The 288,358-nt window shown below is 47.6% G+C and overlaps 2 protein-coding genes and 1 pseudogene across 3 annotated transcripts in view; 2 read left to right on the top strand and 1 right to left on the bottom strand.

The window, feature by feature from the left end:
• Nucleotides 1-28,654: 28,654 nt before the first annotated feature.
• On the top strand, nucleotides 28,655-160,890 carry LOC119969329 (complement C4-B-like). Of its 2 annotated transcripts, XM_038802826.1 has the most exons (16): nucleotides 28,655-28,787; nucleotides 54,762-54,954; nucleotides 65,599-65,776; nucleotides 70,360-70,430; nucleotides 72,590-72,678; nucleotides 90,257-90,339; nucleotides 98,807-98,907; nucleotides 106,736-106,909; nucleotides 112,475-112,666; nucleotides 115,132-115,326; nucleotides 119,843-119,989; nucleotides 129,816-129,942; nucleotides 136,879-136,929; nucleotides 146,388-146,484; nucleotides 147,950-148,017; nucleotides 160,540-160,890. In XM_038802826.1, exons 1-16 carry the CDS (start codon nucleotides 28,723-28,725, stop codon nucleotides 160,587-160,589), a joined length of 1,881 nt encoding a protein of 626 aa, XP_038658754.1. In that variant the 5' UTR covers nucleotides 28,655-28,722; the 3' UTR covers nucleotides 160,590-160,890. The 2 variants fall into 2 exon arrangements, with proteins under 2 accessions (XP_038658754.1, XP_038658755.1); XM_038802827.1 differs by lacking the exons at nucleotides 136,879-136,929; nucleotides 146,388-146,484; nucleotides 147,950-148,017; nucleotides 160,540-160,890 and having other exon boundaries at nucleotides 119,843-119,990; nucleotides 129,818-129,942.
• Nucleotides 160,891-168,300: 7,410 nt separating this feature from the next.
• phldb2b (pleckstrin homology-like domain, family B, member 2b) overlaps nucleotides 168,301-288,358 on the bottom strand; it is a 329,018-nt gene continuing 208,960 nt past the window's right edge. Inside the window, exons 9-24 of the mRNA XM_038802341.1 lie at nucleotides 285,854-285,982; nucleotides 272,619-272,774; nucleotides 270,699-270,809; nucleotides 256,864-256,953; nucleotides 253,736-253,852; nucleotides 252,459-252,647; nucleotides 236,653-236,793; nucleotides 221,303-221,408; nucleotides 219,811-219,825; nucleotides 216,921-216,956; nucleotides 203,324-203,510; nucleotides 193,692-193,782; nucleotides 191,771-191,917; nucleotides 188,628-188,847; nucleotides 182,439-182,524; nucleotides 168,301-169,678 (exon numbers count right to left, since the gene is read on the bottom strand). Coding sequence (XP_038658269.1) covers nucleotides 169,538-169,678; nucleotides 182,439-182,524; nucleotides 188,628-188,847; nucleotides 191,771-191,917; nucleotides 193,692-193,782; nucleotides 203,324-203,510; nucleotides 216,921-216,956; nucleotides 219,811-219,825; nucleotides 221,303-221,408; nucleotides 236,653-236,793; nucleotides 252,459-252,647; nucleotides 253,736-253,852; nucleotides 256,864-256,953; nucleotides 270,699-270,809; nucleotides 272,619-272,774; nucleotides 285,854-285,982 — 1,962 coding nt within the window. The 3' untranslated portion in view covers nucleotides 168,301-169,537. The remainder of the gene's footprint in view (nucleotides 169,679-182,438; nucleotides 182,525-188,627; nucleotides 188,848-191,770; nucleotides 191,918-193,691; nucleotides 193,783-203,323; nucleotides 203,511-216,920; nucleotides 216,957-219,810; nucleotides 219,826-221,302; nucleotides 221,409-236,652; nucleotides 236,794-252,458; nucleotides 252,648-253,735; nucleotides 253,853-256,863; nucleotides 256,954-270,698; nucleotides 270,810-272,618; nucleotides 272,775-285,853; nucleotides 285,983-288,358) is intronic.
• LOC119968618 lies at nucleotides 193,938-201,032 on the top strand (annotated as a pseudogene).

Below are 288,358 nucleotides of genomic sequence, written 5' to 3' on the forward strand. Positions count from 1 at the left end.
CTTCAGATGGTTTCACAGGTCGGCACAACATCGAGGGCCGAAGGGCCCGTACTGCGCTGTTATGTTCTATGTTCTATGTTTTCCGCTCTCTCTGGACCCAGCCACTGAGACAGTCAGAGTTCACGAGCCAGCCAGTGCATACACCATGCGGTAGCTGGTAAGTCTGGTCAGGCTAGTACTGAGTCTCCAGTCAAGTCAGTATAGTGTCAACCCACAGTTGAACATGTATAGTAGTTAAGACGTTAAATAAAATTGTGTTGCATCTTATCAAGTGTTAGAGGTCTGTCTCTCGCTACACTGCATCAAGTGCAGTCCACAGCGACCCAGCCTGCCCAACACATCATGGTACCAGAGAGAGATGCTGCAATTTGATGGACCTACCTTGAGTGAATCAGCGTTGACCAGCAAGCAGCCATCCGGTGACATGGAAAACGTCCGCCCTCCTCTGCAGCTCCGCATCACCGGCAACCTCGGTGCAAATTGGAAGATCTTCCTAAAAAAGTTCCAACTATATGTCGAAGCCACCAACCTCGAGGCCGCATCGGACACCAGGAAGATCCTCTCCAGAGCCGGGGACCACGCCATCCACATCTACAACTACCTTACATTCGCTGAAGGCGAAGACAAGATGAAATTTAAAACAGTCTGAATTTTAAACTCACCACTATTCTTAGAATTCCCCCTATACCAAAAATAGGTCGATATTCTAAATGGTGAACAGGGATTCTCACTCCCTGACTCCGATGCAGGCTTCGGTGGGTGCTATTTAGGTCAAACTATATTTTCAAGTTATCCCCCAGTATAACCCATACCTTCACCGAAGAATTTTATCTACTTACCCCTTAGTAGCATCGATGTCCTGGTTCCTGCGTTGTTAAGGAAGTAAAGTAGGCTAATAACCACTTTTTCAGGTTAAGTTAAGTTATTTTATTATTATATTTTTTCTTTTAAAAGCTGCAAACACTTTCTTTACAGAAAGGAAAAAAGATCTTGCTTCTGGCTGCTGCTGGTTGGTTGTAGAGACCTTCAGGCCCACCTTGACAATCAATCTTCTTAAAATCTGGTCTTCTTGAGTTGTATTCGCTGGTGAACTCGGTTGCTGTGTCCTGTCCTTCCCATGCACCGAGCTGTGAGAGCTGGCTCTGCTGGCTGTCCCCTTTCTTCAGGTTTATATTCTCTTTCGAAGAGTCACCAAGTTTTAACGACTTTATTGTAAATGAGCTTGTTTCATTTTGATTGTCAAAAGGTATCCTTGATGCAAACATCCAAATACAACCAACTATTCACTTTGCGCATAACGTCACCTCTCAGATCTGATTACAAAACGCCCCGGTTTCAATAGGTGTTACCTCCACTTCCTGCTTTTGAATCGCTTAATTTTCCAATTGTCCCCAGCTCATAACTTTGCCTTTGATTTTGACTTCAAATTGTGTCTCCCATAGACAGGTCGTCTCCAATTTTCTTTTAATTGACTTGATGTCCATAGAATTTAACACTTTAGAATTTACACCAAATTCGACTGAGCATCTTCCATCCTTTCCAGCTGTTTACTAAGAGTTTATTTCAATTAAGGTGTGAGACTTTGCTTTTAGCTGTATGCTAAAATTTAACTGAAAGACCTGCCTGTTTTAAACATTCGTCAATTGAAACTCTCATCCATGCCTTTCCAGATACTTCCTGAGATAGTTACATTCCATGAAGGTGTGAGCCATTGTTTTAGCTTACCACATGAAACCTGTGTGTTTGATAATCTGCATTTTACAATCCTGCTCTTTGCAGCTGCTATTAACCTTTTGTGGGCTCTTTCCCTGTACCCTCTCAGACCAGATATTGCCAGACTTCCATGTTTCAAATGACACATTTTTCTGTATTCTGCTGAAGTTCGACAGCCACTGCGACATTGAGGTGAATAAGAGCTTTGAACGGTACGTTTTCCAGCAGAGGCTTCAGGGTAAGGATGAACCTTTTCAGTCCTTTTTGACCCATCTCCGCATCCTCGCGCAGTCATGTAACTATGACCCGACAGCTGATTCCATGATCCGGGATCAGATTGTTTTCGGGGTCCACTCCGACTCCCTTCGCAGCAGCTCCTGAAATTTTAGCAGCTCACCCTCATCATCGCCATCGAGACGTGCGTTGTCCATGAACATGCTAACAATCGGTACTCCCACATCAGGGCGGCAGAGACTGCAAAGCTAGCCTCCTACGAGGCTGAACGGGTTCAGGCTATCGCACAAATGCAGGGCCTAAGTATCGACGAGAGTGGCCATTTTGCGTGCTTTTCCCGGGCCCCTGCGCATGCGTGCCACGTCCGAGGGGACGGCGAGACAGACGACCAGACTGCGCAGGTGCGTACGTCATTCGACCGCACTGCGCATGCGCGATGGCGCACGGAACGTGCTGACGTTGGCGTCATGACGTGTCCGAATTTTGGCTCCGCCCATTAAACGCGGCAATGTTTAGCAAAATAATGGCGGTGTCTACAGTGTACGCAGCCCTTTGCAGATCTGCTCCACTGCCCAGCAGCCAGCGATCCCAGCCACGGCGCAGAAGTATCCGTTCAATACAGAAAGGCATGCCAGATTCCAATCCCGACAGCCCAACAAATCCTGCTGCTGAGTGCCTCAAAATCCCCATACCGTGTGGGCATCATTACGAAGCATGCGCTGCCTTTCTCCAAGATAGTGAAGCACCTCCCGATCCTCAGCGTGGATCCTGACGACGAGTGGTGTGCTGTCCTCACAGGTAACAAGGCTCGCATCCGGTTCCATCTGGACACCGGCGCATTGACGAACCTCATCTCGAAATCCGATCTCAACACCAGCCAAGTATTCTTCCACCGGCCTTCCAGCTCCTTGACTACAATGGCAATGCCATAGCTGCCAGTGGCTCGTGCCAACTCGGAGTGTCCAATAAGTCAATTAAAGTGACGCTGCGGTTTGAGATCATAGGACCTGACAGAGCATCCCTGCTCAGTGCTCGGGCCTGACAGAGCATCCCTGCTCAGTGCGCGGGTCTGCAAACTCCTGATACTGGTTCAGCGAGTCCACACCATGTCATCGTCACCGGCGACGGCCTCACCTGATGAAAACTTCCAGGCTGATATTAATGACATCATCACGCAGTATCACAGCATGTTCGACGGAATGGGCACGCTCCCATACTGATACAAAATCCTGCTCAAACCAAACGCCACCCCTGTCATTCATGCACCACGCCGGGTGCCGGCACCCCTCAAGGATCGCCTCAAGCAGCAATTACAGGACCTCCAGGACCAGGGCATCATATCAAAGGTCACAGAACCCACAGACTGGGTCAGCTCCACGGTCTGCGTCAAGAAGCCAACAGGGGAGCTTCGGATCTGCATCGACCCCAAGGATCTAAACCACAACATCATGTGGGAGCATTACCCGATACCAAAATGAGAAGAGTTGACCAGCGAGATGGCTCATGCCAAATTCTTTATGAAGCTGGATGCCTCCAAGGGGTTCTGGCAAATACAGCTGGATGCATCCAGTCACAAGCTGTGCACATTCAATACCCCGTTCGGTCGCTACTGCTACAACCAGATGCCTTTTGGCATCATCTCTGCCTCAGAGGTATTTCACCGCATCATGGAATAGATGATGGAGGGTATCGAGGGGGTGCGAGTGTATGTTGACGATGTCCCAAGAACACATCGCTCGCCTCAAGCAGGTATTCCACAGAATCCAGCTCAACAGGGCTAAGTGCTCGTTCGGTCAATCAGACATCAAATTCCTTGGTGACCACATCTCGCAGCAAGGCGTGCGGCCAGATGCTGACAAGGTTTCGGCGATCAACGCCATGAAGACCCCGGAGGACAAGAAGGCAGTTCCCCTTTCTTTAGATGGTCAACTTCCTCGGGAAATTCATTCCCAATGTGGCGTCCCACACCACAGCTCTCCGCCATCTCGTCAAAAAGTCGACAGAATTCCAGTGGCTGCCCGCGCATGAAAAGGAATGGCGTGAGCTGAGGGCGAAGCTCACCACAGCCTTGGTTCTGGCGTTCTTCGACCCAACCAAGGAGACCAAGATATCAACTTACGCAAGCCAGGATGGCATTGGGGCGGTGCTCCTCCAACGGGATGTCTCCTCGTCCTGGGCTCCAGTTGCGTATGCCTCCAGAGCCATGACGCCCACTGAGCAACGGTACGCTGAGATTGAGAAGGAATGCCTGGGCCTCCTAACGGGAATCGACAATTTTCACGACTATGTTTATGGCCTGTCAAAATTCACGGCAGAGACGGACCACAGGCCACTGGTCCACATAATCCAGAAGGATTTAAATGACATGACTCCTCGGTTACAGCGAATCCTTCTCAAGCTGCGCCGCTATGACTTTGAACTTGTCTACACGCCAGGCAAAGAGCTCATTGTTGCAGATGCCCTTTCAGGTCCATTACCACACCGTGTGAACAAACTGACTTCATCTGCCACATCGACGCGCAGGTGCAATTGTGTGCCACCAACCTTCCGGCCTCTGATGAGAGGATTATCCAAATTCGCGAGGAAATGGCCAAGGATCCTTTGCTACAGCGAGTGATGCAGCACCTTACAAATGGCTGGCAGAAGGGACAATGTCCCCAGTTCTACAACGTCAAGAACAACCTGACGGTGGTGGACGGCATCCTCATGAAGCTCGACAGGATCATGATTCCTCAGAGCATGCGATCTATGGTGCTCGGCCAACTCCATGAGGGTCACCTGGGGGTCAAGAAATGCCGAAGCAAAGCTCGGGAGGCAGCCTATTGGCCGGGCATCAGCCAGGATGTTGCCAACATAGTCCTCAACTGCCCTACATGTCAGAAGTTTCAGCCAGCTCAACCCAAAGAAACTTTGCAGCAACATGAGATAGTGACCTCTCCATGGTCCAAAGGCGGTGTCGACCTTTTCCACGCCAAGGGGCGTGACTATGTCCTCCTGGTCGACTACTTCTCCAGTTACCCAGAAGTGGTGAAACTGCCCGACCTCACGTCGAAGGCAGTGATTAAAGCCTGCAAAGAAACGTTCAACAGGCATGGGATACCGTTCACGGTGATGTATGACAACGGTCCCTATTTTTACAGCCAGGAATGGTCTGATTTTGCACGGTTATGCAACTTCCGTCACGTAACCTCCAGCCCCCACTACCCGCAGTCAAACGCGAAGGCTGAAAAAGGGGTCCATATCGTCAGGAGATTGCTATGCAAGGCTACAGACTCAGGCTCCGACTTCAACCTGGCACTGCTGGCATACAGAGCAACCCCGCTGTCCACTGGGTTGTCTCCAGCGCAGATGCTCATGAATCGCACTCTGAGGACCACAGTTCCAGCCATCCATGTTCCAGACCTTGACCACCTCACAGTCGTACAAGAAATGCAGCAGTCTCGGGCCCAACAGAAATCAGCATATGGCGCTCATGCCATGGATCTACCCGAGCTGGTCCCAACTGTTCGTGTACAGTTGCCTGATGGCGGCTGATCAGCCACAGCTGTGGTAGTCAAGCAAGTGGCCCCGAGATCGTTCCTCATCCGCATGACTGATGGCTCCTTGCTACGACGCAACAGATGGGTGCTGCGTAGAGTTCCATGCCCGCTACCTGACCGTGACGTCCCACCTCGCACACTGCTTCCTCCGGATGTGCCCTACCACGAGGCCACCGATCTACCAGCAATCCTGCCGACCCCTGCGACCACCGCATTGGCAACGGTCCCGCCTATCCAAGTGCAGGCGGCCCCTGATCCACCCTTGCGGCGATCAACAAGAATTTATCGCCCGCCATAAAGACTAAATTTATAGACTGAACTTTTGTACATCTTGTTACCTCATCGTTTTGACCTCTGTAAATATCGTTTTACCGTTTTATCTGCCCTATATCTGCACTAGCGACACCTTCCTATGTGTATGAGTTGATTTAGCACATTCTGCATATAGTCACGCACATATACACATCCACATGCACACGCACCTTAATATTTATTATCAAAAAAAAAGGGGGGAGATGTCATAATATACATCTATGTATATAATGGAGTGCAGACAGGCAGTGATTGACACACAGGATGACCAGTAAGCACACAGAACACAGCAGCCAATCACCAGACAGGACACTACCACTATAAAGTCAGAGGGCACTAGGTTTCCCGCTCTCTCTGGACCCAGCCACTGAGACAGTCAGAGTTCTTGAGCTAGCCAGTGCAAACACCATGCGGTAGCTAGTAAGTCTGGTCAGGCTAGCCTCAGGTCTCCAGTCAAGTCAGTATAGTATCAACCCACAGTTGAACATAAGACCATAAGACATAGGAGTGGAAGTAAGGCCATTCGGCCCATCGAGTCCACTCCGCCATTCAATCATGGCTGATGGGCATTTCAACTCCACCTACCAGCATTCTCCCTGTAGCCCTTAATTCCTCGCGACCTCAAGAATTTATCTATCTCTGCCTTGAAGCCATTTAGCGTCCCGGCCTCCACTGCACTCCACGGCAATGAATTCCACAGGCCCACCACTCTCTGGCTGAAGAAATGTCTCCGCATTTCTGTTCTGAATTTACCCCCTCTAATTCTAAGGCTGTGCCCACGGGTCCGCGTCTCCTCGCCTAACGGAAACAGTTTCTTTGCGTCCACCCTTTCTAAGCCATGTATTATCTTGTAAGTTTCTATTAGATCTCCACTTAACCTTCTAAACTCCAATGAATACAATCCCAGGATCCTCAGCCGTTCATCATATGTTAGACCCGCCATTCCAGGGATCATCCGTGTGAATCTCCGCTGGACACACTCCAGTGCCAGTGTGTCCTTCCTGAGATGTGGGGCTCAAAACTGGACACAGTACTCCAAATGGGGCCTAACCAGAGCCTTATAAAGGCTCAGTAGCACATCGCTGCTTTTATATTCCAACCCTCTTGAGATAAATGACAACATTGCATTCGCTTTCTTAATCACGGATTCCACCTGCATGTTTACCTTTAGGGAATCCTCGACTAGCACTCCCAGATCCCTTTGTACTTTGGCTTTATGAATTTTCTCACCGTTTAGAAAGTAGTCTATGCTTGGATTCTTTTTTCCAAAGTGCAAGACCTCACATTTTCTCACGTTGAATTGCATCAGCCATTTCCTGCACCACTCTCCCAAACTGTCTAGATCCTTCTGCAGCCTCCCCACTTCCTCAGCACTACCTGCCTGACCACCTAACTTCGTATCATCGGCAAACTTCGCTAGAATGCCCCCAGTCCCTTCATCCAGATCATTAATATATATGGTGAACAGCTGCGGCCCCAACACTGAACCCTGTGGGACACCGCTGGTCACCGGCTGCCATTCCGAAAAAGAACCTTTTATCCCAACTCTCTGCCTTCTGTCAGACAGCCAACCTCAACCATGCCAGTAGCTCACCTCGAACACCATGGGCCCTCACCTTACTCAGCAACCTCCTGTGTGGCACCTTATCAAAGGCCTTTTGGAAATCCAGATAGACCACATCCACTGGGTTTCCCTGGTCTAACCTACTTGTCACCTCCTCAAAGAATTCTAACAGGTTCGTCAGGCACGACCTCCCCTTACTAAATCCATGTTGACTTGTTCTAATCCGACCCTGCTCTTCCAAGAATTTAGAAATCTCATCCTTAACGATCGATTCTAGAATTTTACCAACAACCGAGGTTAGGCTAATTGGCCTATAATTTTCCATCTTTTGTCTTGATCCTTTCTTGAACAAGGGGGTTACAACAGCGATCTTCCAATCGTCCGGGACTTTCCCTGACTCCAGTGATTTTTGAAAGATCTCAACCAACGCTTCCGCTGTTTCTTCAGCCACCTCCCTCAGAACTCTAGGATGTAGCCCATCGGGGCCAGGAGATTGTCAATTTTAAGACCTTTTAGCTTTTTTAGCACCATCTCTTTTGTAATGGCAACCATACTCAACTCAGCCCCCTGACCCTTTATAATTTTTGGGATATTACTCATGTCTTCCACTGTGAAGACAGACGCAAAGTACTTATTAAGTTCTCCAGCCATTTCCTCGTCTCCCATCACTAGCCTTCCAGAATCATGTTTGAATTGGCTAACATGTATGACTACATGACTAACATGTATAGTAGTTAAGACGTTAAATCTTATCAAGTGTTAGAGGTCTGTCTCTCGCTACACTGCATCAAGTGCAGTCCACGTTGACCCAGCCTGCCTAACACATCAGGCGCCATTGGTTCTGAGAGAGACAAAATGGCAGCGCCCACGGGCCGCACATGTGAGTAGAGCAAGGTGGCGCGCCCACTGGCCGCACGTGGGGGGTGCCGAGACAATAGTGGCAATTGAGTGGGCCTGGCACACTGCAGCGAAATTTCCCTTCTTGCCAGAGGCCTTGCAGAGGGCACTCCATGCCGGGGAGCGCTGTCGGGGGTGTTTTAACTGCCCACAGAAGTAGCATTTGGGTCCCACGGGGTTGGTTGGCTGCTGCGCGGCGCAGGCGTGGGCTTGGCTGAGGGCGGTCGCTGATGGGGTCCACGATGGGGTGGCCATCTGCGGGGTCCATGTTGCATATGGGGGGTGGGCCGCGCGGTCGGGTTATAGGCCTGAACGTTGCGTGATGCGACCGTAAGTGAGAGCGCTAGTTTTTTGATCACCGAGAGGTCGAGCGTGGCCCCTCCTAAGAGGCGCTGGCGGAAGTAATCAGATCCTATTCCCATAACGAATGCGTCTCTCATCAGCAGATTCTAGTGTTCCGTGGCCGAAACGGCCTGGCAGTCACAGTCTCTAACTAGGGCTTGCAGGGCATGCCAGAAATCTTCCACCGACTCACCGGGAAGTTGGCGCCGCATGGAGAGGAGATGCCTGGCATAGATTTTGTATGTCTGCTGAGCGTAATTCTCATTCAGTAGCGCCATGTCAACAGTCAGAGTCCGTGAGCTCTGCGTAGATAGGGGCATCCTGGACGAGGGGAAAGATGTTGGAGCTCAGCCGCGTGTACAGAATCTGGAGATTCTGTGCTTCTGAGATTGGGTCTGGTGCAGACCCGATGTACGCTTCAAAGCAGGTTAGCCAATGTTCAAAGTCCTTTTTGGCATTGTCTTCTTGAGGATGCAGCAGTAAGCGATCCAGCTTGATGTGGAGATCCATCTCTGAAAAATCTCAGTGTAATAAATTGATGCACAATCAATTACGAGAAGACGAGAGTAGAATTTAATCAAGGCTTTATTACACTGAGATGTGTGGCCTCCTACAGCAAATGACGAAATGGCTGCTGTACTGGGAGCTCACATATTTATACTCCACCTACTGGGCGGAGCCAGCAGGTAGGGATCTACCCCCGTACCTGTAGTACAGGGGCCTTACCGTAAAACACATATATAAACAGTATATACATCAGGGGTGACTACCACAGGGAGATGTACTGAGTGCAGTGTCCCTGGGATCAGTGTCGGGAGATGTACTGAGTGCAGTATCCCATCGATCAGTGTCGGGAGATGTACTGAGTGCAGTGTCCCAGGGACCGGGGCTGGGAGATGTACTGAGTGCAGTGTCCCAGGGACCGGGGCTGGGAGATGTATTGAGTGCAGTGTCCCATCGATCAGTGTCGGGAGATGTACTGAGTGCAGTGTCTCAGGGACCGGGGCTGGGAGATGTACTGAGTGCAGTGTCCCAGGGGTCAGTGCTGGGAGATGTACTGAGTGCAGTGTCCCAGGGGTCAGTGCTGGGTGAAGTACTGAGTGCAGTGTCCCAGGGGTCAGTGCTGGGTGAAGTACTGAGTGCAGTATCCCAGGGACCGGGGCTGGGAGATGTACTGAGTGCCGTGTGTCAGGGAACGCTAAGGGCAATTTCGGACACTAAGGGCAATTTAACATGGCCAATCCACCCAACCTGCACATCTTTGGACTGTGGGAGGAAACTGGAGCACCCGGAGGAAACCCACGCACACACGGGGAGAACGTGCAGACTCAACACAGACAGTGTCCCAAGCCGGGAATCGAACCTGGGACCCTGGAGCTGTGAAGCATTTGTGCTAACCACTATGCTACCGTGCTGCAGGAAGAGATCTACCCCCGTACCTGTAGCACAGGGGCCTTACTGTAAAGCACATATATCAATATCATATATCTACAATACATACATCAGTGGTGACTACCACATTCACCCCCTGTTAAAAATGAGTCTGGCAGGGGTGGTGGAGAACTATACACAGGAAATTGTGTTTTAAAAGTACAGATAATATTACAAATTCAGGCGGTCCGGTGCCTTGATCTGTCATCGAGAGTGCCGTAGCGCTGGTGGCGACTCCGGTGGCGGCTTGGTCTTCGGTGACTCCGAGAGCGTGTCAAAATCCTCTTCATCCCTGGATGGGAGCAAGGGGAGGACGGATTGTCCCATAGCAAGAGCTGCAGTTGGGTGTGCTGGGGGGAGGGAGGGTGGCGTTGGGTCGGAGGGGGGGGGCTGTGTGGGGAAGCAGCTGGTGCCAGGTCCCTGAGGGAGACTGTGTCTTGGCGGCCGTCGGGGTACGCTACGTAAGCAGACTGCGGGTTTGCGTGAAGTAGCTGTACCCTCTCAACCAATGGGTCCGCCTTGTGGAGTTGAACATGTCTACGGAGGAGAACGGGTCCTGGAGCTGCCAGCCATGTCGGGAACGAAACCCCGGAGGTGGACTTCCTGGGGAAGGCAAAGAGACGTTCATGGGGGGTTTCATTAGTCGCGGTGCACAGGAGCGACTGAATGGAGTGAAGTGCGTCGGGGTGGATCGCCACCCCATGCGTCTTCATATCTAATCCTGAGTGGAAGACCTGACCTACCCACCCTTTCCTTAGCCTGGCCTGATCCCCGATCTTCAGGTGTGTGTTCTGCAAGAATGCCACATCCGCCTTCAAATGCATGAACACGCGGGATCTCTTGACCGGCCCATTAGTCCTCCCACATTCCATGTGATCAGCCTGGTCAGGAGACCCCCCCTTGATCAATCATAGCCCTTCTTGGACCAGCCCTTGCCCCGCGTCACGCAACCCTCTAGGCCCACCCTCAGATGTCCTGAATTGTGACTTCTGATTGGCGTTCCATACCAGCATTCACACTTGTATCTAACTTACTGGCTATGCTTACATTGTTACATTGACACATTTGTAGTCTGGATTCTGAAAAGCAGTATATTTTACCACAGTTACAATATTTCAAACTGATTTCAATATTTCCCCACAATCCCCCCTTTGATTCTCCTAAAATTAAAGAGAATTATTAAATAAAAGCAAGCAAGCAGAAAATAGCACAGAGGAACACATTCACAGATGCCTTTGATGATCCCTTTATTTAGGAACAGCCTTTAACATTGGAATGGGCAAGCCAATATACTTTTATAATCCTATAAATATAGAAAGCTCGCTTATTAGGCAAGAGGGGATGTCAAGTAGTCTTGTGACGCATAACTTTAGGAAGGGCTTTGGTTGATTGTTTCAGTCTGTGGTCTGGACTGCTAGGTTCACCTGTAATTGTTCCTTACGGTCTGTTCTTTGGAGCGCTGACATAAACTTGAATAATCTCTGCATGGCTTGTTGGACCACCTTCCCAAGGGTGTTGTTGATTCTGGGCAGCATTCTGCAGTGCTTACATATGTCAAGGTCCTCCTTATGGGTCCTTTCGACCTGGCTTGGTAAACTCAGTCCCCTTTCTCTGCTCTCCCCTCCTGGTCGAGTGATTTCCATTTCATGTCTGTCTCGGTGGATGTTAAGAAAATGTAATTTGTACAGGGAGATCAATAATGTTGGGGAATAGTCCCAAATCTTAAATTCTCGATGTCTGAATGAACGCCCACTAGCAGGTCTCGGCTAAGTTATTAATTTAATTATTGCTTCCTATATGGATGTCATTTCAACTTCTGAGTCACGTATAATAAGGTTCCAGTTTTTACAGGGGGTAAGATCTTACTCTTCTATACCTTATCTCATTATTATTCTTGGTCACTTTCTTTCCCTAGCCCTTGAGAGGGATGATCTGTGCAGAGAGAAAATTCACTTCTTATTCCTTTCCCCCTAACACTATAACACTTGCAGATCATCTCACTCAATATCTTTCAAAATAACATCAAGCATGGACTTCAAATATTCTCCAGCTCTCCAATCATCTGTATCCATTTAATGTCCTTACCAGGTCCAGGTTACTGCCTGTGTGGAGTTTGCACGTTCTTCCCACGTCTGCGTGAGTCTCACCCCCACAACCCAAAGATGTGCAGGTAAGTGAATTGGTCACGCTAAATTGCCCCATAATTGGAAAAAAAAGAATTGGTACTCTAATTTTTTTTTTAAATTTAGAGTACCCAATTAATTTCCAATTAAGGGGCAATTTGGAGTGACCAATCCACCTACCCTGCACATCTTTGGGTTGTCGGGGGTGAAACCCACATAGACACTGGGCCACCGTGCTGCCCCCCTGGTACTCTAAATTTAAGAAAAAAAAACCTAATGGCATTGTTTCAGTCTATTGTCCCCATTGACCAATTCATGCCATGCTGTTTGTTAAGCAGTGTACATGCATGGGACCTGCTCTTCAGTGCATAATGACAAGGAGTTTCAAACCCTTGAAAGGGTCTAAATTGAACTGGTTTCCTGTCTATTAGTTACTTCACCTGTAACTCAACTGCACACGTACACAGTGCCCCAAATGTCGTGTCGCACATTCTTGAACCTTTTGTGATCTTATCAAAATATCGCAAAGTTGTTGCTTATCTCTCCACGTATGGCCTAGATGCCTTGGGTGGTGGGCAGAGTATCAAACTTTTGTTCTCTTAAATAAAAGCACAGACAAGGACACTTGCATTACCAAGAGAAAGTTTAACAATTTGCTTCCCTCTGGATCATATTAATGCCAGATTGAAATATTTCATTTAATTTTTTGTTATTACGAATGTGAACATTGCAGGCTTTGCCAGCATTTATTGCCCATCCCTGATTGCCCTTGGAGGGGGCAGTTAAGAGTCAACCACATTGCTGTAGGTCTGGAATCACATGTAAGCCAGTCCAGGTAAGGATGGAAGATTTCCTTCCATAAAGGACATTCGTTAACCAGCTGGGTTTTTACAACAATTGGCTCGTGGTCATTATTGGACTTTTAAAAAATTGAATTCAAATTTCACCATCTGCAGTGGCAGGATTTGAACCTGGGTCCCTAGAGCATTACCCAAGGTTTCTGGTTTACTAGTCCAGTGACAATGCCACAATGCCACCGCCTCCCTTAGATCGCACTCAATACTGTATTCCAAATCCCATTTGCTGTTTTAATGTCCTGTTTCTTTCGTCAATCTCAATTACATAATCCTCGCCCAACCATGAGCCCTCTAGAAACCTTGCAGTCCAATAAAATATCTTCATGTTTAAAACAGAAGTCAAACATTTCCATTTGAGTCCAGGCAGTAACATTGTGATTGCTTGTTCTTTGTCTTAAATTACAACTTTTTTGAGGTAACTTGCTAAATTACATTGCCTTTTCACAGCCCAGAAAGTGTCCCAAATTCAAACAAGTGTTGCTGGCGCTCAGATTTTTATTAATGTCCACTTCATCTCTTCTTTGACTTACGTTGTAGGATATTTTCTTCATATTTGTCCGTACCAGCCTCCCCGAACTGGCGCCGGAATGTAACGACTAGGGGCTTTTCACAGTAACTTCATTTGAAGCCTACTTGTGACAATAAGCAGTTTAGGGGCTGTTTAGCACACTGGGCTAAATCGCTGGCTTTGAAAGCAGACCAAGCAGGCCAGCAGCACGGTTCGATTCCCGTAACAGCCTCCCCGAACAGGTGCCAGAATGTGGCGACTAGGGGCTTTTCACAGTGACTTCATTTGAAGCCTACTCGTGGCAATAAGCGATTTTCTTTCTTCTTTCTTTTCTTATGTCCATGGAAACCACCTAAACTGTGTATGTGTTTTTTTTAATTGTCTTCTTAAATTCACTTTATTCTGCCCTGATCATTGTCATTATCATTACCCGTCAAATAGATTCCACTTTTCATTTTGTCCCGCCTTGTTCAACTATTGCCCATCCTGCTCTTGGCTTATTCACTCTGCCGATCCCGTCACAATGGCCTCTTCTCTTTTTTAAAAATAAATTTAGAATATCCAATTCATTTTTTCCAATTAAGGGGCAATTTAACGTGGCCAATCCACCTAACCTGCACATCTTTGGGTTGTGGGGATGAAACCCACGCAGACACAGGGAGAATGTGCAAACTCCACACAGACAGTGACCTAGGGCCAGGATTCGTACCCGGGTCCTCAGCGCCGTAGGCAGCAATGCTAACCACTGTGCCACCGTGCCGCCCCACAATGGCCTCTTCTAATCACTCTTCTCCTACCCAACTCACTTCCTCAACTCCAATCTGCACATCACATGCACAATCCTTTCCTCAATGTTCATATATCCCATTTGGTTTTTCCTCTGTTCTTAACTATGGTAACACACCCATTTAAGTAATAGACACTCCCCTTGAGCTCTTTTTGCATCTGTGATCATTTTCAATCTTCCCATGTTCAGAATCTGCACTAAGGGGTGTTCAATTTCGATTTCCTATATCCACCAGCAACTGCTGTAACAGACTGCAGGTCACTTATAATCTCCATATTTATGGGTCTGTATGACAATGTAGTAATTTCCATTATTATGGCCATATATGTGGAAGGTAGCAAGTAAAATCTGGCAACCCTATTGTCACGACACTCTTGGTGAGCATGCGGTCAACTCCAGCCCCCCCTCGACCCGGGGTCGCAACATAAGTGAATTAACCAATAATTCTTATTAACATATCGAGATTTTGGCCCTAGACAGCTCCCATGAGATGCAGACACCAGATTTATAAGTAAAAACGTTATCAAACTATTTATTAATAACAAAAGGAAAAGATGAATATATGAAGTAATATCAGTGCAATGGTCTAACCATTGGCCTAATCCCAAAACCTACCCTCCATCCAGACACACTCAAGACGTGGGCAGCACGGTAGCATGGTGGTTAGCATAAATGCTTCACAGCTCCAGGGTCCCAGGTTCGATTCCCGGCTGGGTCACTGTCTGTGCGGAGTCTGCACATCCTCCCCGTGTGTGCGTGGGTTTCCTCCGGGTGCTCCGGTTTCCTCCCACAGTCCAAAGATATGCGGGTTAGGTGGATTGGCCAGGCTAAATTGCCCTTAGTGTCCTAGAAAATAAGGTTAATGGGGGTTGTTGGGTTACTGGGATAGGTATACGTGGGCTTGAGTAGGGTGATCATTGCTCGGCACAACATCGAGGGCCGAAGGGCCTGTTCTGTGCTGTACTGTTCTAATTCTAAAAAGACAGACATACACAATGGGAATTGGGGGGGGAGGTTTAAACTGAAAAAGAGATTAATAGGTGTAAGATTGTTCTTTGCTGTCGAGGTAGCTCTTTGTAGCCAGCCATCTTCTAATCGTATCCAATCAGAAACTGTAGGTTGTAGAAAGCTCTCTAAATCAAAAGGCAGAGAGAGAGATTTAAAGCTGTCTCATGCCTGAATGTCTTCACAGCACACACACACATAAAGAAAATGGCACGCTTCACAAAATCAACCTTCCTTCTGGAACTTTCTGTCTGGCCCCACCACAGGCCCCAATAGGAAAAGGCTGCAAATTGTACATTTCCCAATTTACTGCTTGTCAAGTCTATCAAACCATCATCACCGGTTCTGCCATATAACCTAAAGGGGATGTCTTGGCTTAGTCCATCACAATAGGGTGCTCCAACTCTGCTTACAATCTGTTTAAACAGAAATCCCAGCTGTAGTAGCTAACCTGAAGACAGACAGCAGGGTGGGGATAATAAGGTGAACACAGGACAGACAAAAAGGGTTTTACAACAGTATCGTAACAGTAATATGATGGTGTTGCTAAGACTGATGAATGTGACCTTACACTTCTCCATCTATTCTGTTTTGTTTCTGTAACTTCTCATTCAATGCCCGTCCCCTTTCACTGGATTTTAAATCAGGCCAACTATTGCTGCAAAATTGAAAGCCTGACAGAGGGGAGCAGCACGCCACCTTACATTGCCACCTCACATTGCCACCTCACATTGCCTCCTCACATTGCCATCTCACATTGCCACCTCACATTGCCACCTTACATTGCCACCTCACATTGCCACCTCACATTGCCACCTCACATTGCCACCTCACATTGCCTCCTCACATTGCCATCTCACATTGCCACCTCACATTGCCACCTTACATTGCCACCTCACATTGCCACCTCACATTGCCACCTCACATTGCCACCTCACAGCACCAGGGAACCAAGCTCCCCTCCAGCCTTGGATGACTGTCCGTGAAGAGTTTGCTCTTTCTCCCCTGCATGGGTTTCCTCCCACAGCCCAAAGACGTGCAGGATAGGTGTGTTGGCCATGATCAATTGCCCCGTAGTGTCCAAGGATGTGTAGGTTATGGGTGAGTATATGGGGATAGAGCGCAGGATTGGGCCTGCGTTGGGACCACCTTCAGAAGGTCAGTGCAAACCCGATAAGCCAAATGGCCTCTTTTGGCACTGTCCTGATTCTATGGTTCTATGATTCTATGAAATAAATTCTCAAATTCCTGAAGCTACTGCAAATCCTGTTCTACTTGCAGTTACCTGTAAAGTAACTGCTTGGGACAAAATGGATTGATTTATCAGAACATATCTGACAATTCAAAATTAAAACTTGTAATTACCAATTCCTGTAAAAATATAAATACTGTTAACAGATGCTAACAAGCAAGGGTTATTCTTTGCCCATTTGAAAAGGGGTGGAGTAAGACAGGGTGTGTGGTGATATGCATCACTGTAAATACACAAGGGGTTAATGTAAATACATGTAGACTAGATAGACTCGAGAGGGAGCACCAGAGACATTACACACAGACATTCAACCAATAGGTCAGTAAGATAGGACACGACCAATGGGCATTCACGATACTCACAGAGGTGACACCACCACAGGAGGGCATTACACCAACCCACATAAAAGGACACAACACACATGATCTTCCTCTTTCCAATGGTGACTCTCAGTGAGTACACAGGGTTGATTTGAAACACATCACACCCACCACATGGATTGTAGCAGACTGGTTCGTCAGTCTGAGTAGCTATAGCAGAATTAACAGGAGAGTCGAATCTAAGTAGGAGAATTGTTAACAGTTTAATAAATGTGTTAAAGCTATCTCCAAGTCTGAACTTTACTTTGTCAGAGTGCACATCAAGGAAGAAGTTTATGCTATGTCAAGAGCATAACAAAACAGGGTGGAGTAAAAGTTTTCAACTGGATGTCATTATGTCACCTCTCTCTTTGTTTTGACCCAACCAGAAACATAATCAGGGACCCCTTTGTTTAATATTCTCTTTTTTACACTTTTTTTGTCCGATCTCAGAATTTTTGTTCTGTTCTTTCTTTCTTGTTGTGTCAGTTGTATCAGGAATAATTCGTTTTTGAACCTGACAAGAGGTTTTAACACAAAATCAATCCAACACAGGATTGGCCATAATCATTTTAGACATCCCAAACGCCAATAAATCATATTGAAATAAAAGTATTTCAGTCTTACGTGCTGAGTTAACCACTGCTCCTGTGTGGCTTTGTGATTGGATTGAACTAAAATACCTGACCTTAAAGAAAGATGCCGAAAGGTAGAGAAATGGACGGATCGTGCAGAGACCTTCTTGTCCAAAGAGACTGTCAAATCAAGAGGAATCCCAGTTGGAGGAAGAACTAAAATGGACCATGTTATTATACATGTTTGCATGTTTTGTTTTTGTTTTTAAAAATGTGTATTTATTGTCAATTTTTCTTGTTGGAAAAGTGAAAAGCTGAAAAATGAAACTAGCTTTGAAGTTGATGGTTTATTCTTTTTTCTTGGGGGGAGGTGTCATGTGAGTGTCCCTTTAAGCAATGTTTTTGTCTTATCACATGGTTTCAGTGATGTTATTGTGTGGGTGGAGCTGGGCTGTGGCTCTGAATTTTACTTTTGCTTTGAGTTTGAACTGGTTTGTACAGCACAGTTTGAAAGGATGTTTCTTCCTCTATCTGCATTTTATAAGCTGTTTCCAGACTGCTTGATAACTTTAAAATAAATAACTTTTTTCTGGAAGGAATTCAAACCTGCTGTTTTGAAAAGGAAACAAGAGTGTTAATACCAGGTCTTGAGTGCTGTTTGCTGGGCCACATCTTTGAAAAGGGTTTCCTGGTTTATGGGATCTTGTTATTAAATTGGAACAGATTAAAGGGGGAAATGTATTAAAGGTTATACATAGAGTACTGTAGCTGTGCGGGGGATATATGTTGGCAGTTGATAAAAATTCTTACTGTGTGTGTTTATACTGTTGCACGTTTTGGTATGTGGGCAAAACGCGTTTATTGGGGTGTATTAACTTCCAAGTGCTTAACACCACTAGGCTCTGTTCTATGTATTTATTCAGCTTAGGAGTCGCCAGGTGCCGTATAGACACCGTCACGAGTATTCCAAGGTCAGGTTCAAAGTAATAAAGACGATACACCGATTAGTAAGGTCCAAACGATAATATTTATTATACAGTTATAATAAATACTCATGCACACACTAAGAAACTAAGCTATGACTAAACTAAAGTAATCAGAATACTTATCTAACAGGAACAGGCAAGGTCAGGGAGCGAGGCCTTCGTCCTGGTCTTGGGCTGCAACCTTCAGCAAGCGTTCTGGTCACTGGGGGTTCTAGCGGGCTTAGTTCGCGTAGCGAGCGTCGTACTGGCACTTACGGTTCGGCGGCTGGTGCTCGACGGCTGGAGTCAGAGTGTATCTTCAAGGTCTTGGTCAGGGTCGGAGCACGGAATAACAGACCGGACAACACGAGGTCCCTGTCTTTTATAGGGATCCCATTGTCCTTCCCTCTTCTTGGGCGGGCTTTAACCTTTGGATATCTATTGGGTCAATTCCTCATCGATACTGTTTTAATTCCCCAATGCGAGGGGGTCTCCGTGATGGGGGGGGGCGTTTCTTATGCCCTTTTGTTTGGAGGTTTCTGGTGCCTCGATGTCTGGGCCTTGATTCAAATGTGTCCATTCAGAATCAAATGTTTCTATTGTGTGGGTGTTCAGGTCTGATTGCCTCATTAGCATGCAAATCGTTTTTGCCATTTGCACCTAGCTAAGGTCTTCTCACCTGAGCCCAAACTGGTTTCTGCTACTTGCAGAATGCAAAATGCTCTCTTTGCAGACTGCTGTTCTGGCTAAACTGCCTGTTTCCCTGCAGTCTTAGCGCTTGGCTTACTTTGTAGCTCAGCGTCCATTTTAGGTGGCTACATTCCCTCCTTGTGATTCTCACAATCAAAATATTGTGAAGGATCACAATGTACGTTGCCTTGAGTGCATCTGGGTTGCCTTCTTTGTGTCCCCTGACCTCTTGCCAGTTCCTGGGCTACTCTATCTTAAACTATGGGAAGAAAAAATTTTTACCTTACATCTCTACTTGGCGCTATGTCAAAGGGGACATGCATTACCATAAACTGGGAACCTCTACCTATCACAATTATCCCTAACTTAACTTAAACATTTCCTCACACTCTAAAACCTTAACCATTCATACCACAACATCACACTTCCTAACTCGGCAGTCGAGTATAGGACAATACAATACAGGGTCGAATTTTTTTAAATTCATTACACAGTGCTTTATTCATCATGGGGCAAAGGGGATTGATGAAATCGGAAAATAGGAGATCGAACTCCATAGACGGAAGGGCAGGAACGGGAGGCTCTCCTCTTCCACTTCCTCAACCTGAGGGTCTGTACAAGTATAACGAGGATCGCAATCACCAGTAGTGATTCGATTACGTATGACATGGAGTACCATGTCATAAATTTTGTGCACCAGGTCTGAACCTCACTGATCAGAGCTGAGCACTGGGGAGTGGCTGTAAGGGAAGCATTTACTGTGGGGGTTGTGGGGGAAACGTGTCTTGCTTCCACACAAACAGATATAACAGTTAAAAGCAATAGGTGAGCTTCCATCATCTGCAACTTGTTCTTCCTTCTTTCTTCCTCCTGTATGGACAATCCTTGCTTCGATCCCTGTCTCTTCCTTCGAAAGCTATGGGATCAAGCACAGTATCTGTCAATACACAGTTTAAGATCTTTACCTGTTAGTGCATCTGTCTTTTATATTCCGATTGACCCTTTAAAAATGACTGGCCAAGTCACACCCTGTGACTCCCCTCATTTTTTTTTTTTCAAAAGCGAATTTGAAGACCAGAATACACCTAACAATCCTTCTCCTGCGAGCCGTCTCGCAGGCTTTGCTAGTTTACCATCCGAATGTTCCTGGATGTAAATAGCATGTGGGATGGTGGCCGAAGGGCTACCTAACGAAAAATGAAAACAAAATTTTGAAAGAAACGTCCGAATGAGTTGCGTATGGGCCGCTACGGGTAAGATTTGGATGGGATCCCCGGGTAGGGCGTGCTGTGCCATACCCGAGCTTGGCTGACCAAGGTTGGTTCTCAGACAGGGCGGGTCCTCAGTGCCGTTTGTCCACTGCCTGAATAACCTGGATTAAAACGGGTACGAATGTGTTAACCGTGACTTGCAGCCTCTATTCACCGAATAGAGGGGCACCTAAAACAATGGAGGAGCCAAGATGCTCCTTCATCTGAAAACAGGGAACAAGTCGTGAACCGTGTCGGTTCACCAGAGGATACAACTGAAGTTCTCAGAAGTTTCGGCAGACAAGCTAACGTGCTTGCGAGGTGGTCGCAATCCTTACAACTGAAAAGATCTCCAATCAAACGGTTGGGTTGCGAACCGAAATTCTCAAAGGTATTTGCGGACAAGCTAACGTGTGTGTGAGGTGGTCACAATCTTTTCAGCTGAAAAGAAGATGTCCATCCTCCAACTGAACCATTTACATTCCTGAAAGACAAACAAACATAAAACGATAAACAAACATGCGTGCAGGTTCCATCAGAAAGGACATCGCTTCCCTCAAACGATTCCTATTTTACATCATCTGGACACCTCACTTTTCCTCTGTCTCTGTGAACAGGGTCACAAAGGGTCACAAGAATCCCGTATCGGGATTCAGACACCGTGTCGTCCTGCTCTCCCGGATCCCACACCCTTGTGTGGATCAGGCATGATATTTTCGAATTGTGTGACCGGGGGTCACTTTCATCATTGCGGACAAGTCTGTATGAATTGTCCCTGTGCCATAGTGTTGTGTCAAGTGTGTTGTCGGGGTAGTCGGGGTCGGGTGGTGGGTCTGGGTTTTTAAGGTAAGTGACGTCCATGGGGTCACTGGAGTCGGGGTCGTAGTTGGTGCAGTGTGGGCTGTATGGCTGTGTGCTGTCGCTGTCCTCAGAGTCAGTGCCTGTCCTGCTGTCTCTGCTGTGGCAGCTTGTGGGCATTTCGGGGCGTGGTCTGTCGTGGTCTGTGGGCGGAGTCGTGGGCGAGTCCGTTGAAGAACTGGTCTGTGAGGGGGATGGTGGAAACGTGTCTCTAGTGGGTGGGGGGAGGTGTTCTGCTGCATCAAGCAGGACATGGTGTGCATGGTTGGCCTGTGTTCCATATGCCTTTAACTGGTTGATATGGAACCACGCGGTCTTACCATTAGGATATTTTATCCTATAAACTGAGGGGCTAATTTTATCCGAAATTGAGTATGGGCCGGAATATTTTGGAGCCAAAAAACTGCTGGGGTTGTAAACAGATAACATTACCTGTTGCCCAACCTGGAATTCTGTGGGGTGTACGGTCTTATTAAAACAAGCTGTGCGTTGTTTACGGCGTTTCCCTAGCTGAACTGCGGCTGCAATCTGTGCAGACCTCACAGTCTCAACCAAGTCTTTAACCGTCTTTTCGTGTGTGAGGGCCGTCACCTCGGGGCTGGTCATGTCCAGTCCTAAAAGGAATTCTGTCCCTTTCATAGGGCGTCCGGTCATGAGTGTGTGTGGTGTGTATCCTGTGGAAGTGGAAACAGTGTTCCTTATGAACATGAGTACAAATGGGAGCACTGAATCCCATGTGGAGTTGTTCTCCTGTACCATTTTCCTCAGGGTAGTTTTTAGAGTCCGATTCATGCGCTCCACAATCCCGCTGGACTGTGGATGGTACGCAATATGAAAATTTTGTTTTATTCCAAATATTGTTAGGACGTTCTTCATGACCCGTCCTGTAAAGTGAGATCCCTGGTCCGAATCAATACTTCGGGGTAAACCCCATCTCGTGAAGATGTGGTGGGTCAGGATCTTTGCAGCTGTCTTAGCTGTATTTGTTCTAGAGGGGAATGCCTCTACCCATTTGGTAAAGGTATCGATGACCACCAGAACGTATTTATAGCCATTCCTACAAGGGGGCAATGGTCCTATAAAATCGATCTGGAGGTTTGTCCAGGGCGTTAACTGGGCGAGTATGCCGAAGTTGTGCCTTCTTAGAATACCTCTCCGGGTTATTCTGTGCACAAATAAGGCAATTCTCAATATAATGCGTTACATCAGTCCTGAGATTAGGCCACCAGCAGAGTTGCCTGAGGTGCCTCGTTGTTGCATCAATTCCCTGATGCCCGTGGTTATCATGGAATAAAGCAATCATTGCATTCCTGTCCTGCTGCGGGACCACATAAAGTTGTTCCTTTATGATCACACCCTCATGTGTGGTCAGTGCGTGTTTAAATCTCTCGTACTCTGGCACAAAGTTGCCTTTAAAAACCTCCCTGAGGTCCTTATCCTGCTTCTGTGCTGCTACAAGATCTTTAATATCTGTCTGTGAGATTTGGACTGCGCTCACAGGGGCGCTAGCTGGTGCGCTAGCTGGGGGGGTCCATAAGTGTCCTCGCCTGGAACCTGCCTTAGCCAGTGCGTCGGCTTTTACATTCCCAGGGGGGGATGACCTATGGTGGCTTCTTACTTTGATAATGCCGAAGGTCCTGTCCTTCGCTTTTTCTAAAATATGCTGGAGTAAAGGGGCTGATGGAAGGGGTTTCCCGTCTGCGGAGACAAAACCTCGTGTCCTCCACAGGGGCAGAAAATCGGTTAAACTGTTACAGACATATAAGCTGTCTGAATATATGTCTGCTGGGCTGGGGAAAGAAGCGGGGTGGTCCACTATATAAGCTATGGCCGCGAGCTCTGCTGCCTGCGCGCCTAAGTGACCTGGTAGTTTTAAAGCTATCTCTTCGAGAGCGCGACCCTGCGCGTCCTCTACATAGATGCCGCATCCTGTGATACGCTCACCATTTAAAACTGTGGATGAACCGTCTACGTAAATCCTCAGTGGTCCACACGTGTCTGTGGGTTGGGGACTTTGTTTTGGGTTCCCTATCTTCCTGGGGGGTGTCTTCGCTATAAAGGGTCCTGTGTTATGCAGGGGAGCTACAATTTCACAGTCATGGGGCTGTCCGGGGTATTGGAGGTTGTCTGCTAAATATGTGTGTGCGGGTCCGTTTTACTGTAATGTCCCGTCCTTGTAAAAGTAGTGTCCATCTAGCTGCCCTAATCTGGCTAACTGAACCGTCCTTCAGTCGACCGTCTAGGAGTAGCTGTGTGGGTGTGTGTTCGGTCAGAATAGTAATGGGGTTGAGTCCGGTAATGTATGAGAAGTATTGTACTGCCCAGAAGACAGCAAGGAGGTGCCTCTCACAGGCAGAGAATCCTTGTTCTACCGGGTCTAACAGTCGGGAGGCATAAGCCACTGGTCTTAGCTGCTCGTGCCGTTCCTGAAGCAACACGGCCGAGAGGGTCAGATCTGTGCTCGCTACCTCTATTGCATAGGGGGAAAGTTGGTCTGGGACTAGCAGCGCGGGTGCTGCGCTAAGGGCTCTTTTTAACTCTTCCACAGCCTCTGTATGCTGCGGAAGCCATTCCCAGGGGGCTCCTTTCTTAAGGAGGTCTGAGAGTGGGGCGGCTTTTGTCGCGAATCCGTCGATGTGGTTCCGACAATAGCCAACCAGTCCTAAAAACGACCGGAGGGCCGAAACATTTTGGGGAAGGGGCAATTTGACAATCGAATCAATTCTTTTGAATTCGATCTCGCGTTTGCCGTGTGTGATGACTGTTCCCAAATACATCACTTTATTTTCCAAAATCTGGGCCTTTCTCGGGTTAACTTTACATCCAATTGAAGTCAACAGTTCCAGGAGTTCGGCCAGAAGCGTAATGTGCTCTGCCTTTGTGTCTGTCTGCAGTAGTAGGTCGTCTACATACTGTACCAGACATTCGGGGCGGGAGAATTTCTCTAAACCACTTGCCAGCTGTCGGTGGAAAATGGAGGGGGAATTGTGGAATCCTTGTGGGAGGCATGTCCACGTATACTGCTCTGATTTGAAGGTGAAGGCAAATTTGTACTGGCACGCTTTTGCCAATGGTATTGACCAGAATCCGTTACTGATGTCCAATACCGTGAAGTATTTGGAGTTGAGTCCCTGCTTGAGCATGGTCTCGGGACTAGTAGCTACCGTTGGGGCTACTGCGGGGGTTACTTTGTTGAGTTCCCGATAATCGATGGTCAGACGCCATGATCCATCGGGCTTCCTCACTGGCCAAATAGGGGCATTATTGGTCGAGGCTACCGTTCTGAGCACACCTTGCTCCAATAAGCTTCCTATCACCTTTTCTATTTCCACCTCTGCTTCCAGGGGAAATCTATACTGTTTCTGTGGTCGGGGGTCCTGTCCGGTAACGTGAACTGGTCCAGTCATTCTGCCACAGTCATGACGGTGACTGGCAAATGCTGTCCTGATTTTGTTCAGTAGGGCTTTTATTTGTCTGTCGGTGTGGAGTGTAGTCAGGTCAAATGAGTACTCTCCCACTGCGCTAATCCGATTAGCGTAGTCTCCTACTGTGAGGGTGGCGGGTGCTCTGTCTGATCTAGCCATTCGCCAGACACACTGGTTCACTGGGTCGAATGACAAGCTATGAGCGTTCATAAAATCTATCCCCAGGATGTGTTCTGCTGTCCGGGGAAGATTTACTAAAACTACGGGGTGTCTTGTGGAAATGTTCCCTAGCTGGATTGCTACGGGTGCCGTAATGTGTCCCTGCTGCGAGTGTCCTGTGAACCCGCTAAGTGTAATGGTGGATGTGGTCGGCCACGTGTCTGCGTGTGCCGTGGTCGGAGAGTTAATGGTGGTGCGGGACCCTCCTGTGTCCCAAAGTAACTCTATGGGCTTCCCTTTTACTCTCGCTGTGACTACGGGTCTCCCTGATGGATCCCATAGTGTGTCACAGACCCAAGTGGGGGAGCCCGAACACCGTCAGTTCGTCTCGTCCACATTGGTGGGTCCTGACTGTACTGCTATATTGTGGATCGGTTTTGCCTTACTGCGGTTCAGAGTGCCTGTCTGCTGGCCTCTCTGAGATCGCTGGGGTGCATTGCATTCCTTTGCCCAATGCCCTAACTGTCCACAGTTATAGCATTCCTGTCCTTTCTGCTGTGGGCTGCTCTTCCCTTCATTTACCCATGCGGGTTTCTGGTGCTCTCTCACTGCCTGAATATCTGCTGCAGCCTGAGCCTCTTCTGGGGATTTAACCTTACTCTTTCCCTGAATTGATTGCTCCCAAGCGCAGGACAACCTTTTCAGGACCCATTTCTCATTATGGGCCTCTTCTGAGGAGTCATAACTGTTGCAAGCGCTCTGTCCTGCCTCTGTCGCGTGTGAGATTATGGTGCGCGTCCATTTAACCATATTTTCCCGGTTCAAATGCGCTCTATTTAAATCGCCGAAAACTGCGTTGAAATGAATCCACAGCCTTCCTGCGAATGCTGTGGGGTGTTCGGATCTTTTCTGCCGGCACTTATTAAGTCCTTCTACGGGGTCACCTCGATTATACCCTATGGCATCTAAAATGGAGGTGTGCATCTCCTCTAGGGTGCCTCCGGCAACGTTCTGTGGGTCGGGGAGGGCTGCTACCACGGACTGGTCTAAGCTCAGCACGGTGAGCTTAACCTGCTCTCTCTCATCCAGGCCGTACATGGTCGCCTGTTGTTTTACTTTAGCAAAGAACTGGTGGGGGTCTGCGGTGGGGAGGAACGGAGTGATCTTCTCACATGCGTCCCTGAGCTGGGTTACAGTTAAGGGGGTGGTGTAGGTTATATCTGGTGCGCCTTCTGTTATAGCTTTTCTCTGCGTGGTTACGGGATTCATGGGTGCGGTTATGATCTGATCTGTAGGGGGTTGGGGTGCTTGCCTTTTCTGTTGCGCTGCTGGCGCACATGTTCCCTGAACATAACGCTGCGCTGTCTCACTTAATTCTTGCCAATCTGGGGCATTTTCTCCATCTAACTGGGTTCCAAAGGTGCTTTGGAACCCATTTTGCACCGAAAGCAGCGATTGCAGCTCTGCAATCTGTTTCCTGCATTTCGCGTGATCCACAGTACTTTGCCTTTGCTCTGTGGTTGCAGCATGGAGTGCTCTCAAAGCTGCTTTGAGATCAGAGCATTGCCTCTGCAAAGCCTCCACCTGCTTCTCTGATTCCTCTCTTATCAGAACGGCACGTTGCACGTCCTGATAAGCCTTTTCGTACTGGGTCTGGGAACTGCTGAGATGGGCTAGACAAGACTGATGGCACATCAGGGCACCTCTTGGCATCATCCACCTCTCTACCTTTCTCTGCCAACTTCCCTTTTAGATCCAGATTTTCCTTCTCAATGTCCCGGACATCGACCTTACTCATTCGGTTCCTTTCTTCTAAATCTGCCCGGAGCGTCCTGACGATCTCCTCTGTGCCTCGCAATTGTGCCAAACAGGACACAATCGCCATCGCTTTTCTAAGGTTCTTTTTGTGAATTTGAGAGAGGTTCTCCCACCAAGTATGTCCTATACTTCCGGGACCTGTCTCCTCATTCAAACAAAACTCTTTCTAAAGGGGCCATCCCTTTCCTTGCAGATATTTGCGGAGTTCCAGCTCCCACGTGGGACACTGACCTACCCTGCTACTGCTGCTGGTCGCTGCGACCACAAACCTTTCTGGATCCATCAGACGTTCCATTGCCTGCATGGCCATTTTCTCTGACTCTCTTTTAGTTAATTTGGAACAGGGGGTTGCTGGGGTTGTGTTTCAAGAAACGGGTACGGCTTACACTATGTTCCGTTCACGAAACTGCCGAAAGTTTGTCGCAACAAAAATGCTTTCAGTTTTACCTTACAGCCCTGTTAGTACGCATGCACTAAAACACACTTCCGAATTACGCTTATTAGTTTGAACACCTTGAATACTTGTGATTTTCTTTACTTTCTTACTTTCTCTGTAATTTGGAGTTCTAATTCAAATTTCAGGGTCCTGGACGGTGTGGGGGTACCACTTACAACCGTGTCCCGTCAGGAAGTCGCCACTAAATGTTGCACGTTTTGGTATGTGGGCAAAACGCGTTTATTGGGGTGTATTAACTTCCAAGTGCTTAACACCACTAGGCTCTGTTCTATGTATTTATTCAGCTTAGGAGTCGCCAGGTGCTGTATAGACACCGTCACGAGTATTCCAAGGTCAGGTTCAAAGTAATAAAGACGATACACCGATTAGTAAGGTCCAAACGATAATATTTATTATACAGTTATAATAAATACTCATGCACACACTAAGAGACTAAGCTATGACTAAACTAAAGTAATCAGAATACTTATCTAATAGGAACAGGCAAGGTCAGGGAGCGAGGCCTTCGTCCTGGTCTTGGGCTGCAACCTTCAGCAAGCGTTCTGGTCACTGGGGGTTCTAGCGGACTTAGTTCGCGTAGCGAGCGTCGTACTGGCACTTACGGTTCGGCGGCTGGTGCTCGACGGCTGGAGTCAGAGTGTATCTTCAAGGTCTTGGTCAGGGTCGGAGCACGGAATAACAGACCGGACAACACGAGGTCCCTGTCTTTTATAGGGATCCCATTGTCCTTCCCTCTTCTTGGGCGGGCTTTAACCTTTGGATATCTATTGGGTCAATTCCTCATCGATACTGTTTTAATTCCCCAATGCGAGGGGGTCTCCGTGATGGGGGGGGGCGTTTCTTATGCCCTTTTGTTTGGAGGTTTCTGGTGCCTCGATGTCTGGGCCTTGATTCAAATGTGTCCATTCAGAATCAAATGTTTCTATTGTGTGGGTGTTCAGGTCTGATTGCCTCATTAGCATGCAAAGCGTTTTGCCATTTGCACCTAGCTAAGGTCTTCTCACCTGAGCCCAAACTGGTTTCTGCTACTTGCAGAATGCAAAATGCTCTCTTTGCAGACTGCTGTTCTGGCTAAACTGCCTGTTTCCCTGCAGTCTTAGCGCTTGGCTTACTTTGTAGCTCAGCGTCCATTTTAGGTGGCTGCAATACAAATGTTCAGTAAAAAGTCTTACAACACCAGGTTAAAGTCCAACAAGTTTGTTTCAAACACTAGCTTTCGGAGCACTACTCCTTCCTCAGGCGATGTGGGGTGCTGGGAAATGCTGCCTACTGCTGAAAGTTGGAGCAAACAATCACAAAATGTTTTTATGACTGAAGGAAAATTACTTTTTTGATCCCCCAATACTTTCTACTCCTGCTAACTATGATGCCCGCCACAGGAGGGAGGAGAAATCCTGGCCATTATGAATCCTTGCCTCTGAAGGCCTGAGGATGCATGGGAATGAAATAGTTAAAGACATAGTTCAATTGTGGAACAGTTTCACCATATTTCAGTAATTAGTAATCGAGTGTCAATATTGACCTCAAAACTCTGCAAAGTTTTCCATTTTTCCAGTCAGTCGCTCGAACCTGGCTGTTTTGACTGGTGTTTTGTTTTACGTTATGGAGCTGCTGGTGTTGTTGCTTTGTGCCTCTTGGTGCATATCAGTTACTGAACAAGCTCCTGGGTAAGTAATGGTTTTATTTAATGCTTTGTTACTAAAGCTGGACACCTGGAGTTTTGGCACTACCCTAGGTGAATTTCGTGGAGATACACAGAGCAGAGTTAGTCTTCTCGGTGCCAGGGGGGCAGTCAGTCAGGCAAATCAGTTGATAGACGGGGTATATTTGAACAGTTTTCTTATGAGGCTCACATCTACTGCAGCCGATTTTCCCACTGACTGCACCCAAACAAGGCAACAGCTGCAGGGCATTGAGGAGGGAAATCGGCCCCATTCTATTAAACCCAAACACATACCATCCAGGCTTCAACGTTAACCCAATCATTTTATTATACCCTCAAATTCTGTTACAATTTTTTTTGAAAAAGGCGCATTGGGAAGGAGTGTTGCTATGTGGCAACAAGAAATTTTACCGAAATACACTTTCCTGTAGACATTGGTTATCGCACAACAGCAATGCTTCAGTAACCCAATGCTGGAAAAGCAGAGCTGGTGATTTATTCAGATATCCATCACCAGACATTATTTAAACTTTACTGCTCTGACGGATGACTTATTATATTCTAACACAAAGCCCCGTGGGCAGGATTTTCCATCTAAGGTTGGGACCCCAACATCGGGTTCAAATGCGTCACGTCACAAACAGTAGCCTGACCATTTCTAGCTTGCTCAGCCGGTTAGAGGTCAGAGAGTGGGTTCACTGGACAATTAAGGAGTGTGGGTGGACCCTCAAAGGTGGGGTGTGGGAGGGGGCGCGGGGGAGAGTGTAGACTCTCCAGCAAGGAAGAAGCTGCAGTCTTCTGTGCTAAGTGATAGGGGGGGGGGGGGGGTCTTGTGGTGGCTTTCAGCTACAGAAACCAATCTAAAAGTGAAAATTGCCGCAACTGCCAGTCCACTGTTGTAGAGGGGGAGTTCCTATCCACTGAGTGACCTGTACCTGCTGCTATGGCATGGTGGGCAACGGGAGGGGGACTCTGTGTGATCCACAGTAACCGCTACAACCCCCATCTACCACCAGGCACCCGCCGTACTCCTGACACCACAGTGGGTTTTGGAGGCTGACTGGAAGATCCCATTTGGCTTCCAATCAATGGTCTTAAATCTTTTTTAAAAGTGAGTTAGCAAATTACCCACCTCTTGGAGGTGGTTCCTCGCCTCTCCTGCCTGCAGGAAAATGGCTGCAAGTCGGGACATGGCAGGAAACTAGAGTTCCACTATGTAGATGAACTGCTCCTCGACATTGCAATCGCCACCCTCCCCCCCCCCCCCCCCCCCCCCCCCCCCCCCCCCGCAACACCTCTGGGCCAGCATGGAAGGGATAATGAAACTTCTAAAGGAGTTCAGAGCCTTCTCGGGCTACTAACTTAACCTGAGCAAAGGTGAGATTGTACCTGTGAACTGCAGTTCAAAAATTCCCAGACCAAATTTTGCTACTGGGGATCCAAATAGTCCATAACTCGACACGGATCCACAAATGGAACCTGATGAGTCTGGTAGAGGAAGTCAAAAAGGACCCGCAGAGGTGGGGCCCACTCCCACCCACCCTGGCAGGGAGAGTGCAGACGATCAAAATGAATGTACTGTCCAGGTCCCTCTTCCTGTTCAGATTCCTCCTGATCCACATCCCCGAGGCCTTCTTCAGCATGGGAGACAAACTAATTATGGCGTTTGTGTGTGTGTGTGTTGGGGGGAGGAACCTGTGGATCCAAAACATGGTCCTACAAAGAATAAGAAACATGTGAGTTCTCACCCTCCCAAATCTACCATTCTACCACGAGGCGGCAACAGCAGAAAGAGTGAGGGGATGGGTGAAGGTGATAAAGAACAAAGAACAAAGAAAATTACAGCACAGGAACAGGCCCTTCGGCCCTCCCAGCCTGCGCTGATCCAGAACCTTTATCTAAATCTGTCTCCTATTTTCCAAGGTCTACTTCCCTCTGTTCCCGCCCGTTCATATATCTGTCTAGATGCATCTTAAATGATGCTATCGTGCCCGCCTCTACCAACTCCGCTGGTAAAGCGTTCCAGGCACCCATCACCCTCTGCGTAAAAATCTTTCCACGCACATCTCCCTTAAACTTACCCCCTCTCACCTTGAAATCGTGACCCCTTGTAACTGATACCCCCACTCTTGGAAAAAGCTTGTTGCTATGCACCCTGTCCATACCTCTCATAATTTTGTAGACCTCAATCAGGTCCCTCCTCAACCTCCGTCTTTCCAATGAAAACAATCCTAATCTACTCAACCTTTCTTCATAGCTAGCACCCTCCATACCAGGCAACATCCTGGTGAACCTCCTCTGCACCCTCTCCAAAGCATCCACATCCTTCTGGTAATGTGGCGACCAGAACTGCACGCAGTATTCCAAATGTGGCCTAACCAAAGTCCTATACAACTGTAACATGACCTGCCGACTCTTGTACTCAATACCCGGTCCGATGAAGGCAAGCATGCTGTATGCCTTCTTGACCACTCTATCAACCTACGTTGCCACCTTCAGGGTACAATGGACCTGAACTCCCAGATCTCTCTGTACATCAATTTTCCCCAGGACCCTTCCATTGACCATATAGTCCGCTCTTGAATTTGATCTTTCAAAATGCATCACCTCGCATTTGCCTGGGTTGAACTCCATCTGCCATTTCTCTGCCCAACTCTCCAATCTATCTATATTTTGTTGTATTCTCTGACAGTCCTCCTCGCTATCTGCAACTCCACCAATCTTAGTATCATCTGCAAACTTGCTAATCAGACCACCTATACCTTCCTCCAGGTCATTTATGTAGATCACAAACAACAGTGGTCCGAGCACGGATCCCTGTGGAACACCACTAGTCACCTTTCTCCATTTTGAGACACTCCCTTCCACCACTACTCTCTGTCTCCTGTTAATCAGCCAGCTCTTTATCCATCTAGCTAGTACACCCTGAACCCCATACGACTTCACTTTTTCCATCAACCTGCCATGGGAAACCTTATCAAACGCCTTACTAAAGTCCATGTATATGACATCTACAGCCCTTCCCTCATCAATTAACTTTGTCACTTCCTCAAAGAATTCTATTAGGTTTGTAAGACATGACCATCCCTGCACAAAACCATGCTGCCTATCACTGATAAGTCTATTTTCTTCCATATGTGAATAGATCCTATCGCTCAGTATCTTCTCCAACAGTTTGCCTACCACTGACGTCCGGCTCACAGGTCTATAATTCCCTGGATTATCCCTGCTACCCTTCTTAAACAAAGGGACAACATTAGCAATTCTCCAGTCCTCCGGGACCTCACCTGTGCTCAAGGATGCTGCAAAGATATATGTTAAGGCCCCAGCTATTTCGACCCTCGCTTCCTTCAGTAACCTGGGATAGATCCCATCCGGTCCTGGGGACCTGTCCACCTTAATGTCTTTTAGAATACACAAAATTTCCCCCTTCCGTATGACAACTTGACCTAGAGTATTTAAACATCTGTCCCTATCCTCAACATCCGTCCTGTCCCTCTCCTTGGTGAATACCGATGCAAAGTACTCATTAAGAATCTCACCCATTTCCTCTGACTCCACGCATAAATTCCCTCTTTTGTCTTTGAGTGGGCCAATCCTCTCTCTAGTTACCCTCTTGTTCCTTATATACGAATAAAAGGCTTTAGGATTTTCCTTAACCCTGTTAGCCAAAGATATTTCGTGACCCCTTTTAGCCCTCTTTATTGCACGTTTGAGATTCGTCCTACTTTCCCGATATTCCTCCAAAGCTTCATCGGTTTTAAGTTGCCTCGATCTTAAGAATGCTTCCGTTTTCATCTTAGCTAGTCTCACAATTTCACCCGTCATCCATGGTTCCCTAATCTTGCCATTTCTATCTCTCATTTTCACAGGAACATGTCTGTCCTGCACTCTAATCAACCTTTCCTTAAAAGACTCCCACATTTCAAATGTGGATTTACCCTTAAACAGCTGCTCCCAATCCACATTCCCTAGCTCCTGCCGAATTTTGTTATCCTCTGCCTTTCCCCAATTTAGCACTCTTCCTTTCGGACCACTCTTGTCCTTGTCCATGAGTATTCTAAAACTTACGGAATTGTGATCGCTATTCCCAAAGTAATCAACTGAAACATCAACCACCTGGCCGGGATCATTCCCCAATACCAGGTCAAGTATGGCCCCTTCCCGAGTTGGACTATTTACATACTGCTCTAAAAAACTCTCCTGGATGCTCCTTACAAACTCTGCTCCATCTGCACCTCCAACACTACACGAATCCCATTCAATGTTGGGGAAGTTAAAATCTCCCATCACAACCACCCTATTGCTCTGACATTTTTCTATAATCTGTCTGCATTTGGGGCAGCACGGTAGCATGGTGGTTAGCATAAATGCTTCACAGCTCCAGGGTCCCAGGTTCGATTCCCGGCTGGGTCACTGTCTGTGCGGAGTCTGCACGTCCTCCCCGTGTCTGCGTGGGTTTCCTCCGGGTTCTCCGGTTTCCTCCCACAGTCCAAAGATGTGCGGGTTAGGTGGATTGGCCATGCTAAATTTCCCGTAGTGTCCTAAAATGTAAGGTTAAGGGGGGGTTGTTGGGTTACGGGTATAGGGTGGATACGTGGGTTTGAGTAGGGTGATCATTGCTCGGCACAACATCGAGGGCCGAAGGGCCTGTTCTGTGCTGTACTGTTCTATGTTCTATGTTCTATATTTGTACCTCTACTCATGCTCACTTTTGGGAGGCCTGTAGTAAAGTCCCAACAATGTTACTGCACCCTTCCTATTTCTTAGCTCCACACATATTGCCTCAGTACTCGAATCCTCCATCGTGCCCTCCTTAATCACAGCTGTGATATCATCTCCAACGAGTAATGCAACTCCTCCCCCCCTTCTACTTCCCACTCTATCCCTCCTGAAGCATCTATACCCTGGGATATTCAGTTGCCAGTCCTGCCCTTCCCTCAACCAAGTCTCAGTAATACCAATAACATCATATTCCCAGGTACTGATCCAAGCTCTAAGTTCATCTGCTTTACCTGCTACACTTCTCGCATTAAAACAAATGCACCTCAGACCACCTGTCCCTTTGCGTTCATCATCTCTTCCCTGTCTACTCTTCCCCTTAGTCACATTGAGTTTATTATCTCGTACCTTACTGGCGTTAGTTGCTGCTTCTTTACTGACCTCTAACTTCCTAATCTGGTTCCCATCCCCCTGGCACATTAGTGCCTGCATAGGGACGTCCCTCCGAGCTCTAGTCACAACCGTACTCCCATCTCCCTGGCCAAGCACTCGAGAAGCCCATTGGTGGTAGCCATGCTCCGAATGTGGTACTAGATGAGCAGCATTTCAGCCAAACCAAAATGTCCACGATGGCTCCCATCTATAACACCAAAGGTTTACTCCTGCTATAATGGACACCACCTTCAAAAGGTGGAGACAGGACAAGGGGACACGGACGGTTAGGGACATGTACACAGATGACAGAGTAGCGACCCTGGGGGAATTCACGGGGAGGTTCCAACTACTAAAAGGAAATGAACTAAGACACATACAGGGTCAAAAACCTCCTCCGTAAGGAAACAACGATGTGCCCCCAGAAACGAAGACATTCGTTAATCGAGGAACTCCTGGACGAAGGCGACCTCAGGAAGAGAAACAGTGGGGACCTGTACGAGTGACTGTTGGGGGACATACGCTCCCCCCTGGATGAGACAAGGGAAAAATGGGAGGAAGAACTAGGCATAGAAATAGAGGGAGGACTCTAGATCGAAGAACTGGACAGGACAATACTTCACCTCCTCATGCGCAGGGCTCAGAGTAAGGTAGTGCACAGAGTGCATCTAACCAGAACTCAAAAGAGTGGGTTCTTTCCGGAAGTGGAAGACAAACATGAACTGTGCCAGGGAGGCCCAGACAACCACACCCACATGTTCCGGGCTTGCCCCTGACTTGCTGGGTACTGAACAACCTTTTTTGAGGCCATGTCCAGGGCTGTGGGAGTGAGGGTAAAGCCATACCCAAATGTGACAGCCTTTGGGGTCTTGGGCCAGCCAGAACTCTTCATGGGCCGATGCTCTAGTCTTTGCTTCCTTGATCGCCCGCCGGAGAATCCTGCTCGGCTGGCTATCGGCAACACCACCCATGCTGCAGACTGGCAGGCGGACATGCCGGAATTTCTCAAATTGGAGAAAATTTAATTTGCCATATGAGGGTAGTACGAGGTCTTCCACAGGACGTGGAAGCTGCTCAGCAACTTGTTCCAAGATCTGTTCGTAGCCAACAACCAGTAGAGTAAGTGGGAGAGGGAGGGAGGGAGGGAGGGGGCAGACACAAGCGAGTCACGGGATAAAGATGAAAAAGATGGGGGAGGAGGAGGATACACAAGGAAATCGAGAAGGACAAGGAACTAAAACTGTAGATATACATGTATAAATATGTGGCTGGTGATGGCAATTACCACGAGACAAGAATGGTGGAATAATCGAGGCTTTATTGAACAAGATGTTGTGCCTCCTGTAGCTGGAACCAGAATGGCTGCAGCGCAGGAGAGCACACACTTTTATATGCTGCCTGCTGGGTGGAGCCAGCAGACAGGGATTTACCCTTGTACCTCTAATATACGGGCAGTGCCATAATACATACAATAGATCACTAGTGGTGTTTACCACATTTACCCCCTGTTAAAAAAAGAGTCCAGCGGGGGGGGGGTTGGAAACATTACAAATTAAGTCTGTCGGGGGCTTTGACCCTCCGCCGCGATCGCCTCAGTCCTGGTGGTGATGTGGGCGCCGATGTGGTGACCTGCGACTCCGGGAGCGTGTTGTCCTCGTCTTCGTCACCCCTGAGTAGATCCACCCTGCTGGGGTGGGGGCTGCGGTGAGGTTCGCTGGAGGGAGGGTGAGTGACGCAGGGGTGAATGAGGCAACCGGGGGGGGGGGGGGGGACGGTGTCAGGTCGGGGGTCATGGATGGGGACCCAGCGGGTGCCAGGTCCCGGAGGGAGACTGTGTCTTGATGCCCGTCGGGCTGTGCCACATAAACGTCCTGCGGATTTTCATGTAGGAGATGGACTTCCTCGACCAAGGGGTCCGATTTATGGCTCTGCATGTGCTTCCAGAGGAGGACAGGTCCAGGAACTGTCAGCCATGTTGGGAGCGAAATCCCAGAGATGGACTTCCTGGGGAGGGCAAACACACGTTCATGAGGGGTCTCATTAGTGGTGGTGCAGAGGAGCGACCAGATGGAGTGGAGCACATCGGGGAGGACCTCCTGCCAGCGGGAGACCGGGAGATCTTTAGACCGAAGGGCCAGCAGGACGGCCTTCCAGACCATCCCGTTCTCCCTCTCCACCTGCCCCGTTTCCCCGGGGGTTGTAGCTGGTCGTCCTGCTCGAGGCGATGCCCTTGCTGAGCAGGAACTGATGCAGCTCATCGCTAATGAAAGAGGATCCCCGATCGCTGTGGATATAGGTGGGGAAACTGAACAGAGTGAAGATGCTGTGCAGGGCTTTAATTACCATGGCAGAAGTCATGTCGGGGCATGGGATGGTGAAGGGGAACCGGGAGTACTCATCAATAACGTTGAGGGAGCACACGTTGCGGTCGGTGGAGGGGAGGGGCCCTTTGAGGTCCATGCTGTGGCATTCAAAGGGGCGTGAGGCCTTCACCAGGTGTGCTCTATCTGGCCATCTCTGGTGACGGTCCTGACCTCCTCAATGGAGTAGAGCAGGTGAGGGCCTTGACAAAATGGAAGAACCGGGTGACCCCCGGGTGGCAGAGGTCATAGTGGAGAGCCTGGAGTCGGTCCACCTGTACCCTGGCACATGTACTGCGGGATATGGCATTGGGGGGCTCATTGTGCTTCCCTGGGCGATACAAGGTCTCATAGTTATAGGTGGAGTGCTCGATCCTCCACCTCAAGATCTTTTCATTTTTGATCTTGCCCCGCTGTGTATTATTAAACATGAAGGCAACCGACCGTTGATCAGTGAGGAGAGTGAATCTCCTGCCGGCCAGGTAATGCCTCCAACGCCGCCCAGCTTCCACAATGGCTTGGGCCTCCTTCTCGACAGAGGAGTGCCGAATTTCGGAGGCATGGAGGGTGCGGGAAAAGAAAGCCATGTGCCTGCCCGCCTGGTTGAGGGTGGCAGCCAGAACCACGTCCGATGCATCGTTCTCCACTTGAAAGTGGAGGGATTCATCGACCACGTGCATCGTGGCCTTGGCGATGTCGGCCTTGATGTGGTTGAAGGCCTGGCAGGGGAAAAACTGTGGACGTGATGAGTGGGCGGGCCTTGTCCGCATAATTAGGGACCCACTGGGCGTAATATGAGAAAAACTCCAAGCAACGTTTCAGGGCCTTGGGGGAGTGGGGGAGAGGGAGTTCCAGGAGTCGGTCAGGGTCGGGCCCGAGGACTCCATTTTCCACTCCGTAGCCAAGGATGGCTAGGCAGTTGGTGCGGAACATGCATTTCTCCTTATTTCATGTGAGATTAAGGAGTTTTCGGTATGGAGGAATTTTTGGAGATTTGCATCGTGGTCCTGCTGATCATGGCCGCAGAAGGTGACGTTATCTAGGTACGGGAAGGTGGCCCGCAGTCCATACTGGTCAACCATCCGATCCATCTCTCGCTGGAAGACCGAGACCCCATTAGTGACGTCGAAGGGAACCCTAAGGAAGTGATAGAGGCAGCCATCTGCTTTGAACGCAGTGTATTGGCGGTCCTCCGGGTGGATGGGGAGCTGGTGGTAGGCAGACTTCAAGTGTATTTTGGAAAAGACTCGATACTGCACAATCTGATTGACCATGTCAGATATGTGTGGGAGGGGGTACGCGTCGAGCTGTGTGACCGATTGATGGTCTGACTGTAGTCAATGACCATCCTGTGCTTCTCCCCAGTCTTCACTACCACTACTTGATCTCTCCAGGGGCTGCTGCTGGCCTCAATGAGCCCCCTCCCGCAGAAGCCGTTGGACCTCCGACCTGCTGAAGGTCCTGTCCTGGGCACGGTACCGCCTGCTCCTAGTGGCGATGGGTTTGCAGTCCGGGGTGAGGTTTGCAAACAGGGAAGGTGGATCAACCTTAAGGGTCGTGAGGCCGCTGATCAACGGTGGCGGAGGTAGCAGTATGCGGTGAACGGCCAGACGAGTAGGGGTCCTACGGCGCGGTCCAGAATGGTGCCGCGCCCATAGGGTGCACATGGCGGGCGGCATCAAAGATGGCGGCGCCCACAGGCCGCACGTGGCTTGCGGTGGGGAATACGGTGGCGCCCCTGGGTTGCACGTAGGGGGTGTAGAAATGCCGGGCCTGGAATCAGCGGGGACCGACCAGGCCTGACAAACAGAAACAAAGTGACCTTTTGATGCACGATCAATTGCATGAAAGACTCAGATCGGTACAACTGTGGCTGATCAGGAGGAGGGCACGCATATTTATACGGCTCCTTGTGGGCGGAGCTAGCCAGCAGGGGCTACCGGCAAACCTGTAGTGCAGGTCCTACCGTACATCCCCTAATACAGGTGCACAGTGGTTCACCCAATTCACCCCTGTTAAAAATGAGCCCGGCAGGGTGGCGTGGAACTATATACAGATTTACAAATAATTTACAGTGGGGAGGGGAAGAAAAAATATGTCCATTTAGGTAATCCGGTGTCCGTCAGAGGTTAAGTCGATCCGGTGCTTTGACGGTTCGCTGGGAGTGACGTAACGGTGGCGGCGATGTCGGTGCTGGCGGTGCTGGTGTCGGCGACGTCGGTGCTAGCAGTGTTGGTGCTGGCCAGCAGTCTGTGATGATAGGAATACCTTGCCCCTTTAAGAGGCGGAGTCCCCCAGGGTTCCAAGCCACGAACGAGACCCCTCACACAGTCGGATGACTCCGGGAGCGTGCCAAAATCTTCCTCGTCCTCTAGCGTGGGAAGGGGAAGGAGGGATGGACCTGGTGGGACTAATGTTGGGAGCGCCGGGGGAGGGGAGGATGACGCGTGGGTGGGGAAGTGTGCCGGAGTGGAACCTGAGGGAGCCAGGGCCCTGAGTGAGACAGTATCCTGGCGGCCGTCGGGGAACTCCACGTAGGCATACTGGGGGTTGGCGTGGAGCAAGTGCACCCTGTCCACCAAAGGGTCCGCCTTGTGGAGTCGGACATGCCTATGTAGAAGGACCGGTCCTGGAGCTGCGAGCCAAGTCGGGAGCGACACCCCGGATGTGGACTTCCTGGGGAAGGTAAAAACACGTTCATGGGCTGTGTTATTTGTGGCGGTGCACAGTAGAGACCATATGGAGTGTAGTGCATCAGGGAGGACCTCCTGCCAGCGAGAGGCTGGGAGGTTTTTGGACCGTAGGGCCAGCTGGACGGCCCTCCAAACCATCCCATTCTCCCTCTCTACCTGCCCGTTTCCCCGGGGGTTATAGCTGGTCGTCCTGCCGGAGGCGATACTCCTGCTGAGCAGGAACTGATGCAGCACATCGCTCATGAATGAGGATCCCCTGCCACTGTGGATATAGAAACCGAACAGAGCGAAGATGGTGTTGAGGGCCTTGATGACGGTGGCAGATGTCATATCAGGGCATGGGATGGCGAAGGGGAACCTGCAGAATTCATCGACCACACTGAGAATATACGTGTTTCGGTCGGTGGAGGGGAGGGGCCCTTTGAAATCCACGCTGAGGCGTTCAAAGGGGTGGGAGGCCTTCACGAGGTTCGCATGGTCTGGCCGGTAGAAGTGCGGCTTGCACTCCGCACAGACCTGGCAGTTTCTGGTGACTGTCCGTATGTCCTCGACAGAGTAGGGCAGGTTGTGAGCTTTGATGAGGTGGTACAGTCGAGTGACCCCCGAGTGACAAAGGCTGTCGTGCACGGCCCGGAGTCGGTCTACTTGTGCGCTGGCACATGTACCTCAGGAGAGGGCGTCTGGGGGCGCGTTGAGCTTGCGATACAAAATCTCGGAATTATAGGTGGAGAGCTCGATTCTCCACCGCAAGATTTTATCACTTTCGATCTTGCCCCGCTGCGTGTTGTTGAACATGAAAGCTACCGACCGTTGGTCAGTGAGGAGAGTGAATCTCCTGCCGGCCAGGTAATGTCTCCAATGCCGCACCGCTTCAACGATTGCCTGGGCCTCTTTTTCAACGGATGAATTTCAGAGGCATGAAGGGTGCGGGAAAAGAATGCCACGGGTCTGCCTGCCTGGTTTAGAGTGGCGGCGAGGGCGACATCTGAAGCGTCGCTTTCTACTTGAAAGGGCAGTGTCTCATCTACTGGGTGCATCCCGGCCTTGGCTATGTCTGCTCTAATACGGGTGAATGCATGTTGTGCCTTGGCCGTGAGGGGAAATTGGGTGGACTGTATGAGTAGGCGGGCCTTGTCCGTGTAGTTTGGGACCCACTGCGCGTAGTAGGAGAAGAACCCAAGGCAGCGTTTGAGGGCCTTGTGGCAGTGGGGGAGGGTGAGCTCCATGAGGGGGCGCATGCGGTCGGGATCGGGCCCCAGGAGTCAGTTTTGGACTACATAGCCGAGGATGGCTAGGCGGGTCGTGTAGAACACACACTTCTCCTTGTTGTATGTAAGATTGAGGAGAGTGGCGGTGCGGAGAAATTTAGAAAGGTTGGCGTCGTGGTCCTGCTGGTCATGGCCGCAGATGGTGACGTTGTCCAGGTACGGAAACGTGGCCCGCAGACCGCACCGGTCGACCATTCGGTCCATCTCCTTTTGGAAGACCGAGACCCCGTTAGTGACGCCGAAGGGAACCCTAAGAAAGTGATAGAGCCGACCGTCCGCCTCGAAGGCAGTGTATGGACAGTCCAATTTACAGATGGGGAGCTGGTGGTATGCGGATTTCAGGTCAATTGTCGAGAAGACCCGGTATTGCGCAATCTGATTGACCATATCAGATATGCGAGGGAGGGGGTACGCGTCGAGCTGCGTGTACCGGTTGATGGTCTGGCTGTAGTCCACGACCATCCTGTGTTTCTCCCCAGTTTTAACCACTGCCACTTGGGCTCTCCAGGGGCTGTTGCTGGCCTCGATGATACCCTCCCGAAGCTGCCGCTGGACCTCGGACCTGATGAAGGCCTTGTCCTGGGCACTGTACCGTCTGCTCCTGGTGGCGACGGGCTTGCAATCCGCAGTTAGTTTGGCAAAGAGGGAGGGGGGGTCATCCTTGAGGGTCGTGAGGCCGCAAACGGTGAGTGGAGGTAGGGCCCCACCGAATTTGAGGGTGTGGCTCTGGAGATTACACTGAAAATCCAGACCCAGCAATTGTTGGGGAGGACGTAGAGGCGGAAACCGCCCTGGACAGTGAGATTGACCACACAGAACCCTCGGATCGAGGCAGAGTGGGATCCGGAGGCCAGGGAGATCCGTTGGTTTGCGGGGTGGACCGCAAGGGAGCAGCGCCTTACCGTGTCTGGGTGAATGAAGCTTTCGGTGCTCCCGGAGTCCAGCAGGCAAGAGGTCGCGTGGCCGTTGATTTTCAGCGTCGTCGAAGCGGTGGCCAGGTTGTGAGGACAGGACTGGTCCAGTGTCATCGAGGCGAGCTGTGTGTGGTCATCCAAGGTTTCAGATGGGGAGCGTCGGCGACCCGGATCTGGTGTTCCAGTCCCATGGGGGAGACAAAATGGCGGCGTCCGGAGGGCCTGTTGGGAAAAAGATGGCGGCGTCAATGGAGCGCACGTTGTGGGGGCGGGGCAAGATGGCGGCACCCATAGTGCGCCCGTTGCGGGGGGGGCAAGATGGCGGCACCCATGGAGCGCACGTTGTGGGGCGGGACAAGATTGTGGCGCCCACGGGCCGCACAAGGACCTGGGGGGGGAAGATGGCGGCGCCCATTGTGCATTCGGCATGGGGGAGGGGGTGATTGTGGGCGCGATAGCAGCGACTGTGCGGGCCTTGCACACAGCTGCGATGTGGCCCTTTTTACCACAGGATTTGCAAGTGGCGGTGCGGGCTGGGCAACGTTTGCGGGGGTGCTTCTGCTGACCGGAGAAGTAGCAGCGGGGACCCCCAGGGTGCGTGGCGCGGCGGGTGGCACAGGCGTATTGACTAGGAGGGGACCCAGCCGGGGGGGGGGGGGTTTGCGGAGTCCAGGAGGGGCAGGACGTGTGGGCCGCGCGGTGAGCGGGGTAGGCTTGGATGTTTCGAGATGCGACCGTCATAGAGAGCGCTAAAGCTTTCATCTCCGTTAGGTCGAGCGTGGCCCCTTCAAGCAGTCATTGTCGGATGGGGTCCGACGCAATCCCCGTTACGAATATGTCACGCATGAGGAGATTGGAATGTTCAGTGGCCGTGACGGCCTGACAGTCACAGTCCCGTATGAGTGGGATAAGAGCCCACCAGAAGTCTTCGATCGACTCACCAGGTAGTTGTACACGAGTAGCGAGTACGTGCCTTGCGAAGAGTGTGTTTGTCTTCTGAGCGTAGTTCTCTTTTAGGAGTGCCATGGCTTCTGCGCAATTCGGGGCGTCTTGGATCGACGGGAACACGCTGGAGCTCAACCTGGAGTATAGAACTTGAATCTTCTGAGCTTCCGTCGCTGTGGGGGTCGCAGCGTTGATGTAGGCCTCAAAACAAGCTAGCCAGTGATTAAAATCCTTTCTGGCATCGGGCGAGTGCGGATCCAGCTGCAGGCGATCTGGTTTGATTCTAATATCCATAATGTAGAAAAATCTGACTGTAATAAATTGATGCACGATCAATTGCATGAAAGACTCAGATTGGTACAACTGTGGCTGATCAGGAGGAGGGCACACATATTTATACGGCTCCTTGTGGGCGGAGCTAGCCAGCAGGGGCTACCGGCGAACCTGTAGTGCAGGTCCTACCGTACATCCCCTAATACAGGTGCACAGTGGTTCACCACAACTTTCTTCCCACACCCATTGCAGGTCACGCTCCGCGTTGGGAGACGCTGCCTGGGGTGTTTGCTTTTTCCACAAAAATAAAACTTGGGCCCCCCAGGGTGGCTGGCTGCCACGCGGCGCAGGCTTGTGGTGAGCTGGAGTCAGCAGCTGGTGGGGCCCACACTGCCCACGAGGGTTCCCCGTGGTTGGGGGTGTAGGACTGCAGGTCATGGGAGGCCACGTCTAATGAATTAGCAAGCTGCTAATCCCCGCAAGATTGAGCGTACCCCCTTCCAATAGTCACTGGCGGACGTACGTAGACTTCATGCTCGTGACATAAGCGTCTCTAATTAAACGTTCGGTGTACTGGACTGCCGAAACTGCCTGGCAGTCACAGTTCCTACCGAGGATCTGTAGGGCCTGTAAGAAATCGTCCAGAGTCTCCCCGGGGAGTTGCTGTCTTGTGGCCAGGAGGCGCCTGGCATACACTTGATTCACCGGTTTAACATAATGTCCCTTCAGGAGTGTCATCGCTTCGGAGTAGGTGGGCGCATCCCGGATGAGGGGAAAAATGTCAGGGCTCGTCCGTGAATAGTTTCTGTGAGTCGAGGGTTCTTCAGCGGCTGCTCTGAGGTAGCCTTCGAAGCAGGCTAGCCAGTGGTCGAAGGTGGACGTGACATTGGCTGCTTGAGGGCTCAGCTGCAGGTGATCAGTCTTGATGAGGTAATCCATCTTTTAAAATCATGTTCAATAAATTAATGTAACGTCAGTTACCACGAGACGAGAATGGTGGAACAATCGAGGCTTTATTGAACAAGATGGTGTGCCTCCTGTAGCTGGAACCAGAATGGCTGCCACGCAGGAGAGCACACACTTTTATACGCTGCCTGCTGGGCGGAGCCAGCAGACAGGGATTTACCGTAGTACCTGTAATATACGGGCAGTGCCGTAATTCATACAATATACCACTAGTGGTGTTTACCACACCCGGGCCAAACTGGGAACAGGAACAAAGGTACACCATTCAAAGGGGGGACAAGGCCACAGCAGGAGGGCAGCACGGTAGCATGGTGGTTAGCATAAATGCTTCACAGCTCCAGGGTCCCAGGTTCGATTCCCGGCTGGATCACTGTCTGTGCGGAGTCTGCACGTCCTCCCCGTGTGTGCGTGGGTTTCCTCCGGGTGCTCCGGTTTCCTCCCACAGTCCAAAGATGTGCGGGTTAGGTGGATTGGCCAGGCTAAATTGCCCTTAGTGTCCTAAAAAATAAGGTTAATGGGGGTTGTTGGGTTACTGGTCTAGGGTGGATATGTGGGCTTGAGTGGGGTGATCATTGCTCGGCACAACATCGAGGACCGAAGGGCCTGTTCTGTGCTGTACTGTTCTATGTTTCTAACTGTATGTAAATACCTGTACTGACATCAGCTTGTCTTTTTTACCTTATTTTATTTCTTGCTCATTTTTGTTGTTTTTTTTTGTCAGTTTGGCGCGGTTATGTAAAGGGTGATATATGAGTTGCAAAATACAAAATGTGAAAACCCAATCAAAAATGTTTTTTAATTGAAAAGGGTGGGCGAGACAGAAGTTGTGATTGGAGGAGCTGAAGATACAGAAGCTGTGATTGGAGGAAATAGAAAGACAGAAGCTCTGGGCGGCACGGTGGCACAGTGGTTAGCACTGCTTCCTCACAACTCCAGGGTCCCAGGTTCGATCCCGGCTCTGGGTCACTGTCTGTGTGGAGTTTGCACTTTCTCCCAGTGATGCTTGGGTTTCCTCCGGGTGCTTCGGTTTCCTCCCACAGGCCAAAGATGTGCAAGTTAGGTCGATAGGCCATGATAAATTGCCCCTAGTGTCCAAAAGGTTAGGCCAGGTTGCTGGGTTATGGGGACAGGGTGGAGGCGTGGGCTTAAGTAAGGTGCTCTTTCCAGGGATCAGTACAGACTTGATGGACCGAATGGCCTCTTTCTGCACTGCAAATTCTATGATTCTATGAGGAGCTGTGATTAGTGGAGCAAGACAGAAGCTGTGATTGATTGGTCTAGCAAGAAAGACAGAAGCTGTGATTGGATGGTTGCATATCGTTGGCACCGCTGCCTCACAGTACCAGGGACCCCGGTTAAAATCTGACCTCGAGTGACTGTGCGGAGTCTGCACGTTCTCCCCGTGTCTGTGTGGGTTTCCTCCGGATACTCCGGTTTCCCCCCACAGTCCAAAGATGTGCAGGTTAGGTGAATTGACCATGCTAAATTGCCTTAGTGTCCAAAGGATGTGAAGTTTAGGTGGGGTTACGGGGAGAGGGGGGGGGGGGGGGGGGGGGGGGAGGGGAGTGGGCCTAGGTTGGGGTGCTGTTTCAGAAAGTGGGTGCAGACTTAATGGGCCGAATTGGCTCCTTCTGCACTGTATGGATTGTATGATTGTTACAGACACAAACTGTGATTGGAGTCGCTGCCTGTCCCATCAAACTCTGGATTGTTTTCCCGTTCTCAGGACAGCAGGATCTGACTGTCACTCAGGCCTGAAACATGGTGGAGCCAAAATGCAGAGTAATAGCACAGAGGGATGGCATTTCTCGAATTTTACTCCCATCTTTACTCTGTAGCGGGTTAATGTGAGGGTGAATTCACCCACTGACCCCGTGTATTTTGAACCCTGCTGTGAAACGCAAGCCAAAGGGAGAGGTGAGAACTGTGAAATGTGAAGCGAATCGATAGAAACTGTCGATTGTACCGATTGAGAAACTTCTCCCTATGTTAATGGGACCAGCATAAAAAGGATTGTTCTACTAGCAAGTTTAATCAGTGTGACAGTGTGCAGTGATCTGTGCTGTAAGAACGACGGGAGAGAATAAAAACAGGCTCCATTAACTATCTTCGTCTATCACACAGTCAACATTATCTTCAGCCGCTTTGGCAGAATGTCAAATGAACAAACCGAGAGTCGTGATTATTTTAATTCCAGAGAGGATCAGACCAGAACAAGATCTGAGTCCCTGACACAAACAGGAACAGAGAGGCTATTCAACCCATCTAGTCTGTCCTTCCACCATTCAGTTAGATCCTGGCTGTTCTGATCCTTAACTCCATTGACCTGCCACTCTCACTTTTGCCGAACAAACTCTTATCAATCTCAGTTTTGATGTTTTCAAATGACGACTGGCATCAAAAACATGTGCTGAAAGAGGGCTCACTGCTCCTTGTGCGAAGCAGCACTTCCAAACATCACGCCCTGAACAACCCTGGCCTGAATTTTAACGTTAAGTCCCCGTGTTCTGGATTCCCCAGTCCAGAGGATAGAGTTTCCCTGAATCAAAACAGTCAAATCGTAACAATACTGCGTCCAGTTCGAGGCGCCATACATGAGGAAAGATGTGAAGACATTGGAAAGAATACAGAGGAGATTCACAAGAATGATTCCGAGGAGGGATTATTCGTCCAGCGACGCAGGAATTGCAAAAGGCGATTGGGCGAAGAATCGGGTGTCAGCTGAAAATCAAGGCTGTAGCCTGACCCCAATACAATGCCATCCTCTGGAGCCTCAAAATCAATGTGAATGCATTCCACACTGTCATAATATACACACAAGTATATGATGGTGCATTGACAGACACTGACTGACACACTGAAAGACCAATCAACACACAGAACACAGCAGCCAATCACCAGACAGGATACGGCCACTATAAAGCCAGAGGGCACTAGTTTTCCCGCTCATTCGGGATGCAGCCTCTGAGACAGCCAGAGCCCGTGATCAGTAACACGAACATCTACCATGTGCCAGCAGGATAGTCTGGTCAGGTTAGCCTCAGGTCTCCAGTCAACCTAACATAGTGTCAACCCACAGTGCAAGTATGTTTAACAGCGCATAATAAAATAGAGTTGTACTTCTACAAGTGTTGGTACCCTGTCTCTCTCACTGCTCTGGTAAACGCAATCCTTGCAGACCCAACATACCCAACACATCACACACTGCATGACTGCGTGGCATGTAAATTGTAGAATAAAGGCCGTTGGCATATCATTAACATGGGCAGCAGGCAGCATGGTAGCACAAGTGGCTAGCCCTGTGGCTTCACGCCACCCCGGCCCAGGTTTGATTCCCCACTGTGTCACTGTCTGTGCGGAGTCAGCATGTTCTCCTCTTGTTTTCGTGGGTTTCCTCTGGGTGCTCCCATTTCCTCCCACAGTCCAATGCGTGCAGGTTAGGTGGATTGGCCATGATAAATTGCCCAGAGTGACCAAAAAAGGTTAGGAGGGATTATTGGGTTACGGGGATAGGGTGGAAGTGAGGGCTTAAGTGGGTCGGTGCAGACTCGATGGCCGAATGGTCTCCTTCTGCACGGTAGCATTGTGGATAGCACAATCGCTTCACAGCTCCAGGGTCCCAGGTTCGATTCCGGCTTGGGTCACTGTCTGTGCGGAGTCTGCACATCCTCCCCGTGTGTGCGTGGGTTTCCTCCGGGTGCTCCGGTTTCCTCCCACAGTCCAAAGATGTGCAGGTTAGGTGGATTGGCCATGATAAATTGCCCTTAGTGTCCAAAATTGCCCTTAGTGTTGGGTGGGGTTACTGGGTTATGGGGGTAGGGTGGAGGTGTTGACCTTGGGTAGGGGGTAGGGTGCTCTTTCCAAGAGCCGGTGCAGACTCAATGGGCCGAATGGCCTCCTTCTGCACTGTAAATTCTATGTAAATCTATGTATGTTCTATGTGCCCAACCCAGCATTCCCCCGGCACCCTACAATGCTCTGCCCACACCAGTCAGGTACCGACGGCGAGGTTCACTTGTGGTATTCACTTGTGGTATTTAGTGTCAGCTGAGGGAGGTTTGACATGTTCTCAGAGGTGCAGTTGTGGGCTGCCAGTCCTGCCACTGACTGGTGGGGGACATCTGCCAGGCCTGGGGGAGAGTAGCGAGGGTGACCCGGAAGTGGGTCATGGGGTCAGCTGTACTCCTGTGATCAGGGTGTCCAGGCATGGACCGCCATTGTGTGGCTTGCAGGGCTGCGCATCCCACTGACTCCCCAGCCTGGCCTATGGTTGCGCAAAGGATACCCACAGTAGACCCCATAAGGGAGGGTGCAGGGCAAGAGCCGCAGAGCGTACCGCTGGCATGGGCTGCTCCCCACCGGTGGCAGGCACTGATCGGGCCAGGGGTGCTGTGTGCAGGGCAAAGCTTCAGGGGGGACGGCTGCGGGTTTGGTATAGGAATTAGGGTGCGGGGGACATGCGGGGACTGGGGCTGCAATGCAGGATGGGCCACCGTGTAGCCCACCGGACCTGGTTGGGCACGGAGGTAACCACCATGCTATCATGTCTGCCTTTCACCCCCTGCAGACAATGGATTTCAGTATCCAGCCAGGAGTGGTTGGCATCTGCCTGCTGCCGCAGCTCGAGTGGATGGCATGAGGCTGTTTGAGAAAAGCTGCTGGGGTAGGGTCCTGCAGCAGAGGAGCCTGCCCCCAGAGGAGCAGGAGTCAGCTGGTGAGGATGGAGAGCCAGCTGCCCAATAGGCTGAGGACGAAGTGGGAAGGACATAGAACATAGAACAGTACAGCACAGAACAGGCCCTTCGGCCCTCAATGTTGTGCCGAGCCATGATCACCCTACTCCAACCCACGTATCCACCCTATACCCGTAACCCAACAACCCCCCCCTTAACCTTACTTTTATTAGGACACTATGGGCAATTTAGCATGGCCAATCCACCTAACCCGCACATCTTTGGACTGTGGGAGGAAACCGGAGCACCCGGAGGAAACCCACGCACACAGGGGGAGGACGTGCAGACTCCACACAGACAGTGACCCAGCCGGGAATCGAACCTGGGACCCTGGAGCTGTGAAGCATTTATGCTAACCACCATGCTACCCTGCTGCCCCGCATCAGGCCCCTTGTGTACCGGCAGCGCATGTCATCCCAGGATCGTCATTCGAGGATCAGCTGGATCAGATCGCCAAGACTCTGGCTGACCATGGAGTCGCAGGATGAAAACATTGTGCAAACTGCCCGGGTATCGGACGCAGACATGCCAGACGTGCATAATGCCCATTTCGTGGTCACATACCAACTGCATATTTATGAAGTGGTACCTCTTGCAGTTCATGAACCGCACCTCCTCGTACGGAGATATGGCATATCTGCCGCATCATGGAACCTGGAACCTTGGGGGTATAGGGGAGGACACCTGTGGCTGTCAAGGTGACCGTCGCCCTGAACATTTATGTCATTGGTTCCTTCCAGCAGTCAAGTGGGGACCTGTCGGGGTTCTCACAGACCTCGCTGCACAGGTGCATCTGCGCCATTACAGAGGCCCAGTATGTCCGGGTGGCACAACCTGAATATGGACCAAGCAGCCAGGTTGCCCGTGCAGTGGGGTTCACCGCAATCACCAGGGTGCCCCAGATCCAGGGCGTGATCGATGGGACACATATCCCTCTACGAGCGCTTCCGCATGAGGGGGTGTAATTCATGAACTGGAAGAGGTACCACTTCATAAATATGCAGTTGGCAGGTCTGCACCCAATACCCAGGCCGCGCTCACAATGTTTTCATCTTGGCACACCCGCGGTACCCAACACATTTAAGGCATTCCTCTGGGTGAGGGGATGGCTCCTGGGTGACAGGGATTATCCACTGTGGTTGTGGCTGATGGCGCCTATCCCGGACAATGCACAGCAATGCGGAGAACCGCTACACAGAGGCCCACACAGCGACCAGGGGTGTGATCGAGCGGTGCATCAGTGTCCTGAAGCTGCTGTTCAGGTGTCTACACCGCTCTGGAAGGGCCCTCCAGTATAGCCCCAGGAGAGTCTTGCATATCATGGTGGCCTGCTGCGCCCCCCACAACATTGAGTAGCAGAGGGGCCACATGCTGGAGGAGGAGGCTGATTGCCAGGCCTTGCCTGACGAGGAGGATACAGAGGAGGGCCAGGATTGGCAGGGCATGTGGCCTGGGTAGCCACAGGAGGCTGCACAACGTGTGCACCAGGGGCACCGCGCAATGGACAATCTAATGGCCACCGCGTTTGCCGACTACGGGTTCTGATCATCGGCAACTCGAACATCCTGTCCCATCCCCACACACCTCCTTACCGTCCTTCCCTCAGCCAGTCACCCCCTCCACTATCCACTCTCCCTGCAACACCCCCAGCCCCTTGCACACCCCTCCTTCTTCCTACTTGCTTCATTATGGGTGCTAGCCATGGTTTGGCAGTATCAGCGGGTCTGATCCATGGGATGGATGTCGATGATAACCCGCTCCGCAGTGAGCTCTGGTGCTCCGTATCGTTTGGCAACATCTGACTCCTGCCTGGGGTAGCACTTTCTACCGTCTGCCTGGGTGATCCTTGCATGCATGCTGACCATTCCATCACACAGTCCCATTGGACACCAGGGCTGGTGGAGACGCGGCGGTGAGCAATGGTGGGTCATGCACTGGGTAGAACCTACCACATGTGCCCCACATATCTAGCCCTGTCCTTGCCACATACGGGGGCAGTGCCCGACTGCCCTGGGGGCCCTGGCCCATGCCCATCTCCTGCGGCCTCCCACCTAGCGCACCTTCTGCACCCAGCCCAGCCCTTCCCTCACATCCTTCAGACAGAGCACTGAGGTGTTTATTCTGATATATGAAAGTACTATCCCCTAGCCCCAATCGATAACCTATGTGCTTCAACCATGCCAACTTAACTGGTCTCTAACTTCCTAGCCTTACGTGCCCCAATGCTCCATCCAGGTGGGTCACCAGCAGGTACATCAGCAGTCTTCTGAATGTCACAGGTGGCATGATGCCTCCCTGTTCTGTCTGCTGCCCATCAGATGCTCCAGACAGGAGGGTAGGTGGATTTTGAGGAGTTGCAGCGCTCTGGCACCTCCTCTGTGGGAGTCACCGACACGGGCCCCATCACGTCTGTGTTATTATCATAACTATCAGCATTGCAAGGGTTAATGTAGTGTCGAGAGTAGCCACTACAGATACAACTATATAAGGCAGTGATGTTAGACCTTAGGGGAGGAGTGTATGCAGGACATAGCTAGTGAAGGTCATAAAAGCAGATAGCGTGAGTAAGGTTAGATTATAGTTTAAACCAGTAGTGAGATTAGCAGTAAATGAGTGTAGTTAGATGTTTTTGATCAGTTGTGTATTCTTAAGGACTAAGTGTCAAATCCAAGTTAATTGTGTAAATAAAATCATAGCTTTGTTTAAGTAAAAGTTATTTTGTGGTCTTTGTGAACACTACACCAACCATCCTGAAATAAGCAACACAAAGAACACTACAATGGCACCAGGAGTCTATTCCTTATAAGAAACAGCAATTAGATTAGGTTAGAATAGCATCAGGAGATTGAAGAAGCAATCCAGAAGCTACAATTCAGAAATAATCTACAGTAATCACTGATCAGAAGATGGAAGGTCTCAAGAAGCCAGCCCACTTCAAGACACACGGTAAACTATGCCAGAACTAGGCTTTCTTTAAGCAACAGTTTGAAGTTTTTATTTCAGCCTCTACACTAGAAAATGCCTCAGACCAATGCAAAATAGCACTCTTCCTAAATTTGGCTGGACTGCAAGCATTGGAACTCTTTAATTCATTTGAATTCAGTGCTGATGAGGATAAAAATAAATACAGCATGGTGCTTCAAAAGTTTGATACACACTGTAAGAAATGCATTAATGGAGTCAAGCATGTTTCCCGATTTCACGCACTTTTCCGTTGCCACGAATTGGGCATATTCGCTCGATGCCTGTTCACTGGCCTTATACATATTAATAGCGTCTTCAATCGATAAAATCGGTCTTCTTAACATTTTCTCGTGCAAACATTCATCGTCCATTCCGAACACAACTTGGTCCTGCAACATAGAATCGGAGGCTGAGGAAAAATTTCAGCGAATATGCCAAATTCGTGGCAAAGGAAAAGAGCGCGTAAAATCGGGAAACGTGCCTGACGCCATTAATGCTGTGTCGCAGCAAAGAAAACTGCGTACAATGGTCGGTGGCCATTTTGAAAGTGATGTCACGAGCGTTATGACGTGGACATGCCCACAGTCAAAACAATTGTCCAGCAAAAGACAATCAATGTTCCAATTGTGGCAAACTGAACCACTTCACAGCAGTGCCGTTTATCAGCAACTGTTCCAGTAACCAAATTTAAACAGTCTTATAGTGATTGCAGTCGGATCCAAAGTGTACAGAATGCAGAGAAAAAAAAATCCAACATTGTAGCGGATAGAGAGGATTGCTCACCATACTCACTTTCAGATACATTCATGACAGAAGCTATCACTAGGATTGATTTACTGGATTGGAAGGAAAGACCAAGAAAAGCACTCTCAAAGATAATTAAGGAGTGGACTGTCTCATGAGAAATGAATAGAGAATTGATCCCATTTAAGGCTGACACAGGAGCACACGCAAACATTATCACGTACCGATCTTTAAAATAAGCAATTGACCAACTGCTAATAAAGCAATCCGATTGTAGGCTCGAAGATTACAGTGGTAACAAGATAGTCACAAGGGGGTCCTGCTGTCTTGTTAAGAATGGGAATATTGAGATACTCAACAATTTTCAGGTTGTAGAGGGTGAGACATCATCATTATTTGGAGTTGATGCTTGTGAAAGATTTCAGCTAATTGAAAGGGTTCACTCAACCAATACTTCAGAGGACCAAAATGAAGGCTTAGGTGATGTGAAACACACGGTTAGGTTGTGGGTGGCAGGGTTTGCCACATGGTTAGAAGGGTTGCCGCTATTCATTGCAGGCTCATTTGGTTCACCGATGCCGACCGCTATCTCAGCGACTGCCTGCTCACTGACCAGGTCCAACGCCCTCTGCTCGGCAACGGTCCAGCGGGTATTCTCCCTCTCCTGGCAGTTGTGGGCTGCCTTCTCCTGGGGGGACAGATAATGCACAGTGTGAGACACTCGGATGCGGGCAGCACAGGTGGTCCGTGGCTGCTGGCCTGTGTGTGCGGGGCACCCGGCCATGGCGCGGCATGGGTGCTGGCTTGTGGTGCAGGGTGGGGTACCGGCGTGAGGGGTTCGATCCCGCTTGGGGAGAAGTGTGAGGCAGGGAGGTGGAGGTGGCACACTCTGGCTGGCTTATTATCTTTTTCACCCTTGCCTAGCGATGCCTTCTTGTCTGCCTGGTGGGGGTCACATGGGGAGGGAACAGTGATGGCAGGGGTAGGGGTAGGGTATGGAGGTGTGGGGGGGGGGGCAGTGATGGCAGGGGTAGGGTATGGAGGTGTGGGGGGGACAGTGATGGCAGGGGTGGGGGTAGGGTATGGAGGTGTGGGGGGGACAGTGATGGCAGGGGTGGGGGTAGGGTATGGAGGTGTGGGGGGGGACAGTGATGGCAGGGGTGGGGGTAGGGTATGGAGGTGTGGGGGGGACAGTGATGGCAGGGGTGGGGGTAGGGTATGGAGGTGTGGGGGGGACAGTGATGGCGGGGTGGGGTAGGGTATGGAGGTGTGGGGGGGGACAGTGATGGCAGGGGTGGGGGTAGGGTATGGAGGTGTGGGGGGGACAGTGATGGCAGGGGTAGGGGTAAGGTATGGAGGTGTGGGGGGGGACAGTGATGGCAGGGGTGGGGGTAGGGTATGGAGGTGTGGGGGGGACAGTGATGGCAGGGGTAGGGGTAAGGTATGGAGGTGTGGGGGGGGACAGTGATGGCAGGGGTGGGGGTAGGGTATGGAGGTGTGGGGGGGACAGTGATGGCAGGGGTGGGGGTAGGGTATGGAGGTGTGGGGGGGACAGTGATGGCAGGGGTAGGGGTAGGGTATGGAGGTGTGGGGGGGGACAGTGATGGCAGGGGTAGGGTATGGAGGTGTGGGGGGGACAGTGATGGCAGGGGTAGGGTATGGAGGTGTGGGGGGGTGGAGGTTGGTGCCAGGGGCACGGTAGTGGTGACTCACCCTGGCCACCCCTGAGGAGGTCATGCAGCTTCTTTCTGCACTGCTGTCTGGTCCTGATAATGGGGCCCGTGGTACTCATGGCCGTTGTCACCTGCGCCCAGGACCAGTTGACATCTGTGGGTGTGAGCCTCCATCTACCCAGGGAAACAAGATGTCCCACTCTCCACCATGGCATCCAGTAGTGTCTGTAGCTCAGCATCAATGAACCTCGCCGCCACTCTTTGGAGTGGCATCTTCTTGGCTGTGGTGAAATTGTGCGGAGAGTGGAGTGCGACTGCAACTTGTCAGGCTCTCGAGTGCCAATTCCGACTCCAGTAAATCACACACCAGCTTGCGTTGGAATTGCACTCGTTCCACGTGGCTAGCTCATTAGCATGCTCTGAATCGCTTCAGGACTGGTGCCTCTTTCAGAGCCTTAGAACTCACCCAATTCAGTCCCACCTTCAGCATTTAGTCTCTGAAATGGTGAATTCCGCGAGGATAGGTAGATCGGGACTGTTTTACTTGGAGAAAAGAAGGCTGAGAGGACGTGATTGAGGTATTCACGATCCTGAGAGATTTGGTCAGGACAAACAGTGAAAAACTGGGAATAGAGAAACTGTTGCCACCCAGGAGAGAATCAAGAACTAGAGGGTACAGAATCAAAATAATAGGTAAAAGGAGAGAAAGTTATGTGAAGAAAAATGTTTTCACCCAGGAGATAGTTGGAGACTGGAGCAAAGTTTCTGAGACTTCTTTAGATACATGAATAGGATGGGAATAAAGGGATATGGACCCAGGAAGTGTAGAAGATTTTAGTTTAGACAGGCAGCATGGTCAGCACGGGCTTGGAGGGCCAAAGGGTCTGTTCCTGTGCTGTACTTTTCTTTGTTCTTTTGTTCTTTGAGAGGGTGGTGGAGGCAGGTTCGATAGAAGTGCCGTTACAACTGGATTGCTATCTGAAAAGAGAGAATGTACAAAACTATGGGGTTAAAGCAAGGGAGAGGGGGGATAGAATGCTCTTTCAGAGAGCCAGTGCAGGTTCAATGAGTCAAATGGCCTCCTGCACTGTAAAGATTCACTGAAATTCTTGAATCATCTTAAACACCTCAATTAGTTTAACCCCACAATCTTCAAAACCCAGGGATCTACAAGCCCAGTCCATGCAACCCGTCCTCTTAATTCAGCATTTTTAGCCCCAGAGCTGGTCAGAAGGCAAGTTAATGATTATTGACTGATTGACTAACTGTTGTTCCATCTATATTTGCCCAGTTATTTGATAACTGCTCCAAAGATTGTTCGTGTTGACGTGAAGGAAACAGTCACTATCCAAATGTTTGAGGCCCGTGGGAACGTTGATGCTAACATTTACTTATTGAACCAAAGAAACATGAAGCGGTGCTCGGAGACACACAGGGTCAAACTCAACCATACCAACAACTTCACTGATCTCATCCTTCTACAGGTAACGGTTTATTCCCCTTCCTTGAAGACTGCTTGCAATGACTGAAGTTAATCTTGTTCTTTATATTATCTCATGATTATATGGAACTCTTTATAAATCCGGCCTCTCCAATCAACCTTCCAACACTCCTGAAGCTCACCTCCCACCTGGAATAATTTTAACTAAATGGTGATAATAGAATGTTATTGATAATTGTGAGAGGAATTTAATACACAAGTTGGGGGGTTTTGCTTGAGTTATACAGAGCACAAATAAGAGCACATCTCAAACACGTTGCAAGCCGTTCAGATATGGTGTAGCAGACTAATACCTGGAATATTCCATTTGGTTTGCCGTATGAGGAAAGGTTGTATCTGCTGAAGTTCAGAAAAGTAAGAGGCAGCTTGATTGAAACATATTAGATCCAGAGGGGTATTGACAGGGTGGTTGTAGAGAGGATACTTCCCCCTATGAGAGAATCTGGAACTGGGGGTCACTGTTTAAAAATAAGGGATCAACCATTTAAAATTGAGGTTAGAAAAAAACATTACTCTCAGAGGATTGTGAGCCTCAGGAACTCTCTTCCTAAAAAGGTGATGGAAGCAGAGCCTAAACACTTTTAAGGCAAAAGTAGATGAATCATTGATAAGCAAGAGGGTGAAAGGTTATGGAGGGGTAGCCGGGATGTAGATTTGAGGTTATTATCAGATTGGCAATGATCTGATGGAATGGCGGAGAAGGCTCGAGGGGCTGAATAGCCTACTCCTGCTCCTTGTTCTTTTGTTTGAGATTTGGAAGGTGTTTTCAGTAAAGAACACTAATACATTATAGAATACTGCACAGTAGAAGACAAAAGTGAATCATTTCCTTTAACCTACTATGTGATGTATATGTACAGCAGCTGACCCCAAGACACACAAGGGCCATATGGTCTGGCTCAAATCTTTAGACAATTCGTCCTAGTCCTCAGCTGCCTTACCAGCAGAAAATGTTTCTCTTCATTTATCCTATCAGTTCCACTAAACGTCTTCAAAACTTTGATAAAATTGTTCCTTAACCATCTAAATTCCAGGGAATACAAGACTAATTAGTTGAATCTCTCCTCATAATTTAACCCTTGGAGTCTAGGCGTGCGATTCAGTGGACTTGAGTTAAAGTTTGTTGAATGGCACATTCCGCAGGGTGTTTCTTGGTGGCTTCTGTGCTGAGGAACATTCTGCTATTCAACAGCACTTTGCTGTTTTTTGTGGTCTCGGGGAGATGCTCTCCGCCGAGGCCACTCTTCGAGGGATGAACGCTTCATGAATATCAGGATGCCATTTTGGAAACCTTCCCTGATCTTCCTCCCTGCCCTCTTTCAGGCCCTTCACCATTTTTGTGACTTCCCCATATCCCTCCTACATTGGGGAGGTCCCTGGAAACACCCCCCGCCCCCCACACACACCCTCCTCTACCTGGAAACGCCCACCCAGGCCCAAACCCTGGCAATGCCAACCTGGCACTGGGAACCCTGGCACTGCCAACTTGGCACCGTGGCAAGGCCCTTGGCAGTGTCATCCGTTAACCATGGAAGTGTCAGGGTGGCACTGCCAGGATGCCCAGGTAGCACTGCTAGAGGGTTAGGCTGGCAGTGCACAGGTGCCAGGGGAGTTCCAGGGTGCCATCCCGCCCTATCCCTGACCACCCCGGGATCTCCAATGGCCTGGGAGACCCCCCCAGGTGCCGTTACGACTGGTCCACATTTGTGTAGACTAGTACTAAACAGTGCCCTGGCAAGGCCTCCCAGGCACAGCTGGTGAATCACAGGTGCCGGGTGAATCTGCCGTCCAGGTATTTAAATGAACCATTATGCTCATTTAAATAGTCAGATCTGGATCAAGCCCAGTGAGGTTGAGATCCAGATCATGATGTCTTATGAGATTCGAGCATCACGAATCTCGCAAGACACCAAGTATGGTGCGACGAGGAAGCCGAATCACACCCGAGGTATTATTCTGGTAAATCGATGCTGTTTTGCAATGAACATGGACACCCACTTTGTCCAGCCTTTCATCATCAAGAAAATATTCTGTTCCATAAAGTCAATGATTTTATATTTGGAACAAAAGAGATGGTGGCATTATAGGTAAAACAAATGGCTGAGTGACAGGAATCGAACCTGGGACCCTGGAGCTGTGAAGCAATTGTGCTAACCACTATGCTACCGTGCTGCCCAATGTTCTGAGGGCTGCCAGGTGTTACGTGTCTATCCACAAGTCAATCCAGACGATGTCTTGGTCACAGGAACGACTGAGCGGGACCACCTGAACGACCTGGATGAGGTACTCAGTCATTTTGCGCAGTCAGGTGTTCGCCTCTGCAGACAAAAATGCATTTCCATGCCCGTGAAGTCACCTACCTGGGTTATCGCGTGAACCAGGAGAGACTCTGCCAGGTTGAAGACAAAGTGGGGGCCATCCAACAGGCCCCCATGCCAGGAGGAGTAACAGAGCTCCGTTCATTCCTGGGGCTTGTATATTAGTATGGGAAGTTCATCCCGGGCCTTGCAACTATGTTGGCCCTCCTGCACGATTTACTCAAAAACAACCGGGAGTGGACGTGGAGAGAGCTGCAGGAAGCCGCGTTCACTGAGTTTAAACGGCAGCTCACTTCAATCCTGCTAACCCGTTCCTGGTCACCTATAATGCCTTGTTATACTGTATTGGCACCATAGTTGTCCCATCAGATGAGCGATGGTAAGGAGCATCCAATTGCTTATGCCTTGAGGACGCTGGCCGTGGCTGAGAGAAACTATGCTCAGATAGAGAAGGAGGATCTGGCCACGGTCTTTTCCCAACAAGGTTCCGCCAGTACGTTTACAGGCGTTGTTTCACAGTTTTGACTGATCACAAGCCACTAATGCGGTTGAGGACTGAGCCCTCCCACCTATAGTGTCAGGTAGAATTTAACGATGCGCCCTCTTGTTGGCAGTGTATGAATACCCGCTGGAACACCATCCTGCAACGCAGATCGCGAACACTGATGCATTGAGTAGGCTCCTGCTGCAGACAAGGCCTCTGACACCCTCCAGAGCTAACAAGGCCATTGCTACGATACATTCAGCTTTGACAAAGAGTCATCAGATTCGAAACGTTAGCTCTTTTCTCTCCCTCCAGATGCTGCCAGACTTGCTGAGATTTTCCAGCATTGTCCCTTTCGCTACAATACATTTTGCGGATACATTGTTGGTCACAGCAGCCCAGATACATGCATGGACACAGTCTGACCCCCATTGTCCAATGTTCGCCAGAGCGTGTTGTATGGGGCCGAGCTTTGTGCCCTTGAACCAGGCAGGCAGACCCGTGGCATTCTTTTCACGCACCCTCCACGCCTCCGAAATTCGACATTCCTCTGTTGAAAAGGAGGCCCAGGCAATCGTTGAAGCGGTGCGTCACTGGAAGCATTACCTGGCCGGCAGGAGATTCACTCTCCTCACTGACCAACGGTCGGTAGCCTTCATGTTCAACAACACGCAGCGGGGCAAGATCAAGAATGGCAAAATCTTGCGGTGGAGAATCGAGCTCTCCACCTTTAACTATGAGATATTGTATCGCCCCGGCAAGCTCAACGAGCCCCCAGACGCCCTCTCCCGAGGTACATGTGCCGGCGCACAAGTGAACCAGCTCCGTGCTTTGCACGAGAGCCTTTACCATCCGGGGGTCACTCACTTGTACCATCTAATCAAAGCCCGCAATCTGCCCTACTCCGTTGAGGAAGTACGGACAGTCACCAGAGACTGCCAGGTCTGTGCCGAGTGCAAGCCGCACTTCTACCGGCCAGATCGCGCGCGCCTGGTGAAAGCGTCCCGCCCCTTTGAACGCCTCAGCGTGGACTTCAAAGAGCCCCTCCCCTCCACCGACCGCAACACCTACATACTTAGTGTGGTCGATGAATTTTCTAGGTTCCCCTTCGCCATCCCATGCCCGGATATGACGTCTGCCACCGTCATCAAGGCCCTGGATTCCATTTTCGCCCTGTTCGGTTTCCCCGACTACATCCACAGTGACAGGGGATCCTCGTTCATGAGCGATGAGCTGCGTCATTTCCTGCTCAGCAGGGGTATCGCCTCCAGCAGGACGACCAGCTACAACCCCCGGGGAAACGGGCAGGTAGAGAGGGAGAACGGGACGGTATGGAGCGCCGTCCAGCTGGCCCTACGGTCCAGGAACCTCCCAGCCGCTCGTTGGTAGCAGGTCCTCCCTGACGCGCTCCATTCCATAAGGTCGCTAATGTGCATCGCAACTGACAGTACACCCCATGAACATGTTTTTGCCTTCCCTAGGAAGTCTACATCCGGGGTGTCGATCCCGGCATGGCTCACGAATCCGGGCCCAGTCCTTCTCCGTAGGCATGTCCGGCAACACAAGGCGGAACCCCTGGTGGACAAAGTACGCCTTCTTCACGCCAACCCTCAGTATGCCTACGTGGAGTTCCCTGACGGCCGCCAGGACACAGTCTCACTCCGGGACCTGGCTCCCTCAGGTGCCGATCCCATGCCCACACCCCTTTTTCCCCCCACGCCACCCTCCTTTTCCCCAGCGCCCCCCTATTCGTCCCCACCAGGTCCATCCCTCACCCCCCTGCCCACACTGGAGGACACGGAAGATTTCAGCCAGCACCAACACCGCCAGCACCTGCACCGACGTCGCCACCACAGCTACGCCAATCACAGCGGAACATTTGACCGCCGGTTCGGCTCAACCTGTAACCCGCTGACCGGATGGACTCTTGGTTTCTTTGTTTGGACCTTTTTGTAAATATTTCATCCTTTGTATCATAGTTACACGTCACCCCCGCAGGATGCATTTTTTTACAGGGGGTGAATGTGGTGATAACCACTGTAGTTATGCATACTTGCAGTAGGGGGATGTATGGCTGTACCTGTAATACAGTTTCCTCCGGTAAGTCCCTGCCGGCTAGCTCCACCCACAGGGAGCTTGTGTATAAATATGCGTGTGAGTCACTCAGACTCTAGACTTCAGTTGCAGCTGGAGGAATAGCATCACACAGCAATAATGCTTCGATTGAACTTGTCTCTCGTCTTTGGCTGTAATTGTTAGCGCCACACCCAGTGAACTGAAAGTTTCAATGTCGAAGGTCGCTGAATTCTGAGACCACGAATAGATCAGCCATGATCTTATAGAATGGCGGAGCAGGCTCGAAGGGCCGGACGGTCTACTTCTGCTTCTAGTTCTTATGTCCTTATGTTCTTATGTCCTTATGTTCTTATACACTCCTTTGGGTGACGTGGGTGGTGGTTCTGCAAAAGGTGCAAAGCCTCATCTTGACGGATCACATAACGGATGCCCCAGCGTGTCTAAAATGATGATGCTCACCCTAAGTTACATATAGTGGCTGGGGCTTGCCCAACAGTACAGAGTGCCAGGACCAGCAGAAGCTCTCACCTGCGGCACTGGTTCATCATTGGCAGTGGCCAGATTGGCCATGGGTATGTCTCCATGCTGATTTTTGCCGGTCCTTTTCAGGGTTCCATGTTCCTGCTTCTCGTTGTTTGTACTCTAAATGGTTGAACATCCACTGGATGTCGTCCACGTCTTTGAGAGCGACAATCGAGAAGCTCAGGCACTCTTTCAACAGCATCCTGGAGGTGCTGGTCTCCGACAATGGGTGTTCCATTTACTAGTACGGAGTTTGGGAATTCATGTGGACTTTTGGAATGCACAACATACACACTATCCCACATCACTCCGCTTCGAATGGGTTGGCCGAAAGAGCGTCCAGACATTCAAGCATGGCATGACCAAGCAGACCTTGGGATCTTTGATCCACATTTGGCGCACTTCCTTTTCTGTTACCGCTCCACGCCGCACGCTGTGGCACCAGCATAACTTCTCATGTATGTCGGTTTCGAACCTGCCTCAGCCTGGTGTTGCCCCATATCGGCGGGAAGGTACGCCATGGACAGGAGCAGCTGGGCATTGCCTTGTTGAGCGTGCCCCACTTAGATGATTCATACCAGGTGACACAGTCCACGTTCGCAACTTCGGAGACAGCGCCAAGTGGGTTCCTGGCACTCTCATTCAGCAGACCCAGCCTGTGTGGGACCGGGTTCATGTGCAGGGCCGGGGATCGCAGAGGCACCTCGATCATCTCCATGCTAGGAGCCCTCTGATGTAGGATCCCCTTTTGGAGGATCCCTAACCTCAGGCCACCCCAGCGCCAGCGGCTCTGTTGAGGATTCCGGTTTTACAATGAAGGTTCCGTGGCTGGACGGTTCCAATAGGGAGTTTCCCGACAACCAACTGCTGAAGGTGGTGCTGCGCGACGTTCTACGAGGAAACTATATGCTGCCTAGCTCTGCTTCACCTATGCCCGAGAGGCAGCCTTAGGCTAAGAGGTGCAGACCTTTCCTGCCTCCTCCTCCTTTGTCGGACAGGTTTTTGGACTTTGTGGATGAGGAGTTTTGTGACCCACACGGCCAGGCCGATTAGGCTTCCTGAGTCTCATGGAGTACGAGCTTCCCCATTGAGGGGTGGAGCCCCCTTATTAGCGGGAGAGGAAATCAGAGTATATAAACCCAGCCCGAGCGTGAGTCGGAGCGGCAGGCCCATCTGGGACTTGTGTACATAGTCTTTTCGTATTAAGAACATAAGAACTAGGAGCATGAGTAGGCCATCTGGCCCCTCGAGCCTGCTCCGCCATTCAATGAGATCATGGCTGATCTTTTGTGGACTCAGCTCCACTTTCCGGCCCGAACACCATAACCCTTAATCCCTTTATTCTTCAAAAAACTATCTATCTTTACCTTAAAAACATGTAATGAAGGAGCCTCAACTGCTTCACTGGGCAAGGAATTCCATAGGTTCACAATCCTGTAAATAAACGTTTCATTCACAAACCTTCCTGTGTGGCTGCTTCTGTGAACTCAATAGAAGAATGGCGACATGAGAAATACCCTTTTAAAGGGTGGCATGTGGCGCAGTGGTTAGCACTGGGACTATGGCGCTGAGGGCCCGGGTTCGAATCCCAGCCCTGGGTCACTGTCCATGTTGAGTTTGCACATTCTCACCATGTCTGCGTGGGTTTCACCCCCAAAACCCAAAAGTGTGCAGGCTAGGTGGATTGGCCACGCTAAATTGCACCTTAATTGGAAAAAAAATAATTGGGTACTCGAAATTTATAACAAAAAAAGAAATACCCTTTTAACCCAGTGAGGCTTTAGCATCTGGAATACAGGGCGAGATTCTCCCGTATGGGGAGAAATCGTAAGGCTGGCGTCAAACCCGGGCGGGTTTGACGCCAGCCCCCCCCTTCCCGACTGGGAACCGATTCTGGTCCCCGGTCGGGGCTAGCAGCCCGACGCCGTAAGCTCCGGCATCACGGGCTTAACGAATTTCGTTAAGCCCGCTTGCCGGAGTTAGCGCCGGCTGACGCGTCATATGACGTCAGCCGCGCATGCGCGGATTGGAAGACTCCAACCCGCGCATGCGCGGATGACGTCATCGCGCATTTGCGCGAAACCCGCGCATGCACGGGCCGGGTTGCCCCTCAGCCGCCCCGCGAATGGATACTGCGGGGCGGTGGAAGGAGAAATAGTGCGCGGGCATCGGGCCCGCTGCCCGCGATCGGTGCCCACCGATCGCGGGCCCATGGCACCCTTGGCACGCCCGTGGTACTGCCGTGCCAATCGGTGCCATGGTTATAAAATGCGAGTGTTTACGGCCGTTTTTACGAACGGCCAGACCAGGTGTGTTTGCCGTTCGTAAAAACAGCCGTAAAGGGCTGGGAACTCGGCCCATCTATCAGCTGTGAATCGCTGCCGGCCTTAAAAAAACGGCGGCAGCGATTCGTGTCGGGAGTTGGGCGTGGGGGGGGGGAGAATAGCGGGAGGGCGTCGGAACAGCGTGGCCGTAAAATTTTACGAGCCACGCTATTCTCCGCACCATCGGGAGTGCGGAGAATCTCGCCCACAGTGTCTGAGAGTCTGGTGCAGGCAGATTCAATCGTGCATTTCAAAGGGGAATTGAATCATTATCTGACGAGAAAGGACTATGAGGAAAAGGTACGGGGAGTGGGGCTAGATGAGTCGTTCTTACACTGTCAGCAGTGAACGGCATCCTTCTGTACTGTACCAATCTGTGATGCTTTGAAAAACACAATGAAGTGTTGAGGCTCCGAGTGACAGCAGAGAGACTATTAAGTAGCAGGACCAGAGAAAATCCATTCAGCCCTGGAATCCATTCCACATTCAATTTTTAGTTCCAGATTCAATTTGTAATTTAAGGAAAAGAGTCTAATTTACAGCAAACCTTTGTAGAATTTGAGCTCCTGGTTCTTCAATCATTAGCTCAGGTCTTCAGATTAAAATGTAATTCCAAACCATAAGGTGAGCTCACACCTTCCTCCTGCTGTCTCAGCTTTTGTATGTGGTTTCTTCTCTTATTCCTTTGTGTGTCTGAAGACTTTGAAGTCAGAAAGACATGAGTTCAGCATTTTGCTGGTCTAGATCTTCCAGTCTTTGGATGGTTGGCCCCTGGAAGATGCCCAGAGGAACCCCTTGGATGTCCCAACGAAATGACTCCATGGGATTTGTCTGTAAAGTTTTGACTTCCAATGGGCGATTCTCCTGCTTCCTGTTACAACCAGTCCCCGACCTAAGTTCTCCAGCGAGTTACCCTTTATCCCCTGTGGGAACTGTCTTGGCCCAAGCCCCCACTAGCTAATTTCTTGGTCAAGATCTCCAAATTGGTATGATTCCAGATGGAATATCCCCAAATTCCTAAATTGTTATGCCCATGCGGTGAGGAGGGATGAATTGGCTCATTTTCTTTATATATGTATTAAAATGAGCCATTTGAACCAGGCTTTCTTTAGTTAAAGAAAGAGTGAGTTTGTTATTGCCTGGAACTTGTGTGGCACAGATATTCCTCACACACTTGTCAGCTGAAGCCTGGCTATTGTTGAATTTGCACAAGGACTGCTTCAGTGTCTGAGGACTCGTGAAACCGTGAACTGTAATCATCAGCAAACATGCCTATTTCTGACGTTATGATGAAGGGAGGTCATTGTTGAAGCAGCTGAAGATGGTTGGGCCTAGGACACTACCCTGAGGAACTCCTGCTGTGATGTCCTGGAGCTGAGATGATTGACCTCCAACAACCACAACCATCTTCATTTGTGCTAGATATTACTCCAACCAATGGAGAGTTTCCCCCCTGATTCCCAATTACTCCAGTTTTGATAGGGCTCCTTAATATCATACTCAGTTGCCTTGATGTCAAGGGCAGCCACTCTCGCCTCACCTCTGGAGTTCTGCTCTTTTACCCATATTTGAACCAAGGCTGTAATGAGGTCAGGAACAAACTGAGCATCGTTAACTTCTCTTTATTCTCCACCTCCCTCGACCCTCTGACTTCCCTCAGACCTTCCAACTCCCCCAGGACTCTCCAACTCCCCACTGACCACCCTGACTCCTCCTCCTTCCAACTCCCCCAACCCTCCAACTCCCCTTGTCCCTTTCACTCCGCCCTCAGCATCCCTGACTAATCCCAACCCTTCCGACTCCTCACTGATCACCACAATCCCACGGCCCTCCTAATCCCCCTGTCCCTCCGAATCTCCCCGAATATCTAATTCCCTCCAGCCTGGCCTGACCCACCCTGTCACCTTACCAAGCTGACACCCTACCCACCCTTCTACCTACCACCCAACTTCCTCCTACCACTCAACACACCATACCCACCTTCCCATCCTGGCATCCTAGCCAGCTCGTACCCTGCCACTGTACCTAGTTACCTCATTCACATCCATTCTCTCAACATAACAAAAAGCTCTTTAAATGTGCCAATGCTTTTCACTATGTTAGAGAATGAAGACTAACCAAAATACTGCAACTAGGGGTCATGGCTTGGCTACCCCAATGACCCATCCCTACAAGGAAGAACTTGCAGATCAGGTGCACTCCAAATTTCTGCAGTCTGGTGAGAAATGTAGAGTTCTGGTGCTGTGTAGAAAATAGGAGTGGATTGGCATTCTGACAGTGATGGCCACTCGCAGTCCCTTCTTTCAGGGCATATGCGCTGTCCAGTAGGAGTTGATTTGATGCAATTGGTTGAAACCCTGGAGAACTACTGTAACTGTTCCTCTTGGGCGTTCAGGGGGTTACAATGAAAGCCCCTCTGAATTTCAGGGCTGGTGTTTTCCTTTTGAACTTCAGAAGGCATGAAGTTAAAAGGCAGGTAAAGCTGCCATCCCATCGTACCTGTCCCTTAGCCAGACAAACAGAACAGCACCAGGAGACACCCGCCCAGGCCAAACATGCTCCCCATCCCATCCAACCATATAAACTCCTGAACAGGTCAATACCAACAACAAACCGCAGGGCCAATGAGGAGAGATGTGGAGAATTCTGCCTCAATCCTAAATTGATTAAAACCAGTGAATCAGATGGAGCAAGTGTTACCTATAAAGTCACTCACCTACTGTAAAATGCACCCTCTGGTCCAGTGTGGAAAATGTTCCCCTTACTTCGAAAGGCCATACTGTGAGTCAATCATCAGAACACTTGCTGCTAATGGACTTGAGAGCCTCACTATTCTCTGGGAAAGTCATTTGATGTTGTTTTGAATATTATCCTGCATAACCCTTGTGATCTCAATGTCACAGATGCTCCCAGAGAAGGTGGCGCAATGTGGATTAACCAGGAGGAGACCGTATATTATGCTGGCTGCGGAAATTCCCAAACTCTTTAAAAACAGGAGAATGGTTCACCTCCATTTCCTGCCGAAGCCATACTTCACTTTTATTGAAACTGACAAACCCACCTACAAACCCAATGATACAGGTAAACAACAGGATAATGCTGTGTTATTCTCCTTCATAAACACTACAACTACAATTTAATTTGTAATGCTGCAGAAGTTGCTGTGAGAGGTGAAAAAACTTTTAGTATGGCTTTTGCTGGTTTAATTCCCAAGTGTTTTTGCACAGGAAGTTGCACTAAATTTGAGATGCAAACTGCAGAGTTTTCTCGACATGGCACCTTGAAGCTGTGTAAACAAAGCAAGCAACTGCGTCTCCAACCAATTAGTCTGAGGTTAATGACCAGTGGAGAGTGTGAATTAAAATAAATATGAAAGATGCCACAGTCCCAGAGGATCATAGACTGCTCTCCCCTTTGATAGCTGACTGGTGGCACGGCGGTACAGTGGTTAGCACTGCTGTATCACAGTGCCAGGGACCCAGGTTCGATTCCGGCCTTGGGTGACTGTGTGGAGTTTTCACTTTCTCCCCCTGTCTACGTGGGTTCCTCTGGGTGCCCCGGTTTCTTCCCACAGTCTAAAGATGTGCAGCTTAGGTGGTTGACCATGCTAAATTGCCCCTTATTGTCTAACGGTTAGGTGGGATAAAGGGGATAGGGAGGGGAAATGAGCCACGGTTATGGTTCTCTTTCAGAGGGCCGGTGCAGTCTCGATGGACCAAATGGCCTCCTTCCGCACTGTAGGGATTCTATGAATCTGAGGGTCACCACACCTCAGCAGAGGGACACGGTTGAGAAGGCGGTGCCTTCATGAATAACCTCAGCCGGTCTGGAAATTAAACTCACACTGTTGGCGCCGCTCCACTTCACAAACCAGCCGTCCAGCCTTGTCCAACCTTTTCATGTGAGGGGCCACATTTCAATGTTTTCTCACTCAAAAATATAAGGATCGGCACAACATTAAAGATAAATTTCAATAATATGTTGAGGTTTGAAGAAAAGAAACAACTTGCTGAAAAAAAATACAGCAATGTCAAAGCAATAACCTGATCATTTAAAATTGAGTAATTAATAAAGATGACCATTATCGTATGAGTGGGCCAAATAATGTTTTTGCGCCTCACGATCAGTCTCAGGGTGCTTATTCATTCAGCTTTAAAATAGGGGACGCCCTTATAGGACAGGAGAGGCCTTGTGGCGTAATGGGTAGTATCCATGCATCTGAGCCAGAAACTTTGGGTGCGAGTGGGGCAGCAGGGTAGCATGGTGGTTAGCATAAATGCTTCACAGCTCCAGGGTCCCAGGTTCGATTCCCGGCTGGGTCACTGTCTGTGTGGAGTCTGCACGTCCTCCCCGTGTGTGCGTGGGTTTCCTCCGGGTGCTCCGGTTTCCTCCCACAGTCCAAAGATGTGCGGGTTAGGTGGATTGGCCATGCTAAATTGCCCGTAGTGTCCTAATAAATGTAAGGTTAGGGGGGGGGGGGGGGGGTTGTTGGGTTACGGGTATAGGGTGGATACGTGGGTTTGAGTAGGGTGATCATGGCTCGGCACAACATTGAGGGCCGAAGGGCCTGTTCTGTGCTGTACTGTTCTATGTTCTATGAGTGCCACCCCAGGGCTTGATGGCTAAGGAAGGTACGTTCACAACATGGCCAAACAGGTTGAATGTTAACCTGAAAGTCCTTCCAGACACCCTAATGGCTGGCAATAAGAGTGGGAGAGACTCTGGTTGGTCAGGCTTGATGTGGAGTGCTCAAGCTATAAGCCCTGGCGACAGACGAACGACCTATTCTTGGAATTGCTCGCTATGAAAAATGCCTTAATGCACCACTCAGTGCAGGAAGAAAATTGAATTGAATTATAGGACAGAGATGAGGATAATTTTCCCTTCTCAGAGGGGGATGCGACTTTTGAACTCTGCCTTAGAAGGCGGTAGAAGTGAATATTTTTAAGGTGGAGGTTGATAATGTTTAGGCAAGGGAATCAAAGGTTATTGGGTGTAGATGGGAATGTGTAATCTGAAACACAAACAGATGAGCTGTGGTCTCTTTGAATGGTGGAGTAGGCTCTTTCTCATATTGATATGTCTGAATCACCCAACTACAATCAGAATTGTCAGGACCACATATGGCTGACCAGAAATGGTCCAATCTAAATGGGGTGTATCAACAAGAAGACCTGAGGGCTGGATAAACAAATCTTTAAAGATGATCTGACTGTTAAAAAGATACACATAATTCTTGGTGTGATAAATAAAGGCACAGAATATAAGAAAGTTAAACTAAACCTTTATAAATCACTAGCTGGCCTTAAATGATGTATTCAGTCCATTTCCGAGCTCCATGTTGTTGGGAGGATGTCAAGATTTTGGAGAAGGTGAAGGGGAGATTTACCAGAATAATACCAGCACTTCAGTTAATGTGGAGAGACTGGAGAAGTTGGGATTGTTCTCTTGGAGCAGAGAAGGTTAGAAGGAGATTTAGTTGAATGATGAAGGGTTTGGGGAGAGTAAGTAGGGATAGAGAGGACACCGGTTTGGGTATTTGACAATGAGCCAGAGGGAAGAAGTGGAGAATTTGTTTCACCCGGCAAGTTATTATGGTCTGGAATTTACTGTCTGTGAAGGCAGAAGCAATAGAAACTATCAGAAGGGAATTGGATAAATTGTCAAAGGGTAAAAATGAGCAATGGGAAAAGAGCTGGAGAAAGAAAGGGCAGCACGGTAGCACAGTGGTTAGCACAATGGCTTCACAGCGCGAGGGTCCCAGGTTCGATTCCCGGCTTGGGTCACTGTCTGTGCGGAGTCTGCACGTTCTCCCCGTGTCTGCGTGGGTTTCCTCCGGGTGCTCCGGTTTCCTCCCACAGTCCAAAGATGTGCAGGGGTAGGTGGATTGGCCATGATAAATTGCCCTTAGTGTCCAAAAAAGGTAAGGTGGGGTTACAGGGATAGGGTGGAAGTGTGGGGATAGGGTGCTCTTTCCAAAGGCTGGTGCAGACTCGATGGGCCGAATGGCCTCCTTCTGCACTGTAAAATTCTGTGAGAGACTATTTGGATCACTTTACTGAAGAGCCAGCAAGGGAGCGAATAGTTGCATTGTCTCCTGTGCTGTTTGATTCAATGATTCTGTCTGGGCATGCTGTGAAATGCCATTATCATGGAGGTTGAAAAGCATTAGAGGGTAGAGAAGAGGAGATTTTATGAACACACAGACAGTCTACTGTCAAACAAAGCCTATCTTTGACAGAATGACTGGATTTCCTTCTGTTGAAGTTCATGGCTGCTTCTTAACTGGGGCTTTCCTGCAGATTTTTAAGAAGCTGCTATTAGCTGCTCCTGGCCCCTGTGTGGAAGAGCGAGCAATTCCATGTCCCATCATTCTGAAATCAGCTTTAACTCAGCCTTCACTGGGAACACATTGTTTCCTGATACATTTTGCACTGTTCTGGGTGCACTGTGGGCCACTATCTCAGTCCAATGATCCAATCCCTGCTGTCCCACCCTGATAATCTCAGACCTGCTGTTTGAGAGAGATCAAAGATTGTGATCAGTTTGAGTGTTTTGGGTCAGGGAGATGGGACAGGATGAACCAGCAGCCATTGCTAGCTGGCTGTATTTTCAATCGCTCGTTGTCATCAGGATTGCCACAAAGAGAGAATAAAACTCACCAGCTTTTCCTCAGAATGATTGCCACATGAGACAAAGGGAAATGTCTCTTGCATTCCTCCACCCATCATTGTCACATACATCTCCCTGCCCCTTCAGCAGCAGAGAGGAGGAGTAGAAGGTACAATTTCTATTTGAAATTCAGATGCAGAGTAAAGGGGTTTAAAGGCTCAGTCTCTGTACCTATTTATAAAGAATGCCAGGATGTGCGTTCAATGACTAACCTGGCACCAGAGCTCGCCATCTTCTACAGCACTGAGTAAGCGCCTGTGAGTTGCAATGCATTGTCTCCAGAGCGTGGAGTGTTTTGTGCTGGGGAATGCCCCCTATGTTGGATTATTGCGTATAGATTTGCAGTTCACCCTGAAAGACTGATTGAGGATTCAGGCTAGTTATTCAGGATTGTGGGCCAAATGGCAGAAGAGAAGTCAATGTTGGGGTGTTCGGCTGCTAAAGTGAAGGAGCAAGTTTTAGGATTGTGCCTGTCAGCGATCCCTGTATGAGGAAGGGGTAGCCGTCATGTAGAGCTGCAGATCCCCTCGGCTAGAATCCAGTGAATTTTCAATGGGCGGAGGGGGGAGAGGGGATGGGGAGGTTGGTGAAAAGTGCTCTCTGGACCAGGGTGGTCAGTAAAGACATGGTGAGGTGTGATCAATTGCTTGTCTTGAATGTTTTGGGTAGTTTCTCTTACAGTCCAGGGTTGGTGAGGAAGCTAGCACCCACTACCAGTCCCTGTGTCTCTGGACAATATCAGTAATCTATGTGGGTAGTTTGGTAATGCACAGGAGACATGAATCAATATGTGAAGTTATGAGCTTTATTTCATTCATCTACTGCCCTCTAGTATTCCAAATATTGATGTTTTCCTTAATGGTTTATTGACTGAATGAATTATAATACGCTGATTCCACTGAGCCCACTGAATTAGTGGAAAACATTTAGACAGTGTTAGTTGAAATACACTTTGTTGATTTTCTCATTGTAATTATTAAATATTCTTCCAGTACGATTTCAAACTTTCTCCCTTGACCATGAGATGAAGCTTTCAAATTGCGATATCAAAATGCAAATCTGGGTAAGTGATTGTCTTCTTATTTTAGCCCTGGTGATCATGTACATACTGTTACAGACACTATTACATTTCAACCCGTTGACTGATACATAATTCCTTCACTTTAAGGACTTTGGTACCAATCCAGATCAGAGAAAATTTATTTCCAAGTGAAACAGCGATTTGCTTGTACTTCTTTCAATTTATTGCTCACAGGGTGGTCTTCTCCACATTGAGGAGAGCAGGTGCAAATTGGCTGACTTCTTTGTGGAATACCTCTGTTCAGTCCACACACATAACGCCGAAGCTTCTGCTCTCCTGTCATTTTATTTCTTCACCCTGATCCCACAATGAACTCTCTGTCCTTGACCTGCTGCAGTGTTCAACCAGATCATTTTACAGCCTTCTGGACTCAACATTGAGTTCAATAAGACAGAAACAGGATCATGGAAAGGAAATCTGTCCTCTCACTCGCTCTGAACTGATAGCATCCTGTTCTTTGAGGCCCAACCCTAACATTATCAAACCTGCTGACAAGGCAGGGGGGTGCTGTTGTTGTCTGACGTACCAACCTCGGCCTCACAGAGGTTTGTGCCAACTCTCAGACACTTACAACGACCTCCACCGCACCCCCCCCCCCCCTCCCCCCTCCCCCCTCCCCCCTCGCACCCCGAGTTGGAAGAGTTTTTAAGCCAGTGGAAGGGGACGGAGCAGAAAGAACAAAAGTGGAGCTCTGTGATAGGGTGGAGGGCAGGAGAGAGATTTAATAAAAGATTTCATGATGTAACAGCAGGAGAGAATGGTATTGGTTTTAGTAAAGAAACAAAGATTATGTCCAAATGAGGCGTAAATGGCAAGATGAAGACAAGACTGACTCATCAAAACAAAGAAAAACCGTGAACAAGATGAAAGCAGAGGTTATAAAGTTGGTGAACTGAGTGTTGGGTCCAGAATGGATGAAGACTCGATGGGCTGAATGGCCTCCTTCTGCACTGTGGGGATTCTATGAATTCTATGAATAGGAGGTGATGGGCCTCCTCCAGGCAGCCTTGCAGTCCAAGCAGAGATGCTGACATCCTTTCTGATATTCACGATTCTGCCTTTGTATCTCCAGTAGCTGTGGGATGACTGAGCCCAGAGGCTGTCATCTGACTGGGGTTCAGCAGAGTCCTGTATTCCAGTATCCCTCTCTGAGTGCCAGATCCTGGGATGCCCCTGCTTCCGCCTGCTGTAGATCATCAGCTGTGAGGTGCTCAGCAGTGAGTTCCCCAGAAGTCCGTCTACTAGTTATTCTCAGGGTGGTGCGAGTAGCTACACTGATGGAGGGTGTGGGTGACAGCTGTGATGCCCAAAATCTTTCATCGGAGCAACTCGGGCCATGGCTTCCAGTGACCGAGAGGATGGTCTGGGCTGGTCAACAAATTGACCAGCATGGAAAGCAAGATCGCATTAATGAGTGACATGGCATAAGGGTAAAATAATCTGAACTCATGCGAGGATGTCGCCATAGCTGGATATGTTGAGACTTCTCAATTATGTCTCTTGCCCACAACGCAGGTGCCCTCCTGCTCCTCCCCATTCTCCCTGGCTCTTTTGTCAAATGGAGCAAGGATCTTTAGCTCGGGCATCACTCTGGACAGCTATGCCCGCTCACACTGATTTTGTTTGAGTTTGTCCTGCAATGAGATAGATGCGGAGAATATAGGCAGGGCCCATACTGGTTAGATGGTAATGATGTCTGGCATGCGCTGTCAAATAAAGTGTTAAAGTGAAACCCTGCCTAGCCTCTCAGGAAATAGGTTCCATGGCACTGTTTCAAAGAAGAGTTGGGGAGTTCTCGATGACGTGATCCAATATTCATCCCTCAATCAACACCGCTTAGAACAGATAATCTGGTCTTTATCACATTGCTGTTCGTGGGAGCTTGCTGTACACAGATTGGGTGCTGTGTTTCCTACAACAGTGACTACACTCCTGAAGTACTTCATTCGCAGTAAGACTCTTTGGGTTAGCCAATAGTCATGAATAGTGCTATTTAAATGCAAGTCTTTTTTTTCTTTCTTGCTTCCTTTCAGCCCCAAACAATCCACGTTAAAATGGCTCCCTTGACATTGGTTAATATTTCTCATCAGACTGAGGTTACTGATAATAATTAACCAAGAATTTGTCTTGTTACATTCTAGCATTCAGACAACGTTGTTGCGCAAACAATGAGTCATAAACAAGGTTCAGATGCAGTCTGCAGAGGCGAAGTAAACATTCCTTCCTCACTGTGAGTCTCTGATTTTGTTTCTTCTGTGTGCAAGTGCCGCTATATCGGAAACAAAAGCAAAATGCAGCAGATGCAGGAAATCTGAAATAAAAACAGAAAATGCTGGAAATACTCAGCAGGTCTGGTAGCCTCTATGGAGATAGGAACAGAGTTACTGGCAGGAGTTTTCCCGCCGTTCCTGTCCCCAGGATCTTCTGGTCCCACTGATGACGAGCGCCTGCCGCGGGTCCCAGTGTCAGGGCGGACCAGAAGATCCTGTCTCCGACCAATGGTGGGTTGCCTCTCCTGCCGCAAATTTGGAAGTGTTATATATGTGGGTTATTGTAGTTGTGTGCAATGTCTCTTTAAGAACCAAGTCAAATGAGATGCATGACATCATCTGCTACTTCACGGGCTTTTTGCCTTAGTCTAGTACAGTGAAGACCTATTCAATAAACTTCTGTTAATTTTGCTTTGAACCCACGTGGATTTACAATCTATTTCTTTTATACTGTTAGTCTAAAGATACACCATTTTACAAAGAGAAAATTGGCGATGTGGAACAGATCAGAATAAAAATTATTTTCAGAAGAAAGAGAAAAGTTGAACTTTGACCATTGAGATAAAATTAATGTAGAAGAGTGGAGCAGCTTCAACAGATCAATTGATCAAGCAGATTAACTAAAGGGCAGAAATCGCACCTGGAATCGGAACCAGACAGGGTTTTGGGGCAAAATATTCAAAGGAAGGCCCCAGATTTTAAACCCACACTCTAAGGAGGTCAGGCTATGGAGCTCGCTATATGCAAAACAGTAAGACATGGAGGTAGAGTGGGGCAGAGAAAAAACAATACTCACAGCTTGCAACGCGAGAAAAAGCTGTTACCAATTGGTAATTCAACTTTATTTAACGTGACCATTAATTAAGGGAAGTTGGGAGAACATTCCGATACCGTGAAAAATGGTGGAAAGCTTTGGCCCGATGGGCTCATTTGATGAAAATTCAGAGAACTGGAAATCATACGATGAAAGATTCCATTATTATATTATAGCCAATGAGAATTTGAAAATATTAAGATCCCTGAATTCCTATGTACAATTGGAAGCAGAATTTATTAAGAAGCTTAGTTCGGCCTGAGAGACCCAGGGACAAGATGTATCAAGAATTTGTTGAAATATTAGAAGACCAAAGCCATTAATTATTGCGACAATGTTGCAATTTCATTGAAGGAAAATATTGCACGATTTGTTGTAATGCTCAAGGGACTTGCAGAGTTTTGTGAATTTGGCAACTCATTAGATGACACAATTAGAGATTGTTTGGTGTGTGGTTTGAAAAATTAGGCCATTCAAAGAAGATTATTGATGGAACAAAATCTAAGACCGAAGACTTCATTGGGTTTGGTGTTTCAATGGAGTTGGCAGCTAAGGAGGCTTCTCAGCTCAGAGCAGGCATGAGGATCCATAAACTAGCTGCTGCCCAGAAGAAGTCTACCCAGCAATAGATGTGTCATCACCGTGCAGAAATGGGCCATTCACAGGCTGAATGCTGGAGCAAGAACAGCCAATGTAAAAACTGTGGCCGAACTGGCCACACAGCAAGAGCTGCTGGATTAAAATAACTTCTCCAGAGAAGAACACTCAAAGGAAGACACAGAACTCATTTAAAGGAAGAAACTAAATTAATTCTACTAAGAAAATTCAGATTGAATTTCAGAATGAAGTGACCCCCTCCCCTGCGCATGCGCGGGGATGACATCAGTAGCCGCTGATGCTCCGGCGCATTCACGGACTTCCGCCGGCCGGCGAAGCCCCTTCGGCCCCGGCTGGTGTGGCGCCAAAGGCCTTCCACGCCAGCCGGCGGAGCCCCAACCACTCCGGCATGGGCCTAGCCCCTCAATGTTAGGGCTTGGCCCCTAAAGGTGCGGAGACTTCCGCACCTTTGGGGCGGCCCGACGCCGGAGTGGTTCATGACACTCCATCACGCCAGGACCCCCCGCCCCGCCGGGTAGGGGAGAATCCCGGCCCCTATGTCCAAAATTCAAATATGAACTACTGGAACTTGTGGAAGTTTGTCCTAGATCCCTAGTCACTACTAGTAACTGTGTAACCCATATTGTACCTGTCATGACGCAGGATAGTACAATTCCGTGTCGCGTCTTTTCGTCCGACGTCACTTCGTCCAACGACACTTCGTCCACGTCTTTTGGTCCAACGTCTTTTTGTCCAATTATCCAATTACAAATTTAGCTGGACTTACCTGGTGATTTTTCTTAACTAGAAATAACTGCAAATTATCTTCGATGTAGTGCAGTAACACAGACAATATGGAAAACATTGCAAACATTGTTAGAAATACTTGTTTAGAGTTCGAATGCTCTTATTTGACTGTTAAGTGCATGAAACTAGAAAGTATTTCTGAACGATAAATGTCAGCTACGACCAATCCATTTAAATTAGTAACTACGAAGCACATTCCTAAATCTAAACCCGGTGACAAAAGCTTACTTTTCGTTTTATACATGTTTGTGCTGGGGATTGAATTGTTTTCGCTTTTGGCATCCGGTGTCAGCATCAAACATTTCCAGGTCGGAATTAAAGCTTATTTCTATTTTGTCACCTCACGCCTGTGAACTTCTGTTAAATGAACGTTTGATAGTTCATTAAAGGAGGCATATGCAGGGTGTACTTGATTTTCCGGTGATTGACATTTTAAAATATACCCATCATTTGGGGCACTGGCGCCTGGCATATTTTAATGCAAAGGTCTTTGCAAAATGTGAAATGACAGCTTTGCGTTTCGCAGATATTAAACTGATTGTCGGAAGGACAATTATTCAATATAAGATTTCAACCCTCTGCTAGGTAAAGTGCAAACACCCCTCTTGTAGAAAACACATACGAAAGGTGTATCACAAGGAATGGCGTGATTATGACAAATTGCAGCATCGGTTTTCAGTGATGTCCCCACTGCTAGTTACAGAGCCGGATCAAATTTAGACTGAGTAAATGTTCTGTTTATATAATCCTTATTTCAATAATCCACGCAGAGATCAACTCTGGCAATATAAGTCAAGTTACAAAAAAATCTTTGACAAAAAAAATCATCCGACAAAAAAACGTAACAAGTCACAAAAAGTCTTTGACGAAAAAAATCATCGGACAAAATGACGTTGGACCAAAAGACGTTGGACCAAAAGACGTGGACGAAGTGTCGTTGGACGAAATGACGTTGGACGAAAAGACATAGCACCGTACAATTCGTGTCTGCGGAGATTTTAAGATAACAATCAGTCTGATTCTATGCGCAGATTAATACCCACTGCCATTGATTGAAGATTTGTTCACAGGCCAAGCAGGAGGTTGAGTAGGAGTAGTTTATTTAAAGCCAAAGGAGATGACTACTACGACAGCATACACACACAATAAGTTGCAGTCGGGACTACCCAAATGCCAGTCTCTGGCTGGGCCAGCTTTTATACAGTCTGATAACGGGCCCCAGCTGGGCGGGCCTCTGCCCACTTGTGGGGAAGCTTGTATCCACAAGTCCCAAGGGGAGATCAATTAGGGAATCCCTGTGGGTCTCGAGGGTTATCACAAGGTCAGAAATTCAGCAAGATTGGCTTACCTGCAAATGAATGTGGCAGCTGAATCTCAACAGCTGCCTATTATCATTACTCTCAAAGGTCTAATCTGCTACAAGAGATTACCTTTTGGAATAATGTCAGCATCATCTTTATTTCAATACTCAATGAACCAGATTCTTAGTGGCTTACAGTTATCTGGATGATATTTTGATCACCGGCACAAAGAGTCAAGAACACTTACGACACCTAGAAGCACCTTCAGATGCAGGAAAGATAAATGTGATTTCTTTCAGACATCCATACAATATCTAGGACATGTAATTGACAGTAAGGATCTACATAAAGCACCTAAAAAGATGGAGGCTGTTATGGAGGCTTCATGGCCAATGAATGTCATTCAACTTAGGTCATTCCTAGGATTAATCAACTACTATGGAAAATTCATCCAGAATTTGGAAACCCTGTAGAAACCGTTAAATTCCCTGTTGTGTGCAAAGCAGACACAGCAGTGGACATCAGAATGTGAAAACGTGGACCAATCATGCACTAAAAAAGTCAGAAGTGTTGATACATTTCCACCCAAAGTTATCATTACAACTTCCCTGTGATGGTAGCAGGAAAGCATTCTGAATTAAAGCCATACATTTCTAGGAGACACAAATTAACAGCACCGGGTGGATGTCTGTCCCCCAAAAGATTTTGGAGTAGTTACATGAAGAACACCCAGGTATAGTTTGGATAAGGAAACTAGCTAAAAGCTACTTTTGATGGCCATAAATTGATGTCCAGATAGAAGAAAAAGCAGGACTCTGCCAGTCATGTGCATGGGTAAGGAACGTACAACCGTTGTCCCTATTGCATCCATGGGAGTGGCCTAAATGCGGTGGCAACATCTGCGGGTTGACTCTGTTGGTGCAATTTGAAGGTACATGTTCATGGCCATTGTAAATGAATGGTTTAGCCAAAAGTTTTGTCCATTCCTTGAAGCATACATTAAAACCATGGTTCACTTCATCGCCGTATGAGCAGGTTTTTAGCAACATAACGAAATACGAAGCCTGCGACAAAATTCAACAGTTTTTATTTGATTTTCATTTGATTTAGTGTCACATGTACCGAAGTACAGTGAAAAGTAGTTTTTGGCCGAGGAATGTACACAGTACGTACATAGTACGTGGGGCTGGTTTAGAATGGGGCTGGTTTAGAATGGGGCTGGTTTAGAATGGGGCTGGTTTAGCTCACAAGGCTAAATCACTGGCTTTTAAAGCAAACCAAGCAGGCCAGCAGCACGGTTCGATTCCCGTACCAGCCTCCCCGGACAGGCGCCGGAATGTGGCGACTAGGGGCTTTTCACAGTAACTTCATTGAAGCCTACTCGTGACAATAAGCATTTTTCTTTTCATTTCATTTCATTTCATAGTAGACACAAGAATAATCAACAGGGAACATTGACAAATGGTACATCGACAAAACAGTGATTGGTTACAGTGCAGAACAAGGGGCCAAATAAAGCAAATACATGTGCATGAGCAGCATAGGGCGTCGTGAATAGTGTTCTTACAGGGAACAGATCAGATCGAGGGGGGGTCATTGAGGAGTCTTGTAGCTTGTGGGTAAGAAGCTGTTCCTATGTCTGGATGTGCGAGTCTTCAGACTTCTGTGCCTTCTGCCTGATGGAAGGATCTGGAAGAAGGCAATGCCTGGGTGGGAGGGGTTTCCTAATAATACTGTCTGCCTTCCTGAGGCAGCGAGAGATGTATACAGAATCAATGTGGGGGTGGCAATCTTGTGTGATGTGTTGGGCTGAGTTGACCACAATCTGCAGTTTCTTGCAATCTTGGACTGAGCAGTTGCCATCCCAAGCTGTGATACAGCCGGATAGGATGCTCTCTGTAGAGGTTTGTGAGAGTCAATGCAAACATGCCAAATTTATTTAGCTTCTGCAGGAAGTAGAGATGGTGTTGGGCTTTCTTGACTGCTGCATCAACGTGAGTGGACCAACATCACTGTTGGTGATGGTGACCCCCAGGAACTTAAAGCTATTGACCATCTCCACTTCAGAGCCATTGATGCAGACGGGAGTGTGTGTCGTGCTACGCTTCCTGAAGTCGATGATCAGTTCCTTGGTCTTTCCAACATTTAGTGAGACGTTGCTTTCGGTACACATGCAACCAAGTGATTTATCTCCCTCTTGTAGTCTGATTCGTCGTTGTTCGAGATGCGGCCCACCACAGTCATATCATCCGCAAACTTATAGATTGAGTTGGAGTTAAATGTTGCCTCACAGTCATGTGTGTATAAGGTGTACAGTAGAGGACTGAGCACACATCCTTGTGGGGCTCCGGTGTTGAAGACTATTGTGGAGGAGGTGCCTATCCTGACAGAGTGGTCTGTTTGTGAGGAAGTGGAGGATCCAGCTGCACAGGGAGGGATCAAGTCCAAGATTGCGGAGTTTGGTTATTAGTCTTGCTGGGATAATCGCGTTGAAGGCTGAGCTGTAGTTTATGAACAGCAGTCGTACATAGGTGTCCTTGTTGTCGAGGTGTTCGAGTGTTGATGGTAGAGCCAGTGAGATAGCATCTGCTGTGGACCGGTTGCGGTGATAGGCAAACTGCAGTGGATCGAGACCGTCTGGGAGGCTGGCAGTGATCCGTCTCATAACTAGCCGCTCGAAGCATTTCATGGTAACAGACGTCAGGGCCACCGGTCGAAAGTCATTGAGACAGGCTAACTTGTTCTTCTTTGGTACTGGTATTATGGTGGCCTTCTCAAAGGAGTTTTACCACTGATGAAAAGGAAGCTGAGGACTACCTATGATTTATTCTTGTCAGAGAAGACATTTGACATTGTCGAGAAAAAAAACAACAGTCACAGATCTTGAGACGAGAAAGTAACTCAAGGAAACGCTCGTTTCAACAAGGAGAACATGTTTTGGCGTGCAGTTATACTATATCACGAATGAGAATTGGATCCTGCGACGGAATTGGCTCAGACTAGTCCAACCTCCGACATCATGACAGTCAAACTCATGCAGAGATGTCATGCGGGTCAATTATTATCAACATGTGTTAGTGTATCAGAGCCAGAACTACCTCAGGAGGTATCGGTCCCATCTAGCCATGTGACTTCCAGTCCATCTGCAGAAGCAGAGATTGCACCTGAAGTACCTGCTATTACTAGTCTTCCCTCGTAAAAAGAGACTGTAATACCAAGACATTTACTGGAGAACCTGAAAGTACATCTAAGGTCGGGAAGAACAAAGTCCTGGATGTGCACAGGCAACTAGCAAGAAACAGACACCCACTTGATCGTCTAACTTATTGATTGTGCTATTACAATGTAATAACCTGATGCCTGCACTGGTGTATACATGTAAATGACTGTTAAAATACCAGTTATTTTGCATTGGTGCTTAGAAGTAAAGCGGGAAGGATGTTTAATATTGGTTTATTTTGGTTGTGTGCAATGTCGCTTTAAGAACCGAGTCACGTGACATAGAACATAGAACAGCACAGTACAGGCCCTTCAGCCCCCGATGTTGTGCCGACCATTTAACCTAATCTAGTATCAACCTAACCTACACCCTTTCAATTTACTGCTGTCCATGTGCCTGTCTAAGATGTCCCTAATGACTCTGACTCCACTACCTCCGCTGGCAGTGCATTCCACGCACCCACCACTCTCTGTGTAAAGAACCTACCTCTGACATCTCCCCTATACCTTCCTTCAATCACCTTAAAATTATGTCCCCTCGTGACAGCCATTTCCACCCTGGGGAAAAGTCTCTGGCTATCCACTCTATCCATGCCTCTCATCACCTTGTACACCTCTATCAAGTCACCTCTCTGCCTTCTTCGCTCCAGTGAGAAAAGTCCTAGCTCCCTCAACCTTTCTTCATAAGACATGCACTCCAGACCAGGTGCATTCTGGTAAATCTCCTCTGCACTCTCTCCAAAGCATCCACATTCTTCCTATAATGAGGCGACCAGAACTGGACACAATATTCCAAGTGTGGTCTAACTAGGGTTTCATAAAGCTGCAGCAAAACCTTGCGCTCTGAAACTCAATCCCCCTGTTAATGAAAGCCAACACACCATATGCCTTCTAAACAACCCTATCAACCTGGGTGGCAATTTTGAGGGATCTTTGTACATGGACACCAAGATCCCTCTGTTCCTCCAAACTTTTAAGAATCCTGCCTTTAACCCTGTATTCTGCATTCAAACTTGACCTTCCAAAATGAATCACTTCACATTTATCTAGGTTGAACTCCATCTGCCACTTCTCAGCCCAGTTCTGCATCCTGTCAATGCCCTGCTGTAACCTGCAACAACCCTCAACACTATCTACAACTCCCCCAACCTTCGTGTCATCGGCAAACTTACTAACCCATCCTTCCATTTCCTCATCCTAGTCATTTATAAAAACCACAAAGAGCAGAGGTCCCAGAACAGATCCCTGTGGGGCACCACTGGTCACCGACCTCCAGGCAGAATACTTTCCATCCACTACCACTCGCTGTCTTCTTTCGGCCGGCCAATTCTGTATCCAGACAGCAAAATTTCCCTGTATCCCATGCCCCCTAACTTTCTGAATAAGCCTACCATGGGGAACCTTATCAAATGCCTTACTGAAATCCATATACACAACATCCACTCCCCGATCTTCATAAATGTGTCTAGTCACATCCTCAAAGAATTCAATGAGGCTTGTGAGGCATGACCTGCCCCTCACAAAGCCATGCTGACTATCTTTAATAAAATGATGTCATAGATAGAAGATAGAACAGTACAGCACAGAACAGGCCCTTCGGCCCTCGATGTTGTGCCGAGCAATGATCACCCTACTCAAACCCACGTATCCACCCTATACCCGTAACCCAACAACCCCCCCTTAACCTTACATTTTAGGACACTACGGGCAATTTAGCATGGCCAATCCACCTAACCCGCACATCTTTGGACTGTATTTCTAAATAATTATAAATCCTATCTCTCAGAATCCTTTCCAATATTTTGCTCGCCACAGACATAAGACTGATGGGTCTGTAATTCCCAGGGATTTCCCTAATCCCTTTCTTGAACAGGGGAACAACATTTGCCTCCCTCCAATCATCTGGTACTACTCCAGTGGAGAGTGAGGACGCAAAGATCATCGCCAATGGCGCAGCAATCTCCTCCCTCACTTCCCGTAGTAACCTTGGGTATATCCCATCAGGCCCAGGGGACGATCTATTCTGATGCTTTTCAAAATTTCCAGCACATCCTCCTTTTTTTTAATAAACATTTTATTGAGGTATTTTTGGTATTGTAACAACAACAAAATAAACATGTACATGAAACAATAAACATAGTGCAAAAGCCGTCTCCCTTCCTTACAAGTCCCATCTTTATAAACCCCCTACTCAAAGCCAAACTGACCCACACCCCCCTTCTGCTGACAATTAATTTTCCGCGAAGAAGTCGACGAACGGCTGCCACCTCTGGGTGAACCCTAACAGTGACACTCTCAAGGCGAACATGTCCGATAGACAGGTCTCTGACTTTGGGGGCTTTGAGTCACTCCAAGCTAATAGTATCCGTTTCCGGGCTACCAGGGAAGCAAAGGCCAGAATGTCTGCCTCTTTCTCCTCCTGGATTCCCGGGTCTTCCGACTCTCCGAAAATCACCACCTCCGGACTCAGTGCCACCCTCGTTTTTAACACTGTGGACAGGACATCTGCAAACCCCTGCCAGAATCCCCTAGGCTTCGGGCATGTCCGGAACATGTGGACATGGTGCGCTGGTCCTCTCGCACATCTTGCACATCTGTCTTCCACCCCAAAGAATCTGGTCATCCAGGCCACTGTCATGTGAGTCCGATAAACAACCTTGAATTGTATCAGGCTCAGCCTGCCACATGTTGCAGACGGGTTGACTCTACTCAACGCTTCCGCCCATAGACCATCCTCCATCTCTCCTCCCAGCTCCTCCTCCCACTTGCGCTTCAGATCCTCGGTGTCTCCTCTGACCCCATAAGTTCCTTGTAAATGTCAGAGACACTCCCTTCCCCTACCTACCCTCTGGAAACTACCCTGTCCTGAATCCCCCTTAGTGGTAGGAGTGGGAAGGTTGACACCTCTTTACATAGGAAGTCCTGCACCTGCAGGTACCTGAATTTGTTTCCCCTCGCCAACCCAAACTTCTCCTCCAGCGCCCTCATACTCAGAAAACTCCCCTCTATAAAAAAATTCCCCATCCTCTCAATCCCTGCTCTCCGCCATATCCGGAAACCCCCATCCATACTTCCCGGGGCAAACCAGTGATTACAGGCTGGAGACCAGACCGATGCTCCATCTGCTCCCACATGTCTCCTCCATTGCCCCCAGACTCTCAGGGCCGCCACCACCACGGGGCTGGTGGAGTACCATCGTGACCACCCTTTAACCATGTTTCAGTAATGGCCACTAAATCATAGTCCTTCACGATGACTTGCGCCATCAGCTCATTTACTTTATTCCGAATACTACGAGCATTCAGGTAAAGTACACATTTGTTGGTTTTTTTTACCTTTGTTTTGAATCTTAACATTACTGGGCCTATTTACTGAGCTCCCCTCAGTCACTGTACCTTGTACTGTCGCCCTTTTTGATTTTTGACTATTGCTTCTCTGCCTTACACTTTCCCCCTTACTTCCTTTTGCTTCTGTCCCTGTTTTACTACCCTCCAACTTCCTGCATCGGTTCCCATCCCCCTGTCACATTAGTTTAAACCCTTCCCAACAGCTCTAGCAAACACTACGACATCGGTTCCAGTCCTGCCCAGATTCAGACTGTCCAGTTTGTATTGGTCCCACCTCCCCCAGAACCGGTCCCAATGCCCCAGGAATTTGAATCCCTCCCTCTTGCACCATCTCTCGAGCCACGCATTCATCCTATCTATCCTGACATTCCTACTCTGACTAGCTCGTGGCACTGGTAGCAATCCTGAGATCACTACCTTTGAGATCCTACTTTTTAGTTTAACTCCTAACTCCCTGAATTCAGCTTGTAGGACCTCATCCCGTTTTTTACCTATATCGTTGGTGCCTATGTGCACCACGACAGCTGGCTGTTCACCCTCCCCCCCAGAATGTCCTGCAGCCGCTCCGAGACATCCTTGACCCTTGCACCAGAGAGGCAACATACCATCCTGGAATCTCGATTGCGTCCACAGAACCGCCTGTCTATTCCCCTTACGATTGAGTCCCCTATCACTATAGCCCTGCCATTTTTCTTCCTGCCCTCTGCGCAGCAGAGCCAGCCACGGTGCCATGAACCTTGCTGCTGCCTTCCCCTGGTGAGCCATCTCCCTCAACAGTATCCAAAGCGGTATATCTGTTTTGCAGGGAGATGACCGCAGGGGACACCTGCACTGCCTTCCTACTCTTGCTCTGTCTTTTGGTCACCCATTTTCTATCTCCCTCAGTAACTTTCACCTGCGGTGTGACCAACTCGCTAAACATGCTATCCACGACCTCCTCAGCATCGCGGATGTTCCAAAGTGAGTCCATCCGCAGCTCCAGAGCCGTCAAGCGGTCTAACAAGAGCTGCAACTGAACACACTTCTTGCACGTGAAGGAGCCAGGGACAGTGGACGTGTACCTGAGCTCCCACATTGCACACGAGGAGCATGACACGGGTCTGGGATCTCCTGCCATGTCTTAAACCTTAGGTAAACGTATACAACTACAATTTCAAGAAACGAAAGAAAAATAAATAAATTCGACAATGAAATGAAAAACTACTTACCAGTCACTTACCAGGGTTAAAAGCACCTCCTCCCCACCCAGATTCGAATTCCCACCTAGCTTCAAATTCCCAAACTCACTCACTTTTAGATCCTAAGACATGTATGACGGCATTGGTTACTTCCCAGGCTTTTGCTCCTAGCCTTTGTACAGTGAAAAATCTGTTCATTAAACCTCTGTTAATGTTGTTTTGAATCCACAGGCATCTGTAATCTGTTTCCTTTGTACTGTTAGTCTAAAGGTACAACAGAAACAAGTGCAAGTGAATCACAGCTCCACGAGAATGAGTTTTGGGATCTTGGATTATGAGAAGGGAGGAGGTAACAGGTCAGCTGTTACATGTCCTGGGTTTGCAGGGGAAGGTGCAGTTGGGAAGTAGACGAGGTGTTGGGGTGATGGAGGAGTGGATCAGGGTGTCACAGAAGGGATAGGCCTTCAAAACGCTGAAGTGAGAGGTGGAGTGGAAGATGTGTTTGCTGGGGGCATCATGTTGGAGTTGGTGAAAATAGTGGCGGATGATCCTTTGAAGGCGGAGGGTGGAAAGTGAGGACAAGGGGAACCCTATTGTTGTTGCTTGAAGGCAAAGAAGGGGTGAGGGAAAAAGCGCAGGAAATGGGTCAAACACAGTTGAGGGCCTGTCAACCACAGCAGGGAGGTATTCCTTGGCTCAGGGAAAAGTAGGCATATCTGAAGCCCTGCTGTGGAAGGTAGCATCATCAGAACAGCTGTGATGGAGACAAGAAAACTGGGAGAAGGGGATGGAGTCCTGACAAGAAGCTGTGAGGATTGTGTAGTTGAGTTAGCTGTGGGGGTCAGTGGGTTTGTAATGAATACTGTTGGACAGTCTATCACCAGAAATTGAGATGGACGAGTCAAGGAAAGGAAGAGAAGCATCAGAGATGGGCCATGTGAAGACTTAAGAGAGGGCTGGAAATTGGAAGCAATATCAATAAATTTTTACAGGTCCAGACAGAGCACGAAGTGGTACCAGGTCAGTCATCGATGTACTGGAAAAAGAGTTGTGGGAGGGTGCCTGAGTCGGGCTGAAACAAGGAATGGTCCACGTATCCCACAAAAGGCAGGCATAAACACATCTCTTTTGTGGAGGAAGTGCGAATCATAGAATCACGACAGTGTAGAAGGAGGTCATTTGGCCCATCAAATCTGAACCAACCCTTTGAATGAGCTCTCCACCTGTGCCCATTCCCCCCTATCCCCATAACCTAACCTGCACATCCATGGACACTAAGGAACAATTTAGCATGGCCAATCTACCTAATCGTACATCTTTGGACTACGGGAGGAGACCGGAGCACCCAAAGGAATCCCAAGTAGACACGGGGAGAAAGTGCAAACTCCACACAGGCAGTCACCCAAGGCCAATATTGAACCCAGGTCTCTGGCATTGTGAGGCAGCACTGCCAATCACTGTGGCACCGTGCTGCCAAGAATGATCTTGGTTTAACATTTTATGTGACAGTGCAGCTCTTCCTCAGTACTACAGTAGTACAGTCAATCTGTATTTTGTGCTCAAGTCTCCCATACTCTAGCTCACAATAAGTGGCTGATTCAATGCTTTCCCAACTTGCCCCTTAAGCAATGGAAATGAACTATCACCATCTTCCCAGAGCATTAGGCATTTGCTCAAATAAATTGAAAGGGTTTGGATCCTGACATCCGGGCCAGAACCATGTTTCCTGTAATTAACACAATCCAGTGCCAATGGGTATTTTCAACAGGACCCAATACAAAGGGTGAACATGTTAGAATTCTTCTATTGTTTAACCAAGGGATGACGATTGATTCTCTTGACTTTTTGCACCCATTGACGAAATATTAGGAGAGACTTGAAACCCTCAGGCAACATCGGGAAACAAGTGCCAAATAAGCAGAGGTTGGGTGTTTAATTTTTTTCTCCAGACAAGACATTATGCTATGTTGATGACATCCCTCATTTCAGGTTCTCCACAGACAGGAATTTGATAATAACTTAAAATGGGTTCAATGTTAAGGGCTATAGGGAAGACACCAAGGAATGGAACGGCAGCACGGTAGCATTGTGGATAGCACAATGGCTTCACAGCTCCAGGGTCCCAGGTTCGAATCCGGCGTGGGTCACTGTCTGTGCGGAGTCTGCACATCCTCCCCGTGTGTGCGTGGGTTTCCTCCGGGTGCTCCGGTTTCCTCCCACAGTCCAAAGATGTGCAGGTTAGGTGGACTGGCCATGAAAAATTGTCCCTTAGTGTCCAAAATTGCCCTGAGTGTTGGGTGGGGTTACTGGGTTATGGGGATAGGGTGGAGGTGTTGACCTTGGGTAGGGTGTTTTTTCCAAGAGCTGGTGTAGACTCGATGGGCCGAATGGCCTCCTTCTGCACTGTAAATTCTATGAACTTTGAAGAACTCTTTGGAAAAGGCAGTGTAGCCATGAGTCAGTAAACATAAAGGTGGAATATTAAGGGACATGGCTGGACTGTTGACCAGCCATGTAAAGGTATTCAGCAAACAGATCAGGTTGATGAAACTGGGACATTCATTGCAATATTGTTTACAAGTGAAGGATTAGGTTATCGAATTTCATACTGGGTGTGGTTTTCCAACCTGCTGCTGTGTGTCGTGCAGCACTGCAGGTAGTCTGCCATTGGCTAATTGTGTGACCTTCCAGTCCCGACTCTGTTTGCAGCTCTGCCACCAGGTGATGGCCAGAAAGTTTTGGCCATGTGGTCTAGAAGTACTGTAGCCTTTCACTATCGTTTTCCTCATTCTTGTAGTGAAATGGGTTCATGTTAAATATGTAAATTAGCAGTCTACAGCATCAATAATGGAAGATAACATGACAACAACATGTGCTGAGAGATAGTTTTATAGAGCCTCATGCTAAGCCTTGCACTGAACATAATTAATGTTATCCAACAGCCTTGTCTCCAGCAGACTCTATCGATCCTAACCTAGGATAACCAAAGCTGAAATCCACAACGATGATAACAAAATTCTTTTAGACTCAACCACCTTCTAGCTCAGCCCCTTTCTCAGTTCTGCACTCCGACATAATTAATATGCTGTCTGCAACTAACAGCTTCTGGGTCTGAAACTTGCTTCCTTGTTTTAGAGTTTGGGACAAAAAGATGCACATCTTCAAGGTACTGCTCCTTCAAACAAGTTCTTCAAATATTTGGCCAGAATGTTCTCCTTCCCCAACAAACCGATGCAATGATTTCATTGTCCTCTCCTCATGGTGCAAGTGCCATAAGTGGTTGCACGGTAGCACATAGATAGCACGGTAGCACAGTGGTTAGCACTGTTTCTCCACAGTGCCAGGGACCCGGGATTGAATCCCGGCTGGGGTCACTGTCTGTGCAGAGTCTGCACGTTCTCCCCGTGTCTGTGTGGGTTTTCTCCGGGTGCTCCGGTTTCCTCCCACAAGTCCCGAAAGTCGTGCTGTTAGGTCATTTGGACATTCTGAATTCTCCCTCTGTGTGTCCAAACCGGAATGTGGCCACTAGGGGATTTTCACAGTAACTTCATTGCAGTGTTAATGTAAGCCTACTTGTGACAATAAAGATTATTATTATCTAGCTATGTAAAATATGTATGCTGGTTAAAGGGGGCGGCCACAGTTGTTATTATGAAGATGCTTACCTGTAAATATACATGTTAATTTTTGCGTGTTTTTTTTCTAATAATTTGTAATTTGTTGGATATAAAATATGAAAACTCAATACAAAACATTTCCAAAAATAAATAAATATTATTATCTAGCTGCCTGACTAACCTTTCTGTTCTACAGCAGCTAGAGCTGCACACTGGCCTCCATGTATGCTTGTGACAGCATCTCATGAAGATTCATAACCCCTGGACTATGGGCTCACACCATCTGACTCTCCTCCTGTTGCACTTACTGATGTCACTCATTCTGCTGATTGTTTCCATGTGTAATTCAACAAATTTCCTTCATTGTGTGGGATTGTTGAAAGTTATTTAACTGACAATATCCAGCTAATTACCCTTTTCCAGCAGGAGGTCCATATGCATTATCATCAAGTTCCTCTTTAATAACATACTGTGCTTCCTCCTGGTATCTTTTTTATTTTCTCTGGCAAGAAATGTGTAACCTTGTCCATTTATCCAAGATGTATAATTCCCAAACAGGATCACTGCAAACTTCTGGGGTAAGGTGTTCCGGTTCTCCCAGTTTACTTGTAATAGCTCTCAGCATTCAAATGTGGATGTTTGAGTCATTCATTTATAAAATTCTCTCAGCTTCTTCTTTTGACACTAACACCATAAAGTCATAATGGCACAGGAGGTGCAATGAATCCATGTCTGCTCTCTGCAGGTCAATCCACTCTGTGTCCCCCCCCCCCCCCCCCCCCCTCCCCCGCTCTATCTAGTTTATTTCCCTCAAATGTTCATGCCATTTCCTTTTGAAATTATTGCTCATCTCTGCTTTCACTGGCCTCTTGGGCAGCGAGTTCCAGGTCATTATCACTCGCTATGTAAAAACATTCTTCCTCATATTCCCTCTGCATCTCTTACCCAAAATCTTAAATCTGCATCCCCTCCCCCCAGTCTATCTTATCTAAATCTATCATAATCTTACCCACCTCAATCAAATCTCCCCTCAAAATCCTTCGCAACCCCAGCTTCTCCAGCCTAACCTTATAACTAAAACCCCTAATCCCTGGAACCATTCTGGGAAATCTCCACACCCTCTCGAGGACCCTCACATCCTGATTTAGCTCACTGGGCTAAATCGCTGGCTTTTAAAGCAGACCAAGCAGGCCAGCAGCACGGTTCCTGTATCAGCCTCCCTGGACAGGCGCCGGAATGTGGCGACTAGGGGCTTTTCACAGTAACTTCATTGAAGCCTACTCGTGACAATAAGCGATTTTCATTTTTCATCCTTCCTAATGAGTAGTGACCAGAACTGGAAATCGTACCCGAGTTGAGACCTAACCAGAGCTTTATACAACATATCTTCCTGCCTTTGTGCTCAATACCTTTATTTAAGAAGTCAAAGCTCTCATGTGCTAACCACTCTCTCTATATGTTCTGTCACCTTAACATGAATCCCTAGTTCTTATGTTCCTGTACACTCTTTAAAACGGATCCAGTAAAGTCTACATTGCTTCCCCCTGTCCCTTCTGCCAGAATGCATCACCTCACACTTCTCTATTAAATTCAATTTACTGCATGTCAGCCCATTCCGCTCACCTATCTATGTTCCACTCCAGTTAATTGGCATCATCCTTGCCATCTGCCACAGCTGCAAATTCGGTACGTTTGGTAAATTTAGAAATTTTATTCCGTATTCCAGTACTGACAAGCGATGGTTCCAGCACTGGCCCTTGGGGGGCGCCACTGCCTACCATCCTCCTATCTGAAAAATAACCATTTATTGCGACTTGCTGTTTTCTGTCCTTAAGCCAACCATTTATCCAAGCTGACAATGACATCTATTCCACGGGCCTCAGTTATTTTAACCAGCTTTTTACGTGGTACTTTGTCAAACACTTCCTTAAAATCCATGCAGATGCGTCTGATCATTTATCCGGAACCAACAAAGTGTGAGACCCCACTGGGTGACCTGATATTGAAGCAGAAACAAAAAAGGAGTTTACTTGTGGGTAAACCAGAGTAGGTGAGGTAGGATTTGATTGCTTGGAACTTAGGTTTATTATATATATAAAAACCTGTTCACAGTGCCTACTCTTTGGAAATCATTACGCAAACAACCCATCCAAGTGTTACAGGAAAGATCTGAGACTGGAACCATCATTTCCTCCTTGGTTGAAGGATCACAAATTTATAATTTGGGGCAGCAGGGTAGCATGGTGGTTAGCATAAATGCTTCACAGCTCCAGGGTCCCAGGTTCGATTCCCGGCTGGGTCACTGTCTGTGCGGAGTCTGCACGTCCTCCCCGTGTGTGCGTGGGTTTCCTCCGGGTGCTCCGGTTTCCTCCCACAGTCCAAAGATGTGCGGGTTAGGTGGATTGGCCATGCTAAATTGCCCGTAGTGTCCTAATAAAAAAGTAAGGTTAAAGGGGGGGTTGTTGGGTTACGGGTATAGGGTGGATATGTGGGTTTGAGTAGGGTGATCATGGCTCGGCACAACATTGAGGGCCGAAGGGCCTGTTCTGTGCTGTACTGTTCTATGTTCTATGTTCTATAAGTAGGCATATTATGTTGTGAAAAATATTTGAAATTATTTTTCGTATTTACTAACAGATCGCATCTGTTTAATTCAAGGGTTGGAGACTTTGAGATACGGGGAGCCTCGACATCATATTCCATATACCAGGGCTACAGAAAGTTTCAGATAAAAGAGCATGGTAAATGTTAATTTAATTCTTCCATAATTCCTAACCAGGATCAGGTACACTGAGATAGAAAAGACATTTTCCTGGAAGCTTCATGGGTGAATTTTACATTTTTTGTTGAGCTCCTGCTGGCCAATCCGGTTGGCCCTTGTTAATGAGTCCCACAGTGCTTTATTGCTGCGGGCGGGACGGTATGGAGTATGTCACCTCTGTGTCGATGTGGTTTCTGGTGTGGGGTGCCATCTCCAACTCCACCCCTCCCCGCCTCCCCCTGTATTATTATGCCCATAATTTGAGGATGTCTGCAAATGGTATCTGATCTATCCCTTTTCCAATTTAGAAATGATTTCATTAGTAGTACTTAGAAAAACGTAAACTTAATTCTATTGAAGGGTCATTGACATGAAATGTTAAATCCGTTCCTCTCCACAGGTGCTGCCTGATCTGCTGAGTATTGCCAGCACTTTTGCCTTTATTTCAGATTTCCGCCATCTGTGGTATTTTGCTTTTGAGCAAACTTGTTTATTCCCAATTATATTGATTAGTGAGCATTTCTACTGAGCAGGAGGGAGTCAGAACAAACTCAAACCCTCCGGAACTTGTTTGGAAGTAAAAATGGTCAGGCTGGGATCTCAGAGAGGTGACTGTGCTAGCCGGCAGAGATTGGCCCTCAGGTTGGGCAGGTGTGGCTTTTCCCCACCAAGGAAAAGAGTAGGAATGTGAAAAGACTGACGTGAGGAGATCCAATTGAAAAACCTACTTGTGTGGTTTTGTGGTGGCCGAAAAAGTTTCATGACTGACTTTCATTCACAAATAGTTAGCCAGCTATGTTGAATGGATCTCAGGACAGATGATGAAGTGTGAAAGGGCGGTACGGTAGCACAATGGTTAGCACAGTTGCTTCACAGCTGCAGTGTCCCAGGTTCAATTCCCGGCTTGGGTCTCTGTCTGTGTGGCGTCTGCACGTTTTCCCCGTGTCTGCGTGGGTTTCCTCGGGGTGCTCTGGTTTCCTCCCACAGTCCAAAGATGTGCAGTTTAGGTGGATTGGCCATGACAAATGCCCTTAGTGTCCAAAAAAAGGTTAGATGGAGTTACTGGGTTACGGGGATAGGGTAGAGATGTGGGTTTAGGTAGGGTGATCATTCCATGGGCTGGTGCAGACTCGATGGGCCAAATGGCATCCTTCTGCACTGTAAATTCTAAGAAACAAGACACAAATCTTTTTCTTGAAAGTAAGCTTATTTATAGAGTGCAGCATTATATATCTCTGCTTCCAACCTACCATTACCCAGTGTCCTGCTAGTCTTTATGTGTGCTTGATACTAACCTTACTACTTAATCAATCCATGTGTTTTCTTTAGTGTATACCCACCATAGTAATACATTTTATTTTTTTTTAAATAAATTAAGCGTATCCAATTATTTTTTTCCAATTAAGGGGAAATTTAGCATGGTCAATCCATCTAACCTGCACATTTTTGGGTTGTGGGGGTGAAACCCACGCAGGCACGGGGAGAACGTGCAAACTCCACATGGATAGTGACCCAGGGCCGGGATTCAAACCTGGGTCCTCAGCGCCGTAGGCAGCAATGCTACCCACTGTGCCACCGTGCTGCCCACCTTAGTAATACATTTAATATTCCATTTACAGTCAAACATTTCATACAATCTAGAAAATCACATGAGATTGAGGGTATTGGGTCACTATCCACTCTACACAGCAATAGATATTTGGATCCACTGATGCAATGAATGTCAGACAAAGGGTTGAATGGACTGATCTGATGCTACCCATTTATTGGCTTTGCCCGTAGACTCTCACAGTGCAGAAGACCATTCAGCCCATCGTGCGCGTTCAAGTTCTTCAAAAGAGTTATTTGATTAGACTCACCCGCTCTGTTTTTCCAATAGCCGTGCAAACCTTTCCCTTTTCAAGCCTTTATTCAATTCCCTTCTGAAAGTTATTATTGAATCTGCTTCCAGCATCATCTCAAGTGGGCCATCCCAGATCATAGCATCTTGCATTTCTTCTCATCTCCACTCAGATTGGTTTTCCCAATTAAATTGAATCTGTGTTCTTTGCTTCCTCCTGCTAATCGAAACAGCACCTTCCTCTCTACTTTATTATTAGCTCTCAGACAATGACCAACAACATTTCTGTCAATTGTCAAATTTTAGAGTTATGTCTTTGACTAAGAAATCCAGAAATGAGAACTGCAGACATTGCAGTAACATTGACTTAAAAGATTTTGCACATCCATAGACGCATGAGGTAAACGGAGCACAACCTACATCTTCCAGAGCTTCTTTCTCCTGGAACATGTGCTAGCCTGGAGTTAAAGAGTCTACAGATTGGGCAGTGCCAGTCTGCATCAAGCATGGCTCACCCAGGAGTCTCTCCCACTCTTACTGCCTGCTATAGGAATGTTAGAAGGATTTATAGGCTGATAATCAACCTGTTTGGCCGCGAACGCACCTTCAGTCACCATCAAGTCCTGGAGTGGGGCTCAATCCTGGAGCTTCTGGCTCAGAGCCAGGGACATTACCCACTGCACCACAAAGCTTCTCTGAGGGGTATAAGAACAGAAATAGATAGAGAAATACTGCACAGAACAGGCCCTTCGGCCCACGATGTTGCGCCGAACTTTTGTCCTAGGTTAATCATAGAATTTTGGACAATTTGTCATGGCCAATCCACCCAACCTGCACATCTTTGGACTGTGGGAGGAAACCGGAGCACCCGGAGGAAACCCACGCAGTCACGGGGAGGATGTGCAGACTCCACACAGACAGTGACCCAAGCCGGAATCGAACTTGGGACCCTGGAGCTGTGAAGCAATTGTGCTATCCACAATGCTACCGTGCTGCCCTTAAGAAGTTAACCTACACCCCATTATTCTACCCTAATCCAAGTACCTATCCAATAGCCGTTTGAAGGTCCATAAATTTTCCGACTCAACTACTACCACAGGCAGTGCATTCCATCCCCCACTACTCTCTGGGTAAAGAACCTACCTCTGACATCCCCTCTATATCTTCCACCATTTATCTTAAATTTATGTCCCCTTGTAATGGTGTGTTCCACCCGGGGAAAAAGTCTCTGACTATCTACTCTATCTATTCCCCTGATCATCTTATAAACCTCTATCAAGTCGCCCCTCATCCTTCTCCGTTCCAATGAGAAAAGGCCCAGCACCCTCAATCTTTCCTCGTATGACCTACTCTCCATTCCAGGCAACATCCTGGTAAATCTCCTCTGCACCTTTTCCAAAGCTTCCACATCCTTCCTAAAATGAGGTGACCAGAACTGCACACAGTACTCCAAATGTGGCCTGACCAAGGTTTTGTACAGCTGCATCATCACCTCACGGCTCTTAAATTCAATCCCTCTGCTAATGAACGGTAGCACACCATAGGCCTTCTTCACAGCTCTATCCACTTGAGTGGCAACTTTCAAAGAACAATGAACATAGACCCCAAGATCTCTCTGCTCCTCCACATTGCCAAGAACCCTACCATTAACCCTGTATTCCGCATTCAGATTTGTCCTTCCAAAATGGACAACCTCACACTTGTCAGGGTTAAACTCCATCTGCCACTTCTCAGCCCAGCTCTGCATTCTATCTATGTCTCTTTGAAGCCGACAACAGCCCTCCTCACTATCCACAACTCCACCAATCTTTGTATCATCTGCAAATTTACTGACCCACCCTTCAACTCCCTCATCCAAGTCGTTAATGAAAATCACAAATAGCAGAGGACCCAGAACTGATCCCTGTGGTACGCCACTGATAACTGGGCTCCAGGCTGAATATTTGCCATCCACCACAACTCTCTGTCTTCTATCGGTTAGCCAGTTTGTTATCCAACTGGCCAAATTTCCCACTATCCCATGCCTCCTTACTTTCTGCATAAGCCTACCATGGGGAACCTTATCAAATGCCTTACTAAAATCCATGTACACTACATCCACTGCTTTACCTTCATCCACATGCTTGGTCACCTCCTCAAAGAATTCAATAAGACTTGTAAGGCAAGACCTACCCCTCACAAATCCGTGCTGACTATCCCTAATCAAGCAATGCCTTTCCAGATGCTCAGAAATCCTATCCCTCAGTACCCTTTCCATTACTTTGCCTACCACCGAAGTAAGACTAACTGGCCTGTAATTCCCAGGGTTATCCCTATTCCCTTTTTTGAACAGGGGCACGACATTCGCCACTCTCCAATCCTCTGGTACCACCCCTGTTGACAGCGAGGACGAAAAGATCATTGCCAACGGCTCTGCAATTTCATTTCTTGCTTCCCATAGAATCCTTGGATATATCCCGTCAGGCCCGGGGGACTTGTCTATCCTCAAGTTTTTCAAAACGCGCAACACATCTTCCTTCCTGACAAGTATCTCCTCAAGCTTATCAGTCTGCTTCACGCTGTCCTCTCCAACAATATGGCCCCTCTCATTTGTAAATACTGAAGAAAAATACTTGTTCAAGACCTCTCCTATCTCTTCAGACTCAATACACAATCTCCCGCTACTGTCCTTAATCGGACCTACTCTCACTCTAGTCATTCTCATATTTCTCACGTATGTGTAAAAGGCCTTGGGGTTTTCCCTGATCCTACCCGCCAAAGATTTTTCATGCCCTCTCTTAGCTCTCCTAATCCCTTTCTTCAGTTCCCTCCTGGCTATCTTGTATCCCTCCAGCGCCCTGTCTGAACCTTGTTTCTTCAGCCTTACATAAGTCTCCTTCTTCCTCTTAACAAGACATTCAACCTCTCTTGTCAACCATGGTTCCCTCACTCGACCATCTCTTCCCTGCCTGACAGGGACATACATATCAAAGACACGCAGTACCTGATCCTTGAACAAGTTCCACATTTCACTTGTGTCCTTCCCTGACAGCCTATGTTCCCAACTTCTGCACTTCAATTCTTGTCTGACAGCATTGTATTTACCCTTCCCCCAATTATAAACCTTGCCCTGTTGCTCGCACCTATCCCTCTCCATTACTAAAGTGAAAGTCACAGAATTGTGGTCACTACCTCCAAAATGCTCCCCCACTAACAAATCTATCACCTGCCCTGGTTCATTACCAAGTACTAAATCCAATATGGCCTCCCCTCTGGTCGGACAATCTACATACTGTGTTAGAAAAGCTTCCTGGACACACTGCACAAACACTACCCCATCCAAACTATTTGATCTAAAGAGTTTCCACTCAATGTTTGGGAAGTTGAAGTCGCCCATGACTACTACCCTGTGACTTCTGCACCTTTCCAGAATCTGTTTCCCAATCTGTTCCTCCACATCTCTGCTGCTATTGGGGGGCCTATAGAACACTCCCAACAAGGTGACTGCTCCTTTCCTATTTCTAACTTCAACCCATATTACCTCAGTAGGCAGATCCCCCTCGAACTGCCTTTCTGCAGCTGTTATACTATCTCTAATTAACAATGCCACCCCCCCCCACCTCTTTTACCATCCTCCCTAATCTTGTTGAAACATCTATAACCAGGGACCTCCAACAACCATTTCTGCCCCTCTTCTATCCAAGTTTCCGTGATGGCCACCACATCGTAGTCCCAAGTACCGATCCATGCATTAAGTTCACCCACCTTATTCCTGATGCTTCTTGCATTAAAGTATACACACTTCAACCCATCTCCTTGCCTGCAAGTACTCTCCTTTGTCATTGTTACCTTCCCCACTGCATCACTACGTGCTTTGGCGTCCTGACTATCGTCTACCTTAGTTGCTGGACTACAGATCCGGTTCCCATTCCCCTGCCAAATTAGTTTAAACCCTCCCGAAGAGTACTAGAAAACCTCCCCCCCAGGATATTGGTGCCCCTCTGGTTCAGATGCAACCCGTCCTGCTTGTACAGGTCCCACCTTCCCCAGAATGCGCTCCAATTATCCAAATACCTGAAGCCCTCCCTCCTACACCATTCCTGCAGCCACGTGTTCAACTGCACTCTCTCCCTATTCCTAGCCTCGCTATCACGTGGCACCGGCAACAAACCAGAGATGACAACTCTGTCTGTCCTGGCCCTTAACTTCCAGCCTAACTCCCTAAACTTGTTTATTACCTCCACACCCTTTTTCCTACCTACATCGTTGGTACCAATGTGCACCACGACTTCTGGCTGCTCACCCTCCCCCTTCAAGATCCTGAAGACACGATCAGAGACATCCCTGGCCCTGGCACCCGGGAGGCAACATACCTTTCGGGAGTCTCGCTCGCGACCACAGAATCTCCTATCTATTCCCCTAACCATTGAATCTCCTATTACTATTGCTTTTCTATGCTCCCCCCTTCCCTTCTGAGCCCCAGAGCCAGACTCAGTGCCAGAGACCTGGCCGCTGGGGCCTTCCCCCGGTAGGTCATCCCCCCCAACAGCATCCAAAACGGTATACTTGTTTGAAGGGGAATGGCCACGAGGGATCCCTGCACTGTCTGCCTGTTAGTTTTCTTTCCCCTGACTGTAACCCAGCTACTCTTGTCCAGTACCTTTGGTGTGGCTACCTCCCTGTAACTCTTCTCTATGACCCCCTCTGCCTCCCGGATGATCCGAAGTTCATCCAGCTCCAGCTCCAGTACCTTAACACGGTCCTCTGAGGAGCTGGAGTTGGGTGCACTTCCCGCAGGTATAGTCAGCGGGGACACCAGTGGTATCCCTCACCACCCACATCCTACAGGAGGAGCATGCAACTGCCCTAGCCTCCATCCCCTCTTACTTTACAGAATTAGCTGCCCTGTGGACCAACTGGACCTCCGCCCTCCGACTCTGCTCCCAGTCAGCTGTACTCTAAACTCCTGGTTCCCTTCACGCTCTTTGATAAATATAGGAAATGAAATGTAAGGAGCACCTTACTCCCTCCTCACCTAACTCCCTCAGTCACCAAACTCTCACTGTAGCACTCAAATGCCACAAGCTCAGCACTCCCTCAGTCACCAAACTCTCACTGTAGCACTCAAATGCCACAAGCTCAGCACTCCCTCAGTCACCAAAACTCTCACTGTAGCACTCAAATGCCACAAGCTCAGCACTCAGTGCAAACAAAGTCTGCACTGTATCTAGCCCCTATTTATACTGTGACTCTAGCTTCTAAAAACTGGCCTAATGCAATTAACTAATTAACAAGCTCCAGCTGCAAGTAAGTCCAAGTAGAACCTTGTTTAAAGCTGATTCAAAATTCACCTTCTTATAGACCAAACAGCAACTTTTAAGTTAATTAACTAAATAAAAGAAATACTAGACTTTAAATAACCCTTATACTCCCTCAGTCACCAAACTCTCACTGTAGCACTCAAATGCCACAAGCTCAGCACTCAGTGCAAACTAGGAGAAGGAGTAGGCCCTCTGGTCTGTCAATCCTGCATTGCCATTCAATCTGATCTGATTATGGCCTCAACTCCACTTCCCTGCCTGTCCCTCCTGTTCATTCCAGTCTACTGCCCTCATGGTTATAGGTTCCATGGAATCTCCCAAGTCTGAAACGTATATGAACAAGACCCTTACTTGTTACTTGTTACACCTGAAATTCAACTCAGCACTGTACTGGCTACGCTTTCAACTGACTTTCAAACTTTACAGGATTTTGATCCATGAAGGTGTTTGATTGATTGATAGATTGATATTTATTTTCACATGTACCAAGAACAGCAAAAAGTATTTTCCTGCGGCCAAGGGAACGTACACAGTACATACATAGTAGACAAAAGAATAATTGACACAGTACATTGACAGTGGTACATCATCAAATAGTGATTGGTCACAGTGTGGAACCAGGGCCAAGCAAGCAATACATGAGCAAGAGCAGCAGAGGGCATTGTGAATAGTGTTCTTACAGGGAACACATCAGTCCAAGGGAGAGTCGTTGAGGAGTCTTGTAGCTGTGGGGAAGAAGCTGTTCCTAAGTCTGAATGTGCAGGTGTTCAGAGTTTTGTACCTTCTGCCTGACGGAAGGGTCTGGAAGAGGGCAAAGCCTGGTGTGAGGGGTCTCTGACAATGCTGTCTGCCTTCCTGAGGCAGCAGGAGGTGTAGACAGAATGAATCTGGGTTTTTAAATGAAATCAAATTATGGTTACTTGTCTTTTGGGTTTTGACTTTGTTGTTATTTACAAAGAATTACTAAAGTAGTGCTGTGACACAGAATCTGCCCATTTGGCCAACCCAGTCCATGGTAATGTTTCAGCCCCTCCCGAATCTCCCTTCTTCATTTAACCCCATCAACATATCTTTCTATTCTTTTCTCCCTCATGGGTTTCCCCTTAAATGCATCAATATCTTTCACCTTATATAGGGTTACATATTCCACTTTTAAGCTAGTTTTGTCTTGCTGAGGCAGATGGCATAGGCCCAAATATTGGTGCCCACAGACCGTGCCATGCATACTTAAAGGAGATCTTGAGAAAAGTATGCAGTATGTTATAATTAATCAAAAAATGAAAACTGTTTTGTGTCCTGTTATGCAGCTTCCAAAGAAGAAAAGCAAAGGAATGGGAATTTGAGTTATACCATTAACCTAACAAAGACAAAACGCTTCTTTATACCTGGAGCCCCTTTTCAGATTCTGGTATGTATGAATTCACAAGGAAATTGTCGGGGGGGAGGCGGGGAAACTAAATATCAGATTAGACACACACCCCAGTGCCTGGTGACTTCCACACCCTTTATGTTTGTGCCAATGTGTTTGTGTTTCTGTGCATGAAAGACAGATAGATAGTGTTATTTTTAATCATAGAATTTTCAGTGCAGAAGGAGGCCATTCGGCCCATCGAGTCTGCACCGGCTCTTGGAAAGAGCATCCTACCCGAGGTCAACACCTCCACCCTATCCCCATAACCCAGTAACCCCACCCAACACTAAGGGCAATTTTGGACACGAAGGGCAATTTATCATGGCCATTCCACCTAACCTGCACATCTTTGGACTGTGGGAGGAAACCGGAGGACCCGGAGGAAACCCACGCACACACAGGGAGGATGTGCAGACTCCGCACAGACAGTGACCCAAGCCGGAATCGATCCTGGGACCCTGGAGCTGTGAAGCAATTGTGCTATCCACAATGCTACCGTGCTGCCCTTAATGGGCCAGGGGTTTAAAAACGCCAAAGTATATTACGAAGTCCACCTGACCTACAACCTTTATGTTGAATTTGGCCAGAATGAGCACAAGAGCCTTCCCTTCAGGTGTGATTCAACAGACTTCTTAGGCACTTTTAATCAAAAAACAAGCTTTATTCTAAGAATTTAGTTAACATTTGTATAAACACACACAGCAAGAATCATTATCAATTACAAACATAAAGACCCCACACAGCTACAGTAATCTATTATTATTATATTTGGATTGTCACAAGTACACTTACATTAACACTGCAATGAAGTTACTGTGAAAAGCCCATAGTTGCCACATTCCGGCGCCTGTTCGGGTACAAAGAGGGAGAATTCAGAATCCTCAGCCGGTACGGAAATTGAACCCACGCTGCTGGCCATGTTCTGCATTATAAACCAGCTGTCTAGCCCACCGAGCTAAACCAGCCCTCTATGTATAACCCGTAATGAATTCTCCCTTCACTGTTCCAATTCAATAATAAAATGCAATTAAAACTAGAAACCCCTTTTCAAAGATGTGGCCCAGAACACTGTATTCTCACTTGACTAATACTGTTGTTACTGAAACTGTTCCACTTTTCAACTAGCAGATTTGAATTCCTTCCAGAAAGCAACTACATCTCAAAGGGCATCACCAAGGTGATTTTTTACTGGACCAGTTTTTAAAAATAACAACAGAGAAAGGCAGAGAAAATACTTCTTTTCTCTTTAAGTCCAGGCAGTCAAAAACAAAAGTAAAACTCCCAGCCACAGCTCAGCTCCACCCACATAATGACATCACTGAAGCTATGTGATAAGACAAAAACCTTTCTTAAATAGACACTCACGTGACACTGGAGAGAGGTAGAAAGAGATAGAGATGCATTGGTTATTGTTGTTATTGGTTGGACTGTCTAGAGAATGATTGCCGAAACATTGGTATGTCTAAACAATAACTGGTTTATCTGATGTAACTGAATGATATACACATACATGACTAGATTTTACTCTGCTGAATCTAGGAACATTCTCAGTCTCGACTCTAGGTCATGTGCCTCTTACGTCACATTATTTACACATTCCTGCACATTAATCCAATACTACATTTCCCCCAAGTCTTTGTCCATATATTTTCTTAAAATTGGATTTACAGACCACCCATCTCCCCTCAAGTCTCTGACTTCAAGGGCATGATTTAATGGTCGCGTTGTGCTTAAGCAAGAGAGCGGTGAGGTTGTTAGGTCGCGAGAGAGGCTAAAACTGAGAACCACGCCGGGTGGCAAGCGGTTTGCGATCTAACCAGCCCACTCCCATTGGCGAAATGAGGATCCTATCATAGCAAGAAACCAACAATCACAACTTAAGACCAATCTCCATATAATTAATAGGAGCGGCCCTTATCTAGTGGCCTCCTGTGATCTAACCAACTGCCCAGCAAGTGGCCACGCAGGTGGCAATTGGGACACTATTTTAAAAACATGGGGGTGGGATTCTCCATCGGCTGATGCTAGAATCGGGAAACGTTCTTTGGGCGGAGAATCAGTTCTGTTGCCGAAATTGCTGTGGCCGCCGGTTTCACGCCAAATCACAATTCTCCGGTGCCTCGACAGCGGCGTCAAAATGTTCAACTCCACACACACAGTAAAAGCCGTTGGCATGTAATTAATAGGGCTGACCCGGTATTCTCTGGGGCTCCGGCGATTCTCAGCCTCCACTGGAGCGAATTCCCAACGGCGAGGTTCACTTCTTCTTTTAAAAATCTTGAAACAGGCGCCGTGGCTGCTGAGGGAGAGAGAGGGGGGTGCGGAAAGTGTCCAACATCGTCATAGTTTGCTGACAGTCGGGCCGCCGGCCAGGGGGCTTCTGCCAGCACCGGGGGAAGGGGCAGGTGGGCTGCGGGATGGATGGCCACGGAGCACCATTTCCACAGCCTGGAAGGTCGTATGGGCGTCCTTCCACGGCACCCCCATAAGTGCCCTTGGGCCCCAGCCGACCCATCAGCGGGATGGATGGTCTCCAGCGCAACCAGTGCCATCTTGCTGGCTGGGATGAATGCCTGTGGGGAGGGAGTGAAGTGTGTATGTACAAAGAACAAAGGAAAGTTCAGCACAGGAACAGGCCCTTCAGCCCTCCAAGCCTGTGCTGAACTTGCTGCCTCAATTAAAAAACCCTACCCTTCCGTGGACCATATCCCTCTATTCCCATCATATTCGTATTTGTCAAGATGCCCCTTAAATGTCACTATTGTCCCTGCTTCCACTACCTCCCCCGGCAGCGAGTTCCAGGCACCCACTACCCTCCATGTAAAAAACATACCTCGTACATCACACATCGCCGGAGGTTAGGTGGTCCCCCTCCAGTCTTCTCCCTCTCCCGGTGATTATGATTGGCTTTCTCCTGTCAGGAGTGGGGGCAATGGGGAGAACGGAAAATGGACAGTGTTAGATAGTCGTTCTCATGCAGCCCAGGTGGTGAATAGCTGGTGGTTTAGTGGCCAGGGAACCTGGCCAAGGCTGCAGTATGGGTGCCGGTATGTGGTGCAGGATGGGGGTTTGACCTTCCTCCCAGTGGGGGGAAGGTGTGGTTACGGCCACCCTGAAGAGTTTTTTTTCGGCACTGTTGGCTGGTCCTCGCGGTGTTGCCATGGTGCTCATGTCTTCTGCCACCTGCATCCAGGCACAGTGAATGGCAGCAGCTGCAGCCTCCTTCCCAACCTGGGGTACTTGGTCATCTGCCTTGTCTCCAAGGCGTCCAGCAGGATCTCGGGTTCAGCGTCCGTGAAACAGGGGGCCGCTCTACTCACTGCCATCTATTATGGGCCAGGCTTTAGAGAACGCCATAGTATATCATGGAGTTCACCTGACCTACAACTTTTAATAGATTTTGGTTATGGGGAGCATAAGGGCCCACTTTATAGGTGTGATGCAACAGAGAGCTAAAAGTATTTTTAAACGAACAATGTTTATTCCACGAAACAGTCAGAGTAGAAATTTAAGAAGAGTCAGAATGAATACGTGGCTTGAGAGATGGTGCAGGAGGGTGGGGTTCAGATGTTTGGGACATTGGAACCGGTTCTCGGGGCAGTGGGGCCATTACAAACCGGATGGTCTACACCTGGGCAGGACTGGAACCAATGTCCTAGGGGGTGCTTTTGCTAACACTTTTGGGGAGGTTTTAAACTAATGTGGCAGGGGGATGGGAACCAGATTAGGAAGTTAGAGGTCAGTAAAGAAGCAGCAACGAAAGCTAGCAAGGTACTGGATAATAAACTCAATTTGACTAAGGGGAAGAGTAGACAGGGAAGAGATGATGATCGCAAAGGGACAGGTGGTCTGAGGTGCAGTTGTTTTAATGCAAGAAGTGTAGCAGGTAAGGCAGATGAACTTAGGGCTTGGATTAGTACCTGGGAATATGATGTTATTGGATTACTGAGACTGAGGGATGGGCAAGACTGGCAACTAAATATCCCAGGGTATAGATGCTTCAGGAGGGATAGAGAGGGAGGTAGAAGGGGGGGAGGAGTTGCATTACTGGTCAGAGATGATATTACAGCTGTGATAAAGGAGGGCACGATTGAGGATTCGAGCACTGAGGCAATATGGATAGAGCTAAGAAATAGGAAGGGTGCAGTAACATTGTTGGGACTTTACGATAGACCGCCCAAAAGCGAGCGTGAAGTAGAGGTACAAGTATGTACACACATTATAGAACAATGTAGGAGCAATAGGGTGGTTGTGATGGGAGATTTTAACTTCCCCAACATTGAATGGGACTCGTGTGGTGTTGGAGGTGTAGATGGAGCAGAATTTGTAAGGAGCATCCAGGAGAGTTTTTTAGAGCAGTATGTAAATAGTCCAACTCAGGAAGGGGCCATACTGGACCTGGTATTGGGGAATGATCCCGACCAGGTGGTTGACATTTCAGTTGGCGGTTACTTTGGGAATAGCGATCACAATTCCATAAGTTTTAGAATATTCATGGACAAAGACGAGAGTGGTCCTAAAGCAAGAGTGCTAAATTGGGGAAAGGCCAACTATAACAAAATTCGGCAGGAGCTCGGGAATGTGGATTGGGAGCAGCTGTTTAAGGGTAAATCCACATTTGAAATGTGGGAGTCTTTTAAGGAAAGGTTGATTAGAGTGCAGGACAGACATGTTCCTGTAAAAATGAGAGATAGAAATGGCAAGATTAGGGAACCATGGATGACGGGTGGAATTGTGAGACTAGCTAAAATGAAAAAGGAAGCATACATAAGATCGAGGCAACTCAAAACTGATGAAGCTTTGGAGGAATATCGGGAAAGTAGGACAAATCTCAAACGCGCAATAAAGAGGGCTAAAAGGGGTCATGAAATATCTTTGGCTAACAGGGTTAAGGAAAATCCCAAAGCCTTTTATTCGTATATAAGGAGCAAGAGGATAACTAGAGAAAGGATTGGCCCACTCAAAGACAAAAGAGGGAATTTATGCGTGGAGTCAGAGGAAATGAGTGAGATTCTTAATGAGTACTTTGCATCGGTATTCACCAAGGAGAGGGACATGATGGATGTTGAGGCTAGGGATGGATGTTTAAATACTCTAGGTCATGTCGGCATAAGGAAGGGGGAGGTTTTTGGTATTCTAAAAGGCATTTGGAGCAGCAGGGTAGCATGGTGGTTAGCATAAATGCTTCACAGCTCCAGGGTCCCAGGTTCGATTCCCGGCTGGGTCACTGTCTGTGTGGAGTCTGCACGTCCTCCCCCTGTGTGCGTGGGTTTCCTCCGGGTGCTCCGGTTTCCTCCCACAGTCCAAAGATGTGCGGGTTAGGTGGATTGGCCATGCTAAATTGCCCGTAGTGTCCTAATAAAAGTAAGGTTAAGGGGGGGGGGGGGGGTTGTTGGTTTACGGGTATAGGGTTTACGGGTATAGGGTGGATACGTGGGTTTGAGTAGGGTGATCATGGCTCGGCACAACATTGAGGGCCGAAGGGCCTGTTCTGTGCTGTACTGTTCTATGTTCTATGTTAAGGTGGACAAGTCCCCAGGACCGGATGGGATCTATCCCAGGTAACTGAGGGAAGCGAGGGACGAAATAGCTGGGGCCTTAACAGATATCTTTGCAGCATCCTTGAGCACGGGTGAGGTCCCGGAGGACTGGAGAATTGCTAATGTTGTCTCTTTGTTTAAGAAGGGTAGGAGGGATAATCCTGGGAATTATGAGCTCGACGTCAGTGGTAGGCAAACTGTTGGAGAAGATACTGAGGGATAGGATCTATTCACATATGGAAGAAAATAGACTTATCAGTGATAGGCAGCATGGTTTTTTGCAGGGAAGGTCATGTCTTACAAACCTAATAGAATTCTTTGAGGAAGTGACAAAGTTAATTGATGAGGGAAGGGCTGTAGATGTCATATACATGGACTTCAGTAAAGCATTTGATAAAGTTTCCCATGGCAGGTTGATGGAAAAAGTGAAGTCGTATGGTGTTCAGGGTGTACTAGCTAGATGGATAAAGAACTGGCTGGGCAACAGGAGACAGAGAGTAGTAGTGGAAGTGAGTGTCTCAAAATGGAGAAAGGTGACTAGTGGTGTTCCACAGGGATCCGTGCTCGGACCACTGTTGTTTGTGATATACATAAATGATCTGGACAAAGGTATAAGTGGTCTGATGAGCAAGTTTGCAGATGATACTAAGATTGGTGGAGTTGCAGATAGCGAGGTGGACAGTCAGAGAATACCTCAAAATATAGATAGATTGGAGAGTTGGGCAGAGAAATGGCAGATGGAGTTCAATCCAGGCAAATGCGAGGTGATGCATTTTGGAAGATCTAACTCAAGAGCAGACTATATGGTCAATGGAAGAGTCCTGGGGAAGATTCATGTACAGAGAGATCTGGGAGTTCAGGTCCATTGTACCCTGAAGATGGCAACGCAGGTCGATAGAGTGGTCAAGAAGGCATACAGCATGCTTGCCTTCATCGGACGGGGTATTGAGTACAAGAGTCGGCAGGTCATGTTACAGTTGTATAGGACTTTGGTTAGGCCACATTTGGAATACTGCGTGCAGTTCTGGTCGCCACATTACCAGAAGGATGTGGATGCTTTAAAGAGGGTGCAGAGCAGGTTCACCAGGATGTTGCCTGGTATGGAGGGTGCTAGCTATAAAGAAAGGTTGAGTAGATTAGGATTGTTTTCATTGGAAAGATAGAGGTTGAGGAGAGACCTGATTGAGGTCTACAAAATTATGAGAGGTATGGGCAGGGTGGATAGCAACAAGCTTAAATGATAGCAGCATTTAAAATGCATCTGGACAGATATATGAATGGGTGGGGAACAGAGAGAAGTAGAGCTTGGAAAACAGGCAACAGGTTTAGATAAAGGATCTGGATCGGCGCAGGCTGGGAGGGCCGAAGGGCCTGTTCCTGTGCTGTAATTTTCTTTGTTCTTTGTTCTTTGTTCTTGTTCTATGAATCGAGTTAACATTTTATAAAGCCACAGTAAAAGTTTATCAACTACCAACACACGTAACTCCACAGATACAATACATTATAGATAACCCTTAATAACTTCCCAAACACCATGCATAAGTTAAACCCTTTTGAAATAAAGACAGCGGGTTTAAATTCTCTGCAGAAACAGGTATTACTGTGAAGTCATCAAGTGATTTGGAGACATTCTTTCGATTGCAGAGAGAGTGATCATATCTTCTTGCTGTGAATGTCGCTCTCCAACTCTGAAAACGAAACTAAACACACAGCAGCTGCCAGCTCAAAACAAAAGTAAAAGACAGAAAGAGAGCCCAGCTCCACACACATACACACACACACACACTGACATCACTGCAGCTATTTGATAAACACCCATTTCTTAAAGATATCAATTTCGCTCCCATGACACATCTTGCTGGCTGGGATGTGTGTGTATCGGGAGTGGAGGGCTAATATGCGGCTGCAGCTTGTCAGTCTCCTGAGTGTCAAACCCGAACCCAGCAAATCTGGCTATGTTTCTCGTTGGAATCAATCGTGCTCCACGTGGCGCTAGCCCATTATTGGCCATTGAATCGGTCCAGGTGCGGCGCTAGGTTTGCTGCCATGGAAGTGCACTAATCCTGCCCCAGCGTCAACACTGGCCCAATATCTCAAGTTTAATGCTACTAAAGAACAAAGATCAGAACAGGACAGGAACAGGCCCTTCGGCTCTCCAAGCCTGCACTGACCATCCCAGACTAATTATTACCCCATAAACCTGATTTCAATAGTGGGGGGAGAGTGCTTTATCACATTAATGGAGAAAGAAGCTAACTTGTCATTGTTATCACTCTGCTTTACAGGCATCAATAACCTATCCAGATGGTTCCCCTGTCTCTGAAGCACCCATCAAAATTGATATAATTATCTCAGAGCAAAAAAACATGCAGGCTACAAAAGACGAACTTACTGACAGGATTGGTGAACTGGGTCTCTCCTTCAATGTCCCTGAAAACGCAACGAGTTTATATATTAAAGTAAGAATATATTTTATTGTTCTCTGTGCTTACTGACCTACATTGGCCCCTGGTTAAGCAAGGTCCCTGCTAATGCTCGCATTCCAAGCATTGACAGGCATCTTTGAATTTGTCTATATATATGTTTCTGGAACCTACCTCTTCATTCACCTGAGGAAGGAGCAGTGCTCCGAAAGCTAGTGATTTGAAATAAACCTGTTGGACTTTAACCTGATGTTGTAAGACTTCTTACTGTGCTCACCCCAGTCCAACGCCGGCATCTCCACATCATAACATCCCTGTGAAATGCCTTGGGGCATTTTGTTATGTTATGGGTGCTATATAAATGCAAGCTGTTTATTCCCACAATTCGTCAATGTAAGATGATTCTGATGAGTTAAAGGACTTGAGTGCAATTGGGGTTGGGGTGCAGAGAACACAAAACAGACAAAATTGCTTTTGCAGCACACATGCTTTTTTCATATTAAAGTCCCACTCCAGGGCTTGAGCACAAGAAAACCAAGACTGCCACTCCACTGCAATACCAAGGGAGCGCTGCACTATTGGAGGTGCCTCCTTTCAGATACGATGCCAATCAAGGCACCACTTGCCTGTTCAGGTGGATGTGGATCCAATCAGGGATCATGCTAATTTGGATCTGGTAATAGAACATAGAACATAGAACAGTACAGCACAGAACAGGCCCTTCGGCCTTCAATGTTGTGCCGAGCCATGATCACCCTACTCAAACCCACGTATCCACCCTATACCTGTAACCCAACAACCCCCCCCTTAACCTTACTTTTATTAGGACACTATGGGCAATTTAGCATGGCCAATCCACCTAACCCGCACATCTTTGGACTGTGGGAGGAAACCGGAGCACCCGGAGGAAACCCACGCACACAGGGGGAGGACGTGCAGACTCCATACAGACAGTGACCCAGCCGGGAATCGAACCTGGGACCCTGGAGCTGTGAAGCATTTATGCTAACCACCATGCTACCGTGCTGCCCCAATGTGTAATGAGACACATTTAGTGAACAATTTCAAAGTAATAAAATCCCCGAGGAAACAGTGACCATAACTGTCTGAGAGTGAGAAACTTGGGTTAGAAACTACTGTGCTAAACTTAAATAAGGATAATTGCAAAGGAATGAGGGCAGAGTTGGCTGGAATGGACTGGGAAAGGAGTTCAGCAGAAAAGATAGTTGATCAGAATTGGCAGACATTTATTTTATTTTATTTTTTTATAAATTTAGATTACCCAATTATTTTTTCTATTAAGGGGCAATTTAGAGTGGCCAATTCACCTACTCTGCACATTTTTGGGTTGTGGGGGCGAAACCCACGCAGACAGGGGGAGAATGTGCAAACTCCACACGGACAGTGACCCAGAGCCGGGATCGAACCTGGGACCTCAGCACCGTGAGGCGGTTGTGCTAACCACTAGGCCACCGTGCTGCCCTGGCAGACATTTATGAAAATAGTTCATGACTCACAACTAAGATATATCCCAGTGAGGAAGAAGGATTTGAGGTAGGGAAAAAACCAACCATGGTAACCTAGGAAATTGAGGATAGTATTAAACTGGAAAAAAAAATCATATTATGTGGCAAAGAACAAAGAACAAAGAAAATTACAGCACAGGAACAGGCCCTTCAGCCCTCCCAGCCTGCACCGATCCAGATCCTTTATCAAAACCTGTCTCCTATTTTCCAAGGTCTACTTCCCTCTGTTCCTTGCCCGTTCATATATCTGTTTATATGCATCTTAAATGATGCTATCGTGCCCGCCTCTACCACCTCCGCTGGCAAAGCATTCCAGGCACCCACCACCCTCTGCGTAAAAAACTTTCCACGCACATTACCCTTAAACTTTCCCCCTCTCACCTTGAAATCGTGACCCCTTGTAATTGACACCCCCAATCTTGGAAAAAGCTTGTTGCTATCCACCCTGTCCATACCTCTCATAATTTTGGAGACCTCAATCAGGTCCCCACTCAACCTCCATCTTTCCAACGAAAACAATCCTAGTCTACTCAACCTTTCTTCATAGCTAGCACCCTCCATACCAGGCAACATCCTGGTGAACCTCCTCTGCACCCTCTCTAAAGCATCCACATCCTTCTGGTAATGTGGTGACCAGAACTGCACGCAGTATTCCAAATGTGGCCTAACCAAAGTCCTATACAACTGTAACATGACCTGCCGACTCTTGTACTCAATACCCCGTCCTATGAAGGCAAGCATGCTGTATGCCTTCTTGACCACTCTATCAACCTGCGTTGCCACCTTCAGGGTACAATGGACCTGAACTCCCAGATCTCTCTGCACATTAATTTTCCCCAAGACCCTTCCATTGACCAGATAGTCCGCTCTTGAATTAGATCTTCCAAAATGCATCACCTCGCATTTGCCTGGATTGAACTCCATCTGCCATTTCTCTGCCCAACTCTCCAATCTATCTATATTTTGCTGTATTCTCTGACTGTCCACCTCGCTATCTGCAACTCCACCAATCTTAGTATCATCTGCAAACTTGCTAATCAGACCACCTATACCTTCCTCCAGGTCATTTATGTAGATCACAAACAACAGTGGTCCGAGCACGGATCCCTGTGGAGCACCACTAGTCATCTTTCCCCATTTTGAGACACTCCCTTCCACCACTACTCTCTGTCTCCTGTTGCCCAGCCAGTTCTTTATCCATCTAGATAGTACACCCTGAACCCCATATGACTTCACTTTTTCCATCAACCTGCCATGGGAAACTTTATCAAACGCCTTACTAAAGTCCATGTATATGACATCGACAGGCCTTCCCTCATCAATTAACTTTGTCACTTCCTCAAAGAATTCTATTAGGTTTGTAAGACATGACCTTCCTTGCACAAAACCATGCTGCCTATCACTGATAAGTCTATTTTCTTCCATATGTGAATAGATCCTATCCCTCAGTATCTTCTCCAACAGTTTGCCTACCACTGACGTCAAGCTCACAGGTCTATAATTCCCAGGATTATCCCTGCTACCCTTCTTAAACAAAGGGACAACATTAGCAATTCTCCAGTCCTCCGGGACCTCACCCGTGCTCAAGGATGCTGCAAAGGTAGCTGTTAAGGCCCCAGCTATTTCGACCCTCACTTCCCTCAGGAACCTGGGGTCGATCCCATCCGGTCCTGGGGACTTGTCCACCTTAATGTCTTTTAGAATACCCAAAATTTCCCCCTTCCGTATGACAACTTGACCTAGAGTATTTAAACATCCAATCCTAGCCTCAACATCCATCCTGTCCCTCTCCTTGGTGAATACCGATGCAAAGTACTCATTAAGAATCTCACCCATTTCCTCTGAGTCCACGCATAAATTCCCTCTTTTGTCTTTGAGTGGGCCAATCCTTTCCCTAGTTACCCTCTTGCTCCTTATATACAAATAAAAGGCTTTGGGATTTTCCTTAACCCTGTTAGCCAAAGATATTTCATGACCCCTTTTAGCCCTCTTTATTGCGCGTTTGAGATTCGTCCTATTTTCCCGATATTCCTCCAAAGCTTCATCAGTTTTGAGTTGCCTCGATCTTATGTATGCTTCCTTTTTCATTTTAGCTAGTTTCACAATTCCACCAGTCATCCATGGTTCCCTAATCTTGCCACTTCTATCCCTCATTTTCACAGGGACATGTCTGTCCTGCTCTCTAAACAACCTTTCCTTAAAAGACTTCCACATTTCAAATGTGGATTTACCCTTAAACAGCTGCTCCCAATCCACATTCCCTAGCTGCTGCTGAATTTTGTTATACTCTGCCTTTCCCCAATTTAGCACTCTTCCTTTAGGACCACTCTCGTCCTTGTCCATGAGTATTCTAAAACTTACGGAATTGTGATCGCTATTCCCAAAGTAATCACCGACTGAAACTTCAACCACCTGGCTGGGATCATTCCCCAACACCAGGTCCAGTATGGCCCCTTCCCGAGTTGGACTATTTACATACTGCTCTAAAAAACTCTCCTGGATGCTCCTTACAAACTCTGCTCCATCTACGCCTCCAACACTACACGAATCCCATTCAATGTTGGGGAAGTTAAAATCTCCCATCACAACCACCCTATTGCTCCTACATTGTTCTATAATCTGTCTGCATATTTGTACCTCTACTTTATGCTCGCTTTTGGGAGGCCTTTAGTAAAGTCCCAAAATGTTACTGCACCCTTCCTATTTCTTAGCTCCACCCATATTGCCTCAGTGCTCGAATCCTCCATAGTGCCCTCCTTAATCGCAGCTGATATATCATCTCTGACCAGTATTGCAACTCCTCCACCCCTTCTACCTCCCTCTCTATCCCTCCTGAAGCATCTATACCCTGGGATATTCAGTTGCCAGTCCTGCCCTTCCCTCAACCAAGTCTCAGTAATACCAATAACATCATATTCCCAGGTACTGATCCAAGCCCTAAGTTCATCTGCCTTACCTGCTACACTTCTCGCATTAAAACAAAGGCACCTCAGACCACCTGTCCCTTTGCGTTCATCATCTCTTCCCTGTCTACTCTTCCCTTAGTCACATTGAGTTTATTATCTAGTACCTTACTGGCTTTAGTTGCTGCTTCTTTACTGACCTCTAACTTCCTAATCTGGTTCCCATTCCCCCAAAGATTAATGGTAAACTGGAAGATTGCAAATGTTTCTTTGAAAACTAACAAAGGATGTCCAAAATAGTAAAGAGCAAGGGGAAACACTATGAGGGTAAACTAGCAAGTAATATATAAACAGACAATAAGGTTAGGGCTGCACGGTAGCGCAGTGGTTTGGACTGTGGGAGGAAACTGGAGCAACCAGAAGAAACTCACGCAGACTCTGCACAGACAGTGACCCAAGCCAGGAATCGAACCTGGGACCGTGGAGCAGTGAAACTGTGCTACTATGCTGTCCAGTAAGGGAATCAAGAATTAACATGGAACATACAGTGCAGAAGGAGGCCATTTGGCCCAATGAGTCTGCACCGACCCACTTAAGCCCTCACTTCCACCCTATCCCTGTCATCCAATAACCCCTCCTAACTTTTTTTGGACACTAAGGGCAATTTTAGCATGTCCAATCCACCTAACCCGCACGTGTTTGAACTGTGGGAGGAAGCCGGAGCACCCGGAGGAAACCCACGCACACACGGGGAGGATGTGCAGACTCCGCACAGACAGTGACCCAGCGGGGAATCGAACCTGGGACCCTTGGTGCTTTGAAGCCACAGTGCTAGCCACTTGTGCTACCGTGCTGCCCACGGTAGCACAAGTAATTCTGAGGATAAGGTGGGAAAGTGGAGTTTAAGATTATCACATCAGGTCAGTCATGATTTCATTGAATGGCAGAGCAAACCTGATGGGCTGAATGGCCTACTTCTGCTCTTATATTTTATGGTCTTATTGTTGCAGGGCACTATTTTGAAGAATAGCAGGGGAGTTTGCCCTGGCGTCTTGGCCAATATTATCACATTTCTCAGATTCATAATTTTAAAACATTTCAGTCTATGATGCTGATACAAGCAGAAATAGAAGAAGTTCAGTTCTAATTAGCTGTTTATTTTGTCTCCCCAGGTCACTGCTGGAGATAAAGCCAGTGGGACTGAAGTAAGCAGTGAAATAGCAATTAAACCCCATTTCAGCAACCAGATGTATCTATATATAAATGTGCCAAATGTTCTGCTATACCCTGGGAATATCATAAATGTGACATTATCAGCGTTCAGTCAGTTAGATATCAGCAATGTCAACTTCTTTTATTATATGGTAAGTTAATGATGATTAGTCTTCTTCTATTCAGATGTGAATCTATATTAAAGAACATTGTTATGTGGTTTTGCTGCACTGGTATTATGACATCTGTTTAAATGGTCATGCCCACTTTATACAGGCCATTATCCTAACTTTCAGTGCTGTAATTAGCCAAAGTCCACAAAGGACTATAGGCACCTCTCTCCATTGGACGGGGCTTCAAATATAAAAACTGGCAAGTTATGCAACTGTTGTATAGAACCTTGGTACGGTTGCACTTGGAATATTGCGCTCAATTCTGGTCGCCACACTACCAGAAGGATGTGGAGGCTTTGGAGAGGGTGCAGAGGCGGTTTACCAGGATGTTGCCTGGTCTGCAGGGTGTTAGCTATGTGGAGAGGCTGAATAGACTCAGACTGTTTTCATTGGAATGACGGAGGTTGAGGGGGTGACCTGATAAAATTCTGCAAGATTACGAGAGGCATGGATAGAGTGGATGGGCAGGCACTCTTTCCCAGGGTGGAGGGGTCAGTCATCAGGGGGTATAGATTTCAGATGCACAGGGAAAAGTTTAGAGGAGATGTATGAGGCAGGTCTTTTACACAGAGGGTGGTGAGTGCCTGGAACACGTTGCCAGGGGAGGTGTATTACCAGTGAAATGAGAATTATAATGTGATCTGTTCTGCAATTACCACAGTATGGGTTAAGGCTGGCATCAACCAATAGTTTAAAATTCTGATTCCGCGATTCAAAAACTCTGGTGTACTTACAAGAGTAATGTACAATAAGAGTACAATAAGAATGGAGGAATTAATCATTTCAGTGTGCACTGGGAGTACAGAAATTCTAAATAAAATATGAGAGGCTATTAGAAAAATATCAGTAACAAATTAAGCAGTCTGTCCAAAAGAAGTGTAGGAATATAGCTAATGGGGAAGGAACTTGTATCCTTGCTTATGTTGCAAACTATGTGTCAATGTTTATAAATCCATCGGGATCAAAATTTAAAAGGCAGAAAGTGGAGCAGAGTTGACAAAGGTGGAAGATACGCAATTTAACGGATTACAGGTGGCCCTGTGGAGATTCAAGGGAAAGATGTTAGTTCAGTAGATCTGGGTTTGGCTTCCTGCAATTACCCTGTCCAGTGCTATTAGAATTTTATACTATTCTATGAGATCCCCCCTCATTCTTCTGAACTCCAGCGAATACAATCCAAATCAATTCAATCTTTCCTCGTGTGTCAGTAAGCAGGAATATGGAGTTGAGACCAAAATCAGATCAGGCAGGTCCTTATTGAATAGTGACAGGCCGAACAACTTACTCCTGCTTCTAATTCACACATTCTTAAGTGATTCGGAAAGTTTCTACTCAAAGGAATTTATTTTAGTGATGATTCATTGGCAAATGATTCAGTTAGATTTACTCTTCTGTTTTATGTAAATGTCTGATTCAATCTAGAACTGAAAGATGAAAACTCAGTTTAAAATAAAAAAACATTTTGCACAGAAGAGGTGACCTAAAATTCGATAAAATCAATTTTAAATGCTCTTCTAAGGTACAATCTCTGTAAAGTGACATTGTGACATGTGAGGACCCTTATTTCCTATTTCTTCTACTTTGTCATTATTGCTTTGGTCTATTGATCTTTAAAGGAGATATACCTTTAAGTTGAGATGGGTAGTGAGGAACACAAAACCTGCAAAATGGTATACCGTGCTATGAAGATTTAGATTTTGAACAGAAAAACTCAGACTTTATGACACCCAGGAAATTGAAGGGATTTGGTGCGATTGGTTGGCTAATGGCCAATGGATTGGCAAGTCACAGTATTCTGCCTGGCAACAGACAACAATTGTGTTCTGCCAGGTGGGGATTTTCAGAGGACCCAGAAGAGAAAGCTCCTAGACTCCTAGAGGAGATGTTGTGCTCCCTTTCTCCCAACTGTTTCCTGCAAGTATTTCTGAGTCCTGCAGGGAAGTCTTGAGACCCTGATGAGTCTACACGGAAAACCATTACAGGTGGAAAGCAAAGACATCATTCAACTGGAGGACTGGACTGAAGAAAAATCTATCTTGAAGACGTACATCTGAAGCAGAGACTTTTATCCTTTTACTTAGGGTTATTTTTTACCCCTTTTTCCCCCCTGTGTTTGTCTGTCTTGTGTAGAGGATGGTGGAAATTTAATGAGGGGGGGGGTTAGAAATTAGATGATAGTTAACCAGTTATATTTGTTGTCTATTTAATTATAGTTATTATTGTTAATAAAAGTTAATTGTGTTTGCATTTACAAACCTGGTGACTGTAGTAATTGGGCCACCATAGACTTTGGGTATTTTTTAAAAATTAAGAGTTAATTTCAACTGTGTTGCAACTCCGGGGCACATGGGGCTGGAACTGATCATACATGCTCATGTTTTTCCATTTGAAAAATGTATATGGTTTGTGACACTCTACAGAAATCGTAATATTAAATATTCCAGGTGCTCAACAAAGGAAAAGTGCTGCATTTTGAGAGAATCGGGAGGTCTGACAGCACTTCATTTCCAATCATGATCACAAAGGATATGGTGCCTTATTTCCGCATTGTTGCCTATTACATTGCAAATATTAAGGGAAGCAAAAGTATTGTCTCAGACTCGGTACGTGTGGAGGTGGAAGACCCCTGCAGTTCGAAGGTTTGTGATGTGTCTTGTGTGTTTTGGGGTGTGTAATGTTCTTTGGTGTTATATGAAGGGTAGTGTACAGTGTTGAACTTTGTAATCTCCATCAAAAATCAGCAGATGTTTTTCGACAGGTGACCCTTTCTTTGTGCAATGGTGCGCTATATCAGTTGAGGTGCAAACCCAGCATTTATTCCTGTCAGCAGAATTCCGTTAAAATACCCCCATTTCCAGTCATTTCTGACCTTTAGCAAGATGTCAAGTGAAGGGACTCTGTCATCTCAGACAATCTTCAAAGATCCAACCACATTATTTGGAAGAAGAGCACCTCAGACCTCCTGATACACTGGCCAATATTCACCTCCAACTATTCTCCAAGGCAGAGTAGCTGGGTATTATAAAATCACTACATTTGTGGGAGCTTGCTGTGCACAAATTGTCTGTGGCGCTTCTTACATTGCAACAATGTCGAAACTTCAAAAGTACTTCATTGGCTAGAAAGGGAATTCATTTAAAAAAGTATATATTTTTACTGAAGCATTTGCAAAATTTTTCTAACAATAACAAATAAAACAATAATAAAAAACATCAACATGGTAAACTTGACATTTCCCACCCACCCCCTTCTGTACATCCCTTAACCATATTGCACCCACCCGTTCCCCCCCTTCAGAATGCTGCTTCTGCTGACATTTTAATTTTCCCCGAGAAAGTCGACGAACGGCTGCCACCTGCGGGAGAATCCCAGCACTGACCCCCTCAAGGCAAACTTTATTTTCTCCAGCTTTAGAAACCCAGCCATGTCACTGACCCAAGTCTCCATGCTCGGGGCTTCGAGTCCCTCCACATTAAAAGGATCTGTCTCCGAGCTACCAAGGAGGCAAAGGCCAGAACGTCGGCCTCTTTCACTCCCTGAACTCCCAGGTCTTCTGACACACCAAAGATCGCTATCTCTGGACTCGGCACCACCCACGTACCTAGCACCTTGGACATTGCAATGGCAAACCCCTGTCAGAATCCTCCAAGCTTTGGACATGCCCAAAACATATGGACATGGTTTGCTGGGCTTTCCGCACACCTCGCACATCTGTCTTCTACCCCAAAAAACTTGCTCATCCTCGCCGCCGTCATGTGTGCCCGGTGCACCACTTTAAACTGTATTAGACTGAGCCTGGCACATGATGAGGAGGAATTAACCCTGCTTAGGGCGTCCACCCACAGACCCGCCTCTAACTCCCCACCTAGCTCCTCCTCCCACTTGCCCTTCAGTTCCTTCACAGGGGTTTCCTCCGCCTCCAACAGCTCCTGATAGATATCTGACACCTTCCCCTCCCCCACCCAGGTACCAGACACTACTCTGTCCTGTATCCCCCGTGGCGGGATCAGCGGGAAAGCCAACACCTGTTTCCTCAGAAAGTCTCGGACTTGGAAATATCTGAAACCATTCCCAGAGGCAGCTTGAACTTGTCCTCCAGCGCCTTCAGACTGGGAATGCTCCCATATATGACTAGATCTCCCATCTATCGAATTCCTGCTCTCTGCCAACTTCGGAACCCGCCATCTATCCTGCCCGGCGCGAACCTGTGGTTGTTGCAAATCGGGGTCCAGACTGACGCACCCTCCCCTTCTTGTACCTCCTCCATTGCCCCCAGATCTTCAGTGCCGCCACCACCACCGGGCTAGTGGAGTTACCGGGCCGTGAGAATGGCAGAGGTGCCATTACCAGTGCTCCCAAACTGGCGCCTTTGCATAACGCCGCCTCCATCCACTCCAATGCCGATCCCTCCTCCCTTACCCACTTCTTAATCATCGCTATATTCCACCCAATGCGGGCATGATCAGAGACTGCAATCACCGAATATTCCGTCCCCGCTACCTACGGAATTAGCGCCTGCTTAGAACAAAAAAATCAATTTGGGAGTAAACTTTATGGACATGAGAAAAAACCGAAAACTCCCTCATCCTCGGCCATTCGAATCCCCATGGGTCTGCCCACCCCCCCCCCCATCTGCTCCATAAATCCCCTCAACTCCTTCGCTGCGGCCACTCGAATCTCCACAGACATGCCCCCCCCATGCCCTTCCATCTGCTCCATGAAACCCCTCAACCCCTTCGCTGCGGCAGGTCTCCTCCCAGTCCTGGATTTTGACCGGTCCAGATCAGGATCAATGACCGTGTTAAAGTCCCCCCCCCCCCCCCCCCCCCCCCACCCCCATGATCAGGCCATGAGACTCCAAATCCGGGATCTTGCCTAACACCCACCTCATAAATCCCACATCATCCTAGTTCGGAGTGTGTACGTTTACAAGCACCCCCCCGTACACCCTCCAGCTTCCCACTCACCATTATATATCTACTCCCCCTTATCAGTCACAATTCTTCCAGCCTCAAATGCCACTGGGCTAAATCGCTGGCTTTGAAAGCAAACCAAGGCAGGCCAGCAGCACAGTCCCGTACCAGCCTCCCCGAACAGGTGCCAGAATGTGGCGACTAGGGGCTTTTCACAGTAACTTCACTGAAGCCTACTTGTGACAATAAGCGATTTTCATTTCATTTCAATATCGCTACACCCCTCGTCTTTGAGTCCAGTGCAGAGTGGAACACCTGACCAACCCACCCCTTTCTCAATCTCGTGTGATCAAATCTTTAGGTGTGTCTCCTGAAGCATTGCTACGTCTGCCTTCAGCCCCTTTAAATGCACAAAAACGCGAGCCCTTTTGGCCGGCCCAATCAAACCCTTCACATTCCACGTAATCAGCCCCCACGCTGCCGACGAGCCATAACCTTTTTTTGACCATATGCCACCCACTTCCTCGAACTCCCCCACAAGCAGCAGCTGCCCCCGACCTCCCATTTGTTCCCCGATGATAGTTCCTCCCCTGTCAGCGAAGCAGCCTCCTGCTTCCCCCTCCCCCCACAACAGCCCCCGAAACCTAATCCCTCAGGTCAAGCACCATTTTAGCACATGTTCACCGACCACCAGGCTTCCAAGAGTCAGCTGACCCATACTGACCCCGACAGCCCCCGCCCTTGGTGCCAAACAGTCTGGCTCCCTATTGTTCAAACCCTTCTCCCGACATGCATAAACCATTTAACTACATCGCAGTCCCCAGTAAGTAAACAACCTCAATTAAAAGAAATTAACATAAACCAATGCAGAAACAATCGCTTGGAACCAAACCCAACCTCCCACAGAACAGCACCAACTTCGGGGCACCCCTCCCACCTCCGCATTCAATCTCTGCAAAAACAAAGCACCCTCAGACCACCAACCCAGCCCAATACTTCACCCAGAACCACATACAGTCTTATCTGAACCGATACAAGAGTTACAAAAATTTACAAACTGCCACCACATAACTCCTTCAAGATTTAAGTGTCTTTTAAGATGCTTCCAATATCTTTTCTTTGATGAAAGACCATACATCGTCCGGTGTCTCAAAGTAAAAGTGCCGATCTTCGTGCGTAACCCATAACCGCACTGGATACAGCATCCCGAATTTCACCCCCTTCTTGAAGAGGATTGCCTTTGCCCGGTTAAACTCAGCACGTCTCTTGGCCAGCTCCGCTCCCAGGTCCTGGTAGATGCGCACCTCGCTGTTCTCCCATCTACTGCTCCGCTCTTTCTTGGCCCACCGCAAGACGAGTTCTTTGTCCGAAAAACGGTGGAAACGCACCACATATGCTCCCGCATTCAACACCTCAATTCCTTCGGGGAGGCCAACGATCCTTAAGTACTGCCTCCAGGTCCTCGAACTTCTCCTGCATTCTCTTGTGGCACTCGTCCATCACCTCCACCTTATGTTCCAGCACGGTTAGATAGACCTCCTGGCTAGACAACTTCAGCTCAATTTCTTGTATTGCTTTCCCTTGGGCCGCCTGATTCAATACCACTTGATCGATCGCAGCCTTGATCGGGTCCAGCGTTTCCTTATTCAGCTCAACGAAACAGTCCTTAAAGAACAGTCCTAAAGCCACTGCTCCCTGGTCCTGACCCTCCGCCATGCTGTGCCGCGATATCAGCTCCAACTGCTTCACTCTATCAGGGCTGAGTCTTTTCACACGGCCATTTTGAATCCAATTAGCCATACATTGGAGGGGGAATCCTTCTAAACATCATCCACTGCACCAATCTATCCCCTAAAGTCCAAGAAAAGTCGGGAAAAAAGGTTGAAAGTCCGTTTCAGGCGGGAGCTATCGCATGTGCGACCTACTCCTCCATGGTTGCCACCGGAAGTCTAGAAAGGGAATTCATGAGGTTGTGAACGGCTGCTCGAGAAATGCAAGTCTTTTTTTATTTTATAAACCTGAGTTTGTGTGAGACAGTGGGGGGTGCGGGGAATTGTAACAAGGATCAGGTGTAACACTGGTTTACCCACCTCTACCCTTGGCCTGATTTTAATCTTCATTGAACTCGGTGAGAATAATATCAGAGAGAGTACAACCAATGTGACTTCTGAATCCTGCAATTTAGTTTAAACTTGCATTCTATATGGTATGTTGAGGCTGAAGATATGATTGTCATTCACAGTTTCAGATACAACCTGCCTTGGATACAGATAATGACCAACGTGATTTGCTGTTGTCAGTTTTCTCTGACAATGTATCCAATGTCTTTATCCAAGCAGTGGACAGTCAGCTCTATGGACCCAATAAAGACATAAATACACTTCAGAAGGTGAGAGACTCAATAGGTGCTTTCAGCTCTAACCACTCAGCTGCTTGGATAGCTCCTTAACCAGAAAGTAACTGAGCACCAACCCTAATGCATGGGGGGTTTTCTGCACCCCTCACTCTATACTAGACAGAAGCAGGACCTATTAAATGGAAACTGTGGGTAATTACATAAATTCAGTCATTTTATTCCAGTAATTTATATTACCTAGAACAAAAAATAAATATTGAATTAAATAGTTGAAGTATGATTAAACTGAGATTTCATACATGATACATTGATATGTATACCAAAAAGTTAAGAAGTGAGTGAAAATTTGTTAAAGTTTTTTACAAATTATGATTCATGATGATCTCCTCAATCCAGTCGACTGAGTTGCAGATGTTTCCAATGTCTTCTGGAAGTCACCTTGTTTGTCATCAGGTCTTGCAGTAGTATGCAATAAATTACCATCAAATTTAATACATGGAAATATAGTTTGAGAAGACTTGACTTTCAAAAGAGCACATTGGTTTCTTCTTAAAACAACCATCAGTTGCTTTAACAATATACAAGTGAGGTGCCGCTTGGCCATGTTGAGGTTGCTTAGGTTCCTTAGCTAAGTCAGACCAGCCACCAGTGGGTATCTGAATTCTCACGAGATCATCTGGATGAAGCGATCCCAGCGATTTTGCATCTATTTCTCTGTAAGATGCTTTTGATGCTGCATTTTCTCAATGACTTGCTGAAGATCGGGATCAGCTAGTTGTAAACATGGAAGAGTAGTACGCACCGATCTATTCATTAACAACTGTGCAGGAGATAAACCCATTGAGAGAGGAGTAGCCCTATAATTCAATAAAGCTAAGTACATATCTGAGCCAGAGTCAAGTGCTTTCTTGAAAAGTTGTTTCGCGATGTGAATGCCTTTTTCTACCTTGCCATTAGATTGCGGATAAAGAGGACTAGACGTGATAGGAACAAAATTATACCTTTGAGCAAATTCTGTCTAATCATTACTATCAAAACAAGGTCCATTGTCTGTCATTACTTTGCAAGGTATTCCATGAGGAGCAAATATTTCTTTAGTCACTTTGATCACGGATTTTGAAGTAGAATCGGACAATTCCATTACTTCAAGGTAGTTGAAAAATTAGTCAACGATCAATACATAATCATGACCATAAAAATGAAAAAGATCAATACTAACTTTCGACCACGGAATCTTCTTGAGATCGTGAGTCGTGAGTTTCTCTTTTCTCTGTATTGACTGATTACATTGGCATGTGTCACATTCTGACAAAAACTGGACAAAAATTGCATTTTTCTGTATCTAAGTGACCTTTATGAACCTTTTGGAGGATCATGTGTCTTTGCGTTGTAGGAATCACAATACGATCAAGATGAAGTAGAAATCCATCTACGACCCTTAGATCAGATCTAATATTTCTGAAATTTGGACTGCTTCCTTCCGGCCGTCCATTCCTCATATGGCTGATTACTCGTTGTAACATTGTATCTTTTTCAGTTTCTGCTCTGATGAGCTGGAGCTTACAATCGGAAAGAGGAAACGTTTTAACTAAGTGTTGCACTTGAGCTTTTACAAGTTGAACTATCTCAGGCTGCTGTTCATCTTTTTCAGTAGCACGAGATAAAGCATTGGCAATCACAGGGTAGTAATCCCTGGAGTGTAGACCAGTTGAAAGTCGGACCTTCTTAGTTTCAAAATGATTTGTTGCAGTCTTGGAGTCTTATCATTCAAATCTTTCTTGATTATATGGACAAATGGTCGGTGATCTGTTTCAACCATGAACATTGGAAGGCCATACACGTAGTCATGGAATTTCCGTATTTCCGTTAGCAAGCCGAGATATTCTTTCTCGATTTGAGTGTAACATTGTTCCGTATTTGTCATAGATCTGAATGCATAAATAATGGGTGTCCAAAAATCATCATCATTCTTTTGAAGTGGAGCTGCGCCAATTCCATTTTGGGAATTCCAATTCCAAAGATGTGCAGGTTAGGTGGATTGGCCAGGATAAATTGCCCTTAGTGTCTAAAGAAAAAGGTTAGGTGGGGTTACTGGGTTATGAGAAGAGGATGGAGGCATGGGCTAAAGTTGGGTGCTCTTTCCAAGGGCTGGTGCAGACTCGATGGGCTGAATGGCCTCCTTCTGCACTGTAAATTCTACGCAATTCTATGAATCATCTGCCTCTCATGGCCGCCAGACACGCGTTTGCAGGTTTATAATGTTACTCGGGCTGTTTGCTGTGTGGTTCTGTGAATTGTCTGATCCGTCTGTTCTTACCAATCTGCGAGGTGGAAGCAAAGCTGCTAGGGGAGTGAGGATAAATCGGTGGTGGGCGCCAGGCAGTCATGGGGCCTAAGTAAACCAAGTTGTTGTTCTGGGGGCTAGGGTTGCTGATGTCAGAGAGATCAAGCAAGGTACTAGGGTTACTATCAAGATCAAGGTCATTATCTGAGTCAAGTTCAAGTGTGAAGCTAGCCTGTGTGTGCGGGGCTAAGGGAAGGGTGTCGTCATGAGGGGGAGAGGTTGGTCAGTGGGCGAGGCGTCATCATCTCCCATTGCCAAGGTGACGGGGTGGGCGTGATTACATTGGGCTCCGTACGTTTTCAGTTGATTGATGTGGAACCAACCAGTCTTGTAAACGGTGGGGCTTACTTGGTCTGAAATGTCATAGAGGCCAGCAAGCTTAAGGGATAGAAAGGAGCTTGGGTTGTATAGCGAGATCATAACTTGCTGGCCGACTGTATATTCTATGGGGTGAACCTTTTTTGTCAAAGTAGGCCTTACTCTGCCTTTTCCTAGCGCCTAGTCAGACAGCAGCCAGTTGTGCTGCTTTAATGTTCTCTGTAATCTGTTGCACTGCTTTTTTCATGAGTGAGGGCGGTTACTATGGGATTGGCCAAATCAAGTCCTAACAAATACTCAATTCCTTTCATGGGCCTGCCAGTGTGTGAGGGGTGAAGTCTGTGGAGCTGGAAATCGTGTTTCTAATAATCATGAGGGTGAAGGGAATTACTGTGTCCCAAGTAGTGTTGTTTTGCTGCACCTTTTTTCTGATAATTGATTTTAAAGTCTGGTTTATGCGCTCAACGATGGTCTGGACTGGGGGTGGTATGCTATGTGGAAATTCTGTTTTATCCCAAAGATAGCCATTACATTTTGCATTACCCTGCCAGTGAAGTGGGTTTCTTGGTCTGACTCAATGCTGCGTGGAAGACCCCAGCGTGCGAATATTTGATGGGTCAGGATTTTAGATGTAGTTTATGCTGTGTTGGAGTGGGTGGGAAAGGCCCCTACCCATTTAGTATACGTATTAATAACGACCAGAACAATGGGGCTGTTTAGCACACTGGGCTAAATCGCTGGCTTTGAACACAGACCAAGGCAGGCCAGCAGCACGGTTCGATTCCCGTAACAGCCTCCCCGAACAGGCGGTGGAATGTGGCGACTAGGGGCTTTTCACAGTAACTTCATTGAAGCCTACGTGTGACAATAAGCGATTTTCATTTCATTTTTCATTTTATATTTGAAACCAATTCTGCAGGGTGGGAGGGGACCAATGTAATCAATTTGAAATCTACAGGACGGGCGTGTCTTAATTGTCGCTTCTTTGCGTAACGATCGGGATTGTTTTGAGCACAAATGAGGCAGTTCTCAACATAATGGGTGACGCGCTTTTCAATTCAGGCCACTCACACAAAGTTTTTAAATGGCCAATGGTAGTGTCTATTGCCTGATGTCCATGTCCATCATGGAACTGGAATATTAACTGTTTTCTGTCCTGGGTGGGGACCACATAAATTCCTTCCTTTAAAACGATGCCATCCTCTATAGTGAGTGTGTCCTTCCAGTTATCATAAGGGGCTGGGTAGATGCTGTTTAAAACTGGTTTGTGGGACTCGTCTGCATTCTGGGCTTGGGACAGATTTGCGATATTTGTTTGGGACACCTGGATCGCATGCATTTGTTCACCTTCGGGTGGCTGCCAGAAGTGACCATTGCGGACTCCAGCTTTAGCTAAGGTGTCTGCCTTGCAGTTACTGGGTGGGGAGGTGTGGTAATGGCTTTTAACTTTAATTATGCCATATGTGCAGCCAGTGGCTTCCTTAAGGATGTGTTTCAGTAATGGGGCTGAGGGTAGGGGTTTTCCGTCGGCGGACACAGAACCACAAGCTTCCCATAGGGGGAGGAATTTGGTCAAACTATTGAAGGGCAGCATGGTAGCATGGTCGTTAGCATAAATGCTTCACAGCTCCAGGGTCCCAGGTTCGATTCCCGGCTGGGTCACTGTCTGTGCGGAGTCTGCACATCCTCCCCCTGTGTGCGTGGGTTTCCTCCGGGTGCTCCGGTTTCCTCCCACAGTCCAAAGATGTGCGGGTTAGGTGGATTGGCCATGCTAAATTGCCCGTAGTGTCCTAATAAAAGTAAGGTTAAGGGGGGGGGGGGTTGTTGGGTTACGGGTATAGGGTGGATACGTGGGTTTGAGACGGGTGATCATGGCTCGGCACAACATTGAGGGCCGAAGGGCCTGTTCTGTGCTGTACTGTTCTATGTTCTATGTTCTAAGACATACAAGCTGTCTGAGTGTATGGCTGCAGGCATTGGGAATGACTCGGGTGGGTGATTACATAGGCTATGGCTGCAAGTTCTGCTGCTTGGGCTCCTAGATGTCCTGGCAATTTTAAAGCTGCTTCTTCCAGTGAATGTCCTTGTGAATCCTCCATACATATACCGCATCCAGTTATCCTAATACCATCCTCAATAGTGGAGGAGCCATCTACATAGATTTGAAATGTGTCCCTGGATTGGTGGGAATCTGGTTTCTTACTGCCTGCTCGTGGCTGTAGTGACTTGGGAATAAAGGGTCCTGTGTGATGTTTGGCTGTAATGATATGGCACTCACGTGGGGTTCCTATGTATTATAAATTATCTGCTAAAATGTGGGGACCTTGATGCGCTTTACAGAGAGGTCCCTTCCTTGCAGTAGTAGTGTCCAGCGCGCTGCTCTAACCTGGCTAACTGAACTGTCCTTGAGTCTGCCACCTAACAGAAGTTGAGTTGGGGTGTACTCAGTGAGAATTGTAACCGGGTTCAGTCCTGTAATGTCAGCAAAGTGTTGAACTGCCCAAAAGACTGCAAGCAGGTGCCGTTCACAGCCAGAAAATCCTTGTTCTATGGGGTCTAAAACTCTGGAAGCATATGCTACTGGTCCTAATCTGTCATGTCATTCTTGTAGGAGCACTGCTGAGAGGGTTTGCTCAGTGGCTCTCTGGCATATGGCAAGTCAGGGTCAGGAACTTGTAAAGCAGGGGCTGTGGCTAAGGTGCGCTATAAATCGTTCACTGCGTCTGTGTGCTGTGAAAGCCAATTTTTTAGAAGTTCTGAGAGCGGGGCAGCTTTAGTTACAAAACCATCAATATGATTCCTGCAGTATTCTACCAAACCTAAGAATGAACGGAGTGCACTTACATTACGGGGCAGGGGCAATTTTACAATGGTGTCAATACGCTTCTGTCAATTTCCCTTTTGCCGTGGGTGATGATTGTCCCTAAATAAAGTACTTTATCTTTTATGACTTGAGCTTTCTTGGTGTTGACCTTATATCCGATGGAATGGGGCAGGGCTAGCAGTTTGGCTCGCAGAGCCACATGCTCGTCCTTGGTGTCGGTTTGCAAGAGCAGGTCATCTACATATTGTACTAGGCATTCAGGGCGGGAGAATTTGGAGAGACCAGCAGCTAACTGTCTGTGGAAAATGGACGGGGAGTTGTGGAAACCTTGTGGGAGGCATGTCCACGTGTACTGCTGACCTTGGAACGTAAAAGCAAATTTATATTGGCAAGCTCAGTTTAAAGACATGGACCGGAAACCATTGCTGATATCTAGCACGGTGAAATATTTCACTTGCCCTCCATGTTTAAGCATGGTCGCGGGACTTGTGGCAATGGTGGGAGCTGTTAAAGGGGTTACTTTATTCAATTCACAATAATCAATTGTGAGCCGCCATGAGCCATTTGGTTTCTTAACTGGCCAAATCGGAGCATTGTTGGTGGATGCCACGGGTCGAATGACATCTTGCTTTAATAGGCTGTCGATCACCTTTGCAATTTTGTTCCCAGCCTGCTGGGGAGAGCCGTATTGTTTCTGTAGTTTGGAGTCTAGACCTGTGATCATGACTTCTCTTGGTATCTGCCCACAATTGTGTTTATGTGTAGCAAAGACGCTTTTGTGTTTGGTGAGCACATCCCTGATAGTCACGTCAGCGCTAATCATTAAAGGATTAAACCAATATTCTCCAACTGAACAGGTCCTGCTTACATAGTCACCTACTGATAGTGTTGCAGGAGCCTTGTTATTGTAGACATCTGCCATACATACCTATTTATGGGGTCGAATGAGAAGTTATTAGAGTTCATGAAATCCATTCCTAAAATGTGCTCTGCGGTGGGGGGTGGGGGGGTGTAGCTCGACCAAAGCGACAGGCTGCTTAGTGGCTATAGTTCCAACATGGACAGATATAGGGGCTGTAATGTATCCTTTGTGCATGTGCCCAGTAAGTGTCCCGATTGCCCACAATTAGAACATGACCCTTGGGGCGCGTAAGGTGGACCACGGTGCTCTTGTGTATTGCTCTCTGGGGTCTTGTTCCCTTGGATATTTATCCCTTGGATCCCTTTATCTCCTCTGCCCACATTTATCCATGCAGGTCCCTAACTAGTCTTAATTGGGTGTGTAGTAATCCACGGGAGGCAGTAGTTCCGTCACCGCACCAATATTTATTTACAATAACTATATTACAGGAGCAGCTACAAACAGTGCTGCTAGCAGTCCAGTCAACTTAAGACTGGCTCACAAAGCCTACACAGGTGATTATATGGGCCCCCTCAGTGAGCTATCATTGAGGGAGCTCATACTCCAATTGGCCAACCAATAAAGCCAATTGGAGTTCATTACACCGTGCATGGCACCTTCCAAGCTGTCCTGTTGTATTTGTTCCTGCAGCAACTGTTCCCATGCTCTAGATAGACGTCTGAGTGACCATGCTTCATTATGTGTCTGCTCTGCGGGGTCAAAGTTTGCGCAAGTGTAATGCACGGTGTAATGAACTCCAATTGGCTTTATTGGTTGGCCAATTGGTTGTTATTGTCCAAGGCACATATGCACTTCCAAATAAGGTGAATAAGCACCCCCGAGTCTGTTACTACTGTTGTGTTTCAATCTGAGTCCCATTGTCCTGGGGAGATCGGTGATTGACCTTTAGCAGGTGTACACATTACACACTGGGCAGCACGGTAGCATGGTGGTTAGCATAAATGCTTCACAGCTCCAGGGTCCCAGGTTCGATTCCCGGCTGGGTCACTGTCTGTGCGGAGTCTGCACGTCCTCCCCGTGTGTGCGTGGGTTTCCTCCGGGTGCTCCGGTTTCCTCCCACAGTCCAAAGATGTGCGGGTTAGGTGGCTTGGCCATGAAATATTGCCCGTAGTGTCCTAAACAATAAGGTTAAGGGGGGATGTTGGGTTACGGGTATAGGGTGGATACGTGGGTTTGAGTAGGGTGATCATGGCTCGGCACAACATCGAGGGCCGAAGGGCCTGTTCTGTGCTGTACTGTTCTATGCTCTATGTAAGTTTCTGTATAGGTCTGGTATCCTTTGCACAATACAAACGAACTGTGTATCATCTGTGTCCCAACCTGACCACAAGTCCCATTATCCTTTGCGGGTGGCCATTTTAGATGACCACAGTAATGACAGACAATGGACCTTGCTTTGATAGTAATGATTGGACATAATTTGCTTGAATGTATAATTTTACTCATATCACGTCTCGTCCCCTTTATCCGCAATCTTACGGCAAGGTAGAAAAAAGGCGTCACGTCGCGAAACAACTTTTCAACAAAGCACTTGACCCTGGCTCATATATGTACTTAGCTTTATTGAATTATAGGACTACTCCTCTCTCAATGGGTTTATCTCCTGCACAGTTGTTAATGAATAGATTTTTGCGTACTACTCTTCCATGTTTACAACTAGCTGATCCCGATCTTCAGCAAGTCATCGAGAAAATGCAGCATCAAAAGCATCTTACGGAGAAATACTACAATCAACATGCAAAATCTCTGGGACCACTTGATCCAGATGATCTTGTGAGAATTCAGATGCTCACTGGAGGATGGTGTGACTTAGCTAAGATCATACGCCAAGCAGCACCTCACTCGTATATCGTTAAAGCAACTGATGGTTCTGTACTAAGAAGAAACTAATGTGCTCTTTTGAAAGTCAAGTCTTCTCAAACTTTATTTCCATGCATTAAATTTGATGGTAATTTATTGCATTCTACTGCAAGACCTGATGACAAACAAGGTGACTTCCAGAAGACATTGGAAACATCTGTAACTCAGTCGGCTGGATTGAGGAGATCATCATGAATCAGAAAGAATCCTAAAAGGCTTAATTTGTAAAAAACTTTAACAAATTTTGACTCACTTGTTAACTTTTTGGTATACATATCAATGGAGATGTAATATCATTACTTATATTATACTGTTAGTTACAGTACAAACATCTAAAAAAGAGGATATGTAATGATCTGTATAATGTAAGGAGTAAAAAGTTAACAAGATGATGTTCATGTATCTCAACACTAGATGGAACCACAGAGTAGTCTTATTAAAGGCTGTGTCTCTAGGAACTCGGAAGAATGTTATGAAGAAGGATAGTGAGCTAGATTTATAGTTGCACTAAAAGGATATAGATTTCTGTCACATAGGTATTATACTGTTGTTTTATTAGCTATTACTTAGTGAAGTGTGCGAACCATTTGAAGTAGTGTGCAATAAACTAGCTTTGTTTCAAATACATAGCTTGATGTTCTTTGTTAACACTATGATTTTTAGCTTTCTTGGAGAACTATACAAGGAAATCAGAGAGGGGGTGTTCTGTGACGTGTGAGGAGGTATTCTGTGAAGTGTCAAGGAACGGGTTTTGTGAAGTGTGAGGGGGCTGTTGTGAAGTGCTGGGGGTAGGTTTAATGATCTGTGAGGGGGTAGGTTTTGTGATCTGTGAGGGGGTGGGTTTTGTGATCTGTGAGAGGGTGGGTTTTGTGATCTGTGAGGGGGTGGGTTTTGTGAAGTGTGAGGGGGGCATGGAACACGCTTCGATCCAAATAGCGAAGCATATAAATTTGGCACATAAAGGGTTAACATGGGATTGCCTGTTTCTGTGAGAAATCACACAGATAATTCCCCAAACCATGAAGACCACTCCCTGCAGTCCATCCCCTCAGCACCACTGGCATGTCCCAGATAGAGATTCAAACCCAGGCCAGCTTGAGCAGCCGGGATCTTTCAGGTTTCCCTGTAGTGAGGGGTTCATTCAACGGGAAACCCCGTTGACAACAGTGGGATGAGAAGATCCTATCACCAGTCAATTGTGGGCCACCTCCCACCACCACGTAACACAAGGTGGGTTGCTGGGTAAATCCATTATATCCCATTCACAAATATTTCCTTTTCCTGGGAAACCATATGAATAATCTTAAACCCTTATGAAGTGAACTGTAAACATTGAACCTCCCTCAGGGAACTCAGAGTGGGCTCACCAATTGTTGAGTGATTGCCCACTTTCTTGACCTTGGTAAATAAACACAGACCACCCCTTGAACTGCAATCACTTTCACTTTGTTTACTAGCCTCCTTCGACGTCTATCCTACTTGTCAAAAAGCTAAATCCCCAAACTAAAAGTTATACTCTAAAAGATATGAATCAAAAAACAAGATATTTTTTCCAACAAAAGTAACAAGTCTGTTTTCTCCAACTGAATAGGTTTTTTACAGAAAGGACTTTTATGACTTTGGCTCTTCGTATGGTGGTGGGCGAAATGCTGTCGAGGTCTTCGAGGGCGCTGGGCTGCGCTTCATCTCTGATCTCATGGAATCAACGGAATTAACTGGTAGAAAATGCTTAGTTATATCATTTTAAATGTTTTTATTTATTTTTCCATTTAAGAAGCAATTCAGCTTGGCCAATCCCCTGCACATCTTTGGGTTGTGGGGGTGAGACCACGCAGTCAAGGGGTGGAGGTGCAATCTCCACATGGACACATGTAGCCCTTTTTGAGTGAGTAAAGAAGCAGTTTAATATATCATGATGTGGAGATGCCGGTGTTGGATTGGGGTGAGCACAGTAAGAAGTCTTACAACACCAGGTTACTTTAATATATCAGATCTGGGAGAAAGATTTAGAACCTACGTAGTCTCGCAATACTCTTTCTCACTTGAGCTAAGGTATCCATATTCTCACCATCATTAAGCAACAGCTTTAATAAATCAAAGTTTGAAGCAAAAGAAAATAATTCCAATATTACTTGATCTTTGCTGATTTGTGGAAACAGCTTAATAATACCTTCCAATGCTTCATCTTCAAGGCCCTTCTCTGCAATAGTTTTAAACTTTGCTGGGTCCAAGCAGGACAATTCTTTATACAACGGTTTGTGTTGTACAAAGCATGATTCTAGTGACTGGACAATGCGATCCATTATTAGGTTTGAGCCTTTCCTTGTTGCTCTAATCGTTTGATTCTTTGTTTAGACTTGTTTTGCACTGCATAAATGTGAGCTGCCATAATGGGGTCATATTTTGCCATCAACTGCACTGTAGCTAAAACATTGCCATGATTCAGAACCTCATTATCTCGAGTGCAGGCCGATTCATTTCTGTGACCTCGAAAAGGAAGTGCTTGCTTGCCTAACATCTTTATGATGTCTATAATCCTCATGACAATACTTCTCTGCTTCAATACTTCTTCTTTCCTTTTAATTAGTGATGCTGCAAAGAATAATTTTCCTCTCATACAAACGAGCATCAAATGGCAGATCATCAAGTGGCTGAAGTGGATGTTCAGCAAAAAACTATTTTAGCTTTGCTCGTGATGGATATTGGAAGATTGCAGTAATTGATCTTTCATTTTCTTGCGTAGGTTCATTTACAGGATGTGCTTCAGAAACCAAGTCATTTATGCTTGAAGGAATATTTGATTCCCTGTCACGGTAGCACGGGGCAGCATGGTAGCATTGTGGATAGCACAATCGCTTCACAGCTCCAGGGTCCCAGGTTCGATTCCGGCTTGGGTCACTGTCTGTGCAGAGTCTGCACATCCTCCCCGTGTGTGCGTGGGTTTCCTCCGGGTGCTCTGGATTCCTCCCACAGTCCAAAGATGTGCAAGTTAGGTGGATTGGACATGATAAATTGCCCTTAGTGTCCAAAATTGCCCTTAGTGTTGGGTGGGGTTACTGGGTTGTGGGGATAGGGTGGAGGTGTTGACCTTGGGTGGAGTGCTCTTTCCAGGAGCTGGTGCAGACTCGATGGGCCGAATGGCCTCCTTCTGCACTGTAAATTCTAGACTAGTTGAAGCTATGTGTTCAGATGTTGCAACTACAGGCAGTACAGATACTGGAACAAGGAAGCCAGAAAAAATATTGGGCCTGGGTTGATTAGTAATGGATGCACTTGTATTTTTCTCTACATTCAAAGTAGCTCTTCTCTGTTCTTGTAACTCGCATGTCATTGCATCGTCACCATGAGCATTGTTTCTTTCTTCTTGATTATTTGTTGCAGAACAGGATATTGATGTGGATTGTGCTTGTGGTATTATAAACTCTGTAATAGGCCTGCATCGCTTGGCTGATTCCTTCCTTTCTGCTTCTTTTTGTTCTTTGCGTTTTAGTGACCCAGATTTATGCTTTTTCTTTTCCATGCTGGTAGGGGTAATATTCCTGAAATAAAAACTTAATTACAAATAGCCCACATTGGGAAAAATGAATATTGATGATTGCAAGAATAACTTGAAGGAACGCCAGATAAACCCCTACTTGATAAAAAATCTAAAATAACTTACTTACACTTCAATAGGCTATGTTCATTAGTCAATACTACTGTGGCCTATGCAGTTTCAGAAGAGGAGACAATCCATTTAAAGGAAAAGTGGAAAAGTAGCCTGGTCGTCACCAGGTGAAAGGTGTTTTCCGTATAAAGCTTTTCCTGTATGGGCCGAACACGTCTGTTATTCAGGCGTTAGTAGTTTTCATACTTTACAACCTTTTCATATCTATTTTGCTCGTGGTTACACGCCTGATTCTGTTGCACTTGAACCGAACCTTGACGTGCTTTTGCCTGGTTAATTAGCCAGTTTACAATACTCAACTGTCTCAAATTCCTGAAGCTACTGCAAATATTGTGCCACTTGTAGTTGCTTGTAAAGTAAAACATAAAAGATCCATTCTGCATGGGACCGAGTGGGTTAACTAATCTGAATATATCTGACAATTCAAAATTTAAGATTTGTAATTTCCAATTAAAAATACATCTTCAGCTGTTTTTTTTTAAATTACTTGATCAGAATTACAAAGCCAGAGCTCAGAGTGTGGACAGGGGCAAACCCCCAATCCAGCTCCTCGCCTGCTCCAAAAACCAATTCAACTGAATCCAAATTCATGGTCCCCACAAGAGAGACAGACCAAATCCAGGCATTAACAAGCACGGGTCAATTCTCTGCTGGTTTGAAAAGGGGTGGAGTAAGAGTTCTTTACCAGACGTCATTTTGTCACCACCCTTCTTTTGTTTAAACAAGAAACATGATCATGGACATATTTTATTTACCCATCTGTCCTTAATACATCTGCATTGTGTCAGGGAAGTTTTAACCCTGGACAAATCCAACACCAGCAGTGTACCACAGTGCTGGGTCCTCTGCTATTTGTGATTTTTATTTATGACTTGGATGATGGAGTTGAAGGTTTGGTTAGTAAATTTGCTGATGACACCAAGATTGGTGGAGAAGTGGATAATGTGAAGGGCTGTTGTAGGCTGCAAAGAGACATTGATCAGATGCAGAGCTGGGCTGAAAGTTTAGTTTCTTAGTTTCAGACTAATTCAGCACAACATCGTGGGCCAAAGGGACTGTACTGTGCTGTACAGTTCTATCTTCTATGTTCTATGTTCCAATGAACACCATAAAACTAATATTTTCTTATTCTTACACCCATGATTTTGTACCCTGATTAAAATTCCTCGTGTATCAAAATTACCCTGGAAATGTCAATGCTAACCTTTGAAAAGAAAAATTTGTTAATTACACTCAAACTATGATCTTTAAATCACAATGTCAGACGACACACAAATATCACAGCACTCACAAAGGAAACCTAGCACTTCAGTGCTTAAACCAAAATTAGTTAGGTAAAAATCCTTCTGGTTCCTATTCTAAAGTTGCAAATTATAAACTCAAGGTTACTTCTCAGAAGATAAATCTTAGCAGAGATATATGAACATTCACAGACCAAACACACACATTCTCACAGCTCGCAAATATCAGAGTTAACTGTTATCCCTCTCTCATGGCTACAGATTCTCAAAGTGACAGCAGTTTCAGAATCGCTTAATCAAAATACTGAAAAAAAATCTTCCATTCTCCTTCATCACAAAATCTTTATCTATTTTATTTCATTTAATTCAATTTCCATTGATTGATTTTATAGGCATTAGCTATTCTTAGAGACGTGTATTTTTTTTTACAGATGACCTGCTTGCTGAAATGGTTAAATTTGGTACAGAACCTAAGGGGGTGGATGCCATTTGTGTCTTTTATGTGATCTCAAACTTTATTCTTTCCTTTAATGTTACTTAAATTTCTTTCTTGTTCTTTAAACTGAATTCAACTTTCAATGTTCGCTATTTAACTAGTGTTTGAAAGAGATCTTACTAGGTTTTTTTAAAACTCAAATGAATTGAATTACTACCGAGTTTCTCTGGACGGCTTGAATGGCTTAATCTCAAACTGAAATCCGATCTCGCAAATTTGAAATGATCTGAAGTTCTTCTAGACAAGAATCCATTGTTAAGTTTCTAACCATAGTCTTGTATTTACTTTACTCCCCTTTTTTTGGTCTGTATTTTGGGAGGATTTGTCATCCTCATATATTTCTGAACAAAAAGCTTGGTGAGCTTTTCAGCCCCTTTTTTTTTACTGTGCCGCAATGTGTCTTATTGAAATCCACCCGGCTTCCACATTTGATTAATTGGGTTACAACATTTCTGGGTGAGCAAAAGCGACATTGTACCTTCCCCTCCTCATTCCTCAATGACCACGAGGTCTGATCTTTTGGATTTTACTTTATCTGACTTTTTTTCTTTTCCTTTGTACATGTCTAAACTTTTAGTTAATTTAAAATGTCCATCCCCAAGGAGCCTGTTTCTTTCCCCTCTGCTGCCAGGAATGCTGCATGATCTTTGGGCTAATTGAGTTAGAGTTCCCGAATTCTGTCTTATGCCAGCACCTAAGACTGTGGTGTTCTGATTTCCCGCAATGTTTTCAGTTCCCTTTCTTTAGCCTACAGTTGTTAGCCATAATTGTAACAGTTTCCTGTGATTCTTTTGCTGGTTTGCACAATCTGTACTGCCGCTATCTTTTCTCGCTTTATTTCTATGCTCAAAATCATTTGTTGTGAATGTGGGAGAGTGAGAGCTCAATGCCTTTAAAATAGCCTGTTTTTCAAACAGTGTGAAGGCTTTATATCCGTCATTTACATTATTAGCGTAACGTTGCACGGGGGTGCTCTTAATTTCTGTCATTTGTTCTTCTAACTGGTGAAGTAAGATGACTCCTGCCTTATTTCTTTTACCGTATCTTGCTTTTGTTTATCCCAGCAGTTTCTTTGTTCTACGGGGGTTGCATCGGGATCCCACCCATCTCTGATCATTGTTTTTTTGTACCAGAGTATTTTGCTCTTGTCTGTACGCTCGACTCATGGATCCCGGGGGACCCTAGAAAAGCGGTCTTGTGCCTCTCTTTTCCATGATGTGTTAACCGTGTCGTCTCGAACAACCGTGTATCTGATGTACTAGGAGACTGTTCTCAGAGGCTTTTACCTATCATCCACTCCCGTAGGGTGGCGGCCCTGGTTTGTCACTGTGTCACGGCAAATTCCGCGACCATTAACACTCAACAGTCTCTACGGCTCGGATTCCCAACTAACTCTGGCCTTCATGTGAGAGCTCAATTGCCCCCTTAATTCAGGCTCAGCATTGGTCTTCGATCTGCCGATTATTACTATATTAAATGGTATAGCGGACCAACAAAACAAAACCAAAAATGCTTTTACTCACTTGGCCTTGATCCCAGATTCGTTGGATGTTACCTCACCGTCCGTCCGTCTCGCCGTGTGACTCTCATTTCTGGCGGTCAAAGGTTTGACGACTCGCCTTGTCCACCGGCTCGATCAGCATCCGGCTCAGCAACATCCTGCCAACTACTGCCAATTTGTTAGAGTTGAAAACATTCACACATAGGCCTTTTTGATTGAGTAAAGAAGCAGTTTATTATATCAGACCTGGGAGAAGATTTGGAAACTACGCAGTTTCACTTGAGCTAAGGTTCGCATTGGTTAATATACAGATTCAAGAGGCGGAATTAGTTGCATTCTCATTTACATACAATCAATCAACTATATTCGCGTAACAATTCATTACATGCAGTCAATCAATTTTCTTAACATCCCAGTTATCACATATATGGTTCATGCAAAAGTCACTCAAGACTAACATAAGGATATGTCCTGTCTGCAGCTGGGGATCTTGAGCTTATTAAGGATACATTGCATTCCTTGTTCTGTGAAGCTGTTATCAGCGGCTGTTAAAATACTCCCTATACATATCCACGCCTGGTTCTCATGAGGTAGTTTACACAGTTTGTAACATATTGTTCAGGAATGTGGCGAGTTCAGCCATTTTGTGACTTTTCTGATATTAACAAGCATTGTGTATACACTATCTATTTCTACAAATTGCCTCTTCTAAACAGACATCTAAGCCAATGAGTACCTTTTGTCTCAGCAGAACTATTCAAAAGTAATATAGGAGCAAAAATGTCATTACAGAACCCCCTATAATTTATATCATAGTCCAGTATCAGAAAATGTCCCCCAACACCATTTAAGGAGCAATTTAGAGTGGCCAATCCCCCTACCCTGCACATCTTTGGGTTGTGGGGGTGAGACCACGCAGTCAAGAGGTGAATGTGCAATCTCCACATGGGCAGTGCCACCATGCTACCCTTCATACCTTCATAGCGCCAGTGAGCGAGCGGGTAGTTGCAACTGAGTCCACAAAAAGATAAGCCATGATCTTATTGAATGGCAGGGCAGCCTCGAGGGGTCAGATAGCCTACTCCTGCTCCAAGTTCTTATAACATTTAAAATAACTAGTTATAGAGACTTAACACATTACCGAGAAGCACCTTTTATCAATCGGCCACCCCAAAGAGAAAGTGCTACACAGTCCCTATGGGTTTCTGCTAGGTCATGTGTTATCTCTGGTGTGACAGTTTTCCACCTGTGCTCCCTCAGGAATAATGAAACATTAACAGAAGGAAACCATTCTGTCCCTCGTTTCTCCAGAACCATTCAATTAGATCACAGCTGATCTGTACCCCAACTCCATTTTCCTGCTTTTGCCCCCTATCCTCCCTCACTTTCCAGAGTGAAAATCCGGAACATCCGTGAAATCTGCAATTGCACCCCTGGCTGATGTCCATTTCATCCATTTTTCCCTCTGGACTTAACCACACTCCATACAAAATACAACCCAATATGCCAAGGTTGCTGCTAAAATAACAAAAGGAGGAGTGGTGGTTCCCAGGAAATGCCTTTCTATGGAAGGATTATTTCAGGAATGTACCTTACCAGGGAAGACTAACAAAGTGGGAGTGTGTAATGTCCATAAGAAGAGGTTAGAAGGACTTCAGCAGTGACAAACCCATACCGTTCACAGAGAAAGGTGTCGGAGCCAAAGCAACAATATGAAGTAATTGTTTGAAATAATCTGATTCATTTCAGAAACAACAACCATTCCATGGAAAAGAGGGCCATTAACACCACCCAGCAAAGGTAAGGATTGTTTTATACAAGCCCCTTGGAGCCCAAAAGTCAGCTTTTTTGTTTAGACATAGATTTCAGTTATGGATACAGTTCTCCCTTTTTCTATGTTAGTTCACGGACAAAGACGAAAACATTTAAAACTAATCTGCAGTTTTACAAAGGTCCTCTCATCAGGGTAGTGTCCTAGGCCCAGCCATCTTCAGCTGCTTCATCAATTATCTCCTTTCCATCATAAGGTCAGAGGTGGGGACGTTTGCAGATGACTGCTCAATATTAAGCACCATTCTTGACTCCTCAGATAGTGAATCAGTCCATGTCCGTATGCAGCAAGACCTGGACAATATCCACACTTGGGCTGACAAGTGGCAAGTTACATTGGTACCACACAAGTGAGAAGCAATGGCCATCTCCTACAAGAGATGATCTAACCACCGCCCTTCACATTCAAAGGCATTACCATTGCTGAATTCTCCACAATCGACATCCTGGGGGTTAGCATTAATCAGAAACTGAACCGGACCAGCCAAATTAATACTGTGGCTGCCAAGGCTGGTCAAAGACTAGGAATCCTACGGCGAGTAACTCACCGCTTGACCCCCAAAGCCTGTCCACCATCTATAAGGCACAAGTCAGGAGTGTAATGGAAAACTTGCCTAGATGAGTACATCCAGGACAAAGCAGCCCATTTGATTGCTCCCCCTGCCACAAACATTCAAACCTTCTACCACCAACAAATGGCAGCTATGTGTACCGTCTACAAGGTGCACTGCAGAAACTCATCAAGGTTCCTTAGAGAACACCTTCCAAACCCATAACCACTACCATCTTGAAGGACAAGAGCAGCAGATACCTGGGAACACCACCATCTGGAGGTTCCCCTCCAAGTCACTTACCATCCTGACTTGGAAATATATCGCCATTCCTTCACTGTCATTGGGGCAACATCCTGGAACTCCCTCCCTAACAGCACAGTGGGTGTACCTACACCTCAAGGACTGCAGCGGTTCGAAAAGGCAACTGATCACCACCTTCTGAAGAGCAACTAGGGATGGGCAATAAATGCCGGCGTATTCAGCGACGTCCACATCTCATAAATGAGTTTTTAAAAAGCCGACAGTGTTTACATTCACTAAATTCAACAAATTAGAAGAAAGACAGTTGGGACATAAGTGTGATACGATGATTCTACTGTCAAGTTATACACTTGAGAAACATTCTGAACGCAGCCACTGTTATGTTTGACCTCTGGGAGCTAAAAGGAAAAAGAATTGGGGAGTATTTTGTTTTTCATTTTCGACCAATCACCTTGAAGCAAGTATAAAGTGTAAAAATCTATTTGGAGAGCATCTTAGTCTCTATTCATTTGAACTTTTCGAGGCATTTTGGCTAAATAATAATAGAAACATGACCGGGGCCTTGGGGGCTTTTAAAATTTTCCCTTTGCAAAATCTTTACTCTTCAGTTCAGTAAAAGAATGGGATGAATTTAGGGTCTATTTCCTACTGGCACCTGAGTAAAGCATTTTGATCAGCATATTTACAGCAACATCCCAATGTATTAGTGGTGTTAATTCATTCAAAGAACAAAGAACAATACAGCACAGGAACAGGCCCTTCGGCCCAACAAGCCTGTACTGGTCATGATACCAACCTTTGTCAAAACCCTCAGCACTTCCTTGTACCGTATCCCTCTATACTCATCCTATCCATGTATTTATCAATATGACTTTTGAACACCGTTAATGTATCTATTTCCATAACCTCCCTTGGCAACGCGTTTCAGGCACTCACTCCACCATCACCACTCATCACCCATTCGAACATCACTGGCGAGGCAAGCATTTATTGGCCATCCCTAATTGCCCTTGAGAAGATGATGGTGAGCTGCCTCCTTGAACTGCTACTGTCCATGTGGTGTAGGTACACCCACTGTGCTGTTCGGGAGGGAATTCCAGGATTGTTATTTGGACATCAGGCTGTCCATGTGGTGTAGGTACACCCGCCGTGCTGTCAGAGAGGGATTCCAGGATTTTCAACTAATGATGCCAGCTCAGTTGTAGCTTAGTTATCTCACTTCTTAGTCACAAGATTCTGGATTCAAGTCCCACCCCAAGACGTGAGCACAAAGTAAGGCTGACATTCCAGTGCAGTACTGAGGGATGCCACACTGTTGGAAGTCCCATCTTTTGGATTAACCAGGAAACTAAGGATCTGACTGCCCTCTCTGGTGGATATAAAAGATCCAATGGCTATATTTTGTCGAATAGGCGAGTTCTCCCTGATGTTGTGGCCAACATTTATCACTCAGTCAACATCACAAAAAACAGATTACCTGATTTATCACATCGCTGTTTGTGGGAGCTTGTTGAGTGCCCCATTTGGGATTCTCTCACTAGGTTCAGCCACGTGAACCTTCCAGAGATGTTTAATCCCTCATGAACTCAGCTTTCAAACTGCGCTCCCAATCTCATTCCACATGGTGAATGACAGAGTCAGTATATTCTCTGCCTAAGGTGCAGGCCTGGTCAATATCTGTGCTCTTCCCCTCCCAGTAAACTGCAGATCAACCCATGACCAGAGCTGCAACTTCTTTTTGTCTGTGACATTTCTGGGTTTATAGGGAAGCCTGTAATTTCATCTCAAAATGACTTCCGCTACTCTCCTTTCCATGACAACAGAAACATACTAGCCCTGTATCCAAGTAAAAATTTAAATTAACTCAGCCAAATTACCAATGCCTTTCACCTTAGAATCAAAGGAACAGCTTCCAACTCAACTATTTCTGACTTAATACCAATAACACCTTTCTGGGGTTTTAGGAGACTTAGGGTCTTCTTGTTGTGAATTTAGAAATATTTGTCATTGTCCCCAGATCTTAACATTCAGCACCTCCCTTTCAGTGTGATTCCTCTTTTCTAACAATGGAATCACCCAGCTTTGTCAATGTTTGTGGTGTGGTGGTATGAATGTGAGTACCGCCATTGGTGCAGAGCATTGGTTCCCCATTGGCTCTGGCTGGTCGTGTGCCTCTCGATCGATTTGCTGGGACTAGTCATGTGAATGCTCACCAATTGGTCGAGAGGCAAGTAGACCCCGCCTCCGAGGCGGGGTATAAGTACCCAGGTTTCCCGGCGGTTGGCCTTTCTCTGTAATCGACCACCGGGCTAACAACTATCTGATTAAAGCCACAGTTTGGATCTTCATCGTGTCTCGAGTCCAATTGATGGTATATCATGTGGATATGGTGCCAATCAAATGGTCTGCTTTGTCCCAATGGTTTCAATCTTCTCGAGTGTTGTTGGAGCTGCACTGATCCAGGCAAGTGGAGAATATTCATCACATTCCTTTACTGCCAGGCAGCCTCCAACATGGGTCAAGTGACTCCCCTCATTTCATCTACATCTACACAATATTAGTCTTGAAACAGGATAATCATAGAAACCTCACACTTGTGACACAATGTTCTGAAAACCAGTGTCAGAACCTGCAAGTTGGACCTCCCTATCCAAGAAAAAAGCAACTCTGGACACATCTAAATGGATATATCTGTCATTATCTCAACGTCTGTGGAAAAAACAGTCAGATCTTACTCAAAGCCCGTGCCTTCAACAACATCTCCCACAATGTCTTCATATGTAATATTTACACTTGGATCTGCAAGGCAAGATTTGATTTTGTTTCAACCAATCCCAAGTGAGGTTCCCCAAAAATTGTTGATACAAACGAGACCCCTCGATTGGTCACTAAACAGTTGAAATACCCCCAAAATTGGATGAGGAGGGATGACTGACTCTGTGTCTCTACTCAACCTCTACTCTAGTGGTAGCAATAAAGATTTGATACAGGTAGAATACAAGAGCAGGGATACATTGCTGAGGTTGTATAAGGTTCTGGACGTATACCATTTGAGGCAGCAGTGCTACCGTGCTGCCTGAGAATGAACATGGGCAAGAGTGAGGTTTATCCGGTGAACCCTCCGGGGAAGGGAGGTGATCTGGAGAGATTGCTATTTCGACCAGGATTAGCTTTAGGTACCTGGGGATATGGGTGGCTCATGTTTGGGCCTTGCTGCACAAGTTAAACCTGGCCACTCTGGTAGAGGGGGTGAAGGCGGGTTTAAAGAGATGGGATGCCCTCTCTCTATCAATGGCGGGAAGTGACCAGATGGATAAAATGAGCATCCTTCCAAGGTCCTTGGTTGTATTTCAGAACCTCCCAATTTTTCTACCTCAGGTGTTTTTTGTAGGATTAACAAGCTGATCTTGACCTTTGTGTGGGCGGGTAAGACCTTCGAATTCGGTGGACGTTCCCACGGAGAGACAGACAGTCAGGGGGTTGGCATTACCAAATGTAATGAATTATTACTGGGCAACAAACATTGATAAAGTGTGGGAGTCGGTCGTGGACCCGGGGTCGATTTGGGGGTGGATGGAGGAGGCTTCTTGCATAGGGCTGAGTTTGGGGGCACTCGTGACTGCTCCTCTTCCATTCACGCCAGCCGGGTACTCTGCGAACCCAGTGGTAACAGCTTCTCTGAGAATATGGATGAATTTAGTCAGCACTTTAAACTGGAATCTATAACATAAATGGCACCGATCTGTAGGAACCATAGATTTATTCTGGTGGGAATGGGCTTGTTGTACAGGATCTGAGAAAGGGAGGGGCAGAAAGATTTGAGGATTTGTTCATGGAGGATAGGTTTGCTGGGCAGGAGGAGCTGGTGGAAAATTCCAGCTTCTGGGAGGGAATGGGTTTAGATATTTACAGGTGCGGAACCCTGCATGCGTGAGAGAGAGTAATCGTGTATTTGAGAGTTCTGTAGATAGAGTTATAGCATACTTTATTTCAGCAACCTTTGAACTTTTGAGTATGTTGGAATCGAGGTAAATGTTGTGTTAATAAATCAGCTTTCTTAATTAACATAGCTTGATGTTCTTTGTTGAACACTATACATTCAAGCCATCCTTACAAAGACAACAGAGAACATCACATGGTACCAGGTGTGGTTCCTAAGGTAAAATAAAAACGAGAGCAAGAATCTCTGTGCGAAAAAAAAACTTGCGAAGAAAGAAGAAATAAATTTCAACAGTCTGATCGCAACTACCTCATGGAAGCCAAAATCATTAAAGAAAACTTCAGTCAAAGAGAAATGGGGGGTTTGCAGACTCCAAAGCAATTCTGGACATTGTGTAAAGTTGATGTTAACTGGAAAAATTTCAAACAGCAGTTTGAATTATGTATCTCAGCCTTAGACCTCAAAGCGGCCAGCGACCAGCGAAAAACTGCATTGTTTTTAACAGTGGCTGGATCGCAAGCCATCGAGACTTTCAACTCATTCTATAGTAAAAAAAAATATACAGTAAAGTTATTGAAATGTTCGACAGGCATTGTAAGTTTCAGATAAATGAAACTTTTGAAAGATATATTTTCAGCAAAAGAGTCCAGAAAGCAGGTGAAACACTTGACTGCTTTATTACAGATCTCAGGCTCAAAGTGCTGACCTGTAATTTTTCAATATTATTAGACTCCCTATTGCGCGATCAGATTGTATATGGTGTTAAAAATGAAAAGCTGGGTGAAAGATTCCTCAGACAATCGGCGTTAACGTTAGAAGACACCATTAGTATATGTCGTGCAAGTGAACATGCGAAAAGTCAATATTCTGAAACGAACGTGGCCGCCGACACCATTGATGCTGTGGCGCACTTGAAAAACCAGCGTGCTCCAGGCGGCAGGCATTTTGTGCATGATGTCACGAGTGTCATGACGTGCAAACGGGCGGCACGGTAGCACAGTGGTTAGCACTGTTGCTTCACAGCGCCCAGGTCCCAGGTTCGATTCCGGCTTGGGCCATTGTCTGTGCGGAGTCTGCACGTTCTCCCCGTGTCTGTGTGGGTTTCCTCCGGGTGCTCCGGTTTCCTCCCACAAGTCCCAAAAAACATGCTGTTAGGTAAGTTGGAAATACTGAATTCTCCTTCTGTGTACCCAGCAGGCGCCGGAATGTGGCGACTGGGGGATTTTCACAGTAACTTCATTGCGGTGTTGATGTGAGCCTACTTTATTAAGCCTAATAAAGATTATTATTATATTGTTATTAAACTTTTTGGCCACACCCACCAAGTAAAAAAAATGCCCAGCCTTTGGTAAAACCTGTGCAAAGTGTCACAGACTCAATCACTTTGCTTCTCAGTGTTGAACAGGAACTACATCACAACAATTTAAGAAGATGAGTACAGTTACTAAAGGAAGAGCTGTACAGGAAATCAGTTTGAACAAACATGAAATTAAAGTGAATAAACTAAGCACTGTGCAAGATGAATATGACTGAGAAAACTATTTCTTTGTAGATATAGTTGAAAGTGTAAATGAAGTTCCACAGGCTCCCACAATTTCCGAAGTTGACCATTTAAAACCAATATCAATTGTTCACGATCAGGATGATTGGACAATTCCATTGAAAATGAACAGAACCAATGTTCAAATTAAACTGGATACCAATACACAAGCTAATTTGATCAATCAATTGGACTTAGACAAACTGAAAAAAACCCTCAAATTGATGACAATGATTGTCAGTTAGAGACTATAGTGGCAATGTTATTATTATTGTATTATTACCACAATGGGGACCTGCTATCTCACGGTTCAGGTCAAAGACATGAAGATGCCTATTAAATTTGAGATTGTGGGACCAAAATGATCTTCATTGTTGGGTGTTCAAGCATCCAAGCTCCTGTAGTTGGTGAAGTGAATTCACAGCTCAGACAAAATCTCAGCTACTGGCAAATTGATGCCTTACTGGCAAGTTTTGACGCTATTCAGTTCTTTTGCCATCAGTCTGGTCTCAATAAAATTCGAGATGGATTTGTAGGTATCAATTATTGTTTATTTTAACCAGCTTGCAAGCGTGACTCACTCTATTAAGGGACAGGACACAACCTAGTCTCCTGAATCTTCCAGAGCGAGTGAGGACAAAGGGACAAAGCATTTCCTTTACATTCAAGGTGCATTAAGTTTCACATACATACGACCAAATAAGGCAACAGTAATGAATGCAAGATTCCCTTAGGTCATCCCTATACACTTCTTGACCTGGCCATATACCCTGATTGGCTCACCTCACATTCCTCAGCCCTGGGGCCCCCTTTTACCCAGCATTCTTTCCATCACCCTCTGCATGAGGATCTGGTCCTAACAACTACCCATCCCCCCTTCCTGACCATGCTTTGCCCAGTTCCTTTGTTCATTCCCTGATAACCTCACTACCCTACTCTCCAGCTCCTATACCCGGGTCTACCTCTACATTATCCTAACTAATTATCCCATTTTGTATCATATTCATTTGTTCAATTCCTCAGTTTCCTAATGTGTTTCATGGAATGGGCACGTTACCATTCAACTACAAAATACAGCTTAGAGAGAATGCCAAGCCGGTTATTCATCCACCAAGGAGGGTACCAGCTCCCTTGAGGGAACACTTGAAACTGGATCTTAACCGCATGTAACGGCTGGGGATCATCACAAATGTGGTAGAACTAACTGACTGGTGTCATGAGAATGTCACTTTAAGAAATGTTTGGCTGCTCATGTTACTGCAGTGATGTCAGAGTGTGGGTGGAGCTGAGCTCTGACTCTGCTTTTTAGTTTCACTTTGAGAAAAGCTTGGGTGTGTCTGTGTTTTTTTGGTTTGGTTTTTCAGTGTTGGAGCTGAGGCCAGACAAAGCAGGTGTACTGCTGTTCTCTCTGCCATGAAAAAACTATCTCTTGATCATTTGGTGAATTCAAAATTATAAATGTTCTCAGTCGTGAATGTAAACCTGATATGCTTCTGTTAAAAAGTGTTTCTTTTGTCTTCTGGATGTTGTTTGGGAAGTTATTCAGGATTACTTAGTGTTGTATTCTTTGGGGGTTGTATTTGAATAAATGGTAGCTAAGATGTTCACTGTATGTTCTAAAAAGGTTAACTTGAGTTCATAGAATAAACATTGTTTTGCTTTAAAAAATACTTTTCCATTTCTGCTGTACCACACCTGTAGAGTGGGCCGTGTGCTCCCCATACCGCAATCTATTAAAAGTTGTGGGTCAGGTGAACTCCATGATACACTTTGGGGTTCTCTAAACCCTGGCCCATAACACTGGGTTAGTTTGATGGTATGCGTTAAGAAAGCAAATGGCGACCTCTGAATCTGCATTGATTCCGAAGGATCTTAACCAAAATATAAAGAGGAAAAGTACCCAATTCCCAAAAGTGAAGAGATCACAAGTGAAAAATCTGATGCCATAATTTGCACAAAACTAGACGCCTCTAGAGGGTTTTGCCAACTCGAGAAAAATGAAGCCAGCAGTAAACTATGTACTTTCAATACTCCATGTCAAAGGTATTGGCCGGGATTCTCTGATCCTGAGGCTAAGTGTAGACGCCGTCGTAAATGCCATCGCGTTTCTCGACAGCGTCAACATGCCCTCAGGAGCAGTGATTCTGACCTCTACCGTAGGCCAGCACGGCACTAGAGTGACCCAGGCTGCTCCAGCTGGTGATACCGGCATCAGATGGGTGCCACGGGTCTGTGCATGCACAGTGGGACCGGCGCGATTGCACGTCTGCGCAGTGGCTCCCTTCTCTGCACTAGCCCCGATGAAACATGATGTAGGACTACAGGGGCTGGCGCGGAACAAAAGAGGCCCCCAGCCTGAGAGGCCGGCCCGCCGATCGGTAGGTCCCGATTGCAGGCCAGGCCACAGCGGAGCTCCCCCTCCCGGGGTCGGACCCCCTCCTCCCCCATGAGGCCGCCCCCAGATGGATGCCCGCCGAGGTCCCGCCGGGTAAGAGCACACGTGGATAGCGGCAGCGGGACTCGGATTTTTGCGCGGCCGCTCGGCCCATCCCGGGCGAAGAATCGGCAGGGGGCCGCGATATCGGTCCCCGACCGCGCCAGCGCAAATTCCGCCGATTCTCTGCTCTCCGGAGAATCGCCGGACCAGCGTCGGGGCAGCGTCGCGCAATTCACGCCCGGCCTGGCGATTCTCCGGCCCAGCCTGTGCTGAGAGAATCCCGCCCACTGTTTTAATTGAATGCCTTTTGGTATCATATCAGAACTATTTCATCGAGCGATGAAACAAATGATAGAAGGTATTGCAGGATCTGAGTATATGTTGATGATATCATCATATGGTCAGCGATTCAAGAAGAACACAATGCAAGACTTCTTTAAGTCATGCAACGAAAAGAGAAGTTTGGGTTGTTATAGAACCAAATGCCAACTTATTATCTGCAGTATATATCCAAAATCAGTCGCTTAATGGTGGTACCAAAATAACACACTATACAAATTTAACAAGGACCCATTAGCTAAAACATTTTGAATTATGCCAAAGGAGATTTTGTACCCAGGATTTCCCAAATTGTTTATAGTAAGAATTGGTTCGAAACTTCCATTACTAAATGTATGCTCCCTCCCCCCCATTCAGTTGTTGGGATCATGAAGACACATCAGACCATACGTCCGGTATATGATCACACTTGGGTGTGGGAGATACAGAAAACCTCTGGAATGAAAACATACAGGTATGGTAGACTGGTGCTGCGTGCCATGTTTTAGATAGAGAGTGCCAATGATTGGGAACAAAAGTGATTGATAGAAACGCATACTGAAGTTATTTGAAAATGGAGAAGGTGCAAAACAAAAAGATTTACAGAGATAACACCTAATCTGTCTGTTCCTTTCTCCTTGTGTGTGTTACATGTCCTTAAATGCATTGAGTTTATTTGACTATTCTCCATGGCAGTAACAGCTCAACCACTCTCTAGGTAAAGATGTTTCTCCAGAATTCTCTTTTGGGTTTATTGTGACTCTCTTTTGGTTCTGATCTACCCCACAAGTGGAAACATCTTCTCTAGGTTCACTCTATCAGACCCCTTCATAATATCAAAGACTTCTAATATGTCCGTACATAACATCATCCTGACAGATAATTATAGAATTTACAGTGCAGAATGACCAGAACAATTCTTCCTGACACAGATTTTTCATGGGATGTCATAGTGCAAGGGTGCAGGGCAACAGAAGTGGGAGAAAAATATGACTTGCCTTCAGAGTGATAACAGAGTGACAAAGTTAGCAGCATGCAGCTCACTGTCCTTACATTTTTTTATTGAATTGGTTTAAATTCCACAATGGAGAATATGAATGTTCTCAATGTTCTGGTCCCCTTCAGTTCCGTTTGCAATATAATATAAAGCAGGCATAAACACAGCAAACCCAACATTATTTCAGAAACGGACTGTAAAATGACGAGGACAGCATTTGAAGAGAGCCTCTCTGACAGTAACAATTGCAAGGAACTCTCAACTTGGAAGCGATTCTATAAACACATCAGTCAGAAAACAAAGGGAACTGGGAGCAGTGCTGTTTTTACACTCACCAAATATTCTGTGTTGAAGTCAATGGAGAATAATCAGAGAATCTCTACAGTGCAGAAGGAGGCCATTCGGCCCAACAAGTTTGCACTGCCCCTCTGACAGACCACCCTACCTAGGCCCACACCCCCACCCTAATCCCGTAACATTACCTAAATTCTTGGACATTCAGGGGCAATTTATCAATCCACCTATCCTGCACATCTTTGGACCCTGGGAGGGAACTGGAGCACCTGGAGGAAACCCACAGAGACACGAGGAGAACGTGCAAACTCCACACAGTTACCCAAGGCCGGAACTGAACCTGGATCCCTGCCGTTGTGTGGCAGCAGTGCTAATCACTGTGCCACCGTGCCACCTGCATTGGCATTCATTCATCCGATCCTGTGGTTTTCCTGCCAATGTGATAGGTTTAAATTACACTCGAGTTTCTATTTGGCCATATATTTCATTTGGGTCCCAAATGTGCTTGAATCTGACCACAACTTGGCAGGAAATTTAAGGTTATCATTGATGTGGTTATGGGTATATAGTGAAACATTTTACTAAAATATCCTTTTGGAAAGGGAATATAAGGAATTAATATTCCACAATCATGTTTTTTTTGTCGCAGGTTAACGTCAGATATGGATCCTCCAAAATCCTGGGAAATTAGTGCTTTTGGTATCTCGGAGGAAGGTGGTAAGCATTCTTGAGTTTAAATACAGTTTTAGAGAAGCCAATAGATGCTGCCCAGTCTCACAATTAAGTTAATAATTGAAATTGATCATCATCCTTGTCCGTGTACAACGAACATCATCCAAATTCATCTTCTCGGCTGCTTGGATTCCACACTATATCCCATCACACCCATTTCCTGGGGCATCTGTTCCTGCTATTTCAGTGCAGATAAATCCACATCTAAAAATGATATTGCAGTGAGGCGACCCAAATTCCAATGACAATATTGTAAACCTCAATCATTAACAATCATCATTACATTGTTGATTGGATGAGATTAGAATTATTAAACTAGATTAAAGTAGATGAGACTAGATTCAGGTCAATTAATTTCGGTTAGAAAAGTGTATATTTGCAATAGGTTCACAAAGGCAGAGATCCCTTCACCAGAATCCATTTTATTTACAAAACCAACTGCCATACACCCAGGTGCATTCAGTCTGCTGTCTACACCAGGAGTGCAGAAGATCTGACACTCCCTGTAAGATACAGAGCAAGGGGTTCCCTGGTTTGGCCACTAATCAGGGAAAGCATATTCTAATTGGCCAATCTCAAAGGCCTTGCTTAAGTCATTACAATATTGGTTAAACCGAGTTTAGTAAAGAGTAATGTTGGTTTATTGTAATTTAAAGGTATTTACAATATACAACAGATCCCAGCAGGATCTGTCTATCAGTTCCATCCTTGACCATCTTTATGTAGAACTCAACCATGATCAATCTTGGCTCCCCACCTCTTTAGCAGAGGAGCTCGTATTCAGTGCTCCCACCCCTTAAGTCTTGTGTGGATTATAACAGTGAACAAGATTAGAATTTATAGGATAGATTAGATTGATGTGGTTTAGAGATGACAGTAAATTATGTTAGATCATAGTTGGGCAGATTAGATTAAAACAAGTTTGATTGAATTAGGTTTTGCTTTTAAAAACTCACCACTATTCTTAGAATTCCCCCGCCACCAAAAAGGGTCGATATTCTAAATGGTGAACAGGGATTCTCACTCCCTGACTCCGATGCAGGCTTCGGTGGGTGTTATTCAGGTCAAACTATATTTTTAAGTTATCCCCCGGTATAACCCATACCTTCACCGAAGATTTTATCTACCTACCGCTTAGTAGCACCGATGTCCTGGGTCCTGCACTGCTAAGTAAGTAAAGTAGACATTAGGAATAACCACTATTTCAGGTTAAATTAAGTTATTTTATTATTATATTTTTTCTTTTAAAAGCTGAAATCACTTTCTTTACAGAAAGGTAAAAAGATCTTGCTTCTGGATCCTGCTGGTTGGTTGAAGGGACCTTCAGGCCCACCTTGACAATCAATCTTCTTTAAAGTCTGGTCTTCTTGAGATGTATTCGCTGGTTAGCTCCGTTGCTGTGTCTTGTCGATCCCATGTACTGAGCTACAAGAGCTGGCTCTGCTAGCTATCACTGAGCTGATTCTGACTCCTGTTTAAATTCTAGTCTTCCTTAGATGTATAGCTGTTTAAGCTCGGCTGCTTGTCTCATATTTCCCATGACCGAGCTGTGAAAGCTGAATATGCTTCTCTTGTTCCTACTCCCTCTGAGTTCTCCTCCCTGGGTTTATATTCTCTTTCTAACAATTATTAAGTTTTTATTACCTTATTGTCAATTAACTTTTTTCACTTTGATTGTTAAAAAGTATCTTTGATGTAAATATTCTAATACAACTAATTATTCATTTTGGGCATAACCTCACCTCTCAGATCTGATTACATTGTCCTTTGTGATGTTCAAAGTTCCTTTGTGATATTCAAAAAATGCTTTGGTTTCAAGAGGTGTTACTTTTAATTCCTGTCATTTGTATAGTATTATTTTTCCAATTGTCCCCAGCTCATAACTTTGCCTTTGATTTTGACTTTAAATTATGTATCTCGTAGACAGGTTGTCTTCAATTTTCTTTTAATTTACTTGGTATTAGTAGAATTTCACACTTAGAATTGACAGCAAATTCAACTGAACATCATCCTTTCCTTTCCAGCTGTTTACTAAGAGAGTTAATTTCAATGAAGGTGTGAAACATTGCTTTTAGCTGTATGCTAAAATTTCACTTGGTTATGACTTGAAAGACCTGCCTGTTTTAAACTTTCGTCATTTAATTCAATTGAAACTTTCATCCTTGCTTTTCCAGATGCTTCCTAAGATAGTTACTTTCAATGAAGGTGTGAGCCATTGTTTTCTTAATACAAGAATCCTGTGTGTTTGCTAAACCTGCTTGAGAGAAATAATCTGCATTTTATAATCCTGCTCTTTTCAGCTGCTATTAACCCTTCGTAGGATCTTTCCCTGTATCCTCTCATGTTTCTCTCAGACCAGATATTGCCAGACTTCCATGTTTCAAATGACACATTTTTCTATATTTTCAACAATAGTTTGAATAGAACAGGTTAAGGTTGATTAAATGAGATTTCAATGGATTGGATCAAGTCATATTTGAATAAAATGGTAGATTAGGTGATGAGACCATAAAACCATAAGATATGGGAGCAGAATTAGACCACTCAGTCCATCGTGTCTGCTCTGCCATTCAATCATGGCCGATATGTTTCTCATCCCCATTCTCCTGCCCCCTGTCCATAACCCTTGATCCTCTTATTAATCAAGAACCTATCTATCTGTGTCTTAAAGAGACTCAGCGACTTGGCCTCCACAGCCTTCTGCGGCAATGAGTTCCACAAACTCACCACCATCTGGCTAAAGAAATTCAACTTCATCTCAGTTCGAAAGGATTCTCCCTTCAGTCTGAGGCTATGACCTCGGGGTTTAGTCTCTCCTCCCAGTGGGAACATCTCCATGTCCACTCTATCTAGGTCTCTCAGTAGTCTGTAAGTTTCAGTGAGATTTCCCCCCCCACCCCATCCTTCTCAACTCCATCGAGTACAGACCAGAGTCTTCAACCGCTCCTCATATGATAAACTCATTATTCCTGGGATTAATCATTTTTTTAAAATAATTTTTATTGAAATTTTTACAAAATATAAACAGCTCAACTCTATTAACAAAACAACCGCGGTAACACCCCAAGAACAATTCCCACCCAACTTCAAAAGCGACTACAAACAAGAGAAAAAAACCCCCAAAAGAACACCCAAACAACAAAAGGGAAAGAGATAACACCCGCCACATCCCACAGACCCATGTACACAGTTCTCCCTCCCCCGATCCAAACCCCCCCTCCCCACCCCCACCCCCCCTCCCCACCCTGCCTCCCCACCCCCAACCCCCCACCCCCCCTCCCCACCCCCACCCCCCCACCCCCCTACCCCACCCCCACCCCCCCTCCCCACCCCCACTCCCCACCCTGCCTCCCCACCCCCAACCCCCCCGCCCCCCCTCCCCACCCCCCCTACCTCCCCTCCCCACCCCCCCCACCCCCCCCCCCACCCCCCCTCCCCACCCCCCCCTCCCCAAAACTCCCCCAGCGCTGGGCACACCCAAAACATATGGGTGTGGTTCGCTGGGCTCCCCGAGCATCTAGAACACCTGTCCTCGACCCCGAAAAACCTACTCATCCTCGTCCCAGTCATGTGGGCCCAATGCAGCACCTTGAACTGTATGAGGCTAAGCCTCGCACAGGAAGAGGAGGAATTCACTCTCTCCAGGGCATCCGGCCACGTCCCCTCCTCAATCTCCATACCCAGCTCCTCTTCCCATTTACCCTTCAGTTCCTCCACCGAGGCCTCGTCTACCTCCTGCATCACCCGGTATATGTCCGAAATCCTCCCTCCTCCAACCCACACCCCCGAGAGCAACCGATCCCGCACCCCTCGTGGGGGCAGCAAGGGGAACCCCTCCACCTGCTGCCTGGCAAATGCCGTAACCTGCATGTACCGAAACATGTTCCCCGGGGGGAGCCCAAACTTCCCCTCTAACTCCCCACAAGCTCGCGAACCTCCCCTCCACAAACAGGTCCCTCAGCCTCCTAACCCCTGCCCTGTGCCAGCCCAGGAATCCGCCATCAATGCTCCCTGGGACAAACCGATGGTTCCCCTGTATCGGGGCCTCCATCGAGCCCCCCACTTCTCCCCTATGCCGTCTCTATTGCCCCCAAATTTTGAGGATAGCTGCCACCACCGGGCTCGTGGTATACCTCATTGGAGGGAGCAGCAACGGCGCCGTTACCAGCGCCTCCAGGCTCGTGCCCACACATGACGCCACCTCCATCCTCTTCCATGCTGCCCCTTCCTCGTCCATTACCCACTTACGCACCATTGCTGCGTTGGCAGCCCAATAGTACCCACAGAGGTTGGGCAACGCCAACCCCCCCATCCCTGCCTTGTTCCAGGAACACTCTTCTCACCCTCGGAGTCCCATGCGCCCACACAAATCCCGTGATACTCCTGTTGACCCTCCTAAAAAAGGCCTTCGGGATGAGGATGGGGAGGCACTGGAACAGGAACAAAAACCTTGGGAGTACCGTCATCTTACCAGACTGCACCCTCCCCGCCAGTGACAGCGGTAACATATCCCACCTCTTAAACTCCTCCTCCATCTGCTCCACCAACCTTGTGAGGTTGAGCTTGTGCAGGGCCCCCCAGTTCCCAGCCACCTGGACTCCTAGGTACCTGAAGCTCTTCCCTGCCTGCTTCAAATGGAGCCTACCAATCCCCTCCTCTTGATCCCCGGATGCACCACAAACAACTCACTCTTGCCCAGGTTCAACTTATACCCCGAGAAACCCCCGAATTCCCTAAGAATCCTCATCACCTCTGGCATCCCCCCCACCGGGTCCACCACATACAGCAACAGGTCGTCCGCATACAGCGACACTCGATGCTCCTCCCCACCCCGCACCAGGCCCCTCCAGTTCCCTGACTCCCTCAATGCCATGGCCAGGGGCTCAATCGCCAACGCGAAGAGCAAGGGGGACAAGGGGCAACACTGTCTCGTCCCACGGTACAGCCGAAAGTATTCCGACCTCCTCCTATTTGTGGCTACACTCGCCATCGGGGCCTCGTAGAGCAGCCTCACCCACCGGATAAACCCCTCCCCAAACCCAAACCTCTCCAACACCTCCCACAAATACTCCCACTCAACCCTATCAAAGGCCTTCTCCGCATCTAATGCCACCACTATCTCCGCCTCCACTTCCATGGCCGGCATCAAAATGACATTGAGGAGCCTTCGCACGTTCGTATTCAACTGCCTTCCCTTCACAAACCCCTTCTGCCCTTGTGAATGACCCCGGGCACGCAATCCTCTATTCTAGTTGCCAGGATCTTTGCCAGCAGCTTAGCGTCGGCGTTCAGCAGCGAAATCGGCCTATATGATCCGCACTGCAGAGGGTCCTTGTCCCGCTTCAGGATCAAGGAAATCAGCGCCCGTGACATTATTGGGGGCAAAGCCCCCCCCTCCCTTGCCTCGTTAAAGGTCCGGACCAACAGGGGGCCCAACAGGTCCAAATACCTTTTATAAAATTCCGCCGGAAACACGTCCGGCCCCGGCGCCTTCTCCGACTACATGCTCCCTGTCCCCTTGACCACCTCCTCCAGCTCGATCGGCGCCCCAGTCCCTCCACCTGCTCCTCCTCCACCCTCGGGAATCGCAGCTTGTCCAAGAAGCGCCCCATTCCACTCCCCTCCACCGGGGGCTCCGACCGGTACAGTTCCCCATAGAAGTCCCTGATGACCCCATTAACATCTACCCCCCTCCGCACCACCTTCCCAGCTCTATCCATCACTCCCCCAATCTCCCTGGCCGCATCTTGCTTCCGGAGCTGGTGCGCCAGCATCCTGCTCGCCTTCTCCCCGTATTCATACACCGCCCCCTGTGCTTTCCTCCACTGAGCTTCCGCCTTTCTGGTAGTCAATAGGTCAAATCTGGCCTGAAGGCTACGCCTCTCCCCCAGCAATCCCTCCTCTGGGGCCTCCGCATATCTCCTATCCACCTGCACCATCTCCCCTATCAGTCTCTCCCTCTCCCTCTGCTCCCCCCTCTCCCTATGGGTTTGGAAGGAGATCAATTCCCCCCTCATCACCGCCTTCAATGCCTCCCAGACCGTCCCCACTCGAACCTCCCCGTTGTCATTGGCCTCAAGGTACCTCTCAATACACCCCCGAACCCTCTCGGCCACCTCCTCCTCTGCCAGCAGCCCCACCTCCATGCGCCAGAGCGGACGTTGGTCCCTCTCTTCCCCCAGCCCGAGGTCCATCCAGTGCGGGGCATGATCTGAAATGGCAATAGTGGAGTATTCCACATCCTCCACCCTCGACACCAACCCCCTGCTCAGGACAAAAAAATCAATCCTCTAGTAGGCCTCATGTACGTGGGAGAAAAACGAGTATTCCCTGGCCCTTGGCCTCGCAAACCTCCAGGTGTCCGCCCCCCCCCCATCTGGTCCATGAATCCCCTCAGCACCTTAGCCGCCGCCGGCCTCCTATCCGTCCGGGACTTGGATCGATCCAATGGGGGATCCAGTACTGTGTTGAAGTCCCCCCCCCCATGATCAGGCCCCCCACCTCCAGGTCCGGAATGCGGCCCAACATACGCCGCATAAACCCCGCATCGTCCCAATTTGGGGCATAAACATTCACCAACACCACCCGCTCCCCCTGCAGCTTGCCACTCACCATCACATATCTCCCGCCACTGTCAGCCACCACATTTAATGCCTCAAACGACACCTTCTGCCCCACCAGGATCGCCACCCCTTTACTCTTCTCATCCAGCCCTGAGTGGAACACTTGGCCCACCCATCCCTTCCTCAGCCGAACCTGGTCCACCACTCTCAGGTATGTCTCCTGGAGCATGGCCACATCCGCCTTCAGTCCCTTCAGGTGCGCAAACACCCGGGCCCTTTTGACCGGCCCATTCAGCCCCCTCACATTCCAGGTTATCAGCCGGATCCAAGGGCTCCCTGCCCCCCTCCCCTGCCGATTAGCCATACCCCATCCCTTGCCCACCCCCGGCCAGCGTCCCACGCTCTGCCAGTTTCCCATGGCGGCAACTCCCCCCCTCCAGCTCCTTCCTGACCATTTCAGCAGCAACCCGGTACCCCCCCCCCCCCCCCCCAGGCTAGGACCCCTCCTAGCCACGCCCCTCCCTCCATAGCACTCCCGTGAGCCAGCTAACTTCTGCTGACCCCGGTGACTCCTGCCCTACCTTCGGCTCCTCCCCACGTGGGACTGCCCCTCCTCCATTGTGCCCGTCAACGGGTCCACCCTCTCCCTGCTCTTGCGCGGGAAAAGTAAACAGCCAGCAACGACCCGCGCTTCTCAGCCCCGGCCCCGCCCCCACCATCTCACAGCGCGGGAAACCCGCAGAAAGCCCGCGCTTTCGCCCTGCCCGGCCCCGCCTCCTCCAGGGCCACTCCCATTGTCAGTCCCCCCCACCAGCTCCCCGAACTCCCCGTTTACCCCTCTGCCCGAACCCGTCTACCCGACCCCTGCAGAAAAACCATACAGAAAAAACTGTACGACATTCTTACACTAAGCCAAGCAAATGCACAATATTATACAACATCCCCCATCCTAGACCCTCAGTTTGAGTCCAATTTCTCGGCTTGCACAAAGGCCCACGCCTCCTCCAGGGACTCAAAATAATGGTGCCGATCCTTATAGGTGACCCACAGACGCGCCGGCTGCAACATGCCGAGCTTCACACTCCGTCTGTGGAGCACCTCCTTCGTCCGGTTGAACCCGGCCCTCCGCCTCGCCACCTCCGCACTCCAGTCCTGGAAGATCCGCACCTCCGTGTTCTCCCACTTGCTGCTCCGCTCCTTCTTGGCCCACCGGAGCACACACTCACGATCCATGAACCGATGAAACCTCACCAACACCACCCTTGGCGGCTCGTTCGGCTTGGGCCTCCTAGCCAGAATTCTGTGGGCCCCCTCTAACTCCAGGGGCCCCTGGAACGACCCAGCCCCCATCAGCGAGTTTAACATAATCACCACATAGGCTGCTAGGTCCGACCCCTCCAGCCCCTCCGTGAGGCCCAGGATCCGCAAATTCTTCCTCCTCGACCGGTTGTCCAGCTCCTCGAACCGCTCCTGCCATCTTTTGTGGAGCGCCTCGTGCATCTCCACCTTCCCCGCCACGGCCACGACCTCATCCTCCCTTTTTTGAGACCTGCTGCTGCAGCTCCCGGATCGCGGCCCCCTGGGCTGTCTGGGTCTCCATCAGCTCCCTGTTGGTTACCTTCAGCGACTCCAGCAGCTCCAACTTAAGCTCCTGGAAGCAGCGCAGCAGAGTCGCCTGCTGTTCCTGAGCCCACTGCCTCAGCTCCTCAAGGCCTCTGCCGGCCGCCATTTTGTCTTCCTTCCCCCGCTTTTTCGGGGGTGCTTTCTCCGGTTTTCTCCTTACCCCACTCCTGGTACGGACCATAGGACCGTTGGGGTCGACTCCTGACCTCTTCCCACGTCGGGATTTGCCGCCACAGCTCCGTTGGGGGCCCTGAAAAGAGCCCCAAAGTCCGTTCTCAGCGGGAGCTGCCGAACGTGCGGCTTAGCTCCTCATTGCCGCCACCGAAGTCTATTCCTGGGATTAATCTTGTGATCCTCATCTGGGCCCCTCCAAGGCCAGAACATTCTTCCTTAGTTACGGGGCCCAAAACTGCTCACAATATTCCAATGGGGTCTGACCAGAGCCTTGTACAGCCTCAGAAGTACATCCCTGCTCTTGTATTCTAGCCCTTTCGACATTAATGCTAACATTTCATTCGCTTTCCGAACTGCCGACAGAACCTGCACGTTAACCTGGAGAAACTTGAACTAGGACTCCTAAGTCCCTTTGTGCTTCAGCTTTACGAAGCCAATGCCTACTTAGAAAATAGTCTACACCCCTATGCTTCCGACCAAAGTGCATAATCTCACATTTTGTATTAGATTAAATTAGAGTAGATAAAATTGCTTTTTGAAAATCAATTGAAAACTTTGAAATTACATGTTTAGTAAACAGCAAGAACATATATTTATATAGCATCCTTTTTTTAAAACTTAGAGTACCCAATACATTTTCCAATTAAGGGACAATTTAGCATGGCCAATCCACCTACCCTGCACATCTTTGGGTTGTGGGTGAGACCCAAGAATACACAGGAGAATGTGCAAACTCCACATGGACAGTGATTCAGGGCCGGGATCGAAGCTGGGACCTCAGCTCCGTGAGGCAGTTGTGCTAACCACTGTGCTATCGTGCCGCCGTCGGTCTTACCATTCTGGATGATCACGACTGATCTTCATCTTCAAATCCATTTTCCCATCCACTCACCATATCCCGTAATTAGTAACCTTGCCAAAGTCCAGAGCTTTGAGCCTAAGTGGGATAGAGAGAGGGAGCGGTGTATGGAATGAATTCCAGAGCTTTGAGCCTAAATTTGATAGAGAGGGAGCGGTGTATGGAATGAATTCCAGAGCTTTGGGCCTAAGTGGGATAGAGAGAGGGAGAGTTGTATGGAATGAATTCCAGAGCTTTGAGCCTAAGTGGGATAGAGAGAGGGAGAGTTGTATGGAATGAATTCCAGAGCTTGGAATCGAAGCAACTGAAAGCATAGCCAATGATGGAATGATTGAAACCGGAGATGCACAAGAGGCTGGAATTAGAGAGAGTCAGTGTCTAGGGTGAGGCCGTGTAGGGATTTGAAAACAAGGATGTGAATTTTAAAATCAAGATGTTACTTGATGGGGAGATGATGTAAATCAAAGATCACAGAGGAGCAGGATTTGGTGCAAGTTAAGACATGGGCAGCAGAGCTTTTAATGGCCTCAAGTTTACAGAGGATAGAATTTGGGAGACCAGCCAGGCGTATGTTGGAATAGACAAATCTAGCAAATTGGGCAGCACGGTAGCACAAGTGGATAGCGCTGTGGCTTCACAGCGCCAGGGTCCCAGGTTCGATTCCCCGCTGGGTCACTGTCTGTGCGGAGTCTGCACGTTCTCCCCATGTCTGCGTGGGTTTCCTCCGGGAGCTCCGGTTTCGTCCTACAGTCTAAAGATGTGCAGGTTAGTTGGATTGGCCATGCTAAATTGCCCTTAGTGTCCAAAAAAGGTTAGGAGGGGTTATTGGGTTACGGGGATAGGGTGGAAGTGAGGGTTTAAGTGGGTCGGTCCAGACTGGATGGGCCGAATGGCCTCCTTCTGCACTGTATGTTCTATGTATGAATGTGGATTTTAGCAGCAGATGAGGTGAGACTGAAGGTGAGCGATGTTCTGGAAATGTTTGGGCAACACGGTCGCACAGTGGTTAGCACAGTTGCTTCACAGCTTGAAGGTCCCAAGTTCGATTCCCGGCTTGGGTCACTGTCAGTGTGGAGTCTGCACATTCTCTCTGTGTCTGCATGGGTTTCCTTCGGGTGCTCAGGTTTTCTCCCACAGTCGAAAGATGTGCAGGTTAGGTGGATTGGCCTTGATAAATTTCTCTTCGAGTCCAAAAAGGTTGGGTTGGGTTACTGGTTTGCGGGTATAGGGTGAAGGCATGGGCGGAGGTAGAGTGATCTTTACAAGGGCTGGTTTAAGCTAAAAGGGGCTGGTTTAGCTAAAGGGGCTGGTTTAGCTCACAAGGCTAAATCGCTGGCTTTTAAAGCAGACCAAGCAGGCCAGCAGCACGGTTTGATTCCCGTACCAGCCTCCCCGGACAGGCGCCGGAATGTGGCGACTCGGGGCTTTTCACAGTAACTTCATTGAAGCCTACTCGTGACAATAAGTGATTTTCATTTTTTTCATTTTCAAGGGCTGGTGCAGACTCGATGGGCTGAATGGCCTTCTTCTGAGCTGTAAATTCTATGATTCTATGGAAACAGGCAGACTTAGTCCTGACACAAATATGGGGCTGGATCTAATGGGGGGCCACTCAGACATTTACATAGACAATTGCAGGTCTTCCCTGGGATCAAGGGCAGAAGTCCAGCTCATGAGAGCCAGAATATCCACTGAACGACAGCGCCACTAGGGAGTCAGTGGTTGTTGCTCGAACTACACCCACCGGAGGCTGAGTAAGGCATCTGGATCCCGAACCGCAGAACAGGGACCACTGGGTGGGAGTCACGGTGGAGGGGGTATTGACAAGGGGAGGGAGCAGGCTATCAGCCTGATATCCTCCCCCATTCCTGCTTCCCATGGCCGGGCCCCATCATAAAATACTGGATACCTTTGAATGAGAGAATCCTCTGAGAGTATGCAAGCAACCCCGACTGGATTTGCTTCTCGTGCTTCTCACATGGCGAGCCCCCCGTCCTCCACTGAGCGAACACAGTGTTGGAGGGATGAAGCCCTAAAGTGTGCATTAATGACCTCAAGTGGCAGTGGGAGAGCATTCCAATCCCAGACATAATCGAGGTGGAGTGGAAGCGAGCAGGGTTCCCACTGCCACCTTCCTGCCTGTTTAAATGTCCGCCTGCTACCAAACCCGTCACTGGGGAAGACATTCAGCAGGATTCCCCCTTCTGAGGACTAAGTCCCCAAGCCAGCGGGAGAGCCGCGCCAACTACTCCGGCGCCAACAGCCCCGAAAGTGCAGAATTCTCCGCACTTCCAGGGGCTAGGTGGACATCGGAAGGGTTGGCGCTGCTCCAACCAGCCGCTCGGCCCATCGGGGCCCGGAGAACTGCCGGGGCGGGTCGCTGCCAACGGCCCCTGACCGGCGTGACGTGAACCCCGCCACCACCCGAAAACCGGCGCCCGAGAATACGGCAGTCGGTGTCGGGGTGGCGGGGCGGGATTCGCGCCACTGCCCGGGGATTCTCCAACCCGGCGGGGGATCGGAGAATCCCACCCATTAACTTTTGTCCGTATGGTCGGAAGCTCGTCTCGGGGTCAAGTATGACACCAGGATGGCAAACAGACTGTTTTAGTGTCAGACAGTTGTAGTGATCCTCACTGAGTGTGTACAGAAGGGGCTGATGGGAAATGGAAACACCACCAGGGGGCAGCACGGGGATGTATAAGAGTGACGCTGAAGGCCCTCCCCCTCACTTTGGCTGAACAGACAGTGAGGAGAACAGGGATGGAAGTTGAGCTCAGGGCTGCTAGTGTGGTCAGGCCTAGTTGCAGAGCATAGAGAAGTGTAACATTTACAAGTGCAGTTCTGTAAGTAAGAGCTCACGCAAACATTTAAGTTGTGTAGCACAATAAACCTTCCTTCAACTACTGGACGACTTCTAGCATTCTTTCCAGTAAGAAAACAACAGTTAGCAGGGAAAGGGATCTAGTCAGTCACTAGGGAACAGAGCTTTTAGCAGGGATTGAAAATAATGGCTTCAGTCTCCCCAATATTTGATCGGAGGAAACTTGTGCTCATCCTGTACTATTTGTGAAATAGGTCATCTGATAATTTAGCAACAGTGGAGGTGGTGGTGAGATAGAGCTGGGTGTCATTTGGATGCATGTGAAAACTTTGGATTATGTTGGCCAGGGGGCTCCACATAGATGGGAAATAGCAGGGAGGGTCAAGGATAGGTCCCTGGGCGATCGGAAGAGCCAATTTGTTTCTATGACGAGAATTAATTTATATATCTTTTTATATTTCAAGAAATATGTATTGCGAAACCACTGATTCTGAAGATGGATGACAGAATTTAGAATTCAACAATCTGACCAATGTGTATGGACTGAGAACTCTGATGTTGAATTCCAGTGACGTGCAAAAGTTTTACAAGCGAACGTTCAAAACTAAAGATATTGCAATGCTGATCTTCATGATATCACATAACTATCTTCACAATGTAACTGATGTAAGAGTCTCTCCTAATTCATTGTCCTAATAACATTCAAATAGATCCTACCGGCATTTGGTGAATGTGATCTTTGCAATCTCCCCATGTGACTTATGTCCTCTGAACGAGGTGACATGGAGTGGTCAATAAATTTCAGCGAATCACTGCCTTTGCTTATTTTAGTTGTCATTCCGATAGCATGGAATTAATACATAAATCAATACTCGCATAAAGTCATAGTTTTAGAGCACAAAACGAGGCCCTTCGGCCCCTCTGTCTGTGAGATAATCAACCACCTATCTACTCTAATCCCTTTTCCCAGCACTTGGTTCGTAGCCTTGTCTGCTTTGGCATTTCATGTGCTTATGTAAGTGCTTCTTAAATGTTGAGAGAGTTCTCGCCTCTACCACCCTTTCAGGCAGTGAGTTCCGGATTCCTACCATCCTCTAGGTGAAAATGTATTTCTTCAGATCCCCTCTACATAAGAACATAAGAACTAGGAGCAGGAGTAGGCCGTCTGGCCCCTCGAGCCTGCTCCGCCATTCAATGAGATCATGGCTGATCTTTTGTGGACTCAGCTCCACTTTCCGGCCCGAACACAATAACCCTTAATCCCTTTATTCTTCAAAAAACTATCTATCTTTATCTTAAAAACATTTAATGAAGGAGCCTCAACTGCTTCACTGAGCAAGGAATTCCATAGAAGAAGTTCCTCCTAAACTCAGTCCTAAATCTACTTCCCCTTATTTTGAGGCTCTGCTCCTTACCTTAAATCTATGCCCCCTGGTTATTGACTCCTCAGGTAAGGGGTTATGTTTCTCCCTATCTATGTCCCCATTAATTTGTACACCTCAATCTGGCCCCCCTCAGCCGTTTCTGCTCTGAGGAAAACTACTCTAACCTAACCAGCCTTTCTTCGTAGCTGAAACGCTCCAGCCCAGTCAACATCCTGGTGAATCTCCTCTGCACCCTCTTCGGTGTAATTACATCCTTCCTCTAGTGTGTAGTACTCTAGCCAGTGTTTTATACAGCTCCATGGGACTGAAGTATAGGAGCAAGAAAGTCTTGCGGCAATTATACTGGGTTTTAGGCGGACCAGACAGGGAGTAACATGTCCTCATACCCAAGGCCAATAGACTCGCTTCAGAGGTGTTGGTGCAACAAAGGTTCACTAGGTAATGGCAGGGCAGGCTACAGTGGCCTATTTCTGCTCCTATGACATTCCTTAAAACCGATGTCAATTATAATTGGGTCAATGCATTAACTGATGTATAACAAAGGATGGCCTCACAGCATTTCTCTCAAGGCTCCAGTGACCCAAACCATCCTGCTTACCTTGCAATGAATCATGGATTCATGTCTGAGAGAACCAGCAATAGCTCTGGTAGAACTTCCCTTTTTGCTGACTGATAAATAGAGCCTATGGGCTTTATAAATATAGGCATGGAGATAAATATATAAATAATAACATTATTTAACATATAGAAATAATAACATTAAGTACAAAAACTAGGATACCACACTAATCTTTATAAAATATTAGTTTGGAATAGTGTATCCAATTCTGGGCACCCGACTCTAAGGTGAACATGGAGGCTTTGGTGAATGTACAGAAGAGATTTACTAGAATGGGTTTAAGGGATGAGGTTATGAATATTAGTCAGATGGCCTGGATAAACTGGGATGGTTCTCCTTGAAGCAGAGGAGGCTAAAGGGAGATTTGCTGGAGATATTTAAAATTTTGAAAGGTTTAGATGGAATAACGAGATCCAGAGCTAACAGAGATGAGACTTTCAACAAGAAATGAACTAAGGCAGCGACAGCGAGGTTACGAGCACTCTGGTTCTGCCTCAGTCAGGGAGAGGGATGGAGTCAGTGGCTACAGGACGGTGTTTGGAATGGGGACTGAAAACAATGGATTCTGTCTTCCTAATATTGGAGGAAATTTCTGCTCATCCAGTACTGGGTGTCGGAGAAGCAGGTGGGAAAATTATTGACAGTGGAGGGATTAAGGGTTAGGTATTGGGGTGCAGGTTGATCCTGGTGTCACCAGTGTACACGTGAAAACAAACACAGTTTTCAGATTCTGCATGCACCAAGGGGCAGTATGTAGCTGAGAAATATGAGGGAGCCAAGGATAGATCCTTGAGGGAACAATAGGGATAACAGTACACCGATGGGAAGACACAGATGATTCTTCCATTTCAGTTAGCTGGATAACAGGGCAGCACGGTAGCATAGTGGATAGCACAATTGCTTTACAGCTCCAGGATCCCAGGTTCGATTCCCAGCTTGGGTCACTGTCTGTGCGGAGTCTGCACATCCTCCCCGTGTGTGCGTGGGTTTCCTCCGGGTGCTCCGGTTTCCTCCCACAGTCCAAAAATATGCAGGTTAGGTGGATTAGCCATGATAAATTGCCCTTAGTGTCCAAAATTAGTGTTGGGTGGGGTTACTGGGTTATGGGGATAGGGTGGAGATGTTGACCTTGGGTAGGGTGCTCTTTCCAAGAGCCGGTGCAGACTCAATGGGCCGAATGGCCTCCTTCTGCACTGTAAATTCTATGATAAGAATTAAACCAGGAACATGCAATCCCAGTCACCCAGCTGGGCTGAGGGAGGAGGAAGGGGTGTACAGACTGTACAAAGAAGAATAAGAACAAAGAAATTTGCAGCTCAAGAATAGGTCCTTCGGCCCTCCAAGCCTGTGCCGATCGTGATGCCCTAACTAAAAACAAATCCTCTGCCCTTCCTCAGCCCACATTCCTCTATTTCCTCCCTATTCATGTATCCACCCAGATGCTCTTAAATGTTGCTAATGAAATGTGCCTTGAATGTGCCTAGTGAAACTTTGGAGGATATCAGGTCATATCGTCCCTGGGATGACAACTTGTTTTCCCTTAAAGGTAATCCCTTAAGATATTCCAAGTTCAATTCCATAAAGGTCAAAATAGTCTTACAACCTCTGGAATGTCCGAGAAGGACTCAGGCCACCTGCCAGTCACAGTCTTCCATTGTTGCTATAGTCCAGAGTCGTTGAATGTTTCCCTTTTCAGTGCTTACCGTTTAGATCGGTCAAAATGCATTAAGTTAACGGTCAGAATTACATCCATTTCTTTTTTTTAATAAACTTTTTATTGAGGTATTTTTGGTATTGTGACAACAACAAAATAAACAATGTACATGAAACTATAAACATAGTGCAAAAGCCGTCTCCCTTCCTTACAGGTCCCACCTTTATTATCCCCTACTCAAAGCCAAACTAACCCCCACCCCCCTTCTGCTGACGATTAATTTTCCGCGAAGAAGTCGACGAACGGTTGCCACCTCCGGGCGAACCCTAACAGTGACCCTCTCAAGGCAAACTTGATTTTCTCCAAACAGAGAAAGCCAGCCATGTTCGATAGCCAGGTCTCTGACTTTGGGGGTTTTGAGTCCCTCCAAGCTAATAGTATCCGTCTCCGGGCTACCAGGGAAGCAAAGGCCAGAACGTCTGCCTCTCTCCTCCTGGATTCCTGGGTTTTCCGACACCCCGAAAATCGCCACCTCTGGACTCGGTGCCAGCCTTATTTTTAACACTGTGGACAGGACATCAGCAAACCCCTGCCAGAATCCCCTAGGCTTCGGATATGTCCAGAACATGTGGACATGGTTTGCTGATCCTCCTGCACATTTTGCACACCTGTCTTCCACCCCAAAGAATCTGCTCATCCGGGCCACCGTCAAGTGAGCCCAATAAACGACCTTGAATTGTTTCAGGTTGAGCCTGGCACATATTGCGGATGCGTTGACTCTACTCAACGCGACCACCCATAGACCATTCTCCCTCTCTCCTCCCAGCTCCTCCTCCCACTTGTGCTTCAGCTCCTCGGTCTGATCCCATAAGTTCCTTGTAAATGTCAGAGATGCTCCCTTCTCCTACCTACACTCTGGAAACTACCCTGTCCTGAATCCCCCTTAGCGGTAGGAGCGGGAAGGTTGACACCTGTTTACATCGCAAGTCCCACACCTGCAGATACCTGAATTTGTTTCCCCTCACCAACCCAAACTTCTCCTCCAGTGCCCTCATACTCGGAAAGCTCCCGTCTATAAACATGTCCCCCATCCTCTCAATCCCTGCTCTCCGCCATATCCTGAACCCCCCCATCCATACCTCCCAGGGAAAACCGATGATTATTACAGATTGGGGACCAGACCGATGGTCCCTCTGCTCCCACATATCTCCTCCATTGCCCCCAGACTCTCAGGGCAGCCACCAACACGGGGCTGGTGGAGTACCGTGCCGGCAGGAACGGCAGAGGCGCAGTTACTAACTCCCCCAGACTAGTGCCCTGGCATGAAGCCGCCTCCATACACTCACATGCCGACCCCTCCCCACCACCCACTTCCTGATCATGGCTGTATTCGCTGCCCAGTAATAGTTACTAAAATTTGGCAGTGCCAGTCGCCCTCTCCTCGACTCCGCATTACCTTCCTTATTCGCGGGGTCGATTGAGGGAAACACCAAAGAAATTCAGCTCACAATGTTGCAGTGTTAATGTAAGTGAAGCCATCTCAGATGGCCACCTGCAAAGGACCATGGGAATTATGGCCAACCCAGGACTCAGACAGACTCAGAGCTTGTGTGTGTATTTGCAACCCAGATAGCTAGACGTGATCGGAATCCCGCTCGTTTGCATTCTAATGGCCCATTTCCCCAGAACAAAATAACTGTACTCAGGTAACCGATACAGATACAGACTAATCGGAGCCACTCACTTTACTCAGGGAGCCCAACCAGCCAAGGTCAATGACCTCTAAGGACACACACCCATCCATCAAGGCACCCGTCCCTTTATTGGCCAAAATTAAAGGCAGCGATCGAAGCCTGTCGAATTATAGGGTCCAAGTTAAGGACCGCCCCAAAGAGTGCAAAATCCCAGAGGGATAAGAGGAGACACAGTCATGTGCTCGGTCTCTCTTGGATCCGGCCTATGCCAACCGAAGTGCAGCATAACGACCAGACAGACAAGTTCAAGACCAACGATCGCTACCAGACGGATGAGCCCAGCAGAAACAGAGCCACTTCTTCCAACCAGCGCACGCAATATCCGGACAAAGGCCTTGTCCATCTGAATAGAGCCGGTTGCCCTGAAGTTAAGTATAGGTTATTGTAGTTGTTAGGTGTAGTTTAACTTGTAGTGTTTTGTGTTGCATGTCGAAGTAATCCTTGTGTGTAAATAAACCATCTTTGAACTTGAACTGACTAACTGGTTGTGTGGTCCTTTGATCGATGTCCAGTAAAGCCTTGTGGTCATATCATTTGATACCTGGCGACTCTAAAGAGCATCATTTTTAATTGGCAACATTATTGGTGACTCTGGTGGGACTTGGCAATATGAGCCACTTGTGACAATAAAGATTATTATTATTATTAATAATAATATGATTGATAATATGGCAGCACGGTAGCATGGTGGTTAGCATAAATGCTTCACAGCTCCAGGGTCCCAGGTTCGGTTCCCAGCTGGGTCACTGTCTGTGTGGAGTCTGCACATCCTCCCCGTGTGTGCGTGGGTTTCCTCCGGGTGCTCCGGTTTCCTCCCACAGTCCAAAGATGTGCGGGTTAGGTGGATTGGCCATGCTAAATTGCCCGTAGTGTCCTAAAAAGTAAGGTTAAGGGGTGGGGGGTTGTTGGGTTACGGGTATAGGGTGGATACGTGGGTTTGAGTAGGGTGATCATGGCTCGGCACAACATCGAGGGCCGAAGGGCCTGTTCTGTGCTGTACTGTTCTATAATATACACATAGTGTACTTTATAATATACATAGTACTAACTTCATGTAATGTGTACTTTGTTGAATATGAGAAAATTAATTGTTGGGAGAGAGAAACTATTTCCTCTTGTTGGAGCGGGAATGACCAGAGCAATAACCAGGGGGTATAATTTTAAATTGAGGGGCAGGAGGAATAGAGGCGATTTGAGGAAAAACCTTTTCATCTAGAGGGGTGGGAGTCTGGAATGCACTGCCTGGGAGGATAGGAGAGAAGGGAAACCTCACAACCGCTAAAAAGTACATGGATGAGTACTTAGGGCAGCACGGTAGCACAGTGGTTAGCACAGTTGCTTCACAGCTCCAGGGTCCCAGGTTCGATTCCCAGCTTGGGTGACTGTGCGGGGTCTGCACGTTCTCCCAATGTCTGCGTGGGTTTCCTCCGGGCGCTCCGGTTTCCCCCCACAGTCCAAAGACGTGCAGGTTAGGTGGATTGGCCTTGCTGGGGTTACTGGGATAGGTTGGAGGTGTGAGCTTAAGTAGGGTGCTCTTTCCAAGGGCCGGTGCAGACTCGATGGGCCGAATGGCCTCCTTCTGCACTGTAAATTCTATGAATGATAACATCAATGAAAACATTCAAGACAATGAGCCAAGTGCTGGTAAGTGAGATTAGTGTGGTTTTGACGATGCAGACTTGATGGGCCGAAGAGCCATGTTCTGTACTATATGAATTTAGAACAAGCGTACCATAAAACGAGACCTGGGTCATTCAGTGATGATTACAAAAATGACTTGAATGAGTAATGGGAATCCGTAACTCCACATCCTCCATGTGAATTGAATATTCTAAATCTGAGACAGATAGATTTTGGTTAGGTAGGAAAATGGAGTTAAATTCATATCAATCATTAACTAATTGAAGATGGAATAGGTTCAAGGGTAGGTTCAAGGGGCTGATTGGCCTACATTGTGTGACCCACACAAGCCTAGTCTGGGGTAGCAATGTACTGGTTATACAAAGAACTTCCACTTGATTTAGATATTTGAATTTAACAGCTCTGGGTTCAATGACCACTCCCTCCACCGCAGAATCTTTACAGAGCAGAAGGAAGCCATTCGACCCATCGAGTCTGCACCGTCCTCCGAAAAAGCACACCACCCAGGCCCACTCCCCTGCCTACCCTCGTAACCCCACCTAACCGGCACATCTTTGTACACTAAGGGATGATTTAGCAAGGCCAATCTACTTAACCTGCATATCTTTGGGCCGTGGGAGGTAACCGGAGCACCCGGAGGAAACCCTTCACAGACATGAGCAGAACATACAAACTCTACAGTCACCCAAGGCCAAAATTGATTCCAGGTCCTTGGTGTTGTTGTAAGGCAGCTGTGCTCATGACTGTGCCACTTGTTGACCATGGCTGTAGTTTCTACAGAATGCACTCAGGGAACCCAGCATGGTTACTCGAACAGCACCTCTCTCCCCATGACCTCAATCAAGGTTAAAAGCAGCAGGTGTATGGGACCTTCAAGTTCCCCTTTCCAGGGACACACTTTCCTGAGTTGGATGTACATCGTAATTCCTTCATTGTCTTAGTTAAAGTCCGAGAACTCCCTCCCTATAGCACTGTGAATGTACCTACACCACAAGGACTGCAGCGTATGAAAGAAAAAACTGCTCACCAGCACAAACTGCTCAAAGACAAATAGGAATGGGAACTGAATAACGGGCTTTGTCAGCAAAACCCACACCCCGTTAGAATAAACAGCAAACTATCACTTAGAGCCGCATGTTTTCCAACAACTAAATAAAAAGATAAAGATAATAGAGGAGGAGATATTCATTTTTTATTCAAACTTGCTTGCAAAATGCAATATTATATCAAATACATTTTCAATAGGAAAATAATCCAAACTGTGTAACATATAAAATTTGTTAGATATATGTATTCCTTACATATACTTTTAAAATAATACTGAATAAATATTGAACATAGATGTATGTACACAGAGGCAGCTGATAAACTGACTACACCAATAACAGTAAGCTGATTGCGCTGAAAAAGGGGTTTGTTATTTAGTTTAATAATAAAATCTCAGTGATATACATGGCAATCTTATCACAAACCTTTGACCATTGTAAAATAACTGACTGAGACAGTTAAAAGTAAGATTCTCCACCATCAGACATGCCACCTTGATTGCTTTCCGTCCACTGTAACCTATTTAAACATTCAGAATTTACCAAGCCTCAGATTCTCCACTGTCTACCTGACCTCTAACTCAGCGCTTGATGCAGCAATTGCCTCTCTCAGGGGAATTAACCTCTATGTATTAGTACCAATGTTCCGAGAGCACGCTCAGGCCACAGGAACCATCAGAGATTCCCATATCAATGATGCCGGACAATATATAGCATGACTGCCAGCATCTTCCCTTTTGTCATTAACAGTGCAAAGGCCATCATGAAAACCAACTGATTACTTTGAAACACAATAGTTCTTTGGGGAAACAAAGTGTGTGCTGACTGAGTCGGCAAAAGGCCCACATCACAGAGCACAGTCCTGACAGAATAGTTTTAGGCACTAGCCGTTTCTCTTGGTAGGCCTCTGTAAACCTTGGCAACAACCCTGTTCTCCAGAGGGTCTGGTGTCTGATCGGGAACCCCAGAGGATTATTAATTGAAATATACAAGTGTGATCTTATTATGTATAATGTAGACCAGCTAACCATTTAATAATGTATCAAAAATAGACAAGGATGCATTTTGAATTCTGTCAGCTCCCTTTGAAATAGATTTTCCACTTTAGTGCCTCAGTGAAGGCCTCTTTATATATATTCCAGATGACATACTCACAGACCTAGGCTCCAAAACCTGCTATAATTATGTAAAATAATTTCCCATCTTAATAACTAAACTGTATGATTGTCACAACCTTCAAGATAACGTAGACAAAGCCATGGCAGGGATTTTAGATAGTCTCATTTCATACACACACACACATATATATATATATATAAATCTTTGCATGCACTATGAAGTTACAATGATATGACATCCTCCTTTAAACCATGAACTGAGTATAGCCTTCAGCTCCTGTCACAATGACATCCATCCAAATTCTCATTGTCTCAGGCGATGGTGCGACCATGTAGAAGATTCTGTCTCGAGTTTTCACACTGAAGGTGAGTAAGGGGTTGGGACTCTGAAGCAAACAGAAAACAAAAGTCAAGGCAGGATGGCTAAGAGAACGATCTGTTCCCAGTTTATACAGACCTAAACTGAGCTCAAAACCAAAGGAATATCAATGTCCTCTTTCACGACAGGGCAGCCTGCAACTGTGATGTTTATCCAGCAAACCAGCATGTTCCTGACAACTTGGAGCATTTGCTATCATCAGCCGACTTTATTTTCTGCCAGTGATTTCAACACAGACTGGGATGACAGGAACTGGAGACAGAGAAAGGACTGTGACCCACACCCCCAGACAGACAGGAACTGGAGACAGAGAAAGGACTGTGACCCACACTCCCAGACAGACAGGAACTGGAGACAGAGAAAGGACTGTGACCCACACTCCCAGAGAGACAGGAACTGGAGACAGAGAAAGGACTGTGACCCACACTCCCAGAGAGACAGGTACTGGAGACAGAGAAAGGACTGTGACCCACACTCCCAGAGAGACAGGAACTGGAGACAGAGAAAGGACTGTGACCCACACTCCCAGAGAGACAGGTTCTGGAGACATGGGCAGCACGGTAGCATGGTGGTTAGCATAAATGCTTCACAGCTCCAGGGTCCCAGGTTCGATTCCCGGCTGGGTCACTGTCTGCGCGGAGTCTGCACGTCCTCCCCGTGTGTGCGTGGGTTTCCTCCGGGTGCTCCGGTTTCCTCCCACAGTCCAAAGATGTGCGGGTTAGGTGGATTGGCCATGTTAAAATTGCCCGTAGTGTCCTAAAAAGTAAGGTTAGGGGGGGGGTTGTTGGGTTACGGGTATAGAGTGGATACGTGGGTTTGAGTAGGGTGATCATTGCTCGGCACAGCATCGAGGGCCGAAGGGCCTGTTCTGTGCTGTACTGTTCTATGTTCTAAAGGACTGTGACCCTCACTCCCAGATAGACAGGAACTGGAGACAGAGAAAGGACTGTGACCCACACCCCCAGACAGACAGGAACTGGAGACAGAGAAAGGACTGTGACCCACACTCCCAGAGAGACAGGAACTGGAGACAGAAAAAGGACTGTGACCCACACTCCCAGAGAGACAGGATCTGGAGACAGAGAAAGGACTGTGACCCTCACTCCCAGATAGACAGGAACTGGAGACAGAGAAAGGACTGCGACCCACACCCCCAGAGAGACAAGAACTGGAGACAGATAAAGTACTGTGACCCACACTCCCACATAGACAGGAACTGGAGAAAGGACTCATTGTTAAAAGAGCGGAGAGACAGGGGTGAGACTTCATTAAGGAGCGCGGAGTGTGCTTTTTTTCTCCCCAGCGAGAGCAGTAACCAGGGGGCTGTTGGAAAGGTAAGTTTTCCTATTTTAAAAACTTACCTTGCAGGAGCAGCGCGTGGGAGGAGCTGAGTGGGAGCGGTCGAATTGCGCTCTGGGTAAGTGAGTGAACTGATATATTTGGGCAGCGGCTAAACCCGAGGCACTACACGTGTGCCTCTAACCAAAAAAAAAAGACAGTGGTGATAAGGAACAGCGGCCGTCAGATTTTCAATGGGAGCAGTGGCGAGGGATCGTTGGGAAGGTAAGTTTACCTCTTTAAAACCTTACCTTGAAGAGTAACATCACAGCAAAGAAGTGACCTAAATGGCTGGTAAGGAAAGTGCTCCAATTAGCAGTAGCTGGGAGAAATTTAACTCTTCGTGTGTTGGTAAGTATTGTGATTGGTAAGTAAAATCCTTATTCCTTTCACTTATTAATTATTTGATATTATATTTGTAGTCAGTTAAGGTAAAGTGTAAAAATGGCAGGAGATCCCAGACCTGTGTTATGCTCGTCGTGCTCAATGTGGGAGTTCAGGGATGCGGCCGATGCCCCTGACTCCTTCATGTGCGGGAAGTGTGTCCAGCTGCAGCTCTTGTTAGACCGCATGACGGCTCTGGAGCTGCGGATGGACTCATTTTGGAGCATCCGCGATGCTGAGGAGGTCGTGGCTAGCACGTTCAGTGAGTTGGTCACTCCGCAGATTAGGATTGGTGAGGGAGACAGGGAATGGGTGACCAAAAGGCAAAGAAAGAGCAGCAAGGCAGTGCAGGTGTCCCCTGCGGTCATCTCCCTCCAAAACAGGTATACCGTTTTGGATACTGTTGGGGGAGATGACTCACCAGGGGAAGGCAGTAGTAGCCAGGCTCATGGCACAGTGGCTGGCTCTGCTGCACAGAAGGGGGGGAAAAAGACTGGCAGGGCTATAGTCATAGGGGATTCAATCATAAGGGGAGTAGACAGGCGTTTCTGTGGTCGAAAACGAGACTCCCGAATGGTATGTTGCCTCCCGGGTGCACGGGTCAGGGATGTCTCCGATCGGCTGCAGGACATACTGAAGGGGGAAGGTGAACAGCTAGTTGTCATGGTGCATATAGGCACCGACGATATAGGTAAAAAATGGCATGAGGTCCTACAATCAGAATTTAGGGAGTTAGGAGATAAGTTAAAAAGTAGGATCTCAAAGGTAGTAATCTCAGTGTTGCTACCAGTGCCACGAGACAGTCAGAGTAGAAATTCAAGAATAATCAGAATGAATACGTGGCTTGAGAGATGGTGCAGAAGGGAGGGGTTCAGATTTTTGGGGCATTGGAACCGGTTCTGGGGGCGGTGGGACCATTACAAACCGGATGGTCTACACCTGGGCAGGACTGGAACCAATGTCCTCGGGGGTGCCTTTGCTAACACTGTTGGGGAGGGTTTAAACTAATGTGGCAGGGGGATGGGAACGAGATTAGCAAGTTAGAGGTCAGTAAAGAGGCAGCAACTAAAGCCAGTAAGGTACGAGATAATAAACTCAATGTGACTAAGGGGCAGAGTCGACAGGGAAGAGATGATGATTGCAAAGGGACAGGTGGTCTGACAGGTTTGTTTTAATGCGAGAAGTGTAGCAGGTAAAGCAGATGAACTTAGGGCTTGGATTAGTACCTGGGAATATGATGTTATTGGTATTACTGAGACTTGGTTGAGGGAAGGGCAGGACTGGCAACTGAATATCCCAGGGTATAGATGCTTCAGAAGGAATAGAGAGGGAGGTAGAAGGGGTGGAGGAGTTGCATTACTAGTCAGAGATGATATCACAGCTGTGATTAAGGAGGGCACGATGGAGGATTTGAGCACTGAGGCAATATGGGTAGAGCTAAGAAATAGGAAGGGTGCAGTAACATTGTTGGGGCTTTACTACAGGCCTCCCAAAAGCGAGCATGAAGTAGAGGTACAAATATGCAGACAGATTATAGAAAAATGTAGGAGCAATAGGGTGGTTGTGATAGGAGATTTTAACTTCCCCAACATTGAATGTAGTGTTGGAGGCATAGATGGAGCAGAGTTTGTAAGGAGCATCCAGGAGAGGTTTTTAGAGCAGTATGTAAATAGTCCAACTCGGGAAGGGGCCATACTGGACGTGGTATTGGCGAATGTTCCCGGCCAGGTGGTTGAAGTTTCAGTCGGTGATTACTTTGGGAATAGCGATCACAATTCCATAAGTTTTAGAATACTCATGGACAAAGACGAGAGTGGTCCTAAAGGAAGAGTGCTAAATTGGGGAAAGGCCGAATATAACAAAATTCGGCAGGAACTAGGGAATGTGGACTCAGAGCAGCTGTTTAAGGGTAAATGCACATTTGAAATGTGGGAGTCTTTTAAGGAAAGGTTGATTAGAGTGCAGGACAGACATGTCCCTGTGAAAATGAGAGATAGAAATGGCAAGATTAGGGAACCATGACAAAGATGACTGGTGGAATTGTGAGACTAGCTAAGATGAAAACGGAAGCATACATAAGATCGAGGCGACTGAAACCGGATGAAGCTTTGGAGGAATATCGGGAAAGTAGGACGAATCTCAAACGCGTAATAAAGAGGGCTAAAAGGGGTCATGAAATATCTTTGGCTAACGGGGTTAAGGAAAATCCCAAAGCCTTTTATTCGGATATAAGGAGCAAGAGGGTAACTGGAGAAAGGATTGGCCCACTCAAAGACAAAAGAGGGAATTTATGCGTGGAGTCAGAGGAAATGGGTGAGATTCTTAATGAGTACTTTGCATCGGTATTCACAAAGGAGAGGGACAAGACGGATGTTTAGGCTAGGGATGGGTGTTTAAATACTCTAGGTCAAGTCGTCATAAGGAAGGGGGAAGTTTTGGGTATTCTAAAAGGCATTAAGGTGGACAAGTCCCCAGGACCGGATGGGATCTATCCCAGGTTACTGAGGGAGGCGAGGGACGAAATATCTGGGGCCTTAACAGATATCTTTGCAGCATCCTTGAGCACGGGTGAGGTCCCGGAGGACTGGAGAATTGCTAATGTTGTCCCTTTGTTTAAGAAGGGTAGCAGGGATAATCCAGGGAATTATAGACCTGTGAGCCTGACATCAGTGGTAGGTAAACTGTTGGAGAAGATACTGAGGGATAGGATCTATTCACATTTGGAAGAAAATAGACTGATCAGTGATAGGCAGCATGGTTTTGTGCAGGGAAGGTCATGTCTTACAAACCTAATAGAATTCTTTGAAGAAGTGACAAAGTTAATTGATGAGGGAAGGGCTGTAGATGTCATATACATGGACTTTAGTAAGGCGTTTGATAAGGTTTCCCATGGCAGGTTGATGGAAAAATTGAAGTCGTATGGGGTTCAGGGTGTACTAGATAGATGGATAAAGAACTGGCTGGGCAATAGGAGACAGAGAGTAGTGGTGGAAGGGAGTGTCTCAAAATGGAGAAAGGTGACTAGTGGTGTTCCACAGGGATCCGTGCTCGGACCACTATTGTTTGTGATGTACATAAATGATCTGGACAAAGGTATAGGTGGTCTGATTAGCACGTTTGCAGATGATACTAAGATTGGTGGAGTTGCAGATAGCAAGGAGGCTGTCAGGGAATACAGCAAAATATAGATAGATTGGAGAGTTGGGCAGAGAAATGGCAGATGGAGTTCAATCCAGGCAAATGCGAGGTGATGCATTTTGGAAGATCTAATTCAAGAGCGGACTATATGGTGAATGGGAGAGTCCTGGGGAAAATTAAAGTATAGAGAGATCTGGGAGTTCAGGTCCATTGTACCCTGAAGGTGGCAACGCAGATTGATAGAGTGGTCAAGAAGGCATACAGCATGCTTGCCTTCATCGGACGGGGTATTGAGTACAAGAGTCGGCAGATCATGTTACAGTTGTATAGGACTTTGGTTAGGCCACATTTGGAATACTGCATGCAGTTCTGGTCACCACATTACCAGAAGGCTGTGGATGCTTTGGAGAGGGTGCAGAGGAGGTTCACCAGGATGTTGCCTGGTCTGGAGGGTGCTAGCTATGAAGAAAGGTTGAGTAGATTAGAATTGTTTTCGTTGGAAAGATGGAGGTTGAGGGGGGAACCTGATTGAGGTCTACAAAATTATGAGAGGTATGGACAGGGTGGATAGCAACAAGCTTTTTCCAAGATTGGGGGTGTCAATTACAAGGGGTCACGATTTCAAGGTGAGAGGGGGAAAGTTTAAGGGAGATGTGCGTGGAAAGTTTTTTACGCAGAGGGTGGTGGGTGCCTGGAACGCTTTGCCAGCAGAGGTGGTAGAGGCGGGCACGATAGCATCATTTAAGATGCATCTAGGCAGATATATGAACGGGCGGAGAACAGATGGAAGTAGATCCTTGGAAAATAGGCAACAGGTTTAGATAAAGGATCTGGATCAGGGCAGGCTAGAAGGGCCGAAGGGCCTGTTCCTGTGCTGTAATTTTCTTTGTTCTTTGTAATACAGGTTGACTCTGCATGGATTCAGTGGTTAATGTACAGGTTGACTCTGCATTGAGAGAGTTGGTCAATGTACAGGGTGACTATATTGACACAGATGTTAATGTATAGATTGACGCTGCATTGATACAGATTGTTTTTTTTTAATACATTTAGATTACCCAATTATTTTTTCTAATTAAGGGTCAATTTAGCGTGGCCAATCCACCTACTCTGCACATTTTTGGGTTGTGGGGGTGAAACCCACGCAGACACGGGGAGAATGTGCAAACTCCACACGGACACCCAGAGCCGGGATCGAACCTGGGACCTCAGCGCCGTGAGGCAGCTGTGCTAACCACTAGGCCACCGTGCTGCCCTCTGATACAGATTGTTAATGTACAGGTTGAATATGCATTGATACAGGTGGTTAATGTACAAGGAGACACATCCGGAGTGAAGCAAATCCAGAGTGGGAAGTTGGACTTTGGTAATTTGGTGCAGTGAGGTAATCAGGAAAGGTAAGTGGAAAATCAAAGTCTGCTGTTTTTCAGTTAAAAGTGCAGTGTGTAGCTTAGTGTCTGATTGGTTGAAGCTGGCCCCACCCTAATTGCTGAGAGGCAGTTATCTGTCAGTCACCTGAGGCCTGTTTAGGGGCACAAAGGGCACATTGTGTTCTTCTCTTTGAAGTTCAGGTATTTTTTGAGTCATCGGTTAGCTGAAGTCTGCATAAAAGACAGACAGAAAGCGCACTCAGTAAGCTTGCGCTTTTCAAGGAGACACATCCGGAGTGAGGCACATCTAGAATGGGAATTGCAACTTGGTAATTTGGTGCAGTGTGGTAATTCGGTGCAGAGTGAGAGAAGGTGCTTTTTCGGAGGTGCTTTTTAACCCTGGTAAGTGACTGGTAAGTAGTTTTTCTTTTCATTGTCTAATTTATTTATTTTTATTTTGAAATTGTAGTTGTTTAAGTTTACCTAAGGTTTAAGACATGGCAGGGGATCCCAGACCCGTGTCATGCTCCTCGTGTGCGATGTGGGAGCTCAGGGACACGTCCACTGTCCCTGGCTCCTTCACGTGCAAGACGTGTGTTCAGTTGCAGCTCCTGTTAGACCGCTTGACGGCTCTGGAGCTGCGGATGGACTCACTTTGGAGCATCCGCGATGCTGAGGAGGTCGTGGATAGCACGTTTAGCGAGTTGGTCACACCGCAGGTGAAGCTTACTGAGGGAGATAGAAAATGGGTGACCAAAAGGCAAAGAAAGAGCAGGAAGGCAGTGCAGGTGTCCCCTGCGGTCATCTCCCTCCAAAATAGGTATACCGTTTTGGATACTGTTGGGGGAGATGACTCACCAGGTGAAGGCAGTAGTAGCCAGGCTCATGGCACAGTGGCTGGCTCTGCTGCACAGAAGGGGGGGAAAAAGACTGGCAGGGCTATAGTCATAGGGGATTCAATCATAAGGGGAGTAGACAGGCGTTTCTGTGGTCGAAAACGAGACTCCCGAGTGGGATGTTGCCTCCCGGGTGCACGGGTCAGGGATGTCTCCGATCGGCTGCAGGACATACTGAAGGGGGAGGGTGAACAGCCAGCTGTCGTGGTGCACATAGGCAAAAAACGGGATGAGGTCCTACAAGCGGAATTCAGGGAGTTAGGGGATAAACTAAAAAGTAGGACCTCAAAGGTAGTAATCTCAGGATTGCTACCAGTGTCACGAGCTAGTCAGAGTAGGAATGTCAGGATAGATAGGATGAATGTGTGGCTCGAGAGATGGTGCAAGAGGGAGGGATTCAAATTCCTGGGGCATTGGGACCGGTTCTGGAGGAGGTGGGACCAGTACAAACCGGACAGTCTGCACCTGGGCAGGACTGGAACCGATGTCCTGGGAGTGGTGGGGTGTTTGCTAGAGCTGTTGGGGAGGGTTTAAACTAATGTGGCAGGGGGATGGGAACCGATGCAGGAAGTTGGAAGGTAGTAAAACAGGGACAGAAGCAAAAGGAAGTAAGGGGAAAAGTGCAAGGCAGAGAAGACTTAGTCAAAAATCAAAAAGGGCGACAGTACAAGGTACAGTGACTGAGGGGAGCTCAGTGAATAGGCCCAGTAATACTAAAAGGACTAAAACTGGAGATGTTAAGATTCAAAACAGAGGTAAAAAAACCAACATAAGTGTACTTTACCTGAATGCTCGTAGTATTCGGAATAAAGTAAATGAGCTGATGGCACAAATCATCGTGAATGACTATGATTTAGTGGCCATTACTGAAACATGGTTAAAGGATGGTCACGACTGGGAGTTAAATATCCGAGGGTATCAAACTATTCGGAAGGACAGAGTGGATGGTAAGTGAGGTGGTGTTGCTCTGTTATTTAAGGATGACATCCGGGCAATAGTAAGGGATGACATCGGTGCTATGGAGGATAAGGTTGAATCCATTTGGGTGGAAATCAGGAATAGTAAGGCGAAAAAGTCACTGATAGGAGTAGTCTATCGGCCACCAAATAGTAACGTTATGGTGGGGCAGGCAATAAACAAAGAAATAACTGATGCATGTAGAAATGGTACAGCAGTTATCATGGGGGATTTTAATTTACATGTCGATTGGTTTAACCAGGTCGGTCAAGGCAACCTTGAGGAGGAGTTTGTAGAATGTATCCGCGATAGTTTCCTAGAACAGTATGTAATGGAACCTACGAGGGAACAAGCGGTCCTAGATCTTGTCCTGTGTAATGAGACAGGATTGATTCATGATCTCATAGTTAGGGATCCTCTCGGAAGGAGCGATCACAATATGGTGGAATTTAAAATACAGATGGAGGGTGAGAAAGTAAAATCAAATACCAGTGTTTTGTGTTTAAACAAAGGAGATTACAATGGGATGAGAGAAGAACTAGCTAAGGTAGACTGGGAGCAAAGACTTTATGGTGGAACAGTTGAGGAACAGTGGAGAACCTTCCAAGCGATTTTTCACAGTACTCAGCAAAGGTTTATACCAACAAAAAGGTAGAAAGAGGGAAAATCGACCGTGGATATCTAAGGAAATAAGGGAGAGTATCAAATTGAAGGAAAAAGCATATAAAGTGGCAAAGATTGCTGGGAGATTAGAGGACTGGGAAATCTTTAGGGGGCAACAGAAAGCTACTAAAAAAGCTACAAAGAAGAGTAAGATAGAGTATGAGAGTAAACTTGCTGAGAATATAAAAACAGACAGCAAAAGTTTTTACAAATATATAAAACAAAAAAGAGTGGCTAAGGTAAATATTGGTCCTTTAGATGATGAGAAGGGAGTTTTAATAATGGGAGATGAGGAAATGGCTGAGGAACTGAACAGGTTTTTTGGGTCGGTCTTCAGTGGAAGACACAAATAAAATGCCAGCGACTGATAGAAATGAGGCTATGACAGGTGAGGACCTTGAGAGGCTTGTAATCACTAAGGAGGTAGTGATGGGCAAGCTAATGGGGCTAAAGATAGACAAGTCTCCTGGCCCTGATGGAATGCATCCCAGAGTGCTAAAAGAAATGGCTAGGGAAATTGCAGATGCACTAATGATGATTTACCAAAATTCACTAGACTCTGGGGTGGTCCCGGTGGATTGGAAATTAGCAAACGTGACACCACTGTTTTAAAAAGGAGGTAGGCAGAGAGCAGGAAATTATAGGCCAGTGAGCTTAACTTCGGTTGTAGGGAAGATGCTGGAATCTATCATCAAGGAAGAAATAGCGAGGCATCTGGATAGAAATTGTCCCATTGGGCAGACGCAGCATGGGTTCATAAAGGGCAGGTCGTGCCTAACTAATTTAGTGGAATTTTTTGAGGACATTACCAGTGCAGTAGATAACGGGGAGCCAATGGATGTGGTATATCTGGATTTCCAGAAAGCCTTTGACAAGGTGCCACACAAATGGTTGCTGCATAAGATAAAGATGCATGGCATTAAGGGTAAAGTAGTAGCATGGATAGAGGATTGGTTAATTAATAGAAAGCAGAGTGGGGATTATTGGGTGTTTCTCTGGTTGGCAATCAGCAGCTAGTGGTGTCCCTCAGGGATCCGTGTTGGGCCCACAATTGTTCACAATTTACATAGATGATTTGGAGTTGGGGACCAAGGGCAATGTGTCCAAGTTTGCAGATGACACTAAGATGAGTGGTAAAGCGAAAAGTGCAGGGGATACTGGAAGTCTGCAGAGGGATTTGGATAGGTTAAGTGAATGGGCTAGGGTCTGGCAGATGGAATACAATGTTGACAAATGTGAGGTTATCTATTTTGGTAGGAATAACAGCAAACGGGATTATTATTTAAACGATAAAATATTAAAGCATGCCGCTGTGCTGAGAGACCTGGGTGTGCTAGCGCATGAGTCACAGAAAGTTGGTTTCAGGTGCAACAGGTGATTAAGAAGGTAAATGGAATTTTGTCCTTCATTGCTAGAGGGATGGAGTTTAAGACTAGGGAGGTTATGTTGCAATTGTATAAGGTGTTTGTGAGGCCACACCTGGAGTATTGTGTTCAGTTTTGGTCTCCTTACTTGAGAAAGGACATACTGGCACTGGAGGGTGTGCAGAGGAGATTCACTAGGTTAATCCCAGAGCTGAAGGGGTTGGATTACGAGGAGAGGTTGAGTAGATTGGGACTGTACTCGTTGTAATTTAGAAGGATGAGGGGGATCTTATAGAAACATTAAAAATTATGAAGGGAATAGATATGATAGATGGGGCAGCTTGTTTCCACTGGCGTGTGAAAGCAGAACTAGGGGACATAGCCTCAAAATAAGGGGAAGTAGATTTAGGACTGAGTTTAGGAGGAACTTCTTCACCCAAAGGGTTGTGAATCTATGGAATTCCTTGCCCAGTGAAGCAGTTGAGGCTCCTTCATTACATGTTTTTAAGGTAAAGATAGATAGTTTTTTGAAGAATAAAGGGATTAAGGGTTATGGTGTTCGGGCCGGAAAGTGGAGCTGAGTCCACAAAAGATCAGCCATGATCTCATTGAATGGCGGAGCAGGCTCGAGGGGCCAGGTGGCCTACTTCTGCTCCTAGTTCTTATGTTCTTATAGAACATAGAACAGTACAGCACAGAACAGGCCCTTCGGCCCTCAATGTTGTGCCGAGCCATGATCACCCTACTCAAACCCACGTATCCACCCTATACCCATAACCCAACAACCCCCCCCCCCCCCCCCTTAACCTTACTTTTATTAGGACACTACGGGCAATTTAGCATGGCCAATCCACCTAACCCGCACATCTTTGGACTGTGGGAGGAAACCGGAGCACCCGGAGGAAACCCACGCACACAGGGGGAGGACGTGCAGACTCCACACAGACAGTGTCCCAGCCGGGAATCGAACCTGGGACCCTGGAGCTGTGAAGCATTTATGCTAACCGCCATGCTACCCTGCTGCATACAGATGGTTCATGTACAGGGTGAATCTGCATTGATACAGGTGGTTAATGTACAGGGTGACTCCTGCATTGATGCAGATGGTTAATGTTCAGGGTGACTCTGCATTAATGCAGATGGTTAATGTACAGGGTGACTCTGCAACTCTGCATTGATACACACGGTTAATGTACAGGGTTACTCTGCATTGACCCAGATGGTTAATGCACAGGGCGACTCTATATTGATACAGATGGTTAATGTGCAGTGTGACTCTGTATCCATACAGATGGTGAATGTACAGGTTGACTCTGTGTTGATACAGGTGGTTAATGTACAGGCTGGCTCTGCATTGATACAGGTGGTTAATGTACAGGGTGACTGTAATTATACAGAGGTTATTGTTCAGGCTGATTCTGCATTGATCGAGATGCTTAATGTACAGTGTGACTCTGTATTGATACAGATGGTTAATGTACAGTGTGACTCTGTATTGATACAGATGGTTAATGTACAGGGTGATTCTGTATTGATAGAGATGGTTAATGTACAGTTTGACTATGAATTGATACAGATGGTTAATGTGCAGGGTGACTCTGTATTGATACAGATGGTTAATGTACAGTTTGACTATGAATTGATACAGATGGTTAATGTACAGTGTGACTCTGTATTGATACAGATGGTTAATGTACAGTGTGACTCTGTATTGATACAGATGGTTAATGTGCAGTGTGACTCTATTGATACAGATGGTTAATGTACAGTTTGACTATGAATTGATACAGATGGTTAATGTACAGTGTGACTCTGTATTGATACAGATGGTTAATGTACAGTGTGACTCTGTATTGATACAGATGGTTAATGTACAGTGTGACTCTGTATTGATACAGATGGTTAATGTGCAGTGTGACTCTATTGATACAGATGGTGAATGTACAGGTTGACTCTGTGTTGATACAGATGGTTAATGTACAGTTTGACTATGAATTGATACAGATGGTTAATATGCAGGGTGACTCTGCTTTGATCCGGATGGTTAATGTACAGGATGACCCTCTATTGATCCTTATGGTTAATGTACAGGGTAACTTTGTATTGATACAGATGGTTAATGTACAGTTTGACTATGAATTGATACAGATGGTTAATGTACAGCGTGACTCTGTATTGATACAGATGGTTAATGTACAGTTTGACTATGAATTGATCCTTATGGTTAATGTACAGAGTGACTCTATTGATACAGGTGGTTAATGTACAGTGTGACTGTATTTATACAGAGGTTATTGTTCAGGCTGATTCTGCATTGATCGAGATGCTTAATGTACAGTGGGACTCTGTATTGATACAGATGGTTAATGTACAGCGTGACTCTGTATTGATACAGATGGTTAATGTACAGGGTGATTCTGTATTGATAGAGATTGTTAATGTACAGTTTGACTATGAATTGATACAGATGGTTAATGTACAGTTTGACTATGAATTGATACAGATGGTTAATGTACAGGGTGATTCTGTATTGATAGAGATGGTTAATGTACGGTTTGACTATTAATTGATCCTTATGGTTAATGTACAGGGTGACTCTGTATTGATACAGATAGTAAATATACAGGTTGCGTACTAAAATACCGAAGACCCAATACCTTGTGCGCACTCTTCAAGTGGTCATAATAAACTTCTTCGATAGCTTGAAAATATATCACTCCTTTCAATTTGGTCTCATGTTTATCTACACAAAAAGAGAATAGAACAATGTTAACAATTCTTGGATAGAAATATTTTCTGAATTTTAACTCCATAGAGTTCTCGATGAATCAAAACACCCCCCATATCTACACCCCACCCTACACCCTCACTCACTACACCCACCTCCACAACACCCCCACCCTACTCCCTCCCTCACTACACCCACCTCCACAACACCCCCACTCTACTCCCTCCCTCACTACACCCACCTCCACAACACCCTCACCCTACTACCTCCCTCACTACACCCCACTCTACACCCACCTCCACAACACCCCCACCCTACTCCCTCCCTCACTACACCCCACCCTACACCCACCTCCACAACACCCCCACTCTGCACCCTCACTCACTACACCCACCTCCACAACACCCTCACCCTACTCCCTCCCTCACTACACCCCACCCTACACCCTCACTCACTACACCCACCTCCACAACACCCCCACTCTACACCCTCACTCACTACACCCACCTCCACAACACCCCCACTCTACACCCTCACTCACTACACCCCACCCTACACCCACCTCCACAACACCCCCACTCTACACCCTCACTCACTACACCCACCTCCACAACACCCCCACTCTGCACCCTCACTCACTACACCCCACCCTACACCCACCTTCACAACACCCCCACCCTACTGCCTCCCTCATTACACCCCACCCTACACCCACCTCCACAACACCCTCACCCTACACCCTCACTCACTACACCCACCTCCACAACATCCTCACCCTACTCCCTCCCTCATTACACCCCACCCTACACCCACCTCCACAACACCCCCACCCTCCTGCCTCCCTCATTACACCCCACCCTACACCCACACTCACTACACCGACCTGCACAACACCCCACTCTACTCCCTCCTTCACTACACCCCACCCTACACACAAACTCACTACACCCCACCCACCTCCACAAAACCCCAGCCTGCACCCTCACTCATTTCACCCCACCCACATGCACATCAAAACACCCCACCCTGTTGTTGTTAAAATGCTGTGTTGTTCATGGAGGTGGGGCGAATGTTTTTGATTGTTAATATTATTGTTATTTTTGGTATTTTACTATGGTGCGTTATTGTTGTATAAATTCAAAAATTTTCAATAAAAATTATTTAAAAAAAAACACCCCACCCTGTATGCACCCCCACAACGCCCCCACCCAGATCCACCCACAATACACCCACCCCGCCTCACACCCATGGCACACCCACCTGACCCTTGACCTACAAACCCGATCCCTCACCCACATGGCCCCACACCATACCCAACACTCTCACCCTCGACACCCACCCCTCACCCGCAACACCCTACCCCACATCCTCGACACCCCCACTCGCGACACCCCACCCCACACCCTCGACACCCCCACCCTCGACACCCCAACCCCACACACCCCCGCAACACCCCCACCCCACACCCTCGACACCCCCACCCCACATTTACAACACCCCACAATCACAACACCCCCATGCCACACTCACTAAACCTTGAGGATGAGGGGGGGCAGAATGGGTAAAAGAGGGGGAGAAATCAGCATGGACAGGGCAGGGTACAGCAAAATTTCAAGGCTGGCATCAGATAGGTGGATTGTTGTGTGAATCCTAGAGACAATAAACCTGCTACATGTGACACAATGGAGCAGATTCCCTTTCTGGGCATTGCCAATGAGGCCAAGACCTTGGGAAGTGTGAGGAAGAGATCTTGTGGAATGATGTCAGAGATTGAAGGAACTTCAGTTAATGTGGATGGATTGGGAAAACTGGAGTTATTCGCCTTAGAATGGAAAGGTTAAATGGAGAATTAGGGCAGGCATTCAGGTTTTGAGCGAGTTAATACAGAGAAGGGTCAGGAACCAGCAAACAAATTTAAGATGATCTTTAAAATAACAAAGGGTGACAATGGGAAACATTTTTTTATGATCCGGAGTGGACTTCCTGTTCGGATGGTGGAAGCAGATTCAATAATGACTTTCCAAAAAGAGATTTGGATGCAAACCTCCAGGATAAATTTACCAAGCCCTTGGGAAAGAGCAGAGGTTTGGGGCTAATTTGACCAAACAGTACATAGAACACAGAAAAATACAGCACAGAACAGGCCCTTCGCCCCATGATGTTGTGCCGAACTCTTGTCCTAGATTAAGAACAAATTAATCTACACCCCATCATTCTACCCTAATCCATGTACCTATCCAATAGCCGCTTGAAGGTCCCTAATGTTTCTGACTCAACTACTTCCACAGGCAGTGCATTCCATGCCCCCACTACTCTCTGGGTAAAGAACCTACCTCTGACATCCCCCCTATATCTTCCACCATTTACCTTAAATTTATGTCCCCTTGTAATAGTTTGTTCCACCCGGGGAAAAAGTCTCTGACTGTCTACTCTATCTATTCCCCTGACCATCTTATAAACCTCTATCAAGTCGCCCCTCATCTTTCTTCATTCTAATGAGAAAAGGCCTAGCATCCTCAACTTTTGCTAATAATACCTACTCTCCATTCCAGGCAACATTCTGGTAAATCTCCTTTGCACGTTTTCCAAAGCTTCCACATCCTTCCTAAAATGAGGCGACCAGAACTGCACACAGTACTCCAAATGTGGCCTGACCAAGGTTTTGTACAGCTGCATCATCACCTCACGGCTCTTAAATTCAATACCTCTGCTATTGAACGCTAGCACACCATAGGCCTTCTTCACAGCTCTATCCACTTGAGTGGCAACTTTCAAAGATCTATGAACGTAGACCCCAAGATCTCTCTGCTCCCCCACATTGCCAAGAACCCTACCGTTAACCCTGTATTCCGCATTCATATTTGTCCTTCCAAAATGGACAACCTCACACTTCTCAGGCTTAAACTCCATCTGCCACTTCTCAGCCCAGATCTTGCATCCTATCTATGTCTCTTTGCAGCTGACAACAGCCCTCCTCACTATCCACAACGCCACCAATCTTCGTATCATCTGCAAATTTACTGACCCACCCTTCAACTCCCTCATCCAAGTCGTTAATGAAAATCACAAACAGCAGAGGACCCAGAACTGATCCCTGCGGTATGCCACTGGTAACTGGGCTCCAGGCTGAATATTTGCCATCCACCACCACTCTCTGACTTCTATCAGTTAGCCAGTTTGTTATCCAACTGGCTACATTTCCCACTATCCTATGCCTCCTTACTTTCTGCATAAGCCGACCATGGGGAACCTTATCAAATGCCTTACTAAAATCCATGTACACTACATCGACTGCTTTACCTTCATCCACATGCTTGGTCACCTCCTCAAATAATTCAATAAGACTTGTGAGGCAAAGACCTCACAAATCTGTGCTGACTATCCCTAATCAAGCAGTGTCTTTCCAGATGCTCAGAATTCCTATCCCTTAGTACCCTTTCCATTACTTTGCCAACCACCGAAGTAAGACTAACTGGCCTGTAATTCCCAGGGTTATCCCTATTCCCTTTTTTGAACAGGGGCATGACATTCGCCACTTGGGCAGCACAGTAGCATTGTGGTTAGCACAACTGCTTCACAGCTCCAGGGTCCCAGGTTCATTCCCGGCTTGGATCACTGTCTGTGCGGAGTCTGCACATTCTCCTCGTGTGTGCGTGGGTTTCCTCCGGGTGCTCTGGTTTCCTACCACAGTCCAAAGATGTGCAGGTTAGGTGGATTTACCATTCTAAATTGCCCTTAGTGTCCAAAATTGCCCTTAGTGTTGGGCGGGTTATGGGGATAGGGTGGAAGTGTGGACCTTGGGTCGGGTGCTCTTTCCAAGAGCCGGTGCAGATTCGATGGGCCGAATGGCCTCCTTCTGCACTGTAAATTCTACGATTCACACTCGACTCCCCTGGTACCACCCCTGTTGACAGTGAGGACGAAACATCATTGCCAACGGCTCTGCAATTTCATCTCATGCTTCCCATAGAAACCTTGGATATAACCCGTCAGGCCCGGGGGACTTGTCTATCCTTAAGTTTTTCAAAATGCCCGACATATCTTCCTTCCTAACAAGCACCTCCTCGAGCTTACTAGTCTGTTTCACACTGTCCTCTCCAACAATATGGCCCCTCTCATTCGTAAATACTGAAGAAAAGTACTCGTTCAAGACCTCTCCTATCTCTTCAGACTCAATACACAATTATCCTGCTACTGTCCTTGATTGGACTTACCCTCACTCTAGTCATTCTCATATTTTTCACATGTGTGTAAAAGGCCTTGGGGTTTTCCTTGATCCTACCCGCCAAAGATTTTTCATGCCCTCTCTTAGCTCTCCTAATCCCTTTCTTCAGTTCCCTCCTGGCTATCTTGTATCCCTCCAGCGCTCTGCCTGAACCTCGTTTCCTCAGCCTTACATAAGTATCCTTCTTCCTCTTAACAAGACATTCAACCTCTCATGTCAATCATGGTTCCCTCATTCGACCATATCTTCCCTGCCTGACAGGGACATAAATATCAAGGACACATAGTATCTGTTCCTTGAACAAGTTCCACATTTCAATTGTGTCCTTCCCTGACAATCTATGTTCCCAACTTATGCACTTCAGTTCTTGTCTGACAGCATCGTATTTACCCTTCCTCCCATTGTAAACCTTGCCCTGTTGCACGCACCTATCCCTCTCCATTACTAAAGTGAAAGTCACAGAATTGTGGTCACTATCTCCTAAATGCTCCCCTACTAACAAATCTATCATTTGCCCTGGTTCATTACCAAGTACCAAATTCAATATGGCCTCCCCTCTGGTCGGACAATCTACATACTGTGTTCATATATTATCATAGAATTTACAGTGCAGAAGGAGGCCATTCGGCCCATCGAGTCTGCACCAGCTCTTGGAAAGAGCACCCTACCCAAGGTCAACACCTCCACCCTATCCCCATAACCCAGTAACCCCACCCAACACTAAGGGCAATTTTGGACACTTAAGGGCAATTTATCATGGCCAATCCACCTAACCTGCACATCTTTGTGACTGTGGGAGGAAACCGGAGCACCCGGAGGAAACCCACGCACACACGGGGAGGATGTGCAGACTCCGCACAGACAGTGACCCAAGCCGGAATCGAACCTGGGACCCTGGAGCTGTGAAGCGATTGCGCTATCCACAATGCTACCGTGCATTGTGTTAGAAAAGCTTCCTGGGCACACTGCACAACACCACCCCATCCAAACTATTTGATCGAAAGAGTTTCCACTCAATATTTGGGAAGTTGAAGTCACCCATGACTACTACCCTATGACTTCTGCACCTTTCCAAAATCTGTTTCCCAATCTATTCCTCCACATCCCTGCTGCTATAGAAAACTCCCTGCTATAGAAGGTGACTGCTTCTTTCCTATTGGAGTTGGGTGCACTTCCTGCAGGTATAGTCAGCGGGGACACCGGTGGTATCCCTCACCACCCACATCCTACAGGAGGAGCATGCCCTAGCCTCCATCCCCTCTTACCTTACAGAATATAGCTGCACTGTGGACCAACTGGAACTCCGCCATCCGACTCTGCTCCCAGTCAGCTGCACTCTCTGTAAACTCCCGGCTCCCTTCACGCTCTTTGAGGAAGTGTAGGAAATGAAATGAAAGGAGCACCTTACTCCCTCCTCACCTAACTCCCTCAGCCACCAAACTCTCACTATAGCACTCAAATGCAGCCCAAATTCAGCACTCCCTCAGTCACCAAACTCTCACTATAGCACTCAAATTCAAAGCCTGCACTGTAACTAGCTCAGATTTATACTGTGACTCTAGCCTCTGAAAACTGGCCTAATCCAACGAACTAATTAACAAGCTCCAGCTGCAAGTAGTTACAAGTAGAACCTTTGTTCAAAGTTGATTGAAAATTCAGCTTCTTCTAAACCAAACAGCAACTTTTAAGTTAATTAACTAAATAAAAGAAAGACTAGACTTTAGATAAAAATGAACCCTTGTTGTCCCTCAGTCACCAAACTCTCACTATAGCACTCAAATGCACCCAAATTCAGCACTCAGTGCAAACTAAGTAGGTATATGTACAATGGGCTGAATGGCCTCCTTCTATAAAGTGGAGCCTGGTACATCCAATGTTACTGAGTGTTCCTACCTGCATAATACGACAGAGTGCGTTTGGTACGGTCAAAAACAAACCATCGCTTCTTCCAGGTTTTAATTTTGCCCCCCATTTTGACCAAGAATCCTCGACATGTCTTCTGGGTGAGGGAGACGTGGTAGCAGGTCTCCACATTGTGGCCAGCTCCTTCAATGTGAGAGCGCAGATCAAAGTCTTCCTTTCTGACCGGGAGGTAGCGGGTGAGGGGCCTGGCCTGCAAAGAGAACACACAGAAATTCAGCCACAGACATTCATTCTGTGTCTTTACTACAACAACCCCACTCTCTGCCCCACTCTCTCCCAAAGCCCTGTTTCAATCCCACACCGATGAACAGTGGCAGCCCTGTGTACCATCTATGAGATGCACTGCAGTAACTCACCAAGGTTCCTTCAACAGCACCGTTACCATTTAGATGGACAAGAGCAGCAGATACCTGGGAACACCACCAGCTGGAAGTTCCTGCCCAAATCACACCACCCTGACTTGAAAATATATCACCGTTCCTTCACTGTCGCTGGGCCAAAATCTGGAACTCCATCCCTAATAGCACAGTGGATGTACCTACACCACATGGACTGCAGCGGTTCAAGAAGGCAACTCACCACCATCTCAAGAGGAATTAAAGATGGGCAATACATTCTGAAATTACCAGCAATGCTCGCATCCAATGAACGCAAAAATGACCTCTTCACTTTTCTTTTAATTGGTTTCTAACTGATTTGTGCTGACACTCTACTAAGTGGCAAATTACAAAAACAACAATATTGACGTCGCAAAGAACAAAGAAAAGTACAGCACAGGAACAGGCCCTTCCGGCCCAACAAGCCTGTGCCGACCATGCTACCGTCTAACCTAAAACCTTCTACCCTTCTGGGGTCTGTATCGCTCTATTCCCATCCTATTCATGTATACGTCAAGATATCCCTTAAATGTCGCTATTGTACCTGCTTCAACCACCTCCTCCGGCAGCAAGTTCCAGGCACCCACTACCCCCTGGATAAAGACTTGCCTCGTACATCTCCTTTAAACTTTATCCCTCGCACCTTAATCTTGTGCCCCCTAGTAATTGACTCTTCCACCCTGAGAAAAAGCTTCTGACTATCCACTCTGTCCATGCCCCATACAATCTTGTAGACCTCTATCAGGTTGTCCCTCAACCTCCATCATTCCAGTGAGAACAAACCGAGTTTCTCCAACCTCTCCTCATAGCTAATGCCCTCCATACCAGGCAACATCCTGGTAAATCTTTTCTTTACCGTCTCCAAGGCCTCCACATCCTTCTGTTAGTGTGACCAGAATTGAACACTATATTCTAAGTGTGGCCTAACTAAGGTTTTATAAAGCTGCAACATGACTTGCCAATTTTTAAACTCAATGCCCTAAAGTCAGGATAAGACATTTAGGACTGAGATGAAGGGAAGTTTCTTCATCGGAGGATGGGGAATCTTTGGCATTCTCTACCTCTGTTATGGGCCAGGGTTTAGAAAACTACAAAGTATATTATGGGGTTCACCTGACCTATAACTGTTTATTGATTTTGGTTACGATGATCACAAGGCCCTGGATTTCAGGTGTTATTCAACAGAAACCTTAAGTACTTTTAATCAAAAACAAAGTTTATTCTACAAATTTAGTTAACATTTTTATAAACACACACAGTAAGCATTTTTATCAACTACCAACATAAATACCCCACACAGCTACAGTACTCTGTGTATAATCCTTAATACATTTTCCCCTTTAATCTGTTCCAATTTAATAACAAGATCCCATAAACCAAAAAACCCTTTTCAAAGGTGTGGCCCAGCACACAAGACCTGGTCTGGATGCTCTTATTTCCTTTTAAAAACATCAGGTTTGAATTCCTTCAAGTTATCAAGTCATCTGGAGACAGCTTTTAATATGCAGAGAGAGAGAGAGAGTGAGAGAGAGGACAAGACTGCTCTGTTTGAATCCAGCAGCCAAATGTGAAAACAAAAGAAAAAACTCAGAGCCACAAACAGCTCCCAGCTCAAAAAAGAAAGTAAAACCCAGAGCCACAGCCCAGCTCCACCCACACAATGACATCACTGAAGCCATGCGATAAGACAAAACATTTCTTAAAGAGACACTCCCATGACACCTGTGAAAGCTGTGGAAGGTCAATCTTTGAGCAGGTTCAAAGTAGCAATTGTCATAGATTTTTAGATATTAAAGATATCTAGGGATATGGGGATAGTGAAGGAAAATGGGTACAGATCAGTCACGATCTATGTTGAATGGCAGAGCAGGCTCGAGGGGCCGAATAACTTACTCCTGTTCCTATTCTCATTTTTAAAAAAACTCAAGCTGAAAATTCTTTGAACGTGAAGCTCAGAGTCAAATATGACACCAAGATAGCGAACAGGCTCTTCCAATGATTAGCTCGAAAGAGGGATAGACTGGTGGGCAGGAATGGAGTTTTAGGCTGATACTGAAGCAAATGGTGTCTGTATTGTCGATATTTACCTTCAGAAAACTGCAACTAAACCTGGACCAGGTGTGGGCAACATAGGGACAGTAGAGGGAACAAGAGAGGAAATGGAGAGATGGTGTTACCAGTCGACAGCTCCAGCATTTACACCTCTATTTACAATAAACAGTTTATTGATCACAAATCTCTTCTTCAGAGGGGCAATCCACACTCCGAGTCACTAACCTCCCTGCCATACATAACCCTATTGACATCCATCTGTGGATACCATCTCACCAGTGTGCACTAGGCTACAGACGTAAACTGGGGTCCCACTGACAGGGGAACCCCCTGAACAGGAAGCTTGAGCGCTGGTACAGATCCAAGAATCTTCCAGCCCAGTTCATTCCATTGACGGGAGCCAGTTTAATGACTTGGGAAATTTCAGGGACGTGAGCATTAAATCTCTATCCCCGTTAATTCCCAACATCCCAAACTGGAGGCAGGAAAGGACCTCGAGGTTTTGGAATGGAGATTTATGAAAAACTCGAGGGTGAGCGGGTACCGATCCTCTGGGCTGACAGAATTAAATAGAACAAGTAAATAACCCAGGCACTCGCTGGATACCAGATCCACTGGCATTGGCACCAAAGGTTGGGAATCAAACTCTCTGAGCGAGAGTTTAAACATACTCATGTTAAATACCTGCGATCGCTGCTTCTCACGCATTTTCACTTCCTTCTCGATGAGCTGTTGTCTGCGTTCTGTCTCCTCCTGTAATCTCTTCTCGAGCTGCTCTCTCCGACTCCTCTCTTCCTGCAGAGCTTGCTTCTTAGCTTCCATTTCTCGCTCCTCAATTGCAAAACATTATTTTTAACTCTCACACTTACTGCAGACAAAAAAGTTTAATTCTGGTGCAAGAAATATGACTTGGGGTTATATAAGCATCAGCATTACTGAACGTGTGATTTATTGCATAGCGACTGGGGTTCGGTAATCCCCTCTGCTACGTACACTCGATAGTGCGCCATAAGGGGGAAAACATTTACCCCCCCACACCCACATCTGGGACACTATCACTCTTCCCATCAGAGTAAAAATCATTCCTGGGATGTGGGTTTCGTTGGTTGGGCCTGAATTTATTGCCCATCCCTAGGTGCCCTTGAGAAGGTGGTGGTGGACAGCCTTCTTGAAATGCTGCAGTCCCTGAGGTGTAGGCACACCCACTGTGCTGGCAGGGAGGGAATTCCACGGTTTTGAACCAGCGACAGTGAAGGGACGGTGATATATTTCCAAGTCAGGATGGTGAGTGACCTTCTAGATGGTAGTGTTTATGGGTTTGGAAGGTGTTGTTTAAGGAACCTTCATTATCGGAGGAGTCCACATCCATAATAATACCCACCCCCACCCCCTCGAAACAGGAATAATAACCCTCTCAGAGAAATAACCACACTCCTCTCCCCAAGGTGGGGCAATAACCTCACCATCAGTTTTGACCTCCATTAGTCTACAGAAGACCAATAGCAATCTTATACTTACAGAAAGAATCCAATTGGTGTCCATTAACAGGAGCGTGATCAAACAGCATTGTTCACGTGAGGGAATATCATATTTCAGAGACTACACGGCACAGGAGGCCGTTGAGCCAATTGAGCCCATGGTGATGCTGTTTGTGACATTCAAGTGCACAACCCCATGAGTTTGAGGAAGCCAGAGGGAATTAATTCCCTTATAGAACATAGAACAGTACAGCACAGAACAGGCCCTTCGGCCCTCGATGTTGTGCTGAGCCATGATCACCCTACTCAAACCCACGTATCCACCCTATACCCGTAACCCAACAACCCCCCCTTAACCTTACTTTTTAGGACACTACGGGCAATTTAGCATGGCCAATCCCCCTAACCCGCACATCTTTGGACTGTGGGAGGAAACCGGAGCACCCGGAGGAAACCCACGCACACACGGGGAGGACGTGCAGACAGTGACTCAGCCGGGAATCGAACCTGGGACCCTGGAGCTGTGAAGCATTTATGCTAACCACCATGCTACCGTGCTGCCCACGGTATGATGGGACATCTGACAGCAGCTTGCTCAAAGATTTGAAGGAGCATCTTAAAGTGGGCAGAGGGAGAAATAGTCCGCTGAGGTTTAATGAGGGAATTCCAGAGTTAGGGCTCAGTGGCTGAAGCTACAGCCACCTAAAGTGCAGTAAGTGGGAGAAGGACAAGTGGCCAGGATTCGAAGAGATACCTCGGAGGTTTGTGAGTCTGGAGGAGAATACAGAGACTGGAAGGGGATTTGAAAACAAAAGGGTGAGAATTTGAAATTGGAAGCAATGCAAAGCGAGAGCCAATATTAGTGATTGAACACAGGGATGTTGGATGAGCAGCACTTAGCACAGAGCCTGGAAATGGGTTCATGTTTACCACAGACAAAAATGTTCCATTTCCTCACAGGGGATTTCAAGTTAATAAATTTCACGTTTTGTAAAGTTTTCTTCCCGAGCTTTTAACCATGAGTAGGAACGACATTGGGTCAGTGTTGGAAAGGGACAGGCACAGTGGAGACGGGCACTGACTGGGAGATGATCCGCAGCAGACAGATTTAAGAGCTGAGAACTCACCTTGCTTTCAATTAGCCATGCTTTTTCAGCTTGAGCTTCCTTTAACAAACGTTCCATCTCTTCCAGCTTGGCAACGTGAAAGGTACTGGCACTGCACAAAAACACAAAGCCAAATAAGCACACTGTAATTCTTTAAAATAAAACCAGCTGAAAGATATAGTCTAACTTGGCACTGATGTAGAATGTATAATAAAGTTGGTGGTTGTTCTGCAAAGTTGCATCAACTCAGCAGAGAACCTTACAGTGATGGCTGTTTGCAAGTAATGGTTTTGCTGGTTACTCATTGTTGGAATGCACAGTACCACAGCCGTGCTGAGTGAAATGTGGGATTTTCTGGAAGCTTCTCTCAGTATATGTCTCACAGTTCACCCACATTCCACAGAACAAGACGTTCTGCTCCTTTCGGGTGTCAGGCCTGGGAAGCAACCACATAAGTTGATGTAAGAAAAGTTGTACAATATGTCAATGGATTTGCAGAAAACATCTGATCCAGTTCCATATGAAAGACTGCAAAAGTTGAATACAGAGGGACACCCAGGAAAGGGGGTGGGGGGTGGAAATCAAGCGATCAGTTGAAAGAGAATATAAAAATATTTAGATAGAAACTATAAATTAAGGAATATAATACCTTGGGATTTATGCACATTACGATCAAACTCAAGGTGAAATTTTCATTTTATGCTCACTCTTCCCCAAGATCTCTTACAATGCGATTACCAATCAACCCTAAATCATACACTAAACAAGCTTTAAAATTAGCTGATTCCCTTGTTGGTTCCATGAAATATTATTTTAGGAATTGGTCTTGCATACATTTCAGGAACTTGTTCTCCAACCACTTTTGCCAATTTAATTTGTCCTGTCATAAATTGCGCTTCTTTCTTGATTAACATTCTGGTGAATAGAATAACAGCTGTCAGGAAATCTACAAACTGCTCCTATCAGTATTTTCTGACACTTGTTATGGCACCTTTTATTATTGAGGTAAACAGTCCAACCCCACCACAGATCCACCCCCCACCCCAAGTCCCATCATACCCCATTCTTTTCCATCTTGTCTGTCTCTTCTATTGATCAAGGTGCCTTTGACATACATTTATTCCCCAGCTTTGTCTCAGTGTTGACTATTAGATCATTTATCTTGACTTGTGCCATTCTCTCGTGTGAAGAATATTTTGTGTATTTAGATAAAGCTCCATTAATTTGACCTTTTTACCATTTCCCCCTGTTCTGACCTTGTTAAACTCCCTGCCCTTCCTGCTGCATTTTGTTTATCTTGATCTAGATCACAACAATGCACAGTGCCCCCACTCCCTTTCTGAATGAGTCCAGGTTTGCGTTGGCACCAGGAGTGATTCACTTTCCCTTCCATTGCAAATTTCTGCATGGCAGGGAGCTCAAGGGATTCCGTTCCAAATCCTGAAATAGGGCTGCCATTTTGAGTAGGCTGCCCGATACCGAAGTCCAGCGGATGGTCCACCCACCCGCCACAACGCCAATCCTGACCCTACACCCTGCTGACAAGTAGGGACATCTTCCCCCCACCTCGCTGTGCCTCACAATATCAGAGAGCCAGGCTCAATTCTGGCCTTGGGTAACTGCCTGTGTGGAGTTAGCACTTCTCCCAGTGTCTGCGTGGGTTTCCTACGGGTGCTCCAGTTTCCCCCCACAGTCCAAAGATGTGCAGGTTAGGTGGATTGGCTATGCTAAATTTCTCCTCAGTGTGCAAAGATTTACAGGTTAGGCGGATTGACCATTCTAAATTGCTCCTCAGTTTGGTGGGGTTCCGGGGATAGGGTGGGGGTAGGGTGCTCTTTGAGGGTCGGTGCAGACACAATGGGCTGAATATCCTCCTTCCACATCTTCCAGGATCTACCCGGCTCGCTTCGCCTCATGAGATATAACGCGATCTTGCGAGACATCGCGACGTGAAGCCCACCCATTGTGGGCGGAGTCACTTTTTGGCAAATCTGCATATTGAAGCAAGACAGCTAGTCTCACCCTAATATGCAGTTCCCAGAGGTAACTAGTCTCTACAAATGGGAAGGTCAGGGGGTTAGAGGCCCCCAGGTGCTTGCTCTTGGGTCAGGGTGGCACCCTGGCACTGCTGGTGCCAGCCTGGCACTGCCAAGGTGTCCAGGGGCTGGTTTAGCTCACTGAGCTAAATCGCTGGCTTTTTAAGCAGACCAAGCAGGCCAGCAGCACGGTTCGATTCCCGTACCAGCCTCCCCGAACAGGCGCCGGAATGTGGCGACTAGGGACTTTTCACAGTAACTTCATTGAAGCCTACTTGTGACAATAAGCGATTTTCATTTCATTTTTCATTCATTTTCATTTCATTTTCAGATGGCATTCCTAGCTGCCAAAGTGCTAGGCTGACATTTTGTTTGTGGCGGGGATCGAGCTGGAGGGTGCAGGAGGCCCCGAGGACCCCTTCTACGTGAGTTGGGGCATAAGCGTGTTTAGGGGCCATGTTGCGGGCTCAAGAGATTGAGACGCCTCAGCAGGGCTCCTCAATGCAGGGAACGGGACGAAGTGCGGCAGTCCACACGTTCTCCACTGAGGCCCCGTATTTAACCGGAGTCACATTAGATAGCATTGCGTTTCTCCAGCTCTGGGAAAAACACAGTTAAATGCACTTGCTACGGGACACAGTTCCCATTTGGTTCGATCGCGCCCTTACTTGTTTTTTGGAGCTTGGGAAGACGCCGGCCAGGCCGCCCCTGATCATCAGACCACCCGACACCACCCTCCCCTTCCTACCCACCAGCAGAGATCCCCCCTCCACTTGCAGACATCAAGCCACTGTCCCCGCTGGGGTCAAGGGTTAGGGATGTTAGCTATGTCTGCGGGGGATTTGCAATGCCCTTAGTAGTTGGTGTGGTAGACCTTCAACTTGAGATCTGAGCACCCATTAAAAAGTGCACCCCGATCTTCTGGGAGCCAGTTTTGCTAGTGACTTTAGTTCCACACTGTGGAAAAAATTCTAAGTGTGGGATCATTCCGTAAGAATCTTCCCAAGCTCCAAGAAAATTACTAAATGTGGGTGAATTGCAATGGAAACCGTGCCGGAACAGCTGGCGGGATTCTCACCTGTTCTCCTGCCCCAATGAGGGACAGGTAGGGAGGTTAATTTTAAGACCAAGAAGAGATTAGCCATGCTCTGACTGAATGGCGGGGCAGGATTGAAGGGCTGAATCGCCTACTTCTGCCCCTAATTCCTATGTTCCTAAATTACGTGGGTTTCCTCCGGGTGCTCCGGTTTCCTCCCACAGTCCAAAGATGTGCGGGTTAGGTGGATTGGCCATGCTAAATTGCCCGTAGTGTGTCTTAAAAAGTAAGGTTAAGGGGGGGGTTGGGTTACGGGTGTGGGGTGGATACGTGGGTTTGAGTAGGGTGATCATTGCTCGGCACAGCATCGAGGGCCGAAGGGCCTGTTCTGTGCTGTACTGTTCTATGTTCTATGTACACTTTTGGGAGAATTCTGCCCTCTGTCTCTGCGGCTGGGGGGTAAACCAACACCGGACAAATGACAGTTGATTAGGATTCAGAAAAGTCACGTTCCTGAGAGAACGAAGGACAAGTATGGGAAGTTTAGGGAGCTGGGACATTGACTGACATCTTTGTATCTTCATTGGCTACAGGTGAGATCCCGGAGGACTTGAGAATAGCTACTGTGGTACCGCTGTTTAAGCAAGGTAGCAGGGAGAATCCTGGAAACTGTAGGCCAGTAAACCTCATGAAGTTAGTAGGTACGTTATTGGAGAGAATTCTCAAGGACAGGATTTATACCCATTTGGGAACAAATGGATTCATAAGCGAGAGGCAGCACGGTTTCTTAAAGGAGAGGCCGTGCCTCATTAGGTTGATCAAGCTTTTTGAGGAGGTGACAAAGAATATTAACATAGAACATAGAACAGTACAGCACAGAACAGGCCCTTCGGCCCTCGATGTTGTGCCGAGCCATGATCACCCTACTCAAACCCACGTATCCACCCTATACCCGTAACCCAACAACCCCCCCCCATTAACCTTACTTTTTAGGACACTACGGGCAATTTATCATGGCCAATCCACCTAACCCGCACATCTTTGGACTGTGGGAGGAAACCGGAGCACCCGGAGGAAACCCACGCAGACACGGGGAGGACGTGCAGACTCCGCACAGACAGTGACCCAGCCGGGAATCGAACCTGGGACCCTGGAGCTGTGAAGCATTTATGCTAACCACTATGCTACCGTGCTGCCCACTTATATTGATGAGGGGTAGGCTGTGGATGTTGTTTACATGGACTTCAGTAAAGCCTTTGACAAGGTGCCTCATGGCAGACTGGTACAAAAGGTGAAGTCACACGGGATCAGAGGTGAGGTGGTAAGATGGATACAGAACTGGCTCGGTCACAGAAGGCAAAGGGTAGCAGTAGAAGGGTGTTCTTCTGAATGGAAGGAGCAGTGCTCCGAAAGCTAGTGTTTGAAACAAACATGTTGGACTTTAACTTGGTGTTGTAAGACTTCTTATTGTGCTCACCCCAGTCCAACGCCGGCATCTCCACATCATGAATATGACAGGTATAGAGGGATATGGTAAATGGAAATGCCGAAGGTTTTTGCCAAGGGTGGTATCATGACCAGTACAGGCTTGGAGGGCCGAAGGGCCTGTTCCTGTGCTGTATTGTTCTTTATAAACAAAAGGGATATATTCAGGCCTTGCATCTTTTTATAATTACCCGGGGACTGGGAAGCCGATAGTTCCCTATTTCTTTCCCTTTGCAATGTCTCAGCCAGAGTTGACATGCTGACCAATCAGCACACTTTTCTCCTCTGTATAAATTGTTGTGATAGCTTTGAAATTTGACATTCTTGTATTTGTCCGTCCTGTAGAGTACATGACAAAAAGCTTCAGCAACATGTCGCAATGCAGCAATTCAGAAATTCTTACTGGCCACATTTCTGGAATCACTGATGCTGCAAGGAACTGTACCTGGAGCACGAGTCTCTGACAGAACCTCTGCTTTAAATGATAGAGCCTAACCCCTGCACTTTAGAACCTACAAAAGTTACAGAAAAGAAGGAAGCAGCCCATTTCATCCATGCCAGCCCAAGGACACCCATCTGCCCTTTTTAATCCCACCTTCCTGCACCCGGCCCTGTATCTTACAGCAGTTAAGGTGCAGATCCAGATATCTTTTAAAAGAGTTTAGGGTCTCTGCCTCCACCACCAACTTGGGCGGCAAATTCCAAACTCCCACTACCCGCTGCATTAAAAAATGTTTCCTCATGTCCCCTCTACACCTTCTGCCTCTTATCTTGAATCTATGTCCCCTGGTTCTACAATTCTCCACTAAGAGAAAGAATTTTATCCTGTCCACTCTATCTCTTCCCCTCATAATTTTGTACACCTCAATTAAGTCACCCCTCAGCCTTCTTTGTTCCAGGAAAATAAACGCAACCTATCCAATCTCTCCTCATAGCTACACTTTTCTAGGCCTGGCAAATCTCTTCTGCACTCTCTCCAGAGCAATTACATCCTTCCTGTAAGGTGCTGACCAGAACTGCACACAATATTCCAGTTGTGGCCTCACCAGTGTTTTATACAATTCCAATGTTATAATAATAAGAATCTTTATTGTCACAAGTAGGCTGCAATAAAGTTATTGTGAAAAGCCCCTAGTCGCTATGTTCCGGCGTCTGTTCGGGTACACTGTGGGAGAATTCAGAATGTCCAATTCACGTAGCAGCACATCTTTCGGGACTTGTGGCAGGAAACCGGACCACCCGGAGGAAACCCACGCAGACACAGGGAGAATGTGCAGACTCCTTACTTCTATCCTTACTTTTATATTCTATACCTCTGCTAATGAAGGAGGGCATTCCATATGCTTCCTTAACAGCCTTGTCTACTTGAACTGCTGCTTTTAGGGACCTGTGCACCTGTATGCCAAGATCTCTCACCTCATCTACTCCTTTTAGTATATTCCCATCTATTGTGTACTCCCTACAACTGTTTAACCTCCTCAAATGCATGACCTCACACTTCTCTGTGTTAAATTCCATCTGCCAGTTATCGCCCACTCCACAAATCCATCCATATCATTCTGGAGATTATAGCTATCCTCTACACTGTCCACCGCTCGACCAATCTGTGTGTCATCTGCAAATTCCGCAATCGCGTCCCCCATGTTCACGTCCAAATCGTTAATATATAACACAAGCAGTAAGGGTCCCAACACCAAGCTCTGTGGAACACCACTGAAACAGCTTTCCATTTGCAACGGCAGCCATCGACCATCACCCTTTATTTCCTGTTACTAAACCAACTTTTTATGCAGTTCGCCACATTGCCTTCTTATCCCATCGGCTTTCACTTTCTTGACCATCTGCCATTTGGGACTTTGTCCAACACCTTGCTAAAATCCATGGACACCACATCCACTACACTACCCTCATCAACCCTTCTTGTCGCTTTCTCAAAAAATTCAATCAAATTTGTGAGGCAAGGGTTCCTTTAACAAATCCATGCTGACTATCCCGGACTAGTCCATGCCTTTCCATGTGACTGTTAATCCTATTGCTCAGGATTGATTTTACTAATTTGCCAACCGCTGATTTAAGATTAACTGGCCTATAATTGTTCGGCATTTCCTTTGATTCCTTTTTAAACAATGGTACCACGTTTGCATTTCTCCAGTCCGCCGATACCTCCCCTGTGCCTAGTGCAGATTGGAAATTCACCCAGAGCATCTGCTATCTCTTCCCTGATCTCCTTTGAATGGGTCTCATTCCAAATTGTTGCAGTATATTCTCTCAAACGCAACATTGACCCAGTTGTGGCAGCTCAAGAGTCTGGTTGGGACGACCTTAATTATTGACATTCTTGGGACTCCTGGCCAATTCTATTTTTTTGATTTGTTTCAAACCACTTTTTAATCCCAGCTTGCACTTTCTTTTTAAACGCTGCTTCCAAAGCCAATCTGCCCTGATTTGGGCGCAGTGGCAGATATGCTGAGATTAAGTACATTTCCTGCTTGTTTAGGTAGCTGAATCATGGTGAGTGCAGACACTCTGACATTCCCGTTTCTTTTCTACGTTAGCTAGTCCACGCTAAAGATGCCTCTGGCTAAAGATTTCCGGAGGAGGAGACGAGAAAACACAAGAAGAAAGCCTGGTGCAATGTCCCAGCTCATACTTCAGGGATGCCAAGTGTCCTGCTTGCTACCAAAATCACTGCTGTGTTCAGCCACACACAAGCTGTAATGCTGTGTGTCCACTGTGCCCTGCCAGCCCACTGGAGGAAGAGCCAGCTGAACAAAGATCTGTTCCTTCAGAAGAATGCAGCACTAAAAATGAAAATTGGCATTTGAGGGCATAAAGAGTCTGGCTGAGTGATACCGAGTCGCTGCCTGGAGACCTGGACGGCAGCATGGGACAGATGGAGCTGGGGAAAAGAGGCTGTTCTTCACTGTCCCAAAGCCGTGTCCATCTGATTTATAGAAACATGTTTGGACCCTCTGGTATTGAGTTATTTAATTCTTCAGAACAAAACAGTATTATTTCATCAACGCATCGGCTCCCAAATGCCCCTGGCAGACTGGCGGACTGCAATCAAATAACACAAGAGGTTGGATGGATTTCCACATAGAAGGATCTTTTCTGAGTGAGCAAATGGATTTTTGTCAATTTAGACAGCTGAATATATAGGCTGCTGAATTAAAAATGTAGACTATCTCAGTACCACATCCTAAAACCATGGCATATTACTCACAGATTTCTCGGCTCAAGTTAAAATCAATAAGCTCCAGGTGATTTTTGCATCGTATTTTATTGCCCAATTAGAGCGTTTTATTTAAACAGAAATCAGCTGTTTATTAATCAAACATGTTGTTAACCTGCAGTTCAGTGTCTAGCACCAGTGTTACTGTCGACTGATTCCATTTTTTTTCACATCAAAGGGTTTTGTGTTATTAATAGGAAGCACCTGGTTCAAACCGTGTATCAAAGGCCAGTTTCAATCACATCTGAGGTTATAAACATCTCAACAGAGATCACAGCAGGTGGTCTCCACTTAGGGGCCTCAATTGGTGGTGGGCTGGAAGGACAACCAGAGGCCTTCCTGTCCTGGACTTCATTGGGGTGGAGGTGGGAAAGTAGCAGGGTGCCCACCCACCACCCTCCCACCTCCAAAGTGGGGGCACAAGATTCTGTCCTCTTTGTCAAACTCCAAGCATCATCATGACTGAAGGTAGCCTGGGATTGATCTGTTCAGACAAAACACTGAGTACACTCACTGATGTTGTTCATGGCTCCCTCTCCTTCAGTACTTTCCCCCACTTCCCTTCAAACCTGTCACCATCAACCTTCCTCAAAACATTCAGCCATGCAAACAACTGTCCCACCGCTCCTTCACTTCTCCAAGATTCAATGGGGCAGCAGGGTAGCATGGTGGTTAGCATAAATGCTTCACAGCTCCAGGGTCCCAGGTTTGATTCCCGGCTGGGTCACTGTCTGTGCGGAGTCTGCACGTCCTCCCCCTGTGTGCGTGGGTTTCCTCCGGGTGCTCCGGTTTCCTCCCACAGTCCAAAGATGTGCGGGTTAGGTGGATTGGCCATGCTAAATTGCCCGTAGTGTCCTAAAAAAAGTAAGGTTAATGGGGGGGGGGGGGGTTGTTGGGTTACGGGTATAGGGTGGATACGTGGGTTTGAGTAGGGTGATCATGGCTCGGCACAACATTGAGGGCCGAAGGGCCTGTTCTGTGCTGTACTGTTCTATGTTCTATTCCTGGATGCGTCGTCACCACCCAAATCCAGCGCCACCTTTTCCAGAACTCCATGTTTGAATCACCCCAGTCAGGTTCCTGCCCCCTGCCACTGCACTCAAACTGACCTTCGTTAAAGTCACAAATTACATTCTTGACACACGTGAACTTGTCCCTTCTCAATCCTTCGCAATCTGTCTGCAGACTTTGACCCTGTTGACTCTGCTCTCTCCCCGTGAAGTCTCTCAATTGTTGCTGAACCTCAGGCCTCAGTGACTGAAGTCATGGCCCCACCAACAGTGCAGTGAAGCAATTGGAGGAATGCTGGAGGAGATCTTGGAGGGGGCTGGAGGAGGTTACTGAGATAATAAGGAGATGCTGGCGTTGGACTGGGGTGAGCAAAGTCTGATAACACCGGTTGGACTTTAACCTGGTGTTGTCAGACTTCTTACTGAGATAATAAGAGGTGAGGCCAGAGTGGCCAGAATGGGGCAAAGAGATGAGAATTTTGAATGTGAGGCATTGCTGGACTGGGAGCCAAGTGTACGTCAGTGATCACAGGGGGTAATGGTCGAACGGAACTCAGTTTGGAGTTGGGTAGTAGAGTTTGTGATGAACGTATGGAAGATGGGAGAGCAGCTAGGGCAATATTGGAATGATAAATTCCAAAGATCACAATAGCTGGGAATTTCAGGGGATGAGCGAGATAACAATGGTGTTGGCTAATGTTATCGTGGAGTAAGTAAAACATCCCAAGGTATCCACATATTCCCTGCTCCTGCTGCCCAAGGTTTATAAAGCAGGAAAAGAGAGGGCATTTCTCCAAGAAATTACTATTCATGGGACAGGAGGGAAATCTCAAGTCAGAGAAAACTCTTACCTTGAAATATTGTCTGGAGAACAGGCAGAAACATTAGTGTCCACACTGTCGGAGCTGTCTAAGCTCAGAGTGTCGAAGGCGCTGTCCTTGCATCCGTTGTCGGTGTATGGAGAGCGATCAGCCCCGACACTGGCAGTGCCCTGCGCCCTGGTCCTCTGCCCGTCATTGGCACGGTGCTGGCGGCCTCCTGAGCACAGAGCAAGAGCACAGTTATTTCATTCAAACCCCTCCAAAAAAACAGACCAACTCTCAGAATCTCAGGGGAACGAATTACCAAGTGAGCGGAAATCCAAACATGTCAGGAATCATGGGGGTGGCTCAGAATCCACAGCTTGGTTCACTATCTAACAACAATACCCATGATCCCCATCTCCTCACCAATTCCATATCCAAGTCCTGCCTCCAATTCCACTCTCTCTCATTTTTACCAACAGTCTCTTATATGGAATATTTTCAAAATGCCTTCTGGAAGTCCAAATGAATAACACCCATAGACATCCTGCTGTGTAAATATGGACCATGACACAAAAATCTCCATTGGAGGGGCTAAGAGCCCTCCAGTAGCTGAAACTCTGAGGCACCATCCACTCCCCCTCCACCCCCGAACATTCAGCCTATCTCAGGTATTTTTCGACTCTTGAAATGTCAAGCACAAATGGTCCTAGCTCCTGACCCCCAATGGCAACACACTTTCCAAAACAGCAATCACTTCCATCTAGAATGGCAAGGGCTGCAGATACATGAGTACACCACCACTTGGAAGTTGCCCTCCAAGTCATTCACCATCTTGACTTAAATTTCCTACAGAAGGAGGCCATTTAGTCCAACGAGTCTGCACCGACCATCTGAAACAGCACTCTACCGAGGTCCACTTGTCCAGCCTATTCCAATAACCCCTTAACCTAACCTGCACATCTTTGGACACCAAGGGGCAAATTAGTATGGCCAATCCACCTAATCTGCACATCTTCGGACTGTGGGAGGAAACCGGAGCACCCGGAGGAAACCCATGCAAATATGGGGTGAACGTACAAACTCCACACAGACAGTGACCCAAGGCTGGGATTGAACCACAGGGTCCCTGGTGCTGTTACGCTGCAGTGCTAGCCACTGTGCCATTGTGCCACCCTTGGAAATATATCACTGGTCTTTCACTGTCACTCGGCCAAAATCATGGCACTGCCTCCTGAGCAGCACAGTGGGTTTACCTACACCTTAGAAACCGCAGTGGGTCAAGAAGGCCACCACCACCTTTGCCAGATCAAATCGAGATAGGCAATAAATACTGGCCTAGCCAACAACACCCACAGCTCATGAATGAATTAAAAGAAAATCTACTCAGCCGTTAGCCGAAGAGATGGTTTCTGTAGGCGACTTATGAGTGCTCAATGTTGACCTGTGAATAATGAGCACTTGCAAATGGCATGACAAGAACTACAACTGTGCCTAACGAGCTCCTGACCTCAGTGAGGACAAATGAGAAAAAACATCTTGCAGGGGAAGGAAACCTCTTAAAAACCTTATCTAGAATGTTCCAGTAAAGCTTGTACACAGTAGATTTCAAATGCATTTGCAAAATGAGTTCTGCTACAGCATGCAGCTGGATTAGATTTTACCTGTGACAGAAACACTCTCATCTTCCCGAGAACTAAGAACATTCTGGAGGAATTTGTGCTCTTTAAACGACACTACCCCTTATGAGATTTACAATGCTTGAGACTCCTCATGAGATCAAACGAGATCTTGTGAGACGTCACGATCAGGATCTCGCACTCACTGAACAAGGAACAAAGAAAATTACAGCACAGGAACAGGCCCTTTGGCCCTCTCAGCCTGCGCCGATCCAGATCCTTTATCTAAACCTGTCTCCTATTTTCCAAGGATCTACTTCCCTCTGTTCCCCGCCCGTTCATATACCTGTCTAGATGCTTCTTAAATGATGCTATCGTGCCCGCCTCTACCACCTCCGCTGGTAAAGCGTTCCAGGCACCCACCACCCTCTGCGTAAAAAACATTCCACGCACATCTCCCTTAAACTTTCCCCCTCTCACCTTGAAATCATGACCCCTTGTAACTGACACCCCCACTCTTGGAAAAAGCTTGTTGCTATCCACCCTGTCCATACCTCTCATAATTTTGTAGACCTCAATCAGGTCCCCCCTCAACCTCCGTCTTTCCAACGAAAACAATCCTAATCTACTCAACCTTTCTTCATAGCTAGCACCCTCCATACCAGGTAACATCCTGGTGAACCTCCTCTGCACCCTCTCCAAGGCATCCACATCCTTCTGGTCATGTGGCGACCAGAACTGCACGCAGTATTCCAAATGTGGCCGAACCAAAGTCCTATACAACTGTGACATGACCTGCCAACTCTTGTACTCAATACCCCGTCCGATGAAGGCAAGCATGCTGTATGCCTTCTTGACCACTCGATCAACCTGCGTTGCCACCTTCAGGGTACAATGGACCTGAACTCCCAGATCTCTCTGCACGTCAATTTTCCCCAAGACCCTTCCATTGACCATATAGTCCGCTCTTGAATTAGATCTTCCAAAATGCATCACCTCGCATTTGCCTGGATTGAACTCCATCTGCCATTTCTCTGCCCAACTCTCCAATCTATCTATATTTTGTTGTATTCTCTGACAGTCCTCCTCGCTATCTGCAACTCCACCAATCTTAGCATCATCTGCAAACTTGCTAATCAGACCACTTATACCTTCCTCCAGGTCATTTATGTAGATCACAAACGGCAGTGGTCCGAGCACGGATCACTGTGGAACACCACTAGTCACCCTTCTCCATTTTGAGACACTCCCTTCCACCACTACTCTCTGTCTCTTGTTGCCCAGCCAGTTCTTTATCCATCTAGCTAGTACACCCTGAACCCCATACGACTTCACTTTTTCCATCAACCTGCAATGGGAAACCTTATCAAACGCCTTACCAAAGTCCATGTATACGACATCTACAGCCCTTCCCTCATCAATTAACTTTGTCACTTCCTCAAAGAATTCTATTAGGTTTGTAAGACATGACCTTCCCTGCACAAAACCATGCTGCCTATCACTGATAAGTCTATTTTCTTCCAGACGTGAATAGATCCTATCCCTCAGTATCTTCTCCAACAGTTTGCCTACCACTGACGTCAAGCTCACAGGTCTATAATTCCCTGGATTATCCCTGCTACCCTTAACTTAATCACTGAGCGATTTGCATATCTAAGTGAGTGGTTAGCCTCACTTGAATATGTCAGGCCGGAGTATCCGAGACCCAGGATCAATCGCCCGTGCCTAGGAGAACTCACCTTTGCACCGTTTAACACTGGTTTCCACAGTGGACCGGGTGTAACGGCACTTGAGGGGGGTCTCCCAGGCGATCGGAGGCCACCTGGTGGTTGGGTTCTGGGCAGGCTGATACCGTGGCACCCCTGATGCCACCCAGGCATCATGACACTGCCACCTTTGCACTGCTAAGCTGGAAGTGCCTCCTTGACATTGCCCATTTGGCACTGTCAGGGGCATTGCCAGGGTGCAAGGCTGGCAATGCCAAGGTGCCTGGGTGCCAGTTTGCCCAAAGAAGTGATCGGGCCGGGATGCCCTGTTCTTTTGAGGTGGGATGAAGGGGCCCCCGAGGACTCCCTAATTGGTCAGTTGAGGCATTGGGGGATCGGAGGCCGCAGTCAAGAGATTGGGGGGACATTTATAAATGACAGCCCAATCTCTTCGTGCGCTGATGAGCTAAGTGCGGCCTCGGCAGGGCGCTCCTTGCTGAAGCCCGAAAAAAAGGCCCATTTAACAGCAGGACTGATCTCGGCACTGCAGGCAGCAAGAAACACCCCGATAGACATGCCCAAAATGAGACTTGCTTTCTTTTTGGTTATATCGCGCCCAGCATTTTATAAGAAAAGGTAATTCAGCAGGAGTTGGAAACCTCTTGACCCTGATGAACTTTTTAACCAGAGGAAACCAAGGAGACACCAGTTCCTAAAGCTCCAGCCCCGGTCAAAAGAAAAAAGTGAATTGAAGTTGCTCCAAAGTCTTTCTACATTCGGAGATCAACTGAATGCAAATTTTCCACAAATCCCACCTGTAAATTAATGTAAGACTCATCGATTGTTTGGCAGATCAGTGCTGAGAGACTGACCTTTGAACCCAGACACCATTTTAAGAATTCCGTTACCGTCAACCATTGACTTTAAATCTTTTGGCAGAATTCCTCTATTTTATTTAAATATTTATTTTGGCATTTGTGGATGTATGAGAGAGTTAGGGTATTTACAAAGACAAACTTATTCTATTTTCATATTGAATGTTAATAAGCTTTCCTTTTCATTTGGTACATCTGGTTTTATAATAAACTGATAAATTTGTTGTTTATTGAAGAAATCTGGGCATTGAGTGGTCATTCCATGATTCATAGGTAAAGCACATGTTTGGCCGGATAGCTAGCTGGAAAAACCATTTAAATATTTAGAGTGCTGTGGAATAGTGAACCTAGACAGACAGAGCACGCCTCCCATCTTCATCTTAACGCAAGCCCTCTGGAAACATGCTGGGAGGTGGGCAGGTGTAAAATGGTGGCAGAGACTGACAGCACAACTTGTCACTGCCACAGGATATCCTCAGCTGTCTGAAGGTGGACAGCAACATTAAACCCACCACATTGGCCAATTCGAGGCAACTTCTCACCCTAGTCAACCTTCTACCAGTGCTGCCCCAGGGAGAGGCCTGGTGATAATGATTTCCCCATATTCCTGTGCCGTCGCTCGAGGGTTCTCCCACCACCTCCTCTCCATCAGTCGCTGGGGCAGGAACACACTCCACCATCAAACATGTCTCAACATGGAGGCGTCCTCTCCATCTATTGACAGTGTAGCTGAGGTTTCAGTCACTCAGATTGGGCCAGCAACTCTTTCACTCTCAATTGGACGGCAATCCCAGCAGCCTTTTCTTAATTGGCTGTGTACGGGTCCTCCAGATTGTTCCGATATCATCCCTTGTTTTTCCCCTTTCTTTTATTTTTGCAATTACCATTTTGATTCATGGATGATTAATGGACCTGTGACTTTAAGGCAAATCAACTTGTACGTGGCCTGTGCCTTTAATTCAGGCAGAGGATTGTAGCAGCAGGAGACATCAGTGATGACTCACTTTGACTGGCGGCCAATGAACTGGCTCGAAATGCTGGGCTTTGCCCGGTAACCAGTGGTGATTGGTTCTGATCTCACAGATGTTTTTTCAGAGACAAGGCTGGGTTTATATTTTCACTTTTGGTTCTGAAACTTGAAAGGAGCAGGTTCTCTCTCTAATCTGACGAATTCTGTCTAAAAATCCAGTGTAAGAGCTTTTTTCTCTCCCCAGTAAGAATAGATGACATTATTTCGAGACTGCAAAGAATTGAAGTCAAGGGGAGGCAGTGGCGTAGTGGTATTATAGGTGGACTAGTAATCCAGAGATCCAGGGCAATGCTCTGGGGACATGGGTTCGAATCCCACTGGGGCAGATGGTGGAATAGAATTCAATAAAAGTCCGAATTAAAAGTCTAATGACGACCATGAAACCATTGTTGATTGTTGTAAAAACCTATCTAGTCCTTCAGGGAAGGAAATCTGTTTTCCTTTCCTGGTCTGGCCTACATGTGGCTCCAGACCCACAATGTGGTTGACTCTTAAATGCCCTCAGGGATGGGCAACAAATGCTGGCCCAGCCAGCGACGCCCACATCTCATCAGCGAATAAAGGACAAAAAAAGTCCTTTACACTGTCAGGAAGCTGGATTTCATGTGAGACAAAGGATTTCAAGAAAGAAGCAGTCCTGAAGGTAAACCCTCAAGTTGAAGGCCCAGATTAATAAAAGCTAAAATGTCTCTCCAGAAGAAAGCTCCTGCTTTCTGAATGAATGACTGAAGAAGACCATCACCAACTGCAAACCAGCACGTTGGGAGGAAAACCTGCTGCAAAGAACTCATTCATCTGAAGCAAGGACTCTTTTTTTGCTCTTAGCCCTTATTATTTTTACCTCTTTCCACCTTGGTCTGCCTGTCCTGTGTGTGTGAGTGGAGGGTGGGACAGGTAAAGGGGGTAGTAGGTTAGCTTGCTTGTTGTCCAGCTGTAATTATGGCATGTTTCACCTTTATTCCTGGTGTAAATTTTTTTTTTTTTTAATATAAATTTAGATTACCCAATTATTTTTTCCAATTAAGGGGCAATTTAGTGTGGCCAATCCACCTACTCTGCACATTTTGGGTTGTGGGGGCGAAACCCACGCAGACACGGGGAGAATGTGCAAACTCCACACGGACAGTGACCCAGAGCCGGGATCGAACCTGGGACCTCAGCGCCGTGAGGCGGTTGTGCTAACCACTAGGCCACCGTGCTGCCCTATTCCTGGTGTAAATAAACAGTGACTGTGTTTCAACTCACAAACCTGGTGATGGTAATTATTGGGCAGCGAAGGGCCAAAGATTTTCGAGAATTTCTATAAGAATTATTTGATAATTCACTTGTATTGTGACTCCAGAATGAGTGTGGCTGAAACTGACCGCATACGTACCCAGGGTGTTGTCACAGCAAATTCCTCACCCAGGATCCCCCCGCCCCTCTGTGCGAATCAGGGTCCACTTCCTGACTCAGTGGCGGGGCAACTGGGGTTTTGGTAATATTCTTCTCATTTCAACTCATTCAAGTTTCCTGTCATATACTTTCTAAACTGATGGGGGCGACAGAGACTCACTGTGCAATGCACATTGTAATATTTCCCGTTCACCAATTACATAGCACTACAATGCAGAAGTTTGCAGCCTCATGGCTGCGTGCCAGCTCCCCGGATTGAGCTGACACAGAAATCCACGGTGATCCTCCACCCTGGTCCCTGATTGGTTACCCGAGTCATGTGACCTCTCAGCAAGTTGCGCCATAAATGAGACAAACGCCACATGCATACACACTCAAACACACAGACACACATATAGTGAGACAAATAGTGGGCGCGATTCTCCCAAAACGGGAGAAATCGTAAAGCTGGCGTAAAACCCGGGCGGGTTTTACGGCAGCGCGCCCCTTCCTGACCGGGGACCGATTCTGGTCCCCGGTCGGGGCTAGCAGCCCGACGCCGTAGGCCTCCGGCAAGACGGGCTTAACGAAAATCGTTAAGCCCGCTTGCCGGAGTTAGCGCCGGCTGACGCGTCATATGACGTCAGCCGCGCATGCGCAGTTTGGAAGACTCCAACCCGCGCATGCGCGGGTGACGTCATCGCGTTTTTGCGCGAAACCCGCGCATGCGCGGGCCGGGTTGCCCCTCAGCCGCCCCGCGAATGGATACTGCGGGGCGGCGGAAGGACAAGTAGTGCGCGGGCATCGGGCCCGCTGCCCGCGATCGGTGCCCACCGATCGCGGGCCCATGGCACCCTTGGCTCGGCCGTGCCAATCGGTGCCATGGTTATTAATAGCGAGTTAGTCACGCCGTTTTTACGAACGGCAAGACCAGGTGTGTTTGCCGTTCGTAAAAACGGCGTAAAGGGCTGGGACTTCGGCCCATCTAACAGCTGAGAAATCGCTGCCGGGCCGTAAAAAAACGGCTGGCAGCGATCGGGTCGGGATTCATCGGCGGGGGGGGGGGGGGGGGGGGGGGGGGAATATCGGGAGAGGGCGGCAAAAAAAATGTCGGGAGGCACTCCCGCTATTCTCCCACCCGTGTGGGGGGCAGAGAATTCGCCAGGACTAACACACACTGACCATACGCAGTGCTAACGCACATATGCTGACACACACATGCGCGACACCCTACATGCTAGTGCCAACACACATGCAGCGACACACACATGCAGCGACACACACATGCCAGCGACCCCACACATGCAGCGACACACACACGTGCCCACACACACATTAGTGAACATAAAGGACAATCTATGACACATAAGGACAATTAGTGAACCAGGTGGGTTTTTTAAGACATCGACAATCGATGGTAGCTTCATGGTCACCATTACTGAGACTGGCTCCATCATCCAGATTTATTGGTGCCTTGGTGGGATTTGAACCTGTGTCCTCGGAGTGTTAGCCTGGGCATCTGGATACCAGTTCTGTGATATCACCAGAGCTCTCCTAGTCCCCCACCTCTAGCCCACCCCGGCAGGAGAGATGTGAGCTGGGTCAGAATTTCTCAGCAGAATCAGCCATCGTGTAAAGGCTGATTCTCTGGCAGTGAGCGCCATCCACAGCTGCTGTAAACAGATTCCACCCTTGTTTAAAGCTGCAAATTCCAGGCTGGCATGAATTTCGATAGTCCAGCTGGTGTCAATCTAGACCAGTGTAAATACTCATGGGCTGTTCGGAGCTCAGAAAACATGACAGAGTCAACAACCCCCGCTCGGCAGTGAAAGGGGGCGGATCTTCAATGTCAAAGATCAGGCCGACAGAAACTATGAAATCCAGCTGTTGGCCACTTACAGAAAACTGCTGAATAGGAATCTCAATCGAAATCTATCCTCAGCCAAACTCATCATATGTGCGACTTCCTCTCAGTATAAAAAAACTCAGGCATTAAAGGAACACACAAGCGTTTTAATTGAAGGCCAATTTATATTATGCAGCACAAGCTACATTCTAGAAGACCTTTCACCTGTAAAACTCTCAAAGAGCAGAATGAAGACTTGAAATGGAAAAGGTAAACAGCTACTTTGCACGACCAATACAGAAGTTAAACACAGACTGAGCTTTGAAACATTGCTGGTTTCCACAATGCCATTAAAAGTTGTTTGGAACGGGCCCTGGTTCACTATCCATGTGGAGTTTGCACATTCTCCCCGTGTCTGCGTGGGTTTCATCCCCACACCTCAAAGATGTGCAGGTTAGGTGGATTGGCCACACTAACTTTCCCCTTAATTGGGAAAAAAAAAATAATAATTGGGTACTCTAAATTTATTTTAAAAAGTTGTTTAGAAGGGAGGTTGAGTGGCCCAAACTCTATATCCTAAATCACGGAGTCCAAAATATCCAATATTACAGAAGGGTTTAATAAGAATTAATTCACTGGATATTGTGAAAATGGGACCTGAATTCCCTGGAGAGCCTGCAAGACATGATCCTGTTACAAAATTACAGTTGTAGAGCCCCATCCATAAGACAGCATTCCGATACAGAACTCCACCCATCATACAGCATTCCATACAGAACCCCAACCGTCACACAACATTCTGTTAGAGAACTCCACACATAATACAGCATTCCATTACCGAGCCCCAACCATCACAGTATTCCGTGACAGAACTCTATCCATAATAAAGCATTCCTTTACAGAACTCCATGCATAATACAAAACTCCACCCATAATGCAACATCCCATTACATACCACAACCATTATATAGCATTCAATTACAGACCTAGACCATAACATTCCGCAAGAGAAATCAAACCAACATTCTGTTACAGAACCCCACGTGTAATACAGCACTCTGCTGCAAACCTCCACCCATGGTACAACTTCCTGTTACAAAACCTCACCAGTAATACAGCATTCCATTAGCGATTTCCACCCATATTACAACATTGTTACAGGACCCCCAACCATAATACAGCACCTCATTACATAACATGACATAACATTTCAGCGGGAGCGGCCTCCGGATTTTCGGCGAGAGCTGGGGCCTGTCGTGAAGGTGAGTGTGTGCCTTTAAATTTGCTTGCCTTTCAGCGGGAGCGGCCTCCGGATTTTCGGCTGGAGCAGGGGCCTGTCGAGAAGGTGAGTGTGTGTCTTTAAATTAGCTTGCCTTTCAGCGGGAGCAGCCTCCCGATCTTCGGCGGGAGCAGGGGCCTGTCGAGAAGGTGAGTGTGTGTCTTTAAATTAGCTTGCCTTTCAGCGGGAGCAGCCTCCCGATCTTCGGTGGGAGCAGGGGCCTGTCGGGAAGGTGAGTACCTGTATATAAGTCGGCCGGTTGCTAAACCCGAGACACTACACTTGTAGTGTCCCCCACCCTTCCACCTCCTCTAACCCAAGGGGTTGAGGGAATATCAGGTAAGCTCTTCCTTTCTTTTTCTCGTTTTTTTTATCTAGAGGGGATGGCAGGGAAGGCAGTACAATGCTCCTCCTGCAGAATGTTTGAGGTGAGGAACGCTGTCAGTGTCCCTGCTGATTTCATCTGTGGGAAGTGCACCCAACTCCAGCTCCTCAAAAACCATGTTAGGGAACTGGAGCTGGATGAACTTTGGATCATTCGGGAGGCAGAGGTGGTCATAGATAGAAGCTTCAGGGAAGTAGTTACGCCAAAGAATAAAGATAGATGGGTGACGGTGAGAGAGGCTGGGGGTAACCAGTCAGTACAGGGATCCTCTGTGGTCGTTCCTCTTAGTAATAGGTATACCGCTTTGGATACTGTTGGGGGGGACGACTTAACAGGGGTCAGCCATGGGGTACAGGACTCTGGCACAGAGTCTGTCCCTGTTGCTCAGAAGGGAAGGGGGGAGAGGAGAAGAACATTACTCATTGGAGACTCCATAGTTAGGGGGATAGATAGGAGATTCTGTGGGAACGAGAGAGACTCGCGGTTGGTGTGTTGCCTCCCAGGTGCCAGGGTCCGTGATGTCTCGGATCGTGTTTTCGGGATCCTTAAGGGGGAGGGGGAGCAGCCCCAAGTCGTGGTCCACATAGGTACCAACGACATAGGTAGGAAAAGGGATAGGGATGCAAGGCAGGAATTCAGGGAGCTAGGGTGGAAACTTAGAGCTAGAACAAACAGTTATTATCTCTGGGTTGTTACCCAATCCATGTGTTAGCGAGTTGAGGAATAGGGAGAGAGTGCAGTTGAACACGTGGCTGCAGGGATGGTCCAGGATGGAGGGTTTCAGATTCCTAGACAATTGGGGCTCATTCTGGGGTAGGTGGGACCTCTACAAACGGGATGGTCTACACCTGGACCAGAGGGGTACTAATATCCTAGGGGGGAGGTTTGCTAATGCTCTTCGGGAGGGTTTAAACTAGTTCAGCAGGGGATTGAGAACCTGAATTGTAGCTCCAGTACACAAGAAGTTGAGAGTAGTGAGGTCATGAGTAAGGTTTCAAAGTTGCAGGAGTGTACCGGCAGGAAGGAAGGTGGTTTAAAGTGCGTCTACTTCAATGCCAGGAGCATCTGTAATAAGGTTGGTACCTGGGACTTCGATGTTGTGGCCATTTCGGAGACATGGATAGAGCAGGGCGAGGAATGGTGGTTGCAGGTGCCGGGGTTTAGATATTTCAGTAAGCTCAGGGAAGGTGGTAAGAGAGGGGGAGGGGTGGCATTGTTAGTCAAGGACAGTATTACGGTGGCTGAGAGGACATTTGATGAGGACTCGAATACTGAGGTAGTATGGGCTGAGTTAAGAAACAGGAAAGGAGAGGTCACCCTGTTAGGAGTTTTCTATAGGCCTCCGAAAAGTTCCAGAGATGTGGAGGAAAGGATTGCAAAGATGATTCTGGATAGGAGCACAAGTAGCAGGTAGTTGTTTTGGGGGACTTTAACTTTCAAATATTGACTGGAAACACGATAGTTCGAGTACTTTAGATGGGTCCGTTTTTGTCCAATGTGTGCAGGAGGGTTTCCTGACACAGTATGTAGATGGGCCAACGAGAGGCGAGGCCGTATTGGATTTGGTACTGGGTAATGAATCAGGACAGGTGTCAGATTTGGAGGTAGGTGAGCACTTTGGTGATAGTGACCACAATTCGATTACGTTTACTTTAGTGATGGAAAGGGATAGGTTTCTACCGCAAGGCAAGAGTCATATCTGGGGGAAAGGCAATTATGATGCGATGAGGCAAGACGTAGGATGCATCGGCTGGAGAAGAAAACAGCAGGGGATGTGCACAATGGAAATGTGGAGCATGTTCAAGGAACAGCGACTGCGTGTGCTTGATAAGTGTGTACCTGTTAGGCAGGGATGAAGTGGTCGAGCGAGGGAAGCATGGTTTACTAAAGCAGTTGAAACACTTGTCAAGAGGAAGAAGGAGGCTTATGTAAAGATGAGACGTGATGGTTCAGTTAGGCCGCTTGAGAGTTACAAGTTAGCTAGGAAGGCTCAAAAGAGAGAGCTAAGAAGAGCCAGGAGAGGACATGAGAAGTCTTTGGCAGGTAGGATTAAGGATAACCGTAAAGCTTTCTATAGATATGTCAGGAATAAAAGAATGACTAGGGTAAGAGTAGGGCCAGTCAAGGACAGTAGTGGGAAGTTGTGCATGGAGTCCGAGGAGATAGGAGGGGTGCTAAATGGTATTTTTCATCTGTATTCACACAGGAAAAAGACAATGTTGTCGAGGCGAATACTGAGATACAGGCTACTAGACTAGAAGGGCTTGAGGTTCATAAGGAGGACGTGTTAGCGATTCTTTGACAATGCTATATTGCAGGTTGAGTTATGTAACGGAATGCTGTATTGCAGGTGGGGCTTTATAATGGAATGCAGTATGAAGGGTGAAGCCACCCATAATGCAGCATTCTATTACAGAACTCTACCCGTATGCATCATTCCAGTACAGAAACTCACCAACACAGTACATAATTCCACCCACAATATAATGTGCCTTTACAGAACTCCATCCATAATACAGCATTGCAATACAAAGCCAACCTGTAATACAGCATTCCATTACAGAACTCCAGCCGTAACCCAGCACCCCATTACAGAACTCCACCCGCAATACAGAATTTTGTGACAGAATCCCACCAGTAATACAGCATCCCATTTTGGAAAATAACCGTAATACTGTGTTCCGTTAAAGAGCCCCATCCATAATACAGCATTCAGTTAGATCACCACCCATAATACAGTATACCGTTACAGAACCCCACACATAACATAGCATTCAGTTACAGAATTCTCCACACAACTAAGCATTCCATTACAGAACCCACCAGTAATACAGCATCCCATTACAGAACCCCAAACATAATACAGCATTCCATTACAGACTGCAAAACATAACATAGCATTCTGTTACAAAACCCCAACCATAACATAGCATTCTGTTCCAAAACCCCAACCATAACATAGCATTCAGTTACAGAACCCAACCCATAATACAAACATTCCATTTTAGAACCCCACCCATAATAAAACATTCCAATACAAAACACCACCGTGACACAGAAAATTACCCGTAATACTACAATCTCGTTACAGAACACTACCCATAATACAACATCCCGCTAGAGCTCTACCCGCAATATACGCATTCTATTACAGAACTACTCACAACATAGCACTCCATTACAGAACCCCACGCATAATATAACAGTCCATTACAGAACTCCACCCACAATACCAGCATTCCATTACAGAATCGGCCATCTAGTTACAGAAGCCCGCCCATAATTCCACATTCCATTACAGAACCTTCCTGTAATACAGCATTCTGTAACAGAACCCCACCCATAATACAGCATTATGTTACACAGCTCCACCCATATAAGCATTCCCTTACAGAACTCCACCTGTAATGAAGTATCAAGTTACAGAATCCCATCCAACATTGGACACTAACTGTCTTAGAACCACAGCATTATCTGACCATGCAGTGAATCCAAAAATCTATCCCACTCTTTCCAGGTCATGGCATTTACCTTTTCTCCGAATCCCCTTGGAATGCGAGGATGCTCCTGGAGAATTTGCAAAACAAAATTAAATCAAATAGATGAACTTCACCCACGTCACGAATGAAAAGCATTTCAAAAATCGCTTTCTCTAACCGAGTAACTTCTTCCCTATGACTGTCTCCTGCTGGATGTCAATTGCAGCAATAAAAATAGAAACATTTACTCGCTAGCACTGTAAGGGTGGCACGACGGCCTCACTGTGCCAGGGACTCAGGTTCAATTCCGGTACGAGTTGTCTGTGGGGAGTTTGCACGTTCTCCCCATGTCTGCGAGGGTTACCTCCGGGTGCTCCGGTTTCCTCCCACAGTCCAGAGATGTGCAGGTTAGATGGGGTAACGGGGATAGGGTGGGGAATGGGCCTAGGTAGGTGCTCTTTTGGAGGGTCAGTGCAGACCTGATATGGCGGACGGCCTCCTGCTGCACCATAGTGATTCTCTGGTCTATACCTCACACACCCATAAATTCTGATTTCTTAATATTTGAAGAGTATCTGCTCATCCAGTCTGTGACATAACTTTTCACAGTTACAAACAACTTAGAAAGTTACTGATTTTCATTTGTCTCATTAATAATTCACAAGTCAAATTTAGCTCAGATTTTATCCCTGTTTGTTTTTCCAACCAATTTCAAACTTGGCCAGATCAGGAATTGAATCGCATTTTCTGAGGCAGTTTCATGGGGGTGTCCATTTTATGCTACCTATTTATTTTTACTTCAGAGAGTGATGTTGTCTCAGAGAGAAACAAGGAGTAAATAACAGTTCCAATATTGCAAAGGTGCACTTCAAACTTTCGGCAATCTTGTACATAATCTTTCTGGCAAAAGAACACTGCGATTTGAATATTGTTAAAAAGAGAGACACGCAGCTGAAGTTTCATCTGGTCTGTCGTGCATTTGTTTTAATGCGAGAAGTGTAGCAGGTAAAGCAGATCAATTTAGGGCTTGGATCAGTACCTGGGAATATGATGTTATTGGTATTACTGAGACTTGGTTGAGGGAAGGGCAGGACTGGCAACTGAATATCCCAGGGTATAGATGCTTCAGGAGGGATAGAGAGTGATGCACCATCGATTGCACGTGAGGCGAGTGATTTACCAATGTCAGGCTTTAATTAACTAGAACACAGCCTGGCGATCGTCTACAATGGAAAGGGACGATCGTCAGGCTTCTGAGCATTTATACCTCGTTGATAGAGGCGTGGTTAACTCAGCCTCTCGGCCAATCGGTCGAGAGGCACATGACCGACCAGGGCCAATGGTAAGCCGACGTTCTGGCCCAATGGCAGACGAGTATGCAGATCATATCATCACAGAGAGGGAGGTAGAAGGGGTGGAGGAGTTGCATTACTAGTCAGAGATGATATCACAGCTGTGATTAAGGAGGGCACGATAGAGGATTCGAGCACTGAGGCAATATGGGTGGAGCTAAGAAATAGAATAACATTGTTGGGACTTTACTACAGGCCTCCCAAAAGTGAGCATGAAGTAGAGGTACAAATATGCAGACAGATTATAGAACAATGTAGGAGCAATAGGGTGGTTGTGATGGGAGATTTTATCTTCCCCAACATTGAATGGGATTTGTGTAGTGTTGGAGGCGTAGATGGAGCAGAGTTTGTAAGGAGCATCCAGGAGAGTTTTTTACAGCAGTATGTAAATAGTCCAACTCGGGAAGGGACCATACTGGACCTGGTATTGGGGAATGATCCCGGCCAGGTGGTTGATGTTTCAGTCGGTGATTACTTTGGGAATAGCGATCACAATTCCGTAAGTTTTAGAATACTCATGGACAAGGACAAGAGTGGTCCGAAAGGAAGAGTGCTAAATTGGGGAAAGGTATAGTGAAGTCCTGCGGCAGGCCACACATCCGCCTCCTCCCTCCACGTCACAAATCATCCCCTCCACTGCGGATTTTCTGTGTGTCCTTCACCTTTCCCCATGTATGGGGGAGGGGGGGGGGGGGGGGGGGGCATAGTGGTCAGTTTGGCACCTAGCGCGAACATAGATTACGGCCTGACATTCGATTCTTCACACAATTTTTCATAGAATTTACAGTGCAGAAGGAGGCCATTTGGCCCATCGAGTCTGCACCGGCTCTTGGAAAGAGCACCCTACCCACGGTCAACATCTCCACCCTATCCCCATAACCCAGTAACCCCACCCAACACTAAGGGCAATTTTGGACACTAGGGACAATTTATCATGGCCAATCCACCTAACCTGCACATCTTTGGACTGTGGGAGGAAACTGGAGCACCCGGAGGAAACCCACGCACACACGGGGAGGATGTGCAGACTCTGCACAGATTTCAATCTGCATTGCCGGCGTCACCTGGAGAAGAATCCGGTCCCTGGTGTGCAATACGACTAAGACACAGAGCTCTCTTTAACAGTCAGAACTCTGTGGAATGAGGCAATCAGAATACTCACATCCTCTCATCCCACTGCCACTCACACAGTGCATCAAAACCAAATCTCTCTTGGAAGGTAACCATGGCACCGTGGATGCCTGACACCACCAGCACATCACTAATAGTTGTTTTGCAGCATCAACTTTTTCAGATTTAAGAACCTCCTTCAAACGACTAGAAGACGAGATCAATGGGACAAATACACAACTGCTCACAAACTGTCTGCCTGGACTGCCTCCACAACGGAATCCCTGAGGGTGAAAATGGCGCCACCTTCTCAAGGGATATATGGACTGCTGCTCAGAATTCCAAAAGACATCTTTCTTTTTCCCCCCAAAGCATGGCGATATTATCCTTTACGTTTAGCGAGTAAGAGTAAAGTTGTAGCAGCTTACAGACCCAGCGTCTCAAACACAAATAAACCAAGAAACAAATCAGGATTCGTACCTTTTCTTGATTTCCCTGCAGATAAGAGAAAAGTCAGACATTTAGTCAGTGTCAATACAGCGCCCAGGGTGAGATTAGTAGTACACACAAACTTGGGTGAGTAAGGCCATTTGGCCACCGAGCCTGCTCTGCCATTCAATAAGATCACGGTTGATCTGATTGTTATCTCAATTCCATATTCCTGGCCAGCCCCCCGATAAGCTTTCACCCCTTTGTTAGTCAAGAATCCATCTGCCTTAAACACCTTGAATAGTCTGTAATATCACACACAACACAGTGATCAATACTATCACACAGTACAGTGAGCAGCAATATCGCACACAGCAGTGATCAATACTATCACACACAGCACAGTGAGCAGTAATATCACACACAGTACAGAGACCAGCAATCACACACTGCACAGTGTGCAGCAATATCACACACAGCAGTGACCAGTAATATCACACACAACACAGTGAGCAGCAATATCGCACACAGCAGTGATCAATACTATCACACACAGCACAGTGAGCAGTAATATCACACACAGTACAGAGACCAGCAATCACACACTGCACAGTGTGCAGCAATATCACACACAGCAGTGACCAGTAATATCACACACAACACAGTGTGCAGCAATATCACACACAGCAGTGACCAGTAATATCACACACAACACAGTGAGCAGCAATATCGCACACAGCAGTGATCAATACTATCACACACAGCACAGTGAGCAGTAATATTACACACAGTACAGAGACCAGCAATCACACACTGCACAGTGTGCAGCAATATCACACACAGCAGTGACCAGTAATATCACACACAACACAGTGAGCAGCAATATCGCACACAGCAGTGATCAATACTATCACACACAGTACAGAGACCTGCAATATCACACACAGTACAGAGACCTGCAATATCACACACAGCACAGTGAGCAGCAATATCACACACAGCAGTGACCAGTAATATCACACACAGCACAGAGACCTGCAATATCACATACAGCACAGTGAGCAGTAATATCGCATACAGCACAGAGGCCAGTAATATCACGCACAACACAGTGAACAGCAATATCACATACAGCACAGAGACCAGTAATATCACACAGCACAGTGACTAGTAATATCATACAGCAGTGACTAATGATATCTCACTAATAATATCAGCAGAGTGACCAGTAACATCACACTTAGTGCAGTGACCAGTGATATCATGCAAAGCACAGTGACCAGGAATATCATACAGCACAGTGACTAATAATATCACACAGCCCGTGACCAGTGATATCACACACAGAACAATGAACAGTAATATTGAGGCTTTTACAAAGGGTCAGCTGGACTCGAACCGTTATTTATTTTCTCTCCCTCCGGATGCTGCCAGATCTGCTGAGATTTCCCAGCATTTTCTCTTTAGTAATATCACATCCATCAGTGGTCATGTTAACATGTCCAAAGTGATATAAATTTAGAAGGTTATGGATCTTACATACCTTTGTGCCCTTGCAGCCTTCTAATATCCAAATCTTTAACCGACGCTGTCAGGTTGTGAGGTAGGATGTTGCTGCAGCTGTTGCTTTGAAGCAATGGTGAGTGAGACTGCAGTTCAGATAGAAACAGAACCATTTTGTTAACAAACTCAACTTTTCCAAAATGGGTCAGCTGCTCAAGGGCAGTTTAATCCCTTTATTCACAGAACCAGAGTCAGTGTTGAGAAATTGACAGCATTATTAGAGACCCCTCCCACCCAGGCATTGCCTTCTTCCAGATCCTTCCATCAGGCAGAAGTTATAGAAGTCTGAAGACCCACACATCGAAACATAGGAGCAGCTACTTCCCAACAGCTACAAGAATCCTCAACGACTCCCCCTCAGACTGATCTGTTCCCCGTAAGAACACTATTCACAATGCCCTATGCTGCTCTTGCTCATGTATTTGCTTTGTTTGGCCTCTTGTTCCCCACTGTAATCTGTTGATGTACCATTTGTCAATGTACTCTGTTGATTATTCTTTTAGCCTACTATGTACCTACTGTGTACGTTCCCTTGGCCGCAGAAAAATACTTTTCATTGTACTTTGGTACATGTGACAATAAATCAAATCAAATGAGATGCAATGGTACTGCTGGACGCGGTGTTAGGTAAATGTAGTGGAGGAATACTGGAGACAGCTACAGCACCTTGTCTATTTTATCCAACCCTTGATTCCTCCATCATAGATTCCAGCACAACTGGGGACTCTGTCCGTTCCACTTTGGACAACTCCACTGCAAAAAGCATTACTTTGAAATAAAATGATGACCACATTCAAATACAATACGACAGCCATCATTGTCTGAAACCGGGGCAGCACAGTGGCACAGTGGTTAGCATTGCTGCCTACGGCGCTGAGGACCTGAGTTTGAATCCCGGCCCTGGGTCACTGTCCGTGTGGAGTTTGCACATTCTCCCCATGTCTGTGTGGGTTTCACCCCCACAACCCAAAGATGTGCAGGTTAGGTAGTTGGCCACTCTAAATTGCCCCTTAATTAGAAAAAATAATTGGGTACTCTAAATTTAAAAAAAAAATCATTGCCTGAAACTAAACAAGCATGTGGACTGCATGGAGGTCACGTGGAAGCAAGTTACTACAGGATCACGCATGGAACCTGGCTTTCAGTAGCAAATTATTCATAATCAGTGGGGATATAGGTAGCTTTCTAAATGCCTAAATATGGGATAGTATACTTGCTGCAGGGTCCTCCCGCTCCTGCAGTAGCTTCATTAGGATCCAGGAAGGAATTTCTAGCTTTTAACTGTAAAGAGCTCAATAAAAACTCACTCATCGTCTTCCATTACTGGAAAGGGCAATTGTGGGAAATGTCCGCAGGAGATTCCCTAATCAACGGGCATAATCTCGGTAGAAAAGTGTGGAGGCAACTCAGGCATTTAATGTGCGCCATTCAACACTTTTTAAATATTCTTTCATGGGAGGTGGGCATTGCTGACTAGGTCAGCTAACCACATTGCTGTGGGTCTGGAGTCACATGCAGGCCAGACCAGGTAAAGACAACATATATAAAGATATAGGTGGTATTAAAGCCTGCACCAGACTTTGCATTTTATAGTACATATATCCATGAGCTGAAAATTGGTGCACCCTTTTTAAAACCATAAATCGCCCAGTTCTAGAATCAAAAGTAAAGCAGATATGAAGGTGGATGGGCCCACTGATTCACAGCAGTGAACACAGAATAGTTCACTACAGGCATTCACAACTGTCACAAACAGGAGCTACGTTTCAAGCACCCATTGACAGAAACTAAGTTGAAGGGGAGCCGGCGAAGGAGACCCAAGGAGTTTGAGTGAAGACAGGCATCCAGCAGAGGGCAGCAGAGCAGAGCTACTGATCAGCTGTTCTGGGGGAATTTGCATACGTGCAGTGCGGTCAGCCTAAGTTGAAGGGGAGCCGGCGAAGGAGACCCAAGGGGTTTGAGTGAAGACAGGCATCAAGCAGAGGGCAGCAGAGCAGAGCTACTGATCAGCTGTTCTGGGGGAATTTGCATACGTGCAGTGCGGTCAGCCTAAGTTGAAGGGGAGCCGGCGAAGGAGACCCAAGGGTTTGAGTGAAGACAGGCATCCAGCAGAGGGCAGCAGAGCAGAGCTACTGATCAGCTGTTCTGGGGGAATTTGCATACGTGCAGTGCGGTCAGCCTAAGTTGAAGGGGAGCCGGCGAAGGAGACCCAAGGAGTTTGAGTGAAGACAGGCATCAAGCAGAGGGCAGCAGAGCAGAGCTACTGATCAGCTGTTCTGGGGGAATTTGCATACGTGCAGTGCGGTCAGCCTAAGTTGAAGGGGAGCCGGCGAAGGAGACCCAAGGAGTTTGAGTGAAGACAGGCATCAAGCAGAGGGCAGCAGAGCAGAGCTACTGATCAGCTGTTCTGGGGGAATTTGCATACGTGCAGTGCGGTCAGCCTAAGTTGAAGGGGAGCCGGCGAAGGAGACCCAAGGAGTTTGAGTGAAGACAGGCATCAAGCAGAGGGCAGCAGAGCAGAGCTACTGATCAGCTGTTCTGGGGGAATTTGCATGCGTGCAGTGCGGTCAGCCTAAGTTGAAGGGGAGCCGGCGAAGGAGACCCAAGGAGTTTGAGTGAAAACAGGCATCAAGCAGAGGGCAGCAGAGCAGAGCTACTGATCAGCTGTTCTGGGGGAATTTGCATGCGTGCAGTGCGGTCAGCCTAAGTTGAAGGGGAGCCGGCGAAGGAGACCCAAGGAGTTTGAGTGAAGACAGGCATCCAGCAGAGGGCAGCAGAGCAGAGCTACTGATCAGCTGTTCTGGGGGAATTTGCATACGTGCAGTGCGGTCAGCCTAAGTTGAAGGGGAGCCGGCGAAGGAGACCCAAGGGGTTTGAGTGAAGACAGGCATCCAGCAGAGGGCAGCAGAGCAGAGCTACTGATCAGCTGTTCTGGGGGAATTTGCATGCGTGCAGTGCGGTCAGCCTAAGTTGAAGGGGAGCCGGCGAAGGAGACCCAAGGAGTTTGAGTGAAAACAGGCATCAAGCAGAGGGCAGCAGAGCAGAGCTACTGATCAGCTGTTCTGGGGGAATTTGCATGCGTGCAGTGCGGTCAGCCTAAGTTGAAGGGGAGCCGGCGAAGGAGACCCAAGGAGTTTGAGTGAAGACAGGCATCCAGCAGAGGGCAGCAGAGCAGAGCTACTGATCAGCTGTTCTGGGGGAATTTGCATACGTGCAGTGCGGTCAGCCTAAGTTGAAGGGGAGCCGGCGAAGGAGACCCAAGGAGTTTGAGTGAAGACAGGCATCAAGCAGAGGGCAGCAGAGCAGAGCTACTGATCAGCTGTTCTGGGGGAATTTGCATACGTGCAGTGCGGTCAGCCTAAGTTGAAGGGGAGCCGGCGAAGGAGACCCAAGGAGTTTGAGTGAAGACAGGCATCAAGCAGAGGGCAGCAGAGCAGAGCTACTGATCAGCTGTTCTGGGGGAATTTGCATACGTGCAGTGCGGTCAGCCTAAGTTGAAGGGGAGCCGGCGAAGGAGACCCAAGGAGTTTGAGTGAAGACAGGCATCCAGCAGAGGGCAGCAGAGCAGAGCTACTGATCAGCTGTTCTGGGGAATTTGCATACGTGCAGTGCTGTCAGCCTAAGTTGAAGGGGAACCGGCGAAGGAGACCCAAGGATTTTGAGTGAAGACAGGCATCCAGCAGAGGGCAGCAGAGCAGAGCTACTGATCAGCTGTTCTGGGGGAATTTGCATACGTGCAGTGCGGTCAGCCTAAGTTGAAGGGGAGCCGGCGAAGGAGACCCAAGGAGTTTGTGTGAAGACAGGCATCAAGCAGAGGGCAGCAGAGCAGAGCTACTGATCAGCTGTTCTGGGGGAATTTGCATACGTGCAGTGCGGTCAGCCTAAGTTGAAGGGGAGCCGGCGAAGGAGACCCAAGGAGTTTGAGTGAAGACAGGCATCAAGCAGAGGGCAGCAGAGCAGAGCTACTGATCAGCTGTTCTGGGGGAATTTGCATACGTGCAGTGCGGTCAGCCTAAGTTGAAGGGGAGCCGGCGAAGGAGACCCAAGGAGTTTGAGTGAAGACAGGCATCAAGCAGAGGGCAGCAGAGCAGAGCTACTGATCAGCTGTTCTGGGGGAATTTGCATACGTGCAGTGCGGTCAGCCTAAGTTGAAGGGGAGCCGGCGAAGGAGACCCAAGGAGTTTGAGTGAAGACAGGCATCAAGCAGAGGGCAGCAGAGCAGAGCTACTGATCAGCTGTTCTGGGGGAATTTGCATACGTGCAGTGCGGTCAGCCTAAGTTGAAGGGGAGCCGGCGAAGGAGACCCAAGGAGTTTGAGTGAAGACAGGCATCAAGCAGAGGGCAGCAGAGCAGAGCTACTGATCAGCTGTTCTGGGGGAATTTGCATACGTGCAGTGCGGTCAGCCTAAGTTGAAGGGGAGCCGGCGAAGGAGACCCAAGGAGTTTGAGTGAAGACAGGCATCAAGCAGAGGGCAGCAGAGCAGAGCTACTGATCAGCTGTTCTGGGGGAATTTGCATACGTGCAGTGCGGTCAGCCTAAGTTGAAGGGGAGCCGGCGAAGGAGACCCAAGGAGTTTGAGTGAAGACAGGCATCAAGCAGAGCGCAGCAGAGCAGAGCTACTGATCAGCTGTTCTGGGGGAATTTGCATACGTGCAGTGCGGTCAGCCTAAGTTGAAGGGGAGCCGGCGAAGGAGACCCAAGGAGTTTGAGTGAAGACAGGCATCAAGCAGAGGGCAGCAGAGCAGAGCTACTGATCAGCTGTTCTGGGGGAATTTGCATACGTGCAGTGCGGTCAGCCTAAGTTGAAGGGGAGCCGGCGAAGGAGACCCAAGGAGTTTGAGTGAAGACAGGCATCAAGCAGAGGGCAGCAGAGCAGAGCTACTGATCAGCTGTTCTGGGGGAATTTGCATACGTGCAGTGCGGTCAGCCTAAGTTGAAGGGGAGCCGGCGAAGGAGACCCAAGGAGTTTGAGTGAAGACAGGCATCAAGCAGAGGGCAGCAGAGCAGAGCTACTGATCAGCTGTTCTGGGGGAATTTGCATACGTGCAGTGCGGTCAGCCTAAGTTGAAGGGGAGCCGGCGAAGGAGACCCAAGGAGTTTGAGTGAAGACAGGCATCAAGCAGAGGGCAGCAGAGCAGAGCTACTGATCAGCTGTTCTGGGGGAATTTGCATACGTGCAGTGCGGTCAGCCTAAGTTGAAGGGGAGCCGGCGAAGGAGACCCAAGGAGTTTGAGTGAAGACAGGCATCAAGCAGAGGGCAGCAGAGCAGAGCTACTGATCAGCTGTTCTGGGGGAATTTGCATACGTGCAGTGCGGTCAGCCTAAGTTGAAGGTGGTTTGTGGAGGGGCTGTTGGCAAGTGACAGTTAAACCCGAAACACTTCATGAGTGTTTCCCACCCTACCTCCTCCTCTAACCAACCCCCCCCCCCCACCCCACGGTGGTTGGGAAGCGGGAGCAGGGGCCTGTCGTGAAGGTGAGTGAGTGCCTTTAAATTTGCTTAACTTTCAGCGGGAGCAGGGTTTGAGGTAATATCAGGTAAGCTCTTCCTTTCTTTTTCTTTTTCTTGTTTTTTTTTAATCTAGAGGTGATGTCAGGGAAGGCAGTACAATGCTCCTCCTGCAGAATGTTTGAGGTGAGGGACGCCGTCAGTGTCCCTGCTGATTTCATCTGTGGAAAGTGCACCCAACTCCAGCTCCTCAAAAACCGTGTTAGGGACCTGGAGCTTGAGCTGGATGAACTTCGGATCATTCGGGAGGCAGAGGGGGTCATAGATAGGAGCTTCAGGGAAGTAGTTACACCAAAGACTGGAGATAGATGGGTAACTGTAAGAGGGACTGGGAAGAAGCAGTCAGTGCAGGGACCCCCTGCGGTCGTTCCCCTGAGTAACAAGTATACCGTTTTGGATACTTGTGGGGGGGACGACTTACCAGGGGTAAGCCATGGGGTACGGGCCTCTGGCACGGAGTCTGTCCCTGTTGCTCAGAAGGGAAGGGGGGAAAGGAGTAGAACATTAGTAATTGGAGACTCAATAGTCAGGGGCACAGATAGGAGATTTTGTGGGAGCGAGAGAGACTCACGTTTGGTATGTTGCCTCCCAGGTGCAAGGGTAAGTGATGTCTCGGATCGTGTTTTCCGGGTCCTTAAGGGGGAGGGGGAGCAGCCCCAAGTCGTAGTCCACATTGGCACTAACGACATAGGTAGGAAAGGGGACAAGGATGTCAGGCAGGCCTTTAGGGAGCTAGGATGGAAGCTCAGAGCGAGAACAAACAGAGTTGTTATCTCTGGGTTGTTGCCCGTGCCACGTGATAGTGAGATGAGGAATAGGGAGAGAGAGCAATTAAACACGTGGCTACAGGGATGGTGCAGGCGGGAGGGATTCAGATTTCTGGATAACTGGGGCTCTTTCTGGGGAAGGTGGGACCTCTATAGACAGGATGGTCTACATCTGAACCTGAGGGGCACCAATATCCTGGGGGGGAGATTTGTTAGTGCTCTTTGGGGGGGTTTAAACTAATTCAGCAGGGGCATGGGAACCTGGATTGTAGTTTTGGGGTACGGGAGATTGAGAGTATGGAGGTCAGGAGCACAGATTTGACTTCGCAGGAGGGTGCCAGTGTTCAGGTAGGTGGTTTGAAGTGTGTCTACTTCAATGCCAGGAGTATACGAAATAAGGTAGGGGAACTGGCAGCATGGGTTGGTACCTGGGACTTCGACGTTGTGGCCATTTCAGAGACATGGATAGAGCAGGGACAGGAATGGTTGTTGCAGGTTCCGGGGTTTAGGTGTTTTAGTAAGCTCAGAGAATGGGGCAAAAGAGGGGGAGGTGTGGCGCTGCTAGTCAAGGACAGTATTACGGTGGCGGAAAGGATGCTAGATGGGGACTCTTCTTCTGAGGTAGTATGGGCTGAGGTTAGAAACAGGAAAGGAGAGGTCACCCTGTTGGGAGTTTTCTATAGGCCACCTAATAGTTCTAGGGATGTAGAGGAAAGGATGGCGAAGATGATTCTGGAAAAGAGCGAAAGTAACAGGGTAGTTGTTATGGGAGACTTTAACTTTCCAAATATTGACTGGAAAAGATATAGTTCGAGTACATTAGATGGGTCGTTCTTTGTACAATGTGTGCAGGAGGGTTTCCTGACACAATATGTTGACAGGCCAACAAGAGGCGAGGCCACATTGGATTTGGTTTTGGGTAATGAACCAGGCCAGGTGTTAGATCTGGAGGTAGGTGAGCACTTTGGAAACAGTGACCACAATTCGGTGACCTTTACGTTAGTGATGGAAAGGGATAAGTATACCCCGCAGGGCAAGAGTTATAGCTGGGGGAAGGGCAATTATGATGCCATTAGACATGACTTAGGATGTGTTGATTGGAGAAGTAGGCTGCAAGGGTTGGGCACACTGGATATGTGGAGCTTGTTCAAGGAACAGCTATTGCATGTTCTTGATAAGTACGTACCAGTCAGGCAGGGAGGAAGGGGTCGAGCGAGGGAACCGTGGTTTACCAAAGAAGTGGAATCTCTTGTTAAGAGGAAGAAGGAGGCCTATGTGAAGATGAGGCATGAAGTTTCAGTTGGGGCGCTTGATAGTTACAAGGAAGCGAGGAAGGATCTAAAGAGAGAGCTGAGACGAGCAAGGAGGGGACATGAGAAGTCTTTGGCAGGTAGGATCAAGGAAAACCCAAAAGCTTTCTATAGGTATGTCAGGAATAAAAGAATAACTAGGGTAAGAGTAGGGCCAGTCAAGGACAGTGGTGGGAAGTTGTGTGTGGAGGCTGAGGAGATAAGCGAGATACTAAATGAATACTTTTCGTCAGTATTCACTCAAGAAAAAGATAATATTGTGGAGGAGAATGCTGAGACCCAGGCTATTAGAATAGATGGCATTGAGGTGCGTGGGGAAGAAGTGTTGGCAATTCTGGACAAGGTGAAAATAGATAAGTCCCCGGGGCCGGATGGGATTTATCCTAGGGTTCTCTGGGAAGCCAGGGAAGAGATTGCTGAGCCTTTGGCTTTGATTTTTAGGTCATCATTGGCTACAGGAATAGTGCCAGAGGACTGGAGGATAGCAAATGTGGTCCCTTTGTTCAAGAAGGGGAGTAGAGATAACCCCGGTAACTATAGGCCGGTGAGCCTAACGTCTGTGGTGGGTAAGGTCTTGGAGAGGATTATAAAAGATAAGATTTATAATCATCTAGATAGGAATAATATGATTAGGGACAGTCAGCATGGTTTTGTGAAGGGTAGGTCATGCCTCACAAACCTTATCGAGTTCTTTGAGAAGGTGACTGAACAGGTAGACGAGGGTAGAGCAGTTGATGTGGTGTATATGGATTTCAGTAAGGCGTTTGATAAGGTTCCCCACGGTCGGCTATTGCAGAAAATACGGATGCTGGGGTTGAGGGTGATTTAGAGATGTGGATCAGAAATTGGCTAGTTGAAAGAAGACAGAGAGTGGTAGTTGATGGGAAATGTTCAGAATGGAGTTCAGTTACGAGTGGCGTACCACAAGGATCTGTTCTGGGGCCGTTGCTGTTTGTCATTTTTATAAATGACCTAGAGGAGGGCGCAGAAGGATGGGTGAGTAAATTTGCAGACGACACTAAAGTCGGTGGAGTTGTAGACAGTGCGGAAGGATGTTGCAGGTTACAGAGGGACATAGATAAGCTGCAGAGCTGGGCTGAGAGGTGGCAAATGGAGTTTAATGTGGAGAAGTGTGAGGTGATTCACTTTGGAAAGAATAACAGGAATGCGGAATATTTGGCTAATGGTAAAATTCTTGGTAGTGTGGATGAGCAGAGGGATCTCGGTGTCCATGTACATAGATCCCTGAAAGTTGCCACCCAGGTTGATAGGGTTGTGAAGAAGGCCTATGGTGTGTTGGCCTTTATTGGTAGAGGGATTGAGTTCCGGAGCCATGAGGTCATGTTGCAGTTGTACAAAACTCTAGTACGGCCGCATTTGGAGTATTGCGTACAGTTCTGGTCGCCTCATTATAGGAAGGACGTGGAAGCTTTGGAAAGGGTGCAGAGGAGATTTACCAGGATGTTGCCTGGTATGGAGGGAAAATCTTATGAGGAAAGGCTGATGGACTTGAGGTTGTTTTCGTTAGAGAGAAGAAGGTTAAGAGGTGACTTAATAGAGGCATACAAAATGATCAGAGGGTTAGATAGGGTGGACAGCGAGAGCCTTCTCCCGCGGATGGTGGTGGCTAGCACGAGGGGACATAGCCTTAAATTGAGGGGTAATAGATATAGGACAGAGGTCAGAGGTGGGTTTTTTACGCAAAGAGTGGTGAGGCCGTGGAATGCCCTACCTGCAACAGTAGTGAACTCGCCAACATTGAGGGCATTTAAAAATTTATTGGATAAGCATATGGATGATAAGGGCATAGTGTAGGTTAGATGGCCTTTAGTTTTTTTTTCCATGTCGGTGCAACATCGAGGGCCGAAGGGCCTGTACTGCGCTGTATCGTTCTATGTTCTATGAAACTGAATGCTCTCTGGGGTGAAAGTCTTGCGAGTAGGTGGCAGATGTTTGATGCGACACATCCAAGGGTTGTTTATATCCCTGCCTTTATACCTCTCAGTTTCATGAAGGCTGCTTTCAGATTCATAGTTCAACATCGAGCTTCTATTAATTAAATGGATTTCATCCTTCGAACAAAGACAGAGAGATCCTCATTTGTTGTGGCTTTCTTTCACAGCTTTATAACCTCGCTGGGTCAAAGACTAGAACCAATTTTCGATTGAATCTTTCTGTGCTATTTTCCCAAGGTTCACATCTCACACCATTGTGATCAATCAAACCAGGGCCCACAGGTTGGTTTTTGATGTTTCCCTCTTTTAATCATGAGTTTGGAAGCTGTTTTAAATGAAATACAATATGTAAAGATAGATAGTTTTTTGAAGAATAAAGGGATTAAGGGTTATGGTGTTCGGGCCGGAAAGTGGAGCTGAGTCCACAAAAGATCAGCCATGATCTCATTGAATGGCGGAGCAGGCTCGAGGGACCAGATGGCCTACTCCTGCTCCTAGTTCTTATGTAAAAATGAGGAGCTTAAATGAAAAGTTTCAATTGCATGGTCTAGCTCAGGTAGGTGCACGGGCAGCCAATTCTTTCTCAATTAATTTCATATCAAACCAGACAGCTACCACTTCCCCAGGCAAAACAAACATCTTTCACTCGATGGAGAACATCTTGTTTATTTATTTCTTCATGTTATGTGGGCATCGGTGGCTGGGCCAGCATTTACTGAATCCCTATTTTCCCTTGAGAAGGTGGTGGTGAGCTGCCTTCTTCAACCACTGCAGTCCATGTGGTGTAGGTACACCCATAGTGCTGTTAGGGAGGGAATGAGTGCCTTTAAATTTGCTTACCTTTCAGCGGGAGCAGGGTTTGAGGTAATATCAGGTAAGCTCTTCCTTTCTTTTTCTTTTTCTTGTTTTTTTTTTAAAATCTAGAGGTGATGTCAGGGAAGGCAGTACAATGCTCCTCCTGCAGAATGTTTGAGGTGAGGGACGCCGTCAGTGTCCCTACTGATTTCATCTGTGGGAAGTGCACCCAACTCCAGCTCCTCAAAAACCGTGTTAGGGACCTGGAGCTTGAGCTGGATGAACTTCGGATCATTCGGGAGGCAGAGGGGGTCATAGATAGGAGCTTCAGGGAAATAGTTACACCAAAGACTGGAGATAGATGGGTAACTGTAAGAGGGACTGGGAAGAAGCAGTCAGTGCAGGGACCCCCTGCGGTCGTTCCCCTGAGTAACAAGTATACCGTTTTGGATACTTGTGGGGGGGACGACTTACCAGGGGTAAGCCATGGGGTACGGGCCTCTGGCACAGAGTCTGTCCCTGTTGCTCAGAAGGGAAGGGGGGAAAGGAGTAGAACATTAGTAATTGGGGACTCAATAGTCAGGGGCACAGATAGGAGATTTTGTGGGAGCGAGAGAGACTCACGTTTGGTATGTTGCCTCCCAGGTGCAAGGGTACGTGATGTCTCGGATCGTGTTTTCCGGGTCCTTAAGGGGGAGGGGGAGCAGCCCCAAGTCGTAGTCCACATTGGCACTAACGACATAGGTAGGAAAGGGGACAAGGATGTCAGGCAGGCCTTTAGGGAGCTAGGATGGAAGCTCAGAGCGAGAACAAACAGAGTTGTTATCTCTGGGTTGTTGCCCGTGCCACGTGATAGTGAGATGAGGAATAGGGAGAGAGAGCAATTAAACACGTGGCTACAGGGATGGTGCAGGCGGGAGGGATTCAGATTTCTGGATAACTGGGGCTCTTTCTGGGGAAGGTGGGACCTCTATAGACAGGATGGTCTACATCTGAACCTGAGGGGCACCAATATCCTGGGGGGGAGATTTGTTAGTGCTCTTTGGGGGGGTTTAAACTAATTCAGCAGGGGCATGGGAACCTGGATTGTAGTTTTGGGGTACGGGAGATTGAGAGTATAGAGGTCAGGAGCACAGATTTGACTTCGCAGGAGGGTGCCAGTGTTCAGGTAGGTGGTTTGAAGTGTGTCTACTTCAATGCCAGGAGTATACGAAATAAGGTAGGGGAACTGGCAGCATGGGTTGGTACCTGGGACTTCGATGTTGTGGCCATTTCAGAGACATGGATAGAGCAGGGACAGGAATGGTTGTTGCAGGTTCCGGGGTTTAGGTGTTTTAGTAAGCTCAGAGAAGGGGGCAAAAGAGGGGGAGGTGTGGCGCTGCTAGTCAAGGACAGTATTACGGTGGCGGAAAGGATGCTAGATGGGGACTCTTCTTCCGAGGTAGTATGGGCTGAGGTTAGAAATAGGAAAGGAGAGGTCACCCTGTTGGGAGTTTTCTATAGGCCACCTAATAGTTCTAGGGATGTAGAGGAAAGGATGGCGAAGATGATTCTGGAAAAGAGCGAAAGTAACAGGGTAGTTGTTATGGGCGACTTTAACTTTCCAAATATTGACTGGAAAAGTTATAGTTCGAGTACATTAGATGGGTCATTCTTTGTACAATGTGTGCAGGAGGGTTTCCTGACACAATATGTTGACAGGCCAACAAGAGGCGAGGCCACATTGGATTTGGTTTTGGGTAATGAACCAGGCCAGGTGTTAGATCTGGAGGTAGGTGAGCACTTTGGAAACAGTGACCACAATTCGGTGACCTTTACGTTAGTGATGGAAAGGGAGAAGTATACCCCGCAGGGCAAGAGTTATAGCTGGGGGAAGGGCAATTATGATGCCATTAGACATGACTTAGGATGTGTTGGTTGGAGAAATAGGCTGCAAGGGTTGGGCACAATGGATATGTGGAGCTTGTTCAAGGAACAGCTATTGCATGTTCTTGATAAGTACGTACCAGTCAGGCAGGGAGGAAGGGGTCGAGCGAGGGAACCGTGGTTTACCAAAGAAGTGGAATCTCTTGTTAAGAGGAAGAAGGAGGCCTATGTGAAGATGAGGCGTGAAGTTTCAGTTGGGGCGCTTGATAGTTACAAGGAAGCGAGGAAGGATCTAAAGAGAGAGCTGAGACGAGCAAGGAGGGGACATGAGAAGTCTTTGGCAGGTAGGATCAAGGAAAACCCAAAAGCTTTCTATAGGTATGTCAGGAATAAAAGAATGACTAGGGTAAGAGTAGGGCCAGTCAAGGACAGTGGTGGGAAGTTGTGTGTGGAGGCTGAGGAGATAAGCGAGATACTAAATGAATACTTTTCGTCAGTATTCACTCAGGAAAAAGATAATATTGTGGAGGAGAATGCTGAGACCCAGGCTATTAGAATAGATGGCATTGAGGTGCGTAGGGAAGAAGTGTTGGCAATTCTGGACAAGGTGAAAATAGATAAGTCCCCGGGGCCGGATGGGATTTATCCTAGGATTCTCTGGGAAGCCAGGGAAGAGATTGCTGAGCCTTTGGCTTTGATTTTTAGGTCATCGTTGGCTACAGGAATAGTGCCAGAGGACTGGAGGATAGCAAATGTGGTCCCTTTGTTCAAGAAGGGGAGTAGAGATAACCCCGGTAATTATAGGCCGGTGAGCCTAACGTCTGTGGTGGGTAAAGTCTTGGAGAGGATTATAAAAGATACGATTTATAATCACCTAGATAGGAATAATATGATTAGGGACAGTCAGCATGGTTTTGTGAAGGGTAGGTCATGCCTCACAAACCTTATCGAGTTCTTTGAGAAGGTGACTGAACAGGTTGACGAGGGTAGAGCAGTTGATGTGGTGTATATGGATTTCAGTAAAGCGTTTGATAAGGTTCCCCACGGTCGGCTATTGCAGAAAATACGGAGGCTGGGGATTGAGGGTGATTTAGAGATGTGGATCAGAAATTGGCTAGTTGAAAGAAGACAGAGAGTGGTAGTTGATGGGAAATGTTCAGAATGGAGTTCAGTTACGAGTGGCGTACCACAAGGATCTGTTCTGGGGCCGTTGCTGTTTGTCATTTTTATAAATGACCTAGAGGAGGGTGCGGAAGGATGGGTGAGTAAATTTGCTGATGACACTAAAGTCGGTGGAGTTGTAGACAGTGCGGAAGGATGTTGCAGGTTACAGAGGGACATAGATAAGCTGCAGAGCTGGGCTGAGAGGTGGCAAATGGAGTTTAATGTGGAGAAGTGTGAGGTGATTCACTTTGGAAAGAATAACAGAAATGCGGAATATTTGGCTAATGGTAAAATTCTTGGTAGTGTGGATGAGCAGAGGGATCTCGGTGTCCATGTACATAGATCCCTGAAAGTTGCCACCCAGGTTGATAGGGTTGTGAAGAAGGCCTATGGTGTGTTGGCCTTTATTGGTAGAGGGATTGAGTTCCGGAGCCATGAGGTCATGTTGCAGTTGTACAAAACTCTAGTACGGCCGCATTTGGAGTATTGCGTACAGTTCTGGTCGCCTCATTATAGGAAGGACGTGGAAGCTTTGGAACGGGTGCAGAGGAGATTTACCAGGATGTTGCCTGGTATGGAGGGAAAATCTTATGAGGAAAGGCTGATGGACTTGAGGTTGTTTTCGTTAGAGAGAAGAAGGTTAAGAGGTGACTTAATAGAGGCATACAAAATGATCAGAGGGTTAGATAGGGTGGACAGCGAGAGACTTCTCCCGCGGATGGAGGTGGCTAGCACGAGGGGACATAGCCTTAAATTGAGGGGTAATAGATATAGGACAGAGGTCAGAGGTGGGTTTTTTACGCAAAGAGTGGTGAGGCCGTGGAATGCCCTACCTGCAACAGTAGTGAACTCGCCAACATTGGGGGCATTTAAAAGTTTATTGGATAAGCATATGGATGATAAGGGCATAGTGTAGGTTAGATGGCCTTTAGATTTTTTCCATGTCGGTGCAACATCGAGGGCCGAAGGGCCTGTACTGCGCTGTATCGTTCTATGTTCGTTCTATGAATCTGGAATTTTGATCCAGCGAAAGTGAAGGAATGGCAATATATTTCTAATTCAGGATGGTGAATAACTTGAAGGGGAAGCTCCAGGTAGTGGTGTTCCCATGTATTCTTCTACATGGTAGTGTTTGTGGGTTTGGAAGGTGTTGTCTAAGGAACCTTTGGTGAGTTGCTGCAGTGCATCTTGTAGATCGTACACACGGCTGCCACTGTGTGTTGGTAGTGAAGGGAGTGAATGTCGTGGATGGGATGCCAATCAAGGAGACTGCTTTGTCCTGGATGGTGTCAAACTTCTTGAATGTTGCCGGGAAGGCGTTGGGAGTGAATCAGATGCCAAGGCTGCTGAGCTCACTTTTCAGTGGAGCCATGGTGGAGCAGGAGTGTTCCCCTCCCCCATGCCCCAACTTCACAGTCCTGGTGATCATGGCTCTCATCCCCGGACCATTCATTTTAAAAAAATCTTTATTTTTAGAATTTTACTTTCTTTTTTTAAATAAATTTAGAGTACCCAATTATATTGTTTCTCCAATTAAGGGGCAAATTAGTGTGGCCAATCCACCTACCCTGCACATCTTTGGGTTGTAGGGTTGAAACCCACGCAGACACGGGAGAATGTGCAAACTCGACACGGACAGTGACCCGGGCCGGGATTCGAACCCGGGTCGTCAGCGCCGTAGGCTGCAGCGCTAACCACTGCCACGTGCCGCCCATCTCCGGACCATTCTTAATGGTCGCTCCCCATGGGGGTGGGTGCTGCCTGTGGTGTCCCGACTAAAACGGTCATTTCATCCTCGGAGGTGGTTGAGGCCCAGGCTCAATTTCAGGCCGGGTCTACTTTCTACTCCAAAGCAGCACCAAATCCTTCTCTAGCACACAAGAGTCTGTTTGAGACCAGACAACAATGGGGTGATTCACTTTTCACACACTATTTCTTTGTGATTATTCTGTTCATAGACTTACCTTAGGGGTTGAACTGTGACCCAGAGTCGCACTACTATACTTCGATGCAGCAGCCAAGCTACTTTTTTTCCTGGGCATTGTGTCGCTCAGATGCAAACCCTCTTTCTGTTCTTTCCGTCTGTCCTCCAGGCTGCGGCAGTTCTTTGAAATGAAAGGTGATATATTCCAATAAGTACCTCCAGCAACCAAGTGTCCCCACTGCAAAATATAACATTGTCCATGCTAACGGTCATGCTTTGAAAGATACACTTCCTGTATGGGTCACAGGGACTTCCTGTGACACTTACCTGTCATATCTTGATCATTGAGCTATACACAGGCTGTTCACCCACAGTCACTTGAAACATTACAACTGCTTACAGTGCTTACATTCAATACAACAAGAAACCCTGACTATCATCCAGCCAGTTAATCCTTTCCTAAAATTACTGTATCACGATTCAGCATTTGTTGCCCATCCCTAATTGCCTTGAACTGAGTGGTTTGCTCGGCCATTTCAGAGGGAGGTTAAGAATCAGCCACATTGCTGTGGGTCTGGAGTCGCAGGTAGGCCAGATCGGGTAAGGATGACAGATTTCCTTCCCTCAAGGGAATTCACGAACGAGCTGTGTTTTCACAACAGTCGACAATCGTTTCATGGTAACCATTTAGGGGCCTCACGGTAGCATGGTGGTTAGCATCAATGCTTCACAGCTCCAGGGTCCCAGGTTCGATTCCCGGCTGGGTCACTGTCTGTGTGGAGTCTGCACGTCCTCCCCGTGTGTGCGTGGGTTTCCTCCGGGTGCTCCGGTTTCCTCCCACAGTCCAAAGATGTGCGGGTTAGGTGGATTGGCCATGCTAAATTGCCCGTAGTGTAAGGTTAATGGGGGGATTGTTGGGTTACGGGTATACGGGTTACGTGGGTTTAAGTAGGGTGATCATTGCTCGGCACAACATCGAGGGCCGAAGGGCCTGTTCTGTGCTGTACTGTTCTATAATTACTGAGAATAGTTTTATATTCCAGGTTATTAACTGAATTTAAATTCTACCAGCTGCCTTAGTGGGATTTGAACCCATGCCCCCAGATAATTCTCTGATGGGACAACTGCTAGACCATAGGGTAGTGAATCTGTGGAATTCTTTGCCGCAGAATGCTGTGGAGGCCAAATCACTGAGTATCTTTAAGACAGAGATAGATAGGTTCTTGATTAATAAGAGGATCAGGGGTTATGGGGAGAAGAAATGGGGATGAGAAAATATCAGCCATGATTGAATGGCGGAGCAGACTCGATGGGCCGAGTGGCCTAATTCTGTTCCAATGTCTAATGGTCTTACGTTTGATCATAGATCATAGAATTTACAATGCAGAAAGAGGCCATTCGGCCCATCGAGTCTGCTCTTAGAAAGAGCACCCTACCCAAGGTCAACACCTCCACCCTATCCCCACAACCCAATAACCCCACCCAACACTAAGGGCAATTTTGGACACTAAGGGCAATTTATCATGGCCAATCCACCTAACCTGCACATCTTTGGACTGTGGGAGGAAACCGGAGCACCCGGAGGAAACCCACGCACACACGGGGAGGATGTGCAGACTCCGCACAGACAGTGACCCAAGCCGCAATCGAACCTGGGACCCTGGAGCTGTGAAGCCATTGCGCTATCCACAATGCTACCGTGATGGACCCTATCTAAATAACGGAATATTAATCACTTACTATAGGTCAGGTCGGCTGCGGTGGTTCCAGAAGGCAGCTGACCAGCACCTTCCCAGCGACCCCCACACCTCAAACATGAAAGCAGCATTTGTTCAGAGGAATAGCAGACAGAGAAAATCCCACCAGTATGTGAATTAGCCTCAAATCCCTGTTGAACCAAACGGTTATTAAAATGCGAGAAATCCCAGTTTTAAGTTGCTGCATTTTAAGTCGTTTTGCTTTAATTTCGATCAGTTAATGGAGTTCATGTTCCTGTTTAGCGGCAGAAGTTTTCTTTTACAGTTGTTTCACACCAGTTTGGACACCGGCTACCTGGCTGCAAGTTGAAGCTGCTCTTCCTGCCTCTCATTGCTCATCTCCAGATCCCTCTCTCACAGCGAGGGTTCGGGCCAGAGAGGAAGCAAGCGGGAGGCAGAGAGCAGGAGATTCAATGGGAGAAGGGTCTGCAGCAACCAGGAGAGTCAGGACGCGGCAGGCCATGGGAGGCAAGGTCAGCGAGAGGGAGGGTCATTGAGAGGGAGAGTCAGGGAGTGAGGGAGAGTCAGTGTGTGAGGGAGGGTCATTGAGAAGGAGAGTCAGGGAGTGAGGGAGGGTCAGTGTGAGGGAGGGTCATTGATAGGGAGAGTCAGGGAGTGAGGGAGAGTCAGGGAGTGAGGGAGGGTCATTGAGAAGGAGAGTCAGGGAGTGAGGGAGAGTCAGTGTGTGAGGGAGGGTCAGTGTGAAGGAGGGTCAGTGTGAGGGAGGGTCAGTGTGAGGGAGGGTCAGTGTGTGAGGAAGGGTGAGTGAGTCAGGGAGGGTCAGTGAGGGAGGGTCAAGGAGTGAGGGAGGGTCAAGGAGTGAGGGAGGGTCAGTGTGAGGGAGGATCAGTGTGAGGGAGGGTCAGTGTGAGGGAGGGTCAGTGTGAGGGAGGGTCAGTGTGAGGGAGGGTCAGTGTGAGGGAGGGTCAGTGTGAGGGAGGGTCAGTGTGAGGGAGGGTCAGTGTGAGGGAGGGTCAGTGTGAGGGAGGGTCAGTGTGAGGGAGGGTCAGTGTGAGGGAGGGAGGGTCAGTGAGTGAGGGAGGGTCAGGCAGTGAGGGAAGGTCAGGCAGTGAGGGAGGGTCAGGCAGTGAGGGAGGGTCAGGCAGTGAAGGAGGGTCAGGCAGTGAGGGAGGGTCAGGCAGTGAGGGAGGGTCAGTATGAGGGAGGGTCAGTGTGAGGGAGTGTCAGTATGAGGGAGGGTCAGTGTGAGGGAGGGAGAGTCAGTGTGAGGGAGAGTCAGTATGAGGGAGGGTCAGTGTGAGGGAGAGTCAGTGTGAGGGAGAGTCAGTGTGAGGGAGAGTCAGCGTGAGGGAGGGTCAGCGTGAGGGTGGGTCAGCGTGAGGGAGGGTCAGCGTGAGGGAGGGTCAGCGTGAGGGAGGGTCAGCGTGAGGGAGGGTCAGCGTGAGGGAGGGTCAGCGTGAGGGAGGGTCAGCGTGAGGGAGGGTCAGCGTGAGGGAGGGTCAGCGTGAGGGAGGGTCAGCGTGAGGGAGGGTCAGCGTGAGGGAGGGTCAGCGTGAGGGAGGGTCAGCGTGAGGGAGGGTCAGCGTGAGGGAAGGTCTGTGAGGGAGGGTCATTGAGAGGGAGGGTCAGTGTGAGGGAAGGTCAGTGTGAGGGAAGGTCATTGTGAGGGAGGGTCAGTGTGAGGGAGGGTCATTGAGAGGGAGGGTCAGTGTGAGGGAGGGTCAATGTGAGGGAGGGTCAATGTCAGGAAGGGTCAGTGAGTCAGGGATGGGCAGTGGGGGAGGGTCAGTGAGGGAGGGTCAGTGAGGGAGGGTCAGTGAGGGAGGGTCAGTGAGGGAGGGTCAGTGAGGGAGGGTCAGTGAGGGAGGGTCAGTGAGGGAGGGTCAGTGAGGGAGGGTCAGTGAGGGAGGGTCAGGCTGTGAGGGAGGGTCAGGGAGCGAGGATCAGTGTATGAAGGAGGGTAAGTGTGAGGGAGGGTCAATGAGTCAGGGAGTGTCAATCAAGGAGGGTCAGTCACGGAGGGTCAGAGAGTGAGGGAGGGTCAGTGTGAGGGAGGGTCAGTGTGAGGGAGGGTCAGTGTGAGGGAGTGTCAGTGTGAGGGAGGGTCAGTGTGAGGGAGGGTCAGTGTGAGGGAGGGTCAGTGTGAGGGAGGGTCAGTGTGAGGGAGGGTCAGTGTGAGGGTCAGTGTGAGGGAGGGTCAGTGTGAGGGAGGGTCAGTGTGAGGGAGGGTCAGTGTGAGGGAGGGTCAGTGTGAGGGAGGGTTAGTGTGTGAGGGAGGGTCAGTGTGTGAGGGAGGGTCAGTGTGAGGGAGGGTCAATGTGAGGGAGGGTCAGTGTGAGGGAGGGTCAGTGTGAGGGAGGGTCAGTGTGAGGGAGGGTCAGTGTGAGGGAGGGTCAGTGTGAGGGAAGGTCAGTGTGAGGGAGGGTCAGTGTGAGGGAGGGAGAGTCAGTGTGAGGGAGAGTCAGTGTGAGGGAGAGTCAGTGTGAGGGAGAGTCAGTGTGAGGGAGAGTCAGTGTGAGGGAGGGTCAGCGTGAGGGTGGGTCAGCGTGAGGGTGGGTCAGCGTGAGGGTGGGTCAGCGTGAGGGTGGGTCAGCGTGAGGGTGGGTCAGCGTGAGGGTGGGTCAGCGTGAGGGAGGGTCAGCGTGAGAGAGGGTCAGCGTGAGGGAGGGTCAGCGTGAGGGAGGGTCAGCGTGAGGGAGGGTCAGCGTGAGGGAGGGTCAGCGTGAGGGAGGGTCAGCGTGAGGGAGGGTCAGCGTGAGGGAGGGTCAGTGTGAGGGAAGGTCAGTGTGAGGGAAGGTCAGTGTGAGGGAGGGTCATTGAGAGGGAGGGTCAGTGTGAGGGAGGGTCAGTGTGTGGGAGGGTCAGTGTGAGGGAGGGTCAGTGTGAGGGAGGGTCATTGAGAGGGAGGGTCAGTGTGAGGGAGGGTCAGTGTGAGGGAGGGTCAATGTCAGGAAGGGTCAGTGAGTCAGGGATGGGCAGTGGGGGAGGGTCAGTGAGGGAGGGTCAGTGAGGGAGGGTCAGTGAGGGAGGGTCAGTGAGGAAGGGTCAGTGAGGGAGGGTCAGTGAGGGAGGGTCAGGCTGTGAGGGAGGGTCAGGGAGCGAGGATCAGTGTATGAAGGAGGGTCAGTGTGAGGGAGGGTCAATGAGTCAGGGAGTGTCAATCAAGGAGGGTCAGTCACGGAGGGTCAGAGAGTGAGGGAGGGTCAGTGTGAGGGAGGGTCAGTGTGAGGGAGGGTCAGTGTGAGGGAGGGTCAGTGTGAGGGAGGGTCAGTGTGAGGGAGGGTCAGTGTGAGGGAGGGTCAGTGTGAGGGAGGCAGTGTGAGGGAGGGTCAGTGTGAGGGAGGGTTAGTGTGTGAGGGAGGGTCAGTGTGTGAGGGAGGGTCAGTGTGTGAGGGAGGGTCAGTGTGTGAGGGAGGGTCAGTGTGTGAGGGAGGGTCAGTGTGAGGGAGGGTCAGTGTGAGGGAGGGTCAGTGTGAGGGAGGGTCAGTGTGAGGGAGGGTCAGTGTGAGGGAGGGTCAGTGTGTGAGGGAGGGTCAGTGTGAGGGAGGGTCAGTGTGAGGGAGGGTCAGTGTGAGGGAGGGTCAGTGTGAGGGAGAGTCAGTGTGAGGGAGGGTCAGTGTGAGGGAGGGTCAGCGTGAGGGAGGGTCAGCGTGAGGGAGGGTCAGCGTGAGGGAGGGTCAGTGAGTCAGGGAGGGTCAGTGAAGGAGGGTCAGGGAGTGAGGATTAGTGTATGAAGGAGGATCAATGAGTCAGGGAGGGTCAGTGAGGGAGGGTCAGGGAGTGAGGGAGGGTCAGGGAGTGAGGGAGGGTCAGGGAGTGAGGGAGGGTCAGGGAGTGAGGGAGGGTCAGGGAGTGAGGGAGGGTCAGTGTGAGGGAGGGTCAGTGTGAGGGAGGGTCAGTGTGAGGGAGGGTCAGTGTGAGGGAGGGTCAATGTGAGGGAGGGTCAATGTGAGGGAGGGTCAATGTGAGGGAGGGTCAGTTTGAGGGAGGGTCAGTTTGAGGGAGGGTCAGTGTGCGGGAGGGTCAGTGTGCGGGAGGGTCAGTGTGAGGGAGGGTCAGTGTGAGGGAGGGTCAGTGTGAGGGAGGGTCAGTGTGAGGGAGGGTCAGTGTGAGGGAGGGTCAGTGTGAGGGAGGGTCAATGTGAGGGAGGTTCAATGTGAGGGAGGGTCAGGGAATGAGGGAGGGTCAGTGTGAGGGAGGGTCAATGTGAGGGAGGGTCAGTGTGAGGGAGGGTCAGTGTGAGGGAGGGTCAGTGTGAGGGAGGGTCAGTGTGAGGGAGGTTCAATGTGAGGGAGGTTCAATGTGAGGGAGGTTCAATGTGAGGGAGGTTCAATGTGAGGGAGGGTCAGGGAATGAGGGAGGGTCAGTGTGAGGGAGGGTCAATGTGAGGGAGGGTCAGTGTGAGGGAGGGTCAGTGTGAGGGAGGGTCAGTGTGAGGGAGGGTCCGGGAGTGGGAGGGTCCGGGAGTGGGAGGGTCCGGGAGTGGGATGTGTGCCGAGCTTGTGGTGCAGTGGGCAGGAGAGCTTGTGAGCTTCAGGGAAGTAGAATTAGTACATTTCTTTTATATTTTTACATTTATTTGATTTTAAATGTTATTTCATTTGCAAAGTTAGCAAATTAGCCAATGGAAAGTATTCCATCTTAGAGGCTATATTGTTTTAATGTTTTTGTTTTGTTGAAAAAGGTCCTAGAGATTCTAACGTCAGTTTTTACATTGACTTTAATGGAAAAATCTAATTTGCTTGAAGTTGCTCTTTCCAGGAAGACAGACACAACTTTAAGTCATGACTCTGTGTACAGAGTTTCTGATTCAGCGCTGGTTCACACCACTTCCTGGGTGATCAATGTGGATGATTTTCCCTCTCATTGAGAGAGATGAGAGTAGTGGGTTGCTGCAGATTGTACACACTGTTGTCACAGTGAGGCTGGTGAGAATGAGCAGGCCGGACGTTAACACTGTCATGATATGCAAACATGCAACCAATGAACACTCAGAATAGGACACAACCAATGGGCAGTCAGGACACTCAGAGGTGGCATCACCACAAGGGGGCAGGACATAAACATTATAAAAGGGATGAGGCACTCGCACACTGTCTCTTTCCACAGACAGACATCTAGAGAGTTAGACAGGGTTGATCAGCAGCATCACACCCCAGCACGTGGCTTAGAGCAAGCTGGTACAGTTAGACTGAGTTACTACAGTTAGATTAGCAGAGAGTCGAATTCATTTGAGAACTGTGTTAATAGTTCAATAAACACGTTGAACTCATTTCAGTGTATGGAGCATCCTTTAGTTAAGACTGCATCAAGTAGCAGCCTGTGTTATCCGAAGCAGCATAACACATGATACCACACCCTCCTGAACAGTGTTGAGCTTCCAATCTTGTGACAGCTGCACCATCAAGGGAAGTGGTGAGTATTTGCTCACAACTCCTGACCAGACTGGTGGAACGGGTGCAGACAGGGAGAGATTTTTGTTCTTTAAGGAAGTGCTGAGGGTTTGGGCAAAGGTTGGTATCATGACCGGTACAGGCTTGGAGGGCCGAAGGGCCTGTTCCTGTGCTGTATTGTTCTTTGTTCTTTAAGATCAGGAAAGTGAGTCAATCATAGTGTTTCGCTGCTTTTCGAGCGTTAATATGGTTGACCCACGTTCTGGTCAATGATGACCCTCACCCCACCGTCCAGTGTGGGTCCCATTAAAGTTTACACTTTTCTTTGTGGCTGCTCTTGCGGGGTTTTTCTACTCGTTATCATCAGGCGGGATCGGCGACAGGAGCAGAAATTCTCACGTTATGTCAAAATCACTTTTCACGCTGATGTAAAAGCGCTGACACGATTGACCCCGCCAGTGACACAATGGGATTCCCGACGTTGACCATTTCCATACATTTACATATCATTATCAGGATGCTTGAATCATCCCCCTGCCCCCCTCCATTCACATTCGCACGAGGACAGAATGCCGTGAATTACGACTGGTCTCTCATGGCATGCACTGGGCGGGTAGACCTCTCGAGGGAGCTCTGGTGAGAGTATCACTTGGGGAAAGGTTGCCATGCCCTGGAACCACCCTGGCACTAACCCCCAGTATTGCCTCCTGGCACTGTCCCACGGCACTAATGCCAGCGTGATATTGAGGAACCCACCTGATGAGACCATCAATTCACGTCACACGTGGTTAGAAGTGAACAGTGGTTTTAATCGTCTTACAATAGAGCCTGCCTGTGACGAGATGAACTCCAGATGAACTGGCAGGCAGGCTCTCAGCATCAACCTTTATACATCCGGTTAAGGGGAGGAGCCATGGGTGGAGCCAAGGGTGGAGCCCAGTACCAGCTCCTCATCTCCCCCTATGGGTAGAGCCGCGCAACTACACGTGATCCAATACAATATACAGGATTAACACATGTTTTACAATACAGTGTGGATTATTAGTATTTATAATTCACCACACTGCCCATTGCCATTTCTTTTCAATGTTCCCAACAATGCGACAGAGAAAGCCGCCATTGGTGCCACAACTCTGACGCTGCTTTCCCTACCCACTTTGCAGATATTCGGGAAAATTCCACCCCTTTGTTTTAATATTCGAATTTGAATATTGTTGAAAAGAGAGAAATGTTACTGAAGCTTTTCATCTTCCATTCAACAAAACAAACAATTTATACCACAGGGAAAAGGCTGTTGTTTGGTTGGCAAGTCTTTCTCCATGGAAACCCCATAGCCTTCGGGAAACCATGGCCACCAAGCAAGATGAAAGGCACGATTTTACTAAATGGGAACACAGTCCCAAAGTGGGCATGCTGAGCCACATGTTTCCCAGGGGGCCTCAGCAGGGATCCCGCGGCCAGGCCGCACATAGCTCGTTTTCTGTACTGAGGACCTCGGCTAGCTGCTATTTCTCGGTGTGGCTGTCAGAGCCAGCGTGCAAGGTTAGCAGTGCCCGGTTTCCCGAGTGATACCAGCAGTGTCAGAGTGCCACCCTGCCCAGAGGGCACGCACCTGGGGACCTTCGATCCCCTGGGAGACCCCCAGGGTCTGTTCCATCTGGTCCCCATTGGAGGAGACCAGTTCTGAACGGCACACGCCCGAGGTCTTCGAGGTGAAGGGGATAGATCCCAAAGCATCCCAAGGTCTTGTGAGATCGCGCTAAATTTTGTGAGCCATTGCATGACGGGTAGAGCACGAGAGCTGGAGAGAACACTTTAGAGGTGTATCTGATTAGCAGGATCTCTGATTGGGGGGAAACATATTTGCATCGTGCAGTGGGGAGAGTGTCTTCCGATAGACATTGTGGAGCACCTCACTTGTCCGCTGACCACTTTGATCCACTGCGAGGTCCACCGCGACCGGGCCATGCTTGGGAAAACCTGCACCAAATCCCACCAGAATGATTTCCCGCTGTGGGGGCCCGTGTATAATGAAGGAGTGGGGTCTTGGGCTTGTAGTCCATTAATCACATGGAAATGATGCAAATCACCGATCCTCCTGCCGACAGGGGCGCCCAGCTCCCTGCTGTGGCCAACCAGAGGGGGACCAGAGCATCCACCGACGGCCAGCAATGGAGAATCCACCCCATGGTTTCTGAGCTTGTTAAAAAGAAAGAATAATTAAATCTCTCAGGAATATCGTGCCTGTCCAGCAAGCTGAAGTTTGAATTTGAACGCCTCGCCACTCAGCAAAGCAAACCGCTTAACAGAATCAGCAGACAACTGACCCAGGCAGTCAGTGTTGAAAATGTTTTCTTCCAAAAGCACGCTGTCACTATTTTGCAGCAAAAACCAGCAAAAACCAACAAGCGTGGGAAATCCTTTTGTCTCGGAGTCAACATCAACTCCCTCTTGGATATCCGTAAGCTCTTAAAGCTACACATGTACGTTTAAACATTTTAACATGGATCACAATTCCACACTTTCAACTCAATTTGGATTAATTCAAGGCCCAAACCAATCACAAAATTGTGAAAAAGGATTCTTAAGATACTGTGGTGAATCATGATAGCATAATTCACACTGTTATCACACATGTTGTACCATGCCTCTGTAAGCACGGCGCACAAGCAGTTGCGCGGCTCTGCCCCTAGGGGGAGGTGTACTGGGAATGTACGGAAGTTTGTACTGGGCTCCACCCTTGGCTCCGCCCATGATTCCTCCCCCCCACTGGTTGTATAAAGCTTGGCAGTCGGAGCCTGCCTGCTAGTTCATCTAGAGTTCATCTCGTCACAGGCAGGCTCTGTTGTAAGACGATTAAAACCACTGTTCACTTCTAACCACGTGTCGCGTGAATTGATGGTCTCATGAGATACAGCATTGCTTCAAGTTTAAATAAGTGAGAAAAGGAGCAGGTGACATGCCACTTTAACCAATAGGGTCAGTGGGGGGTGGGGGGTTTATGGTTGTTTTTTTTCATCAAGGGTAGCAGTTTGCAAATGATATTTCATTTCTATTTTTATTTTACGTGAAAAGAAAACTTCAATAAAAATATATTTTTAAAAAATGTACAGGACAGCTGAGGGATGTGAATATGGAGATTCAGAGACAGAATCTTGGTGATGTGACAGACGGGGTGCTCTCAGATCTCCTGAAAGCCAAGGAAAATCTAACCCTGGATAAGGCAGTCCAGCAGTTAGATTGGATGAGCTATGTGTGTAACACAGGACAATTCAATGGTAAAGAATACAACTTAAAGCAGGAGCCAACCCTCAGTCCAGTTTATCAGGTCACAGGGACAATCCAAGTCAAGGAAAGCAATTCCTGAACCACCCAGCAGAGCGATCTTGCCAGCACTGCACAGGGCAGATCAGTGTCCTGTGAGTACAAACCAATGCTTCCACTGAAACATGATTGCATACTATGGCAAACTGTGCAAGTCAAAACCCCAGCCCCGCATACATAGCCCAAATATAATCCACGCAATGACCATCTCCAACAAGAGTGAATCTAACCATCGTCCCATGACATTTAATGACATTCCCATCACTGAATCACCCACTATTAACATCCTGGGGGCTACCATTGACCAGAAACTGATCTGGACTAACTATATAAATACAGTGGCTACAGGGGATAAGTTAGTTCAGTTGGCTGGTTTGCGATGTGGATCGACACCAACAGCGCGGGTTCAATTCCCTTACCGGCTGAGGTTATTCATGATGGATCCGCCTCTCGCCCCTCGCCTGAGACGTGGTGACCCTCAAGTTAAACTACCACCAGTCACCTCTTTCTCAGAAGGGGAGGGCAGCCTATGGACCTTGGGGCTATTGTGACTTCCGCTGTGGCTGCAAGAGTAGTTTCAAAGGCTAGGAATCCTGTGGCGAGTAACTCACCTCCTGACTCCCCAAAGCCTGTTCACCACCTGCAAGGCACAATTCAGGAATGTGATGGAATAATCTCCACTTATCTGGATGAGTGCAGCTCCAACAACACTCAAGAAGCTCAACACCATCCAGGACAAAGCAGCCCATTTGATTCGCACCCCTTCCACAAACATTCACTCCCTCCACGACTGATGCACAGTAGCAGCCTTGTGCACCATCTACAAGATGCACTGCAGGAACTCACCATGCCCCCTTAAGCAGTACCTGCCCAACCTAAGACCACTACCACCTAGCAGAACACCAGCAGTTACCTGGGAACACCACCACTTGAACGTTCCCCTCCAAGTCACCATCCTGACTTGGAAATATATGGGGCTGGATTCTCCATTGCCCCACGCCGAAATCGGGAATGACGATCAGGCAGAGAATAGCTCCTTACGTCGAAATCGCTGCAGACGCCAGTTTGATACCGAATCGCGATGCTCCACCCCCTTCAAAACGCGTAATTGCAACGCACGCTGTTGCATCTAATTAGCGGGCCCACCCACGATGCTCTGCCTCCATTGGGCCAAGTTCCCAACGGCGCGCTCCACGTGCACTCTCAATGGTCATGAACCTGGCGTGGTGGCTGCGGAGAGAAAGTCCAACACTGCCATACTTCACCAACAGTCGTGCCGCTGGCTGGGGGGGCTTCTGGCAGGGTTGGGGATCTTCTGGCAGGGTTGGGGGGCTTCTGGCAGGGTTGTGGGGGGAGGCCAGGAGGTGGGCTATGGGGTTGAGGTGGACGAGAATGTGATCCAGCAGAAGCAGAGCCACCTTTGCAGGCACGATCGGTGCGAATGTGGGGGGTGTATAGTTTATGCGCGGCTGCAGTTTGTCAGCCCTACATCTGTCCATCACGGACCTGCCGATTCCCCCACTGTTTTCTGCGTGTTCTGCAGGTGCTGCACATGGAGCCGGTGCTGGCCCCTCACCTGTAGCGGAATCGATGCAGGTGCGGCACCAATTTTCCTGACGTGGAACTCCACGGATCCTCTGTTGGTGTCAGCACTTCGGTTCAGGAATGGAGAATCCAGCCCATCCTTCATTGTCGCTGCGTCAAAATCCTGGAGCACCCTCCCTAACCACACTGTGGGTGTTCCTACACCTCAGGGACTGCAGCGGTTCAGAAAGGCAGCTCATCACCGCCTTCTGAAGGGTAACTAGGAATGGGCAATAAATGCTGGCCCAGCCAGTGACACCTACGTCCATAAATGAATTGAAAAACAACTAAGACACACAGCCATGTGTCTTTGGTCAGGTCAAAGATCTCGGTTTATCATTTTAGAATACAGATATATTTGTCAATAACCATCTCACAAATTTGAAATTAGATTCTAATTCCTATGTGACCGTCCCAACGAAAGGAACCCTGGCTCAAAAAGCTCTGGCTTCACACAATAGACACTCGGCAGGGCAGAAGGAATCAGTATTCCAGTCTTTGGTGTGATTTTGGAACCGCTGAGATATGGTAGCAAACAGGTCTTTGAGCTCCGATGCCTCTTTCCTGAGCAGGGATCCCTGCAAAGCCCAGGATCTCCCCCAGATGGCAGAGGAGGTGAAGACAACCACTGTCGTTAGCCAGGCGGAATTGCATGAGTTGAGTGCTCAATCACTGATGCACTATCAATTACCACAAAGGCGAGAGTAGTGGAATAATCGAGGCTTTATTGAGCAAAGATGTTGTGCCTCTTGTAGCTGCTACCAGAATGGCTGCAGCACCGGCGAGCACACACATTTATACTCCACCTACTGGGTGGAGCCAGCAGGCAGGGATTTACCCATGTACCTCTAGTATATATGTCTTACCGTAATACATATAATACAGCTAGTGGTGACTGCCACAATCACTGAGAAGTATTCAGGCTGGTACTTCAGCTCTGTACTCTCAGGGTGGCAAGGTGGCGCAGTGGTTAACACTGCTGCCTCATGGCACCGAGGACCCAGGTTCGATCCCGGCCCTGGGTCACTGTCTGTGTGGAGTTTGCACATTCTCTCCGTATATTTGTGGGTCTCACCCCCACAATACAAAGATGTGTAGGGTAGGTGGGTTGGCCACGCTAAATAGCCCCTGAATTGGAAATTTAAAAACAAATGTTTAAAAAAAACGGGATTCTCCATGAGAGGAATCCTCCGCTTCGCCGGCAGCTCATCCACGCCCACGTGTTTCCCGTCAGCTTGGGGTGGCCACATGGTTGGCTGCGGGAATAGAGAATCCTGCTGCCGGTGGGGGCGTGCCGTGCCGGAAAACGGGACAGAGAATCCCGTCCTGAACTCTTTATCTGTTTGTGGAGCAGGTTTAGAACCATAGAATCCCGACAGTACAAGAGGCCACCATTCGGCACATCGAGTCTGCACTGACTCTCTGAAAGATCACCCTACCGAGGCCCACCCCCGCCCTCTCCCCATAACCCCACCTAACCTTTTGGACACTAAGGGACAATTTATCACGGCCAATCCACCTAACCTGCACATCTTTGGATTGTGGGAGGAAACCGAAGCACCCGGAGGAAACCCACGCAGACACGGGGAGACAGTCACCGGAGGCTGGAATGGAACACGGGTACACCTGGCATTATGAAATGAAAATTGCTCATTGTCACGAGTAGGCTTCAAATGAAGTTACTGTGAAAAGCCCCTAGTCGCCACATTCCGGCGCCTGTTCGGGGAGGCTGTTACGGGAATCAAACCATGCTGCTGGCCTGCTTTCAAAACCAGCGATTTAGCCCTGTGCTAACAGCCCCTACGACATTATGCAGCAACAGTGCTAACCACTGTACCACCATGCCATCCTCTACTCTTATTGAAGGTCCCAGACCCCTTGGTCAGACCAGCCTACTGTCTACATGACACCCATGATGCCTCCAGTGTCAAGGCATACAAGGTTATAGACAAAGTGTTGGAAAATGGGATTAGAATAGTTAGGTGCGATGGGTCAAAGGGCCTTTTCTGTGCTGTAGACCTCTATGACTCTCTGAAATGGTACAAGCGAGAGATCAGCAGTCTAATAAGCCTTGGCCTCTGGCCCTGATAATCATACACAGCAACCACCATGCACACACTGCAGGTTCCAATCAGTATGCTAAGACCACAAGGGACGCTGGAACCTGGTAACTGTCTCCCACCATCGCCAACTAAAAGCAGAGGTGAGCGTACCAGTAAACTGCCTTCTCTCCAGAAGAACACTGTTCCTTAGCCTCAGAGGCATCAAAACACCTCACAGATAGAAAGGAAAGAAATGCCATAGGCGAGCACGATGTTCATCTGCTCTACAGGAGGCAAGTTAGATCAGCAGCAGAACCACTGATCAACACAGCAGCCAATCCTGCCGAGTGCGGTTCAACAGGAACAAATGGATGGAAAGCACACCCAGACGCCAGTCCATCCTCAGGCCAGCCGCAAGTACCAGAATGAACAGAGCCTGCCACTCCTGACAGGGCGGCGAACGAGATGTGGAAGCTCTATACAGCCTCCAGACCACCTGAACCTGTACATTCAAGCACATGAAGGGGGATATCACAGAATCATTACAGTGCAGGTGGCCATTCGTCCCATTGGGTCTGAACCAACCTTCTAAAACAGCACACCACCTAGGCCCAATCTCTGCCCTATCCCTGTAACCCCACCTAACCTTTGAACACTAAGGGGCAATTTATCATGGCCAATCCACCTAACCTGCACATCTTTGGACTGTGGGAGGAAACCGGAGCACCCGGAGGAAACCCACGCACACAGGGAGAACGTGCAGATTCCGCACAGAGAGTCACCTGAGGCTCGAATTGAACCCGGGTCTCTGGCGCTGTGAGGTAGCAGTGCTAAGCACTATGCCACGAGTAGTGATGTAGTGAGAATGTTGTAAAATGCGAATAAAGTAATAACGGTAATACAGTAACAATGTAAATGCATGAGGCAGATAACTAGCGCCACTCCATATACATTATATAAAGACTCAGGTGAGGTGTAGTACATGGGCCTGGTACATACAGGGTTAATGTGGGACTGAATACGGTACCATCCCCACAGTGGTGTAAGTGGCAGTGACCCAGACCCAGGGGTCAATGTGGTGTTGAGCAGAGATGTGTACAGACCTAAAAACAGACATAGCCCCTAGCTCCTACCATTTACAGAACAAGTGGAAAGAGTTAGTTGAATAGTTAGTAAAGTTGAATAGTTAGTAAAGACTTCCAGTTAAGCTACAGAAGACTAGAGAATTTAAATCGAATCATAGAATCCCTACAGTATAGGAGGCCATCCGGCCCATGGAGACTGCACCAACCCTACCTAGGCCCACGCCCCCACCCTATCCCCGTAACCCCATCTAACCTTTTCTGGACTCTTAAGGGCAATTTAGCAAGGCCAATCCACCTAACCCGCACATCTTTGGACTGTGGGAAAAAACCGTAGCACCCGGAAGAAACCCATGCAGACACGGGGAGAACGTGCATACTCCACGCAGACAGTAAGGCTGGAATTGAACCAGGATCCCTGGTGCTTTGAGGCAGGAGTGCTAACCACCGTGCCGCCGCTTTAAGACACACTGAGAGTGAGAGAGAGAGCGAGAGAGCAAAAAGAGTAAATGGTCTGTGTTACAGGGAATATTTATACACAACCGCTTGGGATAGTGGCAGGTTTGTACTCAAGCGGTTGTGCATAAATATCCCCTGTAACACAGACCATTTACTCTGTTTTATATTTTATAAAGCCACACCAACTTGAAAGTTGAGAACATTTCACAGAGTGATAGCAGAAGGAGACACATTGAGACATTACCTGATTGCGTCTGCTATGTTTTTTAGCTGGAAGTGGAGGTGGAGGAGGCAGAGCAGAAGGAGAAACAGCAGCATCTACACAAGGTACCACATCATCAGGCCAGTGCACCGCAGGTGGTTTGGGCACAGGCCGAGAGGAGAGCTGAGAAGGGGAGTCACGTCCAAGACAGGAAGGCAATAGCTTTGATTGCTAAACCAACAAAAGCAGGTAAAACAAACTCAGGACAGAAGAAGTGGGTGTCAGTCAACACTGCATGTCTAACGGCTTCAATCAGGTGACTTTGAGCAAATAAGAGACAGCAAATACCTTGGGCCTGGGATGTGGTGGGGAGGCCGGCAAGGGCGGGCCAAGGCAGAGATGGGGGCTGAAACCAGAGAAGCCAGTCTTTGCTTCCAAAATAATTACCCTGTAAATACCTCTGGGGGAAGAGGGAGGGGGGAGGAGCTGCACCCCCGGCATCACAAAAGCAGGCAGGTTCTGAGGTATCCCCTCGCCCAGAAGTAGTGGATGCTGGATTCAACAGGGCAGCGATGACATGGCCTGCAGAAATATTCCAGAACATTCCAGCTACGAAGCACCACGTTGTGTCGCCACATGATAGCTGGTGTGCTCATCGAAGGCCAATGTGACACGGCTAGCCTGCCTGAAGCTGGGAGCAGGGTGGGGGTTGAAATACCACACAAGATATCCACATTCCTCGCGGCCCCAATTCAGGTGCCAAGCAGAAGGCTCGTCTGAGAGGCCCAAGAGCCAGGCCTCACTAAACTGCAGGCCTCATCCGAATAAATCAGGCCCCGTCACAGGCGACCTATCCGGGACCGTTACCAATTCCAGCCCACAATAAGGCCCAGAATCCAAGAGCAGGAAATAAAGTAGACACTCAGGAAGGGCAAAAGCACAGATAGCAGAGGACCCAGGAGAACTCCTCCTCCTTCCAATTTCACATTTGGGGGCCATCTTATGAGGGGCCATCAGCCATCCCTTTAAGAATCATCAGTTAGGCTTCTCTGCACCCAAAAATATCAGGTAGGCCTTGACGGGGAAATATGTTCATCCTGAATGTGAAGCGGGAACGGGGGAAAGGAATTTAACAATTAAAGGCAGGTTTCATTTCAGGCAGACACCAGGGCACCTAAACAAGTGACCCCAACCCCTTTAGCACTGGCTTGTTAGATTTGTGACCTTTTATGGTGATGGGATCATCCTGTTTCTGCTCTCTATCACAGATTCATTTGGAAATTTGCCAAGACCAGATCTTGGTGATGAGTTGCGGTTACCTGTTGGGGGCTGGGAGCTTCAGCAATTGCCTCAGGAGACTCAGCAACAGAATCAGGGGGGCAATTGGTCTTTGGGCTGCTGTATAACTGATTAATCTGGTTGACAGTCACATAGTCCTGAGGAGAAAGAGGTGTAGGAGTAGAGAAAGGTTAAAAGGAAGAAAAGTACAGAAGGTAAACAGCATTATCAGAGGAGTGGAATTTGTTGCACAGATTCGATAGTTAAACCACACACAAGAGTGAGGGCGGGGGAGCTGAATGGTACACTGTAGAAAGGGTATTTATTACAAGAGGGTAAAGGGTCAAGTTTACATCCCACCCGATAGCATCCTCTAATGATTTCAAAAAATAGTAAGATCTGACACAGGGTCAAACCAGTGTTGCACCCAATCCTGTCAGTTTCCCGATAGGGTGCAAGACGGGATGGGGGAAGGAAGTGTTTGGCTAAAATTGACCTGACTTTTGTCTATCTTCCATTGAGACATTCAGGAGATGGGCCTACTCCTGGAATCCTTTCCAATTGCTGATTGTTCAGAAGCCAGATCTCACAGCTACCTACAGAGGCTGCAGACTGGGCAATTTGCTTCAAAATCTGGAACAACCCGAGCTCTGATGGTTTGACAAACAGGAGGGTTTAAACGACTGCTGTGGGTGCCCAATGTGCTCGTCCTAGCAATTCTTTGGGCCGGACATGAAGCCTTTTCGTTATGATTGATGCACAGTTCATCCCTATTAGCAGCTAACTGGTCAATACCAGTTTAATTGGTCGCAATGCATTGCTAAATCCTTCATGGGACTGACATTACCTGCTGCACTGGATGCCTACTAACCAGAAAATCAAATTAGGAATTCTGTTAAAGGAAAAATATACACATCACCCAGTCGAATGCAGGAACTTTCTCCTTTAATTATCATTCCCGAGTTGGAATTGAATTAAGCTGCAGCAACTTTATAAATAGTCCAATCACGGACAGTGCATCCACCTTTCACATTGATACCATGAAGACAAAGCTGTCACAGCTCCACAATGTCCTGACCTCACACCTTGGCACGTCACATCACATCAGGATGTATTATGAGATTTTGAGGGGGGGGGGGGGGGGGGGGGGGGGGGGGGGGGGGAGACATAAACTATCATTTGTGATCCCTTCCCCTCCTACAGGGAGGAGGAGGCCCTCAGACTGAATTATTTAAGCCACTAAAGCTGGGAGATTCGTGGAAACCACCGATACCCTGACCCTGGAATGGGGGAATGATACTAGCACTGGATGATGCTGCGTCACTTCCACAAAGGATTCCTGTGGATAACAGCGAATTGATTAGATTCACAGACATACTGCAATTTTCAAACCATAGGCAGAGTAATTAAATAGATCAAAGAGTCGGTAAGATCAGGTCCCACATTAGTTGTTGGCTCCATCCAGCCAGAGAGTAAAAATTGGATTCAGCTCAGGAATGTTGCCTAACGTGAGTTGAATCAAACTCGCCTTGTGTCCTCTGTGAGGATAGCCAGCTGTTGCTGCTCCCTGCCCCCTTTAACCTCTAACACAAGCCAATCCAACGCCTTCCCCCAGCCAGGTGAGCAATTTAACTTCTCTCCACTCCTTGGGAAGAGTGGGCGTGCAGTTACCACGGTGATACTCCATTTTCCACTGATTTCCAGCCAGTGGGTTTGGGCAGCAGGCCCATGTGGAAGTGGTCGTCAGGATCCATCGAGGACCCTGATTGGCTGGGGCCAAAGCAGAAATGCCATCTCACTGGTGAGATTTCCGAAAATGATCGCTGCAGGTACAACTATCAAAGAGGCCCTCCAGATTAGTGAGAGACCTTCCCTGAGGAACAGGATCCTCCCTTGCCCAGGATTCCCCATTCCAGCCCCCCCCCCTCCCACCGACATCCCCGATGACTCCCAGAACCCCGTCCCCACCAATTTTGATATCAAAAGATAGTTTTGTCTTTAACTGGCAGAATTGGATCATTATGTATTCCACAGAACCTCTGACATTTTACAAGTTAGACACGAATGACTGAGGAGTTCTCATCTGTCAAATGATGAGCCTTCACAAGTGACCTGAGCAGGGTGTCGGTCTGAAAAGGATGCTCAAATTGGCTGCACTGAGTTAGGGGAAACACGAACCCCAGAAAATGGTCTGTTCCCTGCCTCTGCTCTCGTGTGCGCGAGTCTGTAGGGAATATACAGTGAATGGTAGAACCCTCAAGCGTATTGACAGTCCGAGAGATCTAGGTGTACAGGTCGACAGGTCACTGAAAGGGCAAAACAGGTGGAGAAGGTAGTCAGGAAGGCATACGGCATGCTTGCCTTCATTGGCCGGGGCATTGAGTATACGAATTGGCAAGTCATGTTGCAGTTGTATAGAACTTTAGTTTGGCCATACTTGGAGTATAGCGTTCAATTCAGGTCGCCACACCACCAGAAGGATGTGGAGGCTTTAGAGCGGGTGCAGAAGAGATTTACCAGGATGATGCCTGGTATGGAGGGCATTAATTATGAGGAGCGGTTGAATAAACTTGGTTTGTTTTCACTGGAACGAAGGAGGTTGAGGGGCGACCTGATAGAGGTCTACAAAATTATGAGGGGCATAGACAGAGTGGATAGTCAGAGACTTTTTCCCAGGGTAGAGAGGTCAATTACTAGGGGGGCATAGGTTTACGGTGCGAGGGGCAAGGTTTAGAGGAGATGTATGAGGCAAGTTTTTTTACACAGAGGGTAGTGGGTGCCTGGAACTTGCTGCCGGAGGAGGTGGTGGAAGCAGGGACGATAGTGACGTTTAAGGGGCATCTTGACAAATACATGAATAGGATGGGAATAGAGGGATACGGACCCCGGGAAGTGTAGAAGATTTTAGTTCAGATGGGCGGCATGGTCGGCACGGGCTTGGAGGGCCGAAGGGCCTGTTCCTGTGCTGTACTTTGCTTTGTTGAGATTCCTCGCAGTGTCACATGACTGAAAACTACTGCCTTTGAGCAATGCTTGTTGGATGTCAGGAATGTTTTTAAACCAATGCAGGTCTCTCGTTTTTCACCGTCCACTCAATATCTGGGCAGTCTGCATGGGTAGAATGTTATCATTTACAGTACGGCACACAAGGCTGAATGGATATAATTACCTCCTTAAATATGTTGGGATTAATGGGGAGGCGTGCCCCACCTGTACTGTCATAATACATCTTCTCCAAACTCATCAGATTCTCTTTCTCCTGAGGAAAAAAAAAGAGTTCTTGATTTAGTTTTAGCTGGTTTATGTTGTCTAAGCCAGTGTGATCCGCCCACTTATCAGTGGGGGAAATTGGTCCTCACGTCACCTGTTTTAGAGAAGCTGGAACATCGGAACAGAAGGAGGCCATTCAGCCTCTCCAGCCTGTATCACCAGCAAATTAGATCCTTTTTTTTGTTGCAAATTTACAGTATCCAATTCATTTTTTTCAATTAAGGGGCAATTTAGCATGGCCAATCCACCTAACCTACACATTTTTTGGGTTGTGGGGGCGAAACCCACGCAAACATGGGGAGAATGTGCAAATTCCGCACTGACAGTGACCCAGAGCCGGGATTGAACCTGGGACCTCGGCGCCGTGAGGCAGCAGTGCTAACCACTCTGCCACTGTGCTGCCCCAGATCCTGGTTGATCTATACCTTAGCTAGGTTTGTCCTCCTTAGCTTCATATTCCACACGGCCCAAACAAACAACCGGCAAATCAATCCCTCTGAGCTTTGAAAGGCCCAAACCACCAGAAAGTTCCAGAGTTGCTCTACCCTTCGTGCTTCCTGATGTCACCCAAAATGGCAAGACCTAATTTTGCGGTTGTTCTTGCTCTGGACTCCCCCACCAGAGAAAATAATTTATCCCATGTCCCACGTCTATCAAATGTCTTTACTATTTTAGAAACCTCAATAAGATCACCCCCTTAATCTTCGAACTCAAGGTGCAAGAAAGGCAAGTGTAGCCAACATATTTTTGCTGGTGTCTACTTGTTGAAAGATTTGCTGTCATTATACAGGAAGAATGTTTGGCGCCTCGCACATGCCACTATGGGAAGCCCAGAGCTCATCCTGTAATCCGAGACTCCTGTTGACTCTAATTCCAATACTATCCCGCTGAAAGGAGAAACAGAGCTCTGGCAAACAGTGGCTGTCACCCAATGCTGGGAATTCAATCATTGACCACCAGTATTTGAATGGGGCATTTCGAGTAATCACATCCGACATCAGAGACAGCTAAAAGTAATTAGCTACTTTCATCAGCACTGCACATGCTGTGGGATGTGCCTCAATCTGCTATTTATATAAAGAGGAACTGCCACTCTCAATCACCATGAGAACTATTTCAGTCTGCTATTTATACTTGACTCATGGCACTATTCATGATTTGTTATTACACTGAGAAAAGTTGAAAGAATAAGGGTTGGAGTGCAGGATATCGCAGAGGAGAAAAGGCAAGGGCCATAGCATCACAGAGCACGCTGTACAGGAGATAACACCATTGATTTAAGTCTCTGGGACCACACAGAATGCCTGACCCTCAACTTACTACAGCCCCAATAGAGAATTGGCAACACCGATCCAAAGCGGTGCAGGTTAGGTGGATTGGCCATGCTAAATTGCCTCTTGTTGTCGAAAGGTTCGGTGGGGTCATGGGGATCGGGCATTCTTTCGGAGGGTCGGTGCTGACTCGATGGACCGAATGGGCTCCTTCTGAATTGTAGGGACTCTCTCTCCCTATAATCGAAACAAGTTGTTCATGGTGGTAAATGGTTCAAATTTGAGGGACTGAGGAAGTTCTGACAAATGTCTATCAGTTCTGTACTTGCTGATCTCCACTGAATTATTATCATTAATGTATTAATGGGCAGCACGGTAGCATAGTGGATAGCACAAATGCTTCACAGCTCCAGGGTCCCAGGTTCGAATACCGGCTTGGGTCACTGTCTGTGTGGAGTCTGCACGTTCTCCCTGTGTGTGCGTGGGTTTCCTCCGGGTGCTCCGTTTCCTCCCACAGTCCAAAGGTGTGCAGGTTAGGTGGATTGGCCATGCTAAATTGCCCTTAGGGTCCAAATTGCCCTTAGTGTTAGGTGGGGTTACTGGGTTATGGGGATAGGGTGGAGGTATGGGCTTGGGTAGGGTGCTCTTTCCAAGAGCCGGTGCAGACTCGATGGGCCAAATGGCCTCCTTCTGCACTTTAAACTCTATGAAATTAATGTAAAGATTGTCATCTTCCTTTTCAAATCCTGCTCAACCTAGTCTATAGCACCTTCTCCAATATTTCCTCCTAGGCTAGCCCTTTTGCGGAGTTGTACCTTATCCCTCATGCCTTACAGTCCAATAATAAAGCAATTTTTAAGACCCTTAGAACTCCTTCCCCAACACCATTGCTTGCCAACCAATTCGCCATCCACCAAGCTTATCAACCCCTTTGATCATTTTCTCTGTGCCCTCCTTGATTCTTCGAATTCCTTTTGTAAACTAATGTAATTCTCATCCTGGTTCAAACCTCATTGTGACCTCACTTCTCCCCAACTCTTCAATCTCCTCCAGGCCTACCATCCTCTGAGATATCTGCTAGCACTGTTGCATCACAGCGCCAGGGACCCAGGTTCGAGTCCCGCTTGGAACACTCTCTGCACGGTCTCCCTGTGTCTGCATGGGTTTCCTCCGGGTGCTCCGGTTTCTTGCCACGGTCCCGATAGATGTGCTTGTTAGGTGAATTGGACATTCTGAATTCTCCCTCCATGTACCCAAACAGGCACCAGAGTGTGGCAACTAGGGGCTTTTTGCAGTAACTTCATTGCAGTGTTAATGTAAGCCTACTTGTGACAATAAAGATTATTACATCCCTGGAAGGAGCAATTTTAGCATGGTGGAAGAGGCGGGTTGCCTCACATCCTTTAAAAAGTACCTGGATGAGCATTTGGCACATCATAAGGTTCAAGATTATGGGCCAAGTGCTGGCAAATGGGATTAGGTAGACAGGTCAGGTGTTTTTCATGTGTCGGTGCAGACTTGATAGGTTGAAGGGCCTCTTCTGTAGTGTAATATTCTGTGATTCAATCCACCTAACCTGCACATATTTGGATTGTAGTAGGAAACTGAAGCACCCGGAGGAAACCCAGACACGGGGAGAACACACAAAATCCACACAGGCCAGTCGCCCGAGGTCAGAATTGAACCTGAGTACCCAGCGTTGTGAGGCAGCAGTGCTAACCACTGTGTCACCATGGAGAGATTGGCTGAAGGATGTTACGAGATGGTGGATCGCATGCAGAACAGCTCTTTCCAAAAAAAAAAGAAGAAAACTGTTTGAGCCAACTAGCTTTTGTTCATTCCTAACATTGTTTGGGGGCGGATTCCCTCCAAGTGCTTCACAATCTTTTGAAATAGGATTACAATTTTGTACAAAGCACGTAGAGGATGTTTCGTCCTCATGATCAACGGTCTTTGGACATGTGCCTGATGGCTTTCCAAACTAAGTTTGATCATAAGGAATTGAGAAGGACAGCTGGTCAGGAGCCACAAGGATTAAATATTGCTACTTTATCAACTGATCATTAGATTGGTAGTAGGGTTACTAATTTACACCTTATTGTTACTTACCTGGCTGATGTACCTTGCAGAGCTTCCACATCAGTCAAACGGATTCTGATATAATGGATCGATCACACTAATAGAAGCAATTTACAGACTAATGTCTAAGCTGCACAGCTTGAACTCAAACGTTCCCACAAGTCGGCACCATTACGTAACTATACATGCACGACTGTGCAAAACAGAAATTAAAGGTTCTGTACACTTAAACAAAGCAGCTATGCACAACAAAAACAAATAGAGATAATGTTGCTCCAGACCGCTTAACATTGGAAGAGAGGTGCAAGAGGAAATATGAAAACAATTTAGGAAATCTGAGTAAAAATCATTGAAAGATAATCATGGGGATTTCAGTATTGATTAGGCAAAAGAGGTAGGTAATGGGGATAAGGGAATGAAATTCTGACAATGTGCACAGGACTCCTTTCTAACTCAATCTGTAAGACGCCCAACAACAGAGGGCTCTCTCCTGGAACTAGAAATGGGGAATATACCAGAGCAAATAAAGAGAAGTGCAAGTTGGGGGACGTTTAGGCAATAGCGATCACAATATAATGAGGCGTAGGGTGATCATGAGGAAGGGCAATGACTAGGGTAATAGATTGAAGAAAAGCTATGATATTGAGTGACTGAAAATAAGACTTTGGAAAATAACATGGAGATCAATATTGGCAAACAATTGTGTAGAAGAGAAATGTAGACGACATTTAAAAAGCAAAACAAGAATAGAATAAACAGTGATGAGACACAATGGATGAATAAACAGATAAGCGAAAAATTGAGGATGAGGAAAAAGGTATCCGCAGCAAGAGAGAACGCAACAAGGGAGAATACAAAGAGATTAGGAAGGCAAAGAGAGAAACAATAAAGATAGGTTAACAAGGGACGTAAAGTAAACAGTAAAATGTTCTACAAGCACAACAATAAAAGAGGATAGTTGGAATAAACATAGAACCGCCAAGATATGGGTCAGATAAAATCCTAGAAAGTGATTGTGAAATGTCAGAAATATTAAATAATTATTCTGCTGAAGTATTTTGGGAGGACTAAGAAGGCAAGGGAATACACAACGAATGGTAGGATGCTGGGGCCTCCAGAGGACCAAAGGGTGGTCCAAAGGAACCAATGGGACCTTGGGGTGCATGTCCATTGATCTCCATAGGCAGTAGGGCAGGTAGATAAAATGCACGTGTGTGGAATCCTGGTCGCCACACCGCAGAAAGGATGTGATTGCACTGGAGAGGGTGCAGAGGAGGTTCACCAGGAAGTTAACTGGGCTGGAGAGTTCCAACTATGAAGAGAGGTTGGCGAGGCTGGGGTTGTTCTTCTTAGAGCAGAGAAGGCTCATGGGCGACCTGATCGAGGTGTACAAAATTATGAAGGACAGAGATAAGGTAGGTAGGTATAAACGTAGTAGAGGAGTCAATAACCAGGGGCATAGATTTAAGGTAAGGTGCATTTTCACCCAGAGGGTGGTGGGAGTCTGGAACTCACTGACTGAAAAGGTGGATGAGGCAGAGACCCTCATAACATTTAAGAAGCATTCAGATGAGGACTTGAAATGCTAAAGCATACAAAAGAAATATTGAATAAACTAATCAGATTCAAAGAGGATAAAACCCTTGGTTTGAACCAATGACATTCCTGCATTTTAAAATAATCTTAAGAGTTGGCTGAGTCACTATTACAAATGTTTAATAACTCATTAGAAAAAGGAGCAGTACTACAGCATGGATGGAAATCTAATATTATACCTATACATAAGAAAGGAGCTGGAACACATCTAGGGAACTGTAAACCAGCCAGCCAGCTGGTTGTTAAAAAGATAATGGAGGGGGCAGCTCGGTGGCACAGTGGTCAGCACTGCTACCTCACGGCGCTGAGGAACTGGGTTCAACCCAAGCCCCGGGTCACTGTCCATGTGGAGTTTGCACATTCTCCCTGTGTTTGCATGGGTCTCATATCCACAACCTAAGATGTGCAGGGTAGATGGATTGGCCACGCTAAATTGCTCCTTAATTAGAAAAAAAGAAATTGGGTACTCTAAATTTTGAAAAAAGATAATGGAAGAAATATCTAGAAACCTAAAATATCACTAGGGATACTCAGCATTGATTTCAAAAGGGGAAGTCTTGTTTTACCAACCTCATTGAATATTTTTGAGAGGTAGCAGAGAAAGCAGATACAAGTAATGAAGTAGATGTACTATATTTAGATTTCCAAAAAAGCCTTTGACAACATGTCGCAAAATAGATGACTGAATTAAAGTCAGAGCATGTCAGGAAGCAAATAGCAGAATGGACATAAAGGCAGAGAATTGGAGTCATGGGCGTTACATTCAGAGTGCCAGAAAATGAGAAGTGGGGTCTGACAAGGATCACAATTTGCTTCAATGATTTTGTTTTTGGAATCAAAACACAATTTCTAAATTTGTGGATGGCATCAATCCGGAGGAGAACTGCAATAACATAGAACACAGAACATTACAGCGCAGTACAGGCCCTTCGGCCCTCGATGTTGCGCCGACCTGTGAAACCACTCTAAACCCATTCGACACTATTCCCTTATCATCCATATATCTATCCAATGACCGTTTAAATGCCCTAAATGTTGGCGAGTCCACTACTGTTGCACGCAGGTTATTCCACGCCTTTACTAGAACAAAGAAAATTACAGCACAGGAACAGGCCCTTCGGCCCTCCCAGCCTGCACCGATGCAGATCCTTTATCTAAACCTGTCTCCTATTTTCCAAGGTCTACTTCCCTCTGTTGCCGCCCGTTCATATACCTGACTAGATGCCTCCTAAATGATGCTATCGTGCCCGCCTCTACCACCTCCGCTGGTAAAGCATTCCAGGCACCCACCAGCCTCTGCGTAAAAAACTTTCCACGCACATCTCCCTTAAACTTTCCCCCTCTCACCTTGAAATCGTGACCCCTTGTAACTGACACCCCCACTCTTGGGAAAAGCTTGTTGCTATCCACGCTGTCCATACCTCTCATAATTTTGTAGACCTCAATCAGGTCCCCCCTCAACCTCGTCTTTCCAACGAAAACAATCCTAATCTACTCAACCTTTCTTCATAGCTAGCACCCTCCATACCAGGCAACATCCTGGTGAACCTCCTCTGCACCCTCTCCAAAGCATCCACATCCTTCTGGTAATGTGGCGACCAGAACTGCACGCAGTATTCCAAATGTGGCCTAACCAAAGTCCTATACAACTATAACATGACCTGCCTATTCTTGTACTCAATACCCCGTCCGATGAAGGCAAGCATGCTGTATGCCTTCTTGACCACTCGATCAACCTGCGTTGCCACCTTCAGGGTACAATGGACCTGAACTCCCAGATCTCTCTGCACATCAATTTTCCCCAGGACCCTTCCATTGACCATATAGTCCGCTCTTGAATTTGATCTTCCAAAATGCATCACCTCACATTAGCCTGGATTGAACTCCATCTGCCATTTCTCTGCCCAACTCTCCAATCTATCTAAATTTTGTTGTATTCTCTGACAGTCCTCCTCGCTATCTGCAACTCCACCAATCTTAGTATCATCTGCAAACTTGCTAATCAGACCACCTATGCCTTCCTCCAGGTCATTTATGTAGATCACAAACAACAGTGGTCCAAGCACGGATCCCTGTGGAACACCACTAGTCACCCTTCTCCATTTTGAGATACTCCCTTCCACCACTACTCTCTGTCTCCTGTTGCCCAGCCAGTTCTTTATCCATCTAGCTAGTACACCCTGGACCCCATACGACTTCACTTTTGCCATCAACCTGCCGTGGGAAACCTTATCAAACACCTTACTAAAGTCCATGTATATGACATCTACAGCCCTTCCCTCATCAATTAACTTTGTCACTTCCTCAAAGAATTCTATTAGGTTTGTAAGACATGACCTTCCTTGCACAAAACCATGCTGCCTATCACTGATAAGTCTATTTTCTTCCAGATGTGAATAGATCCTATCCCTCAGTATCTTCTCCAACAGTTTGCCTACCACTGACGTCAAGCTCACAGGTCTGTAATTCCCTGGATTATCCCTGCTACCCTTCTTAAACAAAGGGACAACATTAGCAATTCTCCAGTCCTCCGGGACCTCACCCGTGCTCAAGGATGCTGCAAAGATATCTGTTAAGGCCCCAGCTATTTCGACCCTCGCTTCCCTCAGTAACCTGGGATAGATCCCATCCGGTCCTGGGGACTTGTCCACTTTAATGTCTTTTAGAATACCCAAAACTTCCCCTTTCCGTATGACAACTTGACCTAGAGTATTTAAACATCCATCCCTAGCCTCAACATCCGTCTTGTCCCTCTCCTTTGTGAATACTGATGCAAAGTACTCATTAAGAATCTCACCCATTTCCTCTGAGTCCATGCATAAATTCCCTCTCTTGTCTTTGAGTGGGCCAATCCTTTCCCTAGTTACCCTCTTGCTCCTCACATACGAATAAAAAGCTTTGGGATTTTCCTTAACCCTGTTAGCCAAAGATATTTCATGACCCCTTCTAGCCCTTTTTATTGCGCGTTTGAGATTCGTCCTACTTTCCTGATATTCCTCCAAAGCTTCATCAGTTCTGAGTCGCCTCGATCTTACATATGCTTCCTTTTTCATCTTAGCTAGTCTCACAATTCCACCCGTCATCCATGGTTCCCTAATCTTGCCATTTTTATCTCTCATTTTCACAGGAACATGTCTATCCTGCACTCTAATCAACCTTTCCTTAAAAGACTTCCACATTTCAAGTGTGGATTTACCCTTAAACAGCTGCTCCCAATCCACATTCCCTAGCTCCTGCCAAATTTTGTTATACTCTGCCTTTCCTCAATTCTTCAGGTGATTCACCTGAAGAAGGAGCCGTGCTCCGAAAGCTCGTGTTTGAAACAAACCTGTTGGACTTTAACCTGGTGTTGTAAGACTTCTTACTGTGCTTTCCCCAATTTAGCACTCTTCCTTTCGGACCACTCTTGTCCTAGTCCATGAGTATTCTAAAACCTACGGAATTGTGATCGCTATTCCCAAAGTAATCACCGACTGAAACATCAACCACCTGGCCGGGATCATTCCCCAATACCAGGTCCAGTATGGCCCCTTCCCGAGTTGGACTATTTACATACTGCTCTAAAAAAACTCTCCTGGATGCTCCTTACAAACTCTGCTCCATCTACGCCTCCAACACTACACGAATCCCATCCAAGCCCTAAGTTCATCTGCCTTACCTGCTACACTTCTCGCATTAAAACAAATTCACGACAGACCACCTGTCCCTTTGCGTTCATCATCTCTTCCCTGTCGACTCTGCCCCTTAGTCACATGGAGTTTATTATCTCGTACCTTACCGGCTTTACTACTCTCTAAGTAAAGAACCTACCTCTGACATCTGTCCTATATCTATCTACCGTCAATTTCAAGCTATGCCCCCTCGTGCTAGCCATCACCATCCGAGGAAAAAGGCTCTCACTGTCCACCCTATCTAAGCCTCTGATCATCTTGTATGCCTCAATTAAGTCACCTCTTAACCTTCTTCTCTCTAACGAAAACAGCCTCAAGCCTTCCCTCATAAGACCTTCCCTCCATACCAGGCAACATCCTGGTAAATCTCCTCTGCACCCTTTCCAATGCTTCCACATCCTTCCTATAATGCGGCGACCAGAACTGCACGCAATACTCCAAATGTGGCCGCACCAGAGTTTTGTACAGCTGCAACATGACCTCATGGCTCCGAAACTCAATCTCTCTGCCAATAAAATCTAATGCTAGCCATGATGTGGAGATGCCGGCGTTGGACTGGGGTGAGCACAGTAAGAAGTCTTACAACACCAGGTTAAAGTCCAACAGGTTTGTTTCAAACACGAGCTTTCGGAGCACGGCTCCTTCTTCAGGTGGATTCACCTGAAGAAGGAGCCGTGCTCCGAAAGCTCGTGTTTGAAACAAACCTGTTGGACTTTAACCTGGTGTTGTAAGACTTCTTACTGCAATAAAATCTAACACACCGTACGCCTTCTTAACAACCCTCTCAACCTGGGTGGCAACTTTCAAGGATCTATGTACATGGACACCGAGATCTCTCTGCTCGTCCACACTACCAAGAATCTTACCATTAGCCCAGTACTCAGCCCAGCTCTGCAGCTTATCTATGTCCCTCTTTAACCTGCAACATCCTTCGCACTGTCCACAACTCCATCGACTTTAGTGTCATCTGCAAATTTACTAACCCATCCTTCTATGCCCTCCTCCAGGTCATCTATAAAAATGACAAACAGCAGTGGCCCCAAAACAGATCCTTGTGGTACACCACTAGTAACTGGACTCCAGGCTGAACATTTCCCATCAACCACCACCCTCTGTCTTCTTGATGTAGTTCATATGGATTTCAACATAGCGTTTGACAAGACTCCACATGGGAGACTTATTACGAAGGCAAATGCTCATGGGATACAGGGTGATTTGATAAGGTGGATTCAAAGTTGGCTTAGCTGCAGGGAGACGGAGGGGGTTATATGGCTGCTTTAGTGACTGGAAGCTATAGTCCAGTGGCGTACTATAGGGATCTGTGCTGGGTCCCCTATCTTTCGTCATTTATATGAACGACATTCATGACTATATGGGGGGGGGTGGGGTTGGATCAAGACATTAATACATTTTCAGAATGTGCATTTAATGAGACAATTAATTTCAAAATAGATATGGAATAGACGTGAAAAGTAGGGAAGCTATGCTAAACATGGTTAGGCCACACTTGAAGGAATGAGTATCATTCCGGTCTCCATGTAAAAAAATGGATATAGACACACTGGACAGGGAGTAAAATAAAGATTTATAAAGATGATACCAAGAGTATACATATCATGGTGATTGACTGTGTGGGGTTTGCACGTTATCCCAGTAGTGGACTGCATGGGTTTCCTCCGGGTGCTCCGGATTCCTCCCACAGTCCAAAGATGTGCAGGTTAGGTGGGGTTACGGGGAAAGGATGACGGAGTGGGCCTAGGTGGGTACTTTTTCAGAGGGTTGGTGCAGACTCAATGGGCTGAATGGCCTCCTTCTGCGCAGTATGGACTCTATGGAGGAGAGGGTGAAAAGGTTGGGTCCCTGAAATTCAACCCCACTCAATATTATCATGAAATAATCTTTATTAATGTAACAAGTAGGTTTACATTAACACTGCAATGAAGTTACTGTGAAAAGAAAATCCCCTAGTCTCCAAACTACGCGCCTGTTCGGGTACACTGAGGGAGAATTCAGAATGTTCAATTCACCTAACAAGCAGATATTTCCGGGAGGGAACCGGAGCACCCGGAGGAAACCCACGCAGACACGGGGAGAACGCGCGCAGCCTCCGCACAGACAGTGACCCAGGCCGGGAATCGAACCCGAGTCCCTGGCGCCGTGAAGCAACAGTGCTAACCACTGTGCTACAGTGCCGCCCATGCATGACTGATTTGACAGTGGCTTTTACTTTCCTATCAACACTTGACTCCCTTATCAATGAAGAATCTACCTAACTTAGCCTGAAAAACGACCCAGCCTCCACTGCTCTCTGGGGAAGAGAATCTCACAAACTCACAACCCTCAGAGAAAAATAATCTCATCTTCATCTTAAATGGGAGGCCTCTTATTTTTACACTGTGTCCCCGAGTTCTAGCTTCTCCCATCAGGGGAAACACCCTCTCAGCATCCACCCTGTCAAAACCCCTCAGGATCTTATATATTTCAATAAGATCATTTCTCATTCTTCTAAACTTCAATGGGTATAAGTCCCGCCTGTCCAACCCTTCCTCATTAGATAACTCCCTCATCCCAGGCATCAATCAAGTGAACCTTCTCTGCACTGTTTCTAGTATAAGAGTCAACAAGAAATCCAATATGGAATTCAGGAGAAATTTCAGTGAAACTTGCTACCACAGGGAGTGGTTGAAGAGAAGAGTGTAGAAACATTTAGTGGGTAATTGCACACACATATATGAGGTTAAAGGAAATAGAGATAGATGATGATCGAGTTTATACGAGGAGGGATGGGAAGAGGCATGAGTGCCAAGGATTGGTTAGGTCAATAGTCTGCTTCTAGGCTGTATATCATATGTAATCCCATGAGTGGTGTAGTAGCATGGCCCCTTTAAGAGGTGGGCTTCACAGACCACATGAAGGGCTCAGGGCCAATCGAGCGGGACAGCACGAGCCCCAGCCAATGGGGCATTTACGTGGGGCCCTGGAAGCAGAACCCTGGGCAGTGTGGACAGGGGAGCCAAAGTGTTATGATCTTTTGTATAGTGTTCTGTGCCTCTTACTCAACTACATATGCCTTTCATCAATAAACCTCTTTGTTAGAGCGGCATGTGGCTCAGTGGATAGCACTGGGACTGTGGCGCTGAGGACCCGGACCCGCTCAAATCCCAGCCCTGGGTCACTATCCGTGTGGAGTTTGCACATTCTCCCCATGTCTGCGTGGGTTTCACCCCCACAATCCAAAGATGTGCAAGTTAGGTGGATTGGCCATGCTAAATTGGTCCTTAATTGAAAAAAAAATTGGTTACTCTGAATTTATTTTTAAAAAATAAACCTCGTTGTTTATTACTGAAAGCCTCCAATTCATACCTCGAGGCATCACAATTGGTGACTGAGAGTTTTCCAATAACCAACAAGAATCCAAGGAGCTGACATTGTGACGGTCTTTACAGATTGGATTGCCAAATTTTCAGAACAATAGATATCACAGAATTCAACGATCCAGTGTTTAGACAACTCAAAATATTGTCTCTATTATTGAGGAGAGGGAGAGACCGAAAATTAACTCTGAGAGCTAATTCTACAATCAGTTCATTCCCAGGACAAACTAACAGACAGAAATCAGCAGTGTTCCAGTGAAATTCTGCCCTGCTTTCCTTCCCCTCCTTTCTGGGTCAAGAAGCAGAATGTCCCTGTTTTTATCCTTTATTTTTAAAACCATTTTCACCTCCTCTGGGCCTTCCTTTTGTTTCTATGAGTTTTTCCCCTCCCCATTATCATGGATAGAATTTATAGTGCAGAAGGAGGCCATTCGGCACATCGAGTCTGTACCGGCCCTTGCACCCTACTTAAGCCCACACCTCCACCCTGTCCCTGTATCCCAGTAACCCCACCTGTCCTTTTTGGTCACTAAGGGTAATTAATCATGGCCAATCCACCTAACCTGCACATCTTTGGACTGTGGAAGGAAAGTGGAGCACCCGGAGGAAACCCATGTAGACACGGCGAGAAAGTGCAAACTCCACACAGTCGCCCAAGGCCGGAATTGAACCCGGGTGCCTGGAGCTGTGAGGCAGCAGTGCTAACCACTGTGCCGCTCCATTCACCGCGCTTTTGCCTTGTACCATTATCCTTCTTGTCATTGAGCCATTCCTGCCCTCCACCCTTTCAGAGGACCACCCTTCTACAATTTCACTTCACCCCCCATTTCTCCGACTCTGAACTTTCCTCAAAGCGGTTTTGCGGTTCTTCATGAAGGCCCCGCCTTCTCAACCGTGCCCCTCTCCTGAGGTGTGGTGATCCTCTGGTAAAATCACCACCTGTCATCGTGCTCCCTCAAAAGGGGAAAGCAGCCTATGGTCATCTGGGACTATGGCAACTTTAAATTACTGTACTTACCAATAAGAGCAGACCATTCTGTCGAACTGTCATTGGCCGAAAACGTTCACTCCGTTTCCCTCGACATAGATCCCACCCTGAATTCATAGAATCCCTACACTGTGGAAGGAGGCTCTCCGGCCCATCGCGCCTGCACCGACCCTCTGAAAGAGCACCCTACCGAGACCCCACCCCTGCACACAAACCCCATAATCCCACCTCACCTTTTGATGCAAAGGGACAATTTAGTATGGCCGATCCACATAACCACATCTTTGGACTGTGGAAGAAACCGGAGCACCCGGAAGGAACCCACGCAGACATGGGGAGAATGTGCAAACACCGCACAGACATAACCCTGATACCTATACTCTTGTATTTCTGGCATCATCCTTGTAAATCTTTTTTGACTGCCTCTCCAATGTCTCTGTATCCATTATTTAACATGGAGACCAGAATGGTACACATTCCTCCAAGTGTGGTCTCCACACAGACAGTCATCAAAGGCTGGTATTGAACCCAGGTCCCTAGCGTTGTGAACCAGCAGTGCTAACCACTGTGCCATCAAGCATTTCAACCAATTCCTGTTTATAGCAGACCAATATTCCCCGGGACCATCACCACTACCTAGAGAGCGAATTGACCCAATAAATGACAGTGCCGATGTCTGGATTGCTTAACCAGTAGCCCTCATGTTTTGGGGAATATTGAGAGGAGAAGCCTGCTCCTTTGTTTATCACACTCACTCTCTGAAGCATGGCGAGCAAGTTGTTCTTCTCCTTGGTGAAATGTTGGCGCTCCAGCTCAGTTTGTTGTACAATCTGGCCAGCCTGATTTCCCAACGATGTAATTCTTTTCTGTTGAAAAAAGCAATGGCCTCATGAGAACAATCTTTACCCACAGCCCATCAAGCATTGAGTTTATATTTTAACAAGTACCAGTAAGCAAAATAAGTGACAAAAAAAAAATTAAGTTTAAAAACACGCAATGTTTCCCCTTTGGTCAGCCAGTACTGGAATCTTGTTGGAAAGAGAGCAACATGGTTGAAGCTTTTTAACTCAAACACATCAGGACAAATGCAAAAATGTCAAATTTCAAACAATCACAACAATTTATACAATGGGAAAAAAGTGTTCCAACCAGTTGGTAATCAGCTCTTGATTGGCCATGGAGGAAGCAATGAGAATCTATAGGCTCCTCAAGCTCCTGGATAATTCAAAAAGGTATAAGAGTCCCTTTTGTTTACACTAAGTTCCCTGTGCATGAATTTATGTTGTTTCTAACTTTCTCTTACCCGTTCTTTCTATATGACAACGCTTCAGGAATCAGAGCCAACTCACCAGCCAATCAGTACCTTTTTCTCCTCCATTATAAATTGTTGATTGTCTGAAATTTGGTCTTCTTGCATTTGTCCTGATGAAAGCGTGATGAAAAGCTTTGCCAATATGTCTCTCTTCTCAATAATATCTTTTCCTTCACTCCCCAACAAAACACAACTATGTTTTTTAATCACTGGTGTGATGACCAATCCCGACTTGTCCTGATGGCATTAACAATCCATCTTGTTATATGGGTTTGGAGTCAGACAGAGTAGGGGTGCTGGATCCCCTCCCCATGATGGACCTGGCTGAACCAGTTGGATTCCAGCAGCTTTCATAATGTAGCTCTCTAGAGCCAGTCCACCAATTAGCAGCTCTTAATTGAAACATGTACGACCCTGAGGGTTACTGACAGGGTGGAGGAATCCTCTGGTGGAAGAATCTAAAACTAGGGGGTTACTGTCTAAAAATAAGGGGTCGCCCATTTAAGACAGAGATGGTGAGAGATTTTTTTTCATTCAGAGGGTTGAGAGTCTTTGGACCTCGCTCAAAAGGCGGTGGAAGCAGAATCTTAAAGGCAGAGCTACATAGATTCTCGATTAACAAGCGGTGAATGGTTATTGGGGGTAGGTAGGAGATTACAATCAGATTAGTCGCGGTTTTATTGAATGGTGGAGCAGGTTCAAGGGCTGAATGCTCTCCTCCTGCTCCTAACCTTGCATATCTGGATGGACAAGTGGTGGTGGAGGGTTTCAATGCTGTGACTTCTTTAGGGGGTGGTTGACTTGCTCACTACAATTGCACGCACCTTTCTGGAGCAGCTCCCACTCCGGCAATGAAAATGTAACTGAGAAACATCCCCAATTCGGACCAGAGTGAAGTGCCAATTTTTATGTATATTACCATCATTTACATAGCCCATCTGTTGATGGTGATTTGTTAAAAATCCTACATTGGTGTGATTGCTGTGTCTACACTCTCTATTTGTAATGGAATCCACCAATTTAAACCATTCAGGGCTGAAAACGAGTTTCCCCGGAGTGTGAAACAGGCTCCAAACCATTCAGCATCCCGTGTGGGAAACTACATTGGGTATTGTGTGAAACAGGCTGCCAATTTACTCAACTTCCATTGTAAACCATCAAAGATGGCAAATGTTACCCCCTCCGACCAGTTGAAGGTTGAATTACAGTGTGGAAGCTTAATTCAGAAAGCATATGAACAGGGCCTTCAAAAGACATCAACTCATTTGTACAGTCTGCTCGATTGCTGATCAGTGGGAGTACTGAGAGATTTGCTAATCATGGTCTCTGAGGTCCAACAACAACGAGAGTCAGCGATCCTCACCTCCCTTGTTGCAATACTCTGTTGGTACTCAGCCATTTCACATAGGAGCTGTTTGGAGAGATTCTCCTTCTCCTCTTCAAGCCGGCTCTGCCGTTCCAGCTGCTGAAACTCCAAATCGTCATATCGTTTCACCTCTGAATCCAACTGCTCACCATCCTGCAGGGAAATAATTCCATTAAATACTTGTTAAACTGCATCTGGGAACGGGGCACTGCATCCGGGAACTCGTCACCGCAATAATGGTCGCTCCATTACAATCCGGATCACTCCATTACAGTAGGGATCGCACAACTACAATACGGATCGCTCCACTACAATACGGATCGCTCCAGTACAATACGGATCGCTCCAGTACAATACGGATCGCTCCAGTACAATACGGATCGCTCCAGTACAATACGGATCGCTCCAGTACAATACGGATCGCTCCAGTACAATACGGATCGCTCCAGTACAACAGGGATCGCTCCAGTACAACAGGGATCGCTCCAGTACAATACGGATCGCTCCAGTACAATACGGATCGCTCCAGTACAATAGGGATCGCTCCATTACAATAGGGATCGCTCCATTACAATAGGGATCGCTCCATTACAATACGGATCGCTCCAGTACAATACGGATCACTCCAGTACAATAGGGATCACCCCATTACAATAGGGATCACTCCATTACAATAGGATCACTCCATTACAATAGGGATCACTCCATTACAATACGGATCACTCCATTACAATACGGATCACTCCATTACAATACGGATCACTCCATTACAATACGGATCACTCCAGTACAATACGGATCACTCCAGTACAATACGGATCACTCCAGTACAACACGGATCGTTCCATTACAATACGGATCATTCCATTACAATACGGATCATTCCATTACAATACGGATTGCTCCATTACAATACGGATCACTCCATTACAATACACATCACTCCATTACAATACACATCACTCCAGTACAACAGAGATCGCTCCAGTACCACCCGGATCACTCCAATACCATACAGATTGTTCCATTACAATACGGATCGCTCAATTACAACCGGGATTGTTCTACAACAGACATTGCTGTCTGTTTTTCTCCCTCAGCCTTTTCATTCTTCTTCCTGGGTACCATGCACAGTTCACTGGCCCATTCCCCACAACACAGAAACCTGGGGACTGTCAGGTCACCATCGCCTGGCCATATCTCCCTGTGGTCACAAACCCTCACCAGCTGGCACCTACTGGAGAAGCCTGCATTATCACTCTCTTTGAATTAAATTCTGATAACAGGTGACACCTAACACCTCCGCTTCAGACAGAAACAGCCAATCTTCCCTCAACGACACTGGCCCAACGACGTGAGAGATTGAAGTGGAACATGAGCAAGAAACTCTACAATAGATACTTCAGCAAATAAAAGATTTGAAGGTGATGAGGACATTGGATTAGATCATCAGCAATCAAACTGACAGGAAGCAGGACCCCCATTTCCTCAGCTTTCAACAGAATGATGATTTTGGAGTAGTGAGGAACTTTAATGTCCCATTTTTTGCCAACTCAGCTTGCTTACGGATATTGAGACACGGGGGTGGCATGGTGGCAGCAGTGGCTAGCACTGCTGCCCCATGACATAGAGGACCCGGGTTTGATCCCGGAGTCACTGTCCGTGTGGAGTTTGCACATTCTCCCTGGGTTTGCGTGGGTTTCGTCCTCACAAGCAAAGATGTGCCGGGTAGGTGGATTGGCCATGCTAAATTGCCCCTTAATTGGAAAAAAAGAACTGGGTACTCTAAATTATTAAACAAAAGAGACAGGTTACTTTTAAGGAATGCCTAAATTTGTCTTGAAGCTTGTTCATAAAAATTACATTTATCCATTGTTTTGATTTATAGCAAGATAAATTTCTAATTCCTTGGCAGAATTCTTCCAAAAGATTTCTGAGTGAGGTCTCCGGCGGGAACCAAGGTGCAAGTCTCTCCAGGTGGTTTGGTGCCATTTGGTCCAATCCACCCACACTTAGACATTTCTTTGGAGGGGGTTGCGTTTTGCAGCTGCATTGAGAGGGTCGGCGTTTAAACACCGGCGTCAAAGCCCAGCATCACTGGATCAGGAGCCTTTCTTAAAGTGACAGCCAAGGCCATCCCCCGCCACCCTCCCAATTGCCACCAGCAACCCCTCCCCCATCGTACGTCAGTGACACCTCGGTATGGGGTGGCCAGATGGCCCTACCCTCAGGTCCCATCCCTCTCGGCACCGCCCATTGGCAGTGCCAACCTGGCACTAATGTGCCATATACCTGACCACCCGGGGGGCTCTAATGTCCTCCAAGCGCAACTCCTCCCCCTCCCCTGGCATGTTAATCACATCTGCTCTCTGATCACCACATCTGGTCCCTGGTGGAGACCAGTAGCGATTCCCACTGGCCTCGCTGTATGGCAGCAGAACATAGAACACTGGGAGCCGGGAGAATCCGGTTTGAAACAATCCCACATATTTACATGTTCATTTAGATATGCTAATCTGGGGCACGCCCAGCAAGGGCATGAAGCAGATGAGGCCACCTGCAGCGTGCCGGAAGCACTGCGCACTGGTTGGCGCCCGGATTGGACCCCGTCTAGGTTCTTTCCCACTACTTCCCGGCATAGCAGGATGCGTGCCAGGTGCAACGAGGCCGGTTAATCCCCCACCCTTGGGCGGTTATTCTCGCCCCCCCCGCCCCCGTGCCGGGTGGGGGAATCGTGGGGGAAGCCAGGGCGCCGTGTAAATATCCGCCCCGCGATTCACCTGCACGCGATCCCCCCCCCCCCCCCCCCCCCCCCCCGAAACCAGCGCCGCACGAAACTGCGTCGGGCCGCTCGGAGAAATCGCTGCCGGCGGGTACTCGTCGCGAAGGCTTTGGGAGGGAGGGTGGCGGCCTGTGGGGGAGGAGGGGGGCTCCGTTCCCGGGGGCGGCCTCCGATGGGGTCTGGCCCGCCGGGACGGCCTCCCCCCACCACCCCACCCCCGGCCTACTTCCTTCCGCGGGCTGGCCCCAGAACTCCGGCGCCATGTTGGTGAGGGGACGGTGCGCTCTGCGAGGTTACCGCACATGCGCTAGTTGGCACCGGCCCCAACTGTGCATGCGCGGGACCCAAGGCGTCTTTACGTGGCGCCGGGTCTCTGACGCCACGCCGAGGCCTCGCCCCCCGTAAATCACGCAACGGGGGAGACTAGGGGTCTGGGAACGGGCGCCGACGCCGGTAGTAAAATCACTCTCCGGCGTCGGCACTTAGAGTCCCATTGGGAGAATCCCGCCCCTTATCTTTTGAAAGATTTACACAGTGAGAAAAAAAACCTAAATGTGATCCCTCAAGTCAAAAGATTAAACACTGTAAAGAGTTAACATCAGGAGCACCTGACAAAGTCACATGACGAAGAGATGGAGATAGACAATCTTGTAAGATGTAGATAGTTCTGGAAATAAACAAGCATGGCTCTATTTTATGAATAACAGATTAAAGTAGCATTCTTAGGATAACAGGCAAGCCTGACGAAACCCTGGCGATTCAACGAAAATATTTCAAAGTGTCAGTTTGGGCACGACGGCCACACGGCCTGGCCCGTATTCAACAGCACTTAGTGCCAAAAATAAACCCCACCAGCTTCCGCCATGACTGGATGTCTCGCCGTCTGATTTGCCAGACTCGTGCCCCGGCAGCTCGCCACTAACAGGGGGAGCTGCTTTTAAAACGCACCGTCACCACTCACTCCAGTCAACACACGGGAAGACAGCGCGCACACCTGCTCCTTGCTTTGGCGATTCTCACCTGGACTGGCTTCTCGACACTGTGGATGAGAGACAGGCAATTTGTTCCCCCGAGGGAGTTGGAGGGCCAGCAGCAGCGTCAGCAATGCGGCCTGGGAGGTCAGCACTGGCATCATGACCAGGAGGACTGCCACCTAATGTCTGAAGGTGACCAATGACCACCAACCAAGTTCCCATCTTTCCCCTGGCATCAGCTCCTCCTGCCACTCCACAAATTCCCAAAACCCCCCTGACACCTCAAACCCTCCCACGCCTGATCTTCATGTTTGTTCCTCAGAGCCCCCTGGCACCCACCAGCATAACCGCTTCATGTCCAGGTGCGGTGCCTACACATGCCAGCTGCTATAGACCCCCCTGACCCATGAAGCGTGTCCCCGGAGGAGGTAGCCCACAATAAATGGGAAAGGGCTATGACAGGGAGCAGGATGGCAAAGATCTGAGTCCTGACCCTTAATGAAGAACGGGCCCCGGGAATCGTGGGGTTGCCCGAGGAGAGAGCAGTCAATGGCAGTTAGGTTGGCCTGCGCCAGAGGTGAGGATCTACTGCCCCATCACCCAGATAATCTGTCTCAAGTGAGTAGTTCATGTAAGGCAGGAGAATCCTTCCCTCTCACTGACTGCATGTCCATTGCCTCACGGGATTGCCATCTGATGAGGCCGGGCAATCCAGAGTTAATCCCCCCCCCCACCCCCCGCCGCCAACCAAGAGACCACATCGGAGGAGAGCTCTGCGGATACCACCATTGAGGCGTCACTATCACCCCCATCATCGACCTGTGCAGAAACAGTATTGACAGGTTTCTGGGGCACTATCCGGTGGGCACCGCACAGTTGCTGATGCGCATAAGGTGGAGGCAGGAACATCTAAGAGAGTCAGGAGCCGGAGGTCTGCTGGATCCCAGGACTCAGCTGGATCCCAGTCGGATGCTGAGCCTCTGGACAAGATTCTCCCAGAGCTGATGCAGATGATCAGCCAAAACTGTAGGGAACTTATTCCAACACACCAAGCATTCAAACCCTTCCCACCCCAACAATAACAACCAATTTTCCCTTATACTCTCCATTCAGAAACTTTGAAAAAATGAATATGGTGAAATACGGATTTGACAAGCCGGTTATTCTCCTGCATTATGAAGAAGCCAAAACAGAACTGGAGGGCATATTAGTGACATTCCAGCGACTGCATAGCCGATTGGAGGAGTCCCAAAGGCTTCAGTCGCTGGAGATGGTGCCAACAATGCGTGGCACCGAGGCCAGTACAGCTCGGGTGGCAATCACGGTGGAAAACCTGGAGCACAATGTCCGCGATTTGAGTGGTGGCGCCCAAGGCATGGCTCAGTCTGTGACGATCATGTCTGAGGGTCTCAACATGTCCCAGACACAGTTGGACATTGCTGAGGCAGTCCAGAACATGGCCCAGTCACTGAGGAGCATTGCTGATGGCGACAATACCATGGTGCAGACAATGGGGAGCCACCAGGACTGGCACAACTAGATGACTCAGAGGCCTGTGGAGTTCACTCCAGCTGCCCCTCCATCCCATGGAGTCTCCCAGGCCCTACGGGCACCTTCAGGGAGGAGGAAGCGCTGAAGGCCAATCCAGGGCTTTCCACAAAGGAAATGACGGCAGTCTCCAGTTCTTCCAAATCGTCCCCTCCTGACACCGACGCATCTCAATGACAGCAGGCAGAACAGGGTGGCATGGCGAAGACTGTGACACAGGTAAGTCGGTCAACGCCCTCCAGCTCCAGGTCCTCCAGAGATTACAGTGCACAGAAAGCAGCAGGCTGCCACCACCTCTGATGAGCATCCTGGAGACACACCTAGATGCAGCAGTACACCACGAAAGATCAAGAAAATTGAGAGCACTGACCGGGCACTGGGGTCACTATCTGTAGCTTGGATCAAATGTTCACTATTAAAACATGTTACACCTGATACATGTGCAGCCTCCGTCACGTTAATCTTCACAGCGGGCCTGCCTGCACCCCCACCCCTTGTTGCGCTCCATTCCCCCCATTCCAAGTAGTCCAAAATCAAACGCTCCCAGTTCAGAGGATGGGTGTGAATGTGCTGTCAGCAGAAAGACAGGACTTTTCCAGAAAATGAGGAACAGCAGAGCGTGTCACATCGCTGCTGTGCCAGGCTGTGGAGGGCAAAGCAGATCACCCCGGGAGAATCTCCGGGGGATGTACTGCAGAGCATCACCAAAGCGGTCCAAGCATCAGGCCTGCATTTTGAGCAGTCTGATGCACTGCTCAATGACAGCACGGGTGGCAACATGGGCCTCATTACAACGGGTCTTCTCATCGGTCTTTGGCCTCCGCACTGGTGTCATCAGCCAGGACCTCAGCAAGTACCCCTTGTATCTCATGAGCCAATCGGTCATCCTGAAGAAGTCAGGGATCTCCAACTGCCCAGGATGTGTCAGTCATGCACGCCCTCTGGGTAGTGGGCACACAAGTGCATGATACGGAGGCGATGGTTGCACTCGGATTGAACATTCAAGGAGTGAAACCCCTTCCTGCTAATTATGTGCACTGCCAGGGAAGCAGGGTGGCACAATGGTTAGCACTGCTGCCTCACGCACCAAGGACCCGGGTTCAATCCCGGCCCCGGTCAATGTCCGTGTGGAGTTCACACATTCTCCCCGTGTCTGCGTGGGTCTCACCTCCACAACCCAAAAAGCTTTGCAGGCTAGGTGAATTGGCCACGCTAAATTGCCCCTTAATTGGCAAAAAAGAATTGGTTATTCTAAATTTATTTAAAAATAAATTTTTAAAGAAGCGTACTCCCTGATTTCCCGGTGCGCGCAAGGTGACATGCATGCCATCAATTACCCCCTGGATCTAGGGCATCCTGGCGATGACTGCAAATCCTGCAGCCCAAGCTTCTTGGTGGGCCTGGTGTAGCTCAAAGGTGATAAAGTCTGATGCCTGGGAATACAGGGCATCCGTGATTTCCCAGATGTACCTGCGGGCTGTGGATTGTGAAATGTCAATCCACCGAAACCTTTCACGTGTCCAGGGAATTTTGAATATTAAAACCAATGGATCCATCATCTCCGCCGCAAATTCCTTGAACACCCTAGGATGTTGGACATCAGGCTCGGGGGACTCTAGAAGGCTAGCTACAGCTAGGAGCGTTCCCTCCTGTATCGCCAATATTTCGCCATTCTTCCTCAGACTCCTCTTTCTCCAAATAACAAATGATGATTGTCCAAGGTAACAACAAATCTCCCAAAGGAATGCTCCTGATCTCTTGGTCCGCACCCAGCATAGCCCAACTCCATTGAGGATATCCTATGTGCTGAAGATAATGTCCACAAAGTAATGCAACAAACAGAGCGTGGGGAAACCTGACAACCTGACTTCAAAGCAGTATAAATGACAAAATAGGACAGCATCTCATTTCTATGTCCTAGGATCCTTACAGTGCAGAAGGAGGCTATTCAGCCCATCGAATTTGCACTGACCCGCCGAAAGAGCACTCCACCCAGATCCAATGCCCCATCCACCTCGTCCTATCCCCGCAACAAAGTAACCTAACCTGCACATCTTTGGACACAAAGGGGCAATTTAACATGACCAATCCACCTAACCTGCACATCTTGGACACTATCCTTAATGAGGCCACACTTGGAGTATAGTGTCCAATTCTGGTCGCCACACTACCAGAAGGCTTTAGAGAGGGTGGAGGCTTTAGAGAGGGTGCAGAAGAGATTTACCAGGATGTTGCCTGGTATGGAGGGCATTAGCTATGAGGTTGAATAAACTCGGTTTGTTCTCACTGGAACGGACGGAGGTTGAGGGGCGACTTGATAGAGGTTCTACAAATTATGAGGGGCATAGACAGAGTGATAGTCAGAGGCTTTTTCCAGGTAGAGGAGTCGATTAATAGGGGGCATAGGTTTAAGGTGCGAGGGGCAAGGTTTTAGAGGAGATGTACGAGGCAAGTTTTTTTACACAGAGGGATAGTGGGTGCCTGCAACTCGCTGCCGGGAGGAGGTGGTGGAAGCAGGGACAATAGTGACATTTAAGGGACATCTTGACAAATACATGAATAGGACGGGAATAGAAGGATACAGACCCTGGAAGGCAGAAGATTTTAGTTTAGACGGGCAGCATGGTCGACACAGGCTTGGAGGGCCCAAAGGCTGCACTTTTCTTTGTCTTTGTTCTAAGGGGCAATTAACATGACCAATCCACCTAACCTGCACATCTTGGACACGAAGGGGCAATTTAACATGACCAATTCACCTATCCTGCACATCTTTGGCACTAAGGGCAATCCACCTCACCTGCACATCTTTGGACTGTGGGAGGAAAATTGGCATCCTGATCTCTCGTTACACAGGGGAGTTCAGGCAAGCGGAGCTCCCCAGTCTACATTAGGGCCTATGTGCGGCCTTCATGATGTCACAGAATGAAGTGAATACATCATGTGTTCTGGGCGTTGAGAATGATCAGAAGCTAGTGGAAGGTGGTCTCAGAATTGCAAATATATTACAGTAAAGTTGGAGTGTTTTGCAGGCAGCGGTCTTTGAGAATTTACTGAAACTACAATCCAACCACAGTCATTTATGGGACAGCGGTAAAAAAGACGGCAAGTAGAAAAATCTCTCTCTCTACTTTGAGTGATGAGGTGCCAGGGAAAGCCTGTGGTTCAGGAGAATCCCTCAATTTTCCACTACATTCAAATGAGTGATATCTCCACTGTTCCACACAGCTGACATACGGTGCAGAACAAGGTGTAATAACCCCATGTGGTTGGGCCATTGTAATCAGATGTGAGGCTATTGTCACATCCTGAAGCGGGTCAGCACCAAGGAGAATGAAGGCACAAATAGCCTGTGTCCTGTAGCTGAGGGACCGAGAACAGATAACTTGCATTCATATATCGGACAACAGAGATACACATGATGATATTAGGCATGGCTAAACTTGGCCAAAGAGGCAGGTTTTAGCAACTTGAAGAGGGAGAGAGATAGGGGGGAATTTCAGAGATTAGAATCTTGGCGCCTGAAGACGAGGGCACCAGTGGTGGAGTGCAGATATTTGTGATGTTCAAGAAACCAGAACTTAAGGAGTGCAGAGATCTCAAATTGCAGGGATAAAGGAGATTACAAAAAAGACAACTGCAAGTGATTCATCAGTAAATCTGCTTTTCTCTCTCTCTACTATGAACACACACAACCCCCAACTCCCCCCCCCCCCAACCCCCAACCCCACCTACACAAATCTATTACCGACATACATACCCCCACACATACACAAACACCCACCACTGCCACCATACATAACCCATAAATTGCACACATTCACCCACAAAAACCCATAAATCGCACACCCACCCCACCCACAGAAACTCACTAACCCCCACCCCCCACAACTACCCACACCCCCACCCCACCCACAGAAACTCACCCCCACCCACACACCCCCACCCCACCCACAGAAACTCACTAACCCCCACCCACCCACAACTACCCACACCCACACCCCACCCACAGAAACTCACTAACCCCCACCCACCAACAACTACCCACACCCCACCCCACCCACAGAAACTCACTAACCCCCACCCACACACCCCCACCCCACCCACAGAAACTCACTAACCCCCACCCACCCACATACACACCCCCCACCCCACCCACAGAAACTCACTAACCCCCACCCACACACCCCACCCCACCCACAGAAACTCACTAACCCCCACCCACCCCCAAACACCCACCCCCCCCCCCCCACAGAAACTCACTAACCCCCACCCACACACCCCCACCCCACCCACAGAAACTCACTAACCCCCACCCACACACCCCCACCCACCCACAGAAACTCACTAACCCCCACCCACCCACAACTACCCACACCCCCACCCCACCCACAGAAACTCACTAACCCCCACCCACCCACAACTACCCACCCCCCACCCCACCCACAGAAACTCACTAACCCCCACCACACACCCCCACCCCACCCACAGAAACTCACTAACCCCCACCCACCCACAACTACCCACACCCCACCCCACCCACAGAAACTCACTAACCCCCACCCACCCACAACTACCCACACCCCCACCCCACCCACAGAAACTCACTAACCCCCACCCACCCACAACTACCCACACCCCCACCCCACCCACACACCCACCCCACCCACAGAAACTCACTAACCCCCACCCACACACCCCACCCCACCCACAGAAACTCACTAACCCCCACCCACCCACATACACACACCCCCACCCCACCCACAGAAACTCACTAACCCCCACCCACCCACATACACACACCCCCACCCCACCCACAGAAACTCACTAACCCCCACCCATAGCCCCCACCCCATCCACAGAAACTCACTAACCCCCCACCCACCCACAACTACCCACACCCCCACCCCACCCACAGAAACTCACTAACCCCCACCCACCCACAACTACCCACACCCCCACCCCATCCACAGAAACTCACTAACCCCCACCACCCACAACTACCCACACCCCACCCCACCCACAGAAACTCACTAACCCCCACCCACACACCCCCACCCCACCCACAGAAACTCACTAACCCCCACCCACCCACATACACACACCCCCACCCCACCCACAGAAACTCACTAACCCCCACCACACACCCCCACCCCACCCACAGAAACTCACTAACCCCCACCCACCCACAACTACCCACACCCCACCCATCCACAGAAACTCACTAACCCCCACCCACCCACAACTACCCACACCCCCACCCACCCACAGAAACTCACTAACCCCACCCACCCACAACGACCCACACCCCCACCCCACCCCCAGAAACTCACTAACCCCCCCCCACACCCCCCACCCCACCCACAGAAACTCACTAACCCCCACCCACCCACATACACACCCCCACCCCACCCACAGAAACTCACTAACCCCCACCCACCCACACACCCCCACCCCACCCACAGAAACTCACTAACCCCCACCCACCCACATACACACACCCCCACCCCACCCACAGAAACTCACTAACCCCCACCCATAGATCATAGATTTTACAGTGCAGAAGGAGGCCATTTGGCCCATCAAGTCCGCACCAGCCCTTGGAAGGAGCACCCTACCCAGGGTCCACACCTCCACCCTATCCCCATAAAATAGCAACCCAACCCAACACTAAGGGCAATTTTGGACACTATGGGCAATTTAGCATGGCCAATCCACCTAACCTGCACATCTTTAGACTGTGGGAGGAAACTGGAGCACCCGGAGGAAACCCACGCATACATGGGGAGAACGTGCAGACTCCGCACAGACAGTGACCCAAGCCGGGAATCGAACCTGTGACCCTGGAGCTGTGAAGCAATTGTGCCCGCACACACAGCTACCCACATACACACAACCCCACCCCACCCACAGAAACTCACTAACCCCCACCCACACACAGCTACCCACATACATACCGCCCACACACTTTGCTGCCACATACATACCCCAACCCACACAGACACACTTCCACCCACATACATACCCCCCACATTAGTACACACAAGGATGCATTGTTTTGAAAAACAACACAGCTTGGTTTAACAAACTCCATGTTAAACTTTGCCTGCAATAGATTTTTGAAATTTGTGCTTTGAGCTGTTTTTCAACTATTTCTGGAATAAGCAGTTCGATATTAAAGCTGTTCAGTTACTGCATGTCACAGGTGGGTCTGGGCGATACTAATGCGCCGGCTGCAACAACACAATTCTGGCCAAGGTGGCCACACCGAAGACTCCGAGCCCCTGCACCGCAATCCCGCTTGGCGCGGAGGCAGAGAATGGGGCGTCGGACTCGCAATCGGCGCCTGTTCAGGGAGGCCGGTACGGGAATTGAACCCGCGTTGCTGCCCTTATTCTGCATTACAAGCCAGCTGTTTAGCCCATTATGCTAAATCCAAGTCTATCCAATCTCTCTTCATAACTAAAACTCTCGCCCAGGCAACATCCTGGTAAACCTCCTCTGCACCCTTTCCAGTGCCATCACATCCTGTAATGTGGATTCCAGAACTGCACACAGTACTCTAGCTGTGACCTAACCAATGTTTTATACAGTTCCAGCATAACCTCTGCGCTCTTAAACTCTATGCCTTGACTATTAAAGCCAAGTATATCTTATGCCTCCTTAACCACTGTGTCCACCTGTTCTGCTACTTTAAGGGACCAGTGTTCATGCACACCAAGGTCCCTTTGATCCTCGGTGCTTCCCAGGGTTATGCCATTTATCATGTATTCCTTTGCCTTGTTTGTCCTGCCCAAGTGCATCACCCAACACTTATCCATTGGATTGAATTCCATTTGCCTCTGATCAGCCAACCTGACCAGCTCGTCTAAATCCTCCTGTAATCAAAGGCTACCTTCCTCACTATTTACCACCCCACCAATTTTTGTGTCATCCGCAAACTTCCTGATCAACCCTCCTACCTACATATCTACCTACAACCCTCATATCTACATCATTTATATAAACCACAAACAGCAAGGGCCCAACACTAATCCCTGCGAGACTCCACTGAACACAGGGTTCCAGTCAGAAAACACCCCTCGATCATTACCCTCTGCTTCCTGCCACTCAGTCAATTCTGGATTCAATTTGCCAAATTTCCTTAGATCCCATGGGCTCTTACCTTCCCGCTCAGTCTCCCATGTGGGACCCTATCAAAAGCCTTGCTGAAGTCCAAGTAGACTACGCCAAATGCATTGCCCTCACCTACATACCTGGTCACCTCTTCAAAAAACTCAATCAGGTTGGTCAGATACGGCCTCCCCTTAACAAAATCATGTTGACTGTTTTTGATTAATTCCTGCCTCTCAGAATTGCTTCCAATAGTTTCCCACCACTGAAGTTAGACTGTCTGGCCTGTAGTCTCCTGGTTTATCCCTTCCTGCCTTCTTGAATAATGGTACCACATTGGCTATCCCCAGTCCTCCGGCACCTCTCCTATGGCCAGAGAGGAATGGAAAATTATTGCCAGTACGCCTGCTATTTCCTCCCGCGCCGCACTCAACAGCCTGGGATACAATTCATCTGGCCCTGGAGATTTGTCTACCTTTTAAGCCTGCCAGACCATGCAGAAACTCCTCTCTGTCTCTGTTAATCTCTTTAATTTTACTTTGAAGAATCTGTGACATAAATTGCAATCATTAAAACAGTGGGTGGAATGTGATAGGCGTGACATGTAACACTTGGAAGGCACCTAGTGTCAACGGTCTATGTCACAGTAACTACAAAGGAAAGGGTAATGCTTTGACATGAGATTTCCTGTGGAAGCTGCTTTGCACAGGAGAGTACTGAATTTAATATAAAGATTTCTTCGTAGAGTTAATCAGCTGATATTTACTGGCAAGTAAATGGGTATACAACAAAAACTCAGGAACCAGTGATCTACTGACCCTCTCCAACTGTTCCTGTAAGCATTTTCTCATGGAATCTGGGCAGTTATCAAGCTTGTTCTTCAACTCAGAGTAACCCTCTTGCAGCCTCTCTACTTTTTCTCTCTCAGTTTTCAAATGTGTCTTTTCCTGGAAAGCAGAACACAGAAATAACAAAAAGGAAAGGTGACTTAAAATGAGTCTGTGCGGGTACAATGCCCACTTCCTGGCAGCATTAAACACAGCAACTCTATAATGGGGCTGAAGGTGGGCGGGGGAGGGGATTTGGGGGGCCTGTTCCACCATGGCTGATCTGTGCTCAAATTTATTCATCCAGATTATTTCCACAACTTCATCTGAAAAAGAGGTCAACCTCAGTTTTTAAATTCTTAATTGACGTCTAATCTCAAAAACTCCCACTGTGTGAAGAAATGCTTCTTTTTCCATCACTCCCTGCCAGGGTTCATCGTTTATTTCACTCTATCCTTTAATCATCTCAAAACACCTTAATTAAATCAACCCTTGATCTTCGATACTCCAGTCTCATCTGCACATGGGAAACCTTTTCACAATTAAAAAGCTGAAGAATGCAATGTTGTTCGAGATTATGCATGTAAATGCCATCAATTAATAGCAGTGGGCTTATCTGATTTCTGCAGGAAGAAATTATGCTAAAGTAAATCAGGGTTCAATTTGCAGTTAAGTGACCATACAAAAATGATTACAACACCCAATATTCATGGCGTCCACCACATTACATCTTTACTGTAACAGCCACAGTTGAACAGTAACAAATTGCATTGATTAAGCACCCTGAATGGGGAAGGAGGACCACATGTTTCAGAGGGCTGAGGAATAAAAGCAAGAGCAGAGCCATGAAGGAGATAAGGAGATAGTTGGGATTGTGTCCAAAAACCAGGGTTGAGCAAGTTGTGACCAGAATAGAAGGTTTAAAGGAAAGAAGGAATGTGGGAGGCCATTCTAGAGTGCGTTGCCAAGACAACAGACGGCATGGCTCTCAATTGGTGCCGAAGTTGGGGAAGGGCGTGAAATAGAAGATGTTGAGGGGAGGAATGATGCCTCCATCAAAAGCCACCTTCTAATTTTCCCGTAAGGTCGGTTGGCCGCTGGACCCGCAGCAAACCCCCCTCCCCAAACTCTCTCTTAAAACCTCAATCACTCACCGTCGGCTGCCAAAGGCCTTTCCTACCCTCCCTACCCTGAGAACACTTTTCCATCGCTCTTCACTCGGGAGGAAGTTACCCTCCTGTTGCTGGAGGGATGAGACTATGCTGGCCAAAGGTGGGACTTCCTCCCGAGTGAAGAGCGGGAATCCTTCCGAATCCCACTGATGTTCAGTTGAGTGTGAAGTGGGCTGCACGCCAGGCAGAGCTAGCGAGGACGTGTTCCCCACCGACACTTCAGATGCCAGGACTGAAAACGCCACCATCTGAAATATCCCGGCCATGAGGTCAGAGTCAAGCGAATGGGGCGAGTTTAGAGAGAAGTGGTTGTCAACCATCTGTCTGGCTATATTCCCAGAATTAGGTCCAGCATTGCACCATCTCTAGTTGGAACCTCTACAAATTGAGCTTAAAGGTTCTCCTATTTACATTTTAAGGACTCCACTCCATCTAAGCCCTCAACACAGTGACTATCCCAATCAGGTTGGGAAAATTGAAATCACCTAATATAATTACCCTATTATTGTTTTTGCACACCTCTGCAAATTGCGCACATATTTACTCCTCAATTTCCGGCTGATTATCTGGGAGTCTATAAACACCTAGGAACGTGACCGTCCCTTTTTTGTTCCTAAACTCAACCCACAAAGATTCATTTACTGTCCCTTCCAAGATATTGGGCTGGATTCTCCATTGTTGGGATTCTCCGTTGCGCCGGCAGCCTGGGGAATTCCTGACGGCATGGGGCTGCCCACAATGGGAACCCGATTGGCCGGCTGGCGAGGCGGAGAATCCCGGGGGGGCGTCGCACCAGACGGAGAATCCCACCCCTCATCTCTCCTTACCGCAATAACTGACTCCTAAACAATAATGCAATGCCTCATTCTCTTTAACCCCTCCTCTGTCTTGCCTGAAGATTCTATATCCCGGGATGTTGAGCTGCCAATCCTGCCCCCCCCCCCCCACAACCGCGTCTCCGTGATGGCCAATATATCACAATTTCACGTGTCAATCCTCGCCCTTAACTCATATTTTACCTGTAATACTCCTGGCATTAAGTAGGGGCCGTCCAGCTTTGCCTTATCCCTTGAAACTTATATTAGCTTTATTCCCACTGAATTGATTGCTTTTCTGTGTTATGCTGTGTCCCTATTCTGTGTCCCCAACAGTCTATGTCCCCTCCCTTGCCAAATTAGTTTAAACTCCTCCCAACAGTACTGGCAAACCCGCCAACAAGGATGCTTGTCCTGCTTTGGTTCAGATGTAAATCGTTCTGCTTGTCCAGGTCCCATCTTCCCCATAAATGGTCCCAGTGATCCAGGGATCTAAAACCTTCCCTCCT

Source organism: Scyliorhinus canicula, chromosome 7, assembly GCF_902713615.1.
Source record: "Scyliorhinus canicula chromosome 7, sScyCan1.1, whole genome shotgun sequence".
Taxonomy (NCBI): Eukaryota; Metazoa; Chordata; class Chondrichthyes; order Carcharhiniformes; family Scyliorhinidae; genus Scyliorhinus; species Scyliorhinus canicula.

Excerpts from the sequence above, each read along its gene's own strand:
- LOC119969329 (XM_038802826.1), top strand. The coding sequence starts at position 28,723 with ATGGAGCTGCTGGTGTTGTTGCTTTGTGCCTCTTGGTGCATATCAGTT. Across the intron at positions 70,431-72,589 it reads ATATCAAAATGCAAATCTGG|CATTCAGACAACGTTGTTGC; the intron begins GTAAGTGATTGT and ends GTTACATTCTAG. Across the intron at positions 98,908-106,735 it reads GAGCCCCTTTTCAGATTCTG|GCATCAATAACCTATCCAGA; the intron begins GTATGTATGAAT and ends TCTGCTTTACAG.